The 288,358-nt window shown below is 34.9% G+C and overlaps 1 long non-coding RNA gene across 1 annotated transcript; it reads right to left on the reverse strand.

The window, feature by feature from the left end:
• Positions 1 to 80,532: 80,532 nt before the first annotated feature.
• Positions 80,533 to 235,101, reverse strand: LOC129519083 (uncharacterized). Its single transcript, XR_008666345.1, has 3 exons — positions 235,012 to 235,101; positions 158,523 to 158,595; positions 80,533 to 80,591 (listed from the first exon to the last, which is right to left on the reverse strand). It is a non-coding gene; the product is annotated as an uncharacterized LOC129519083 (long non-coding RNA).
• Between the last annotated feature and the right edge of the window lie 53,257 nt (positions 235,102 to 288,358).

Raw genomic sequence — 288,358 nt, forward strand, 5'->3', positions numbered from 1 at the left:
AAAAGATGGAGACCAATGACATCACAGCAATAGCTCTCTTACTGATCTCTGACCAAGTTTTTCTTTAGGCTCAGGCACAAGAATAGGCTTTCAACCGAAGCTGTTTTTAATTAAAGGAACTTCTGTATGTGTCATCCCAGTGGTCAGTCCTTCATTCAATGCGTATTCATTTTCCAATGAGGCATCATGCCAGGCACTGAGGTTACACAAATGAACAGACTGGACTTGATCTCCAGGGACTCAGAGTTCAGCACATTAAAGCAAAAAAAAAAAAAAAAAAAAAAGAAAAAAGAAAAAAAAATCCACAGATAGTGTTATGCGAGAGCTATGAACAAGGTGATAGGAGAACACAGGAAGAAACACAAAACTCTGCCTGGAGGTATTGAACAATAGCCTAAGGATTGCACTTGAGTCAGATTAGTAAATGCTGATCTCCTTGGAGACTGGGGACATGCACACCAGAGTTTGAAGGACAGCAGTTATTCAAATCATTATTCAGAATGCAACACACCCACTGATAGCCGTTTTCCACTGTGAACAAGTAGGTGCAGTTGTGATATCTTTTTGGGTTTCATCTCATGAATGTATCAACTGACTTAAGGTCAAGTCTATGAATATATGCATTGAATAATGAAGGCTTATAAACAAGAATGAGATTAGTCATAACAATTTGTTAGAAATAGGATAATGGCTTAATTTTCTGCAGCTATTTCCATAATCAACGCATGTTTGAACATAAATAGGTTGCAAAAGATGAGTTAAAATGTGGACTAAAAGACAATTCTACTGAAAATTTAGCCACTGTATATTAAAATCTGCTCAATTCATTTTTATCGCCTGATTTGACCTCAAGCTGCAATCGCTTCTGTCAGCGGCTATGGAAGGACAGGATGTAATAAAAAAAGTAACTGCCAAAGAGTTTGTCAGACAGCACACGATGATATAAATGAGAATAGCTGAAGACACAATCAATTCTTCAAAAAAATGATAATATAAAATGTTTTCAATGCCTTACGTGGTATTAACAAATGCAAAAAATAAAAAGAAACTATATTAGAACACCAACATTTCTTAAATTTCTGCGATTGTTACTAATATAGTCACTGCCAAAATCTACTGTCATATGTCTGTCACTCTCATTGCTTTACAGAGATTATATCAACTTGATGAAGACAGAACTCTATTATTTTATTATTGGGATCTTATAAATAAGAAAACTGAGACTCAGCTGAAATTACTCATCTGATGTGGTAAAACTAGCAAGTAGAGCAACCAATATACAAGTCCAACTATCTGTGCCTCAAGAGTTTATACTCAAAATCCCAGTGTCAAAACAAAACAAAACAAAACAAAAACAAAACAGTGTCATAATGCATGGTAATATTAAATGCCCAGAGAGAAGTTATTTTCCAGCTTTATGTATTACAATAGCAAGCTTTAGACACATGCTTAGGTCCACATTCACAAAATTAAAATAAAGCCCTATGTCAGGATTCCAGAGGCAGATTTTTAATCCCTGAGTTATGTTATATTTTCACAGAAGTCTTACTCAACTTGGTGTAGATATTCCACTACATATTCCACACTTCAATATATCCCAGGGCCAGATTCGGCTTTGATTAAAGGAAATCAGATGTCATCAGGCATGTTCATGGTGATGAGCTACTTATCAAGTTAGAAAGTTAGATGATTTTGAAGGCCACAATGCAGCAACGTCAATTTTACGCTACAATGAAAAATGGATATAGTAAGATGAAAACTGATACATATCCTATGATCACTAATATATAAAATAAACATGTAAAAAGACTGTACAGAGAGAGCACCCAAAATTAGTATCATAATAATGGAATTATGGGTGATTTTTTTTTTAATTTTGAACTTTCTCTTAGTTGATAACATTGGGAAACTTAAAAAATGTAAATGGTAGAAAAATATTCAAATAAGGGATGTCTGAGTGGCTCAGTGTTTGAGCATCTGCCTTCGGCCCAGGGCGTGATCCTGGAGTCCTGGAATCAGGATGGGGTCCCGCATTGGGTTCCCTGCATGGAGCCTGCTTCTCCCTCTGCCTGTGTCTCTGCCTCTCTCTCTCTCTCTCTCTGTCTCTCATGAATAAATAAATAAAATATTTTTAAAATATTCAAATAAAAGTCAAAATAGAGCAAAAATTTAAATATTAAGAGCTGATCTTCATTTTTTTTTGTCAAGTTTTTCCAGATATTTTTATAACTTAGGTATAAGGTTACACATAGAGGCCTTGCCTCTGGAAGGCCAGTTCTTTGGCTTTGGGTTTCTTAAATATTACAGCTATTTCTCTTTATAGATTTTATTTATAAAATAATGTGTCATGAGTGACACAGAGAGACAGGCAGAGACATAGGCAGAGAGAGGAGCAGGCTCCCTGTAGGGAGCCTGATTTGGGACTTGACCCCAGGACCCCAGGATCACCACTGAGCCAAAGGCAGATGCTCAACCACTGAGCCACCCAGCCATCCCTAAAATATTACAGGTTTTATCTGATTTTCCTTTATTAATTCTTTCGGAAAAAAATATGACTAATAGTGTTTTTCTAAGTTTTTTAAACCATTGTTCAATCCATAAATAACTGTATACTTAAAAAAAGAACTGTATACTTGTATACATTTATAACTGTACAGTTATATAGTTATAAAGGTTAGTATGTGTTAAACACACATATATGTATCTACACATGAGTGTATATGTATATCACTAAGGTATTTATATTTAAAATAATATGGACTATTATACTTCAATGTTTCTCCAAGTATTTTTAAATCATTAACTGCTTATCTGGGATTCTTGTTCCCAGATACTTATCAATTATCTAGGCATAGTTTATATATTTGATGCAGAAGTGAGATGACTTGGCAAAAAAAATTAGCAACTTCATGGAATCAACAGAGGAAACAAATGGAAATCTATGTATGTTCTAAATAAGGTATTAGGTTGTACAATACCCTGCTCACAAATAAAACATTATGTAAAGGAATACAAAGTAGCAAAAAGTAAGATTAAGGATAAAGACTTCTTTTATTAGTCTTTTATTAAGCCGCTTATCTAACTACAATGTATTTATGGATTTAAGTCACCTTTATCTTTCATTACATGGAGCCAGAACAACATTCAAAGCTTATTCTCAGGGTGTCTGGGTGGCTCAGTTGGTTAAGCATTTGCCTTTGGCTCAGGTTATGGTCCAGGCATTCTGTGATGAGCCTGGAGTGGGGCTCCCTTCTCAGGGGGCAGTCTGCTTCTCCCTCCCCCTGCTCTTGCACTCTCACTGGAGCACTCTCTCTCTCTCCTCCTCTCAATAAAATAAAATAAAATAAAATAAAATAAAATAAAATAAAATAAAATAAAATAATAAAATAAAATAAAATATAAAATAAAATAATAAAATAAAATATAAAATAAAATAAAATAAAATAAAATAAAATAGCTTGTTTTAATATACTTTTTAAATAACATTTTATCCATGGCCAAAATAATCCAAACAAACCAACTTGCTCACTGTCAGTATACCCTCCATCTATTTGCCACACCTAACACATATGTTTTGAGAATAAAGAAGAAAACTGGTAAGGATTATGATGTTTCCTTCACTAATATTTATTCTAAAGGAAGTATCTTAAATATAGTCTCTTAAGTTATACATATATTATTTCATATAATATATTAAACGTTTTCTGTAATGAATCCCCTACTCTCTCATTATTTTACAGAAGGTAAGGTCATACTATCTTGAATTTTGTATGTCTTCAAATTTTGAAGTTAGCTCCCTTTCCATTCATTGGTTGTACTTGGTCAGGATATTTAAGCACTCCTTGGAGAGTATATGGCTTCTTGAGGACAAGTGTATTATATACTGTGACAAACACTCATTACAGTGTTTATTTAGCATAGGAGTATATCATAAATACTCATTGATAATTGACTATTTTCTGTAAAAACATTTCCCATAACTACATCATTAGCATGCTGAAATGTAAACAGTAATAAAACATGTACTTAAAATCTGTTGACTATATACCCATACATATCTGTCCTCTATCAATATTGGTAGCAAATACTTCTGAGGATGTTCAAAGTTATATCAGGTTTTTTTTTTTTCTTATTTTGTTTGTTTGTTTCACATTTCCATTTGGGAATCTGGTCAATTACAGCCTCCTCTGTAGAGGATTGGGAAAGTAGCTGTGTTTCAATAAAAAGGAGAGGGTCTTAGGAGAGTTTAGAAGGTCAGAGCTTCTTGATCCCTGACAAACACTGATTACTGAAAGTGAATTTCCAAACTCTACCACCTTGGGAACAATTAGGTAAATAAATCCAGGGGCTGAGGGAAAAAGATAACATGAAAATTAATATAGTATTTATCTTTCTATTCTCCTTATTTTCCTTGTATCTAATTTATACAGTTTGGCATCATTATGGTTTCAGGCATAGGTCTTTATTCTGCATAAATACAATCTCAAAGAGTTTATAAAATATCAACAATCATACTTTCAGAAAGTCTATTTTCCAGAGTATTTGATCAATAAGGCAGTGGGTAAATAAAGAGACTGAGTGAAGAAATAAAGTGATTATATAGGTCGTCTCCAAGGGGTGGGAAACTATGGGAGGACTAAGGACTTAGAGTGCTAAATTATCCAATGTGGCTGTTACATTGTTCAGGTTTTCCAGCTAAACTTAAAAACTACATTCTACATTGAGTTTCTAGGTACTACCAAACTACTACTTCAGTCATTGGTTATTTGTGTTGTTGTTGTTGTAAATGGAAAATAGTTTACTGAATTCCCTTGCCAATTATTTGTAGAAGTATAAGTTCAATGTTACTAGGAAATTATTTAGAATAAAATATTAATTCCATATTTATAGTTTTTAAATAATTACAATAATAAAGAGTATGTACAAAACAGAAAAGTACTATAAATCCCTGAGACAGGTAATTTTATTGCAAATTATCTTCCAGTCCTGTCCATAAAAAGACATACCTAAACATTATTATAATTGTACAGTATGTTATGTCTTATTCTCTTTATTTTTAATTATCTTAAAACTGGTTTCCATGATTTTAATTATCTCGATAATGATTTTTTAATGGTTTAAAATTTGCTGTCCCACACATTTAAAAATGAGACTCTAAGCATAAGAAACTGGAAACTAAAGCTGATTATTTTTACAGCATGTTATTAGAATCAATATAAATACACCATCAAGCCTCTTACTTTATATATTTATATAATTAATGAATATTTACTAGTGTACATAATGGTATCAAATTTTGGAAGCCAGTAAATAAGTGTGTGTGTATATTTATGTGTGTGTATTTAAGTGTGTATGCGTATATTTATGCTTAAATATCTCTATTGCAGATAGGTACACAAAAATTATTTATATAACAATATAAGCGACCAATAGATTCAAATACATTAGTGCACAGTTGACACATTTACATATTTTATTAACATGTCAGTACTGATTTATACAATTAGGTATCTCTTTTTTTTTGTTGTTTTGTTTTGTTTTGCTTTGTTTTATTTTGTTTTGTTTTACATTAGATAGCTCCTTGAGCCTCACTTTTGTCATCTGTAAACCTGGAATGAAAATACCAAACAAAAAACATCAAAAAACAAAAAAATCACGCGATAAACCAAAGTAACAATAGCCGAACAATAGGTATCGGCTTGAATACCAGTAGAATCTGGATTTTGATAACACTGATAGACAAAAGTCGGTACTATGTAACTAGGTTAATTGTTGCAATAAAAAATGGATTAAAGTGTTGATCTCTTTGTTAAAATATTTGTGATCCAGGATCCCTGGGTGGTTCAGCAGCTTAATGCCCCCTGAAACCCAGGGCATGATCCTGGAGTCCCGGGATCGAGTCCCACCTCAGGCTCCCTGTATGGAGCCTGCTTCTCCCTCTGCCTGTGTCTCTGCCTCTCTCTCTCTCTGTCTCGAATAAATAAATAAAATGCTTAAAAATCTTCGTGATCCTCTAGGAGAATGGATATCAAGTTCTAAATTTTGGAGTAAACCTAAGAATAAATGAAGAAACTATAAATGATAGAGACAGTTTTGATATCTGAATAACATATTTATTCTAAAGAAAAGGAAATGGCCAAAGGAGCCATGGAAGCTCAGACCTTTACCTTAAATAGGATACTCTCAATGGCAAACAACAGAACATTAACTCAAATAGACTTAAACCATAAAGAAATATTTATTATTGCACAGAATGAGAACGATAAAGATAGTTCCTTTGGCTCATCATAGACATTATGAGGGATCTAGATTCCTTCCCTCTCTTCAGTCTAATATTAGCACAGAAGCATGGTCCTCAGGATAGCTGTCTGCAACAGTCCAACGTAGCTATGGCATTTCTAGTTAACTTGTTCAAACAAGACAGAATCAAAAAACAAAACAAAACAAAACAAAAAACAAGACAGAATCCAGTAAAAATCCAAATCCATCTTTTCCTGTGTCTCGATTTATGAGAATATTTTATATATTGGATCTAATTTGATCTTGGACTAATTTGTCACATTTTTGTGTTGTGCCTATTCCTAAGCTGATATTAGCAAAGGAAGTGAGATGGGCATGATTGGCTTAGAGAAATTAAAGATCTGTTTAAAAGGAAATATAGGAATTAATTAGTTGTCATAGAGACAACCTGGACCGTTTCTTTCAAATGGAAAGCAATACTTAAAACTGATTCATCATAAGGGTAGCCAATTCCAACGTGCCAAAGAAACCAGAGATTCATTGCTAATGCAGTAAACTAACTCTATGCTAAAGAATTCAAATGAAAAAAATGAAAAAAAAAAACTAAACTAAAATCCTTTCATGTTCTTTAAATGACACCAATATCATACTAAAATTGACTAATTAGAAGGCCTGATTTACAGCCTATGGCAATTTCATAGATATAAATACTCTTACCATTGTCCCTTTCAAAATACTAACACAAAATCAACTCCCCAGTGAACTGGCTTCAGACCTAGTGCCTCCATCAATGGCTTCTCAACCTCTACCTTGCTTGTCTATCATATACCCTCGACATAACAGCAAGAGTGGGTCTTTTAAAGCTTGTCAGATTATTTCATTACTTAGCTCAGAATGGTCCACTGTCTCTCTGTATCATCAGAAACTAGAACTCTTATAACAGCCTACAAATATCCACCTGATGCCACCCTTATTCTCTCCCTGAGTACCTCTCCATCATTCTCCTCAGGCTCTCTCCCTTCTAGCTACCTGACCTCCTTGCTACTCCTTGATTTTTCCCAGTTAGCTTTTTCATTAGGGCTTCTGTCTGAACTTAGCCAATACTTCCACCTTTCTTTCTTTCTTTCTTTCTTTCTTTCTTTCTTTCTTTCTTCTTTCTTTCTTCTTTCTTTCTTCCTTCCTTCCTTCCTTCCTTCCTTCCTTCCTTCCTTCCTTCCTTTCTTTCTTTCTTTCTTTTTATTTTTTCTTTTTAATTTGTGACAGACAAACATATACAGAAAGGCAGAGACACAGGCAGAAGGAGAAGCAGGCTCCCTGTGGGGAGCCCGATGTGGTCGACTTGATTCCAGGACCCCGGGGTCACATCCTGAGCCAAAGGCAGACACGCTCAACCACTGAGCCACCCAGACATCCCAACTTTCACCTTTTTTAAGTCTTGGTTAAAATGATACCTTCCCTATAAGGTCCACTTAATCTCAGGGTCCTATTTATAATTTATTTAAAATTGCAACTTTCTAGGGGCGCTGCCTGGATGGCTCAGTCAGTAGAGCATACAACTCTTGATCTCCAGGTTGTGAGTTTGAATCCCACATTGGGCACAGAGATTGCTTAAAAATAAACAAATAAAAGAAATAAAATAAAATAAAATTGCAACTTTCTCCCTGTAACTGCCTTATTCTCCTTCTCTTTCCCAATCCTCCATGTAACGTCACTTTCTATATAATAAACATTTACTTGTTTGTTATGTTTATGCTTAGTTTTTGCAGGTTTTTTCACGTCCCTCTACTATAATTTAAGCATTAAGAGAATAATTGGTGTGCCTGCGTTTGCTGGTTATTTGTATATCTCAAGTTCATAGAACATTGTCTGGCACATGGTATATACTTAACAGACACCTTTTCATTGAATGAATAATTAATTTCTAATGTAAATAATTTTTAAATGTTTATCTTTGGCTCTCAAAAGCTGCTGTGCTTTCCATTAGTCTTTTCTATAGAAGTACAGTATATTTCTTCATTTGTGTGTCCTATAAACTACTTGGTTCACTGAATTACATTTTCAAATGCTATACAATACCCATTTTAGATTTGAAATTAAACAAGTAAACAAACATCATAATTTCTCTCTTAGAAGCCAACTATGGAGTAGCTGTTTTGATACAGGTAAGCAAACTCTGTATACTTCCTCTATTTCTACCAAATTCATATGTGGGAAGAGGAGTTGTCGTTCAGTGAGGATCAAAAAAATCATGAAAATTTCCTTCTTTCAAGATATAAAATAAATAATGGGGAAATAAACATACAGAATTATTTTGTCCTTATAAAAATTACTCTGAATTCAATAGTTTCTCCTTTGGAGTATATCTTTAGAGTACATATAATTAACAACTTGTATAGTTCCAAAAACAAGTTGCCAATTCTCTTGGTATTGTTATTTAAATTTTACATATGCACAAGCTTCTAGACTTGTAGATGTCATGTATACTATCAATAAAAGTAAGAAGAAAACATTTTCTAGCTTTAAACTTAATTTTCAAGGATGTTTTTTTTTCTCTTGAATTCAGATTTTAATAATGAAAATCTAAAATAGTATCCCACATATCTGTATGCTGATATTACAACCTAAGTGGGTGAGGGAAATCTATGGTACATTCATAGAGAAAGAATTGGTTATGAACAGAAACCATTAATATGGGATCCCTGGGTGGCGCAGCGGTTTGGCGCCTGCCTTTGGCCCAGGGCGCGATCCTGGAGACCCGGGATCAAATCCCACGTCAGGCTCCCGGTGCATGGAGCCTGCTTCTCTCTCTGCCTATGTCTCTGCCTCTCTCTCTCTCTCTGTGACTATCATAAATTAAAAAAAAATTAAAAAAAAGAAACCATTGGGATCCCTGGGTGGCGCAGCGGTTTGGCGCCTGCCTTTGGCCCAGGGCGCGATCCTGGAGACCCGGGATCGAATCCCACATCGGGCTCCCGGTGCATGGAGCCTGCTTCTCCCTCTGCCTGTGTCTCTGCCTCTCTCTCTCTCTCTCTATCATAAATAAATTAAAAAAAAAAAAAGAAACCATTAATATAACTTGATGATATTTGTCCTTATTCTTAAGAATTCTTATTGAATCCCTCAACTATTTATCCCTGTCTGAATATGCTGATTTACTTTAGAGGCAAGTAAATGAATTATTTGGTTGAATAAAAAGAAAATTGCATTATTTTCTAAATATGTTCCATGGTGGATCAGTGATAGATATTTTTCTCAGTAGGTATCTAAATATATTTTCCACTATCTTGTCTCCAAAACACTTTCAGCTTTGTGGGGGCTTTTTGTTGTTGTTATTCTGTTTTATTTTATTTTTTGTTTTACCTAGAGTTAATCAACACTTTGGACTTCCAGTTTTTGGTTCTATATATCAGAAGCTTAGAAGTTGCCACTCCGCCCTACAAGTAAAAAGCTGAACAGACTGAAAATTTAAGAACTCCTCTTGGATCCATAAAAAGAGGTGAGGATGAGGAACAAACCATTGTCCCCAAGTCTAAGGAGATAGAAAAACAAATACAGGAAGTCAGAGCTTTCCTGAACAGAGATTCTCTGAAACCACCCCAGGAACCTGTGCCAGGTGGGGTAGGAAAACCTAAATTATAATTAACAAATTGTTGGGACTTCAGTTGGGATCATTCTGGGAGTTAAGAACTCCAGGGGTAATGGGCTCCCTATAATACTGTGAAATTTACTTCCATAAGCTTGACCAGATTCCATAGTATATATATATATATATCAGTAAATATTTTGTTTTTCCAACAGAGGAGGGGGCGGGGAAGGACAATTTTGAAATGCCAGAACACTCTGTCCTTCTGACAAAGACTGACCTCAGGGAAATCAGTTGATCAGAGTCTAAATTGCGGGGGTTTTAACATAGTCTGACTCCTCTGGGGGGAAGAAAAATTTCTACTCCAGCCTACTCTAGCCACATTATCCCAACTAAGCAGAGAGAAAAGAAAAATGAAGAAACATTTGAGCAGTTCACAGTTGAAGGGTATAGGCTCACGAAAAGACAGACCTAATCAGAGGATTGTAGACAGCTTCTGCTCCCTTCACACCTTATCACCACATTACTAAAGCCATATTTACAGCTGTTCCTTTTACCCAGCACATCATGTCCAGGTATCAGTAAAAATTTTCAAAGCATGTCAAAAGGGAAAAAACATAATTTGAAGAGACAGAGCAAGCATCAAACAGAACCAGACATGACAAGGATGTTACAATTATCAGACTGGGAATTTAAAACCTATGATTAATATGCTAAAGACACTAATGGATAATTCTGAATTATTGTCACAGGCTTTTCCTACAGGGGTGGTTTAAGAGTGCATATATACATATGCGTATATATGTATTTATATACAGCACTGATTAAATATCTGTATATGTGTACAGTTTCAAAAATCAGTCAGTGAAACATAACATTATATCATAAGTTTTTAGATCACGGAAATTCATGCAATTAGCTCAGAATAATTATTAATTACTTATAGTAGTCATACTTTCATGGATAAATTTAGTTTTTGTGTTTCAGAATAATCATTAATTACTATAGTAGGATGGAATACCTTATTATGCTTTCTGACTTTTTAAAAATGAATGGTCCTATCCATGAACTTTTTTTCCTCATTATTAGAATTGTTCTTCTAGAAGAAGATGTTTATTTTCCAATTAGCTTACCATTTCTTCATCCTCCCTCAAACTTAGGGATAATGATCTGCTGGATAAAAGGAAGGCATTTTTTAAAGGATTTTATTTATTTATTTGAGAAAGAGAGCATATGCACATGTGTGAACTGGGGAAGGGATAGGGGGAGAGAAAGTGGACTCTGTGCTGAGCACCAAGCCCAATGCAGGGCTCAACTTCACAACTCTGAGATCCTGACCTGAGCTGAAATCATGAGTCAGACCATGAGCTGAAAGAGTCAGACTCAACCAAACTGAGACACTCAAGCGTCCCAAGGAAAGTAATTTTAAAAAGAAAAAATAAAAAGAAAAGTTTGTGCTGATACCACAGATTGACCCATAATATGAATTTTAAACAATATCATTTTTCAAATTCAATTGCTATTCTGATTTCACTCATTTCATAATAATAGTCTACATTGATACACTGATATTCTTAGAACAATATATTCCATAGTGTGATGTTCTAATTTTTACCCTATTATAACCCATTTAAGTGCCAGTCTACTGACACTTAACCTAACTTTCTTTATTCAAATGGTAAGTTCTCAAACTGAATGTGTTGCTATCCTAGAGAATCACATTGGAATGCAGCTCTAAGCTCTGATTACATTTGGGACCACCTGACTTGAGATTGGTAGATGAGTCTCAATTAGGAAAGAAAATGCACTGTGGTTGGAAATCTCAATTTCAGATTTTAATTTTGCCATATTTTAGCTAGATATATTTGGCTACTCTGTGCCCTCACCAGTCAAGTCATGACATTACTTCCTTCTTGCTACAGTTATACATAGGAATGCTATACACAAAGCAGAAAGTAACAAAAATAGAAATATATAATGAAATGAGCTAATCAAAAGGAAATATGATTCTCCAAAGTGGTTTAAAAAGGGGGACACCTGAAGAAACTATATCCAGAGTTTATCTCCCCTACATTAAAAAAGAGTAGGAGGAGGCCCAGATTTCACACAAAAGTAGCAGTAAATATTTGAAAACAAGATATTTCTCATTTTTCTCAAACTATTCATGAATATTTCAAAAAAAGTTCCCAAATCATTTAATAAGGTAAGCACAATCTTTAAAACAAAACCTGACAGAAAATAAAAGAAGAAAAAATGAGACTCATTCCTCCACATATTATAGATGCAGAATTCTAAAAGCAATCCAGTTAAAGTATTTTTAAAAAGTCAAAACAAACAAATAAAACAGTATACTTTAACAAGTTTGGGTTTATGTCAGGATTATAAGAATTTCCATACCTAGATAGATAAAGGAAGGGAAAGTAATACTAATGCCAGATCAGAAATCCTCCACAAAAAAACTATTCTTGCTGGATGAAATACAGAAATAATCTCACTGAAAGCAGTGGTGAGGTACCAAGGCAACAAGAAACAAGGGGACTAAGCCTAATAAAAAAGAAAGAAGTTCAAGAAGTGAGCTGACTTTTGTAGTTACTCTTACCCTGGCTACATTTGATGATTCTAGGTATGGTCAGAAAGCTGAGAATCCAAGCTTTGAATTCTGAGTAGGGTAATTGCTTAGGAAAGAAAATACGAGCCAGTTTTTGGAAGAGACTTGGGAAGCTTCAAGTCATTGCTAATTTCAACCTAAAGACATTTGTAAAATTCTGGAGCTCTGCGTGATAAGAAAATTAAAGCCTAACCAGAAAGCCTCTAAAATTCAGAGATGATTTTCCTCAGCCTGTTGTGAAAACCATTAGAATTTGGGGCCCAGGAAGGGAAAGAGGACTAAAAAAATACATTAAGGTATCAGCTGAAAAGGTTTACAATCAAGAACAAACCACAGGTAAGCTGAACCTTACAAGGACTGCAAACTTAATATGGAGCAGTCCTTGAAGACACTAGATAATCACCCATTATTTTTTCAGCCTGGAGAAAGTAGAGCAAACCTCTCTAGAGGAATAATACATGCAGCTTTTCTAATTTTCAATGGATAATTTCTAAAATTTAGTGAAAGATAATTAAACATTTAAGGAAATGATATATGATTAAAATCCAACAGAAAAACATACAATATATTTTTAAAACAAGAGATGATCCAGATTTTGGATCAGTTGGCAAGTTATTTAATAACTACAGTTAACATATTTTTTAAAGGGGAAAAATTGGGAGAAAGCAGATGAGAAGATGGGGAATTTTACTAAAACTTTTTAAATTAATAAAAGTAATCAAATAGTAACTTTGTTAATAAAAAAGTGGCTACAACTTTTTCAAAACTAAAGAAGACATCAACACACATTTTAAAGCACACTGTGAAGCACCAGTTAAATACAAGGAAAACCATATCTAGAAATAATCATAGTAAAATTACTCAAAACAAAAGGCAAAGAGAAATCTTAAATCTAGTCAGAGGGGGAAAGATATATATAAATATTAATTTCAAGGAGAAATATTAAAACTGAAAACTAATTCTCAAAACTGAACAAAACAGCAAAAATAATGTAATCAATTAATTGATTAACAAATTTGAAGTAGTGAAAGAAAAAAAAATTGCCAACCAGAAAATTCTGTAGTGAGAAAAAATCTTTCAAAATTAAAATAAAGACATCTTCAAATTAACAAAAGCTTTTAGAATTGTTTTTAGCAAAATCACACTAAGCATATGTTAAAACCAATAACTCAAACAGAAAATGAAAATACAGGAAGGAAAGAAGAGCAATCAAAAATAAAAATACTTGAGTAATTACAAATGAGTATCAACTACATATCAATCATGCAATATAATAATATCTTGCAGGAATGAAAATATTATAGGAATAAAATGTTTATTAAAATAGTGCTCAGGTAGGCAAAGAAGTGTTAAATTCTTCTAAAATTCTAGTATTCATGGGTTAATAATTAAAAAAAAAAAAGAAATTACATGTAACTTCAGTACCAAAGCATGACAAGACTACCACAAGAAAGGAAAGTTATAGATCAAATTCTCTCATTAATATAGTCATCAAAATCCCAACCAAAAGATTGGTAAATTATATACAAAACATACTCATTTCTTTTTTTTAAGATTTATTTATTTATAAGTCAGGGGAAAGGGCAGAGGGAAAGAGAGAAGCAGATTCCCCACTGAGCAGGGAGCCCAACACAGGGCTTGATCCCAGGACCCTGAGATTACGACCTGAGCTGATATCCAAAGCCTGCCACTTAACTGACTGAGCCATCCAAGTGTCCCCAAACATACCAATTTCTTAACGGGTCTATACCACTTGTAGGCTTATTTTAACATTGAAAAATTAACGGAGGTGCCTTGGGTGACTCAGTTGGTTAAGTGTCTTAGACTTCACCACTCTGTCCTAACAATAAGCAAAAAATTAAACAATGTAAAAAATCAACAAATCTTCTTAGATCTGTTAAAGAAGTAACAGAGGAAACTGCTGCCCTCCACATTGGAGAGATAGGCAGATATGGAGAATCACAATTTACTGGAGCTGAAATCTCCATAGGAAGTAGGAGTATCTGGTTAGGACAATCAGAACTAATAATTAATGAACTATTGGAGTCTTAATATGGAAAAGCTTGAGGAATAAATGTGCTAGAGGAACCCGGTCATCAGGACATAGGAGGTGCAGTGGGTGCATTTTTTTTTTTTTTTGAGAATATTGCCTTTAACCGCTATACCAGGTTCTCACATGTAGATCTGAAAAAAAAAAAAAAAAAACCCTCTGGCTTTCAGCAAGGGTCAAAGCAAGGGTGGGAGGATGGGAGAAAGTAATTATTTGAAACATGTAAAAGCATTCTGTTCCAATTAATAATGCCTGCCTTGAAGATATATTATTTTGCCAGAGTCTAAACGATTGAGGTTTTATCAGAGCATAACTCACCTATGGAAAAGGAAATACCCAACTCCAGCATCTTCTAGCCATTCATACCACAAAAGAGGTTGGAAATAGAACAAAACACAGAAGTGAGAGCAACTTATGAAGTTCATAGTCCAAGCAAAAGGACTACCAAAGGACTGAGACCTAAACATAGGACTATTAAGTGCTCCTCCTCCCTCACAACTTATCACCACGTTACTGAAGGCCTACTTAACCACAATTCCTTTTTGCCAGCATGTTATGTCTGTCTTGCAACAAAACTTTACAAGGCACATTAAAGGCAAAAGCAAACAAAAACAGTTTGAAAATAAATAGTAAACACAAGAATCAGATTCAGATATGGTAAAGATATTGGAACTATCAGACCAGGAATTTAAAAACTATTATGAATAATATGATAGAACTCAAATGGATAACGGAGGCAACATGCAAAAAACTGGGGGGGGGGCAATTTAAGAAGAGTGAGAAAAATTCTTAGGAACAATCAAAATGAAATGCCACCTGGGCTGCCCAAATAAAATCTTAAAAAACAAACAAACAAAAAAATGTCTATGACCTGGAAGCAGGGGTCTTGCTCCACTATGTTAATACCCTGATCTCAAAATTCAAACCTCCAGGACTATGAAACATACATTTCTGTTCTTTATAAACCAAAAGTCTGTGGTATTTTGTTATAGCAGCCTCAATGGACTAAGACAAACATCAGTGATCTAAATACATCAATTAAAAGGCAGATGGTCAGAGTGGATCAAACAACACAACACAATCAACCATAAGTCAACTAAAGAAACCCATTTTAAATATAGACATACATATAGATTAAAAGTAAAGAGATGGAGAGAGAGATGCCACCCTAGCAATAATTTTTTAAAAGGTGGAGTATCTATGTTAATTTCAGATGGGGCCAGCTTAAGGACAAATCTAGTTATCAAAGATAAAGAGGGGTGTTGCATAGTGAAAAAGGGGTCAATTCTCCAAGAAGACATGAGGGATCTTAATGCGAACAAGCCTAACTGATAACAGAGCAGTTGGTTTGCTGAGAGTTTTCTTACTATTAATATATATTAGATTTTGTCAAACATATTCTCTGTATCTATTGATATGATAATGTGATTTTTTTTCTTAAAAAAATAAATGAGAGGAAGCTGGCGGAGGAGTAGGGTCCCCAAGTCACCTGTCCCCACCAACTTACCTAGATAACTTTCAAATCATCCTGAAAACCTACAAATTCGACCTGAGATTTAAAGAGAGAACAGCTGGAATGCTACAGAGAGAAGAGTTTGTGTTTCTAACAAGTACAACTCATTTTTAGCCACTCTGCACTGATCAAAATGACTAAAAAGAACTCACCACAAAAAAAAAAAAGAAAAGAATCAGAAACCATACTCTTTGCCACAGAGTTACAGAATCTAGATTATAATTTGATGTCAGAAAGCCAATTCAGAAGCACAATTATACAGCTACTTGTGGTTCTGGAAAAAAGCAGGAAGGATTCAAGAGACTTCATGACTGCAGGATTTAGATTTAATCAGGCCAGAATTAAAAATCAATTAAATGTGATGCATTCCATACTGGAGGTCCTAACGAAGAGGGTTAATGAGGTAGAAGAAAGAGTGAGTGACATAAAGACAAGTTGATGGCAAGGAAGGAAGCTGAGGAGAAAGAGAAAAACAATTAAAAGACCATGAGAAAAGGTTAAGGGAAACAAATGACAACCTCAGAAGGAAAAATCTACATTTAATTGGGGTTCCAGAGGGCGCCTACAGGGACAGAGGACCAGAAAGCATATTTGAACAAATCATAGCTGAGAACTTCCCTAATTTGGGGAGGGAAGCAGGCATTCAGATCCAGGAGATAGAAAGGTCCCCCTCCCTAAAATCAATTAAAAAATGTTCAACACCTCGACATTTAATAGTGAAACTTGCAAATTCCAAAGATAAAGAGAAAATCCTTAAGCAGCAAGAGACAACAAATCCCTAACTCATATGGGGAGAAATATTAGATTAATAGCAAAGCTCTCCACAGAGACCTGGCAGGCCAGAAAGGGCTGGCAGGATATATTCAGGGTCCTAAATGAGAAGAACCTGCAGCCAAGAATACTCTATCCAGCAAGGCTCTCATTCAGGATAGAAGGAGAGATAAAGATCTTCCAAGATAGGCAGAGACTGAAAGAATTTGTGACCACCAAACCAGCTCTGCAAGAAAGATTAAAGGGGACTCTGTAAAAGAAAGAGGACGCTCAAAGATATAATCCACAAAAACAGGGACTGAAGAGGTATCATGATGACACTAAATTCGTATCTTTCAATAGTAACTCTGAATGTGAATGGCCTTAATGATTCCATCAAAAGATGCAGGGCTTCAGACTGGATAAATAAGCAAGACCCATCTATTTGCTGTCTTCAAGAGACTCATTTTAGACCTATAAGATACCTACAGCCTGAAAATGAAAGGTTGGAGAACAATTTACCATTCAAATCATCCTCAAAAGAAACCAGGGGTAGCAATCTTCATATCTGATAAATTAAAGTTTATCCCAAAGACTGTAGTAAGAGATGAGGGACACTATATCATATTTAAAGGATTTATCCAACAAGAGGACCTAACTATCATGAATATTTATGACCCTAATGTGGGAGCTCCAAGTGTATCAATTACCAGAGTAAAGACATACTTAGATAATAATACATTTATACTGGGAGACTTCAATATGCCGCTTTCTGCAAATGACAGATCTTCTAAGCACATATCTCCAAAGAAACAAGAGCTTTAAATGATACACTGGACCAGATGGATTTCACAGATATTTACAGAACTTTACGTCCAAATACACATTCTTCTCAAGTGCACATGGAACTGTCTCCAGAATAGACCACATACTGGGTCACAAATCAGGTCTCAACCAATACCAAAAGACTGAGATTGTGCCCTGCATATTTTCAGACCATAATGCTTTGAAACTTGAACTCAAACACAAGAAGAAATTTGGAAGAAACTCATACACGTGGAGGTTAAAGAGCATCCTGCTAAAAGATGAAAGGATCAACCAGAAAATTAGAAAAGATTTAAAAAGATTAATGGTAACTAATGAGAATGAAGATACAAATGTTCAAAATCTTTGGGATACAGCAAAAGCAGTCCTAAGAGGGAAATACATCGCAACACAAGCATCCCTCAAAAAATTGGAAAAAACTAAATACATGAGCTAACTTCGCACCTAAAGGAACTGGAGAAAGAACAGCAAATAAAACCTACACCAAGCAGAAGAAGAGTTAATTAAGATTCGAGCAGAACTCAATGAAGTAGAGACCAGAAGAACTGTAGAACAGATCAACAAAACCAGGAATTGTTTTTTTGAAAGAATTAATAACATAGATAAACCGTTAGCCAGCCTTATTTAAAACAAAGGAGAAAAAAGACTGCAATTTATAAAATCATGAATGAAAAAGGAGAGATCACAACCAATACCAAGGAAATACAAACAATTTGAAAAACATGATATGAGCAGCCATACGCCAATAAATTAGGCAATCTAGAAGAAACGGACACATTTCTGGAAAACCACAAACTACCAAAACTGGAATAAGAAGAAATAGAAAACCTGAACAGGTCAATAACCAAGAAGGAAATTGAAGCAGTCATTAAAAACCTCTCAAGACACAAAAGTCCAGGGTCAGATGGCTTCCCAGTGGAACTCTATCAAACGTTTAAAGAAGAAACAATACCTATTCTACTAAAGCTGTTCCGAAAGATAGAAAGGGATGGAATACTTCCAAACTCGTTCTATGAGGCCAGCACCACCTTAATTCCAAAACCAGACAAAGACCCCTCCAAAAAGGAGAATTATAGACCAATATCCCTGATGAACATGGATGCAAAAATTCTCAACAATATACTAGCCGATAGGTTCCAATAGTACATTAAGTAGATTATTCACCATGACCAAGGGGGATTTATCCCGGGATGCAAGGCTGGTTCAACACTCGTAAAGCAATCAACATGATAGATAATATCAACAAGAGAAAAAACAAGAATGATATGATCCTCTCAATAGATACAGAGGAAGCATTTGACAAAATACAGCATCCATTCCTGATCAAAACTCTTCAGAGTGTAGGGATAGAGGGAACATTCCTAAGCATCTTAAAAGCCATCTATGAAAAACCCACAGCAAATATCATTCTCAATGGGGAAACACTGAAAGCCTTTCCCCTAAGATCAGGAACAAGACAGGGATGTCCACTCTCACCACTGCTATTCAACATAGTACTAGAAGCCCTAGCCGCAGCAATCAGGCAACAAAAAGAAATAAAAGGCATTCGAATTGACAAAGAAGAAGCAAACTCTCCCTCTTTGCAAATGACATGATACTGTACCTAGAAAACCCAAAAGACTCCACCCAAGATTGCTAGAACTCATACAGCAATTCGGCAGTGTGGCAGGATACAAAATCAATGCTCAGAAATCAGTGACATTTCTATACACTAACAATGAGACTGAAGGAAGAGAAATTAAGGAGTCAATCCCATTTACAATCGCACCCAAAAGCATAAGATACCTAGGAATAAACCTAACCTAAAAGAGGTAAAGGATCTATACCCTAAAAACTACAGAACACTTCTGAGAGAAATTGAGGAAGACACAAAGAGATGGAAAAATATTCCATGCTCATGGCTTGGAAGAATTAACATTGTGAAAATTTCAATGTTACCCAGGGCAATATACATGTTCAGTGCAATCTCTATCAAAATACCATGGACTTTCTTCAGAAAGTTGGAACAAATCATCTTTTTTTTTTAATTTTTTTTTATGATAGGCACACAGTGAGAGAGAGAGAGAGGCAGAGACACAGGCAGAGGGAGAAGCAGGCTCCATACACCGGGAGCCCAACATGGGATTCAATCCCGGGTCCCCAGGATTGCGTCCTGGGCCAAAGGCAGGCGCCAAACCACTGCGCCACCCAGGGATCCCCTGGAACAAATCATCTTAAGGTTTGTGTGGAATCAGAAAGGACCCCGAATAGCCAGGGGAATATTAAAAAAAGAAAACTAGAGCCAGGTGCATCACAATGCTGGATTTCAAGTTGTACTACAAAGCTGTGGTCATCAAGACAGTGTGGTACTGGCACAAAAACAGACACATAGATCAATGGAACGGAATAGAGAACCCAGAAATGGGCCCTCAACTCTATGGTCAGCTAAAATTTGACAAAGCAGGAAAGAATATCCACTGGAAAAAGGAGAGTCTCTTCAATAAATGGTGCTGGGAAAATTGGACAGCCACGTGCAGAATAATGAAACTAGACCATTATCATACACCAGATACAAAGATAAACTCAAAATGGATGAAAGATCTAAATGTGAGACGAGAATCCATCAAAATCCTAGAGGAGAACACAGGCAACACCCTTTTTTGAACTTGGCCACAGCAACTTCTTGCAAGATACATCTATGAAGGCAAGAGAAACAAAAGCAAAAATGAACTATTGGGACTTCATCAAGATAAGAAGCTTCTGCACAGCTAAAGAAACAGTCAACAAAACTAAAAGACAACCTACAGAATGGGAGAAGGTATTTGCAAATGACATATCGATAAAGGACTAGTATCCAAGATCTATAAAGAACTTAGTAAACTCAATAGCAAAGAAACAAACAATCCAATCATGAAATGGGCAAAAGATATGAACAGAAATCTCACAGAGGAAGACATACGCATGGCCAACATGCACATGAGAAAATGCTCCGCATCACCGGTCATCAGGGAAATACAAATCAAAACCACAATGAGATCCCGCCTCACACCAGTGAGAATGGGGAAAATTAACAAGACAGGAAACAACAAATGTCGGAGAGGATGTGGAGAAAGGGCTGCCCTCTTGCACTGTTGGTGGGAATGTGAACTGGTGCAGCCATTCTGGAAAACTGTGTGGAGGTTCCTCAAAGACTTAAAAATAAATCTGCCCTACAACCCAGTAGTTGCACTGCTAGGGATTTACCCCAAAGATACAGATGCAGTGAAATGCCAGGACACCTGCACCCTGATGTTTCTAGCAGCAGTGTCCACAATAGCCAAACTGTGGAAGGAGTCTTGGTGTCCATTGAAAGAAAAATGGATAAAGAAGCTGTGGTCTATGTATACACTGGAATATTCCTCAGCCATTAGAAAAGACAAATACCCACCATTTGCTTCAACATGGATAGAACTCTTGGGTATTATGCTGAGGGAAGTAAGTCAATTGGAGAAGGACAAACATTATATGATATCATTCATTTGGGGAATATAAAAAATAGTGAAAGGGAATGAAGGGTACAGGAGAGATATCAGTGAGGGTAACAGACCATGAGAGACTCCTAACTCTGGGAAACAAACAAGGGGTGGTGTAAAGGGAGGTGGGTGGGGGGTTGGGGTGACTGGGTGATGGGTGCTGAGGGGGGCACTTGACGGGATGAGCACTGGGTGTTATGCTATATGTTGGCAAATCAAACTCCATCAAAAAATATTTAAAAAAATGAAATGAGAGATTACTCATGCAACAATGAACTCCAAAAAAAGAGAAATTTTATCAAATTGATTAAATGCTATTAAATTGGATATGCAGAAATATTCAGATACATAGAAATCTCTGGTAAGCTTAGAATATAGAAGTACATACAAAATATAGAAGAAAAGGTATATATTGAAAGGCAGCCAAGGAGTAACAAAACTTTATAAGAAAATATGAAAGGAAAATATATCCTAGTATAAGCTAACACCTGAGGGGGAAACATATTTAAGAAAACAAAGAAACAAACAAAAAACTCTGGGTTATGTTGGCAGTAAAACCAAAAAGTATATAAAGGAAAAGTTGTAGCTAAGTGAAACAGTATAATATTAACAGATGACAGTAAGAAAACAGAGCTGTTCAACTCCTTTCTTCTCTATCAAGGAAAATGATTTTAAAATTGGGAAGACTTGAACAAAAATTGTTTGAGTGGACTAGAAAACCCCGAGATAAGTACTCATACCTATATTCTATGCATTTTCAGTGTGTTTCTTCCTTTTTGCAGCTGTGATGAATTACCAATAACCATTCATCTTCTCTCATCCTCTCTCCATTTTGACCAATGACACTCATTTTTTTAGATAGTCGTCTAGAAAAGAATTTGGTTCATATATGTGCAGCAAATTTTTTGGAAGGTTTAAATTGTTGAGGGAACAAGGAAGAAACAGTTTTATTTCCCTGCAACCCCTGCTTTCGAACATGTTTGATTTTCTCTCTTCTCTGTGCTAAGACAACATCTCAAATTCCCAAGCTTTCAAATAACTCCCAGGAATTAAAACAGTTTTCCATGTCCATGGTTAGAAGTCTATTATAATTTGCAACTCAAGTTCCTGTTTCTCCTCTCCACCACCCCCTGCCCCCTCACGCCCAGCTAGCATCTGAGTCATGGCTTAGGGATCTCTTGCAAATAAGACATAATCCATCTTTTGCTATTTCTGATTCTTTTAGAACAGAATCTAGAGTCATGGAGGGAGCATAGAGAGAAAAGGGCAAAAGACATGTGATGGGTGTTGTGTGGGACAATATTCACATTTTATATCTTTCACAGAGCACGGTTGTAGAATTCTTTTGGAAACCCCCAAGGAATTTTCATAGTTCATGATTCCAAAATGAAGCCGTGGACTTTTACTATTCATTCCCTTCAGTTCCTGCTTCCTGCATACACACTCTATCTACAAAAGCTTGCTACTGGAACGCCACAGTACAATACATTTTCTTACATGCAATACCATCCGAGATGGCTTTGAACCACTCATTTTCTTCAGTAACCATCTGGTACATGAGAAACCTATGTATCCATGTCATACCAGACAAAGAGTAGTGCCCTCTTCTACTGCCCTTATTAAACTTCATAACCCAAACCTGTGAGTGGTAGCTTCAGCCTCCCACCTCTTCCGAGTTATATAGTTGAGAGCCAGGCATCAGACTCTTTTAACATGCCTTCCAAACGCCAGGAACCACGTGACAATTTCTTCTAAGAATTCTCATAGAACCCTACTCAGGCGCACTGCCCTAAGCTAGTCAGTTGCTGTAGTTTGGCAAACATCCATTGTGGGATGGGTAACATCCCTTCCTATGGAGAACATCCTGAATGTTTATAAATGGTCTTCTTGAATCCTACTCATCTACCTCCCTTCACAGAGAGAAACTAATAGATCACAGAACATTTTCTCATGGGCCTACAATGACCTTATCCCACCCTTCTATTTTTCCGTTATTATCCTATATGGGTGTGTAGTGGGCAGTGAGTTTGTAGGACACAGGTAAGTGTTTTGGTGTCTTTTAAGATACTCTGGAGCAGAAAAAAGAAAGCCTGGCAGGTAAATGCCTACTTCTTCAGAATTTGAGGATTCTTATTACTTGTTATCCTTAAACTATTCATCTTTGCATTGTTGTCTACATATCTAGTTCTGCATCTACATATTTACATCTCTTTCGATAACAAGATGGGGATTGAATTTGTGGTATATATTAAATAAATACAAAATTCAGCTCACTTGAACTACGCAATTGTAGATTAAAATATGGAGAACTAGAGAGTCACCGTAATTTGCTGGTAATTGAGTGGCTATACTTGTCTACAAAAGTAGCTTCATTTTAGTGTAAGGTCTCTAATTTACAAGAATATATCCAAAGGTGTAAACATTAGAGTAACATGCCTTCAAACATTCACAAAAATTCCTGGGTTCCAATGGCTCATAATTCTGACCAAAACCTCTTTGGCTATTTTTAAGGCCAAGGCAAAAATAGGAGCAATTTTCCAATTTTAAGTTCAATTGAAACTTATTGTGCTTCAATAATTCAGAAACCAATGAACTATAAAAACTGAAGATTTCCATGAGTTCAATCCCTTCCCAGCTAAGATTAGTTCAGAAATTAGGCTAGATTTATTTTTTGTTTAATTGTTTGAAAGCAGTATGTTATAAAAATATTTATTTAAGATTTGTTTAGTATAAAATGACTGATTATATTCCAAATATAGAATATAACATTAATAAAGCTTAGGTATTTTGTGGTATTGCATGATCAGAAAAAATTTACATGTATACATTTAAGATATTACGATATAGAAAGGTTAGGATTTTTATATTGACCTCTATAAAATCCTCTGAAAATATGCTATTAGCATAAAATGAGAGCATAATGATAGACTGGTTTATTATATTGTAAACAAATATTTATACTGACTTTATATTATGCATTATATGCAAATATTTGAGTCCTCAGAAGCTTAACATTCAATAAAGTATAAATTTTACATTTTGAAGAGTATAACTTTAAAACATCACTCTCCAATAGAAAGATGTCAGTTGCATTAACTTTTAATTAATTAAAAGATTATGTAGACACGTGTCTAGTGCTCTCCTTATTGGACAGCTCAGATATAGAATGAAATCAATCCCTAACATTCTTCTAACTTTTGTATTCTTAAAAATTATATTAATTACAACATTTGCAATTTTCACATCCACAGGATGTGAAGGAAACTCAAAGGCTTCTAATTCATTATTTCCAAAATGAATTTTTAAAAAAAAACACTGCTGTATATGAAAGTACAACATATATCATTAATGTCCCTAAGAATCCATCAATTCATATGGATTATTGATATTAATCATCACTATGAAATAAGACTATATCACTCCCTAGAAGGTTTTCAGATTTGTATAATTTTTAAATAGAATTTACAAGTCAGAAGATTATCATACAAATCTATTAATTTAAATTGCTAAAGTGCCATCTTTTTAAACTATTTTTCATTTCCCCACTTCAACCTCCTTACCTCTATATAAATTTCTTTGTGTGTTTTTATATGTCAATAACTTATGAAATTAGGAAGATAGTAAGGTAGAAAATTTCTAAAATTTGGAAATATAAACAGCTTGTTTCTTCCATGACACATGTGTTCTCTACAGGGGAACTTGTAATGCTGACTTGCAAAAGATTCCATTACCAATCTGCCCTTGGGACTCTCTATCTTGTTCTTATTTTCAAACATGAATGTTTTCCACACTCTGCCAAGGACCAGGAAGAGTGGATTCATTCAAGGCCAAATTATTTAAAAGAGTATTTTGTACACTTCCTATTAGGACAAGATTTTTTGGTTTTCTTTTGTTTTCTGTTTGATTATGTTACATTCTATAATGATTTCCTGAATAAAAACTATAAAAGCAAATATGAAGAGCATTTTAATTTTTAAAAAAAATTAATGCTGACATCAGGAAAATGTGAAACAAAATGCAATCCATTTTATTTGTAGGATTTTGGTTAGTATTAAATAAACTAGTATCAATTAAGCACTGGTAATAGTACATGGTATATCTAATTACTACTAATCTTTTCATTTAAGGTAAAATTTGTAGATAGCCGCTAATAAAATTTATTCTGAGGAAAATATTAGAAATAAATCAGGATCAGGATCCCTGGGTGGCGCAGCGGTTTAGCGCCTGCCTTTGGCCCAGGGCACGATCCTGGAGACCCAGGATCGAATCCCATGTCGGGCTCCCGGTGCATGGAGCCTGCTTCTCCATCTGCCTGTGTCTCTGCCTCTCTCTCTGTCTCTCTGTGACTATCGTAATAAATAAAAATTTAAAAATAAATAAATAAATCAGGATCTTCTCCATGATGTTGTACAGATAATGCTTCAAAGGAGAAGTAGTACTTTGCAGGGATGCAAAATTTTGTTACAAAAATCTAAATAACAAATAAATAAAAAAACTAAATAACAAAAATTAGCATTCTGTCTGTCATATCCTCGAATAATCTCAGTAAGCCCCCATCATTGGAGTCAGTACTTTACGCTATTTTTTCAAATAATGGAAATGGATTTGTCTTGGTCCACCCACATTTCCCTGCCCAGTCAATGTCATTCTTCTGTAAGACTGCTGACAAGTGTTGCAAGAGCATTCCCACTCCCAATAATAATTAACTCCAGCGTCATGGTCAGTTGGCTAAATCATTTCAGTCCCTTTCTATCTTTCAGTCCAGGTAAATCAAAAAATCAGGACAGGTTTTTAAAATTCTGGTTATTTCTTTCAGTTCATAAGCCATGGATTGTTTTTCAACTCTTTCTCATGAAACTCTTAATTATAGTAAAGAAGTATATTGGCAGAATAATATTTCTACCGCTGAAATAAAAGGATCTTAAATAGTAATATTTTGCTTTACTTATTATCCAAAAATGTTAAGAAAATAATAATTAAATGAGTAGGTTATAGTTTTAGAATGAATATATAAATGTTCTTATACTATTTTCTATTGTACTTAAAGTAGGGCATTAATTCAAAAAATAATACATCAACTAACAGTGAACTAATATGTTCAGAAAATCAACTGTTCAAGGACCTCATGCTGAAGTAAAATAATTTTTTAAATTTTTATTTGCTTCAAAGACTTTAAAATCAAGGTGCTATCCAAAACAAACTCATAGAAAACACTAAGAATACAATGTTATATATGCAATAAGTATCAACTGTTCACTTCAGAGATTAAGTACGAAAAGATGTGGGACTTTTTCTGGGTGATAAAAGAACCTAGCAACATGCATGGAGAATAATGTAAACAATATTTTATAACAGAGGGTAACAAAGATGGCATATTTGGCATACAATGCACAGACAGGGGTTCCTCAGGAAAAAGTATGTGTAAGAAAAGAACACTGGCATTTTATCATGGGGATCCTAAATACCAGTTCTAGCAATTAGTGTAAGAAATGGGGAGACGCTGAAATTCGAAGCTGGCATTCTTTTGTATTATCTTTTGTATTATCTATCTTGTATTTGTCATTATATTCAGGAAGTTAAGGGATTAAACATAAGACATATTTGAATAGGGAGATGTAAAGCAGGGTGATGAGATTTTGTGGCGGGGTGGTCATGGTGGTGGTGGTGGTGGTGGTTGTAGAAGTAGTAGTAATAGTCATAGTAACCGTTGGATTTCGCTTTAAAGTTGTTATTTGACAAAGTTATTTTACAGAGTTTATCTGAGGTGATTGAAGTAGGACTGATAAAAGACTTTGATGTTGAGATAAGTAGAAACCCGAAAGATGAGCTAAATAGACATTGTTTTAAAAGTAACAAACAAAGCGTGATAATTTTGGGATGTGGAAGTGGGTAAGATACCAGTGATAGTGCTGGGGTCATAATGGAAATAGCAGAAAGAGAATCAGGAGCTAGTTTGACAAGAAATTCTATTAATTGTTTTCTCGAATATTGAGTTTGAAGGGATAGTAAAACATTAAAGTTCAAATAGTCAGTAATGAAGACCTTGCAACTCCTTACACAGTAGAAAGTTTAAGGCCAGAGGTCAAAGTGAGTAATTCTCTAAGAATATCATCGGGGGTGGGGGGAGGGAAGCGTAGAAAATTAATTTCAGGAAAGAAAGAATTTGGAAAACCAGGAGAACATAGTGTCACAGATATAATGAAACAAAAGACTTTTAAGCAAAAAGAGCGTGGGCAATAGCATCGTCAAAATTTCAAAAATTCGAGCTTTCAAAGATTGAAGAAGTCTTCTGGGTTGGGCAGATTATTGATGATCTTCATGTGTAGACTTTCAGATCTGAGGATGCAGTAGAGATTAGGAAGTGAAGAATGGTAAGAATACCATGTCAGGCATTATCAGAACAATAGCAAGAAATGAGAAAAGACAATATAACCACGTTATATTGTCAAAGAAGTTTCAAAGAGAAGGTTCAAAGAGAGATAAGAGAAGAGAAGAGACTCAATGTGCTAGAAATAGAGAGACATAGAAGCACAAGGTTCTTTTTTTTTTTTTAGATTTTATTTATTCATTAATAAGAGACACAGAGAGAGAGTCAGAGACACAGGCAGAGGGAGAAGCAGGCCCCCCACGGGGAGTCTGATGCAGGACTCGATCCCAGGACCCCAGGATCACACCCTGAGCCAAAGGCAGAGACTCAACACTGAGCCACCCAGTCATCCCCACAAGGTTCTGAGGGGGCAGAGAACACAAGTTCAAACCCAGAGGGAGGAAATGCCTTTTTCTAGCCCACACATTCTTAATATAGTCTCCTGATAAAAGTTCATTAAAAGTACAATATCAACCAAAATATTTTATGGTAATCACTGTATATAATAATCATTAAGTCGTTTTACTAATAGAATATGAACAATACACAAAAAAAAGGAACAAGTTGAGCTTCAACCCTCTTGGAAAAGACTCTCTTTATTTATTTATTTATTTTTTAAAAGACTCTGTTTAATCATGAGTTGTATAGTCATTCCTATTTCCACATAGCATTATAGATCTCAAAAGTGGGCTCAGAGGGCAAGTGCTCAAACCAGTGATAAAGAAAATCCAGTTCAAAGGATTCTCATATTACTAAGTCATATTTTTATACTTATATCCTGATTTTTACAGCTTATAAAATTGCCTTTTTCAGATAACACACATGAATGGAATTTATAGTGTTTTGTTCTTAATACAAACCATGCTTTCTGCTTTTACTAGTTCTATCCCACATTTGTTGCAACAGTCACTTCATTTCCTTCTTACCACATAAAGTGAAAAGGCCTTCTTGTGAGGAAGGATGGAAAGTACTTAAGATTAGTAGAACCATAAAGCCTTATATATCTCAGAAAATAGAAGAATAGTGTTCCAGATAGTTTCTTTCACCTGCAGTAGTTTTGTGACTATTAACTGCCTAGTATCCACTTTACACTGTGTTCACACCAGTTTTGATTCTGAGTAAAACGTTACCGACAATATTAATAACCCGTTTAAGATGGAAAACTCTGTTTAGAAACAATGAGGTGAGCTTTTACAAGTCAGTAAAATCAAGTTCACTGTTCCAAAAGAAGACTCAAATAATAGTCAAGGTTAAATTTACCTTCTAAACTTCCCTAGTATCAAAGTTCTTGGAGGATCATTTCTCTTAGTTATCTTAGAGCAAACTGTCTGTAAGCTACTCTTTTATCTTATTGAGAAATAGCTTAGATATCATTCTGGTATGAAAATATAGTTTTCAACTGGCCTTAATCCCAAGACAGTAAATATTTACACAAAAATGATATTTTTTCCCAACAAGCTGTAAATCACATATTTACTAGAATATGCTGTTTACCCTTACCAACCAATGATCCATCCACTCACTCTTCCACAAAACAAAAAATTATTATGTCAATTCACCACCACCATTACTGGTCACTTTTAGCTCTGGTCCCCAGCACAGAATGAATGACAAATTTTTCCCAGATTTAGTTGCATATAAATACTGTGCTTTGAAGTAGTGGCGCCACCAAAATATTGGCACTACCGGTTAACTTGTATTTCAGAGTTAAAAACACTTCTGTATATTGCACTTACAGTATGATTGATGCAATCAATAACTTTTAAGAATTACTTGAAAAATAAAGAGAAGTAATTATATTGAAGGGCATCCTCAGTTATAATCCAAGACTTAACTTTTGAGCCTGTCAGCCTGAAAGCAGTCTGTCTATACTAATGTCCTGTGGCTAAATCCTAGTTTCAATTGAATTGAGAGACCATTAGTGTTCACGAAATGATTTAAAAATATTGGATGGGGGCACGTGGGTAGATCAGTGATTGAGTGCCTGCCTTTGGCTCAGGTTGTGATCCCTGTGTCCTGGGATTAAGTCCCATGTCAAACTCCCCAACAGGGAGCCTGCTTCTCCCTCTGCCTATGTCTTTGCTTCTTTTTCTGTGTCTCTCATGAAAAAATAAACAAAAATCTTTATAATAAATAGATAAGTAAGTAAATAAATAAATAAATAGATAGGATGGACAGTACTTGAGCATACTATAGGTGCTAAATACGTATTAAATACTGGAAAAGGAATTTCAAAGTGATGCTACTTTCCCCTAATCAAATCAAATTTTCCTTTCATTTAATGTAATAGATAGTGGTCTTTGCAGAGTAGGAACAATTAACAGTATCTAATAAAATTATACACAGCAAACGTTTTAGATTCAACTCTAGATAAAATAGGTAATTTTAGATAAAACATATTTTCTAAAAAATAGAATACAATTTTATTCACTGTTAATTTCAATCAGGCCTTTTTGTTTCTTCATTTAGTATGGAATTTATTGATGAGGAAGCAGAGTATAAGAATGTAAAGTCCTACAAAGCAAGCCTGTATAAAATATATTTGCATCTCATTATAAATTTTACCAATTACAACTAACTACATAGCTAAGAAACAACTTTCATATAGTTTGAACAACATTTATTAAAAACACATAAGTGTCAACTGAATATATACTGGGGTAATATAATATATCATCTTTGTGCTAAGGCATATAGCCCAAGTAAAAATCACATCTCTTTTTATAAGGCATAGTGACAGTCACCATAGATCCTCTATTCTTATTTATTAGCCTTTCAATACATTGGTGGTACCTACTTTCCCCAAAAAACTTTAATTTTAATTTTATTTCTCCTCATTCTCAGCAACCAATCCAAAACTTTGTAAAGAACAAGTTTTTGAGGATTTCTCTTTATCTTCCTGCCCTCTTCTTTTCCTTTTATGTCTATTATGTCCTTTTTCCAGAGTCCATTTCACCCAGAAGTACAGATGGACCACTCCTGCCTCTCCGGTTCTCCCTCTCTACTCTCTTTTCCTCTTCTTTTTCTTCCACATGCCCCCATTTTTCTCCTTTCCATTATCTCTTCCATGAATCAGACTCTCAGAAACAGATCTGTCAGTTGTACAATTCTTCACTAAGAGCAAGAGAAAAGATGATTTCTGCAGGGAAAGACAGATCTGCCTTAAGAAGGCAGAGCATGGTGGTGGTGGGGTTGGAATGTTTGTGAATATTCTCTTCTTACATGTTGTTGTCCTCATTATTAAAAAAAATGCCTTTTATGGACATGTCTAAATTCACCCTCAAGTTTCAAAATTTAGACTAGAAAAAATGAACGATACTGAAATTTAGAGTTTAGCATCATGCTTTACATCTCAAACAATTCTCATTAGACACTGTGAAGTCAATAACCTCTCTCTCCATGGATGTTCTATTTAAAGACTGATATGGATCCATTTAAGTCACGAAGATTACTGTACCCAGCTCCATTCTGGGCACCTAAGGACAATGTTTTCCATGGATAAACTCTATCTTGACTTATGTAAAGGAGGCATAGGAAAAAAAAAATCAGTTCTACTACCTGTTGTGCCAGAAAAGAGAAACTATAGTCAGTTATATGACTTTAAACTGTAGTATACTTTGCAGTTTCCAAAACCTATTCACTTACAGTATTGCGTTTGACCCACAGCACTCTGTGAGTTAGCTATTATTATTTCAATTTCATAGACGTAGTAACTCGAGCTCAGAGAGGTTAAATGACTTGCCCAAGTTCAGATAGTAAGTGACAACAGAACTTGGAACCTATGACTTCTAAAATTGGCTCCAAAGATATCTATTCATTTTCACAGACAAAAACTGAGTCTAAAATTTATTATGTGGATAATGGGTTATTCATTGCCTTTTGTGTTTTCTCACAAGGAAGAGACACCAGGACAGAGACACTCAACATGTCGAAAGTGATGTAGGGTAGAGATCAAGCAAGCTGGTTGGACTCTTACGCCTCTATATTTCCCTATATGGTGCCTTATGAATACTATATGCCTTCTGCCACAATAGCCCTTATACCTTGAATCCTTTTTAACAAATCATAAAAGATACAATGGTTGAGTCTCTATAACCATAGCAAATTGAATGCAAAGCAAAATCTTTTTTTTTTTTTTCTTTTCATCCAATTTGCCAGGAGTCATCCTATGATCACACACGCAATGGGAATCGCGGTTGTGTCTCTGATTGAGGTTACAGCCACATGGATGAGTGGCAGTAGGGCCAAAACCCGCATGGCCGCATTAACAGTTACTCTATTCCTGTGTTCTGAACACAGCGGCTGCCTAATAAGTGGCTGTCTGATTGAAGCGTGAACATGAACACAAAAAGTAGCTTCTGAAGCCTTGTCTACTTTGGCCTCTGGGCCTACTGAGGTAAGTTCCTTCAGATATTTATTTTACTTATTTCCTCAAATGCGCACTAATAAGTACTTGCAAGTTCCAGAGGAGGTCTCCACCTCACTCAGGCGCACAATTCTGCATGACACAAATTTTCAGGGTCTCGTTTTGAGAATTAAAAGTTAAGTGAGTCACAGTATTGCCTCGGCTTTCAAATCTGACTGCAGCATATGTTCCCATGAACCCTCACTCAGTTTCATAATTTTCTTTGCAATTTTAGCTTTGAGAATCATTTTACTCTTTCTTTTTTTTTCCCCCAAGATTTGTGTTTATATTCTCCTATTTGAGTTAGTAGGGCCTTATCCCATGAAACCTCCACACAAACATATATGAAGAAGAGAGATGATAGGAAAACATTTCCATGTTTGTCTCTAGCGCACAACTGCATTTAATTTTAATGATTTGACAATGTACTTGACAAAATAACTGACTTTAAAGTTTGGACCATACTTGTTTATCAGTTGTTGTTGTTGTTTCCTCCTATAAATTTTTAAAGAAAGACTTGGCTTTGAGACCTATTGACTCATGTGAGTAGGATGCCACAAATTAATAAATGAGTAATTCTACAATTTATTTACAAAGCAACGTGATCGGCCAACATCCCACCCAGAATCTCTCTGTGTAAACAAAAATAATTAAGAACATCATTTAGATGGATGTTTATGCTTTTTTTCTGAGTAGCTGAAATTTTATAATTCTGGATAAAAGTTGGAAACCAAACTAATGTATACACGATATTAGAGGCAAACCATCATGGACTCATTTATGCAATGAGTTCAAAAACGCATAGATTTTTGTAAACATAACAATTCAGAATGCTTTAATTATTGTGTTAGTATGAGGTAAAATGAAAACATTTTGTGCTATGATTAGGGTTGCTTATGTTGCCAAATACAAAGATGTTTGCTGTTTTGCTTAAACAGATGTTTTTGCATTTTGCGTTGGCCCCTCATCACTTGAAGGAGAGTTATATTTCTTTGTTACTTAACAACACTCCCACAGTACTTTATTACTCCTTAAATAAGATCTATAAATTTGAAATAGAAGCTACTTAAAAGAAAATTTTAGTGTTTTTAATATATATTATGCATATAAATTTTGTTTAATTCAAATTTTCATAATTTACGCCATGTAAACAATGTGTAATATATTGTAGGCCATGATTTGTGCCATTTTCATCATTCGTAGTTAGGAAATATTTACTCATAGATTCAGAATGCATTCTAAAATAGAATGAGATCTATTTCTCTGTATATCACCTGGCAAAAATCGATCCAGAAATTTATGTTTTTATTGTCATGAATATGTTCTTGAGTGATGCCTACATACAGCTGATTATTTTCTGATTTCTGGTTAAGTTTTGAGACTCATTCCTGATTTTTAAAACTACTTTTATCTTAAAAAAATAAGATAAAATAAATAAATAAATAATAAATAATAAATAAGAACTACTTCTTTTTTTTTTTTTTTTTTTTAATTTTTATTTATTTATGATAGTCACACAGAGAGAGAGAGAGAGAGAGGCAGAGACACAGGCAGAGGGAGAAGCAGGCTCCATGCACCGGGAGCCCGATGTGGGATTCGATCCCGGGTCTCCAGGATCCTGCCCTGGGCCAAAGGCAGGCGCTAAACCGCTGCGCCACCCAGGGATCCCAATAAGAACTACTTCTATCTTACTGTATAAGATTATCTACAATGAAAAAAAAAAGATTATCTACAATGCACACATAAACTTCCAGATTCTCATTTTTATAGTTGAAATAATAATAGTAATAATGGAGGACAATTATTTAATTTTAAAAATGACATAATCATATGAACTTCTAATGATTACCTTGATTATGATTCAAATTTAAAGGAGACATCAAAGGTATTCAGCAATACACAGATAGCCCTCTACTTCCCCTAAAAACAATGCCAAACCTTTCCTGATTTTCTCGATGTTTTAATTCCAACTTCACTCTGGTCCTCTTCCCATCTCCTCCCTCTTCCCCTCACTCTCTTTCTCTCTCCTGTGGGCTGTGGGGAGAGTGTACTGTGGCTCTTAGCCCAGCCCTAGCTCTAACCCCAACCCTAGCTCTGACTTGTGTCATGAAACCTGGAGAAATTGTGCCTATGGGACATGAATCCCTTCTACTAGCTTACTTCATCATCTATATTTATCTTTATCTACATTCATCTCTACTTTCTTCTTCTATAAAGGAAGTGGGGGGGTTTTGCCCTTTTGTCTTGGGTTCCTATTTAAAGCTTCTTCCTGAGCATTATCATTTCATCCCATCTCACCTCTTCAGAAAAAAAATCTTGCTATCAATTAACTCCTTTTTTTCTCCTCTATCTTCGCTAATACTTCCCTACTAATTGTTCTCCATGTCATAGAAAGCTGGGGCTGTTTTTCATTCCCACACTACAAACTGGTCTTTCCCTAAAACTCTAATGCTCATCCATTTTACTGTATTTCCTTATACCCATGATTTCTTTATATACACAGTTTCCATTTGCTTTTGCCCTAGTATTCCTTCATCTGGCTGTCAGATCCACATTTTCCACATCAAATATGGTCTCCTGTAGTCACTACTGGGACTGCTAACATGAATCACTTCTCATTTCTAATTTCAGCTGAATCCTATGTTGTGTGTGAAGTTATGACATCAACTGCCCTAATGATTTCTTCCAACTTAGTTACTGTGGTTCTTCTCATTCTTGGGCTGTTAAGTACCAGTTTCATTTCCTGACTCTCATTTTGCTTCTTTGTGTTTTAGAGCTCTACATGTTATTCCTTTTTCATTTTATTCCATAATGCATCTCCTTCACCTTAAGATTTACATAAAACAACATTCCTGTATCTTTAACTCAATCCTTAGTTCCAGACCTACATATCTACAAGCATCTCTAGTTATATGCTCTGTAAGAACTTCTTATTCAGCAGTCCAAAAATTGATCTTATGATTCATTTTTTCAAATTTTATTATACTTAATAATGATGCATTCATATTTAAAAATGAACTACAGTGATTTAAATGTGCCTGTTGGGATATATTGAGTAATGATTTCTTGTAATCAATCTTACTCTTGGTGCTATTTAACGTATTTGTTCATTAATTTTCTAGTGTATTACATATAATTTTGGATGACATCAAAATTAGTTGGTATTGGTGCTGGTACAAAAATCCACAAATAATGAGATAATAAAAATAAATAAAAATGCTTTGTAAACTCTAAGTTACTCTCTCTTTATAGGGATCTATTTCTATTTCTTGAGAAAATGCAATTATGGTTGGAAATGTACTAACTTATTGTACTATATGTATGAGATTTTATGTATGTCTAAATGATCAGATTGCTAACTCTGAAAATAAGGGTACATAGTTTATCATGCCCATTCAGTCAATCTTTAAATTCATACTGGAGTCCACAGAGGAAATATCTGAAGAGAATCTAACAAAAAAACCCAAGAATATCACTGTCTAAGCTAAAATTTGCTTCTTTCATTGAGATACTTAGGTTACATTTTATTTCAGAAAGAAACATCTCATGTTTTCTACCTTCCTACATAGAGGAAAAAACCCTACTATGTCTTTCTCTGAGCATCTCCCCCCCCTTTTTTTTAAGATTTTATTTATTTATTCATGAGAGACACAAAGGGAGGGGCAGAGACATAGGCAGAGGGAGAAGCAGGCTCCTCTCAGGGAGCCTGATGCTGGAACTCCAGGATTATACCCTGAGCCAAAGGCAAATGCTCAACTGCTGAGCCATGCAAGTGTCCCTCTGAGTGTTCACAGAGAACACTTCACTTCTGGTCACCAAATGTTAAATTTTTTTTTTTTCTTTTCCCCTAGACCAAGCAACTCTCTGTCACACCAGCTGGGTAGCCTACACTTTAACTCGATTCTGACACTATCTACTGGGAGATCTTGTCAGATCTCACAGGGTTAAGGGCCCAGTCCCACAAGACTCTCTGTCCCTCTCTTCAAATGCCAGTTGCAAGCCCAGTTTCTTCTGACCAACTGGCCATAGATAAGAGGTTATAATGACCCCCTCCTCACGTTTGGTTAATTTGCTGGAGCACCTCACAAAACTCAGAAAAGCACTTACCTATGTTTACCAGTTTATTAAAGAGCATGATAAAGGATGCAGATGAATTGCCAGATGAATATGTGGAAAGGGGCTCAGAGCTTCAATGTCCTCTCCAGATGCCCCACTCTCCTAGCACCTCCACGTGTTCACCAACCCAGAAGCTCTCTGAACCGTGTGCTTTCGGAGTTTTGTGGAGGCTTTATCATGTAGGCAAGATTGATGATTAACTCTATTTTCAGGCCTTCTCTCTTCTCAAGAGAATGGGAGGCTGAAAATTCCAAGCTTCTAATCATGACTTGGTCTTTCCAGTGACCAGCTGTCATCTAGGAGCCCACCTACAGTCACTTCATTTGAACAAGATACCCCTACCATCCAATTACAAGGGTTTCAGGGACACAGTGTCAGGAACTGGGATGAAAGACCAATGTTAAGAGACACTAAGTTATCACTTAGGAAATTCCAAGAGTTTTAGGACCTCTGTGTCACAAATGGAGACAAAGATCAAGTATATGTGTCTTTTTTTTTTTTTTAAGATTTTATTTATTTATTTGACAGAGAGAGAGCATGCATGCACATGCAAAGAGGTGGAGCAAACAGGCAAAAGGAAAGGGAGAAGCAGGCTCCCGGCTCAGCAGAGGCTGAATCCCAGGACCCTGAGATTATGACTTGAGCTGAAGGCAGATGCTTAACCAACTGAGCCAACCAGGCGCCCTGTATGTATTTCTTATTATATATACTTGGTCATTCTTATTTATCAATCTACTTATTATAAATTGCAGTATCATACTATCATAATAACAAACATCATAAATCTGTTTCCCAGAAAAATGGACAGGACCAACAACCAAAACTAACTCCAAACTACTCAATAATACACAATGACTACTTATTGCTCATGTGTGTAGAATTAGCAGGTGTCAAATAGGTAGCTCTGCAGATCTTGGCTCAGCTTGCCTACATGAGTGAAAGCTGGCTGGCCATTATTAAATTAATTAAATAAGGAGACCATTAGTCTGAAGTGGCTATAATGCTGTGACTGCCTACCTAAGCAAACCAAAATCTAAGCCTGTAAATACCTCAAGGTTAAAAAATCAAAACCTAAGGACAACTAATCACAAACAGCCAACTAGGCTTTAAATTATAATCAATCAATAATCTCTTCACTTTGTTTCTGCCTTTTCTCTTTGACAGTCTCTTCTGAAGCTCCTGTCCTTGGAGCACTCCTAACCACTTCTGGTTTGGTGCTATCCTGTTCAAATTGATAAATGCTCAAAGAAATTCTTAAAAATTTTTATTATCTTCTGTTTATCTTATAACACTATAAGCTCATCTAAAATGACAGCAACTGAAGCAATGGGAACAATTTGACTCTGTCCTATGTGTCTTTCCTCCTCCATCAAGCAAACCCAGGTATATTCACCTGGCAAAGGCAAAGACATAAGAAAGAGTAAAAATAAGACTTCTTAAGTCTCTTACGGAATTACACTTGCCAGCATCCGAGTGGCCAAAGTCAGTCACACGACCAAAGTCAGAACAGAAAAGTATTATAAAGTCACATGGGAAAGACAGGTGTACAGTACAGGAAAGAAAGACTATTTAAAGCCATTTTTGCAATCTCCTATAACTTTAATTTTCTGTTCAGAGCTTTTAAGAGTTTTTTTTGATTTGGGTTTTATTTTTCTTTATGTAAAATTAAGTTCTGGTCATTTTGGTAAGTGCTTTTATGTACATTAGCTCACTTAAATTTTATAGCAACTCTGTGAGATCAGTGTTATTACTCCTATTAATAATTCCTAATATATCTTATTTTACAAATATGAAACTAAAGTCTAAAGGAGATAATTAGCTCAAGGTCACAGTGATTGCAAATGGAAAACCCTGGATGTGAACCCAGACGGTCTGACTCCAAAGACTTCTTAACCACCATGTTATGGTGTCACAAATGCCCAAATTAAAAATAACAATAATAAAATAAAATTAAAGATCCTGTGATGATGCTATTTTCTGCTTAATGATTGCAATTTTTATTAGATATAAAGAAAAAATATAAAAGCATCAATATACTTTTATAGTTACATGTTGCATCTCTTAATTATTTTTTATTAGTGAAATAATTAGAATCCTCCCTTTTCACATTCATAAGAGTATTATAATTTTTGTTTTTCTTTTTAATTCAGTTCTAACAATAAGGAAGTCTATAGAAACACTTGAGATCTGTAAATAAACCTCAATTATAAATGTTGTATTATAATGTCAGGCCTGGTGTTAAACTCACCTAACAAACAGGAACTGCCACAGGCTTCGACTGCTAGTATACAATACAAAGGAGGAAAAAAAAAGTAAATTCATTAAATCCTTACCACAGGCTTCTCATGCTTTAAAGTTAAAAATTGGCTTAAGCCTGAATGCTTCAAGCATTTTATAATTTGGCTTGTAATCAGTTAGGAGAGAGGAAAAGTAATCACCAAAACAGAGTGGTTTACCCTACTGCAACTGGGCCAGCAGAGAAATTTGATTTCATGATAACATCAAAACAAAGGGATGTCTAAATACAGTGAAACATTCTTTGTAACTGAAAGCTTGTGCTGTGCAAAACTGTAATTAAAAAAAATTAAACTCACGAACTCATATGCATTATATAATGACGAGTTTGCATGTTGAAAATTAGATTTTGTTCCTCAAAAACAACCAGAAAGAAAACAAAAACCTTTCGATCACATTATCACAATACATCTTTTTCTCTATAAAAAAATAAAATAAGATAAAGCAACAAACATGTAATTGACCAATTTGAACTACTTCCTAAAGTCGAAAGAATGACAGACACAATTAATTAGTTTGAAAAACTGGACTAGACTAGCCTTTGTCATATTGTAATAGACAATTGTTAGAATTCATACTGTTCATAAACTGGTAAAGGATACTGGTGTAAGAGAATACTTTGGCTGGTACTTCGTCTTGGGTATTTGAAAAGTACAGAGGAAGTAGTAATTTTAGGAAGTATAAAATCAGATGTCTGTTGCTAAGTGCTATCCATACATTGTGAGGGGAGGAGAACAATTCAAGGCTGAGGATGATCAATAATCTATTTAAGTGATGTGTGAAAGCCAGTCTTTCTTAGCAGCATAGAGAGACTCTCACCTTCCAAAGCTGGAGGGCAGAAAATACTGAGAGGGCCATTAGTCTAATTTTTTATCAACATAAATTGGTTTTGCCAATTCTTGTATTTCATACAAATAGAATCATAAAATGCTTGGCTCTTTGTTCTCTGGTTTCTCTACTCATCATAGATCTGTGAGATTTGTACACATTGCTGAGTTGAGCAATAGTTTATTATTTCATACTGCTATGTTATATTGAAGTGTAGAGAAAGTATGTTTGTGTTTCTATAGAGTTGGAGCTTTCTGAATAAATTTTACAGGAAACTTGTAATCCTGAGCTGGGAGAAAGTCCTGGGAATTAAATTTGCAATTATATAGATAGAGAGGAAATTCCAGAGAGATTTCCTAACTTCAAAGGTATGTGTTTACTCAAGAGAAAAAGAGGTCCAAGACTTTGGAGAGATCTCTAGGTTGTAAAATCTGAAGACTTTAGGGACTCTCTGGCCACTGGAGAGATTTTATTATTTTTTTAATTTTTATTTATTTATGATAGTCACAGAGAGAGAGAGAGAGAGGCAGAGAGAGAAGCAGGCTCCATGCACCGGGAGCCCGACGTGGGACTCGATCCCGGGTCTCTAGGATCACGCCCTGGGCCAAAGGCAGGCGCCAAACCGCTGCGCCACCCAGGGTTCCCCCTTGGAGAGATTTTATTTATATTCTGAAGGGTTGTAGTGAGAACTCAGAATCCTTTCCATCTCTTCTGGAAAGAGTAAAGGTTCTTCTCCCTCCATTTGGATAAGAGAGGGAATCATCTCCCCTTTTCTCCTGTATATAGGCAGAGAAAATCAATTTGTTTCCATTTCTTCTTATAATACAAACTTCAAAGTTTTTTTGTGTGTGGTATTTGACCTGGTTTTCATTATACTACCCCAGAAGTAGGAAGGGGGATATGAGGAACCAAAGAGCTATCATTTGCTCTTTAAGTAAAGAATGATATTTCATACATAGTTCAGATAATCTCTGTGGGAATTCAGGATAAAATTAGTAAATATGAATATTAAAAATTCAATACTAGTACTCCATTATATAAACAATAAGAGTGTATTTATCCATCCTTTTGATACTTAGCTTGCTTCTAGTATGTACCTATTATGAAGAAAACTTCTATGAACTTTCTATTTTAGGGGTCATATATGCCCTCATTTTTGGAGGGACATTATAATTAGGAGTGAAATTGATGGGTTACAGAAAAAATTACATATTAGCTTTTGAAGGTATTGCCAATTACTTTTCCAAAGTGATTTTACCAAGATGCATTCCCACAAATATGCCAAGACTTGTACTTGTTCCACATCCTTAGCAAAACTTCAACTACTTCTGATAGGTTCTTGTTTGTCAGTGCTATAAAGAGACTACTGAAATATTTTCTGCTTTTCACAATATTTGTTCAGAAGTTAGCCAATATCTTACTATTGTTTCTTTGGAGAACACTGTTCCTACTTCTCTGGCTACTTTTAAGATTATCTCTTTGTCTTTATTTTTCAACATTTTAATGTGTTCTTAGATGTTTGTTTTGGTTTCTTTAATTAATTAACTTTAAATGTTTATTCTGCTTTGAGGTTTTCTGGTCTTTTTAAATGTGGGGTTTGATGTCTAATTTTAATAGTTTTGGAAAATTCTAAGATAATAACTCTTAAATATTCCATTTGTTTTAACCCATTTGTTCTTCCCTTCTGAGATTTCAATTTTAGATCATGGGAAATTGCAAAAAAAAAAAAAAAAAAAAAGTCTCATTTTTTTTTCTCATCCATGTAGACACACCCCTTTTTCAAAGAGAATTTATTGCTCTTCCCTCAAAAGGTTGAACCTGTTTCTCTGCACCTTAAATTTTGTCTTGGCTATTTGAATGGTTTTGAACACTGGGCAATTGTGGTGGAAACAGATGCTTAATAACATGAAAACTATTCTAGATTATTTAGCTACTTGCTTACACACCAGGTAACTCCAGAGCAAGAACTCTAGCCCAGTATAGATCAGTTAAGCCTTTCTAGACTCAAGGAACCATTCATTCAACCCACAGAATTGTGAAAAAAAATAGAAATAATAAATGGTCATTGTTTCAAGAAACTGCATTTTGTCATAATAAGTTACCTAGCAAAATCAAATTTTTCTCTGATTCATACATTTTTATACTCTATGTCTTCCTTTCTATTCTTTTTCTTTTCCATTCTCTAATTCACTTTAAATGTTTTCTATTGATCTTTGAGTTCACTATTCATTTTTTTAAATATTTTATTTATTTGAGAGAGAAAGCAGAAAGAGAGAGAGCATGAGAGTGGCAGGCAGGGGGGAGCAGAGGGAGAAGCAGACTCCCTGCTGAGCAGGGAGCCCAACACATAGCAAACATCATAAAGGAAGACCAGTTGTGTGTTTGATATGGGGTATTCCTCATCCACTCCATCATTATGGCTCTGGCTTCTGGACTAGCCCCTACCCTGTCATACTACCCCAAATCAAAATAGTTTTCTAAGGAAAACCAGTTTTTGTTAGGGAACCCCCCCTTTCCAATCCATGTACTAGTTATGTGAGACCACCAAAAATGATCATTATTTTAATGGATATACAATGTTTTGAGGAAGAAAAGATTTCCTAACTGCCAGAGTTAAATACTTTATTAAACAGAAATTAATTTGTCTTCCCTATTGGCACATCCAGCACTTCCCTATTGGCATGTATACATTAGACAGATTAATAAATAAATAAGTAGGTAGGTAGGTAGATACGATATTTTCTTTACTATATCTTTCATTATCTCATTTTCCACTTCCTGTTCTTTATATATATTTAATTGTAGAATTTCTCTAGTCTCCTCATTATTTCCTTTATGTTCCTATTGAATTGCCTATATGTTTCCTAAGAGAACTTACATGCAATCAGTTTTAGCAATCATCTTCACATATAAAGTTTTTATTTCTGAATTAATATATCTTCTTGGTTTCACTCTTGATGGCAAAACTTGTTTATTAAATGCCCCACCTGACTGTTTTGCTGGTTTCTGAAATTTGTGCTACCAGAGAATACTTACATACTTGTTACAGAGTAAACTTTATATTGCCTATTCTAAAATTTCCCAAGAAGAATAAACTTAGGGGTTTTAAGTTCATTGAAGAGAACAGTAAGCCAATTATCATAAAACTCAATGTTTTTATCAAGCACTTTATCCATTCAGTGAAAAATACTTATTAGCATCTACTAGCTTATAAATATCATTCTAAACAATGGTGATATGTCAGTGCACAGAATAGACGTAAAACCTTTTCTTGTGAAGTTTACATTGAATCTAGGGAAGTGACAATAAACAACAAGTAGAATAAATAGTCAACAAATATGCAACATAAATATACTACATAATGTTAGAACGTGGTATGGGCTATAAGAAATAAATAAGGAGACTACGGAAGGCTGGAAGTACAACAGTGCTCAGAATGGGCCTTAGGAGTTGAAATATGAGCAGCCTTAAATTAGATAAATGAGAAGTATATCGGATAGGTTTTCACTATAGAAATAGAACCAGTGGAATATATATATGTATATAGTCTCCTCGAAAGAGAGACAGAGAAGGAAACAGAAACAAAGGGACAGGGGTGTATGTGTGTGTTGTCCTCCTTGTTCATGGATTTATGAGTGTATATGTGTGTGGAGGGGTATATTTAAACATATGTATACATTATTCACATATGTGTATGTGTAGTACGTATGATGCATATGTATGTGTGAGGGGGTGTTTAATCCTCATTCTTCATGGATTCTATATTTGCACATTTATCTACTTACTAACATTTATTTGTAACCCACAAATCAATAATCATGGTACTTTTGTGGTCATTCAGAGCAGCGAAAATTTTGAGTTACCCAACATACATGTTTCTTGCAGAAGGCAAACAAGATAACGGCATGCCCTCCTGTTTCAGCTCTGTAACAAGTCTGCTTTTGTGATCTATTCAGCATTTCCCCCCCACCCTTGTTTTTGTTTGTTTGTTTTTCAGTGATTTCACTGCTAAAAAGGCCCAGAAGCATGGTGCTATCTAGTTTTCTCTAGTACAGAAAGTCTTTGACATGCTTTCTCGAGAAAATACACGTGTTAGATAAGGTTTGTTCAGCACAAATTATAGTGCTGTTGGCTGTGAATTCAATGTTAATGAATCAACTATATATTAAATAAGGTGTCTTTAAACAAAAACAACACATAAAATAAAGTTATACATTCATGGGTTGATGAAAATGTGACTAGACCTTAACCCTGTCCTTCTCATAGAAGCAGTGTTCCCATATTTGCGAATTCAGTGTTCTGGTGATTTTATAGAGCATCACTACTAGATGATGGATATGTATGTGTATGTATATGTGTGTGTGTGTGTGTATGTGTGTGTTTGGTTCTTGTTATTCATGGTAGTGATGTTCATATATAGAGAGACAGAGGGACAGAGACAGAGATTTATTACAAGGAATTCACTTATATATCAGGCAAGAACTGATGTTGAAGTCCACAGGCAGAATTTTTTCTTTAGGGAAACACCAGGTCTGCTCTTAAAGACTTTCAGTTGATTGGATCTGGCACACTCAGATTATCAAGGATAATCTCCTTAACTTAAAGTCAACTGACTTTCGATGTTAAATGCATCTACAAAAGACCATCACAGAAACACTTAGTGTTTCATTGACTAACTGGTTATTATAGACCAGCCAAGCGGCCACATAAAGCTCACCATCATAACAAGTAAACCTGGAGATATCTGATTTATCATTTAACAGGATCAATTTGACTGTGGTATTGACAATAGATTGAAGGACAGCAGGGGTAGAAACAAGGAATACATTTAGATAAGAGATGACAGACTTTGATCGGGGTGGTAGCAGTGATGGTGATAAGAAATTATCAGATCCTGGATATGTTTTGTGCTTGGCATCAGCAGGATCTGGGGAAAAGTGAGTGAAACAAAGTAATCAAAAATGGCTGCATGAGTTTTCATATGAGTAACTACAAGAATGGAGTTGCCTTTAACTAAAATGGGAAAGGCTCTCTGTAAAGATGATTCAGGGTGGGGAATATGCCAGAGGTGCTGATTTGAAATGTCTTCTAGATAACTAAAATGGAGACATTGAGAGGGCAGTTGGAAAAATGAGTCTAGAATTAAGGATCCTTAATTTGATGTAAATTCTGCAGTCATCATTTTACATTTGGTGTTTTAATCCATGAAACAGGATTACATCACAAAGGTTAACAGGCAAAAAGAGAAACCACCCACAAACTAAGCCCTGGAATATCTCAATATTAAGAGATTGGAGTGAATTACAATCGTCATCATCATCATTGTATCATCATAAGAAGGAGAGGGCATTGATGTTGGAGAAAAAACAAGGATGTGGGGTTGTCTGGAAGCCAGATGAAGAAAGTTTCTAGGAAGAGAGAATGATCAAGTGGCAAAACACTGATTATAGTGAATTTTGGACAAACACTTACTGGTTTTAACAATGTGGATGTTATTGGTGACTGAGAGAAAAGATAAAGATTAAAACCTGATTGGAGTGGCTCCAAGAGGTAATGGGAAAAGAGGAAATATATAGAGGGAGTGAAAACAACCCTATTAATTTCACAACGGAGTACATTTGTGTTATTTGTAACATCAAGATAGTACATTTATTTGGAAAACTAAAGAGAAGATCTGATTATTGTTTGAGGTATAAAACTCCTTCTAGTTGCCCTCTGGATACTGGCCTTTGAATACGCTCCATATTTCAGCATGGATTCTTACTATTTTCTCATAAACATCCTTATTTAGATTTTCCTTTCCTTCATCTAAATTTCCTATTATCTTAAATGTATACTTCTCTTAACATTCAGTCATATTTTCATATAAATGGTATCTTTTTGTTACTTTTCTTATCTCTGATAGATTGAAAGCTATTTGAACATAGGAAATTTTTCTCCCTCGTCCTTGTGCTCTTCCTCAGCCCCCTAGCATGATGCTTTGCATTCAGTTTGCTAGATGAATGAGTAAACATGATAGCTCCTATTTACTGAATGAATAATTACTCCTGAAGTAAAGGGGGTAAAAAGTTGGCATACACTTTAGAATGCATTTTAATTAACCTTTATAAAAATAACATCAAAACATTGGGTTTATAAAACCATCAGCCATTGTTTTTGAGATTTTCATTGTTCAATTAATTTGCTATATTTCACTTTCTATGAATACATTTAATTCAGGGCTTTTTTTTTTTCCTTTTTGAATTTATACAGTCATATTTAACTCAGACCCCCATTCAATTTGTCATTACAAGAAGTGGCTTTATGGCATAATGAACAACCTCATTTCCTGCAGTTTTTAAAATAAGTTAAAGCTATTAAACTAAAATTCACTGGTATGATTCATTAATAACCATGCTTCTTTTAATATTTTATTACAGCATCTTTATAGACGGTATAAAATAAATGTCCAACAATTATGGTAATTCTTTTCTCACATTACTTAAAATGTATATGAAAAAAGGCATGAAAGATTTGAAAACCCTAGACATGGTAATATAGATAACTTTGTTTAAAAAAAAAAACATAAAATTAGTACAGTGGGACATTGTCAAAATAATTTTTATCATGCCTTATTATGTGAATCTTTTGGTTTCTAGCAATAGAAACATCTGACTCCAGCCAGCCTAAGCTAAAAGGGGTAGAGAAGCTGGAACTTAATACAGAAAGAATTCTGACTTTCATCACATGTTGGCAAGCTTTCTCACTAGAATTCAGTCAAATATGATTTACTTCTAGTAATGCTCAAAATTTCAAAATCTGAGGAGGAAACCTCTCATTAGCTTAACTTTCATGAATTCACTATAGCCAGATAGCAAAATCTGACCACAAGAATTTACTTTTATGTGTCAGTAGGAATTCCCAGAAAAGCCCAAATCAATGATATCTAAAGAAGTCACTCTGAGATACATTTAAAGATGTTTTCTAGAGATTTTTTATCGTAAAAATGGACTTATTAAATGTTGACTGATTGTATTTCCCTATTGATATTTTAATAGATTATTTTAATTTATCCATTTTTTCCATTCATTCAATTATACACCAAACAACTTCTGCATGTAGACTTTGCACCATGAACTTCACTAGACACTAAGAATAGAGGTCAATGACAAAGTTATTAATTTCTAGGGGCTTTTAGTTGGGCAAGCGTGAAAGTATGTATGCAAATAATTACCAAATAGTTTGTTAAAATTTGTGCAATCTGCTGAACAGAGGAAGGAGTAAATATATTTGAGGGGTACTTTTCACTGTCGAAAAACATAAAATCTCTAATTTGTTCAATGTTGGACATTGAGTAGCCTTAAGATACTAATCATTTTCAATCATTTTCAGATATTTTCTAAAACTTGGAAGAATGATCTGAGTGAAAAGTTTGAAATCCCATTACCATTCCTTAAGCTTCTCAGTGTTTGAAAAAAAAATTGATGGCATTCTTCAGTTCTACAAAATGATAAATAGCAGAATATTACTGGAGTTTAAATATTTCTGAGAGAGCAATTCTTCACTCCCTGCTGTTTACAAGTAAAACACTGTCTACAAATAATACATTACATTAGCTGTCCTCTTTATCATAAAGCCATGTTGAATACTTGTAACATTTATAAAAAGACACCAACTGATTGCAAGATGAGCATTACCCTTGAGCAAATTATGAACACATTTATTTCAGTCTTATGCATTTGAAACTAATTTTCTGGTAATATCAAAAGTGTTCATAGAATTAATTTCCTGTCAGTTCAGCAGTATTCAAGTGAATATTTTATGATTTTGCATTAGCTGTATTTGTCTAGAGTTGTGACATGATCGAGTCATTCTCTGAGGGAAACACATTAATAATTAAACTCTGTCCAATGTGGAGTGCTAAAGATGACAGCGTAATTGTACATTTCCAGAGACCGTTTCACAAGGCAGAGGAGAATTGCCCTGCCACCATTTAAATGTCAATTTAGAATTTCTTTCTAAACTAAAACAGAGCTTCAATGAAAAAGGGGGGAGGGGGGGCAGGGGGAGTTGATGTCAAATTTGGAAACTGTTCTCTTTACTTTCTCTTTATTTTAAAATGTGAGCTAAATGCAAATAGCCTCCTTCATTCTCCCCTTCTCTTGCTGAATAAACTGTCAGTTATAAGTTCTTTCTTTTGGTAATACAACATCATCAATGGTCTTTGAACCAGGACTGTTTTTTTTTTTTTTTTTTTTTTTTTTTTTTTAATTTTTTTTTTTTAATTTTTATTTATTTATGATAGGCACACAGTGAGAGAGAGAGAGGCAGAGACACAGGCAGAGGGAGAAGCAGGCTCCATGCACCGGGAGCCTGACGTGGGATTCGATCCCGGGTCTCCAGGATCGCGCCCTGGGCCAAAGGCAGGCGCTAAACCGCTGCGCCACCCAGGGATCCCTGAACCAGGACTGTTTAAATGATAAATACTACTTGCATAGATTATCTCCATAGGAAATAGTGCAGCTGACAGGAGAAACTTTGATTGGTTTCAACTCTTGTATTTGAGTCTTTTTAAACTTAGATAACTTCAGCAATAATTTAAGATTTTAATCTACTTCCCAGTCAAATAGTTGTGGATAGATCACTATATGTGTCCTTATTTATGTTTCCTATTCTGATTCTTAAAATAAAGTTATTGGATTTTTAGAAGTGAGATTTTAAAAAATTTCCAAGGCGCATATATTATACATATTAAAACTCACATTTGTGTTTCCTACCTAGACAAACTGTGGTTCAAAATTGTTACTGGAGAAAACTGAAAAATTGAATTCAACAGAAACCATGACTAGAGGCATGGAAATGCTCCCAGAATAATTTGACTTGAAGTTCTTTCTGTTGAATAGAAAGTCTAACAGCTAACCCCTCAATGAACTCCAGTTTATTTCAGACATAGACATCCCTTAGCAATAACAGATAGTTTCTTATTATCTAGTATTGACTGAGTGCAACTCTGAAAAATCCAACTTTCTGGAATTTTTCCCAAAGAAATAATAGCAGGTGATTTAGCTATAATGCAGTTCCTGGCAGCATTGTTTATAAAGGGGGAAAAAAAGAAAATTAATTTACCTTAATGAATAAAAATAGAAGATTCATTAAATAAATTACGATGCATTTATACCATTAAATATTCTAATGCTGCAAATAAAAACCTTCAATGACTAGAAAACTGTTTATTCATCTATTATTTATTTATTTATTCATTAATTCCACAAATATTCATTAAATGCTTATTAAGTGCCAGACAGTGATCTTGATATTGGAGATAGGACAATGAAGAGAACAGTATCTCTAGTTTGCATGGAGCTAGCCTTCTAGAAGGTCAAGTCCTGCAATAACCACAAGAGGGTATAGCCTGCCACATGTATTAAACGCTACGAATAAGTATAGAATGCATTGGAGGAAAGGGTTATTCAGTTGGGTGCTCAATGATGACCTCCTATTCCATCCACGTTGAAGCAAATGGTGGGTATTTGTCGTTTCTAATGGCTGAGTAATATTCCATTGTATACATAGAGGGTATTATGCTGAGTGAAGTAAGTCAATCGGAGAAGGACAAACAGTGTATGTTCTCACTCATTTGGGGAATATGAATAATAGTGAAGGGGAATATAAGGGAAGGGAGAAGAAATGTGTGGGAGATATCAGAAAGGGACACAGAACATAAAGACTTCTAACTCTGGGAAATGAACTAGGGGTGGTGGAAGGGGAGGAGGGCGGGGGGTGGGGGTGAATGGGTGACGGGCACTGAGGGGTACACTTGACTGGATGAGCACTGGGTGTTATTCTGTATGTTGGTAAATTGAACACCAATAAAAATTAATTTATTAAAAAAAAAATGATGACCTCCTAGAGTTGAAAATAACAGGTTAGACCTAAGACATTTGGAAGAAGGGGATCGATCCCAGGGTGAATGATTAGGAAATATGACATGTTAGTGGCAGCTGGCTTGGTGTGGCTGAGAAGCAACCAGGGAGCCAATGTGAGCTGGTGAGGAAGAAGGCAGCAATCAAAGAAGAGTCATAGGGCAACCACCAGCATTAAATGATTATTCTGAATCAGGCAGGAAGTCATTGGAGAGTTCTGGGCAGAGGGCTAGAATGATCTGACTTTTGAAAATAATAGTTTCATGATATACGAAGTGAAAAATAAGCATATTTCTTTTAAGAAATATGGACAATATATACTGTATACTGAGGTAGGTGTTTTTATTTTGTAATATCTATTTCCCTCTGTGAATTCTAAGCTCGAAGGGGGCAGAAAACAAAGGCCTATTTTCTCATCACTATGTAACCAGCACTTAGCTTATTTCCTGGCTTACATTAGGCATGTAGTAAAATTTGTTGGATGAATCAATGAATGAATGAGTAAACGGACAAATGTTTTAAAATATTTTAAGATATTACATGTAAGAAAGTCACTTATTTTCCTCTTATCATATGGCTGTAATTTGCTGTCACATTATTGGTTCCTCTTGCCCTATTAGACCAGTCAGTATTGGAGATCTACAAGGTTTGGTCTTGAGGAGGAAATGTATTTATTATTAATCCCTTCATAATATTAAAAAAATAAAGAATTTAGTCTTTGAGGTCTTTAGTGGAGTGTATGGCATATATATATATATATATATATATATATATATATATCTTTCTCATATTGACAAAATAGGAATAAATAATAAAAAATATGTTTTTAAAGAGAGCCTATGCAATTTAAAATGGTTGAAATTCTAAATTCACTTTAGCAAAGAAATATTAGAAAACTATTTCCCCAAATCCACTTATTTAGAGATTGGACTGATAGTTCTTATTTGCAGTAAACAGAATAAAAAGGTTTGTAAGAAGGTAAACCAAGCAAACAAAAAACCCAAGGGAAGCATCTATGTACTTCTTTTTAAACAAACCAGTTCCAACTACTGTAAAACCACAATTAACAAAACTGAATCAATCTCAGAATATGCAATTGTTAGGAATTGTGATTGCTATTTTTATTTTGCTTTTTCAGCATCAACTTCTAGAAGAAAGAGGCAAATGACAAAAATACCTCGAGGCAATTTTTGGAATTTATTCAGAAAGATAACTTCCAGACTATATTATGCTGTCAAAATACATTCTTACTCCTCTCCACTTCTTACATCTACATTTACACAACTGTGCAGTGATCACCAATATTTCGAAAAACCTAGAAGACCTAGATTTTATTATGATCATTGGACTGGACTATCTTAGAAGGAAATGCAAAACACTGAATTATAGAATTATCTTCTCAGTATTGGGAAATTAAACTATATTTTCCAAAAGATTCCATTGTTAGCATATATTCATTTTGAAATCTTCTATTACTATTTTTATAATTTATGAGTCTCCCTTTCAATATAAGAAATACTCAATAATTACAAAATGAACTGCCATACTTGGAAGACTAATCATCTGAGTATTTAATAAAAAAATTTGTCTAAAAAGTAGCATATATGGCAAGCATACGTTAACAACCATCAGAATATTCATACAAAAACACCATCTATAACAATGGAACAACACTAAATATTTGATAATCCAGAAGACCCCTAGGAATTAGAAGTTTCACTTTGAAAATTTATTATGATAGAACCATATTTAAGGAGGTTCTAATAAACGCAAACAGAGAACAGACAAATACATTTACTAGGATTTTTAATAGGCAACATTTTATTAACCTACTATCAATTAGCTTGTATGTATTTGGTGTTATTGTAAAACTAGGACTTCCTTGACTAGCATAATATATTGTATATATCAACCCAAGTTCAAACTGATGAAATTTTGCTCTGTGTGACCTCTGTATTAGGTTTAGTCTGCTAAGACTATAGTTCTGAAAGACGGATCCTTTTTTGGCAGTCATAGAAAAATATTCAGTAGATTTCCTCGACTTTTGAATCCCTCAGGAGCTAGTTTTCTTACATTCAAATTATCTTTGTAGGTCATGGAAGTGTGTAATTTTCTACTGTAATACTAGTAGTCCATTATTAAAATGCTGTCACCTTTCTTTTAGGAACAGACTAAGAATATTCTGGGGCTACAGAGCTACTGTAGCTAGAGTGATGGGTCAACTGCTGGTCAATTTAGAAAATTACTATCAGTAGCTTTCTTAATTTTTTTTTTTATTTCCTATGTTTGTTTGACTTGAATATCCTTCATTTCAGGGCCATTGTGGAGACCGCCTTTGTATTCCCTCCACAGTCATCTGGGCAGATAACCCAGATAATTATATACATACCTACATATGTTTTTTGATTAAGAAAAAAAGAATATGCAAACATGGTTTGAAAAATCAGAGAAATATTGTTAAACATTAAGTATCTCTCTACCTCCTGTAGTTCCCCAGAGTTAAACAATGTTACTGGTCTCTTACATATCTTTATGAAAATTTTCATATATAAACATATCTATAGTAAATACACATCTATGAATCTTGGTTATATACATTAACAGGAGAGTTATATGGACTGTTCTGTGCCTTCTTTTTGTCATCTACCAAATACAGCTTGGTTGTCTTTTCACATCAGTGCATATCAATTAACCTTATTATTATCCTGTTTCAACTAATGCCACACTGTCCCACTGTACGGCTATCCTGTATTTAACCATTCATTTACAAATAGAATCTTAGAATATTTCCAAGCACTGTTATTGAAAACATTAATATAATAAGTAGGATATAAAAAGTTTTATGTACATGTGTGACGTTGTCTTCTCATCCAAGAACAATAGGTTTTTCCACTCGTTCAAGCTTGCCTACCCTCTCTCTACAGTGTTTTGCAGGAGAGAGTTGAAGTGTTCTTCACATAGGTCTCCATATATGCTGCGCTTTGTACCCAGTCCATCTAAAAGATGATCTCTGTTACATATATGAATTCTGAAGTCTGAACACTTTGGTTTGTGTCCAGCTTTACCAGCTTAACCTTGGAAAGGTTATTTGAATCTCTATGCCATGCCTTAGTTATCTATTTAATAGGGATAATCATAGTATTTACTTCATGGGCTTGTATATATGTAAAAGAGTGCCAGGAACAATAATAAGCACTAAGTAAAATTAGTTATCAGCATTATAACCATTCCTACCATTATCATTTTATGCGTGCTTACACAATGTTATGGAATTCCTATCCACTTGTACTTTATTTAGAGGTCTTAATAAAGAATATAAACATATTAACATTTTACAAATGTAATTTCAGCAACTATGGAAATAAACTTACTGTTGTTTTATTTTTCTTCTTAGGGATGTGGAGATATTCATAATTGAATTTGTCTGCAGTTATTTTTTTCTTTATTGTTGAAACTACCTTTTTCGGAGAGCCTGGGTGGCTCAGGTGGTTACATCTGCCTTTGATCAGGTCATGACCACAGGGTCCTGGGATGGAACCGCAGGTCAGGCGCCCTGCTCAGTGAAGAGCCTACTTCTCCCTTTCCCTTTGCCTGCCACGCCCCCTGTTTGTGCACTCTCTGTCAAATGAATAAGTAAAATCTTTAAAAATAAATAAATAATTGACTTTTCTCAGGTGTTCATATTAATGTCGTGTTTGTGGATGTGTGTGTAACTAAAAAAGTGTGGTGTGTTTTCTTTACCTGTGTTATAGAAAATATTGAAAAGCTTTAGGAAAACCTGTTCATGAGTATTTAATTTTCCCTCTGGATCCTTCTGGGAATGATATTTTGTGGCTGGCATCTCATAATCTCCCCCCCACCCCCCGTTTTGTTTTGTTTTGTTTTTTCATATCACCTGGGTTAGCGTTAAGTGTTCTAGTGCTTTGGTGAAGAATTTTGGTAATGTATATTTTCTTACACAAATATTCACATCTTACATTTTATGAAATGAATTTCATTTACCTAGGGCTTAAATTGTTATTCCTCAATTTTATCTTTTTCTCTGGCCTTTTTCTCCTCTTCTTTAGTAATTTTCTAGATTTATGTTTCTTGTCTGCTTGTTTAAGAACATTTTTTCAACAGATTAGCTGAGTTCTCTACAATTAGTGTTTTCCTCCTTGAGGAAAGTAGAGATGTGCAGGCCCTCGGTACACTCTTTTCCCATCCCTCTAACTAGAAAATATTTCTGTGCTGATTTACAATTTAGTGACTCATCTATGATCCATTAAGGACACTACTGATCCAGACAATGGATTAGGCTGGCCCTCTTTATGTCTCTAATTTCAAAAAAACAGCATCTGTTTCAGAATTGTAGAGGTCTAGATCTGTTACAAGAGATTGCCCTTATTTCTAACTTTTACAGTATCCAACAGTTTTTTCTTTCCTTTTTTTAAAGACTTTATTTATTTATTTATTTATTTATTTATTTATGAGAGACATAGGAAGAGGGAGAAGCAGGCTCCCTGCAGGTAGCCTGATGTGGGACTCGATCCCAGGACCCTGGGATCATGACCTGAGCCAAAGGCAGATGTTCAACTGCTGTGCCACCCAAGTGCCCTGACAGCTTTTTCTTATAGGTAGAGGTTTAGAGGGTTGTGACTAGCTCCTGCTTTCCTTGGTGATGTGGATTTTTTTCTTTTATTTTTGTTAATTTTCATATCAATATTTTTATTTGGCTACAAAGAAAATAAAATCCCTTTCTTGCATATTATTCAACTGTAAGTATTCCTTATTTTTTACTTATCAAACTTAATTCCATTGATTGATCCATTTCCTTAGGGAAGTTTTCTAAATGTCATTAGGAAAAATATTCTTTAAATTGCTATCATGCTTTTCCATACCTCTCTTTTTATCTCTCATTCTGCATAAATTTGTTTTTGCTTATATCTCCCCCAAAGTTTCTAAATTTAGAGATTTAGAGAACAGGGACAATGCTAACCTTTGCCATTAGATCCAAAAAAAAAAAAAAAATACCTACCATACAGTAGGCTCTTAATAAATATTTAGTAAATGAATACTTTCTCCCACAGTTGTTTTTTGTTTCTGTCGTTTAGCAAATTATACCAGCTATACTTGCCAATATCTCCAAACACCATCATGAGTCATGTGAATACTACAGGTTTTTTTTTTTTTTTAGCCCCCTCTGGATCACCAACACTTTCATCCTCAATAATCATGTGCACACAGCCACACCCACATCCCTGATATCTCATAAATAAATTCTTTTACAGTTACCAACTATCAGATAAGGTAATATTTTGGTTGTTGGAAGCTGGCTGACCAGTTTTTCAATATTACATTGCCTCTAATTAACTTGATGACCTTAGACAATTTACTTAACTTCTCTAAATCTAGATTCTTCATTTGTAATACAATCACAGCAGTATTACCTACTTCTTGAAATTGTGTGTAAAATGCGAAGTGCAACATTAAGTAGATCATAAATACAAAATAAATTATGTTTTTATCAGCAAATTGTATATTTAAAGAATAGCAAACTGAAAGTTCTTGAAAAGAATTAGATCACAGTTAAAGCATCACAGGTTTGGGGGGAAAATGGTGATTTGATCAGAAAAGTGAAGGAACCTGAACACATACTTGATTTTGCCAAGGGCTGACCCTTTTAGAACAAAGTAAACAGGACAAAAGTAATGGCCTCCAGCAATCTTGAAAATTCCCATTCTCTTCTCACACTTTTAAAGTTTGAGTGTTTTTTAAACAATCATAATCTTAACCTTCCTTAATATTGCATCAGAACCATTTGCTATGCTATGATTTTTTAATGCAAACTTCAAAATGTACAGAAGGGAAATATATGGTTATAGAAGGTTAAACTGGAAAAAAAAAAAAAAAAGATGTTGCAGGACATCAAAATAGTGTCTACAGTGACCAGGCAAATTACTCTGCTACAGGCTTCTCAGAGCTGTCCCTTAGACTAGTTTCAACTTTACTCCTGTGAGTTTCATATTTTCATTCAAACAATTATCACTGAATCACTCAGAGGTTGATTAACCAGGTTTTGTATTTTCCTTCTTCAAACTATGTCTGAAACTCTATAGGTTAGAGTTAGGTGGTCTTCCTATCAGAACAAGGGAGAACAGGACACATAGAATTTAAATTGGACCAAATCATTGTTTTTATCTCTGTTGGTAAAAAAAAAAAAAAAAGGAAAAAAAAAGAAATTAGAAGCAGAGATTAACTTCATAGGTTAAATCAGTGACTAGAAATATATTTCTATATATATATAATCTTATATATAATATATATATTCTTATAATATATATAATCTTTTTTTTAAGTGGGATTCATGTGGTTTGAACTCACCACCTTGAGATTAAGACTTGAATTGAGAACAAAAAGTGCCCCGATGACTAGAAATTTATTTATTCATTCATTTCCCCACTGTCCAGATAATCCCATGTTAGTGTCTTGGCAGTTTGTTATGGCACTGGAAGCACAGCCCCTAAGCCCTGCAGAAATCAGAGTTTTTAAAATGTATTTTTTTATTAGGTCCAAATACACAGAAAACTTAAAATGTCAAAGTCTTAGCAAGGGATTGATTGCTATATCTTCCATTTTGTGAGTGCCTAACAGGGCACACACTGAGAATAGAAAGATTTAACAATATGATAGCTGGTCTACTAAGCATGAATAGAGAGCAAAAGTCTAGTATTAGAGAGAGGAGAGAATTGAGAAGCAAGAGAGCAAAGAAACAGACACAGAAAGAAAGGCCTTCTCTCTTCCCAACAAATGACAAGAGACTGAAGCTGGAAGATCATATTATCTGGTTGGTAGAGTGGCTGAAGGGCCTCCAGAACACGAGTGCCCAACACTCACTTCTAAGCTTCTTATGCCATTCCCAATGAAAAGCCTCTTTGTGCTTCAAAATTGAGCCAAGCCTATTATATCACATGCCTAGTGAATGTCCTTGGGAGAGGTGGAGAGGTGGGCAGAGACAACAAATATATGGATCTGAATCTTTCTCTGCATCTGTGATGAGCAAAAAGAGCTAGTAATAACTAGAGACTGAGATGCTGGTGAACTCTTAGAGTTCACTGGAGCAAAAACCTGAAATAAGAAATAGGAATTAGATAAATTAGTAGGGATGGAAATCATTAAATTCCCATAGCATACTGGCAAGGCGGATTGTTTAAAACTTCAACAATTGAGTAGCTCACCCAACATCCAGTATATAACACTTTAGTGTTTCTTTTCTTTCAAATAAGAATTTAACTATATAGCTAGATAGTAAAAAACAAAACAAAACAAAACAAAAATACTATTAACAAAAAGAGAACTTTCCCCTTCCTTTATTTGCTTTTCCTCTCACCTAATCTCATTTCATTCCCACATATCTACTATGTACTAGAAACCCACATTTTGAGCAATTCCAGTCGCAAAGGATCTTACAACTACTGAAAACATAATATAAATCTCTAGAAGGATACTGCTAATTTGTGAAAGAAAGACACTAAAGTAGATTTAGGAAATGAAGGCATGGAGAAAGAGGTTAGCTATAATTTTTGATGTACAGATATTTATCAAAGGCCTTCTCTCCTTCCAACATAATAATCTGTCTAAATGACTTATTTTCAGCTCTAGCTCTGCTTACCCAATGAATAAATGTGAAAAGGTACACATTTGGAACAAAAATATGACAACTAATCAGAAACTATAAATTTGGAGAAAACACAAAGGCATGATAATAGTAGTGGTAATTGCTAATGATTATTCTATGCCACATTTTATTTATCCTTTCCCTTCGGATGAGTGTTTTGTTTCTAGTTTGGAGTTATAAATTATGTTTCCAGTTTGGAGTTATAAATTATGTAAGCATTGTTATACATATCTTCTGGAAAACATATATACCGATATCCTTTTGAAATATACCTAAGAGTGTGATTGTTGGGTCATAGGGTAGGCATATATTTAACTTCAGAGGGTAATATCAAACAGTTTTCCAAATCAATTAATCATCTGATCAAAAGTATATGAGAGTTCCAGTTACTCCACTTCCTCTCCAATAGATGGTATTGACAGTCTTTCTAAAATTTTGTCTATTCTGATGAGTATGAAATGGTGCATTGTTATGGTTTTACATCACATTTCCTTTGTGGAGTAATGTCAGACCCTTCTCATATGATTATAGGCTATTTGAATGTTATTTTGAGAATTGCCTGCTCTAGTATTGTCAATTTTTTAACTGAGTCATCCACCTATTTCTTATTGATTATAAGAGTTGTTAATATAGTTAGTAATTTTTCAGTTCTGTGTATTGTGAAAAAATCTTCTTTCAGGATGCGATCTGTTTGTTCATTTTTAAATGATGTATATTTGATAAACAGAGATCTTAATTTTAATGGAACCCAAGTTAATTTCCTTAAATCATTAATATGTTCTTCCATTTAAAGATATATTTTCCTCTTTAAAAAACAAACAAACAAACAAACAAACAAGGGCAGCCCCAGTGGCACAGCGGTTTGGCGCCGCTTGCAGCCCGGGGGGTGATCCTGGAGACCCGGAATCGAGTCCTGCATCGGGCTCCCTGTGTGGAGCCTGCTTCTCCCTCTGCCTGTGTCTCTGCCTCCCTCTCTGTGTGTCTATAAATGAATACATAAAATCTTTAAAAAAATAAAAAAAATAAAAATAAATAAAGATATATTTTCCTAGTCTAAAGTCATAAAGATAGTCTCCTTTTCCTTCTGGAAAGTTTTTGGTTTCTTTTTCTCATGTTTAGTTCTATAATCAGCACGTAAATGAACAGACATTGTGGTTAATTCATAAACGGAATATTATGCAGTAATAAAAAATCACTTACATATACAACATGGATGAATCTCATAGACTTTATGTTGAGCAAAGTTATGTTGAGCAAACCATACCATCAAAAGAGATGGTATGGTTTCATTTGCATAAAATTCATGAATGGGCAAAACTAATCTGATTTAAAAAGTCAAGGGGCACCTGGCTGGCTCAGTCAGTAGAGCTTCCAACACTGGATCTTGGGGTTGTAGGTGTAAGCTCCACTCTGGGTGTAGAGATTACTTAAGAATAAATTAATTAAAAAACTAACTAAATAAATAAGAAGTCAAAATAGTGGTAATTAAATAGGAATAGACATAAAGGACTTTCTGGAATGACAGAAGTGTTCTATGTTTTTACCTGGAACTAGGTGTATGCAGAGGTAAATATCTGTCAAGTTGTGCACTTAAGATTTACACGTTTTCTATATAAATTATGCTTCAAAAAATGAGTGTGTCAATTTAAAAATTCAGGTACTTTCTTAGATCACTCGATTTACTTCTCAGAATCTTCTTTCAAGTTAAATATGTTTATGTTCACTTTCTCACTTTAGCCTTAAGAACATGAAGAGGTTTGTCTAACACTGTAGTATAATAAACATCATAGCCACCACCCTAAAGAACTCTGACTGTGAAGTTTGACTTTTTAAAACATTTTATAAAAGTAGATCACAAGGAAGAAATTGAAGTCTTTCTATTTGCAAGTATGTATGGAGTATAGCTTTTGATAGCTCATAGTTGATTCTTTCCTAGATGAATTGTTTACATATTCAATACTATTCATTTAATTTTGTCATTAGAAACATAACTTTAATTAATAACTACTTTTCAAAGCCGAGCATTTATTTAAGAAACATTCCTGTTTCAATGTTGTAACACACTAGCAAGACCCCCTCACAAGCATAAAGAAACTTGGCAAAAGACTGTATCATTGGTGAGTGTCTTCACACTAAATGTTCTTCAATTAAAAATAAAATTGGAAGGCTGTGGCATCTGGGTGGCTCAGTTCATTAAGCATCCAACTCTTGCTTTCAGCTCAGGTCATGATCTCAGGGTTGTGGGATTGAGCCCCACATGGGGCTCTGTGCTCAGTGCAGAGTGGGCTGGAGATTCTCTCTCTCTTTCTCTCTTTTTCCCTCTGCTCCTCCCCCACATCCACTCTCTCTCTAATAAATAATTAAAAAATAAAATAAAATTGCAAGACTAGAGATATAGTGTATTATTTTGCCAGGCTGTTATAACAAAGTACGACAAACTGAGTGGGTTTATGCAATAGAAATTTGTCTCATAGTACTGGTGACTCAAATTCCAAACTCAAGAGTGTTGACCAGGTTGGTTACTTCTGAAGACTGTGAGTAAACGATTCATTCTAAGCCTCTTTCTTGGCTTATAGATGGCCATCTTTATGTTCACATTTTGCTCTCCCTGTATATGTACTGATGTCCGAACTTCTGCCTTTGGCATGTACACTGTCATATTGAATTAGGGACTATCCCATACTCCAGTATGAGCCCATTTTAATGTAACCAATTACATTTCCAATTGGTTTGATTTCTAAAGACATCAAACCCCAAAGGTACTGGGCATTAGGACTTCAACATATGCATTTTGGAAGGGGCATAATTCGGCCTATAACATATGGTCACAGTGATCTAAAGTTCAATTCAGAAAAACTATGGAGTTGAGATTGTATATTAATGTAACATTAACCTTAATTTTTGTGAAAAATAAATTGCCTAGAGTATCTTTTAAAACTTCTCCAAAGAGGCATTTTAAAATAGGTAAAGGCATAATCATCAGACATCTAATTATGAGTCATTATCTATATAGTTTAAATATTCTTGTCTTGCATTTTACAAATAGCTACACTGAATTGACCTTTGATTAAAATGATATATGGAAAAGATTAAAAATGCAAATAATTCACATATGAAATTAAGTAGATATTTGATTTACCCAGTCAACTAAAGGGCCCTTATATCTCTAATGATTTAATCCCCTGAATAAACACCTAATAATATTCTAAATTTGATTTTAGCATAGGAGTTTACAAAAATCATATTCCCTTTATATCCCATTCCTTCCTATATTTGTTTGCAATTAAAATTCTTAATGCTTTTAGAGTTTACTGTAAATTATAGTTCAAGGAGTTAAAATGTATCCATAGTCATAGACATACCACAGTGTTTTATATAGTGAAAATCACTTCCTTCAGCAGAATAAATTTCCCCCTTTATTTCATCATTGTTTAGGTATTCAAGAACAAAAACACCACAACATGTAGCACCATAGCACTCATATTATCATTCGTTTGTGCAAAATTATAAATGCATGACTAGAGGTAATTTAAATCACTGATGAATACAAACAGAAAGGCTGTATTTGGCCAAGTCAGTGTTAAAATAAATACATCTTAGAGTTTCATTTTGTTTTGGTTTGTTTTTAATCTATGATCCTGCACAAAATAACCACTTGTTATTTTCTCAATTTATTCTCATATTCATGTGTGTCAAACCCCTAAGATGGATCCACAGTTCTCATTTTCAACATTAACCAAAATTCCATGTTTTCTTATTATAAAAATGTGTATTGGTCTGCCAGAATTTCTTTTAGGACTATTTTCAATCTTCTGCATACACTGGCCCCTTGTTTTCTTTTCATGTGAGAAACATATCAAGTATCCTACTTACTTCTTTCATCATGGAGCAAAAGAGATTGACAGCGTAAAATTATATGATGACCAAATATAAATATAAGCTAGTAACAAATGGCTGAATTGATATAAAGAAATAAAAGCCTAGAATAAAAGCCTGGCTACTCTGCTTGACCCAACTGCCTTTCTTTGTACCTACCCCCTCAACACATTCTCTTCTTTTGGTTGCACAGGAGGTTGTCCCCAATGCTATCAGTCTTAGGATTCTGTGGAAAACCATTTTTTATAGGCTGAATTGTTACTCCCCAAAATTCATTTGTTGAACTCCTACACCTCAGTATCTTACAATGTGACTATATTGAGAGACAGGATATTTAAAAAGATAATTAATGTAAAATGAAGTCATATGTGTAGCTCCAATAGTCATATTGGAGTAGGGCTACAGGACACAGGACACAGAAAATACACTGACTTAGGGACAACAGTGTAGGGACAGAGAGAAGGCAGCCATATTCAAGCCAAGGGGAGAGACTTTGGAAGAAACCAGAACTGTGAGAACATAAATTTCTGTTGTTTAAGTCACACAGTCTGTGGTTTTTTTTAGAAAACTAATATACCAATTTATTACTATTATTATTATCATCATTATTAATAGAATTGGCTCTTGGATCCCTGTTCATTTGCATGGCTGGCAAAAACATTAGTAAAACCATCCTTTGTTTTTTCTGAAAGCACATGCTTACTGTTAGATTTAATTGAACTTTCACAGCATTGTTTCCTACCATTCTCCAAGCAATAACTAAATTTATGTAGCACTTTCCTTCCTGCAGACGTTAGCTCCTTCAAAGGAAGGAGCTATTTTACTGATAGAGAAACAGAGTGGATGGATGATTTCCCCTGCCATAGATAATATGACACATGTATATGTATATACATATATATACATATATATACACACAATTAAGGCAAAAAAAAGTGTAATCATCTTTAGAATTGTTCATTAATGACACTAGCTTTCACTTATTCCATGGAAACTAATGTTTAGAGAGATTACATAATTCACCAGAGCCAGATAGCTAGCAAGAATCCTAAAGTTAGGTCTACATATTCCAAAGCCAGTTTTCATTATGATGCGGTCATTCTCACTGACGAACGCTCATACATGATCTTTCACGGTTTTAGGTCATCACTACCTCCAAAGCAGGAACCAGGATAATTCCTACTTTATGAGTTTTCAGAATTCCTCAGGAAATATTAGTTGTTTCTTTTGAGTCTCTCTGTATGTTGTTCTATTTACTGTCTTCTCAATCCTAAACATATAATAAAGACACCAACACGAGGTAAAACTTAATAGTAAAACAAGTGTCTGAAAACAGTCTATGCCACGCCTTCCTTATAAAGGATTAGGAATAGCAACATATCTAGAAAAGAACCAAAGTGTTCAAAGAATTTCAATTTACAGCAAACAGGGACTGGCACATGAAAAAGAGCAAAATATTTTGCTTTTTCACTTTACGAGCATTGTTGATATCAAAAGAAATCATTAATCAGAGATGGACATTATTCATCAGAGGCCATTAAAGGTCAATGCTTGAGCACTTTAAATTGCACATGACATTCAGAATTGGGTGAAACAAAAGTACCTCGGTTAAGTGAGGCTTTTTCTAATTAGTGACTGTAAAGTTCTTTAGAACGCACTGTGCTATACCACGACCATACAAAAATTAAAACATCTGGTTTGTAAGAGTTCACCCCCCTACAATGTAGAACTATTTTATAGATCTGATTGCTTCCTCCCTTAATAATATGTCTGGATTGGAATGCTGCTTTATTTATTGGTTCTGTACTACTTAATGGTATTTTGGTTAAGCTAGTATTTTATTTTAAAAAAGGTACAATATTTATGCAAGCATTCAATCTATGTTTAAATCTATGAAATAAAAAAAAACTTCTTGTAAATCCTTGATTTGATTTATGGGGTACTTCACCAAGTAAAACTCTTATTATAAATAGGGGTGATGGTGGGGATAAGTTGGGTGGGTGGCAACAATGGAATGAGAATGTCATTCCTGATTTTTGTTTTTCTACTCATCTAATTTAGTGTAGGCTTTCACAGCTGGACTCCCCACTCCATAAAATAAAGTGGAGGCGAGTAAAGTTGTCTAGCTGTAAACTAGACAGAGAGGGAGAATAATTTCCCATGATCCAATATGAGCAAAGCCTTTCATAGTAACAGAATAGAAATAACTACTAATAACTATATAGGATTTTAGAATTCAAAAAATTCCTTCAAAATATTACTAATTTCACATCCGCAAATACAGTACATATATAATTATTCTTATATTGCAAATACATTGTGTGATCTATCAAAATTATGTAACGTATACAAGGTTAACCTGGGTTATGCAAGGTTACTCTGCTGGGGAGCCTGGGAAGTAAATGACTTCACCGTGCTGGTCATACCCACTAGGTATAGACAGGATGAGGCCTGATATCATGACATATCAAATCTACTTTTTCTGCCCAGTTACTGTCACCTGGACAATGGCTAAGAGGACATCCTTTCTTCATTACAAAATTGGACAAAGTGGAAATGAGAGAAAAAAAACAGAACATTTTTCAATTGTAAACAGAAAACTACATCTGTAATTTTCATTTCTTTTCATAACTTGTTTTTTTCTAGACTTAAACTGTGTAATGTTAGAGTAAAAATATAAAGATACAATCTAATATCATGAAAAACTCTAATTCTTAAATATAAAAAATTTCCCTGATCAAGAGCAAATTAACATATGAAATTATTCTGTCATGTTTTGTAGAACTAAAATGGTAAAGTGAAGTGGAATTTGATCATGGGATAAATGTAGATTTCTAGGAATGATAGAATTTGTCCTGTTTTATCAGGTTTCTTGGTCATATTGAATTAGTTAAATGGTTATCAAATTCTCCTTGTCTTTGTGTTACATGCAGAATGCTCATAAGCGTAAAACAGGTAAAACAGATTATCAATTTTAATGACCTCAGAATTGTTACCATGTGATTCCTAATATGACTGTGGTCAGCCTGCATTGACTTTTTTAGACATTTATATAGACTCAAACTTTGTGATGATACTATGCTCTGAAATAAAAACAACATATTTCCATTTTAAATACTTAACTTTAGCCAATTGTTTATGCGCTAAAAAAAAGGAATGCTATTCCAATGAGAAGCTGGCTTCTTTGGAAATTCTCAACATTTGTATGCCATATGCTTTCAAATAATAAAATATTCAATATTTAATAAAATAATCCCAAACTGAAACTCATCCATTGCAGCTGGAGTTGTTTCCTTATTTAGAATGGTTTACTAAATTTTAGTTGAGGGGAAGATAATTCAGGAAGAAGCCAAGCTTCTCCCAGTAAGACCACTTTTCTCATGCATGTTGAAGGTAATTTTATAGCACTCTATTAATGGAAAGATCTAAGCAAGATTAAGAGGCCTCTCCAGGTCCCTCCCACAGCCCAGCATGCACTGAAGTACTTTAAAGGAACTGTTTGCATTGGAATTCTCCCACACATTAGCACTTAAATCTTTAAAATATCTTTGAAGCCCATCTGCTACAGAGCTTCATTTTTAATAAAAATGGAAAGGGGCAGTCATAATGTCTCTGATATACTAGTTTTTTTTTTCCTACAATTTTACTTTGTTGTACCTCACAGGAGATCCTTAATCAGTATTATTTTCACTCATTAGATATGAATTCATTATAACCAATTTGTAATAATACAAATCATAGAAAAGGGAAATATATACCATAAATAGGCCATTTCCCATCATTGGAGTTTATTCTATAATATAGAATATATTAGTTACTTGCTCATTCACAAATTGATGTAAAAATCTTTGCATATGATATCCAGCAATATTTTTATACTTTAATGTACTGAATGCGTTGTATTTTTGAAAAAGACTTTTAATAATGCAAACCATGAAAAACAAAACATTGTTGAATCATTTGCCCAGGTAGATTTTGATGATGACAATAATAAAAATAGATTTTTATAATATCATGAAGATTTTCATAATATTATTATTATTGTTGTTATTGTTTCCTTAGTTTTATTATAGTAAGGGACTATATATCCTTTTCCATAGAATTTAGAAACTGCTAAATTAAATAATGGTTTGATAAGATTTATATTTAATCCAAATTATGTCCTTTAAAGAAATAAAGATTTTATTTATTTATTTATGAGAGACACAGAGAGGAGGAGACAGGGGCAGAAGGAGAAGTGGGCTTCCCACAGGGAGCCCAATGCGGGGACTCAATCTGCATCCCAATCCCCCCAGGAGTCCTGGGGTCGCACCCTGAGCCAAAGCAGATGCTCAACCGCTGAGCCACCCAGGTGTCCCTGTCTTTTTAAAAAATAAATTTGATGTGTAACACTGGGTAAGTTTAAGGTGTAAGCCTATTGCTTTGATAATCTATATATTGTAATATGATTGCCCATGTAGTGATATTTATCACATTACAAAATGATAGTGGAATATCACTGTTCATATTTATTATGCTGTGCATTAGATCTCTATGGCTTGTTACTTATTACAAATATGTACCCTTAAACATCATCACTTCTATCATCCCCCACCCAATCTCCTAATAAGCACTATTTTACTCTTTGTTTCTTACAAGTTCAACCTTTTTAGACTCCACATATACATGAGTTAAAATTTTTAAATTTAGTCACTGAGAGATTCTAACAAAAATTTGTTTCCATGGTTCTCTTCTCTAATTTTGGGTGCTTTTGCTTCCCAAACAAGAAAAATAATTATTTCTCACTTTTGAGGCAGTATATGCAATGGATAATATCCAGGCTTTGAAGTTAAGTCATTCACCCTATTGTCTTCTGAGGCTTGGTTGCAACCTTAGCAAAATAAGAATAAAAAGGGATTCAGGCCATCGGGTTACTGGAAGTTTTAAACATGTTAATACACGTAGAGAGCTCAGCACATTAAATAATCCTCAATCCATGTTCTGTATGATACCACTATGGTAATATATTTCCCACATTTTTTTTTTCCTGTAGCTGGTTGGCTCCAACTACTCCAGTACATTTACTTAGAGATTAGAGAGAATGGCATCACAGAATTGGTCCATGGGGTATGTGCAAACTTCTTAAAGAGTCACAAACACCTTTGACGTCAGGCTTCTGAAGGTTCTCTACTTTTCCTTCACTTTCATCAGCATCAAGAAGTGTGATATTCTTGATCACAGGGATGATCCCTAGGAAAACCCTAGGAAAAGCACAGGGTTTGTCTTCATAAACAGTAAGATGATTTCAAAATCTGCTTTGCAGAGACTATGTAGATTGGGAAATAATTTCAATTCATATACTAAAAATGAAAACAATTATACAAATTATATATACTCCTAAAATTTATTGTAAGGAATAAATAAAATAGTATGTAATTCAATAGATATTTAACAAATTATATATATACATATAATATATATAATTGTATATACATATATATACATATATATAATTTGTATATATGTACATATATACTTTTTTGAAGAAAACTTGTTCAAAGAGTTTTACTTCTAGAAAGGTTAAATGAGCATGTGGTGGACAAACAAGCCAACTGAAGCAACTAAAAATAAGCCAGACAGAAAGCAGACTGCACTGCTGTTGAAAACAATAAGAATTACAGAGCCAAGATCCTAAGGAGAGGAGAACTGAAAGAATTGAACTGAGTTTCTGTAGCTGCATTTTTCTCTGGGGAATTGCCAAAACTGAGTGCAGGAAATAAATCTGAGAATATGTACTTTGCTTGGGCAAATGGCCACTACTGGGAGACAGAAAAAACAGCAGTTTATGATGATCTTTGAAGGCTGAACATACAAAACACTGGCCAAGATGCCAGCAGAATGGTGGGGAGAAAACTGGGCTTGACACACAGGCAGATTTCTTCCAAGACATTTGTCAAAGTCTAAAACTAGAGAGACAAAAGGCCAAACAGCTAATCAGAAAAAAAAAAAAAAAAAAGCACTTTTCCTTCTAAAGAAATTCAGATTAGAATTTAGAAACAGCCAGGTAAGAAACTCAAGCAAACACAAAAGGTTCTCAGTTGAAAGCTCTGAATGACTGTCACCTGCGAGTACATGTTAGCTGAGGAGAGATGCATCCTGGGGAAAACCAAAATCATAACTGGCCTTGTCTCAGCTTTTGTCTTTGAATGGATTCAGTTGATCAGCCTCATTCTACCTAACAATAGAAAGAACAGAAACTCACTAGAGAACAATGACATCATCTTGATCCTCAGTAAGTTTTATATATAATATACATTATTTAATTTAAAAAATTATAGAAGAGCGGGATCCCTGGGTGGCGCAGCGGTTTGGCGCCTGCCTTTGGCCCAGGGCGCGATCCTGGAGACCCGGGATCGAGTCCCGCATCGGGCTCCCGGTGCATGGAGCTTGCTTCTCCCTCTGCCTGTGTCTCTGCCTCTCTCTCTCTCTCTCTCTCTGTGACTATCATAAATAAATTTAAAAAAAATTATAGAAGAGCAAAGAAACAGGGCTATAGAAATATGGTGTGTGTGTGTGTGTGTGTAAGTGTATGTAAGAGAGAGAGAGAGAGAAAGGTAGGGGAAAATACAGAAATTTAACAAGAGAACATCAAATAGAAAAATGAGAATTCTAGACTAAGAGGTACAATAAATTAAAATAAGAACTCAAAAAAAAGGTTTAACAGCATATTGGACAGAGCAGAACACAAAATCAGCAAACAAGATATTTCAATACAAACTGAAGTAAAGGGGATAAAAATGAATTTAAAAAAGAGTAAGTTTAAAATAGTAAGAGTATAAATGACAAGTGAGACATTTCTCCAATATGCTAACCAATGGACAACTGGAATCCATTTGTGAATGGAACTGAAAGAATATTTGAAGAAAGAATACCCCCAAATTAAAAAATAAAAAGTCAATAAACACAATTTAAGTAATAAACACAGTTTGTAGAAGGTCTCTAATATTCTAAAGAACAAATATAAAAGAAAACAATACCTAGCCATATAATAACAAAACTGATTAAAACTGAAAAAAAAAAAAAAAAAGAAGCAGCTAAAGGATGGAAAATCACACATTACCTTAAAGGAGCAACAATATGGTTAGCATGTGATGTCTCAACAATAACAAAACATCAGAGAATAGTGGAATGATTTTTGCTTATGTTTCAAGGAAATAATTACCAACTGAGATTTGTATACCCAATAAAAATACTCTTTAAAATAAAGATAAAATAAACTTTCAGATCAACAAAAACTGAGAAAAGATACCACTGGTTGTCTAGAACTGAAAGAAAAATAAAAGGTCATTCTTTAGGTGGAAGGAAAAATAACAGATATTGTCTACGGAATTCAAGATGTATTCAAAATTTCACCACGGTTTCTATTTTGCCTGGTATTAATAATTCTTTGCTTCTCTTTGTTATTATTTGTTTGACAAATACTTTTCCATCTCTTTAAATATAATGTTTTTTTTTGTATTGTGTTTCTCTCTTATAAGTACCATGTAACTGGAATTGATCATTGGTTCTGTTTGTTATTGATTATCCTCCCCCCTGCCCGCCCCTTACCTGCAACATGCATTTTAGGAGTCTCTCTCATTTCAAGTAGTATTTGCACTCTTCACATTTTTGACCATTAATAATAGAATTAATTAGGGCTTATTTCTTCTATTTTTCTTAGTATTTATTCATTTATTTTTTTTTATTCCAGGGATTTGAGATAAGTGTAATATTCACATAATTTCTTCTGAAGATCATCATCCTTTAATATTTAACACACTTATTTAGTCATATTTTATAACTATTTAGAGTTTTTCCTTTCACTACATGTATTTACCACACAAAAACAGCTTTCAATTTCCTTTTTTCTTGTCCCAATATTTCCATGCTTATACTATCTGGTATTTTAGTTTTATATTGTTTCAGTGTTTTAATATTATGCATCAACACGTGTTTGGCTTTAACTGTTAGTTTTATTGGTCTCTGCACACCAATATTTATCTTATGCATTCTCTCTCGGATTCTTTGTTTTTGTTTTTTTTTTCCATCTTCTTGGATTATGATCTATAACATTTGTTTTAGTAATTCATGCTAGTATGTTCCCTTTGGATGATGTTTATAGTGATTTGGGGGAAAAGCACTTCATGCTTTTCTCTCAATCAATCAATCAATCAATTAATCAAAATACTGTTATCTTTGGGGGTTGGGGTACACTTTTCATTGCTAGCTCAAATGCCTGCAATTTCAAGTTCAGTCTCTGAAATAAACCTCTTGCTGACTGCTGTTGCAGACCAACTGTGCAAGTGAGGGCAGATTGATATCAAAATCTGGTGTAGTTCCCCTAAAAGCATCAGTCTCATCCCGTTCCTTCTATTTGAAATGACTCCTGCCTCTACATCAACATATGTTTTTATCTATGCATCTCTTCTAATTTGCTTCTTGTTTTTCATTAATTCCTAACATCAGTGGTCTGTAGAACCTATTCATTACTGTTGCAAACAAAATTATGAAACTACTCTTTAAAATTCACATTTTATATGGCCTGGATTTTTAGAGTTCTAGGGTTTAAGCAATCAGTCATTTGATAAAAATTTCTTAATTACTGAGTTTTAGTCATTGATAAAGAACGAAAATATACAAGGTTTTAATTGGATAATAATGTAGCAGACAACCATGTTAGTTGAATGCTAACTGATATATTCCTATTTTAATATTTAGACCTGGGTAAAGGTTCAAGTCATGTGCTGATAGTTAGCTATTTATCTTGTTTTAAAACTAAGATACTATGCAGGTATTCCCAAGGCATAAAAGATAAAATAAATCAAATTAATATTAAAATAATACGGTATTATATGATTTATCAGGAAAAACTAGTACCTAGCAGGCCACAGAATTGTACCACACACAGTTTTCAACAGAAAACATGATTTCATACAAAGTAAAATGGTGCTGGGGGCCTTACTTCAGTCCACATTTTCTTTTTAAGTCTTCTATGACCTCTCAGAATACTATCCTTATTAGGATGTTTAATTTATAAAACACTTCTTCCATAAATATTTTTATATTCTGAAGTTTTCAGATTATCTATACCAGACCTTATCATAATTTCGGTATTGTTTTATTGCCCAGTTAAAACTGTTTAAATTGATTTAATATAGAGCGTATAATATAGAGTGTATAATATAGAGTGTATAAAGCCCTAATTAAAGACTAAAGACATTTTCACCTGAACAGGTATGTTTTTCTTCTTTGTTAATTAGGTCAGCATGTTTGGTTTCTCAGAACTTATTTTTAGTTGCCAGCCATAAAACATCAAGATTTTTTTCTTCTTATTACACCCATGTTTTCTCTACCTATTCCAATTGTAACATTCCCTTAACTTTCTGAGACATCTGCAATTTTCCCACCTTTCACTTGAACACACCTCTTCTGTAGTCTCAGGAGGAGCCTCTGCCATAAGCCAACATCCTTTACTATTTGTAAGAACCTCATGCTGAATTTGTAGATTTCGAGGAGCTGCATCACATAGACAGTAACAAGGAGTCAACAGGTAATTCAGCCAGGCTAAAGTAAAGTAGACTAAACCTTTCCAGATATGAGTGAACCCGTAACAGATTTGTTAATATTGATCCACATTTCCTAAGATGTGGTCCTAGGAATATATAAATTTTGACATGGTTTAAGATTTCTTTTACTAGGCAGGATGGGCCTGGATTTCCTAAGTGTTTTCTTTCCATAAAACTTCCATCTATTTCAACTAAGAGTTAGTAGAGCAAGTCAGATAGATGGGAAATTTGACTGGTTAACAGGCAGTAGGAAGAAGTTGGAAGCAGGCAACAAAAGAGCTAAGCATGTGGCCAAGGCCCAGAAGATAATATGGCAGAGGAAAGACTATATTTATTCATAGCTGTTGTTTAGAATGTAACCGTAGTTTGCCTGTGAATTGATAATGAAGGTCCCTAGCTCTGAAGTCAGAAAGACTGGGTTAAAAATTCCGGCTCCCCAATTTAAAAGCTGTATCCTTAAAAGCTTTGGTTTTCTTACCTCTAAAATAAGAGTAGTACTAAAATCTGGTTTCAAGAGTTATTAGGAGGATTAAATGTGATAATGTGTTACCATTATAACCTATATAAGACAGACAAAATAGGAATAAAACGTGAACAAGTAAATTTAGTGACAGATTAGGGCGACAGATGATTCTAATTGGGAATAAAAACAAGAAAATTAGTAAACAAGCTCAGAGTAGAAGCCCAAGGTACCATATTTCAGACCTCTGATTACCATCAGAGTTTACGGCAAGGGTCCTTTCTGGGTTAATACAGTGAACAATTTGCATAGTCGTACCTAGTGGCCCTGGTACAAGATGCTAGTGTTAATATAAGTTATACATTCATGTTATAAAAGTAAAGGCACTTACACGAAACATTTACATGGGTCACGCTTGCATGTTCAGTATAACCTGAGACGAAACATTCCTTGGTTAATCTCCAATATATTGAAAATGCATTATTTCATAATGAGAAACACGGTCTTTGGAAATACACCACGTATTGAGAACAAGTTTAATAGCCCCAAGAGAAAAAAAAGAAGCTCTTAAATATGAGAGCAAGGACTATCTCAGAGTCGTGTCTGTTGGTGCCTGGGATGGCCTTTGTAGACCTTGTTCCAAGGCAATCATACTGGGAAACTTGGTTCTGAGAATTAATACTATGCAACAGTAAAGTCTCAATTCTTTCCTCAGACCGTAACTTCCTGTAGCTATAATTGTCTTCTTTAAAACAATGCTAGCTGATCACACGTCTTTCACAAATTCACCACCCAAACTTCAGCCCCCTTAAGAACCTCTCTAGTTGCAGGCTTACACGATGACTTGACACTGGGCATTGGGCACAGGGTTCACTGGAAGTTTGGTTGTTTAGGTCAACTTCCAAAGGTGAGAGGGAGCTCACTATGAAAGGCAGGTCTACCCTTCCTACTGTTTTTCAATATAGGTGAAAGGAAACGGTGTCTCTTAGGCAACCATGATGAATGTTTGCCATAAATTAGCTAAAAACTCAATATGTAATTTATTCCTGGTTGGATTTTTTTCCCAAGTAGTTTATGCTATATACTACACAGACATACATACAAGGAGAAAAAAAGGAAAAAAAAAAAGTCAAGAGTTATAATTACATTCACATGTTGGCTAATTGGGCCCTTCGGGGCCTTCTTCCTAATTATAAGAGGGCATACAAAGAAGAAATATCACTAAAAGTGAGTATGTATAGAATGAATATGAGTTTAAATGGGTTGTTCTGGCTATATAAAAGCTGTAAAACTTGATAGGAAAGGAATGCTATTACTTGCCAAACATCTCCTACACATTAAAAAAAAAAAAAAAAAGAAAGAAAATCAAGCCCTCAGCAGTGTCATTGACAGAATATGAGATGAGAAAAAAATCATGTTAGCTTTAAAGAGGACACATTGAAAAAAGAAGGCTCCTAATCTACATTCTAGATGTATTATTTTAATATCTGTTTTAGAAATGCAAGGAAATTATGGACTTAGGATAACAATTGAAATAAGAAACACATATTTTCGTGGCAAACTCAACGTACATAAGATTTTTGTAAGACTTCTGAAAAGAAACTTCCATAGACACATTTCCTAAATATAAGCCTGAAAAGCTTCAGAGGATTTATTCATTTGTAATATGTAAACTTTGATGATATTATCTCGTAACAAAAAGCAGAGGTAGATTTTGATCCCTGACATTGGAAAACTATATATTATTGCTCTGACAACCCTTAAAGTACAATTTACAGTTGTTTCTCTTCAGTTTCTCCTGGGGATTTAAGATGGCAGAAAGGGTGGAGAAAGAGTGTACCTCTGGTTAGAGTAAACCATGGAACTTTTTACAAGGTTGTAATTTATTTTATTTTACATCAAGTGGTACCCTTTTGACATGTCTATAAAAGTCCGAATGTTTATAGTAGATGTGTATATAATATTACATTACACCTCATAACCAAGATAAACTGGCATGAACCCTAAAGCTCAATAGGAATAAGATTGCCTTTATCTCTTAAAACTGTCATTTTAATTTTCCACACTAGACAATGCTATAGATGCAGGATGACTTAAGTTCCTAGTGGCTGTTAGACCACAATCTTGTAATGTTTTGAATTTAGTACCTAATCAAATTGCTTTGCTTTTAGTATTCTTATCTTGATTTATGTGAATTGGTAGAGGGTACCCTCCTTCATATACCCGAAGGAACAGTGTATTTGATAGCATTCTAAATGCAAATCTTGCCCCCAGATTTATGCCATGGACAATGGAACCACACTATTAAAAAAGGAATTTAAAACGAAACCCAGAAAAATTGAAATGACAATTTTTGCATCAAACAGTCTTCAGTGGCTGGTCCTGATGCTCCGTGGGCTGCCATGATCAAGCCAGAGCGTTTGAGCAGGACACAGTCCTCAGCCTACAATTTCAAAGTTACCTTCTGTGAAGCTGGAATTAAATGCCCAGTTAATACAAAGGAGAATTTCCCTTGTGCAAAATCTAATCAAATGTAATACGTCTATATTATAACTACCATTTCTATGACTATTATAATTCAAGTGCCTAATTATGAGTTCAGTTCATAAAAAGAAAATTGGCTTTCATTTGAGAAGCATTTTCAGTCAGAAATGGAAAACACACATTTAAGTACACAGGTTTTCAATTCATTATTCTTTTTATTTCAATACCCATTATGGGCCCAATTTTGCCCTCATATCTGATATCCAACTCCCTGTGCAGTCAAGTTTATACACAAATCTGAGGCTCAGCATAAATAGGAAAAACAGGGAAATTATTCCTGAGGAAGGGGGGAAATTTAATGATTCAGATGGCAGATATGAAAAAAAAAAAAAAAAACCTCTTGGAAGCAAGACTTAATATACCAGATTAAATAATCTCAAACTAGGTATGTTTAAGAAAATACTCAAATCCTTGGTTTCTGTCACTTTCCATTCAATGTTCCATTATCATTTTCTCCATAGACATATGAATGTTCTACCCCCATTTATCTCACTGTTAGCTTAATTTGAGATAGTTTTACTGGGAACCACAGACTATACATATAGGCCAACCACTTCACTGCATACAATGCAAAGAATTATTATTTTAGGTAAATTTACAATATCTAATTTAAAAATTAGTTAAATCCAAAAAAATCCCTTGTAAATATTTTTGGGAATATTTTTGTTTTGTTTTGTTTTGTTCTTTTTCAATTTCAAAACACACTTCCACATTAAAGGCAAAAATGTTATTGGTCCTGAGGTCAGGCCACAAAATTTGACTTAACTTTTGACATCTGAAATATCTCAGAATGGGCCTGAACTCTAAATACCCGATTTGTTTGTACAATAAACCATGAGCCCCAAGTATTGAGGAACCTAGATTCTCTATGACCCTAAACCAAAGCACCGATTTTAACTGAAGGTTGAGTAGAATTATGCCTTTATTGAAGGCAAAGTGAAAAAAAATCTCTAGCCACTGGGCTGCTTGCAAGACAAGTGGCATTGCTGCAGGAGGACAGGAGATGATGGAGAAAGAGAATGGATACAAGTTCTCTGACTCCCAAACAATAATCAGATAAGAAATCCATGAAAGTATTATCCAGAAATCCAAGGAAGCATCATCAATAGTGCTGAATGATATGTATCACTAAAGAAGGCAAGGAGAGATCATTAAAATATAAAAAGTCATCTTTGCACTTGTGAAATATGAAGTTGTAGGTGTTGGGTTGTCAAGAAGAAATCTCTGTAGAAAGCCCACAATTGCCAGTATGATGGTGATTGACTATACCTATAATAGGAAAGATAAGTGTCACTGAATCAGTGACACACATACAAATAGGCCCGCTTGTGTATTCGTATTAAAATCAACAAAGTCATTAGATTTTCCAGTTTATGAGAAATTTAATCTTGTTCAGAAAGTAAAAATCTGTCCCTAATTCATTTATTTCTGTTTCTGTGGAGTGCATTTTCCGTTGAAATGGAATATATGAGGATTTGAGCTGTGTCTATTTTGCTAACCATCATGTTCACAATTTTCAGAACATAACAGACCTTCAATAAATATTATGTTAAATGAATTTACACATAAGAAGGTGTTGTTCTTCAACTTATTTTCTCTGATCAAACATATTAAAAATACGTACTTCCACTACTTTTTAAAATGATTTGTAACAGGGATGCTTGTGAAATTAAAGTTTTTAAAGTACTCACACTTAACGTAGTAAGTGCTAAACACTATGGTTTAGAACCTATACACATTTTACAGACTGATAATTTAGGGTTCAGTGAAAGAGAAGAAAATGAGGCATTTTAAGAATTTAAGGGCTTATTGGAACAATGGTCAGAATTTAAGGGTTTATTGGAGCAATGATCAGACTAGAAAAGGAAAAGTCAGGGACTCTGCCACTAGCATTTAAGTCATTCCTCTTTCAGTCCTATCCTAAGGTCAGAAAGTTGTTACTGCTACTTAAATCAGAAAAATGTCAGGAACCTAATTCCAGTGTCACAGCTGCCCCATGACTCTGAGGCTGGTTACTAGAAGTAGAACTCTTATAGACAAATGGAAACACTTTTAGAAAAAGACGAAGCATCATGAGATGCTTCTCAGATTAGGCCACATTAAAAACAGTTGAAGAAATCAAAGACTTTTATCTTGGAAAATAGAAAATTAAACAAGGAATAGACACATTTTGCATGAACAACCTAAGAAAGTCACAGGGGTACCCGTTTGGTCCTAAGCAAAGGACAGCATTGTTTGGAATAAGGAATGGATGAGCTCTGAGTCACTGGGACAGTTCCAAGTTTTAAGATGTAAAACTTAAAGTGCTAGAGGCTGAGTTAGATGATCTCACCCATTTACATTACTTACATTACATGAAAAATGCAATTATGAAATGAATATACCTCCAAAAGTATTTACTATACTGAATATGTAGTCATTAAATGTAAAATTCACCTTGATATTAGAAAACTGAATAGAAATTAACAAATTCTGTACTTCAACACCTGAAATATTTTCTAGAGGGAGCAGTAATTATAGCTTGTAATCTCTACATTGTGCCAGATACTATAAGCTTAATGAAAACAGTGACTCTGCTTTGTTCTTTAAGTATTGCCAATACACAAATGCCTCATCACTGGTAGATCCAAGACGCAAAACCAGGTCTGTGAGGAGCAAGTAGAAGACTCTCCAAAACTTTTCAAGGCAACAAAATACAACTTGAAAAATTTGACATCTCTACATAAGATAATTTATCCTTTTTATTTTTTTTATTATTTTTTTTTAATTTATCCTTTTTATACAGGATTTTGAATAAGATGGCCATTCAGGGGCACCTGGGTGGCTCAGTGGTTGAGCAGCTGCCTTTGGCTCAGGGTGTGATCCCGGGGTCCTGGGATCAAGTTCTGCATCAGGCTCCCCACAGGGAGCCTGTTTCTCCCTCCGCCTGTGTCTCTGCCTCTCTCTCTATGTCTCTCATGCATAAATAGATAAAATATTAAAAAAAGATGAACATTCAGAAGAAGTTAAATTAGAATTTTTACATTATAAGATTGCTTTGTAATATAGATATTTTCTGAAGTATGATTTTAAAAATAATTTAATGCATTTGTCCCCAGCATCGTTTTTAAAATCATAAAGAATGGGTTCAAATTACAGTTCTATCTACTAATTATGTGATTGTGCAACTGATTCAACTCTTTGAACCTCAATATACTACACTGCAAAATAAATGAAAGATTTGTGCTACCTAACTTGTTAAAAGAATTCAATTTTGTAAACTATATACAGCTGATAAATTATAAATGCATATGTAAATCATTATAATTACCAAGTAATTATTGACTAATTAGTAAACAACTGTTAGCTACTCTGCTTAGTAATTTATATACAATATTTCATTTAATATTAACAATTGTCTTAATAATATTATCAGAATTCTGGAAAAATCCTGTGAAGGAGATACTCTTACTATTTTCATTTAACAGATAAGCAAAACAAGGATTAGAGATCCATGTATTTGCTGAAAGTTACCACGTAGTTATGGAGTACTTAATCGCATACTCATAAATTACGGACTATGTAGACTTTACTCAGTTTTACTTTATTGCTTGTACTAATCTATAATAGGTTTGGTACTAGTTAAATTTTTATTTGATATTCTCAAAGCTGCAGAAAAGTTTAAAGAACAAATACACATACCATTGACCTTGTCAATTTACCCTCTGCAATTCTGAGTAGACTATAATGAAAACTATTATATAGTGTATTGAATTTAATTGAATTTAATAACAGACTTGGGTTACATGGAAAGGCATTCCATTTACTACCTCTGAGAGAACATCTCGACTAGGCCCTATGATTTCTAAGGAATCTGACCAGCCTCTATTATTTAGATGCATGGCTTCCTAAATTAATCACATTTTGTAACTGTGGAGAATTATCACATCTCCCCAGCTCATGCCGTAACAATCCTCTTTACAGTCATTGAAGACTGTGCCCACTGAATCAAAGTAGGTGAACTTCTGGTATTTATGTTTAATTGACACAATTTCTACAAGGATAAGTTTAAAACATTGTGGTGGTCTTAAAATAATGGTATTCTTAAAGACTATGAGAAATTCCACATGAAGAAATTCTAAGAGTGTCATCATAATAGAAATTGAGTTTTCAGGAAGTCATAGATACAGGTATACCTTGTTTAAAGGAAGTAAGACCACAGGAGTCATAAGGAAAAGAACATGGTGTAAATGAGATTGTAATTTATCCTTACATTACCAAACAGTAGCACTGCAATCCCATAACTGTCAAATTGAAAACTATTCCTCCTCACTGGATAATCTATGAAGAGTCTGCAAAACACTTGGAAAATGTACAATGACCCAGAAATGCATGTGCTTCAGTGATTGTGGAAAATAATTTAAGGGATTATGGCATATCTCATGCTAAAAAGTCTCTCCAGAAAAGCCCAGAGTCTACAATTCTTAGGAAAGAAGACATATCTTGGTTCTTACTTCTAAGTTTTTGAATATGTAATTCAAAACGAAATCTAAAAATGGTAGCGTTAGTGGTACTCACCTTTATATATCTTAAATTCAAATACACACACACAAAAACAAACCAAAATTGAAAATATATTATCTAAGTATTTTAATGTTAAATTCTATAAATCTAAAATATAAGCTTGAAATAATACAGAGATGAGGGGGAAAAAGGGATAGAAAGAGAATTATTTGAAGCTAGGCAGTTTTGGGGGAAAGGCTACTAAATAATGCTCCACATCTGAACAAATAGATCATTATAGTCTTATACTTTTCAGTACACTTATTTATGCTTACCCATAATGAAATAAAATAAGGTACTTTAAGTTGCCAATTTCAGTCAAACTTTAAAACAAAGCAAAAACTTTGTTAAAATTAGGAATCCATTTCAAGTAGCTTTTCCTTTGGGAAACATAGATTGCACACGAAAATTTAAATTTCAGTGGGAGAGCAGCTCTAAGATGAATATTCTTGCAATAATTCCTAAAACCAAATCAAAAGGCTGATTTTTTTTCCTTAGAATTTTATGTGGAGAACCCATTTATGCAGTAAACAATTTTTTAACCAGAATACGTTATTTAATAGGAACATGCACATGCCAAATCAGCATACTATATCTCAAACTCAATTTTTAGGTATGTCTATAAGCTTTGTTCCATTTTTTTGTTAAAGTTTATTGAGGTGCGTTACAAATTTTAAGGTAACATATTTTAAACTAAATTTTGTAAATGTTTTCTAATGCAATTGGAGTTGTATTTCAAGGCTTTTTGAAAATAAAAGGTTTTAAAGTGAATTACAAAATGTATCACAGTCTATTACATACATCTTTTGTCTAATTATCAAGAGTATACTATTTCCTGATATTTTTACCCTAAGTCTCATTTCATTAGTATGATAGCTTAAAACATGATTCATTAATGAGAAAATTTTGATGATGCATATCTTTATACTCTTGTAGTATTTTATTATCATGGTAATATTAATTTAGATACTACCCAAAACTTATAATAGTCCAACATTAAGAACTGGAGGTCTTTTCATCACTTCTAATTATGCACTGAGTCTTTTAATTCCAGATATTAAACATAAAAAGGCTTCATTTTATTCATAAACTTATCTAGAAAAATGATATACAGTTTGGTTCATGGAAAATGTGCGGGAATGCAAATAACTTTTCCTTTACCTCTCATGTGCCCTCTAAGAACATATATTCATACTTCATGCCAGTCTTTTGTGTAAGTATAAGTACTTCTTCCTCTTATATGTGAAAATGTTTCATCAGCAAGTAATTTCTTTCTGCAGAACCTTTTTCCTACAGTGATGTGAGGAGGATGGACTTGGGAGCCAGACTGACCAGATACGACTCATGGGACTATCACTTCCTGACTGTGTGCCATTTGGAAATGTATTTACCCCTTTTTACATCAGTTATTCGTCTGTAAAATGGAGAAAATAATAGCCCTAGCTACTAAAGTTGTTTTGAGGGTTACATGAATCAATATAAGTCAATTCAGAATCATGCCTATCATAAAAGAAGCGTTGTATATCAGGTGTCATTATTTTTTAAAGAAATTATTTATTTATTTGAGAGAGAGAGAGAGTGGGCGAGCAGGGGGAGGGAGCAGAGGGAGAGGGAAATACAAGCAAACTCCCTGCTGAGCATGGAGCCCTATGCAGGGTTGATCCCATGACTCATGAGACCATGACCTGAGCCAAAATCACGTGTTAGACGCTTATATGACTGAGCCACCCAGGTACCCCCATTAGGTATTATTATTAAGAATGTTATTTGAGATGGGCAGCCCCGATGGCGCAGTGGTTTAACGCTGCCTGCAGCCTGGGGTGTGATCCTGGGGACCTGGGATCGAGTCCCACATCGGGCTTCCTGCATGGAGCCTGCTTCTCCCTTTGCCTGTGTCTCTGCCTCTCTCTCTCTCTCTCTCTCTCTGAATAAATAAATTTAAAAAAAGAATGTTATTTGAGAAATATTTATTGAGAGATTACTATGTGCTGGGAACTCTTCATTGTGCAGAGACTATCTTGTTTCCTAAGGCTGATCTGAAATGCCATTATTAATGAAGAACCAGTCGCTTTCCTAGTAACTTAAATTTCCTGATAAATACTGTCTCAGAAGATTTACAGTCAAGAGAGTAAAATGATTATACAACACTGTGATAAGTATTCTGATAGAAATATGCATAGGGCACCCTCAAAAGCACAAAGGCACAATACAATGCAGAACACTTTAGGTCAGATAAGCTGAAATGTGACCATCTATGGAAGAGGTAATATGTGTACTGACTGGCATAGGCTAAAAGGATATTTCTTGAAAAGTGTGAGCAACCTTAAAGCACATATGTCAAAAGCAATTTTCCCATAAGAAGTAATGAGAAAAGATTACATTGCCTCATTTCTAGGACACCAGCTACAGTTATAGGTTAATTGCTGATTCTGGTACTGATTAAAAGAGTAGCAGAGGTCTCTTTTACCAGCCCCTGAGGGCAAAAATCGCAAATGCTACAAGGTCCCCTTAGGAAAGTCTGGTCAATAAAACAGCTTCTACTCTGCCCTGTGGAATAGCACACAGCAAAGGCTTTATATGACTTATTAGGAGTAGAGATTCCTATTGACCTTGATTACTAAAAGCCTGCTCTCCTGATATAATTCAGAGCCAAACTGAATGGTTAAAGAAAAAAAAAAAACAAAACAAAACATACATTCAAAGCAAAACCACATAGGTAAAAAAATGAAGCAGCAATAAGCAACCACTTACCAAGACTAACTTAAGATGAAGAATACAGCACTGGCGAATAGTGGTGTATGTATGTTAAAGAGTCAGATAAAAGCTGTGCAAACATTTCAACAAAACTAAGTTTCTACCAAGAAAGTTCAAAAATAGTTCATTGCCTTCTTTTTACCTGGTTTGGAGGAATCTAGCAGCATGGAAGCAAACAGCTCCAAAGGAAAGCCAGGAAACCTATTAAAAAAAAAAAAGAATAAGACTTAGAAGAAAAACTTTACAAAGTAAAAATAAAAGCTCATAAACATAATAGCTATCAGGTTTTTAAAAACATATTTGAAGAAAATATACTAACGCATATTTGACATATTACTCTCTTTAATGAAACAATATGTACCTCAAAAAAAACATGTACCTCAACGTTCACTTTATTTAAGAAGTATATAATTTTATTATATTTTACAGGGAAAAAAATCCCTTTGATCTTTATACTTGAAATTAGAGAATGAATGAGCACATAAAAACCCTCCACTTGATATAATGACTATAGGACCAAGTGCATATTTAATTGTATGATATCCCTTTTGTGGGATATCTAAATGGAACGAGCTTTATTCTAATAGGTAGGGAATATGGTTTCCAGAGTAAAAAGATATAGGAAACGTGTATGTCTCTAAGAGAAAAGCCAAAATATAGTATTTGTGGCAACCTCCTCAGAGCTGGACAGATCTGCTCACTTTAGCACTCTGGCAATTAAACAGAACCCCCTTCTGGCAGAAGCCTATTCCAATTTGGGGAATGTGTACAAGGAAAGAGGGCAGTTGCAGGAAACAATTTTTTTTTTTTTGGAAAAAAAAACAAAACACTTTAATTTTTAAGACAACTGCAAGCACCTCAAACAATGGATTATTATTACAACACTTGTTATCTTTCCACAATCTAGTTATTGCAAAGGCATATGGATAAACGTTAATGGACAAAGTCAAGAAAAACGAGGCACCTTAATGAATGTGAAAGTTTAAAAAAAAACTGACATTCAATCCACTGACTTCTAAAAGAGGCTAGAGAGACCTCCGTATGTTACATTCTAAAATGGTATTGCCTACTATGGTTTGTGTCCTGGATTCTACAAGTTTAAGGAAATGCATAAACAAAATTGTGTGCAACCTGCAAAGGGAAAACCTGACATATCTTGTCGTAACCTATACTTGACTAATTTTCAATGTTTTAGAGGAGAGTTTTAATGCCCCAGCTTAGAAACGCCTCACACCCCACCCCTCACGCAGATATGAGATGCCTAATGACAGAATATGTATTCGGTTTTGCCACAGGACCCGCTCTGTTGAGCAAATCTTCATAAATCCCTTGTGGGTGGATTATCAACTTATACAAGATAAGCACTGAAGAGTTTGATGATACTGAATGGTATGGTTTCCACTGTAAATTTGTTGATCATTCTATACAAAACTCAATTTATTTTTTTAACCTATTAACACAGAGTTATCGTGTGTTCACAAATTGCCAGACACTTAGGAACTAGTGATATCATGTTGTGGGGAGGAGCAGAAGGGTTGGGAAAGAGATGAGCTCTTCCTTTACAGAGCTGGTTTAAGCAGGAGAGTTGGAGACTGAGGAAACCATTGCACAGGCATTAAATCAATTACAACTGTATAAGTGCTAAGAAGGAGTGAAGGATTTCTGAGGTTATTTTTCCAGGCCCCCACTTAATCTGCAAAGGATTTCTTAGATTGGGATTGGGTGACGAAGCACAAAACAGTGTCAATTAGAGAAGGTAAGGGACCCCCACTTAATCTGGAAAGGATTTCTTAGATTGGGATTGGGTGACGAAGCACAAAACAGTGTCAATTAGAGAAGGTAAGGGAGGGAACTGTCCAGGCACAGGGAATATCACACACAAATCATCTGTCACAGAAACGAGTATCTGTACATCAACAATGAGTTTGCCTTCACTGTAACGTGCCATCTTCATTAGATAAAGCCCTGACTGGGAAGGGAGTGTTTCTTCTGCTTCTTCTGCCTCCACAGGTGGTTACAGGACTAACTCCCATCCAAGAAGTTTGATGAAAGTGGTGTGTGTCATTTCTATTCCCTGGTTGACCCCTGGGATGGAAGGAGCCCGGATACCTGAAATACCACATGAAGGAAAGTCACCTGCCAGCAAGAAACGCCCACATCGGGTTGTTAGATGAGTAAACAAAAAGCATCTACTCTCTTTTAGGCACCAAAATTTGGGAGTTTATTTTTACAGCTGGAGTATGCTTAATCCTACCCTAACCAAAACAGTATGGGTTGGAAAGTAAAGAAGTTAGAGTGACTGAAAGATGTAAAGTATGACTAGAGTACGGAAAGAAAAGAGAACGTGAATTGGCCCATATGCTTACATTTCAAATAACACTATGGCAAGATAAATAGCCTGAACAATATCTCACTATAATACAGCCAGAAATCCTGGAAAAAAGATATAGTAAACGTTATTTTAAATGTATAGTTAAGTCCAACCCCACCCCAAGTAAGAAAAACACCTAAGGAGAAATCAAAGAGAAAAGTGAAAGCCAGAATGGTCGGCTAAAAGCTAGTATCTCTACCAACATCAGAAATCAAATTTTACTAGAAAATATCTGTGACGAACTTCGGCCCATGTGATGGGAGTGTTGGGTGTGTGTGTGTGTGTGGATGGGTGGGTCGAATCAGACTTCTCTGTAACTCCCCTTTCCAGACCAGGAAAAAGTGACCTATCCTGGGAGAAACTCTAAAAGAAAATAAGCCAATAAGCAAACCTGGCTAAGACACTTATCTGGCTTGGCCTGTGCTGGGGTGGGAACAAGCCCGTAGGATTTACAAATACACACTTGCCCTCACATCACGGTTTTGGTCATCAGGTTTGTGCCATGCACCTTGCAAAAAAAAAAGAAAAAGAAAAGAAAAAGAAAAGAAAAGAAAGAAAGAAAAGAAAAGAAAGAAAAGAAAAGAAAGAAAGAAAAGAAAGAAAAGAAAAGAAAAGAAAAGAAAGAAAAGAAAAGAAAAGAAAAGAAAAGAAAAGAAAAAAGAAAAGAAAAGAAAAGAAAAAAGGGAGAAAACCAACCAACCACAGTTATATCAAAATAATCATGAGTTAAGGACATTTCCAAGGCATCTATATTCTAAAAAATTATCTTTCAAAATATGGCCCAAACGTGGCCCCACAGGATTCCCACAGAACAAGCCCACCAAACCTCAACTCACAGCCCAAAATTATGAAAGTCCAACAAACATGGCACCACCAGGGCCATTCTGCACGACCAAGACGGGAAATGCGAATCCCTGGGTTTCTGGGTTTCTGACAGTGGAAGGACTAGATGGAGGACAGGCCTCCCCGACCCCGGTCCCGGTCCCTCCCCTCAGGGCCCCCTCAGGCCTCCCCCCACCCGCGCTCCTGCCCCCCCCACCGGGGGCGGGGCGGGGGGGCGCGGGCGGTGCCAGAGGGGGGACCTGAGGGGGGACCGGAGTCCGGGGGGCCCGGGGGGCCCTCGGGGGCGGGGGCAAGAGAATAAGAACGGACTTCTAAGACGCTTAAACAAGTAAGAGATGGAAGCAAATACCTGCAGAATTAAAGACAATGTGAGATATCGCAAAGAGTCGAAGACTAATTCAATAGATAAACTGTGAACAAAAATCACGTAATGCTTCCTCGTGGGAGAACCCGCGGTGTGTGCGGCTGCGGCTGCGGCTGCGGCTGCGGCTGCGCTCGAGGTCCGGCCGCCTCGTGGGTGCACCTGCGGGGCCGGGACTGCGGGGGTTGGGGGGATGGTCTGAGGGGGGGACCTGAGGGGGCCCAGGAGTGCGAGGGGGGCCTGAGGGGGGAGACAGGAGCCCCGGGGGGCCCTGGGGGGGCCCAAGAGCGTGGGGGGAGGGAGACCTGAGGGGGGCCAGGAGCCACGGGGGGAGGTTTGAGGGGCCCTGGGGGTCCCAGGAGCACGGGGGGGGTGAGAGGCCTGAGGGGGCACCTGAGGAGGGGGCCAGGAGCCACGGGGGAGGTCTGAGGGGGGCCCTGGAAGGGCCAGGAGTGGGGGGGTAAAGACCTGAGGGGGCACCTGAGGGGCGCCCTGAGGGGGGGCCAGGAGCCACGGGGGAGGTCTGAGGGGGCACCTGAGGGGTCCAGGAGTGTGGGGGGGGAGGGGGGCTGAGGGGGGCCAGGAGCCCAGGGGGGAGGTCTGAGGGGGGCCCTGGAAGGGCCAGGAGTGGGGGGGAAAGACCTGAGGGGGCACCTGAGGGGCGCCCTGAGGGGGGGCCAGGAGCCACGGGGGAGGTCTGAGGGGGCACCTGAGGGGTCCAGGAGTGTGGGGGGGGAGGGGGCTGAGGGGGGCCAGGAGCCCAGGGGGGAGGTCTGAGGGGGGCCTTGGGGGGTCCAGGAGCGCGGCGGGGGGAGAGGCCTGAGGGGGCACCTGAGGGGCGCCCTGAGGGGGGGCCAGGAGCCACGGGGGAGGTCTGAGGGGGCACCTGAGGGGTCCAGGAGTGTGGGGGGGGAGGGGGGCTGAGGGGGGCCAGGAGCCCAGGGGGGAGGTCTGAGGGGGCCTTGGGAGTCCAGGAGCGCGGCGGGGGGAGAGGCCTGAGGGGCACCTGAGGGGCGCCCTGAGGGGGGGCCAGGAGCCACGGGGGAGGTCTGAGGGGGCACCTGAGGGGTCCAGGAGTGTGGGGGGGAGGGGGCTGAGGGGGCCAGGAGCCCAGGGGGGAGGTCTGAGGGGGGCCTTGGGGGGGTCCAGGAGCGCGGCGGGGGGAGAGGCCTGAGGGGGGCCTGAGGGGGGGTCAGAAGCTCGGGGGCCCTGAGGGGGGCCGTAGCCCAGGGGGGAAGCCTGAGGGGGGTCCTGAGGGGGGTCCTGAGGGGGGGCCAGAAGCCCACTGGGGCCCACTGGGGCCCCCAAGGGGCGCGGTGCTCCTCGCAGAGACCGTGGCGTTGCCTGAGGCACATGGCCCGGGGCTACACCCGGTGAAGGAGCGGCAGCGGCGCCTCGGGCCCCAGGGCGGGGAACCAGGAGATCCGCACCCCTCAGGCCGCCGGCGGCAGGAGGCTGCAGCCAGGTTCAGCCTTCAGAGCAGCGCGAGGGGAAGGCGGCGCAGGCGCAGCGGGTCCTCGCCGTGGGGCTCGGGGCTCAGGTCCCGCCCCGCCCCGCCCCGCCCCGCCCCGGCCCGCCGTGAGGACGCCCGCGCTGCTGCCCCACGTGGCCCGTCGCCTGCTGTGTGGGGCGTCGCGGCCGGGACTCTGAGGAGCTCCTGCGAGCGCCCAGGGGAGCGTGGAAGCTCTGCTGACCGGGCCCGGTTGTGCCGGGCAACCTTCGCGGCCCTGCGGCTTGCGGGGCAGAGCGCTGCCCTCAGGATTTCGTCCTCGACAGTGTTTCCTGGAAATCTGCGCGGAGGAACGCTTGGTTTGGGGGAAGATCCCCTGAGGTGGGTATTTCTCCACCCCCCCACCCCCCCCACCCACCCCCACCCCCCCGCAACCAAGGCTCGTCACTGATGAAGTGTGGCGTGTCAGAAACACACACACACACACACACACACACGACTGTGAAGACGATTCTCGGACGTGAAATGCTTCAAGGAATTGGGAAACCTGAAGTTCCAAAGGAAGCGCAGAGGCTGAGACACACGGAGGACAGAATAAAAATGTCTCGTTTTTCTAAAGTGATTCACAGAGGATGATGGGAAATACGATGGGGCGATACTGGCAAATACAGTGAATGAGGAATTCACAGGATTGATGAAGAATAAGAATACCTAGGCTCAGGAAATACACGTCCTTCCATGCAAAATAAACAGCGACAAACTCCACACCAAGACGTTTTATGAACATACGTGAACATGTCAGGTGCGGGAAGAGCGACTTCAAAGTAGCCGAAGAGAAATGAAAGATTACTTACAAAATGTGCACCATCCCAGTGAATGTGAACAGTCAGTAGAATAATACCCTCAGAGTTCTGAGAAAAAGGGTTGGTGGGAGGAGAAAACTGTCAATTTAGGATTAGATACCAAACTAAAGTATCACCAAGGGTTTTTAGAACACAGAGAGACCTTGGGGACAAAGAACTTGCCACCAATCTACCCTCACTGAGGGAGATCTTAGAAGGGTTAGTTCAGAAGAACAAATAGTGTCTCAACAGGAAGGTCTAAGATTTAAAAAAAAAAAAAAAAAGTAGGCAATGAAATTGAGAAATGTGTGAATAAGTCTGAATAAATCTTAACTACATGAAATAGTTCAAATAATAGGAATATGAGAATAAAAAAGGTAGACTGAAATCATATTCGATACCTGACAACAATTCTTCAAGAAAGAGAAAGAACAGATCGCAATTAAAGTATCCAAAGTCAGTGCCATTCAAGCTGCATTCCGTGATCAGTATCAGTCCACAAACTGTCTTGTACTTGATCTGTGACAAGAAGTACATTGAAATTGAGAGTAAGAGTTTAGGAAATTTAAAAGCATTTTGACAGAATAATTTTATGTCTGTTATATCTAGTAATCAAAAAAGTAGCCTTGTATTTAGTGTGCATTTTATCATTCCGCTTTTCTACTAACATGCCCATTTTATTTAACAGATCTATCAGTCCACAAAGAATTGGAAATTGAAAAAAAAAAATCTTTACCACTATCCGTTTGAAAAGTATTGTTCTCAAGTCCTATATGTTTGGGGAGGTTATCCTGAGAAATTATCTTGAGATAGATACAAGTAGATCAAATAAGATCTAAAAATCCTAGGGATAAAAAACTAAAAGATTAAAAATAATCAAGTAGCAGGAGAAATACAGAATTAAAAATAAAGCTGTAAATTGAAAACACAAGAAAAATTAAAAAAAAAAAGCATTGAAAAGGAAGGATAAAGGGCAAAGAAATAAGATACAAAATCCAAATGTACTGAATTTGATTCTTAAATGAAATGTAAATACAAATGAAAAAACCTTATTTGAATGACACATTTCACAATGGGCTTAAAAACAACAAAACCCGGGTATATGCTGATAGTAAGCAATCTAACATGAAAATCCAGAATGCTGGCAAGTTAAAGAATGGAAAGAGGAAAAAGAGCAAGCAAAGACCAACTAAGTGAATGCTGGTATGGCTTTCTTTAAGGCAAAATGGGTTTTTTTTTTCGGGGTAAGGATAGTCTATTGGAAGGACTGAAACTCACCAGAAAGACTTTTACCAAGAGAACATACACTAGAAAGGAATTATCAGCATTAAGTGTTTATAGTAAAGGAGCAAAGCAGATCACTAATAAGCCTAGCATCCAACTTAAGATATTAGAAACAATAAAATATGCCTAAATACTACATGAAAGAATAAAATGTAAAGATAACAGAAAATAATGGTAATGAACACAAAATAGAAAGGATCAATAAAGCCTATATTTAATGATTTGTAAGGACTAATAGGAAAAATATTTTAGGACTGATCAAGAAAAAATAGGTAAAATGAACAATTTAAAATGAACAATTTTAGTAGCTAAAAAGAGGTCATAATGCAGATAGAGTTAAGGATTTTTATTATATATTTTTTTATTTCTAAAGATTTATTTATTTGAGACAGAGAATGAGTGCGAGCAAAGGGAGGAGCAGAGGACGAGCAAGAGAGAATGCTCAAGCTGACTCCCTGCTCAGCAGGGAGCTGATGTGCAGTTGGATCCCAGGACGCTGAGATTATGACCTGAGCCTAAATCAAGAACTGGCCCCCTAACCAAAAAGGTGCCCCAAAGTTGAGGATTTTCAAATGATGAAATAATCCTATGGACAACTTCAGGTAAATAAATCATAAAATCAGAAGCAACAATCCACCTCTGTTCCCCCAACACACACAAATACCTGCAATTACTAAAAATTATCTCAAGGGGAAAAAGTAAAAAATTTGAATAGGCCTGTAAGCATTAACAAAATTAAATCAGTAGAACCAGTACTAATATAACTATACTCTACACACTGCAAAATCCATCAGGCCCAGAAAAATTTGTAAGAGATATCTATTGAACGCTAAACATTTATAATCTTTGCAAAAAAATTAATAATAATTAGGGGGTTAGAATACCTTTTAATGTCAATAATAAGAGATTCTAAAATTCTAGATAGTATAAGCAAAATTTAATACATCGCTATGTTTTGAAAAGGCTAATAATGAACAACTGTGTTTATCCCAGAAATGCTCAGGTAGTTTACCACTAGGAAATCAATAAATGTAATTCACCATAACATCAGATTAGAGTAGTAAACACATGTGATTTCAATAGGTACAGAAAAATCGTCCAGTAAAATTATTCATATTTATAATCAGACATCCTGCTATTTTAATAAGAAACATCAACCTCCTTAAATGGCATCTACCAAAATCTATGTCTACATCATACTTAGAACTGAAATGTCAGAAGCTTCTCTTCAATATTAGGAAAAATAAAGAAGACGTATTAGCAGTATAGTGATTATATATCTATCTAGTGTATATGTGTCTAGTATATTTTTGGATGTATATCTACATATGGTGTATATGTGTGATGAGTATATGAGTGTAGATAGATAGATAGATAGATAGATAGATATTTATAGATTTAGCAATAGATAGACCAGGATAGCATTACACACTGATTTTATAAATATAAATTAAAATGAAGAAAAAAATCACCATATAACGTTAATGGCCTGAAAATGGAAATGATGGAAAGGGATTTGGGAAATGCATTGTCTGCCATCTGGCTGGTAACAAACCCTCCATCCCGTTCCCGGAGGTAAAGGCAAGAGAGCCCCAGGTACGGGTACCAGTACAGCTGCCAAAACATGCACAAGATATACCTCTCCTTAAAATTTGCCCTTACCTCTCCTAGTGAGCACTAAGCCAATAACTTAAGGTTAAGGTAACAACATGATCAAACAGACAGTTCATAGACTATAAGGGTGGGAAATGACCATGCTGAAATGGAACTGCAGGACCTAATCAACAGGTGGGAGAGCATACATGAAACTGAATTCTATGGGTGCAAAATTAAGAGAACATAAATAAATATGTGCAATACTTTTAAAAATCACATTTACAAGAAAATAAAACAAATCACAGTTTTCATATTTTGAGCCTCATAAGGGGTACACCACTGCATTGAGGCAATAATTACATTTTCATCAACATACCATAACCACATGATTACACGGTGAACTTCAGGAAAGAATATCCTTTAAAAATCCAAAATCATTCATTCTAAGTATGCAACATGTCTGATGAATTGATATGATTTTAAAATAAGTCTTAGGACATAGAAAGCAGATAAATGGAACATGACTCGAAAATTCCATGGATGTTATTTCTCACAACAAAATTAAAAGGAAGGAATGAAAAAGAAAAGAAAGAAAAACTTAAAAAGTGGAGAAACCAAGGTTACATTTTCTGTGAAATACCTACAGTTCACAAAATATCTGTTATCAAATAAGGGCCGATGTGTATGCTTTGGCAATTGGGTGACATGTTACCTTATGGCTGGAAAGGACACTAGATAAAACAGGTGCCTGAAAGGAAAGCCACTCAACACTGCACAAGCTAATATAGAGCATATACGTGAGCAAGTAGAAACTTGCCTCAGATAACTGGTGGGTCCAATCCACCACTTGGATAAACAAAATTAAGAACCAAAGCTCTGCTGCTACCTTAGAACAGCTTTGATAACTTTTTTGTCTAGCAATAATATTTAAAACAGATATACTGAGTTTTGCATTACAACCTTAAAAAGACACTAATATAGCTTTTTTGTTGCTGTTTTCAAACAACCAGACTACACAGTGAACGCCATAGCAGGAACTAGAAGTATAAATTGTACTTCTAGGTAACTATAATTTTGCCCTGATATCCAGTATTATTGGGTATAAATAATTAAACAGTGAATACATACATCAATGAATATGTTAACGTTAGCCTAGTTAATAGCAAATCTCTTAAAGAAATTATTATAAAGCAGAACAAGTACCCATTAAAGTGGTTTCTAATGTATCACAGTCAATAAAAAATAAAACAAAAGAGAAATAAAAATGTATCATATTCAAATCAGCCGTTGGCCTCCATAAGAAAATAAATATTTCAGAAAGCTGTACATTGAAAATAATCCATAATGTCCAATCATAAAAACAGATGTTGCCTTTTAAAGACAGATCCAGAATAGTTACATTTTGCTTAATTGATGGCTGTTTTTATTTTTATTTATATATATATTTTTTAGATTTATTTATTTATTCATGAGAGACACAGAGAGAGAGAGACAGAGACAGAGTGAGAGACAGAGACACAAGCAAAGGGAGAAGCAGGCTTCCTACAGAGAGCCCGATGCGGGACTCGATCCCAGATCCCGGGATCATGCTCTGAGGCAAAGGCAGATGCTCAACTGCTGAGCCATCCAAGTGTCCTTTTTTTTTTTGACTCTTTTTCTACCCTAACTTTCATGGCAGTATGCAAACATAATATCAAGAGAAGCAAACAAAACAAAACAAAACAAAAATGCTCCGTATAAAGGAAAATTAAAGCTATCTCAAACTTTTTATTTAGAGATGAAGAATGCTCAGTTCACCACAGTAATTTTTTTAAACATGAATAGTGGCTACATTTCTAGTTTTTTTTGCCCTTCAAAAACTGGAATCTGGAACACTGAAAGATCTCAAATTCTAATAAGCATGGGAACAGAGTTAGAGTTAGGAATTGTATGCATTTGACAGTTACTGTTCTATTTATATCTTGGTTGAATACTAGAAAAATCAATGATATTGCAGTAGAACCATAGCCAGAGAGATGGTGGAAAGATGGGAATAGTCATCTCAAGGTTCTATTTGATTTTTGTCTGAGAGAAAATTCTATGTAGCAGGCAGGCATTCTTGACTAAAACAAGACTCCAATTGACTGCCGTGAGTAATGTTGAAAAGATTCAAAGAAAGAAATTTAGTGAAAACTAGGAGAAATGTGTGAAATACATGTTTGGTGTTAGGTTGTTACTGCAAATGGATTTTTATAGTGAGAGCTCTGTATTACTCTGACAACTCAGTATTATAAGAAGAAAACAGACTTTGAAGTGAGAAGACCTGTGATCTATATCCTTCTGGATAATTTACCCTAGAAGTGGCTTAGCCATATATATTAACTCTGCCTCAGTATATCCCCTCATAAAGTATACCCTACGACTTAAAATCTCATTAGTTTCTAGAAAGATATTGCAAAATTGCAAAATAAGTTGAAATATTATTTCCTATATACATGTTATTGAGATTCTACCTGAAATAAATTTCATATCATAAAAATAATAATAACATATTTTGTTTGCTTTTGTAGCCTTCCTTTCACCCTTTCACACCACTGGTGAGGAGTGCTTTCTGCCCTAGGGCTCTGGAGATGGCCAAACACATGACACGTGACATCGGACAAATGTCACTGATAGCAGTTGATTAGACACCTACCCTCACAAGAGGAGGACATTGAAAGTGGTGAAGGGCAACAGAGAAGTTGTATTTGGAAACAGAGTGAACCACCAGGGGCTGTCGGAGACCAACTCTGGAGTATCAAGAAGGTCAGGTGACACCCTGGTTGGTTCCTGTGGGAAGGTGTGATTGGCCTGTCTGAATAACTCAGTGGTCGGTAGGAAACTGAAACGTGCTACTCAAGGGTAAGCAGGACTGGTGTCTGGTCCCCCCTTATGAGGGTTGTTTGGCTACAGGACCCTTTCTGTGGGAGGACTGTGGAGGAAACTTGCAGTCATGCCATCATAGGCCCTCCCAACTTTACTACACGTCAAGGCAGCACTTGACATTGAGCCTTAATTTTAGTCTCTTCACCACACTGGTCACCAAAATAAATTCACAAAACCAAATGCAATATAGCTTTCTAAAAGCAACTTGGCATCTGTGAAGTTAAACAATGTGAAAGCTACATCCTAAGTGGTCTTTTTTAAGAGAAATTTTTCTCCTTTGGATGAAATTGAGGATGCTTCTTTCCACGGTGTATTAATTTTCTAAATACTTCTGAAATGCATTCAAAATTTGGGTCAGCTGTCTTGAAGACTTTTATTAATGTTTTAATTTGCAAGAATTTCCTCAAAAAAGTCTTTTAATATAGAATCTTGACAATTTAAATGGGAAATGTTTTCCCTTCAATGATCCTTACTCCCTTTTTCATAGATATTTAATACCCGTTATGAATAACATTCTTACTCATTGATGGATTTATCTTTACTCTTTTTTTTTTTCAAAAAAATTTAAAACTCCTTTTTTAGGAGATGGGCATTGTTAATTCTCTACTTGCTGTTATGCTGTTCAGTTATACTCCTGAATCGATTATACCATACTTTTATCTCACTAGAAATGTTTTTCATGGATATTTTAGATGTTGTTCAAAACAATGCTTGGCAGAACCAGAGTCATTGCTTCTCATCATAAAGGGATGAAATCTAAAGTTTTCAGCCTTATGGATCACCCATCATGTTTTCTTATTGGTGCACTGGCTTAAAACCAATCAATTTGGCACAGCATTATTGGTTAGAGACTTCACTTGTCCACATTGTCCATATACGTAGAGAGTTGGTCTATTATGTTGAGATTTACAATAAGAAAGGATTTAAAATGTGAATTCACAAAGTACATCCCTTGTAGTTGAAGTTCACTTGTAATATGTTTGTTATTATCTAATGTTTATGAGTTTTTTCTACACTATAAAGCACTTTACAAATAGTGTTCATAATACATTCTTGATTTTACTGCTTTCTTCCTCAATACCATTTTTTTTCTTTCTTAACAGTTCCACTTTATTACTTTTCTGTATTGATTCCTTATGCATCTCAAGATGAACTCAACCTGCCATTTTATCCATCTCTAAATCATCTCTGAACCTAATGAATTACTCATTAGAACTTCCTGGACATATTTGAGAGTCTCTCTTAGCCCCTTAATTTCCAAGCATATTTGTGTATTTGGTTGTTGTTGTTGTTAACATTAGGAGAACACAATATTTAGAAGAGAATAGCACTTGTTTGCAATATTTGCTAATATTTTCCTTCTAAAATTATAGCAAAATACATTCACACAAAAGAAAGCTGTCAAATGTACTAAAATTGATGAAAACAGAACATCATTTTGTCCTTTCATGTTTTACAAGCAAACTATTCATATGCCTGTATGATTATACTCCAGAATCAGAGCACCCAGTGTTTTATTCTTCCCTGTTTTTATAGTTGTCTAAAATGCTAGATTAAACCAAATATTTAAATTAATAGTCTTAATTATTCACGTACACTCAAAGACATCATTTGAGAGAGAGAACTTTGTCAAATTTTACTTTTTAGCCTCCTATTCCAATATTTTCTGTCATTTCTATAATGAATGGGAGGCAAATCATACTTACAGTGCTAATTCTCACAAATCTACATATAATAGAGGGTATCTAATCAATACATTATTGAGAATAAAATAAATCAAATCAATGAAAAAAGAGTACCAAAATATTAAAATCTTAGATTCTTACAAAAAGGATGATAGAAAGGAAAGGATGATACAAAATATGAAGGCCTTACTACCATCTGAGCAGAGAAAGATTCAAGTTTTTGTTGAACCTGCAGTGTTAATATTTGAAGAACCAATGTTAAGAAAAAAAATATAAAATTAGAATTGCAAAATTAACTCAGGTCCTTTGCATAGACTGGCAAAGTTAAGGTGAGTGAAGCATAAGCTTCATTACCTTCACCATGAATCTACCTCTATGTGTAAATATATCACTTATAAAATTCCACATTCATGACTAGATACATTTAATTAAAAGTTAGGCCTTATGTTGCAATATATGCTAACATTTTCCTTCCAAAATTATAGCAGAATATACTCACACAAAAGAAAGGTATTAAATGCACTAAAATTGATGAAAACAGACACATCATTTTGTCCTTTCATACTTTACAAGCCAACTATTCATATGCATGTATGATTATACTCAAGCATCAGAGCAAATATGCCTTCTTTAGAATGTTTATCCCTCATCCTGTGGAAGTAATCAGAACATTTTCTCCTTCCTCATGATAGTCCTTTAAATATTTGAGATAAATTACATCTCTAATAAAAGTTTGTTTCCTTGTTTTTTTTTACTCAAATAACTTCTGATTCCTTCAATTATTATTTCTGTTACATACATTCAGATTCTCTCTCAATTCTTCTTTTTTTTAAAGATTTTTTTTTAATTTATTTATTCGTGAGAGACACACACACACACACACACACACAGAGGCAGAGACACAGGCAGAGGGAGAAGCAGGCCCCATGCAGGGAGCCCGACATGGGACTCAAATCTGGGTCTCCAGGACCACGCCCTGGGCCGAAGGTGGTGCTAAACCACTAAGCCACCCGGGATGCCCAGTTCTTCTTTTTTTAATTTAAATTCAATTTGCCAACATATAGTATAACACCCAGTGCTCATCCCATCAAGTGCCCTCCTCAGTGCCAGTCACCCAGGTACCCAATATCCCCACCCACCTCCCCTTCTGCAGCCCTTTGTTTCCCAGAGTTAGGAGTCTCTCATGGTTTGTCTCTCTCTCTAATTTTTCTAACTCAGTTCCCCTCCTTTCCCTTATAATTCCTTTCACTATTTCTTATATTACACATATAAGTGAAACCATATGATGATTGTCCTCCTCCGACTGATGTATTTCACTAGGCATCATACCCTCCAGTTCCAACCACATCAAAGCAAATGGTGGGTATTTGCTTCTTCTTATGGCTGAGTAATATTCCATTGTATATATAGACCACATCTTTATCCATTCATCTGTCAAAGGACATCATGGCTCCTTCCATGGTTTGGCTATTGTGGAGGTTGCTGCTATGAACATTGGGGTGCAGGTGTCCTGGCATTTCACTACCTCAGTATCTTTGGGGTAAATACCCAGTGGTGCAATTGTTGTGTTGAAGGTTAGCTCTATTTTTAACTTCTTGAGGAACCTCCACACTGTTTTCCAGAGTGGCTGTACCAGTTCACATTCCCACCAACAGTGCAAGAGGGTTCCCCTTTCTCCACATCCTCTCCAACATTTGTTGTTTCCTGTCTTATTAATTTTCGCCATTTTCACTGGCTTCAGGTGGTATCTCATTGTGGTTTTGCTTTGTACTTCCCTGATGGCAAGTGATGCGGAACATTCTTTCCTGTGCTTTTTGGCCATGTGTATGTTTTCTTTGGAGAAATTTCTGTTCATGTCTTCTGCTTATTTCATGATTGGATTGTTGGTTTCTTGGGTGTTGATAAGTTCTTTATAGATCTTGGATACTATCTCTTTATCTGATATGTCATTTGTGAATATCTTCTCCCATTCTGTAGGTTGTCTTTTAGTTTTGTTGACTGTTTCTTTTGCTGTACAGAAGCTTTTTATCTTGATTAAGTCCTAATAGTTCATTTTTGCTTTTGTTTTCCTTGCTTTCGTAGATGTATCTTGCAAGAAGTTGCTGTGGCCAAGTTCAAAAGGTTCTTGCCTGTTCCCCTCTCTTTCTCAATTCTTCTAACTTGACATTATTCTTCTCAATGTATGGGATACAAACCACATACAACTCAACAAGTGTTAATGTAGTCACAGTTCTACTTTCCATCCCTGTGTTATAGGGATTCAGACCATGTGACTTCCACCCTCAATGCCACTGTAATAGATAATAATATTATCTTGAGGTAATTCTAGAGAAAACTCACATCTGAGAACTTGTCCTACTGTTAGGTAATTTTATATTGCTTTAGTGTTAAGTTTTTAAATTGTTCAATCTATTAATTGATCCTTGGAGAAAGCCCCATTTGTAGATCCAATCCTCTGGCTGAATATTGCTACATTTCTGAAATATTCTTCAATGCTTCTGTTTAGTCATTTAAAGATTCCCTTGAATGCAAATGACTTGTCAGCCAATTTCTCTCCTCAGAGTAAATTTAAAGGGATGTTTTCTCATTTTCCAATGAGCACAGTTTATTAAAGTGGAATTGTATTGAATTTGCAAATGTACTTTAAAAGTAAATATTATTTTTTTGTGGTATTCACTTTAGCCTGGGGCATATTTGAGCTATTATAGATGTTGTGCCATGATCTTTCAATCATTGGTGGGAGTGAACAATGTAATTTAAAATCGTGACTACGTCTGTTTACTAAATGGAATGATAGAACAGGACATTCAAGATACAAATGAAGGTTTATTTTAAAACATATTAATTCAGAAATCTCCCTGAAAACCAACAGAACAAATTCCATAACTTATTGGAGAGAAAAGGCTACATCAGAGAAGGTAGGAAGTATGGAGACATGATTTAGGGGAGAAACAGATCACAGGTGTTGTGGAGGGGGAGGAAGCCATGGTTGTAGAGATGGTGGGGGAAGCACACAGAAGAACACAAAAAGAACATTTCCCAAAAGCCATTGGTTAGAAAATGACAGGGGCTGAATTTCATGAGTTCTTGCAACCAGTGGAGCTTAAAGCCTGGAGTTTAAAGGTCAGCAGGTTGGCTGGGATAGAGCCTGAAGGACATTGTGCTGATCCTGGAGAGGAGGCAGTCAAGTAGCTTGGGGGCAGACAGTGTGGTAATAGCAATCTGAAGAACATCTGGGGCACATAGTGGGAGATTATTTGTTCTTCTTGCAGCTCATCCTTGCGAGACTGCATTCATAAAGATGCCTCTCTAGGAATAAAGGAGCTGGCTGGCACCATTTCCTTCCCCTGTTCTTCAGCATAAACACAGAGCCACCCGTGTGAAGCAGCACAAGGTTGATACTGGCAGCCTAACTTGCTTATACCAATCCCAAGACCCTCAACTCTGGCAGGCCTGTCCTTGTCAGTCAAGCTTGCCTCAGTACCACTGTGACAGGTCCTCCCTCAGAAGACCAGCACACACCCCTGCCACACCACATCTCCTGGCCAAAGCCTTCTCCAGGGCTTTAGTTCTCATGGATGTGGTGTCAGATCTCATTTCACATGTAGACCAGAGGACATCTAGTTAAAACTCACCATATTCAGGCCAAAGACCAAGCACTACCTACAGCAGGCAAGAAGATGTTCTGTGGACAACTGGCCTGAAGGATAGCACAGTCAAAACAAAACAGCAGAGCACATGCAGCACACACCTGAGACAGTCTCTGAAGGGCCAGGCACTGGGCACTACATGACCTCTTCTTTCAGGAACAGGAGACATAACTGGCTTATTTAAAACACAGAAGAATGTGGAGATCTGGACAAAATTCCAAGACAGGAATCTATCCCAAATGAAAGGACAAGATAAGGCCATGGCAAGAGATCTAAGCAAAACAGATATAACTAACATGCTTGATAGAGAATTTAAGCAACAATTATAAAGATACTCATTGAGCTTGAGAAAAGAATAGAAGACATCAGTGAGACCCTTACTGTGGTAATAAAAGAGTTATAAAGGAATCAATCAGATAAAGAAAACAATTAACAAGATTGGAAACAGGGTTGGTATAAGCAAGGGAAGAAGAAGGCTGGAAGAAGCAGAAGAATTAATTAGTGGCCTAGAAGACAAAATAATGGAAATTATTGAAGATGAACAAAAGAGAGAAAGAAGTATTATGCAACACTAGAAGAATTAAGGAACTAATTGACTCCATCAAACATAATAATATTTATGTTACAGGAATCCCAGAAGAAGAAGAGAGAAAAGAGGATAGAAAAGTTATTTTAAGACGTATAAGCAGAAAACTTCCCTAATCTGGGGAAAGAAACAGACATCCAGATCTAAGAGACACAGAGAACTCCCATCAAAATCAACAAAATCAGGCCAACACCAAGACATATTGTAGTTAAATTGCAATATATAGGGATAAAGAAAAATCTAAAAAGCTGCAGAACAAAAGAAGTCCTTAACTTACAAGGGAAAACCTATAAGGCTAGTTGGAGATTTCTCAACAGAAACTTGGCAAGCCAGAAGAAAGTGCATGATATATTCAAAGTGCTAAATGGGAAAAATGTGCAGCCAAGAATATTCTATCCAGCAAGTCTATGATTCAGAATACAAGGAGAGATAGTTTTCCAGACAAACAGAAACTAATGGAGTTTGGGACCACTAAACCAGTTCCACAAGAAACTTTAAAGGGGACTCTGAGTGCAAAGGAGAAACCAAATGACATGAAAGGATCAGGAAAAATCTCTAGAAACAATGACAAAACAAATAATAAGGCAGCAATAAATGCATATTTATCAATAATTACTTTGAATGTAAATGGACTAAATGCTCCAATCAAAAGACATAGAGTGTCAGAATGGATACAAAAAGCCCCATCTATATGATACCTATAAGTGACTCATTTTAGACCCAAAGACACCTGAAGATTGAAAGTGAGGGAGTGGAGAAACATTTGTTACATAAATGGATATCAGAAGAAAACTGGAGTAGCGCTACTTACATAAGGCAAACTAGGCTTTAAAGCTCGACTATAAAAAGAGACAAAATGTATTATATAATCATAACAATCCAACAGGAAGATATAACAATTATAAATATTTAAGCATTCAACATGGGATCACCCAAATATATCAACAATTAATAACATAACAGAACCAATTGATATTAACACAAAGATAGAAGGGGACTTTAACACCCCACTGACATCAATGGACAGGTTAAACAGAAAATAAACAAGGAAATAGTGTCTTTGAATGACACACTGGACCAGATTGACTTAAAGATATATTCAGAAGATCCCATCCTAAAACAATAGAACACACATTCTTTTCAAATGCACATGGAACATTCTCCAGAACAGATAACATATTAGGTCATAATATAGGCTTCAAAAAATAAAAAAAAATATGTAAATTGAAATCATACCATACACTTTTTCTGATAACAACACTATGAAACTAAAAGACAACCACAAAAAAAAAAAAATTGGAAAGACCACAAATACATGGAGGTTAAACCACATGCTACTAAACTATGAATGGATAACCAGGAAATCAAAGAAGAAATTATAAAAGAAAAGAAAAAAAAAACTTAGACACACATGGAAATGAAAATGTGAAGTTCCAAAACATTTGGGATGCAGCAAACAAATCCTGAGAGGAAAGTGTGCAGCAGTAGAGATCTGCATCAAGAAGAAAGAAAAATCTCAAATAAACAATACAACCTTAACCTAAAAGAGCTATAAAAAAGAACAAAAGAAGCTTAAAGCAAGCAGAAGGAAGGAAATAATAAAGATTATAGCAGAAACAAATGATATAGAAACTGAAACAGCAAAGGAACAGATCAATGAAGTCAGAACCTGTTTCTTTGAAAAAAATTAATAAAATTGATAAACTTCTAGGCAGACTTAGCAAAAACCAGCACTACAAGTACAATTTTAAGAGAATATTATGAATAGTTTATGCCAACAAATTGGACAACCTGAAAAAAATGGTAAATTCATAAAACATATAAACTACCAAAACTGAAACAGGAAGAAACAAGAATTTGAACACACTGAAAACTAGCCAAGAAATTGAATCAGTAATCAGAAAACTCCCCACTACAAAAATCCAGGGCCAGTTGGCTTCCTAGGCAAGTTCTACCAAACATTTAAAGAAGAGTTAATACCTATTCAAAAACTATAAAGAAAGAAAGAAAGAAAGAAAGAAAGAAAGAAAGAAAGAAAGAAAGAAAGAAAGAAAGAAAGAAAAGAAAGAGAAAAAAAAGAAAAGAAAAGGAAGGAAAAATTATAAATTCATTCTATGAGGCCAGCATTACCCTAACACCAAAACCAGATGAAGATCTCACTAAAAAAGAGAACTATGGGCCAATATTCCTGATAAACATGGATGCAAAAATTCTCAATAAAATACTAGCAAACTGAATCTAACAAACATAAAAATCTATGTTATCTATCATAAAATTCTATCTAAAATCTAAATCTATCATAAAATTCCAACTATGAAGCAGGATTTATTCCTAGGTTTCAAGGGTATTTCAATATTCACAAATCAATCAAACATGACATACCATATTAATAAATGAATAAGAACCATATGATCATTTCAATAGATGCAGAAAAAGCATTTGACAAAGTATAGCATCTATTATTGATAAAAAAATAAACCTCAACAAAGTAGAAATAAAGGGAACATATCTCAATATCATAAAAGCCATATATGAAAACCCCATAGCTAATATCATCCTCAATGAGAGGAAGTACTGAGAACTTTTCCTCTTTGATTAGGAAAAGACAGTCATGTCCATTCTCACCACTGCTATTTAATACAGTCCTGGAAGTCCTAGCCTCAGCAATCAGGCCACAAAAAAGAAATAAAAGGTATCCAAATTGGTAAGAAAGAAGTCAAACTTTCACTTCCACAAATGACATGATACTCTATATAGAAAACTCGAATGACTCCACCAAAATATTGCTAGAGCTGATACACAAACTCAGTGAAGTCACAGAATACAAAATCAATGTACAGAAATTTGTTTCATTTCTTTTTTTTAAGATTTTGTTCATTTATTCATAGACACACACACAGAGAGAGGGGGGGGCAGAGACATGGACAGAGACACAGGCAGAGAGAGAAGCAGGCTCCATACAGGAAGCCTGATGTGGGACCCAATCCCAGGTCTCCAAGATCACACCCCAGGCTGCAGGCGGCGCTAAATCACTGCACCACCGGGGCTGCCCAGTTTGTTTCATTTCTATACAACAATAATGAAGCATTAGAAAGAGACATCAAGGAACTGGTCCCATTTACAATTTACCAAAAAACCATAAGACACCTAGAAATAAGCCTAACCAAAGAAGCAAAAGATCTATCCTCTGAAAGCTATAGAACGCTTACAAAAAAAAAAAAAAAAAAAAAAAAACCTTAAAGATGACACAAAGAAATGGAAAAAAGATTGGAAGAACAAACATTGTTAAATGTCTATACTACTCAAAGCAATCTACACATTTAATGCAATCCCTATCAAAATACCAATAGCACTTTTCACAAAACTAGAACAAACAATCCTAAAATTTTTATGGAATCACAAAAGACCCCGAATAGCCAAAGCATTGTTTTTTTTTTATTATTTTTTTTGTAAGATTTTTATTTATGTATTTGACAGAGAGAGAGAGCACAAGCAGGAGGAGCAGCAGGCAGAGGTAGAGGGAGAAGCAGATTCCTGCTGAGCAGGAAGCTTGATGTAGGGCTGGATCTTAGGACCCTGAGATCGTGACCTGAGCTGAAGGTAGACAACCAACCAACCGAGCCACCCAGGCACCCCTAGCCACAGCTATCTTGAAAAAGAAAAGCAAAGCTTGGAGGCATCCCAATTCAAGACTTCAAGTTATATTACAGAGCTGTAGTCATCAAGACGGTATGGTACTGACACATAGATTAATGGAACAGAATAGAAAACCCAGAAATGGATCCACAAATGTATGGTTAACTAATCTTTGACAAAGCAGGAAAGAATATCCAACGAGAAAAAGACAGTCACTTCAACAAATAGTGTTGGGAAAACTGGACAGCAACATGCCAAAGAATGAAACCGAACCACTTTCTTACACCATACACAAAAATAAAATTAAAAATGGTTGAAAGATGCAAATATGAGATAGGAAACCATCAGAATCCTAGAGGAGAAAACAGGTAGCAACCCCTTTGACATTGGCTGTAGCAGCTTCTAACTAGATACGTCTCCTGAGGCAAGGGAAACTGAAGCAAAAAATGAACCGTTAGGACTTCATCAAGATAAAAAGCTTCTGTACGGTCAAGAAAACAATCAATAAAACTACAAGGTGAATGGGAGAATCTATGTGAAAGTGTGACATATCTGATAAAGGTCTAGTATCTAAAATCTATTAAATCACCAAACTCAACACCCAAAAGACAAATAATCCAGTTAGAAATGGGTAGAAGATATAAATAGGCACATGGTTATGTGGTTATACGTACCCTGTATAGTGGTCAACAGACACATGAAAAGATGCTCAATGTCAGTCATCATCAGGGAAATACAAATCAAACTACAATGAAATATCACCTCACATCCATTAGATTGGCTAAAATTAACAACACAGGAAACAACAGAATTGGCAAGAATGCAGAGAAAGGGATCCCTCTTACACTTGTGGGAATGCAAATTCATGCAACTACTCTGGAAAATAGTATGGAAGTTCCTCCAGAAGTTAAAAACAGAACTACCCTATGACCCAGCAACTGCACTACTAGGTATTTACCCAACGGATACAAAAATACTGATTTAAAGGGGCACATGTGTCCCGATGTTTATAGCAGTATTACCTACAATAGCCAAATGATAGAAAGAGCCCAAATGTCTATTGACTGATGAGTGAATAAAGATGTGGTGTGTATACCCAATGGAATATTACTCAGCCCTCAAAAAGAATGAAATCTTGCTGTTTGCAACAGTGTGGGTGGAGCTAGAGTATTATAGGCAAAATAAGTTCATCAGAGAAAGACAAATACCATATGCTTTCACTCATATGTGGAATTTAAGAAACAAAACAGATGAACATAGAAAAAAAAGAGAGAGAGAGGTAAGCCATACAACAGGCTCTTAACTGTAGAGAACAAACTGAGGGCTGCTGGAGGGGAGGTGGTGGGGGTGGGCTAAATGGGTGATAGGTATTAAGGAAGGCATTTGTGCTGAGCACTGCACTGGGTATTATTATTTAAGTGATGAATCACTAAATTCTACACCTGAAACTAACATTACAAGGTATGTTAAATGACTGGTATTTAAATAAAACCTGAGACTAAAAGAAAAAAAAAAAAAAAACAGACTATGTAGCCAAAATCAGAACTCAAACTCAAGTTGCTTATCACCTATCTTCCCTACCATTTTTTGAAATAGTTATTTATGAAATTGAATTGAACGGAATCATCTATGTCTTTCATCACTCTCCCAACTTTCGCTACTTTTAAATATTGAGATCATTCATTCAAGGATGAGTGAACACATGTTTAATTGCTTAATTTACTTATATCATCTTAATGAATGTGAATTATAACCTAGTCGACTTAGTCTTTGTGATTGACACTGATGATAAAATTAGACCTCAAACAAAGTAAGTTAGTTCTTTTTTATTTGTTAGGAAGAGTCATAGCCTTTGTGTGATAGAACATATCCTTCAAACATGGAGCAAAGCAGAAAGTTTGCATCTTTATGGATCCCATTAGTGATGTCAAAAAGGTTTCACCTGCATTAGCTCTGATCATTATCTGCCATTTTGTTACCAGCAGGCAAGCAATCATGTCTGGGACTCTGCCAAGTACTGGGAGACAGTACTAATAAAATCAACACTATTGTCAGAAAACCCATAATCTACTGATAAAGAGAAATTAAATAAGTAAAAATGCACACACACACACACACACACACCCCAAAGAGTAAAGATGACATGGTTATTCTTAAACAAGGTCATGAGAAGGAATGTTTTCTAGTTCCTACTGTATGACTGGATCTGTGATGTGTTCATGCCATCTATGATATCTCATTCAAACTTCACAGAACCTGGCAGGAGATCTATTAAATGTACATGAGAAACAAGGAAACATACTCTGAAAGAATAAAGCAATAGATTTAGTAATTTCTAGGACTGGCATCTGTATTTCAGCCGTTCTGTGTGATTTTGAAGTCAATGTCTGAGCCCTTTCTGTAATATGAAAAGACTATTCTTACATTGACTTATTGTATTACCATCTGGTTCTTCTGCTGTACTATTTTAGTAGATTTTTCAAGTTCCCAAGTGAAATCAAAAAAGGTTTAAATAACTTTTTAAGGAAATGTCATAGCAAGGATTTATTTTTATCAGTTTTTCTTTTCTCCAACGAATTGACACTTGTGGTGTTATGTAAACAGAGTCATTATAATAAACACAGAGCACATAAAATTTTTTATAATAGGAAACAGCATTTAAACTAAACTTTAAAAAGCAAGAAGATAATAAATTGTAATCCTAATTTTGCCCACAGAAGTATATTATTCTTTGCATTAAAATGCAATTATCTTCAAATAAATCTACATAAACAGTCTTTGAACAAACACAGTGAGTTATTTCTGCCTCTATAAGGTCTATTAGATAATTTCCACACCATCTCTATAGACTGGGAGTTGAGGGGACACTGAAGTAAGACACAGTGGGTGATGGATATTTGAAATGAGTCTACTCAGCATTGCAATCCTATGTAGAACTCTTGATTTGAAAACTCCTGCTGGAAAAGTCGGTGGTTCCTGATAAGAGGGCCCACGCCACAAGAAATAGCAAATGTCATCAATTACATTTGTTGTTCTGAAGATTTTTATGGTGACAGGAGAGAAAAATCAACATGTTTAAAAGTAGAGGTAACAGGACACATTCTGAAGACAGATTAGGTGTAGAATGGGGTCAGGCAGATGGCGGGGATTCAAAAATATTTGTTAAATGAATAAATGATAGACGGGGCTGGAATAAAGTCGGAACTCAAACTTATACTCTATTAAGCCTTTCTGTTTCTTAACGCCTGACCCCAGAACAGAGATTATTTCAGGCCAACAAAACAAGGAATGGGGGTGGGGGGTGGGAGGAAGCTTTCCCTACACTATAATGGACTTGATGCTTTCTTTCCCTACTTTGAAAAAATAGGTAGGGGTGAGTGGGTGGGTCCTCTGAGAAGCTTCAAAGATTTTTCACCCTCTGCCTGTGGCAGAAAGACAGCTTTTTTTCCGTGGAGCACTTGATCAACAATGTGTGTGAGCTGTGAATGCCTGGGTCGCCCTGCTGGGAGCAGGGTACTCTGTCTGTTAAGGATGTACATTGCTGTCTGCGGGCTTTGTCAGCAGGAGCCCGAGAGAAAGCAAAAGAAAATTCAACAGAGGTAATTCACAGGGGGGCAAAATCCACACATCAGTAAAGTAGAGGTGGCACAGTGTTTCAGCATCCGCTGGGAGCACTATCAGAAAAATGAAAGTGCTACTTTGGATTGTAAGGAGCAGCGTGGGGTGAGCTCCACAAAGAGAGAAAATAACACAAATTGTCTACCTGTGATAAACTAGTCAAGTTCCTGCAGTAGTGGTTTGGGAACAGCCTGCTTCTTCCTTCTGGTCAATTGAATGCCTTTTAGGTGGGGGTGATTTCAGTGCAGGGGTTGTATTTAGAGTAATCAAGTGTTTGAGGATAAAACATTTTGAAATGTATAATGTCTAAGTGGTTATGGCCAGTGAACACTCCGCTTGGGCAAAAGAAGAGAGCTTTGGAAAAGAAATTACCTTTGTATACATAGAACGCATATTTTACTCTTCAGACTTTTAAAACATATGACAAGCCATTTGGGGCAAAATAAGGGGGATTTTTCCGAGTCTTAGTATGCCATGTGGCATTTTGAAAGGTTGACATTCGCCCCAAAGACATTATGATAGACTCTAATAAAGTACAACACCCTGTCCTACTTTTTTGCATCCTGATATCTGGCAGTGCTTTCCAAATGAGCCGGGAATTTGATATTGCTCAAGGAATTATCATGCTTAAAAGGCAAGAATAGGAGCAAATAAGTTGAAGATGGGGTTTCTATCTTATCTAATGAGTAGAAACATGGTATTATTTAGACCATGTGGCTTTGGAATAAGCCATAACAAATACAGATATACTGTTCCCTTTTTTATTTTCAAAAAAGCGAGAGCTTCATTATTCATGCATTCATTTAGCATCTACTATTGTGGATTTTGGTATTCTATGTTTTGCATGCCTCTAATACAAAATCAAGGAAGAATGTCATTAAAATTTAAAAGAAGTATTATGAAACCTATCAACCACCTGACATTTAATTTAAATCAGACCTGCCATTCATTTTTAATAACATTTATGAATCTCTGAGGTGGAAGAAATCAATACACATTTTTAGAAAAACAAAATCAGCAGGAAGTAGAAGACCCTCAGCAATACTTTGATTTTCTTCTGGAAAAGCCGCAAACGAGGTTGTTTTGTTGTTCCTCTTTATCTAAATGTGCCTGGATTCCTTTAGTCGCAGGGTACTGTGTTGGTAGAGAAACATATTTACTAAAACGCTAAAGCCTTCAAAGTGATTGTTTACTCTGATCCTTTCACATCTATTCCTTCCTCTCTCTCTTTCTCTTTGTGCCTTCGATTACCTTAAAAGACAAACAAAAGTATATGAAAAAGACTTTTCTTTGTTTTCTCGAGACTAACAGCAATCACGAAAGTGGAATACCACAGAGTATTGGGAGCATCTGCAGGAGGGAGAGACGTAAGGGAAAGAGCTCTAAAAATACGTATGGAAATGGCTCTGAAGGAAGAAAACAGTGAATGGAGACTGCTTTTGATATACATTTTAAGTCAAGGCCCGAGGGAGTTATGGATCAGCACTTCTGAGGACAGAATTTTTACCTTAAATGATGTTAAGGCTGGTTTCAATGACTAAGGAGAGCAGATTTCTGAAGAACATATGGAATTTTTCTCCCTGAAGTGAAGACACCTTTCTTTAGCTGATAGTAGACTGTTAATGTAGCACTTATCAAATGGCAAATGTTCTGGAACCTCAGGGAATTAATAGATCAGGGTTCAGATAACCATTACATGGCAGCATCTTTATAATCCCATACCAAGCTCTTTTCAAGTGGATCCCAACCAAATTCCTAGCTGGTCCACTACTCTCTCTGCCTGCCTATTTCTGTAGTCCAGGCTTCCTGCCTCCAGCACCAGGCATCTCTCTGGCCCTGGAATTCCTTGCTGTGGGGATGTTCAGCAGCGTGTCGGGTCTTTACATACTAAACGCCAATAGCACCTCCCTGTTGTGAGAATGAAGGCACTGCCATACATTTCCTGCCATATGAAACAAAACTGCTACCTGTCAAGAGCCACTGCTCTAATTTCAATGAACTACTGAACTATTTTGGAATGGGTGAATTAATTTTTATTTCCTGGACGTGTTCATGACGTTTCAGGACTCTGTGCTCTGCCCATTTTGTTTTCCATGCTTTCGATGGTTTCCTATCCTTCTCTGGCACATCTCTTATTAAAGCCCCAAACAAATGTGATTCCCTGTGAAATTTCTGACATCCCAAAGCTGTAAGTGACTTCCATTTCCAAATATTAAGGCACTCTATATGTACCTTTATCACATTCTATAATAATCATTTGTGTACACATACATTTCCTCTGCTGCAATTCAAAGCATTTAAAGGCAGGAACTTATCCTTTTTTTTTCCCCACCCACATTACCCAATATAATGCATCATATCTAGTAACATCAACAGTAACAACCACAAAAAACATCAGCAAGCATTAGTGTCTATTAAAGGACTGTTCTAATCACACAGTATCCACTTGCTTATTTTATCTTCACAATATCATGGTGAGGTATGCACTATTACTACTGACATTTTATAAATAACGGAGCTGAGGCCCGAAGAGGCTAAGTGGCTTGTCCAAGGTTACAGAAATAGGACCTGGTTGTTTTGAACCCAGCTAATCTGACTTTATACCTCCACTTTGCATTACCGTTATGCAATACCAGCTTCCCAAGTAAAGGTATGAATATGTGTAAAACTATCATTGCTGAAGCATTGATTTACATCGTGGAAAGATGAATTGGTATCACCATTTCTGACAAAATAGGATTGTGCAGACCATAGAGATAAAACTTAATGTAACTCAGTAGGCCTAATAGATAAAGAAGATACAATTTTAGGGATAACATGAATTAAATTCATTATTTGGCATTTGATATAACATAGGGTTTAAAAGGTCAAGGGTTGGCAAAGGAAAATAAGAAGGTACAGAATGGTCACTGCATTTTAAGACAATTGCAAAATTAAAAAAAAAACTGAATTTATATAAAAGTCTGCTTTTATCTACAACACACAAAGCAAAGCAAATAGCTTTGTCACATCAGTTGACATCAATTCTCATGCAAGTACTAGTGGTCTAAGTATGAGGCAAAATGATGTCTTCCTCACCTCTATTAAACCTCTACAACATTTTATTTCAACAATAAAGTATATGGGCACCTAAATATACTTCCTAATTTACTCATTTTCTTTAGCTGACTGTCTTACAGCTCAGTAACTGTAATGAATAAAATAAATTTGAGACTAGTAGACTGCTTTTTTTTCAACAAGGAGAAATCAAATAACATTTAATAGATGCTTTTAGAAATTTATTAATATTCTTATATTCTTCAAAGATCACCTCTGCAGATAATTTTACTAAGAAGCACAAAGCTCTCAGGACATGCCCATATCTGTTTAAGTATAACCTTGAAATTCGCAGCAGCTCTCACATAATCATTGATGGCTGGAACTATCAAACTGTATCTGTCCCTTAGGTACTTTTGTTTGCCAATAACATGATGTATGAGAATCAATGGAATCATGTTACAAATATAAAGTATATCCAGAAATTCCTTGCAGATATGGAAAAGATTTCAAACTTGAAATTAAGTTTTTCCGTAGCCAGTTGAGAACAGGCTATTCTTTCTCATCTAATGAGGCTGAGCAAATTGAAGCAGGGATGTAAACACAGTTTCAAGTTCAGGTACATTATCCATTGTCATCCTTTTGCTAATGGGTAGGATCCTGTCATTCAGCAATCACTAGCCTAACGATATCCTAATGTTTCATCCTTTTCTTCAATATTATGTACAAATAAATTATTTCAAAATACCTGAAAAACCTTGTAATCTATGAGTCACCCCTAACTTTTGGAATGGATAACCTTTCCTCCCTTCAATGAATAGGTTGACACTATGCATGTATTTTTAGTACACATCTTAGTCCAAGCAGTTGTTTCCGCTTGGGCAGCCTTCCATGTGGTCCCTGGTATCCCAGGCTCTTTCATATTGTGACTCTCCTCTCCATCACACACTACTCTCTATAGGGAAAGGGTTGGAAAAAAGAATACGAGTTGCTCTAGGGAGGCTTCTAAGGGCCAGGATTTAATCTGCACACATCACAACGAATTTACTCTACAGGTCAGAACTCAGTCCTAATGGCAACTCCAAGCTGCAAGTAGGACTGGAAAAGGTAGCATTGTGCTGAGACTGAAAGACAAAGGAAACAAGAGTTTGGTAAACATAACATTCTTTAGCCATAGCTTTCTGAGCAGGTTTATTAAATATTTAGGTACATATATCATATATACATTCTTATTTCCTACATATATGAGTCAATATAACTAAAACGTCTCATCAGATTTAACCATCTAACCATCATTTTGACCACCAGTCTTTCTCATTCAGTTATCAATAATATTAGTCTAGTTGTGCTGTTTCTGTTTTTCATTATTGTTTGTGCATCTTACTCTGTTGACCTTTGCTCTTCTTTCCCAGCATCCTATGATGTTTTTTTTTTTCTTTTACCATTGTCCCTGTTAGTGATACTACCCATAACTATATTAGCCAAATAATAGTACCTCTTCTCACACTTGAGATAAAATATATATATATATTTGTTGGATCTCAGAGCCCAAAAAGGATAAGACACTGAAATCCTGGGAAGTTCAGAGACACAGCTGGACCTCAGGCGCAAATGGGAGTCATGGCTCCAAATCCACCAGGACTTTGTCTCTAATTCTTATCTTTGCTTCTCTCTCTACAGAACAGCTGCCCAAATATATTGGAAAGCATTGTTTTTACATCTTAGGAAATCCATCACAGGAAAGTAACCCTTTCTCGGTTTCAATTAAAAAATTCCACTTGGTTTAGTCATATGCCCAACTCAAGATCAATCAAGGGTTTCTCAGGGAAGGTCACATAGGATAACGACAGCTTCCTTGGGAGTGAAATATCTGTCGAAATATGTGGAACAATTCCCAGAAGAGGTGAGGTGGGAGCAGAAAGGTGAATTTGGGGAGGTGAGGAATAACTCTTGGTACTAGGAAGCAAAATAATGCATTTGCTTCTGCAGAAACTCAGATCTTTTTTTCTCAGCATTTTCAGTCCAGTTACTATCCTGCAAAAAATTTGCAAGCCTCGCCAGAAACTTTTTGTTTTTAGACAGAAGAGACAACCCAATTTTTTTCCTTTTCATTTTTCTTCTTTTCTGTTATGATTTATTTCTAATTTCCTTTTCTCATCCCTAAATTATCATTTTAATCTCTCTGAACCTCCACGCAGCATACAGTGCTGTATTACCATTAAATACCATCTACCACCTTATATTATTCTCAGCATAATCATCTGAGGCTGCCTTCACTCTTTGGACACATAGTTCCTAAAAATACAGTTTGGGATTTGAAATCCTCAAAGATAAGCCTTCAGTCTTTTTTTTTATTGTGAGCCAAATGAAAATTATTTTATGCATCATATTTTAGTACAGACTCACATATTATCCACATACATATATGCTTAGGAATGAAAAGTTTTGTGAAAAAGGTAATAGTTCTGAGATGAAAAAATTCTCTTAATCTGTATTTTTTTGTTTCTAAAAAAAAGGAGTAAAAACTATACAGAAGATAACCATCTAAGAATCCTAAATACCATATCCTAAACAGTATGGAAAATATATGAACAGTATCATAAAGAAGCATGTGGGCACCACTCCTCCATTAAAAAAAAAAGTGATTACACTTTACTGTTTTCAGGTAAACCCATAGTGTAAGTTATTTTAGCAAAGATTTGATGAAATAAGGTTTCACTAGAAAGAATAGGCAGCGGGCAATGGGCATTCAGGCTGAATGAATATTAAAACAAGTAACTGATCATTTTATCTTGCTTGCTCTTCCCTGTATATACACATCATTTAAGAAGATTTCAGATTGGATAATGATAGTGCAGTAACAACAATTAAAATCAGATACTGCACACTGACAATGCAAGGCACCAACCTACATTAATCTTATTTAATTCTCATAACCTTGTGAGTATAGATATTTTTTATCCCTGCTTCACAGTTGAGTTTGATCATGTTATTTGGCCCCAAGTCTCACTGCTATAAGTTTTTTTTTTTAATCAGAAATTAACCCCCTCCCCCCCAAAAAAGAAATTAAACCCAGGTCGTTCCCATTCGTTAGTTGGAGCTTTTAGCTATAGGCTGTCCTACTCTTTGCTCACTATCTTCCCAACTCCCAGCTACCAAGTTATGACCTATCACCAGATTATGGTTGGTTGCTACCATAATCTGATACATATGTTCCAACTATCACATAGAAATTTTAGCAAAAACAGTTCTTATAGTTATTGCCATTTTTTTCTTGTAGATCTTGACTATCCAAAACTAAAGTTAAAAACTCAGTCTTTCATTTGTATTAGTTACATTTTAAAGCTTTTTTTTTCTTTAAGATTATTTATTTATTCATGAGAGACACACAGAGAGAGGCAGAGACATAGGCAGAGGGAGAAGCAGGCTCCCTGTGGGAGCCCAACTGGGACTTGATCCCAGAACTCTGGGATCACACCCTGAGCTGAAGGCAGACGTTCAACCACTGAGCCACCCAGGTGTCCCTGTACTAGTTACATTTTAGGGGCTCAACAGCTGCATTTGGCTTAAAGCTACCTTACTGGAGAGCAGAAATACATCATATCACCATCATTGCAGACAATTCTATTGGACAGCATTGTTCTTGCCTTTAACAAGTTACCTTAAAAATCAGACATAGTTTCTATAATATTGAACTAAAGAGCAATTTGAGCCATACATACTTTGATTATGGTCTAAATCCTTTGCAACTATGAAATGTGATTTGATACTACTTTCTTCCCACTCCTATTCTTTAGTTGCCACTTGTGAAAATTAATATCCTGAATCCTCAGAAAAACTCAGTCATTCTCATCAATCTATACTTATGTCTACCATTTATTCTATTAATGGAAGCACCTTAATCTTAAAAACAACTACCTTGTAAAATTGATTAAATATTTATTCAATTCTGATTGGCCCATGTAGTTCAGTGTCAGTAGGTCCCCAGCAATTAGATAATGCAAATGAAATTCTTGGCTCTCTCTATACAACCTTAATGTGCTTGAGTCATTCATTCTTTTTTTTTTTTTTTAATTGAAATGCACTGAGTGGCTACTTGTGACAGATAATGTGATAAGTTCATGGAATATATAAAAATATAGTCAGGTCATCCTAGATCTTGCAAGTGCTATTAAATATGCTCTCCACAGGAATAGGATTTTAGGGGATCCCTGGGTGGCGCAGTGGTTTGGCGCCCGCCTTTGGCCCAGGGCGCGATCCTGGAGACCCGGGATCGAATCCCACGTCAGGCTCCCGGTGCATGGAGCCTGCTTCTCCCTCTGCCTGTGTCTCTGCCTCTCTTTCTCTCTCATTCTGTGTGACTATCATAAAAAAAAAAAAAAAGGAATAGGATTTTAATTGTCTTTGTATCCTACTATATCCCTAGCACCATTTTGCACACAGTACCTACCTCTAAGACATACTTTTAAATGAATGAGTAAATAATTTTCTTTCATTTGAACTCATCTTTTTCATATAATACATAGAGAAAAATATGGTGAAAGTAGCTGGCCAAAATTCTAATCCCATTCTGTTTGCCCACTCCCTGTAGACAAGGTTTTAATGTAATTTAATTTAAAGCAAAATTTTCTTACATAAAAACCTCAAATAAATCTCAAATGTATTACTTAGATACTGCTTTTCCTAATAGGTTTAAAATGTAAGCTAAATTATAAATTGAAACAGCAGGCCTAAAATTAGATATGAATTCCTTTGTGGTGCTGGTCATCACACTTCACATACCTGATTCCATGGAAGCATTATTGGAATTATGCCGAGGTGAACCCCAGATGTTCAAGAAACGCTCACTTTTCTAGGTAAAATTAAAATAGAAACCCCTCATTCTGGCAGTTGAAATGCTAACAGTTGGCATGAAGCCTCTTAGAGACTAATGAGAAAGGCGAGAGTGATAATACTACTTTGAGAGTCTATTTCATTATTCATCCTCTGGTCTCTGTGGAGGCTTTACAAACATTAACTAATGCTCAAAAACATCCCTGGGAAGTAGTTTATCATTGATGTCTTTGTCTTGTAACATGGAAACCAAGGTACAGGAAAAAATGAAATTATTTGGTCAAGTTCGAAAACTATATCAACTGCAAAATGTAGAAACTATATTTTTATACATTCCAAACTCTTGACATAATCCTTATTATAGTAGTAGGTAGACAGAGAATAAAATAGCAGCCAAATTATTTTTAGGTAAAAACAAAATAAAACAAAACACAAGGCCATTAAAGATGCTTCTAATCTGATACATCCAGATTTACTAAAGGGGAGAAAATATATTCACATATTTTAATTACGCTTCCTTTGGTTAAAATACAGCAATATGACCTAGAAATCCTATCTTCTGTGTAAGATCCCAGTGAATTTCTGGGATTGTCAAAAGAGCCACCCAATTATTTATAAGACCCTGGCTTGCTCTCCAATTCACTGAGACACATTTCACATGTTAACAAACAGTATTAAACTATAATTTTGATAATATCTTAAAACAATCCTAAGCTATGGTTTAGAGGGTATTTACCTTTTTTGGATATTTAAGTTTGATTCTATTTACTAATTTCAATACCCCTGAAATGAACATCCTTGTATATAAATCTGTATCCAATCACCAATTATTATTATGTAGTAGATCACTTGAATCAAATCCAAAGGGTATGATCAAAATGTAGGAAAATTTTGAACACTCTTGCTACATTGCTTTCTCTCCTAGAAAGTAGTATTAATTTACCCTCCCACTATAGTACAGTAAGGGCTACTTTAAGGCAATTTCCCCCACCAGAGCATAAATGCTTTTGAAATAAATATATCATAAAGATAAACATTTATGTATTAATTGTATATTGCTTGAATATTTTTACTTATATTTAATGCTGCCTTTTAATTTAACTTGAGGAAACACTCTATTGGGCCTAAATTAAACAAAATAATTATATACTTCTCCAAAAGAAATGAATTATTCTTGATCCAGTGTTAACAAAAGACATACAGATAATTATAACAATGAATTTATAGCATTTTATTTTGTTTTATAAAATGTGTGTTATTTACTGACATTTACAAGATGGCTTCAAATATAAAGATGACATTACTGGACCTTTTTGGGGATACATCATGGCAATAGGAGGAACACTCACTTGAGAGTCCAATGCATCTGGCTATGAGTTCTGGGTTTGTGATTTAATATGCTGTCAGATTTTAATCAGATAACTTAAACTTCCTGCACCTCCAAATATTTAGCTGGAAAAAGGAATGTTATAAGTGTAAGTGTGTTGTCATGAATGAATGGACAACATGAGAAGTGCCTAGCATATATGGCACATAGTAGCTGCACAAAGATACTAGGTTTTTTCTCTTCTCCTGGATTTAACTTCAATAACGCTTTGAGCTCTTTTCCTGGGAAGGCAATGATCTTTGCATTGTGTCATTCAGGGTCTCTAATCACTTACTCTCCTGACGTGAAAAACAACATGTTTCTACTACAAACTGCCTACATCTAGAGAGCTATCTAGATCCATGGAACCAATTTCAGCTAGTTTCCAGATACAAGAATTACACTTTACCTGATCCCCAAAAACATCATACAAGACCCACCAAAACTGTCCAATGATAATCATTCCAGTGAATTTAAATCATGATTCTTCTTTTAGTCATCCTCTGACCTGGACTCCTTTTCTCATCTCTGTAGGACCAGAGCCCCCTGTTGGGTGATCCAGTAACAACACAAAAACCTGCTTTACTATTATTAGTAGATATTTTTAAATTGACCATGTGACACCCATTTAGCCCTAAACAAAAACAAACCTCTACCTGTCATTTCTTTCTTTTTGTAGATATTCTGTGGTTTTTTTTACATCATGAGATATGACTATGTATTTTAATAATCTGAAATTGCCTATTAACTAAGACTATACCACAGGACTGTTAGATGTACCACAATATTTATTCTCTCCTTTCAGAGTAATAGAATTTGTAGCTTGACATATGACACTCAGAAAAAAAGTGCTTCCTTTGTAGCCTTAGGGAAGGAAAGAGCTTGTATTGACTCTCCCAGGGTTTCTGGCTGGGTATGAAAATTAAACTGACAAAGATTAATAGGAAAAAAAAAAAACACATACATTTTATTAAATTCTTACATGTACATGGGAGCCTTCACAAGACAATGAAGACCTAAGGAAGTGACCAGAACAGGAAGCTTTTATACCTTTTAGCCAAAGAAAAAATAAATTTGCAAAGGATTGTTGGGAGAAAGGAATTTGGTCTGGAGGTAGTAAATGGTTAAGAAGTAATAAGAAAGATAAAAGTTAGTTAACAAGGTCTGTTTGTACAGATTTCCTAAGTCTAAATTTCCTGTCTCTAGTGATAAGACTGTCTTCCCTCCTTCTGCAACAGAGAGGGCATGTTTCACATGGAAGTTTTATGACTTGCTTCAGGGAAAAAAAGCTGGGGAGCCTGGGGGGCCAGGGTTATCATCCTTCTTCAGTCTTTAAGGACAAATTTTTCTAGTTTAACGTATTTAATACATCAATATGCCACAGTTCAGGGTAGTGGTCCTGAACTCCATCACCAGGTATAGTCATGTGACTCAGTACTACCATTCAAGAGGCTCTAAACAAAGTCATGAGGCAGCTTCTGGAAGATTGCTTAAGGATTCTGCTCATGCTGCTCTTTTCTGTTATCCATTTTCTCTTTCTTTTTCTTTCTATCTGGAAAGGGAAGATGATTGTTGGTGCTGGATAATCATTTTATTTTATTTTATTTTATTTATTTATTATTATTTTTTTTTTTGATAATCATTTTAGACTATGTTGTGGAAGTTACATATGGAGGATGTTGGGCAAACCATAAGACAGAAGAAATGCATCTGACACTGTGATGATCCCTACTGGACCTAGACCAATGAACTGTAGGTAATGATTACAGAGAAATGTGCTTTATTTAAGATACTTTGGTTTGGGATTATCTGAAACTCACAACTGATTCTAATACTAACAACAAATATAATTGTTAAATGTATTTTAAATTCATTCTACATGAAATCAGTTCATTACTATAAAAAACAGTACTTTTTTTTTTTAAAAGATTTTTATTTATTTGGGAGTGAGAGAGAGCGAGCAAGAGAACAAGCACAAAGGGGAGAGGGAGAAGCAGATTCCCAGCTGAGCAGAGAGCCTGACACGTGTCTCTATCCCAAGATCCCAGGATCATGACCTGAGCTGAAGATAGATGCTTAACCAACTGAGCCACCCAGGTGCCCCAAAACACAGTGCTTAAATTGGATTTCATAACCATTGTTGATGGTGAGAAGCACCATGGCTTGTCTTAGCAGCTGAAACACATTAGCTCTAAATACTGGGCAAACAATACCTTCTTAATTGCGTAAGATTCTGCTCACCAAAAATTCTCTCACAATTGTATTATCAGTTACTTCTCACACATTTTCTCCCAATATATATGGAATTCTTTGTGTGTATACCCAATGGGAGATACTGAATGGAAGAATTTGGCTCAGTATTTATATTCCATCTTATAGCCTTCAGAGAACTTTGCGATCATTATTTACTTAACATACACAATAACCATATAAAGTAGGTAAGTGTTCTTATCCCAGAGCTGAATAAAATGAGAGGTTCAATGCCTTGCCTGAGGCCACACGGTAAATAGAAATAACAAAATAGAGATTAGGATTTAAAGGTTTCTGACCCTCTATTTTGCAGTTTGCTTTGTCCTATTAAAAAAAGCAACTGCCTTCCACTCTGGATGAAGTTTAATTCTTATGGAGGCAAAAATTATTCCTGAATATGAATTTTTTAATATATTTTAGGCTTTTGAATTATCGATGTGGCTTTTCCTCTGTTTTATGGATCCCATATTGTATTCATATGTGGTTTAAACCTTCCAATATTAACTGATACACATAATCCAAAATGAATAATTCATTCAATAGAAGTATTATAGATAATTAATAATGCCATAAAATAGCTCATGATAAGTCTAAAAAGAGTCAATAAGTCAAGGTCCCTACCTTCAACAATTTCTGTCATTAATTCACACTTTATGCCAAGATGCATATATATTAATAAAATATGTATACTTCCATATACATTTAATGCCATCTTACAAAAATAATGAATTTATTCAACCTCAGAAATTTCAGATAATCTTTAAAGCCTCATTCAACTTAATCAATATGCTATGTTTATTCTCCTTTATATACCAAGGCACTTTCAAGTCTGAGTTCACATAGTTAGGAGGTCAATTTCAAATTGCAAGGACATTAGAATCAACCATAACTATGTGAGTTATATTGAGAAAAAAACACAATAAAATATTTCTTTACTAAGTATAGGTCTAAGTTTTTAGGCATGACACTTTGAGGGTTAAATGTTTGATTTAAGCAAGAGATTATTTAAGCACAGCAAAAATCTTTGACTCAAAGAGTGTTTTATATGACTATATATAAACCCTAAACTTGTGTTCCTTGAAATTTGATATTTTCTTTATGTGGGAAGAATTAATTCACTTTGGCTCTAAGCTATAAAAGAGTGAATGTCACAGGAGAAAAGGCTTGAATTCTCATAATCCCTAAGAGGAGTTATGGTAGCAGATATTGGATAAGATATATTTCTAAAGGCCCAATACCATTTAGCAAGAGAAAGTAGAATTTATGAATTTTGAGGCCCCTTATGCAATTAATGGTTTCAAGTGTTGTCTTCTGTAGTCTTTCTTATCGGTTATACTAGCTTTGTTAAAATTATTTATTTGCTTTGTATTTAAACAGATTATCTTTTTAACACTATAGCTTCCATGATTCAGTACAAGCACAGAATCTTACTATTTTAAGGAATCATTAGAGAATAATAGTTGCAATTTTTTTTATGGAATGGAAACCTCATGAATATCAGGAGTCATCTAATAATGTGAGAGTCAGGTTGCATTCTAAAGTGTTTGTGTTAGAAGCCAAGAAGTTCAAAGACAGAAATGTTTTAGTTCTTTTTTAACCTCAAATATATGCCTTGTCTTTTATGATAAATATAATTAATAGATGTTTTGTATTTATTTTTCTTTAATGATGAATACACCTAACATATTTTTCTACTATATATATATATATATAAAAGGCCAGGCAATTTTCCCAGACATTTAAAATGTATTTTTCTTACATTAAAATACTTGTTATTTTACCCCTCTGAGGTCAGTAAGTACCACAGTCTCATTCTGGCATTACTGATAAGAAGATGGAGGCAGACAGGGCTCAGATGACATATCCATTACAGTAGAGAAAACTAATGACAGCTCTGGGATCAGAACTCAGAAGCCCCTGGCTCGCCAATTTACATCTTGTGTATTCATTTAAAATAAAAATGTCATCAGTGATCTGACTGTAAAACTCAACAATGCCTCTCATCGTAATATCTGAATTCTCTCTTTAATTAAAAAAAATTAAAAAAGAGCAGTAATTGAAAAACACCTGCATGTCTTATTTTCATGAAGTCCCTAAAACTGAGAACTAGTCTGGTATACTTGTTAATCCTAAGTGGAAAAGTTCCCAAGCAGTAAGTGCCTCAAATAGCTAACTCAGATGATACATGGCATATAGCTGTGAATATTTCAAGGAAGCCTGAGACCTAAACTGGACTTGAGAAAAACTCTCATCCCATCTGGTTATAGACTTTTTATATGGACTTTTTCTTTACGTTTTCTTCCATGGAGATGTGTGTGATAGAAAGAGAGAGGAGTGAGGTGGAGAGGAAGAAACAAAGGAAGAGAAAGAAAAAAATAGAAAGAGAAAGAGAAAGGGAGGAAGAAGGGAAGGTGAGAGGAAAGAAACCAACGAACCAAAAGAAATTGGGCTTTTACTTTTAAATGGAAGTGTAGCAAATGGTGCATTTTTAGAAAGAACCACAACACCCTGAATGCCTAGAATGAGTTAATTAAACTATGTAAAGATAGCCATTTATTCTCTTTATGAGCATAGTTCTCTTCCCTTTAATTAAATATATGTTGATTCATAATACTTCAAAATGCAGAGGTTAGCTTGTGCAACATTCCAATGTTCTCAAATTTCAGTTCTTGAAACTAAATTTGCCTATAGCTGAATGAAATGAGATAGAAATAATTCTCCCAATCAGAGAATATTGTAGATGGGGTTACAGGGATAATTTCAGCCCAATAATTTGAAGGAATCTATCCCCATTTCCATACACACACAAAAAAGATTGAGTGGTCTTCTCTTCCTTTAAATTACAGCTTACTGTACAAGGATATTTTCTTTATTTATAGCGTGTCTTCAAGATGGGGACAATTTAACCCAAGTCAAATGTACAAAAGAATGGTATTTGGAAGTGAGGATAGGACAAGACTGGTCTGGTGAGGTGTGGGACAGGCAAGGAGAGGAAGTACCTGCCTATCAATAATAATCTTTAATCTTGACTATGCCCTCACCCATTATTTTAGTTTTTAAAGATTTTATTTACCTGAGAGAGAGCACAGACTCGCAAGAACAGGGGCAGGGGCAGAGAGAGGGACAAGCCGACTCCGGGCTGAATGTACTGAGTGTAGAGCCAAGGAGTGGCTCGATCCCACGACCCTGAGATCATGACATGAGCTGAAATTGAGTCAGACACTTAACTGAGCCACCTAGGCGTCCTCACAATTTTAGTTTTTTTTTTTTTTTTCAAGATTTTATTTATTTATTTATTTGTTTGTTTGTTTAGAGAGAGGCAGAGACACAGGCAGAGGGAGAAGGAAGCCCGGTGTGGGACTCGATCCAGGGTCTCCAGATCACTCTCTGGGATGCAGGCGGCGCTAACCCGCTGCGCCACCGGGGCTGCCCACAATTTTAGTTTTTAAAGCAAAAAAGGATGAGAACGGAAAAAGAACATAAAGGAAAATAAACTAAGAAGGTAGGTAAAATGGACACCAAGGGTAACGCTACAAATTGATTTGCAAATTCTCAAGTGTAGCCACTCCCTTATCAACTCTCCCCAATCACTGCCTCTACATTAAGTACTCTAAGTGCACTGGAGGGTCCTTAAACAACCTTTGCTGTTGAACAGTATTCAGCAGGTGAGCCAAATTTAAAAAAAAAAAAAATCCTTTTGCAAAAGTAAATCATTATAACCCACCCTGTATGAGTCTCTAGAATAAGGTTATAGCAAAGTTCTGTGTGTGCATGCGTGCACGCATGTGGGTGTGCATAATACATTGTTCCCTAAATTGCCAATTTACTACAAAGAAGGAAGGACGATATCCAGGATATAGAAATGTGGCTTGTGTATTTTAGACTTCAGTTCCACCATAAATTTCACCTTTTATTACTAAGATTTTAGTACTGATATTCATTTCTGCAATATTTGGAGTGTTGCTCACAGCAGCATTGTCTATTGGGGGTTGTCAGTGTCCCACCCTGCCTTAAGAATGTTTCTCTAGAGAGATTTTTTTTGGGCGATCAACACAGAAGAAAAATTCAAAGGAAGTATTATTCATCAGACGTCCATTCTATGCACAGTGTTACTCATTATGTAAAATATTCATAATGTTATTTAAGATATTCAGAATAAAAAAAGTAGATCCAAATTAAAATGTACATTTTGAGTATGTGCCTCATATAGACTCAGTGTTTTCCAGTCAAAAAGCAAGGTGAAATTGTGCTATAATTTTTATTATATAATGTGAAATGCCAAGCCAATTATTTATTTTGTGGCCCAAAAAAGTGAGAGAGAGACATATTTTATTTTAAACTTTTTTTACATTACCATTTTTACTGATCTTTTTTCCATTTTTCATATCGGGCAATTAAATGCATGTTCTGTCTTCTGGCAAGGTGAATAAAAATTAAATATTCATTTAAATAATCTGCATGCTTATGTTCAACAATCCACATCTAAAATATTATTAATGTGTTAAATTATTAAACATAAATCACAAGATTAAAACTTTCAGCTTGTAAAAGTCACCAAGGTAAGTCATGGCAGTCTCAGTGTCATTTAGTTTTCTATTATATAAATTGAATTTTTAAAAAGGCATGTAGAGTTCATTTACATAAAAATAGCTATACAAGAGTAATTATTTCATTATGCAAATACAAAACAACATACTCTATTAATTTATCACAATAAAAACAATTTTGCAGTAATACTAAGTCTTTACATTTCAGTTTTTTCTTAATAAGTCTTATTTTTCTTGAAGTGTAAATACCCAGACATTAAACACTTTTTGTTGTGAAAATAGCTCATGCACACACGTGTGCTTCTTCACACAGAGTAACAACAAATGTGTCGACAATAATAAGAATAAAAGAAGCCACACAAGGAATCTGCTCATGGATATATTCCACTTAAAAAATGTAAGTAACACGATGATACATTAATCTAGACTTTCTAAATACTGATTTTCACCTATTTTAGTATAAGCCCTGGAGATATTCATCAAAAGCATGTTTCCAATAATTATAACATTTACGAGGAATTAAAAGATTCATTGAATAATAAAAATGTACCCTAAGACTTCATTTGTGAATCTGTTCACTTGTAGCCAAAGCCTGTGCCCTGGCATGCAAGCATGATCTTTTCTGTGATGTCTAGCACAAACTATGGCACTTTAATAAATGATCACATTTGAAAATGTAAATGCACTTCTCTCAAGGAAAAGATCAAACAGACCTCTTGTTTAATTCATGTTATGAATATACTTTTCAGTTCAAATACTCTTTCAAGATGTTTTCCTGGTGAAATTCATATATCACACATATATATATATATATAAACATACAGCGAGTGAGTGTGAAAAACCATGTTGGAGAAGTTTTACACTTTGCGAGTCCTTTAATGAGAGTCTGAGAACACATCAGGAAGACCCATAAGCCTGTGTGAAGTGAGACTTATTTTAATGAAAACCTCTCTCGCACACCTCATTTGTAGAATTATACTGAGCAGCTTACATTCCTCATCTGTCACTTAGAGTTTAAGCTTATTGAAATGCATTCTGCACCACAAAATGCCCCATTTCCTTTCTCCCAGCTTCACCACTACTGAGTTTTTGTTCCCAAGGCCATTGATTGGTTCTGACAAGAAAGTAAAGCCCGACAAACCATCAGCTACGTGAAGGACTGATTGCCAAGGCCTCCTATCTGAGTGGATTTGTGAAATGATAGTTGTTCTGAAGAATTCCTTCAGGCACGTAACATTTTTTCCAAGTTCAAATTTATCTCCTTATTTAGATGACCAATAGCCCCTCTCTGACTCGAATTTTGTTGATTAATTGGTCTGGAAAAACCAGTAGTAAAGCATGTGTATTTTCCTAAGCGTAAATTCACCAGAACAAACCACTCAAAGTCAGTATAAAATACAATAAGCTGTAAAATGTGCTCTGGCTGAGAAAAAGGACGACAAAACTTTTGTAGATCAAATGTGAAAAATACAATTACTTATTTATAGCTTGTCGGCCATATTCCCACAACACGTTTTGTTTCTGTTTTCCACGACTTCAGGAAACTTTGAAACACTACCACCAAACCTACAATTTTCTTGCACCTTCGTTGTGCACAAGACTTGTAACAAATTTTGTTTTTATTTTTAAAGTATCAAGAATTTCCAGAGAAATTCCAGAAATGTTAAACACTGAGTTTGGATGATCAGTTGAATCTTTGTTGATTTATTCGATGGCACCGTAATTCATTATTTTTATAAACTGGATTACTTCTGGTATAAATACATGTTTCTTATGAAAATGACCATGATTTTTATAGCCAAATACAGTATTTTAGTTTCAAATAAGTAAAAGCTTATGCAAATATAAATTAACATTAATAATAAGTTTTGATTATCTTTGCTATAGTTACTTATCAATGACTCGGCCAAAAGTACATTTTGCATTATTTTTCTGATTTTGTCAGCTACCAAAGGATACTTCTTGATGGTTGTTTCCACTTCCTCCCTGCACTCTGCACTTAATGCAGACCCTCCCACCCATCTGGACCCTCAAAATGTCTTTGGGTATATTTGTGCTTTATTTTCTTTCGACAGCACCCCCAAATTAAAAACTGAATGATCTGAAGTCAGCACATCTGAACTACTGAAAAATCTACTTTCTCTCTGCAAGGAAAATGAACAGATAGCTTTTCTTGGTATAATTAAAAGGTACTAGAAAACAGTTCAAGAAATAACCACAGAATCCAATTTCTCTCATAAGCTCTCTTGGAAAAGTTTGACTTGCCCATCATATTAGGCATGCTGAAGACCATCTTATATTAGGGCTATCAGTGGAGTACTATATTTTTAAAACACTTTACATATGTACTGATGTGTGCAAGTTTCTTTAAGGCTTGTTAGTATACAGTTTAATACTATTTAGAGTAAAAATAATAGATTATCTTTATTTTGGAGGATTTAAAATGCCAAATACAACAGAAAAAAAAAAAAAAGAAAAAAGAAAAAAACGATTCCTGCATTTCAAATCACTTACCTGGCTGGTATTATGTAATTCTAGAAGTTAAAAATTTATCTATGTGAAAAGATTGTCTTCAAGAATTCATAAAATAAAACTCTAAGTGAGAGATTTCTGATTTTAAGAATATGATCATAAATGATTGATAGGAAGTACACACTTAGCTTTCTATCAATGGTTGTGATATGCTGATTTACGATAATATTTTAGTCCTCATTCCAGGTCCTTGAATAAAGCTCCTAAACCCTTTGCAATTTCCTCAGAGATAAGAGCAATAAAGGTGTCTTTTGTTATTCATAACAAGCCCCTTTCAACCATACCTGAGTTTATATTAATGGGGTGACTTTTGGAAAACCCCTAAGGGTGGGGACTGGTTGTCAGGTGATTAGAGAGTTGGGACTTTGAGTCTAACCCACCCTCTCACCTCCAGGGAGGAGAGAGGAACTGGTGATTGACTTAATCACCAATGACTAATGAGTTACTCAATATTGGTTTTTTTAATGAAGCCTCCATAAAAAAAAAAACCCAGGACAGGACTCCCGGAGCTTCCAGGTTGGTGAATTTGTGGAGGTGCTAAGAGAGTGACACATCCTGGAGGGCACATACCTGCCCTTGGCATCTCTTCCATCCCGCTGTTCCTGATGGAATTATCCTTTTATAATAGTCCCAAAATCTAGTAAGTAAACTATTTTCCTGAGTTCTATGAGCAGCTCTAGCAAAGTAATTGAATTTGAAGAGTGTTTCAGGAACCTCTGACAGACACAGGTAATAACCTGGACTTGAAACTGGCATCTGAAGTGGTGGGTGGAGATAGTTTTGTGGGACTGAGCCCTTAACACCGGGGATCAATGCGAACTCCGGTTGGATAATGTCAGAACTGAATTGAGTTGTAGGATGTAGGACACCCCAATGAAGTGGAACTGCCTGGTGTAGGAAAACTCCACATTATCTGGTCCCAGGCATGTCAGAGGGAAATATTGAGATTAGAGAAGACACCCAGGAGAATTATGGAAATCGTAGACCTCGCATAAAACTTGTAAGGCTTAAAAACAAAAAACAAACAAACAAAAAAAAAAACAAAAAAAACTTGTAAGGCTTATATATTCTATTTAGATATCATACCTCTACTACATACATAGTGGTGGCTCTGAATCATATATTCATTAATCCCTTATGCAAAATCTAGCTTTTGCATGTTCTGATATATTTTGGATATTAAAAATTCACGATTGCCGCAACACTACATGAAGATAAACAGAACCAAATGTTTTGTTTATGCCAATAAATTATATAAATTGTATGGGTTTTTAAGAGGAAATTATCTTCATATGTAACTTTTCAAATACAAAAATAAATTGAAAAATTGTAAAATTAGTGCTTTAATTGAAATTGTGTAAAATAACTATTTTGCAATATCTGTATATACAAATATGTATAAAACCCAAAGCATCCATCTTGCTAGTTTCAGTTCACATGTTAAAAGTGAAGCTGACCATTAGCATATTGGTTTAGTATTTGGTCTGATTGATTGATTCATTCCTTTATATATGTTAAGTAAATCTTCCCTGGGATCAGAGTAACACTTCCCCCCCTGTTATTTACTACTGTAGCACTCTCCTTTTTCAGACTCTCAATCTCTTGCTGAAAGTCCCCAGGAGATGGCTTCCAAACAACTTCTTGCAACCAATGGCTACATTTTTCCATTCCTATACCACCCCCTTTTGAAATATACTCCAGGGGTTGTAGTTCTTTTGTTCCATCAATGAGCAATGAACTGAAATAGTAAAGATAAAGAACAAAAACAACTTGATTATCTAGATCACCAACGTATAATAACAGGATGTTCTTTACAAAATATACCCAGAATTCACTTCTCCATACCTCCGCTGCTGTTAACTCCTGGAAGGATCATCACCATCTTTTGCCCCAGTTACTACCAAAACTCTCTCACTAGCTTTCCTCATCCCTGCTCACACTGATGCAGCCACACTGGCCTCCTTCTATTTTTTCCAAAACCCCCTGTATGGTCTGGCTTTCAGGCATTTGCACTAGTTTTCCAGCTTCCTGGAATCCTCTTCATCCATAATTTCTTGAATAACTCTTGTTCCTCTTTCAGGTCTTTGTTCATACAATATCTTATTTATGAACAGAATATTTAAAATAGCAGTCTTGCTTATTTTTAATCTTCCATACATCACCCTCTAACATCGTAAATAATCTGTATTCATTTATTTTGTCTATGATTAAGTGCTTATCTCATCCCCTAGAATAAAGTTGCCTAAACCACATATTCCCATTTCACTTTGTTGTTCCTTTGCCATTATAGTTGTAACATGATTGCTTGATGGAATTTAGCTTATTCAATAAAATATCACTGCAAGGGCAGGATGATGAATTTTTTGGTAAACCCAAGCAAATAATCAGGACTTACTAAGTTGTTAATAGTCACAGTATCTTAAGATAAATTCATTCTTTCATTGTTAAATGAGTTCATTGTTAGGTGCATGTTAAGTGTTATGTCAGACTTAGCATTATTTCAGTTTTAGTATTAAAAATCAAGGCTGAAAAAAAAAAAAATCAAGGCTGGGCAGCCCGGGTGGCTCGGCGGTTTAGTACCTGCCAGCACCCCAGGGCCTGGTCATGGAGACCTGAGATGGAGTCCCACGTCGGGCTCCCTGCATGGAGCCTGCTTTTCCCTCTTCCTGTGTCTCTGCACTTCTCTCTCTCTCTCTCTCTCTCTCTCTCTGTCTCTGTGTCTCTCACGAATAAACAAACAAAATCTTAAAAAAAAAAAATCAAGGCTTAAAGATGGAAAGCACCTTTCAGTAAATAGACACATGGAGATTAAGATTTTGAATAAATATTTCTTCTCTGTGTCTGGAATGATTATTTGTTTGTGAGGTTTCTTTCCCCCTCTTGACACCAAACATGTGGTGTATTTTTGAATATCACTTCTCCAACTCCGATTCTCTGATACAATCTAAGTATCTCATAATTCATTTCAATTCTAACAGTGACTACTTGGAATTAGTTTAGGGCTTCCAAGACCACCTTCACTTTTGAGGCCAATCACAAGTATCAGGTCACCTGTACTTCTGACAGGCCATCTATAAGTTGAGGTTCCCACTACCCCCTTAGAAAACTTCCTGGAATGGTTCATAGAACTCAAGAAGACACTTACTTTGTTTATCAGTTGATCATAAAGGATTCAAAAGAATAGACAAACTGAAGATTTACCAAGGGCAAAGTCCAGAAGCATCCCCAGAGCAGGATCTTCTGTTTCCATGAAATTCAGACATGCCATCCTACCAGCACATGGAAGTTAGCCAATTTGGAAGCACCTCAAACCCCATCATTTAAAGATTTTTATGGAGGTTTCATTACAGGCATAATTGATTATGTCCTTGGCCATTGGTGATTGTGATTACTTCCATCTCTAGTCCCTTTCCTCTCCCAGGAGGTTGGTGGGTGGGGCTGAAAATTACAAACTTGTAATCAAGGCTTGTTTTGATGACCATCCCCCATCCTGAAGATATCTTGGGACCTGCCTAAGAATCACCTCATTAGAACAAAAGACAATTCTATCACCCTTAAAAATCAGGAAAATTTCAAGGACTTTAAAGCTATTTGCCAGGACTGAGGACAAAGACAAAATATCTTTCTTATTATACCAGTGTGTGTGAGAACACAATGAATTGCTTTTATTTCACTATGCATCCACATTTTCAGCATTTACTGGTCCTTACCAGAAAAGTGGAAAAATGTAGCAATTTGCCAGGAAGTCAAGCCTTCCAATTTTGAGGTTCTGCTGTGCACACTCAGTTCTTTCTTAATCCCTGCTGAGAATTATGAGAAACAATAGGACTGAACCCAAACATGCACTGAATTTAAAGGTTTTTTTTTTTTTGTTGTTTTTTTTGTTTTTTTTATTCCAGTTGGATTCCAAACTAGATCTGAATAGATTCCAAGAATGACCAAATGAGAGCCCTGGTGTTTTGAAGTTTTTTTTGTTTTTGTTTTTTTCTAAAGAACTATTGATTTACTTGAGAGAGAGTGCATGCACAAGCAGGGAAAGGGGCAGAGGAAGAGTGAGATGAATCTCATGAACCTTGAACAGACTCCTTGCTGAGTGTTGAGCAGAGCCTGAGTGGGACCGGGGTGCTTGAGCTCCTGACCCCCCATGACTTTACTGTAATCAAGAGTTGGATGCTTAACCGACTGAGCCACCCAAGTGCCCTGTTTAAAACTTCTTAAGAAGAACTTAAAACTTAAAAAACTCTAAACTTCTTCAATTTTTAAAAGCAAAAACAATTACAAGACAAGAAAATTCAGAGGGGCTGCTTGTCCTTACAAGTATCTTCATTGTGGCTCCTCTCCAGGTTTAACCACCAGGAATTTAGGAGCCTGGTGGCTATTCTTTTTATCATATCAAAAGGTGAGCTTAAAGAGATAAAGTACCAGCAAATGATGAGAGCAAAGTATAGCAGGGCTAAGGACCTAATATTTATTTCCCAGGCTGGTAGAGAGCAATTACATGTGTTCCAAAACTAAGTAAGGGTGGTCAGAGACTATTCCAAACTTCACCTGATGGCCTCTGGTCAAAGTAAGGAAGTGTCATAAAAAATGTTAGTGGTGGGACGCCTGGGTGGCTCAGCAGTTGAACATCTGCCTTCGGCTCAGGTCGTGATCCTGGGGTCCTGGGATCGAGTCCTGCATCAGGCTCCCTGCAAGGAACCTGCTTCTCCCTCTGTCTGTGTCTCTGCCTCTCTCTCTGTCTCTCATGAGTAAATAAATAAAATCTTGAAAAAAAAATGTTAGTGGTGACAGTGTAGAAAGGACCTGACAAGGATGAAAGAGCAACAGCACTCCTAGATAAAGGTCGGAGAGAGAAGATATGGGAAAAGCCCTGAATTCCTTACCAAAGGCCAAACTTAGAAGGAAAGGGTTTAAAATGTTTGCTTCAGTCAAGAGTGGTAGTGGAGGAGAGTGGGGAAAAGATAATGCCTGAAAGGTGGGCTAATTGAAGACGTAAAACAAAACAAAACACAAGAAACCAGAGATGCTAAAAAGCAGCCCTAAATACCCAGGTTGAGACGTGAAACATTCACTTCTAAGGAGCCACCCCGAGCTGGAGGGCTGTTTGTTACAAGGAAGGAGAGAGGCCAGAGAGGTGAAGGGAGAGAAAGCAGAGACCTCAGGCCATATCATCAGCATAATAATTGTGTGACACATTTTTTTGACAGTTGAGTCAGATCTGCTCCACAGTTTATGATGAAAATCGTTTTAAATCTATTTTCTTGATCCTAGAAGTTCAAAGTGGGCAGTAGTTACACTTGACATGGTTGTTTGTTATATCACAATTCATACTTTTCAAATAGACAAAATATTAGTATACTGAGAGCATCTTTAGACGGGGTTGAATGGGAATCTCCTTTCTAGTACTTTCAGGTCCGTAAGATGTATCTAGAAGATTTACTAATGTCCGCAATGGGAATTGATTAAATCAAATAGAGGGAGAAGGACGGACCTGTGCTTTTTACTTTTGACTAACTGCTGTAACACTGTTCTGCCCTGTGGCTGAGAGTTTCAATTTTTTTCTCTCAACATTTTTAGGTGCTGCAGCTGTTTATGACAATGTTAATACGAAACAAATTCTGCCATTTTGCTAGCTCCAATATGGCCCTTGAGTTTCTACACCACTAGAATTATTAACTCCATCCATATTAATTGTTGCTACACATCTTACAGGAGAAGTAGAGCTGCTTCTATGTATTTAGGTCCACATTCTACTTTAGGCTACAAGGTTTTCATAAATTTTTCTTGAAGTCTGTGGGAGTGCTGGTAATATTGACTCCATCGTTGGCCCTCCATCTTGTTCATGCCTATGCGATGACCACTCCCTGAGGCCACGTGTTCCAGGCCTCTCGGAGGTTAGTGTACGCCCTGACCAGAATGTGGGAAGTCTTGTTCTGATCTTCCCTGAAGTTTAGATAACTAGTAGAGGTAACATAGTTTCTTCCCCTCATTCCCCTCTAGTGCACAGATGGCACCATGGGGTCTGTTAAGTGTTAAACCCTTTGACCTCACCACAATGGCTTCTGCACATTCCCCTTCTGTATAAAATCTGTGGATTAAGGTATAAACTTGGTGGAGAATAGCTGTGTAGCACCTAGATCTTCATTTGCCAGACTCCCGTATCAGTAAGTTACCCTGAATAAAATTCTGTGTAACCAGTATGGAGTAATTACCTTCATTTTTCCATCTCAAAGTGCCTTCTCAGTTTGGAGGATACTCTACCATCTTCCACCTTCAACAGATAACCAATTGGATTGTTTTTCCATCTTGTAAGAGTTATGTCTGTCGTTTTCTACACCCCAAGCTAATCTTTCTATCCCCTACTCTTTCTTGGTCTTGAGTTCTTCCAATACAAGAGACTTTTACTCTCAACCCTGTAGTGGCTGTCATCTTGAGTCACTGTCCTCAAAAGCTGGCCATTTACAGGTAACGTATGACGTATGAACTTAATAATGAGTGACCACCAAAAGCACTTCATTTAACCTATTCCCCAAGTTGGATTGTACTTGTAAGATTAAACATGACACAGATGGATGACACTGCTCACAAAAGTAACATAACTGATATGTGCTATTAATAGTTGGTAAGAGGTTTGTTTTTTGTTTGTTTGTTTTAGATTTCCTAAAGGAAAAGGGCATAGGGGTCAAGAAGTAAATAAACACTAACTCTGGAATAAGAGAAACCTTGCATCAAATCATGTTTTTCCAACTATGTCACTTACCACCCAAATATATAAATTATGATCTTCAGCTTCTTTACCTACAAGTTAAAATCTGGCTGGCATAAGTTTTACAGTCTATTGTTTAAAAAGCCAACTACAGAATGATACTGCATTTGGATAGAGTCATGACAGTAAATGAAGCTGGAAGGTTAAACTGATGGTAAAGGTGGGAAGGCAACTTAGGTGAAGATGAATGCTTTTGGTTTCCTGCTTCACAGGTTATATGCTTAATGAGCTACAGTTGAACACAGTGGTCGATTGCTAGAAACCCCTAATGGAAGCTTTAAGGGCATCCTAGACATACAAACAAGGGGGCAACTGTGGGAAAAATGAGAAATTCTTAAATATTTAGAATATCTCTTTTTACTTGGCACTATAGATATATCTTAGTACTATATTTTAACAATTATGACTGGGTTCTGTGATTTGAGTCTGCATAGGACTTCTTGCTATACACAGTAAAATGTTGTCAGAATTAAAGCGATTGTGGACCACGTAGAAGGAATTTCCTTCTTTTAATAATGATTGTTATTCTCTATTGCCTATAATAATTCATTATTTTGCTATCTGATAGAGCCTAACAGTGAAGGTCACATCAAAGCCAGTCTTCATTATGGCTACATATCCTTCTTCCAGCCTCCAGCTGTTTGACACAAAGTGTGAAGTTCAATTAGGGGAAAATTTTATATATATATATAAAATTGTATGTATATATTGTACGTATATAAAATTTTATACATATATATGCATCGTTTGCCAAGTTTCCACATTATGGCTCCATAACTTACTGTCAAGAAAATGTCAAACAATAAATAGACATCTTCTTCGGAGGTGAAAACTGTCAAGGGTCCTTTTATCCTCACTCCCTGCTTTAACGTAATAGGTCTTGCATAGATTTCTCTTTCCTTGCAACAGAAGAGATTTTTGTACTTTCTCCAGGAAGCTTTGGAGAATGATTATTTTCCCATGAAATGAGTCATTAAAAGGCACATAGCCATACTTGACTACATAAGTGTCAGCATTAGAGTGAATATGATGAGGCATTTTATCCAGTTTTTCTGAAGATTATTTGTAGGCATAGGGAAAGAACATTAACACTGCTAGGTCTGTTGTGTAGATGAGGAAGACTTAGTTCTTGCTAGTAAAACAGAGAACCTTCATTTTATTAAATTTACTGTGCTTAAAGTTCCCTCATATATCACATTTTAAATCCCCACTGAAAATTCTGTATGGTCAATATTAAATGTTCACACATTCAAATGAATACTAACACTATTTTCTCTCATTACAAATAGACTCTTTTTCCAAAAGAAATTATATAAACTCATGTCCCCCAATAAAAATTATTGTAGTGGGAATGTGACTGTGGTAAGTAATATCCTGTATACCTTAAATTGCTTGTGATGCCACATTTTCCAGATTCCCTAGCAGTTAAAATAAGTCTATTTTTCTATGTATACATTGATTTTTGGCCCAAGATAACAATCATTTAGTTCATTTATATTTCTTTCATATCCTGTGACCTTGACTTCAGCATGGACTTCGTACTCACAGCTTTTCACTCCATTTAGCCACGCTCTAAATTTAAACCATGAATTCTTAGGGGTTAAACGATAGTTTCTACATGGAGAGAGTAAAATAAGAGACTTTAGGTTAGATACTTCTTTTTCTTTCTTTCTTTTTTGTTTTTAATTGAAGTACAAATATACCAAAGGTAAAGTCCCATGAATCCACACAAAATTAACAAACTCAGGAAACTACCGGCGAGGTCAAGAAATAAAACATAATTTGAACCCAAGGAGATCCCCTATGACCCTTCCCAACACTGTCCCAGTCCTCTTCACAAAACGTAACTGATACCATTCTATAATGCCATACAAATAGTTTTGCACTTTATATAAATGGAATTGCATGGCACGCATGATTTTGTTAAGACATTTTTTTTTCTAGAGTAGTTTTAGATTCATGGTAAAATTGAGAGGAAGGTACAGAAATTTCCCATATACCTCCTGACCCTATACACGGATAGCCTTCCCAACCCAGCATCCTCCATTGAAACAGTTCATTTCCTATATATGATGAACCTAACAATAGAATCCATAGTTTATGTTAGGGTTCGCTCTTGGTGTTGTACATTCTCTGGGTATGGACAAATGGATATTTTCACCTCCCTCCAAATCCTCTGTGCTCCACTTTTGCATCCTTCCCCATACCCATCCCCAAACTCTGAAAATTACTGATTTTTTTTTTCTGTCTTCTCAGTTTTGCCTTTTCCAGGATACTATATTATTGGAATCATACAGTATGTAGCCTCCTCAGAGTGGCTTCTTTCACTTAATAATATGCACTTAAGTTTCTTCTATGTTTTCCCATGTCTCTATAAGTGATTTGAGTACCAAATAATTTTTATATCATCTGGATGTACCCCAGTTTATTTTCTGTTCACATACCAGAGGGTATCTTGGCTGCTTCCAAGTATAGGTCATTATAAAGAAAGTTTCTATAAACATCCACGTATAGGTTTTTGTGTCAACATAAGTTCTCAACTCCTTTGGATAAACATCAGGATTGGAATTACCAGATTATATGGTAATAGTATGCTTAGTTTTGTAAGCAAGCTGCCAAACTGTCTTCCAAAGTGTCCATACCATTTTGCATTTCCTCCAGCAATGTAGGATAGTTTTTGTTGTTCTACATTTTCATCAGCATCGAGGTCGTCAGTGTTGCAGATTTTGGCCATTTTAATAGATGTGCAAAGGTATCTTAGTGTTTTTTTTTTTTAATTTGCACTTCCTTAATGATGTATGATGTTGAGCATCTTTTCATGTGCTTATTTGCCATCTTAGTATCTTCTTTGGTGAGGTATCTGTTAAAGTCCTTGGACTATTTTTAAATTGGATTGTTTCCTTATTATTAAGATCTCTGTATTTTTTTGGCTAACAGTCCTTTATCCGATGTGACACTTGCAAATATTTTCTCCCAGTCTGTGGCTTGTCTCCTCATTCTCTTGATGTTGTCTTCTTAGAATAGACTTTTAATTTTAATGAAATCTAGCTTATCAATTTCTTTTTCTTTCATGGATTGTGCCTTTAGTTTTGCATTTAAGAAGTCATCGCCATAGTCAAGATTATGTAGAGAATTGATGTAATTTCTTCTTTAGATATTTGGTAGAATTCACCAGAGAACACATCTGGGTCTGGGCTTTTCTGTTTTCAAAGGTCTATTAATTATTGATTTAATTCCTTTAATAGATATAGGCTTATTCAGATCAAATATTTCTTCTTGGGTGAGTTTTGGCAGATTACTTATTTTAGGAATTGGTCCATTTCATCTAGGTTATCAAATTGGTGAGCATAGAGTTGTTCATATTATTTATTATCTAATTTCCATGAGATCTAAAGTGATATTACCTCTTTCATTCAGATATTAGTAATTTTAAATCTCTCTCATTTCTTCTTAGCCTGGGCTAGAGGCTTATGGATTTTTTGATCTTTTCAAAGAACCAGTTTGGTTTTACTGTTTATTTGCTATTGATTTCTTATTTTCAATTGTATTGATTTCTGCTCTGTTTCTCATTATTTGTTTTCTTCTGCTTATTTTGGTTATAATATACCTTTTTTCTAATTTCATGAAGTGAAATTTGGATTATTAATTTTAGTGATTTCTTCTTTTTTGATACACACATTAAATCCTACAGATTTCCTGTTAAGCACTGCTTTAGCTACATCTCACACATTTTGTTAAGTTGAATTGTCATTTATATATACATTTTTAATTTCTCTACATATGGCAGCTAGAGTAATCCTTATAAAATATGAAAAACTAATCATATAAGTACCTTCCTTTAAACTCTTCAATGGCTTCTCACTGCTCCAAAGATAAGTCCATGGGACCCCTAGGTGGCTCAGCAGTTTATCACCTGCCTTCGGCCCAGGGTGTGATCTTGGAGTCCCAGGATCTAGTCCTATATCAGGCTCCCTGCGTGGAGCCTGCTTCTCTCTCTGCCTATGTCTCTGCCTCTCTCTCTGTCTCTCCCACGAATAAATAAATAAAGTCTTAAAAAACAAAACAAAGATAAGTCCAAAATCATTATCATCTCCTGCAAGACATATGACCTGATCTCTTCCAACCATTCTTTGTTAAAGTTCTTTATGTAAAATACACTTATGGTTATTATAGTATACAACATAAACCCTACTAAAGATTCTCATTTTTCCTTGATTTATTTATCCACATTGCAAATACTGAATGTTAGCCATATTCTAGGTAGTTTCACATATATTTTCTCATTAACCCTTCATAAAAATCATTGGAAATATGTTCTCTTCTTTCATTTTTACATAAAGGAAAAGTGAAACTGAGAGATTAAGAAATTCACACAAAGTCAAACAACATTGAAATGATAAAGGCAGAAATAAAATTTGCAAACTGTTCTCCAAAACTCATTCTCTCTTTTTTCTAAAGGTCTCTGTAGTAGAATATAATGAGAAATGATGATGTAAGCACATTGAAAAGGGTCAGAATTTATCACAATTCTGCAATTCCCCCTAAAATTACCCTCCCTACAATTAATTATATCTTCTTTAAACATTTCAAGCAAAGATTACATAACTAGCAAGTCCACATTTTCTACTAAAATCTTGCTGTGCTATATACATATATATCACTGTGCAACTGTGCATGTGAGCTAGAACATAAGTCCTTGCTTTTAGGTAATCAATCACAACCAGGTTTCTTTATCTCTAGCAGGTCTCATTATTCCCACTGTTGCACAATAAAACAATTTTAGCTGGGCACATAACTGCCCACTTGGGAATATATTTTCCAGCCTCCTTTGTAGCTTGTGTGGCCATGTCACTAAATTCTTATTCATGGTATGTAAGCAGAAGTAATATGTGCAACTTCCATATGACTTGCTTAAAAGTAAATTGCCCTGGATTTATTTTCCTTTCTTCTCATGAATCAGCATAAGGATACTGCTGCAATCTAGATTTAACCATGTAGACAATATCAACACCCTAGGGGATCATACCGGTATATTGAATTAGCCTAGGCCACTAAATAACAGTGTTTAGTAGCACATGCTCTGAAAGTCTGGATAGACTAAACAAAACTTGAAAAGGAGATAGGCCTTCTATTTCATTTACTTTGTTAAAGTAACTTAGCCTTTACCTTAATACATTTCTTGAAAGCCAAATTCAGGGCTATCTCATTATGTCTCAAGGAATCTCTATCATATCTAATACATTTGGTCAAATCTTGTTTTGTTTAAATCTTACTTCCTTAACCATATATTCAAAAATATGTTTTCACATACTGATGTCTGATAATTTATTTCTTTTCATAGTTATAAAATTAATGTAGAAAGGAGTTTATCACCTAGTTAAATTCTCCAGGGACTCAGAGTCTCAATGAACTGCCAAATATTAAATTGCCAGTTAGCAATGTCTAGAGCCTTGATGACACTTTGGCCCTTCTCTCTCTTTGCCCCAAAAGACAGACTGGTTGTCTCATTTTTCAATTCTTTGATTTATGGTGATTAATGCATCATTTAAAAATGCACGCCTAAGTAGCACAATTCAGTGGCAGGTTTCAGATCTGCATTTCCAGTAAAGTTCTTAATATGTAGGACTTCTCTTATATTGAAGAGTCTTTGATATTTTCAATCCCCCTAGCTTATGGCCAATCACAGAATATGCTGACTTTTCAAAGAATTTCTTAATAAATTGAGTATTTGACATACACATCAAAACATAATTACTAATATCAAAACTAATCCAATAGAAATATAATAACAGGCTTATGTGATTTTAAATTTTCCAGTAACTACATCAAAAAGAAGTAAAAATTAAATATGAACAAAATTATATTTTATTTAACCCAATATATCAAAAGATGTTAGCATTTAAACATGTAGTCAATATGAAAAAAAATATTAAGGTAACATTTTAGTTCCCTTTTTTTCCCTTCTAATGTCTTCAAAATAAGGTGTCTACTTCGCACTTACAGTATGTTTCAATTTGTCCAAATTTTCATCAGAAATATTAATGTGTATATAGACTTCACAAAATTTACAGATTGAAAGGAGATTCACAAACTCAGGTGTTCCCAATCATACTTAAAACTGTACAGTTTTAAAATTTAAATAAAAATTAAGTAATTTTAAAAATCCAGTTCCTTAGTCATACTAGACTCATTTCATGTGCTCAGTAGCTACAGGTGACTAAAGACTATGATATTGGATAGTGTGGCAATTTTCTGTTGATCATCCTGATTGATTTTGATAGGGTTCATAGCTTACTGATAACAAGTTGCCAATATTTTAAAAAGAGGATTCTGACATCAGAAGTCAGTTATCTTGCAGTGTGGCATTACTGCATAGGGAATATATATCATTCATTTCTACTTACGGTGTTTTTTAGCCTTTACTCAAGGCTCTGGTCACTATGCACAACCACTAAATCATAAACAATAGCCTCATGTTACTGATGAATTTCTAAGAGTACTAAATTTGCTCTTTAATTGTCAATATCTGATTATTGAAATAGTTTTTTTTTTAAGATTTTATTTATGTATTCATGAGAGACACACAGAGAGAGGCAGAGGCCCAGGCAGAGGCAGAAGCAGGCTCTCTGTGGGGAGCCTGATGCAAGACTCGATCCTGGACCCCAGGATCATGCCCTGAGCTGAAGGCAGATGCTCAACTGCTGAGCCACCCACGCGTCCCTTAGAGTTTTTTTTTTTTTCGAATATATGAGTAGAAGATAGAACTTTCAATATTTTTCTGAAATTTTCCTTTATGTAATGAAATACAGTGGAGTATCATATATATAAGAAATTCCAGAATAGTAAAATAAAATTATATTCAATAGAACTTCTGCTACAGCCAAGATGGAATAATAAGGATCAGATCTACCCTCTTGCCTAAACCAACTAAAAAAATAAACAGATGTTCAGAAAGAAACAAAAACAGCAATGAAGATACCATCTATCAGACAGGTTGAAAATACATACTATAAATCCATAGCAACCATTGAATCATCACAACAGAGTTGTAGCTCATAAACCTACACAGAAGATAAAAGAGAATCAGAAAAAATGCCCAATTAATCCAAAAGAAGGTATAAGAAAAAAAAGAATGAAACAAATAATTGAAATAATTAGAAAACAAAGAGCAATATGGTAGATTTAAACTAAAAGATATCAACAATTATATTAAAGATAAATAATCTAAACATCCTCGGGGGGGCCTGGGTGGCTCAGCAGTTGAGCGCCTGCCTTTGGCCGACAGGGTGACCCTGGAGTCCCGGGATCGAGTCCCACACTGGACTTCCTACATGGAGCCTGCTTCTCCCTCTGCCTGTGTCTCTGCCTCTCTCTCTGTCTCTGTGTCTCTCATGAATAAATAAATAAAATATTTAAAAAGAAAATAGTACTCTAAATATCCTCAATGAAAAGAGAGAGATTTTAAGGTTCAAATAAAAAAAGGAAGAAGTTTTTAAAGCCCATTTTAAATACAATAAACTCTACTTCTTGGGCAATCTCTTGGGCTTCTCTTTATGAGAAATCATAATATTATCTGACAGTTAGATAGCATTTGTCCTATGACAAATACAGTACATATTAATGTTTATAATAATCTTATTAGGTAGGTACAGTTATTATTTTATGTGTGTGTGTACGCATGTTTGTATCTACCAGTTATTCTTCTCAGACATGAAGACTGAGGAATAGAGAAAAATGAGATTCTACTGGAAGCTACAGAATCACCAAATTCTTAGCTTATACAAGATTAGCCCACTATGATCATTTGGTTGGTGGGGCTGAGAAAAATTCTAGGGATGCACAAACTAGTGTCAGTCATCATTTTTTTTTGACCAATAAAGAGTAATGAAATCCTCAAATTTGAAATTTATGTTTCCAGTATTCTACAAATCATTGGTCTTACAACAGACTGGAACACAAAAGATACTAAAACAAAGAAACGAAAACCTGATTCTTCCCAAGAAAGATTTTAAGAAGCCTTGCTCTGAATCCTTCCTTTGACTATTGGGTTCCCTGTTTCATGGTGTTCTTTTGTGGTAGTGCAGGACAACCATGGGCATTTTGGTTGTCAAGCACTGAAAAGCTTTTCTACATAGCCATCATAGTCAAAGGTTCCAATTTGTGGTTAGGAATAAGGACTCTGGAGTCAACTAGTCCTAAATTTAAATCTCGTCTTCACCATCTGGGAGACACATGAGCTTATACAGGTCATTGGATCATGATACACCCTGATTCAAATACTATCTTTATGACACTGTAAATGTTATTTATTAAAACGAAGTTAAAAATATGTGGAAAACCGTACTGAAAACTCTTAAAAGTTAAGATCATTAAACTCTGTATTGAGGTACAAATGTAATCTGGTGATTGCTGCTTTGATAGATGTCTCCAGTGCCCTGTAGGCAATCTTTGTCATCTTCTCTTTTAGGAGATTCTTTACTCTCCCTGCAGATGCCATCTTTAGATGATATTTTAAAAAATAAATAAATTAATTAAAAAGGTAAGTTCCTCAGGGGTTACATTTTCCAGAGGATTCCCACAGTAAAAGAACTAGAACTCAAAGCTACAAAATTATTTTAGTTATATCAAGCAGCTTTCTCTTCCCCATGGCATGTAGATATTTGTAGGTGGAAGTAAAGGCATAAGAAAGTTGATAAGACAGGTTCAAGTAAAGGTCCATATTATATTTACGATGACTTTTTTTTTTTTTTACTGCACAACAGCATGCTTCTAAAATTTGACTGCACATTGTCCTCAATTTTATTTATGAGGACATTTCTGAGGATGGAGGACATTAAGTTGAGTCTTAAGGGAGCAGCAGAGATTTTGATGAGCTATGCATATTCGTTTTCTACCACCAAAATAGCAAATTACAAGCCTAGTGGCTTAAAACAACATAAAAATATTATCTCACAGTTCTCAAAGTCAGAATCCAAAATACCTCTTATGGGCTAAAATCAAGTTGTCAGCAGAGCTGAATTCTTTCTGCTGGTTTTAGAAGAGAGTCCTTTTCTAGCTTTAGGAGTAGCCTGAAATACTTGACTCATGACCCCTTCACCCATCTTCAAAGCTTATCATTCCAACGTCTGCTTCTGTTTCCATATCCCTCTTCTCTCCGGCCTTCCCACTTTCCTCTTATAAGGATAGCTGTGTCTTACATTGGACTGCCCCAAATAACAATCTTCCATCAAGTGATCCTAAACCAAATCATCTGTGCAAAATCTTTTTGCCATGTAAGGTAACATGTCCTCAGTTTCTGAGGAATAGGATGTGTTTGTCTTTGGGGGGCCATTATTCTGTCTACTACACTATGGTTTTCTAACTGCTGTCAAGGGATCCATGGACATAATTAGGGCTACAGTTGAGCTGAAAATTAGAAAAGGAAAATGAGTGTGCCAGGTCCCAGGAAAGAAGGAGGGTGCTGCATGTATAAAAATTCTGAGCTCAGAGGGAGCCAAGGGCCGAGAACATCCCTGAAACGATACAAAGTCTAGCATGATTAAAGCATATATGAGAACTCAAATTCAAATTACCACTCACTTCAGACCTTGAAAAAGTTGCTTAACTTCTCTGAGTGCGGTTCTTTCTCCTTACACCTGGGATATTAATATTTCATGGAGTTTCTGCAATGATTAAAAATACATATAAAGTGAAAGGCTAGCAGTAATCACTGAATAAGTATTTGTGATTAGAAAGTCAGTAGAGAGTGGGCCCAGTTGCATCCTCAGGGTCTTTTTGCATTTGTTAGTGCTTGTGTGCTGGAACCCAAAACGTTTAGCAAGCAAGAAAAAAATCTGCGCTATTACTCCTCGTTCTGTGTGCTTCACCTTTTCTTCCTCATGTTCAACAGTTTTGTCAATCAAGCAATTTAGATCTCATATTTAAGCCCTTGGAGGAAATCAAGTACAGCCTGTGTGCATTGAATAGTTTTCATATTTTATGTACATATTTACACTAGTTGCTAAAACAGGCATATATTATATATTTAAATAAAATAATGGATTATTTTATATGAGCGCATTTTATCTCCATTTATTGAGTATAAGTGGCAAGTAAGAGTAACAACTTTTATTAGTTTCTAAAAGGTGTGAGATAAAGAATATTTATATGAGTATGTGTGACATCAAATTGTATTCATATATCTCTAAAATCCAATCTCATTTATTTTCCACTGATATATATGTATATATATGTATATATATATGTATATATATGTATATATATATATATAAAGTCTTAGCTGACAGCTTTGCCAACACACTAATTAGCTCTCAGTTGCAGAGTTTTAAGCAAGATTCCACTTACAAACTCTGTTTTATTGTCAGGAAGCCTGACAAAGAATGTATCATTTTCAGATGCTGAACAGATTAGATAAGAGTGAGTACTTTTTATTTTATTTTATTTTTTTCTATTTCACATCAGTTGAGTTGGCTAAGCATAAGTGCTTTTGGTTTTCACGTTTTGGACTTTGTTGTTTGGTTTTTGGCACTCATTTCAATGGTGATCAAATTACAGTTTTTTATTTCTTATTTTCTACCTGGGTGGTATAATAAATAGTCTCTTCACTGATATACAACATGAGAATGATGAGTGATCTAGTGAATGTTCGACACATATTAGAGGCTCATTGTTGGGTTTTAAGAATGAATATATGGATAGATATATGGAGATAGAAAAGAAAAATGTCATTTTATTCCTTTTTTAAGAAGTCATCTTCCTCATCACTATTATTAGTGTCTACAAAAATGTTCCATATGGGAACTAGAAATTTTTCACAGTTTTGTTTTGTCAGCAGGCTGAAAAATAGAGAAATGTAAAGAATTTGGAATTACTGCTGTATAATGGGAAAGGATGTTAGTTCTGTTAACAAAATACCGGTGCTCTTTCATACACTGAATACAAGATAAGAAAGTATTTCTCTTGCCTCTTGATTTCAGATGTGGTCATGTAACTTGCTTTTACCAATGAAATATGAACAAAAGTGAGGAGTCATTAGTACACTGTCTTAAGAGATAATGGGTACTTCATAAAATTATATTTTTCTCTGATATAGTTACTAGTAACGTTCAAATATTGTGAGTACCATTAACCTATGTTTCAAAGTGACCTGATGAGCAAAAACCACCTACTGACACAAGATGGACATATAATAGTAGTAGGAAACAATCATTTGTTATTTCTAGCTACCAAGATGTAGAGTAATTTGTTACTGCAACAAAACAGCTCAGTGAAACTGAAACACACCTAGATTTAGAGTCCTCGGAAATTTTCCAGCTATTATCTTTTAAATAATATAAATTTTAACTTAATTTAAAATACTAATGCTTTAAATAATTATTTTAAATTCCGGGTACTGAGCCCATGGCAGGCATCATTTTGTGTTATATATATGTAATATATGTGTGTGTGTGTGTGTGTGTGTGTGTATCAAAGAACTTATTTATGAAAGATATGATAGATATTATAGATATTATTAGCTCGATGATACAGATGAGAAAATTGGTTTTCAGGAAGGTTTATGTAAATTACATATGTTTTTAAAATTTTTTCATTCTTTTAATTTTTTTTAATTTTAATTCCAGTGTAGTTAACATACAGTGTTATCTTCATTTCAAGTGTATAATACAGTGATTCAACAATTCCATACTTTACTCAGTACATGGTAAGTGTACTCTTCATCCCCTTCACCTACTTCTCGCATTCTCCCACTCACCTCTCCTCTGGTAACCATTAATCTATTTCCTATATTTAAGAGTCTGTTTTTTGGTTTGTCTGTTTTTCTTTGTTAATTTTTTGGTTTCCTAAATTCCACATACAAGTGAAATCATAGGGTATTTGTCTTTCTCTCACTGACTTATTTCACTTAACGCTATATGCTCTAGACCCACCCACATTGTTACTAATGGCAAGATTTCATTCTTTTTTATGGCTGAGTAGTATTCAAGTAGGAGAACTCATTTTAAATCCAGATTTGTATAATTTTAAATTCTGTGTTCTTAATCACTGTTGTTTTCTATACTTGTTTGGGACTTATATTTTAACATCTATGAAACTAAACAAAATTATTTTCTCATAGAGATTTTGTGAAGATCAGTTGGGATAAAAAAGTGGGTAAATAATTATGACATAGAATTAACTCAATAGGTCAAATTGGATGCCAAAAATAATGTGAAAGAGAAACGAATAAGCAATTACAAGTATTTTATTGGAGAATGATTTTTTTTTTACAAAATGATTTGGTTATTTCCCCAATTTTAATTATATAAGCTCTTTTCTTATGCATACAGAAATAATCTGAATAAGACGACTATTTTTTTTTTTAACTTCTACATGGTAAGGTCCTTTTTCATGTAATATTAACTAATATATCTTTTTCTCGTACTTATAACAAATAATATAAACATCTTTTATGTAACACATATCTCCCCTCTCTCTCCTTTTAAAAAGGGAAGAAGGCTTAACATTGTACTCTTTACATTTAATAATTCATTTTAGGAAAACTGGAAGGGAGAAGGAGTAGGAAACTGAACACTACTTACAGGTCTGCTCTTCAATCTTTTATGGTTTAGCAATCTATAATTTCAAATAGTCCTCACTCAAACCCATCACAAAAATCCTAAATTCCAATACAAATTCTTATACTATACTCCATAATAGAATGACTTAAGAACTTTGTAAAACAAAGATAAAAATACTTGGAATAAATTCAGGAAAGCTATTTCTTTCTAAACAGTAATTAAAATAGAATTCTACCTTTAAAAACAGGAGAGCTGGAATGGTTAAACCAACTGATACATACATACCATGGCAATAGCAATAAAAATGAATGAAATACTGATAACAGGCAAGAACTTGTATGGAACTGCAAGGAATTACACTAACTGAAACAAACAAACAAACAAACAAACAAACATTCTAGGGATGCTTGAGTGACTCAGTGGTTGAGCATCTGCCTTCGGCTCAGGGTGTGATCTTGGGCTCCTGGGATCCAGTCCCACATTGGGCTCCCCACAGGGACCCTGCTTATCTCTCTGCCTGTGTCTCTGCCTCTCTTTGTCTTTCAAGAATAAATAAATGAAATCTTTAAAAAAAAAAGCCATTCTCAAAAGGTTCCATACTATATGTTCCCTTTATATAATTTTTTTTTAAATGACAACAGTTTGGAAATGGAAGACTGGTTAGTAATTGCTGGAGGTTAGGAGTGGGAAAGTCAGAGCAAGAAAGGGTTATATTTTTATATGATTATGATTATAAAAGTTCAGCACAAGGGATACTCATGGTGATAGAACTGTCTCATATATTAACTATGATGGTGAATACATGGACTCATGTTATAAAATGGAATGAAATAGACACGCTTACTTGAGTGCAAGTAAAACTAGGGAAATCTAAATAAAATGGATGGATTACATCAATGTCAATACCTTGGCTATGATTTTTTAAAATATTTTATTTATTTATTCATGAGAGAACCAGAGAATAGAGACAGAGGCATAGGTAGAGGGAGAAGAAAGCTTCTCAGAAGCCTGATGTGGGACTCAATCCCAGATCCAGGGATCACTCCCTAAGCCAAAGGCAAATACTCATCTGCTGAGACACCCAGGCGTCCCGCTTGGCTGTGATATTTTATTGTAGTTTGCGAGATGTTATCACTAGGGGAAACTATATAAAGGGTACATGAGTTCTCTCTGCATTATTTTTAAAATAATTTTAATTCACTAAAAGAAAATATTTTAAAATAGTAGCCTAAAATTATCTTAATAAGTAGTGCAATAAGAAAAGTAAGTCACCTGAATTTCCAATGAACTGTGATATAAGTGCATTTGAACTAGATTTGTTATTCAGATAGCATATTCAACCTACTTATCTATGTCTACCAACCTTTTAATAATTATTAGGTTGAAATAATTTTAAAGTATTGTGTATGTTGCAGATTGAGTTGTGTTGTCTCTTTCCCCTAAAACATGTTGAAAGTTCTGATATCTGTGAATGTTTCCTTATTTGGAAGTAGGGTCTTTGCAGATATAATAAAGTTAGGATGAGGTCATATTGGATAAGGGTGGTCCTAATCTAGTGATTGGTATATTTATAAGAAGAAGGAAAACTTCCACACTATGACGACGACAGACACACACACAGTAATACTATTATGTAACCCTAGAGCACAGATAGAATAATATGACTATAATCCAAGAAATGCCAAGGAATACCAGCAACAACCAGAAACTGGAAGAGGCGAGGAAAGATCATCCCCCCACAGCCAGAGCCTTCAGAAAGAGCAGAGCCCTGCCAATAATTTGATTTTGTACTTCTAGTCTCCACACCTGTGAGAAAATACATTTTTGTTATCTTAAGCCACTAAGTTTATGGTATTTTGTTATGGCAGCCCCGGGAAATTAGTAACGATGGTATTCTCTTGAATGCAGTATTCCCCAAATCTTTTATGCCAGTGTAGAAAAGCAAATTAAACCACAATGAGTAATTAAGTTTTGAATTTCTCAGTTATTTTCCATTTATAAAATGAAAGTCTTCTTATTTGTCACATATAACCCAGGAAACTGTTCTTAATAATGACAAATGCTAAAAAATTAAAAAAATAAAATAAAATAAGATAAAATGTCAAATCCTAATGGAGATGATATTTTTTCTTTTTTCTTTTTAATTAGTGTGTTTATTTTTATTTTTTGTTATTCTTATGTGTACATGTCACTAGGCCCCATATATGCAAAAGAGTAATTTGCATCACCTTATGTCCAGATTATATTTTCATCCAGAGTTACAAACATAGATGAGTACACAGATATTTGTCTAGTTTAAAAATGCTTTATTCACATTTCCTCTAAAACATGGAAACTGTGAACTATAAATTCAAGAAAATCATGCTATGGAAATAATTTATGCTGGGTTCAGCCTAGGTAGTTGTTGATACTGTCCAATATCAAAACGTTTCTAAAATGCTCCCTCACCAAAACCTCTAAAATACTAAAATATTATATAAAAGTCAGATTCATACATTAAAGGAACATTTTTTCAAAAGCCATCAATATGAAGGAGAAGCCTCATATAGATTAACAAAAAAAATGTAAATGCATTCTTAGTAAACAGGGTTACAAAAAACTCTTGCTGGTTATAATTTCACCATATATCCCTTCTACCATTTCTGACCATAACACTACCATCATCACCATGAGAATTATGCTTTACAGAACATACTAAATTGAAGTGTTCAACCTTTTAATTCACTATTGCACAAATCAGTAATAATTTCAAAATAATTATGGCTTTTAACAAATGATCCTCAAATGTTTCACTCTTATAATGACTATGGAGGCATTGAGAACTATGCTTTAAAGTGCTAGATAGATAATTTTGCCTTATACAGCCAATACATATTAGAATAACAATGTGAGCAAAAATTTTATCCGGGATTAGTAAAATAGTCTGCCTTTCCTGATTTTAAACAAAGTTTTCTGAGTATCTCTTTCTGTCTCTCACACACAGAGTCATATCAACAAGGGTTCAAGTTTTGCCTCCAACATTTATTAACTCAGCAAATCATGCCAGTTTACTTAATATCTCTGTATCTCTGTCCCCTTCTTAATAAAATGATATAATAGAATCTAAATTATAGGATTCTTGTTATAATCAAATAAAGTAAATCATAGGTAAATCCCTTATCTTAGTACCTGAAAAACAAGCAAGCAAACAGACAATTAGTATACAATAAATGGTAGTAAGAGGAAATTTGGGAAATTCCCCCTGACTTTTTCATACCCTTAGTTCTTAACTCACAATTCACACAAAGTCAACTGTTTTCCACAAACACTGGTCCTCAGGATCATGTTTACATAGAAGTAAATTTTGAGCTTTTAAAATGAATTTATAAATTCATAGCAGAAATAATAGCCTTGAAATAGAGTTTCTACCATCATGGTGAGAGAGAAAGATGCTTTGTTTTCTTCAAAAGGCTAAGAGCAATGATATAAAGAAGTCATAAAATTCTTTTTATACTGGCTTAAGGGACTTGAAGAAAGGGGAAGAAGACTAAAAGAGAGGTAAAATATGGTCTAGTTGAGTTAGTTGTGGCCCTCATCTTTCTCTCTGGATGAGTTCCAAGGTTGATAGAAACTCCATATAAGTTTAGAAAATTATCACAATGAAGGATCTTTACTGTTTCATCTCCTGGAGCTTAAGCCCCATAGAAAGGGCCCCATGTCCTGAATGCTGCTGGAATAGTATGGTATTAATGGAGAAAGCGATGACCAGAGATTGGCAAACTCTTTCTATAAAAGGTCAGATAGTACATATTGTAGGATTAATGGGCCATATAATTTCTACAACACCTTTTTAAAATTATTTTTTAAAGATTTTATTTATTTATTCATGAGAGACACAGAGACAGAGGCAGAAGAAGCGGGCTCCCTGCGGGAGCCTGATGTGGGACTTGATCCCAGGACCCTGGGATCATGACCTGAGCTGAAAGCAGATACTCAACCACTGAGCCACCCTGGTGTCCCTATAACAACTTTTAAATGTGCCCTTCTAGTCCAGAAACAACCATGGACAATAAATAAGGAGAAAAAAAAAGAAAACTTTTTTTTATAGAAAGTGAAATTCAAATTTCATAATTTTCATATACCACAAAATAGTATCATTCATATTTTTCAACCATTTAAAATAGTGAGAATGATTCTTCACTCACAGACTATACAAAAACATGATATAAGTCAGGTGTGGCTGATGGGGGTAATAATATGTGGTTCCCTGATAAGGCACAGAGAGGATCAAACATTCTTGCACTGGGTTTCCAAGATCAGCGTAGAAGAACATAAAGGTGTTCTCTTTCCTTTGGAAAATAAAAAGTAGATGAGAGTGAACAAAGACTTTAGTTGGAAAAGTGAGGATGTTCCCTGACAAAAACAGAGAAAGATGGGACCAAGAGGCTAAAGGGCACTGAAGATGACCATGGAACAGACTCAAATCTCTTTCTCTCCCTTACTCATGGGGCTGTATTGTTGCTTAAGATTCTCCTGACACCAGATCCTGATGAAGGGAAAAGATTTGGGAGTTAGATATCATTAGACAGGACATGGTGAAATTAAGAAGCCATGAGGAAGTGTGATCAGTGCCAGGAAGCTGCAAAGCACCTGAGTCAGTGCCCAGGTTTTCTTACTCCTTCCCTCCAGGAAGAGCTCAGTCTTTGAGAGTCCACTCCCTACTCATAATGCATATGAATTCTCATCCATAGCCAGATAGTTCATCTAGCTACATGATTTAACACTTTCCCATATGAATAATCCATCCAGGAGCCCCTGTCCCACCAAATAAAAGTAGAGAGTTGGGCACATGGCTGTACCATGAAAGAAATTCTCCTTCAATAGTTTGAATTTCCTACTAAGCCACAACAGGGAAGGAATATTCTCCTTTGTAATAATCTTCACTTAACGAAGCAGTACAGACCTTGGTTGGTCCTTAAAACTTCCCAACGTTTTGTGTTTTTGTTTTTAGTCAAAAGGATTTAGGTTAAAAAGTCATCACAAAAACCAATTTCATCATCACTCTTCCATGGATCTCAAAGCTACCACTCTACTTGACCTTTCCATGCTAACTTGGAATTCATTCCAGATTCCTAAATTCCACTTGTCACTTACATTCAATTTAGCCACCCAATCCTATTCATTCTACTCCTTTAATATCTCCCAATTTATCCCCCTCATTTTAGCCCCCCTCCACAGTAATATTTTAGGTCTTTATTTTTCTCTTCTTTTTGCAATGGATTTTTAACTGGTTTCTCTGACTTCAGTGTTACCAGTCCTATTCTTTTTCCTCCATTTATATTCAGAATACTCATATTGAGTATATTTGAAATGTAAATCTGATCATATCAGATGTCTAACAACTCCTCATAGCTTCATAGATCAGAGTTAATGTATAAATTTCTTAGCAGTGATTTTCAAGACCCTTTCCTCCATTTACTTCTCTAGGCTCTTTCCCCATAGTTCTTGGTCTAATCATTCTATAATTTACCCATCCTGACTTACATAGTTTGCCAATAATGGTCACTGTGTCCTTCATTTTATAACTCTTTTTTTCCAAATTATGTTCTAGCCAAAAAAATATATCCTGTTGTAGTATTAGTTATTTCTTCAATAACTAAAGGTTTTTAGTGTCAAATAATGTGAAATATGATACTACAATAAAATAAAGCAAAATGTATTACATTATTGTAAAATTGCCCAGGATCTAAAATATACTGTGTATTGTTATTCTCAAGGCAAAATAAAATAAAGCAAAATGAAATACTATTTAATATAGACTTCTTTTAAAGTCATAGAACTCATGTATTCACAGTGAATGCATTGACTATATTCTACTTCATCCATTTCATTTATCATCTTTTATTCCAAATCCCCAATAATCCCTTTTTATAAAAAATTTTCTCAAAAAACTATGATCAAATGTTTCTATCTCCAATACGTATGTTATATAGTCTTCTCTTGGCTATCTTGTATGCAGAAAAACTTATCTGTTAGAGTGGAACACGATTATTTTGGGTTAAGTTCAAGACAGTCTTTTCTGAGTCATTAGCATTTATTTATGCTGCCACTTTCCATAGTGTATCAGTAATCTAACTTCACTAGAATCAAAGTGGTTCAAAGTTTTCATTTCAATCTTTCTCATCCAATGTTTCCTGACCATTAATTCTTCTAGTGAGAAAAAGTAATCACATTTACTTTGAGATAAAATATTCACCCAAGACCATGGAAGTTAGAATTCATTTCCCCCCTCTTTTTTTTTTCTTTTCTGAAGAAATTCAGGTTACAAAGAAAAATGCCTAGTTGTAGAGAAGTGAATTGTTTGGTGTCACTGTGAATTATGTTGTAGAAGAGTTTAGCAAGTCAGAGGGATAATTAGCCGAATAGAAAAACTTAAAGAATTTTTCCACTTCAATCATTGTATTAGTTTTGAGTAAGTATGGACTCAGTTTAGAAATATTGAATGTTCATGGGAAAATTCCAAGCAATCTGTGCTAAATATTGAATACAAATAATTCACTTTGAGAGACTGGGTGGGTCATCAGATTACAATTATTTTCCCTTCGTCCATGTGGCTTACTTATTTTCATTTGCAGTCATCCTTATTTTTACATGCCTTGGGCAAAGCTTTATTGAATTGACTAGAAGAACTTAAGGATTTTTCATTTAGTTTGCTGCATTGTTAATATTAGCTTGTCAGTGACTTGAGATTACCTTTTTCCCTCTTTAAAATTGTTTAGCAAGGAAAATGAAATAAATGGTTGTTTTATTTAGGAACATCTCATGCTTTTTTAGCAGTTTTATTCTTCAAGATACATACTATGTTGCCAAGCTACAGCTCTAGACAAATGAGAAAATGATTTTCCTGACTTTTGTTCATTTAAATACTCAATCATGACATTGTGTTAATGTTATTTTCAAATAGAATGTCCTTGCTTTTCATATGAAAAATGAGGTAAAAGGAATGATGTGATTGTTCAAACCTTTGAATCGATGCATATTCATCAGAATGGATGATAGGGAACTCAAACTGGCTGCATTTATTTAAATATTCTCATGATTTCCATGCCTAACCATTAAAGTAAATGCAGAAATGTGCTGTTATGCCAAGACTCTTTTGTATATATGTCCATCTCAGAGTCTTATATCACCTGTACCCTATAGCAACAGTTAAGTCAGAATCTAAGTCAAAGCCTTGAAAAATTCAAGACATTGTGACATGAAATTTTTTTTAAAAATCAATGATCTAGATAGAGTTCGCTTGATATATATGTGCAACACATTCCAAAGAAGTTATTCAAGGATGCATAATTACTTTCAGAATAGTTCATCATATCTAATATTGACACGGAAAACAATGATTATAAATTGCAGAGATAGCAAAAGGACAGAACTTTAAGAATAGGAAATCTTAAACTCTTAAACAGTACCAATTCACAATTAATGGACAGGAGTTCAGTCCCATTTGATCTGGGAGGTTTATATTTGAGTAGTTTAAAATCCATTCCATTGCAGAAAAGCCTATCAATGAGTCCACTAATGAGCAGATGCTATGTAGAAAATAACATCTGAGTCACCAAAATAGACTGAATTGGTAGTGAAAAATACTTTTAGTTAATTACTTGGATAGTATTTTGTATGTATTTTCCATCTTGAGGCTACAATAACATATCAGAAGTGGAAGAAAACTGGTCATACCTAACCAGCTCTTCTGTGATTAGAAATCTTTACTAACAAATCTATAGCCAATTCTTATTTCTAGAAGATAGTAGGAGGTTTTTATTATAATATTTTAATACAGAATGTTTGTGTTAAAGACACAATGAATATCATTGATTCAGAAATTCGTGTGCACATATATCTGCACGTTGTTATCAGAATATCTATGAATCATATCCTTTGCCCTCATAGAATTATCCTGGTTTAAACCAAAATAAATATTAGAAGACTCAAAGCTTTATTCAGAGATAAAATGAAAGTATGAAGGATGCAACAAAGCAATGAGAATTTGATTGGTTGGGTTGGATGGTTTTGTTGTAAATATAACTTGAATGTAGGATTTCAGAGAAAGTTATCTTTAAATTTTGGTTTCTAAAATGGCTTTTGGCTTGCTTATAGTCATTTTAAAAGGTTTATCAGGAATCATTTAGACTTTGCTCCTTTAGACAACCAATCATTATTTCTTACATGATTTCATGATAAACATAACCAATATTTACCATATTTATTTAAGATATGTCTAACAAATTAGGTATGGAAATTTGTCTTAGTGGCTGCCTTATAATAAATGAAAATATAAAATGAATGTTATAAAAGTATTCACTATAAGTAATTATAACTATACAAAATGCAAATATAAAGTCATTCTTTGCTTTTATATTTCATTTGAATTCTGATGAAATAAAATGTAATACTTTTCTAATTTCAGGCAGCAAAAGATGATATCACAGACTTTAACAGTAGAATCTCTTACAAAAATAATAATAATATGCAATTATATATAAAACTCTGTATATAATCTATAAAAATGGAATTTAAAAAATTAGTAAAGAGTATTTTAAAAAGTTTACATTCATTATGCTGTACTCCACAAAATGCATTATTTAAGATAGAAAGTAGTATTCTAAAATGGTCTTTAATATTTCTCCTAAGAAAGGTACCAAATGCACTAGCAGAAGAGAAATAGAGTATGAGAAAATTGTGGTAATGCCCAGGAATTTAACCAGTGTGATATAGTGATATATATATATATATATCATGATATATGTATACATATCAATGATATATGATGTGTACATATCATTATATCTTATTATTTATATATTTATGTGGTAGCCATTTATATCTAAATATAAATAAATGATAGTACATAAAGTAAGCATACTGGATATTAGAGTAAAAGATATATTACAGGTGTCTGTTAAGATAAGAAGTGAAAACTATGATGCTAATTTCTAGTAAAAGAAATGCATACTGATGCACTTCAGTTGCTTTTTACTTTCAGTTTAATAACACAGACTATTTCTTCTATGATGAAACATTGAAACGCTATGGGGTTTGGGTAGTCAACAGGATAAAAAAATAGAGCCTTCAGTAAACACTCCTACACTAATCTTTTAAACTGTAGTTTATCAGCTCTACTGTCTCTTTGAAACCAACATGGTTTGGGCAGAAGCTCACAATCAAAAAGAAATCTGCTTTTTGTTAAACTTTCTTTTCTTCTGTTCAGAACATAGTTCTGAATAGAATGAATACCAATAAATAATAAATAAATAAATAGACAAATAAATAAATAAATAAATAATAAAACTGGTTTTGAAATTCCTTTTTTTTCACTAAAGCCTGCCACAGTGTGTGCCACATCAGTTTCAAAGAGTCAGTTACAGCAGTGGAGCAGCTCTGGTTTAATGGGCTGTTATGCAGCTGTCTATAGTGGGTTTTTCCTGTTCATTTTATAAATACTGATAGTAACTGTAGAGAAGAGATTGGAAATAGTACCTTAGTACCTTAGAGTTGCAATTATAATACCATGTACAAGTTTTAATTATACATCTAAAACATAGTTTTCAAAATATTTTACATGCCGTTTGATTTGATCTATATATACAACTACTCTTCAACTTTTCTGCAGGATCACTTTATCCTTGAAGACTATTCATAATGTTAGATATAAAGGGTCAACTGATTCTAAAAATTATTTGGTTCTTTCACTTAGTGGCAATCATGAGATAGTCCACAAGGAAGAGCTTTATTCATATTATGTTTGAAAAGATTAGACATAAAAGAAGTTTAAAGAGAAAAAAATCTGTTATTCCAATTATTTGATTTTGAATTTCTTTATTCAGTTGTTTCCTCATTAAAACTTCACAAACTGTTAACAAAATTGCTGTTAGCACTGAATAACTTCAAGTTTTGCAATATCACTCAATTGTAAGACTAATTCTCAAATCAATACAACGTTACAGTTTTTCTTGGACTTTAAGAAATGAACTTTTTCATCTATTTTAGATAGGCAACACAAAAATAATCTAAAAAATAATTTTATCTGCGATGCCAATAATACATAAATAAATAATGCCTGACTTTGTAGTCAGCAAAAAAAGTCATTTGGGTAACACAAAGTAAGCGTATGCATGAGTCTAAGATGGCAATATAAGAAGACCCTGAATACACCTCCCACTGATACATGAAATCTATAGCCACGTGTGAAACAATTTCCATTCAAAAAGAACTGAAAACTAAATGAACAGCTCCCTCCACAACAACAGATAAAAGAAACACACCAAGATGGGTAGGAGAGGCAGAGGTGTTGTCTCACCAAGAAACCCCACACTTGGCATGGCAACACACAGTAGGGAGAGATCTCATAGGTGTGGAGCTTCTCCCTAAGGAGTGAGGGGTTTATGCCCTACATTGAGCACCCTAACCCTCAGGACCTGCACCCAGAGAGTTAAGATATCGAGAATGTCTGGCTGTGGAAAACAATGGGGCTTACATCAAGGGGACACTGGGGGCTCTGGGGATCTGAAATACTCCTTCTGAGAGGCTCACTTACAGATGCCCTCATTCCAGGACACAAGGCAAAGGTGGCAGTTTGATATGTGACTGGATTATATGTGAAGGAGATGCATTTGCTAATCTTAAGCATCTTCTGAGGGCCAGAGACAAGTTGGGGCTTTCTTCAGGGTAAGGGCAAATATACAGTAAAGATAGTGGATTAACCACTTAAAGATACTCTGAAGATTAAAAGACAAAAGCAATACAATTAACTGTAACTACAATGATTTAGTTAAGGGATACACAAAACAAAAACATCTAAAATACGACATAAAATGATAGAAGTTGGGAAGTAAAAATGTAGAGGTTTTAGAATACAAATTTAAATTTCTTTCAACATGTGTGTATGTGTGTGTGTGTATACATACATGCACTGTTATATAGTAGGAACCTCACAGTAACTGTAAACCAAAAACCTACAGTAGATACACGAAATAAGTGAGAAAGTAATCTAAATATAATACATCCAATTTTCCTAGACTGAATCATGAAGAAATAGAATCTCTAAATAGACTGATTACTAGTAAAGAGATCAAACAGTAATTAAAAACCTAGTAATAAACAAAAGTCCAGGACCAGATAGCTTCAAAGGTGAATTCTACCAAACATTCAAAGATTTAATACTTATACTTCTGTAACCCTTCCAAAAAAAAAAATTGAAGAGGAGAGAATATTTCCAAACTCCTTTTTTAAAGTAATTTCTACACCTAATGTGGGACTTGAACCCACAGCCCCGAGATCAAGAGTCACAACCTGGTGCTCCTTAGTTTTATTTTTTAACTCATTTACTGAGCTCACCTTACCCTGATCCCAAATCAGGCATGATAAAAAAAAAAAAAAAAAAAAAAAAGACGAAGAAGAAAAGAAAATTGAAAACTATAGGTCAATATCCCTGATGAACTTAGATGCAAAAATCCTCAACAAAATATTAGTAAAGTGAATTCAACAACACATTAAAAGGACCATACACCATGATCAAGTGGGATTTATCCCAGGGTAGCAAGGATGATTCAACAACTGCAAATCAATCAATGTCATACACCATATTAACAAAATGAAGGAAAAAGGTCATATGACCATTCTTAATACATGCAGAAAAAAGCAAGTAACAAAATTCAGTATTCATTTCTGATGAGAACTCTCAACAAAGTAGAGGTAGAGAAATCATATCTTAACATAATAAAAAACATATGTGACGAGCCAACAACAAGTCATACTCAACTGAAAAGTTAAAAAATTTTCCTCTAAGCTGAAGAACTAGACAAGGATGCCTACTCTCACCACTTTTATTGAACATAATATTGGAAATCCTAGCCATGGCATTTAGGCAAGAAAAGAAAAGGCATCTAAATTGGAAAGAGGGAATTAAAACCATCATTACTCACTGATGACATGATATTACGTATGGAAAACCCTAAAATCTATGACAAAAAAAAAAAAAAACATTGGAACAAATGAACTCAGTAAAATTGCAGGATACAAAATTAATATGCAAAAATCTGTTGCATTCCTATACATTAATAAGAATAAAATACAATTTATATTTCAATATTAACTGTCAGAAAAATAAATTAAGGGGATAATCCCATTTACAATTACATTTTAAAAAATCAACAAAATAGGGCAGCCCCGGTGGTGCAGCGGTTTGGCGCTGCCTGCAGCCTGGGGTGTGATCCTGGAGACCCGGGATCGAGTCCCACATTGGGCTCCCTGCATGGAGCCTGCTTCTCCCTCTGCCTGTGTCTCTGCCTCTCTCTCTGTGTGTCTATGAATAAATAAATAAAATCTTTAAATAAAATAAAATAAAATTTTAAAAAATCAACAAAATATCTGGGAATGAATGTAACAAATGAGGCCAAGAAGTTGTACACTGAAAACTATAAGATATGACAAAAACAAAACAAAATAAAACTGAATGACTCAAATAAATGGAAAGATATTCTGCCCTCAATAGATTGAAAGATAATATTGTTAAAATGTCCATAGGACTCAAAGCCATATACAGATTTAAAGCAATCTCTATAAAAATTCCAATAGCACTTTTCAATGAAATGGAACAAATTTTGAAATTGCTTTAAAACCACACAAAACCACAAATAACCAAAGCAATCTTAAGAGGAGTAACACAGAAGGTATAATGCTTCCCTGTTTCAAACTATAATATACAACTACAGTAATCAAAACCATACGGTATTGACCAAAAAACAGACACATATATCAGTACGAAAGAACAGAAGCCCAGGAATAATCTCACATATATATGGTCTATTAATTTATGACACAGGAGCCAAAAATACACAATGAAGAAAGGATGATCTTTCCAATAGATGGTGTTGGGAAACCTGGACAACCACAGGCAAAAGAATGTAACTCGATCAATATCTTACACCATATATAAAATCCCAAAATGGACTGAAGAATTTATTTATTTGAGAGAGAGAGAGAGAGAGAGAGAGAGAGAGAGAACGTGCATGTATACATGAGGGGTGGGAAGGGCAAAGGGAGTGGAGAAGCAGACTCCCTGCTGAGAAGGATGCCCTACATGGGGCTCCACCTCAGGACCCTGAGACCATGACCTGAGCCGATAGCAGGTGCTTAACTGTCTTGAGGTACTCAGGTGTCCCTCAAAATGAATTAAAGACTTAAATGTAATCAGAAAAACTCCTAGAAGAAAATATACATTGAGCACCTTGATATTGGTCCTGGCATTGAATTTTTGGAACTGACTCCAAAGGCAAAGGCAATAAGAGCAAAACTAAAAACTAAAAACTAAAAACTAAAAAAAAAAAAAAAAAAAAAAAAAAAAAGCTTCTGCACAGCAAAGGAAACCATTGACATAGTATAAAGGCAATATATTGAATGAAAGAAAATGTTTGCAAATCATATATCTGATAAAAGATTAACATCCAAAATATATAAAGAACCCAAACAACTCAATACAAATAAAACAATTAAAAACAAAAAAACTGATTTAAAAATGGGCAGAGGATCTAAATAGTTACTTTTTCAGAGAAGACATACGGCCAAAAGGCATCTGAAAGGATGTTCAATATCACTGTCAGGGAAATACAAATCAAAAACCATAATGATTATCACCTCACGCCTGTTATAATAGCCATCATCAAAAAGACAAGACATAACAAGTGTTGGAGAGGATACGGAGATAAAGGAAGCCTCCCGCACTGTTGCTGGGAATGTATATTGGGGCAGACACTATGGAAAACAAATAAGAGTTTCTGCTAAAATTAAAAATGATCTACTGCATGATTTTGCTTTTAGGTATTTTGCTTCTGGGCATCTGCAATTTTGCTTCTGGGTATTTATCTGACAAAAATGAAAACAGAATTTGAAAACATATATGCACCACTATGTTCATCACAGCATTATTTACAGCAGTCACCATATGGAAACAACCTTGTCAGTATCCATCAATGGATGAATGGATGCAGAAGACATGTTATATGTATACACACACATACATACATATATATGTGGCCATTTAAAAATATTATAAATATATAAAATATTTATAAATGGCCATTAACAGGAAGGGAAGTTTGCCATTTGGGACAACATGTTTGCAACCTGAGGGTATGATGCAAGTGAAATAAGTCAGACAGTAAAGACCAATAATATATGATTTCACTTACAGAGGGAATCTCAACAACAAAATAACATAAAACAAAAACAAAAGCAAAACAAAATTCATGTATACAGAGAACAGATGGGTGGTTGCCATTGGGAAGGAGAATTGAGGGGTATGTAATATGTATGAAGGGAGTCAATTTGTGGTGACAATTGTTACCAGACCATGGTGATCTATTTGTGGTGCATACAAATGTCGAATTTTTATGCTGTACATCTGAAGCTAATAAAATATCATGTACCACTTTTACCTCAATTTTAAAAAGACTTAAAACATTTAAAATTAATAAAATTAATAATAAGTAAATGTGGCGAGGGGTGCCTGGGTTGCTCAGTGGGTTAAGCGTTGATTCTTTATTTTGACTCAGACATGATCTCAGAGTTATGAGGGGGAGCTCCGTATCCGGTCTACACTGGTGTTGGGCCTGCTTAAGATTCTCTCTCCCTCTCTTTCTGTCAATCTTCCCTCCCCTGCTGTCTCTTTCAATCTTAAATAAATAAATAAATAAATAAATAAATAAATAAATAAAGTGACCTTGAAACAGATGAATTACATATCTTCCATGGATTTTTTTTTTTTAAGATTTTATTTATTTGAGAGAGAGAGCACGCATGAGCAGAGGGAGGGACAGAGGGACAAGCAGACTCCCTACTGGGCAGGGAGCCCAACGCGTTGTTCTATCCTAGGTCCCTAAGATCATGACCTGGGCCAAGGTCAGACACTTAACTGACTGAGCCACCCTGGTGCCTCCTATGGATTTTTAAAAAAGGGTCTACTACTATAAATAAACTTATTCTAGAATGTAGATGACTACTGCAAGAGTTTATTTCATCTGTCATATTTGATTTTTTTAAAATTGAGCAATAGAAGTCAAAGGATACCTTCATATTAAAAGCTATTAGAAATAAAAGGAAGTTTATCTGCTGTTTTTGACTGAAACACCTTTAATTACTTGTCACATTTAATCTGCACATTAAATATAGTAACTTTTGATGCTGTTTTGCCACCTACGGACACATAATAGTAATTTTTGCTAATTAAACAAATAAACCAACTGAAACTAAATAAAGTACTTAACATATGAATCACTTTCATAAAAGCCTCTCGATATAAAAACACATGTAAATTATTTTTAAAAATACTAGCTTTTGTTGTAAAGTATTTATTTGATATTGTTTGAAAATAAAAGATTACTTACTTATGGGGAAATGATGTTGAAAATGGAAATTCTTTGAAGACAAATTTCCACTGAAAGAGAGGACATCATTGTGCTGAAAATAAAGATAATAGATTTAGTTATAAAACTCAGAGTATCATTCCTATAGCTTTTAATGGCTGTATTCATTATAGAAAGGTCAAAAACAGTCTATTAATGATAAAAGGAAAGATGAGAGGGACACACGATTTGTACTTACTACTATCATTTAGAAAACCAGCATTACCCGTGTATTTATGACATTAAAAAATAACTGCATTTTTGTTCTGCTTAACTGTGATAGAACCATGATAAACACATATGCACTTTACACAGAAGTGTATCTTTTTTTTTTTTTTTTTCTTCCTTAGAGAAGGCAGCAGTTGTATGTTAAACCCAAGAGTGACAGCAGTGCTTCTCTGGAGCACTTCTCTATTAAAGCTTTTCATATGAACAGAATGCTGTTCATGTTGAAATATCTGTTGCCCACTTTCACAGCCAAAATTCCTATATTTGTGATTCAAATGTAGAAATACCCATAGTCACTCTCAAAAGGATTTATTTAAATCATGCCCTGCTATCATTAGCACTGACAGGGTTTAGGGTAACACTCAGGAAGATAAACAGTTGTGATATATTTCTTCAAAGAATGTTTTCTGTCAGTGAACTTGTCCAAAAGCGTTGGGGCATATAAACATTCCTCAAGTGGGTTTACTTATCAAGTATAAAATGACCGGGTGAGGAGAATACAGGGTTTTGACAGTTTGTGGTTTGAAATTAAGCATGACCCTTTGTACTTTTAAACGCAATTTGTCTATTTTTCTTATCTGTCTTGATTCAAAAGGGAAGCAGTCAATGCTAAGTATGGCAAAGTGAGGGCAATTATGAATATATTTATAAAAATCAATTTAAAATAAAGATCCCAGCACTGCAAAAACACCTTGAAATAAAGCATGAATAAATAGGCTTTTCTCTCATGATTTTTAAAGCACCACTATAGGGGAAGTCTGAAGATGAATCAAGTGACAACTAGTTTGAAACAGCTTGCTAATTTATTTTCTGAGCCATATTCCTAGGCTAAGTGAATATGCATTTCATTATTCCAACAAACATGCTAATCGGAAAACTACCTATTTTCCCTTAACTAAAGGATCAGTGCTTTTAGAGTTTGAAAATAAATTCTTACATTAAAAATACCCTTCTATGAGAAAGAAACATTTTTCATAATATATTAAATCATGACTAAATAAGTCTATTCTTGAAGAGATATTATACAGGATTGAATATAAACATTTTGTGGAAAAATCTCTTCAATATGATATGAGACATGTATTTAAGAAAACTAAAGCTTTTTCCGACTCAAATCTTTCTTTTTGAATTGATGCAGTGTGTTTTATTAAGTGACATGTGAAGACAGTTAATACAAAGAGATAACTTATACAATAATAAATTTTTTAACAACAAAAAACAAAAAAAAACAAAACAAAACAAAACAAAACAAAACAAAAAAAACAAAAAAGACTGCCATGGAAGGAGAATGAGTTATTGAGGTATAATCTTCATAAAGTTAAGCCAATGTCATAAGTAATAACTGAAGTTCCCAAAAAATCTCTCCATGCTTGCATACATAACATCCAATCGTTGTTTATTTCATAATTTTGTTCAAATTCTATACATTGGATTTGTAAATAAATCCTTAGTAGCTCTTCAATTAAGATTGAATGAATAAATGTAGGTCATCAGGAGAACAAAGTACCAATCTTTACCCTACTGTTTATAAGCTTATAATTATAGGAGTCTAATCTTTTCCAATTTTTCATCCATTAAATTTGGTAAGACACGTTTTTCTTGCATGGGCAGGCCAGAGGTCGGAGTCCTAGCTTATAATCAATTTCATAAGTACTTACCTTATACACATACACATTTATCTCACAAATGGAAAATCAAACCTGAATCTTTTCAACTGCTTTAGTAGTTTAATTTATTAATGATGGTTACATTAAAAAAAAAAACTCTCACTCAATATGTCCTATTTGTCCCTGAAAGGAATGTTTTTCTTGAACAATCTGTTTGCCTTTGACTCTCTAATTAGATAATGACCTTTTTTTTTTAACCTTCCATATAAATTGGGAAAATCTCTTGTTACATTCATTGAAAAGACAAAGGAGATATGTAGCCAAATCTTCTACTTGTTTCTATTACAATTTGTAGGTTTCCCTAAAGATTCCATTGCCCATCAAACATTGAAAGCAGTTTTTCTCTTTCTTATATACAATTTTTAAAGGCAAAAACAAATACATTCAGACAAACACATATACATAAACATGATCTGACTCTAAACTTGAAAGGGAATCAAGATTTAAGATTTTCTATGATAATAATTTTGACCTTATGATCTGCTATTATTTTTGCGGGATAATAAACCTGTATTAGATGACTCCTGGGATCAACTTTAGGACATTCCTTGAAAATTACTAAGGCCAGGACACTTGGGTGGCTCAGTGGTTAAGTGTCTGCCTTTGGCTCAGGGTGTGATCTTGGGGTCCAGGATCCAGTCCCACATCGGGCTCCCTGAGGGGGACCTGCTTCTCCCTCTGCTGGTGTATCTGCCTCTCTCTCTCTGTGTGTCTCTTATAAATAAATAAATATTTAAAAAAATTACTAAGGCCTCTAAATCAATTTTTGAATGAACATTTTTAAAAGAATTGTTCATTTAGTATGCTGTTGAATCAGAAACTTGAGATATGAAACTTCAATATCTATAAATATTTTTAAATTTCCTAAATAGAGTGAAAAAAGGAATGACTAGATGGTTGATTGTTTCTTTTATCTTCAGTATTATTTGGATAGCATGGATTTCATAATGATAATATTATTTCTCAATCATAATCTCCAATTATGCATATGGTCACTCATGGAAGAAAAATGATCATGTAAATGATAGCAATAAATAAATACATTAGAAAACGTAGCTAAAATTTCCCAGTGTGAAGTTCACTTAATTGTACAAAGCCTACTTTTATGACCTTCAGCAAACATGTATGAACTCACAGAACATATGTCAAATATGTTAAACTAAAATACAATGTAGATCATTTCCCTTGTTCCTTTTAAAGGACAATTTTAAGGAAAACCTACCAATCTTTTCTTTTTACTTTATTGTATATCATCAAGGAAGAGGGTCAAGGCTTTAAGTTCATTTTGAAAGAGATAAGAACACCTTGTGATGAGGAGTAGAAGAGAAAAGGCCATTTTTCCTAAGGCAAGGTAGCAAAAGTTTAAGGGCCATCAAATTATTTGGAGGGAGTGGGGGTTTCTTTGACAGCCAGACCCCTTGACATTTCTGTCTTTCCCTTTCTGTTGGCCCTGCCCATATAGGAGAAAAGGAAGATGAAAAGGCTCATAAGAAATGTAAGTGATCTTTATTGACCTGTGACTTTTGTATAACCATGGCCTCTGGCGTGTGACTGCAGTATGCATTTCTTGTCAAAACAGGTAAGGGAATTGGGCACTGGCCTGAAGGAACCTGTGTGTGCTTGTGTGCTTGTGTGTGTGTATGTGTGTGTGTGTGTGTGTGTGTTCAGAATCGAAAGGTAAGGGATTTGAAGAAAAAGTGGAGGAGAACTGGGGGAGGTTAGAGAAGGAAAAGACAACTATTGTAAATTTTCTCCTGTTGGAAAAAAAAATCCTGTTATTCTGTAGTTTATTCATCTCATTCTTAATCTTTGCCCACTCTTCCTTAATTTTCCTTCAGAAATTCTGTCAATTTCCCTGAAAATCATTTTTCTTTCAAAGAAATATGGTCATCAAATAGGGAATAAATTGAAAACTAGCTTGCAGTCTCCAGCAGACTTTCCCCGATGTGACAGGACACATTGGCTGGGAAAAAGCAGTTCTTCAATCTGTTATGGATATGAATAAAGCTGTATCTCAGATCTTGTACAAACACCCCACAGGAGCACAGGGTACACTGGAAAAAGGGGATGAGGATCTTTTCCATTTACCTAAGACACAATCTTTTTGAAAACTAGATCGATTAAAGTACAGTCATTAAAACTTGCTAAAATGACACTTATCGTTTCCCTCAGAAAGGGAAACAGCACAGAGAAAAATGCATTTTAATGACAGATGCATTTCCCTGCAGAAAACTACTTAAACCGCGCTATAAAAACTGGGAAATTATTTCACCCAAATTTCCTTTAACCTTTCAGGGCATCCGCTCACGTTTGTTCAGAGAGTCATTTTACAAATACACAAGCAGACACTGTCAAATTTAAAATAAAGAATGAAAGAGAAAATCAACTCTAACATCATCAATAATCCCTGTTGTAAAATCCTACTCAATCTATGTTTTTTTGTATCCCCCCCCCTTAGTTCACAGACATGTTTCATAGAAAAATATGAAAAAGACAACCTCGCCCTGTGCTTCCACCTGATGGTTGCTCTTGCACATCGATCCCACCTTTCAGCCAGAGCCACCCAAGGAGAAAGGGCAGGCTGCTTGTGGGCCTCGTGGGGACTACTTTGCTCTGGTTCAAAAATGCAGATTCTGCAGAGAAGCTGACCCTGGCTCTCTATGAGAAGGGTCTACCTACCAGCCATCTTGAAGGCAGAAAAGTGTTCTAGGGAACCTGCTTTCTAAGAAAAGAAGACCAAAATCCAACCAGTGACAAAGATGAGAACACGCTGAGGTTGGTTCACATTTGGTATTTGATCTTCAGGCTATATACTTCTATCTTGCTTCCTACAAACAGACTGCATGTCTTTGGAATTTAGCCCAGGCATCCTATCGAATGACACAAGAGACCTCAGAAAGGGCATGAGATTCTAAATGATATTACTTGGAACAATTTATACACTAACAACCTCTTCGAATTTTTGCCCAGAGCAACTCTGCCTGCATGCCCGAGGCCAGTAATCTCTGCCAGGTGAGACGTTCTCAATGCTGATTTTAATATTTGCCTTCCTCCTCTGACAAGCTTTAGTATGGGTCAAAAGGAGGGAGAAAGCATTTGAAAGCATTCTGGTCAATGCCACATTTATTAGCAAGGTTTATATGGTTTTCATGTCTTTTTTAATTGGTGGGAAGAATGGGGAAGGGGCATGGATTTAAATTTATTTGTCCGCTTGTTTTTAATAAAGTCCCAAAGTCCCTCTCTTAGGTTGCTGCCTCCACACTCACGGTACAGAGGAGTGTGAATCAGCCTTTATTTTCATAGAGATCAACTAACCATTCTTTGTGCAGAAGTACTTTACATATGATAAATGTTCAATACTTTCTTGACATATTTTTAAATGGCATTTGGTCTAGAATGTAAACCTCAAATCAAAGGCTAAATATAATCATGGATCCATAGACAGGTAGAAAAATCTGTTTGTAACTATATTCATTGGAATTATGTTCATTTGGAAAAAGAAATGCCTCTACTAAAAAAAATGGCTTAAATGAGATAGAAATATATTTTTTGGGGACACCTGGGTGGCTCAGTGGTTGAGCATCTGCCTTTGGCACAGGGCATGATCCTGAGGTCCTGGGATTGAGTCCCACATCGGGCTTCCTGCACGGAGCCTGCTTCTCCCTCTGCCTGTGTCTCTGCCTCTCTCTCTCTCTCTGTGTCTCTCATGAATAAATAAATAAAATCTTAAAAAAAAAAGAAATATATTTTTCTCCATGAAGTCCCATGGCTTGGTTGTCTAGAATTAGGATGGTGGCTCTATTTTAACAGTCCTCAGGGAACTTTGGGTTCCTTCCAACTCATGCATTCATCATCCCTAGGGTGTGTCCTTCCCCACCATGGTCCAAGCTGGTATTCATACAGGATTCACATGGAAAGAAGTGGGGGGGGGGCAAAGAAAAAGAGGGCAAAGTGCATGGGCCAACTGGTCCTTAAGGGAGATTTCTGGAGGCTTCCCTAAAACACCCTCAATTAAAACACTCCCACTTAAGAACTTAGTCACTTGAATATATCTAGATACAAACTGCCAAAGATAAAAAAGAGAGAGCACACACATAAGGGGGCTATCATGATGGAAGATGAAGGGAAGGAGACAGGGATTAGAGCAAAGGAATTAATAGAACACCAAAGTGATTCAACCAAATTGAAGAAGTATAATGCATTCTTCTCTGTGAAATGACTCCCCTTCACTACAAAACGCTCTTTCTTTCTTCTCTCAAATCTGAGAACACTGTCAGGAAGCCATACACTGAGCAGGCTAGCAGAGCCCCACAATTTAAGATGGGAGGAGCTAGCTACTCCAAATATTTTGAACTCCCCTGGAAACAAGATATACCATGGAGCTGGGGAAATAAAGGAAAAAATGATAGGAGTATAGTAAATGGGCATTTCAGCTCATCACATGTCCTCCTGTCCACTGAGCTCACTATGTGTCCTCAGGCCACTATGTTCACTGTGGTACATGTAAAAAGCCCCTACATAGAGACTCAAAGTTTTGGTTTATTTATTTATTTATTTATTTATTTATTTATTTATTTATTTAATTGTTTTTTAGCAACATCTTGACTTTGGAAAACTTTAGATTTCTTTTTAAAACATTTCTGATTATCACAAACAATTTGTAACCTTTAAAAAAATCCTGTCCACTTATAGTTCCATAACTAATATTGACTTAATAGTTACAATCTATTATTTTTGTGGGATAAAAAATACATCTATTCCCAATTGTTAAGGAGATATTAAAGAATCTACCTGTTATTTCTCAACACCCCTCCTCCCAAATATTTTTAAACTCTATTTGAAGTTTCCAGTTTATTCCAGTAGTCTTAATTTGTTCCAGTTCTATTTTTTTTTTCATTTTAGTTTAGGAAAAGTGAACTAAGGCCTATATATCAATAAGTTAAATAGTATTTTCAGCAATGTGCCACCACACATGCCTGGTCTACAAAGTATATGGTTAGTATCAACAGGGAAAGAATTCAAAATCTGGCCTCACATTCCAGGAAAGCTGTAAACTAGATGACTTTGATCTTCTTCATTTTCTTCACTTTGATTCTCACAGAGTATTTACATCCTCTTATGTTTATATGACCTCATGAACTCCTGAGAGTTTCAATAGACAGCCAGTTAAAACACACAGTATGTTTTAAAAAACCAAACATACTTTAATAAGTCTGCTAAAAGCTGATAGCATTTTCCAGACTATACCAAGCATTAATTATCCTTCCTCTTTTTTGAGTCAAAGATTATAAGAAAAGGAAAGGGCATAACCTTAGCCCATCTCTACCGCAAAGATTGCAACAACAATAAAAAATTTGAAAATGTGTTTTGTGAAAATGTTGAGGTTAACATTTGAAGACTTCCCCAGATGCCTCACTTGGCTATACATTTGTTTATACTGATCATAAACAAATGCAATTTAGATACTGGCATTTGACTGGATTGGTATATACTTAAAAGAACAAAGTTTAAGATAGAAGTAGACACAAAGTAAACTCAGGAAAGTTCTTTATATGAACTTTAGTTGCAAATTCATCAATTCATTCAATTTTGTGGTGGTTAAAGTGTTTCAGTTCACTGACATGCTATTGTCTTGGCAACTACTGATTTAAAAAAAGAAAAAAATCTCAGATATTATTTTAATTGATAAGTAGTTAAAATTTGGTAAAAAGTCCACATTTCGTTAGGGACAAAACAAGGTTTAAGCATAACCAAGGCATTAAGTAGCCATGTAGCAGCAGGATATATTGGTGAAATACAGAAACTGAAAAGACAGATCTTTCAGGGAAAATGATGTAATGAAAATGCTTTCTGTTTCTCTATGTATCTGTCTATCTATCTGCCTAGCTATATATTGAAACAGCACTACTCCAATCAGAGGAGAAAAAAAAAGGGAAAAAGAAAAGGGTTAGAAATGTTGAGGCAGTAAAGAGTTTCTTCAAAAACAAAATATAGAGAAGCATGAACTCTCTATCCTGAATTAGACCACTCACAGAAAGGACCATATAATATAGATCTATTATTAGATCAAAACAAGATTGTAATTTTACTTTCAAATTATGTTAACACAAATGTGATACATGACATTGATAATATTCTTTATAATGAAGACTGCCTAACAAACAAGGAAACAAATAAAAACTGAAGGCAGTATTAGATTCATTTGACTTGAGCTCTGCTATGCAGTACAAAGGGGATCTTGAATAGTCATTTACCCCCAATTATTCCTCTGCCTGGTATTGCTACATAGTAAATAATACCAATATTTAGTGGCTTATAACTATTTAGTATCTTTTACTGTTCTTACAATGATTGGTCTTAAGTTGCTGATTCCTCTATTTCATGTCGTGTTGCATGAGGCTGCAGTCAAATGGGGGCTCAATTAGTCTGGCATGTCAAGATGGCTCACTCATCTGACTGGCAATTGATGCTATCTCTTGGCTGAGAATTCAGCTGGACTTTGCCAAGTGCCTACATGTGGCCTCACAGTGTGGCTTGGGCCTATTAAAAGGTAACTATTGGGTTCCAAGAAGTTTCCCCAACAGTGAATATTCCAAAACACTCAGATGAGGAAGATAGTGAAGAGGATTAGATTCCATCTCTCTCTTTCTCTTAAGATTTTATTTACTTGACAGAGAAAAGGAGAACAAATAGGGGGAGTGACAGGCAGAGGGAGAAGCAGTTCCCCATTCAGTGGGAGTTGATCCCAGGACCCTGGGATCATGACCTGAGCTAAAGGCAGTTGCTTAACCGACTGAGCTGCCAAAGCACCCTAGACTCAATCTCTTGTTGAGGGGACAAAATCTCATTGTAGAAGTGCATATGGCACAGAAGTTATCATTGAGAACATTTTTGAACAATATAGCCTGCCATAATTCTCAAAAAATGATTCCAAAAATTAAGACATTTCATGTAACATTATATACCAGAAAACAAAACCCAACGATGGTATCAGGAGGGAATCTATATAGCAAAGTTACTAACTAATCTTTCTTGAGAAAGATTAGCTTTTCATTCTGAGGTTATGTTTTCCTAATTGGTAAGGAGTGTTAGTATGTCCTTCCCTATATAATATATTGGAGATTTTAGGAGATGTTTTTTTTTTTTTAATTTTAAAATATAGGTACAGAAATATGGAGACAAAATGAATAGCTTAGTGACTTATCATAAGGTGAACAATTTTGAAACACCTCCCAAAAAGTCTCTTCCTGCACCCCACCCTATCATACTGAGTCCCCCAAATTGAATACTTCCCTTTCCTTATGGGAATGTTATCATTTCTGTATGCTTTTATCTCCAGTATCCATTCTTAGACACTATGGTTTAATATCATATGTTTCTCTACACTTGATTAGTTCGTTAAGTCTTTTTAATCTGTAGGCTCTCCTTCCATCGTTTTGTTTAATTTGTTGACAAAATTAAGCTCTTTACTGGTTACCTAATCTACACTTTCTTAAAAACTTAAAATACATTGATATTTAATACTACTGTCCATCGATTCTATTGACACTGATTGGAAATTTTTTTTAAATGTTGATATTTTAATTTTATAATTTCATTTTCATTTATTAGCTGGAATAATGTTATAAGAAGATACTTTATCTCCTCTATTAGTTACTCAGTGATATGTTTCATATAAGAAAAGCTAGATTTTTTTTCCCCAAAGGTTTGATTTCTTTGCCCAGCTCTAAGATAATGAATTGATTCTGTTTGTTCAAGGCAACTTCTAAAATAGCCCCAACGATTGCTCCTGTATCTTATGTTGAATGTAGGCTAGACCTAGTGACTCACTTTTAACAAACAGAACGTGGCCAAATATGGATGACATATGTGAGATTAGGTTTCAAAAAGGCTGTGTCTTCTGTCTTTCTCACATTGTCTTAATTTCTTCCTCAATATTTGTGACTGGAGCCAGCTGCCATGTTGTGAGTGCCTAAGGAGAGACAATGTGGTGAAGATCTGTTGTTTTCAGCCAGCAGCCAGTAGAGACCGCAGGCCTCTCAGTACTCATGTGAGTGAACTTGAGCGCTGTTTCTGTTCCAGTAGAGCCTTGAAACTCTGAGATGAAAAAAAAAAAATGTGGATTTAAGTTGTTAAATTTTAGGGTATTTTGTAATATAGCAATAAATAATAAATATAATAGCTAAATCTGAACTCCTGGATTTAAACTGGTTAATGATTTCAATCTATTACAATGCTTCACTTCATTAAAGCTTGCATTGCCCCTTTTGGTTAAAATAGGAACTTTTGTGCATAACTCTATTTGTCTTTGATAGTCTTGCTCATCGTGATGATGAGATTGGTTCCAGGCTTACCTTGTATATTTCTTGTCTGAGTCTTGATGTCAGTTATTCTCTAAGATGTCTTGATTTCATTTTTTTTAACCAAAATAATAACATTTTAAAACCACCATCAGGGTTCACAGTACAGTCATTATTACCGGATTGGTCATTGTTTCTAATCTTTTTCAGGGGATAAGGTATGAAGAGAAAATACCTCATACATTGGTATTGATATCCAACTATAATTCTGGCCACATAATTTTACTTAATGTATTTTAAATTACATGTCTTTCCTTCCTTCTACATTGAGAATCTGGTTCCCAATAGAGAATAATGTAATTTGGTTATCCCACCATCACTCAGTTGCTTTATCTCTATATACAACAAATACATAATACATAAACACAAACTGGAATCACTAAAGTCAAATGCTTGGGTGGGAAACTCTGGGAACTATTGTGCTGTCCTGTCTTCAGGTAGTATACATATTCAAAACATTCTCAACCAATAATAAGAAATTATTTTAAAAAGACATCCTAAGGTGAATACTTAAGTCTCAATTATCATTTAGAAATGCAACATTTTTGGTTTTTTTCCCTGGAGTGAACTACAGATGTTCTTGTTTAAACCTCTTTGCCTATGTTATTTATAAACCCCGTGAAAACAGAAACCACGACTAGATTCTATGTAATCACTAACCTCTATATAATAATTAGAAATTATTTTTAAAAAGTAACCCATATCTTTTTATAGAGTGATTCTCAATTCCTTTCATTATTACTCTTAGAGATAGCTTTCAGTCTGGATCTCAGCTTTGTATTACAGAGCAAACTATCTTAGCTGTTTCCTGGCCAATCCATCTGTTGCTCAAACAATATGATCAATAAACTTTAGTAATGATGATAATGACAATAATAGTAAGTACCATACACATCCACTGAACACATAATGCAACTGTGCTGAGCATTGTATGTGCATTATCACATTTCATCCTTATAACCATGAGAAGAGATGTGTTCTGTTATCCTCATTGAAAGTGTGAAAAACATAGCTACAGGAAACAACCTCCTGGGAACATAGTCAAGTTTGTTTTTCTTCTTGTATTATTCCAAGTATTTTCTATAAATATTTAGTGAAAGTGGAAGGAAGAAAGTTGATAAGAAAAGGAGAAATAAATCCATTATATACAGGATAAACTGGATCAAGTTATAATTTAAAATAACCAGGTCTTGGTCTAGATTCTTTAGAAAACAGAGCTGAAGACAAAGCCGACATACTATGATTTTATTAGGAAGGGCAATGCCAGCAACACATAAGAATAAGGGGTAAAGGAAAATAACTGAAAAGGAAAGAAAATGAATACAAAATGGTAATTACTGAACTGGCTACAACTTCACAGGAAAACAGTCCTGAGGAAGATCCCTGGGAAAAAAAAAAAAAAAAAAAAAAAAAAGCCTTGCGTATGTGCTATATCTGGGATCAGTTCTTTTTTAGAGTCAGAGAAGAAGGGGAAGAGTTTATTCTCTCCTCCTCCCTGCCCCCTAACTCCTACTGGACAGTTTGGTGTGACTCCCTGGACCTTGCCTATTGTGCCCTTCAGGAGGCAGCAACCAGAGCTTCTCCTGCTGGCACATTTCAAGTTAAAAATCAGTGAGGGAAGGGCAGAGCTTCTGAGGGTCAGGTCTGACTGGCCCCATCAACATAGGTGCACAAGAGGCCAGACTTCACCCTGTGGAAGGCTGAGGTATTGGAAGGATTGACAGCACCATGGCCTGTGGCTCTTCCTTTACCAAGAGGCTGGGTCAGTAAGCAGATTCTGGAAAGGTGCATAAACTGAGTAGGTGTATTACCCTAAATAGGCACAATGTTTTCCTCACTGCCTGGAGGAGCCTGGGGATAACCAGTTGAGTTGTTGGTGGCACGGACTCGTGAGAGTTGAATGACTGGATAAACTATGTGTGCGAAATGGATTATTTCCCACCTGGCATGGAATCTTCAGATGGTGCATTGCTGGTACGTGGTAAATATTCAAGAAACATTCGTTGGGCAAAGACAATTACAACAATCTGTTTTAGTGCCTATTTGACAAATTTGTGTCCTTTATGATTATATATACAGTTGTTTTTTGTTATCCTCGGTATTGTTCTATACTGGCAACACTGAATTAGCAAATACTGAATCGTTTCCCCCGCCTGGGGAAAATGCAGAGTTAGGTTCTGGCCAGCTTCTGGTCACAGCATTTTTGTCAACCGATCAGCACATAAACTCATTTTATGTGTGTCCCTTGTTTAAAGGCACCTGATTTAATAGATGGTGTGGATTCATTAACCGTGAACTCAGGAGCAACAGCTCTATGTCTCATGCCTGAAGGATGTTTATCTTCCTCTGTAAGGCACATCACAGCCTTCTTGTGGTTGGAAACGCTACACAACACTGCAGGACCACACTTGAGGGTCATTGTAAACAGCGAAATCACCAACAAAGACCACAAGATTGTGAAAACACATGACATTAAAGAAATTGAGAAAACGAATGCTTGTTACAGTATGAGAGCTGAAACAGGAAGGCACAAGGTCTCCCTGTTTAGTCTAAGGTATGATTGACTCTAAACTGGAAATGTATGTGTTGGACAACTTAAATTTGTCCCACTCTGCATATCTGTGAATGATTGCAAAACCATCACGAGCATCAATTTTGTGATTACAAATAAGATTTAGTAAGTAGACAAGTTTGCAGATATAAAGTCCATGAATAGTGAGGATCAACTGTGTGTGTGTGTGTGTGTGTGTGTGTGTGTGTGTGTATGATATAAATATTTTCAGGTAGAAATTTTATTTTTACGCACAATTTATATTTGGGTGATCTTGAGGAACAGTCTAATTATTTTGTCAGAGTTCTGCTTTTTCTTTTTAATTCTACTCTTTACTCAACTTTATTGAATAACTATTTTTATTCATGACCACTCCTTCAATTAAGAAAATCAATGCGTTTTAACCTTATCTTTGTGAGGAACTGTGGTCTAGACTACTGGTCAGTTAAATTACAAACTCTCAGCATGGGCTTAAGCATCAGTATTTTCAAATAGTGCTTAAGAAGTTCTCTAGATGATTCTAATGAGCAGCCAGGGTTAGGAACTCGGGTTCAATACCAACACAGATACTGTGCTACATAAGGGAAGTTCCATAACACCTCCTGAAGTCAGTATTTTCATGTATAAAATGGACACTATATTCCTTTCCTCATCAAATGTGAGTACTAAATGAGTTAACATACGTTAGATTCTGGATCCAGAGTAAATCATTCAATTAAAAAATTTGTGTGTGTGTGTGTGTGTGTGTGTGTGAGTGTGTTTTCATGTAGAAAGCCTGGTGTATCTCCTTTCTTCCTCTGAAGATACATTTAATTTCAATAACACGTTTTAAATGTGAAAAGATACCAAGTTTACCCTCTCCATCTTTACCAAATAACATGCATTTTATCTTAGTGCAGTATTTAAAATTCATAGATAATTTTTGTAATCCTTACCTCCCACTATACTTTTTCATGTACCCTACCCACAACTTATACTGAAATTATATCTATTGTGGTTCTCAATAGATGTCCCACATATTCCCATGTCCAAGTATTTGGTTACAGTATTTCTGCTGCCTGCAATGACTGCCATCTTATAGCTCTAAAGTCCCACTCATATTTTAAGAACAATCAAAAACTACCTCATCCCCAAATCTATTTTCTTTCTCCATTTCCTTATCATTCTATAGTTCCCAAATAGTACTAACGTGGCCTCTTCTGCAGTTCAGTATGTCCTATATATTTTCCTATTATGTTCAATATATTTTCCTATGATCACTTCCTCTCATTTATCAATTGCTTGAGTGTGTGTAATAACTTTCAGGTTAGAATATGCACTCATTGGGATCCCTGGGTGGCGCAGCGGTTTGGCGCCTGCCTTTGGCCCAGGGCGCGATCCTGGAGACCCGGAATCGAATCCTACATTGGGCTCCCAGTGCATGGAGCCTGCTTCTCCCTCTGCCTGTGTCTCTGCCTCTCTCTCTCTCTCTGTGACTATCCTAAGTAATTAAAAAAAATTAAAAAAAAATTTAGAATATGCACTCATTGAGGCCAGGAACTTTTTAAACTTTTGCTTTCATCCTATGCTTATGAATGTGTTGAAAGTGGGGGGAAATGATTGATTTCTTCTTTTTTGTTCTGGCTAAATGTTAAAGGGGAGTATTTTGCCCTCTGCTGCAGTGGAAATCACTATGCGAGAACACTAGGCCAAGAAATGGCACAAGGTTAACTTACTCTCCATCTCTTTCCAAGCTGAATATTGTTTTTCTGAAACAATTCTCCATTCTAATCTTGGAGGATTCTCTTTTTAATAAGGAAGGCTGTTCCCTTACACAGGTATTCAATAAATATTTGTAAAAGGAATCAATGTGTGAATTATGCCCCTTTAGGTTAACCGTAATATGTTAATAACTATAATGGACATGGGAAACCAATTAAAGTGATCACTCCTTAATATTTACATTATCAAAACCTGTATTTCTCTGTTTAGTGTTAAGCAAATTAAGTTATGCATGACAAAAATCAAAGTCAAGATGGATTATGTCTATTATTTCTCTTTAATTTACTCAATCTGATGATTATTTTACTCTTTAGAAGGTTAGTCAGGGCTTGATCTTTATGAAGTCAAGTAATTTCTTCCAAGCTACTGTTATTTTCCAAGGTTATCATGTGTTTAAAATAACTTGCATGTCATGCTATAATATCTGAAATACTGTGTGTATAAAGACATAACTATTGAATAGCATTATTATGCACACATAGAGTATGTTTTCCTAGAAATACCGACATAGCTTTTAAATATCTCTTAATTTATTTCTCAATGCAGAGGATATAGTATTTTATGTCAACACATGATAGCTTAGGAAAATCAATGTATTATAAGGAATAATTGGAAATATTGGAGGACAGACACTTGTCTTAGTCTGTTAGAGCTGCTACAGCAAATGTCAGAGATTAGGTAGTTTATAAATAAGAGAAATTTATTTCTCATAATTCTGGAGGCTGGGAAGCTCAAGACCACAGTGCTAGCTGATTCAGTGTCTGTAAGAACCCATTTCCTAAATAATTGCTTTTTGTTATAATCTGACATGGTGCGAAGAAGTGAGGTATCTCTCTAGGGTCATTTTATAAGGGCAAAGATCCCAATCATGAAAGCTCCACACTCATGACCTAATCACCTCCCAAATGTCCCCACATCCAAAATCATCCCCTTGGGGTTTAGAATTTCACATATGAATTTTGGAGGGGACATGTACACTCAATCCATAGCAGGCCCCCTAAAATATTTTAGGCAATACATTTAAAAGGTAATAAAACAAGAGAAAAATGGTTTCAATAAAATATTATAAAATACCTTTATAAAATTACTTTACGTATTAAATATATATACAATTTTTTTTTGTAAAATGCCTGTGTAGTGTTTCTAACTCTTATAATTTAGACTATTTGTTGACATACTTATTATATGTGATATTTGAAGTCAAAAATGATTTTCTTCTCATAGTGCACAAGGACCTTAGTTCTGCTTGCTATTTAACTTTCTACCAAAAGTAAACATTTTCTAATGTATTTTGACAAATTGCTTATAATTTCATAAATTTGATAGATTCAAATTCAATTTAAATATAATTTACTGAATATTTTCCTCATATCTAAATTATTAAGGCTTAGAAAAGTAGAGGGTATTGGTTTAATTTATTGCTCTTCCCTCCCTTAGTTATTGGACCTCTCCCCTTCAATCTCCTCCCCACCCTTAACCTGGAACCAGTTCTGAACCAAACTTGAAAGTGGTTCCAGAATCTTAGTTTTCAACTAAACCATCATCAAAATGGTCCAATTGAATCAAAAAGATTCTACAAATCCTGCCTAGTGGGCAGAAAGTTCTTTTGTCTCAGGGCCTATTAATAATATCAACAAGTCTTAATATTTTATGCTCTACTTAAGTAACTGAGCTTCTATCTGTGGGCTTCTGCAAAGGTTTCCTGTAGTGCTTGACATACTGATCTGACACTACATATCCACCTTGCTATACCAGGACTCCCCTCATTCCAGTCACTCCCACATAGATTTTCTCTAGTTTCTTAGACCCAATATTAATAGAAATATCTAAACTATCTGTCTAGACATCTCCGCCATCAACTACCACTAGTTTAGAATAGAACGTTTGAGAGTTAATTCACACTGTTAATACTCTCGTGGTGAAGTCATCCCTCCTGGTGACTGAACATCTCATCTATTATCTTCTCACTTTCAAATACAAACCCTAATCTCAACCACTTCAGGAACTCTAGAGTTCTATACCTAATTCAGCATCAACTGTGACACTTGGGTCTCTATTAAATATCTCAAATTTTACACATGCAAAACTGAATTCATAATCTTTCCTTGACCCAGCTCCTCCTTCAGTCTATCTCCTTTTATTACATAGTAGCTTCAAATTCTCAGTTGCTTAAGTCTAAACATTGCAATTATTCTTGATTTCAGTCTTATAACCAGGATCCAGGATCCTTTTAATCAACAAGTTTACTGCTTTGACCTTCAAAAAATCTATATGGAGTCCTACCATTGCTTCATGCTCACTACAACTACCCTGGTCTTGTCTGAGATACCATTAATTCTTTCACCTGAAATATTGCTTTTTAATTGGTATTTATGTTTTGGCCTCACCCTCCTATATTTTATTTTGAACAGAACAAAAAGGGTGAATTTCTATCTTATTAGATTAAAAAAAAAAGTCTTTTCAATGACATAAAAAAGGTGACCCTGGGATTTATAATCCAAACTTGGACAATTTTTTTTAAGATTATATTTGTTTATTCATGAGAGACAAGGAGAGAGAGAGGCAGAGACACAGGCAGAGGAAGAAGCAGGCTCCATGCAGGGAGCCCTATGTGGGACTCGATCCCAGGTCTCCAGGATCACACCCTGGGCCGAAGGCGGCACTAAACCACTGAGCCACTCGGGCTGCCCCAAACTTGGACAGTTTTTTTAAGTGAAGGGAGAATTATTAACAATTATATCAGGACACAGGATTAGAAATGGGACATCCTGGGCAAACTAGAGTATGTATCACCCTGCTTATAAGGGTTTATATGATCTGATCCCTTTTTAACTTTATGAACATATCTTCTAACGTTCGTACTTCCCTTATTCTGATACATGTTTTCCTTGATTTCTAAAACATCCAAAGCAGGTCAAGCAAAGCTCCCTCCTCAACCATTTGCACTTACTATTCCCTGTCTAGAATGCTCTTCCCCCATATATCCAAATAGCCTCCTCCTTACTTCCCTAGGTCTCTTTTTGAATGTCATTGTATCCTGTCCTTATGAATAAAGAACTTTGACGAAGCATTATAGTTTAATGCTCATACATGGAAGAAGGTACAAACTCCGGAGCCAGACACCCTAAGTTCAAATCCCAGTTTGGCAGCTTATACTTGAATGATCTCATACAAGTTATTTAACTTCTTTACACATAAAATAGACAAAGCAATAGTACCTACCTTGTAATGCTGCTAAGAATATTCTATAAGTTCATATTTGCAAAGTTCTTAAAACAGTGCCTGGCACAGTGCTTTGCACTATACATGTGTTCATTAAATAAATATCAATTTTAAAATATTCAAATTAAGTAGTTGGAACTAGAAAAACATAGCATACATAATGAAAGCAGAATTTAAGTTATAATAAGAGCTGTGATTAGTGGGATACAGTTAAGCATACAATGTAGACAAGGTATAAAATCAAACACTTAGTCTAAAGAGACTATTTTTTTTCTTTAGCCTTTACTTATATAATCCTGACCAAGAGCTCACACCTTTAAAAATCATTGTTTTTGAAGACATGATCATATGTATTTATTAGAAGATTCAATAAAGATAGTTAAAATAAGAGTTGTTGAAAACTGTCATTTTTCATGAAATATTTACAAAATAAATGCTAAAATCCTTCTCCCCTTTCTCTTATAGGAAAACAAAAGTAGAAAAAAAAATTGCACCTTTCCTTATAGAGCTAAGCACATACTGATCCAGAAATAGATAATCTAAAGGAGGGTCCAGGGAAAGTGAAACAGTGGCATATCTTCTGTTGCCTCATGCCGTGAGGATAAGGCATCAGATAAACCATATGTGTGGGTTACTCAGCGGCTGCTGCTTTATTTCTGTTTTCCAAAACTTGCATAAGAATCTCTCTTGTGGACTTCCACTGACAGGAAACCTACCTGGAAGAGAATTCTGGGGTTTATTCTAGTCAACACATAACAAAGGATACATTATTCTGTGTCTTTCATAGGATGATTTGAAAATTGAATGAGAAACTCCATGTAAACTATGAGGACCAGCACCCAACTGTTATAGACTATTAAATATTATTAGATTATACATAACAAACAATATAGAAATACAATCCTATAAAAATTACATATAACCAAATACAATTATATATAACCTAATAGTATTTGATAATATATGTAATAAATATATATGCATTTCATTCAACCACAATAAAAAACACTATTCCTCTTAAAGACATTTAATGGGCCAACAATCAAATAGTATCCCCTAGTTCCACTTCTAGTTCATTCTTTCTGTATATTCTCAATTTACTATGTTCCCTGTAAACAGTGGTTGTCATGATAGAGGATGCGTTTCAGAGAATGAATCAAGTGAAATTGTCCCATCATTATATGGTGTGAATATATAGCATATTTATTTTTGATATTTTACACTTCTCCCCAGTCTTCAAGCAGTAAGTTTGTGTTGTGTGCATATGTGTGTGTGTGTGTGTGTTTGCTGTGCTCTTCCATGTTGATTGGTGGTAAACTAATCAGTCCTTATGTTGCTTACATTTAACGAAGAAGATATTTTTAGAAGAGAAAAATAATGAGATAGCGACGGGGAATTTGTGTTGCTACTAGTGACATGGTCAAGCAAAATCTCTTTTAATAGATAACATCTGAGCTGAGATATGTAATTAAGAAGAAGCAAATCATGAATTTATTTAGACAAAAACAATAGAAGAAGATGCAATGGCAAGTGCAAGTAGCCTGAAGGATGAAAGAAGTTGATTTCTTTAACCCAAAGTGCTGTGCTTATTTTCTTAGGACATCTTACTATTTTTCATTTTTAACAGTTTTTTTTTTGTTGTTGTTGTTTCTTCAATGTTCTGTCTTCTTCCATTTAACCATTTTTCTAGTGCTTCATTTGCATTTCTTTTTTTTTTAATTTTTATTTATTTACGATAGGCACACAGTGAGAGAGAGAGAGGCAGAGACACAGGCAGAGGGAGAAGCAGGCTCCATGCACCGGGAGCCCGACGTGGGATTCAATCCCGGGTCTCCAGGATCGCGCCCTGGGCCAAAGGCAGGCGCCAAACCACTGCGCCACCCAGGGATCCCCATTCATTTGCATTTCTTTTAAGGATTTCATATATACATTGATTCAGACAGTTTTACACTTTTTGAACTTTTAAACTTTTAAAGAAATACCTGTTTTAAATACCTTAAAAAATTGACTTAGTAAGTAACTGTGCGGAGTAGGTTACGATTCTTATCGTATGCACTTTATTAAGGTCAAAAAAGATATAAGTTTAATAGTATATGTAAAGTTTAATTTCATAAAAATTAAGAAAGCAGATTCTCAGAAAGACATTGAATTCTTAAAATTATCACCTGCCTGCCCATCTGAGACATATAAATGTTAACCCATCTGAGACATATAAATGTTAACTTCTTAACATAAATGGATGGCATTTTTATGCAACCACTGGACACTTGCCCATATATTAAGATCACCACATGAAAGTAAAGTCCAATAGAGTGTTGAGAAAATATATATGAGAATTTCATATGTAATTAATTTTTAAGTAGATTTCCTTCCCTACCACTAAGTACTAACCACACTTCAAATGTTGAAATTATTTAGGCACATATAACACAAATAGTTTATATAATTTGATAAACAACAAAATAAAAAAAAAACACAAAGATAAAAAAAGATCAAATAATAGAAAAAAATATAATGGCTCAGGAATGGTTCAATATATGATTAATCATGGTAGCTAAGTAGGAACAATGTGTCAATAGTGACTGTAGGAAAGGAAAATCTTTGCTTATGGCCATCATTTTCCAAAAACCAATAGTCATATCAAGTAACTCCATTCTGAAAATCATGTCATTTATTTGTTCCTGGGAGATGTTCCAAAAATCAGAAACAGATGGTCAATGGGAGCATCAATTATTTTTCTCCTAATGATAAAAATTGGCTAATAATAATAACTTCAGGAAAAAAAACTGTAACAATAATAATAGCTACTTTTATTGAGCCTCTATATATTTTGGACACAATGCTGTCTATTGGGTAAAGGTTAACAATGACCGTATTTAATGTTCATAAAATCTTTATGACATAAAATGTTATTATTCCAATTTTACAGATGAGGAAATTGAGGAAAACAAAGATAAAAAGTTCAGCCAGGTGTCAATAACAAGAGGATATTTGAACCCAGTTTCCCTGACTTTAGAACCTTAGAGGCTACCCCCCTTCTTCCAAAAAAAAAAAAAATGTATATCCATTTTCAGTCAGGAACTAATTAACCCATAAAATAGCTAACTTCTTAAAGAATCTTGGACATATTATACATTTGTTTTCTGTACTTGTAAGCAGTCTAAATCTCTTAGCAGGTAAGAGAGACAGTACAATTGAAGAACATTGTGTTAATGAATAAAAAAGGAACGGGGGGAATGAAATGAAAGGAGAAAGGAAAGGAAAAGAGATTATAAATAAAAAGAAAAAATGTGTTGCCTGTATATTCAAAAAATAGGGTATGAAACTATGACATTAGGTTGTCAAACAGTATTCTACAACAGGGTTTTTCCAAAATGTGCTTTTTATTTAAAACTCAGATTACAGAATTTCACTTAGACGTGCTGAATCAGAATCTTTGGGAGTTAGGACCAGGATTATACATTTTTAATAAGCACCTCAGCTATGTATACATAATATATACATACACATATATAATATTAATCTTTTTAGGTAATTGGTGGGTCCTATACAATTATTGGCAATCACTAAAACTTAAATTCTTGTTTAACTTGGTAATTTAGAAAATCTACTATGACATAAAAAAAGTAGTTGAGGTTATGTGATATAGTAGATGGAATCCAGGATTTAAAACATAAATTTTGTGGTTTGAAGACATATAGCTCTGCTTCCTATAGGTGCATGAAACTAAGCAAGTTATCATAGGTCTCTGAAATTCAATTTTCTTATCTTTAAAGTGGTACAAAATATCACTCGTAACATGATGATGATAGGAAGCAATGTGCATTCATATGTTTTGCTAACTGTAAAGTGATTTTAAATAATAATTTAAATATTAAATGGGTTGATTTTGAAAGACAAGATTGCCCTGAGTCTCACATGACTTTATTTTTATAGCAGTGATGGTATATGGTAACACAGGAAAGTTTAATTCCTTCACTCAGTTGTCTAACAAGAGTAAGGTTTCATTTTCTTTTGCACCCAAATGTTTGTTTTTTTTTTTTCAAAATAAAACTCTTTTTACTTCAAATGAACAGTATATATCCAAAGGGAAAAAGAAGAAGAAAAAATATCCAGCGCATTAAAACAAAACTAAAAACCTACACCAACATTTGACTTCAAAGGAAACTCTTGGAGTTGAGGTATAAAGAAAAATGAAAATTGCCTATAGTTTTTATGCTACATGAAAAAAAAAAAAAAAAAGAAGGGGCAGAAAGGGGAGCTCCCAAGTGCGGATCTTAATACTATCCACAATTTTTAGTGTCCTGGGAAGTCACTAGGAATTCTAGACAAGGGGAGGAATCTTGAGAAAGGAGAGCAAAAACAAGTATCTGACTTTATATCTTTTCCCATCCCTGAATTTTGTGTCAAGTATAATGAAAGTCCATTATAGCATGGGGACAAGAGGGATGATTTACATCCAAATTATACTTGCCTGCATTGTCATAAAAAAAGATGTAACTATTCAGCTATATTCTGTTGCAATGACTGACAATATTTTTTTTATCACAATCTCTTTGATGCTCATTAGAAACAGTAATAGATGGTCACAATAACTCGCCTTTTCATTGTTTCATCATTTTGATAAGGATGTCTGAGTCCTTGCATATTTTGTGATAACATGCTTTTTTCTTCTTCTGATCCATCTTTGTCCCTTCTTTTAGAATGCATGGGTATAATTTCTTCATCATTCATTTTGCTGAATATGATTTCAATTATCATGTCAATAGTAATATATGAATCCCTTCATCCTTAAAAGAAATGCTTGTTTCAGCAACACATTTTTCCCTCGGAAGTTTAATATTAATGAGAGAACTTGAGGTTTTTTTTCCACACCAGGCTGACAGTTTGTGTCACAGATTTCTACGTCAAATTTTCAAGAAATATAGCACTGGAAGACAGCAGTACATAGCTCAGGGCAATAATAAGTCATAAATGGGCAGCTACAATGAGGGTCTAAAGAGTAGATCAGTGTTGTGGTTTGGAAAAACATGACCTTCAATTTTTATGTATCTTGATATTGGTCTCTGAAATAAAGAAGGCAAATGTTGACTAGTGCTCAGTGTTAAGCACTATACACTAATAATATAGAAAAAATGATTTTTCTAATGTCTTTTTAAATCCCGAGGAAGGTACCTTTTTATTTATATTTATTTTGCTGGTATTTTATTCTGCATTTTGTGTTCTATTTTATTATCAAACACACCACTACATAAAAAGCACATTGTTAGGAGCTCATAGTGAGCTCAGCACTTTCTGGATCAGATCAATGTTGAATCCAAATATAGCAAAAATCAACTAAACCTAGGCATTGATTTGACATCAACCTTGGCTTTTGATATTTCTTTCTGTGATCTGTCTGCTTCTAAAAATTCTACTCTTTAATCACCATCAGAGAACATGGGTTGGAAAGACTCATTCTGATTTAAGGAATGGGACAGCTCTTAGCTGTCATATTGGCAAAATAAGTACTAAGATTGCCTGTTAAATATTATGTCTATATGTGAATAATATCATTTTTCACTTGAAAAATAATATAATTCCAATTGAAGAATCGAAGATTTTAAAAATAGATTCCTTTATTTCAAAGCTCAAATGAGATGAGCATAAATAAAAGAGACCATTATTAAAAGAATACTTTGATCGAAATAATAGAGAAACATGTTCTTTCATGTTGAAAAAGTAGTTTAGTATTAAGTCCATTGTGACTCGACATTTATCTCTTGCATTAATTTAGTGAATGACATTTTAATAATAAGTCCTAATACCTAAGAGATTCATAATAATTCAAAGCTCTTTCTAAATAATAAATAATTAATTCACTTGTCACTATGTGCATAGTATTTTTGTTTTATTCCCACTTGGTCAACAAAGAAGCTAAAATATTAAGAGATTAAGAGTTAGCAGAATAATGATTAGAATTCCAATAATTTTTATGCCTTATTCCACCAGTAAAACAATGGTTACTGTACTTCAAGACACTATTAAAAATGGCAAGATAAATAATATTTCATCATCAGTTGGCAATGCCTGAGTAATATTTATCTGAGACAGTAGAAACTTTCATGTTTCTGAGTATAGATTATTATCATTTCCTTTTCAGAGGTAAATACACTATCAATATTATTTTCTCCAGTAATCTTTTAAAAAATATTTTATTTAAATTCAATTTGCCAACATACAGTATAACAGCCAGTGCTCATCCCATCAAGTGCCCTTCTCAGTGCCCATCACCCAGTTTCCCCACCCCCCCACCCACCTTCACTTCTGCAACCCTTTTTTTTTGTTTCACACTTAGGAGTCTCTCATGGTTTGTCTTCCTCTCTAATTTTTCCCTACTCAGTTTCCCTCCTTTGCCTTACAGTCCCTTTCACTATTTCTTATATTCCATGTATGAGTGAGACCATAAGATGATTGTCTTTTCTCTGATTGACTTACTTCATTCAGCATAGTACCCTCCAGTTCCATCCATGTCAAAGCAAAAGGTAGGTAATTTATCCTTTCTGATGGTTGAGTAATATTCAGTAATCTTTACAATCATGAAAGGAAGATGCTTATTTTACTTATGAATTTACATAGTATATAATTTAACATATTGAGTTTTGAGCACTATTGAGCTTATTCACTCCTCTAAAACACTTTGATCAGCAAAAAATGGATATAAACATTTTACAGAAAAATATTTTAAAAACTCATTTCCTAAAATTTAAAAAGGCTAACTGAAAAGAGATTTTGGATGAATAGAATCACAATTTTATTATATAAATTATGATCTTTGAATAAGCTCATATCAAATGTATACATTTAAGAACTTCAAACTACTCAAGAAATTTTTAGTTAATTATTGGTTCTTCTCATTTTTATAACAAAAATGATACACTGGTGATGTAAATATGTGAGAGTCTGTCAACAAGCCAGCTCTATTATCACCAGTGCAATGGTTTTAACCAATGGGAAAAATTAAGAGTATATTTCCATTTTCTATGTTCTTAAGTCTTCAGGTTTCTTGTCAGTTTTGCACTGGAGAGATACTACAGATTTGGTGTGTGATATAGATTAATGCATAGCACAGTCCAGATTTTGCTGGAGCATTAATTACTGTCACCCCTCTTTCATGTCAATTCTGGGGCTGTGCAAATTATTCTTAAAAATAATAACTATTTTTTTTAATGTAGTACTCCTTAGTAAGAGCAACACCATGGCCTCCTTGTTCTGCATAGGAATCCCCATATTATATTACAAGGATGATTTTCAAAATATTTAACAACTTTAAATGAACACTGACACTAACCAACTAGAACAGACACCAGACTTTTACCACACTGGTGTTTTAATAGAAGAATATCATACTTATGCAGTTTTTGAAACTTCCTTGTGCTAGAAACAGAATTGTAGGTGGGAAAATATATAAAGGAATTATGGGTCCCTTGATTGTCCAATAAAAAGTCCAAGAGAAAGTTTCATTATTGGGAAAAAAATTCAGAAAGCAACAGAGAGAATGATTTCTTTTCCAAAAAGAAATACCCCAAGTTACTGCCTTATCTCCTGATTGACTTTACAATCACATAACTCATAAAGGTAGTAGAGAGCATAAATTTTCACAGTATCACAAGTATAAAGTATAATACAATCATCTCCCCTTGCAAAAAAAAAAAAAAAGATTTATCGCTTGAACTAGCTTTTCTCACCTAGTCATTATAGCTATATATGAAGTCCCTACCTCTGGGTACATTTTTAAAGTGGCAAGGCTCTTGTTTTCCATTTTATTTAGAATATAAACTAAAACTGTACTTGATATAGCAATATAGAGCAATATAAAGTTACAATTTCAAGTAAAAATGGCAGCATTTGGTGTGGGGGTGTCAATTCACAATATTTCTTAAGCTCTCTCCAAAGCACTCAAGCACTATTCTCCCAATGTTGTAAATTGAAAACAAATAATTAAATCACAATGCTCAAAGTTGATAAAGTCTCAGGTGGAACACCAACTGACTTTAGAACATGTGGCTGACAACATAGTACCAGGTATGGTGTGTTTTTGTAAGGTTTAAATGGTTTTTTACTGACACATTGTTTAATATTCTAAGACTAACATTAAAAATAATAATCAAGTTTTAACTGTTTATTTTTATTTTTTATTTTTATTTAAAGAATAATATTTCAGGGGCACCTGGCTGGTTCAATTGGTTAAGTATCTGCCTTCAGTTCAGATAGTGATCTCAGGGTCCTGGGTGGGATCCAGCCCCGCGTCATGTAGGGGCTCAGGGAGAAGTCTGCTTCTCCCTCTCCCTCTGCCCGTATCCCCCACTCATGCTCTCTTGCTCTTAAATAAATGAATGAAATCTTTATGAAAAATAAAGAGTAATATTTCAATTGCATTATAAATGAAATTTTATTACATGAATAATATTCTCTGATGCTTAAGAAAAAAATGTGTAATTGCAACGATATTAGAAGTTTTAGAATCACAGGAGTCAAAATATGCTACCCTGGGTGGCTCAGGGGATTGGTAACTTCATACAAATCTTTTGCCACCCTGCACTGCTAGATAAATGTAACCAAGATTCTCCTGCCCTCCCCACATCTCTATTCTAATAAACACTGAGTTGCTGAGGCTTATTTTATATTGTCCATAAGTCTATAGTTAAAATGGCTTACATTTATGACCATCTGGAAATGTGAAGGATTAATTCAGAATGCAGGTATTAATGTGTCTGGCCCACATATAGGTCTGAATCTCCCCAATTCTTACCATATTTATTATCAGTAATCTTATGAGTCCTCCTGTTAATATGTAACAACACTGTCCCTAGATTAGCCTCCCTCATCATCACTTCACTCGTAAAAGGCCTAAGACATAGTATAGAGAAAGAGGAAACTTAGCTATCTTCTATGAATATGTTATCTGTTCTTTGAAAAGAATACTTCAGATGCCTGGACTGTCAATCTTGCACTTCTTACAATGATTGCATTAACTTAATAAAAAAGAATAATTTCATTACTGTTATTTTTTTCATCATTTCCAGATATTATTTTGAATATTGTTGCTACAGCAGTCAAAATAACTGTGAGATATTTCCCCTGATACCTTGCATCTCATTTGAAACTAATTTAACCCTGCCTTTTCAGACAGACTTGGGTGATATAGTCTGCATTTCGGTCATGCTTTGAACAGTTACAACTCCATACCTGGGAAAACCATCCTCAGAAGCAGAGAATGGTTAATATGCAATAATTGACTTAGAAGGTTAAGTGACCTCTTAGAAGAATGTGAACTTGTGAATTGAGGAGTTCTTATATCTCACAGGACAGTTTATTCACGCAAAAAATAACTGCTAATGAGCTCCCTAGCTAGTAAAAGCTGGATTTGTAAAGTATGTAAAACTTAGAATGCCTAGTACTTCATGTAACAACAATAAAAAATGTATGTCATAAGTTCATGAGGAGATCTTAGTACATCAAAATAGAAAAAAAGAAAGCTAAGCTTATGTCAAAAACTGAATGAGCAACAAAATTATTTTTGACTTTCATATTCATGATAATTGTTGTGAATAGCTCAATACTTTTTAAGGCGATGTATCACTTAAGTTTTCACATAAAATGTGGGGAATTTGGACCTAAAAGAGAATTTGTTATTTCCTTTCCATCAGGTATTCACTTGAAATTTGGGGGTTGCTCGAATTCCATGCCTAAAGAAGTATTAAATACAAGTTGACTTTCAATGAAAGAGTTTGGTTTGATTCAGTAAACAGAGATTTAGCACCTATAATGTGCTCAGTTCTGTGCTATGTAATAATGAATTATAGTTCTTTTTCTCCATCAAAGTGCTTCCTGTCAAAAGGAGGATTCGGTAAGGAAATAATATCAATGGTAAGAAGTGAATGCTATGATGATGTTATGCTAAGAAAATTATAGAAACCAGGTCCCCACCTCTCCTTTCCCCCATGCAGATTGAATCAACAGGGCCATCAAATCACTCTTGCTTGCTTTTCCTTTCATCTGAATCTTTGGACTATGGGTTATGGTCTAGTGAGGAACTGAATCAGAATTTTCACAACTCAAATTCAAGTGGCCGTGGATTGAAATGTCATTTCTGCCAGAAGCTCCTGATAATGCAATTTACAAAGGCAAAAATAAAAGAATGCCTGAAAACCGAAAAGGGTGTCATGGTTCGCATGGTTAGTGGAGTCAAGTGTTTACGCAAGAACAACCATCACAGATAGGAAACTATAGAAAAAGCTTAAGGAGCCATTTGCTAAGATAATAATAAAAACATATTTGTTTCATGCTTAATGAGTATGATCCACACTACCGTGGGACAGGCACTATTATTCTCCCTATCCTCTTATTGAGGAAAAAGAGATACCAATATAGTATTAGTCTGCTTCTCCAAGTATGCCCCTAACTGCCACCGTGGACTTTTGACCTAAGAAGGAGATCAGTGCTGCGGGTACAGGAGAAAATCATGGAAGTATAATTTAATCGAATTCCAAGATGGCCAATAGAAGTATTTGAATCTGGAGTGAGGCAAAAGAAAAGAGAGATGCTCTTTTTTTAAAGAACTTTTCCACACTTTGTTTCAGGAGAGATACATATAAGAGAATCACACTGCTTGACTGGCATCTAGCACTAGTTTGATATCCTGAGGTTGAGGCACCATGTGGCAGAGAATCAGAAGCATCACTATGGCCCCTCGGTGATAGGATTTCTCACCTTGTCACTCTAATGCATTCTGGTTCAGTGCTACTGGAAGTGTAGTCTTGCAGCATCACCAGGGAATTTGTTAGAAATGCAAATGTTCAACTCTCACTCCAGACTGAACCAAAATCTTTGGTATGTGGACCCTAGAATTTGTTTTTGAACCACATCTCCAGATGATACTCATCCTTAAACTGGAGAAGCATGGCTGTCAAAGGGTATAAGGTTCTAAGAATTTATTTGGACATTTGGGAAAGTCCTTGCTTTCCACAATTAATCATCCATTCCCCTATTTCCTGAATTTTTTTGACATTTTTTTGGATAAATTATTCTGACTCTATTACTCATCTGGTTATCCCATCATGTGTGTTTGTGTGTGTATTTATAGTTTTTCACATTTGCCATAAAATGCCATTATGTTCCAATAGCCTAATGACTTTATATAATAATGTCCTCAGCTAACTTAGGTCATATCTGGGTAATGGCAACACTAAAGTGCTCCAAAATCCTTCCTCGTGACTCCTATTTCCTTCCTAGAAAATACATGTGCGTGCACCAGTGCAAGAAGACTACCAAAAGGCATAATCACTTAAATTCCTTTTTGAAAGCAATACAGGATATAACATTATTCATGTGTATAAACATGCAAACCTAGAGGAAAATGAACGTTAGTAAGAAGATGGAGTACCAGTAATTACTCAAATTTCTGTATGCTTCCTTTAGGAATCAGAAACACAGAGGGTCTAAATCATACTAAGCCAGAAGACCAAAGCCATATGACAATCTGATTAGAAAAAGCATATCTACCATTATTCATTCATCCAAAAAAGATCAGTCCCTTTCTATATACAAGCCCCATGCCAATTTAGAGGAAAAGGAATGAAGTAAATAGAAATAATTACCCTCATAGATTTTAGATTCTAGTGATTGAGGCAAATGTTTTACAAAAATAAATAAAACAACATCTCTTACTCCCCTTCTGTCCCCCTCTCCCCCCCAAAAAAAAAACATACAAGGAAAGCAATATAATGTCAGATATGGACTCTGAAACCAGGGGAACTGCTTTTGATTCTTTGCTCTATTATTTACTAACTTTTGATTTTAGATAAATAACCTAAACTTTGGTGTCTGTATTAAAAAATAATAATTATTAAATTAAATTAACATAAACAAAACAAAACAAAACAGACCCCAGGAAAAGGATTGTTAGGAAGATTAACAGATGAATCATGTAAAGTTTGTGATTTGATAATTAGCATATAGTAAGTGCTCAATGGATGCTAGTTCCTCTATTGTCATTATGTAAAAAGGGTATATTGAGTTAATTGAAAGAAAAATGGAAGGAGTTAACAGAACATATAATAAGGAAATATAATGAAAATTAGATTTAAGGAAGTATTCCTAGTAAAAAGTGCAACCTGGTATTGAACTAAAACTCTCCAGTTTTCTGTATATTTATGCTTTCTGTAAAGAGTAAGGAATTTAGGCTTCAAGGAGCTCCATATGAGATTGCCAGTGTGAATTCTTCTGATACTTTAGTTTTGATGAAAAATTTAAGGTAAAGTGATTGCCCAACTTATATTTCCAGTATATGTCCCAATCTTTCTGGCCATAAATGTTATTTTCATACAACCATTTCCATATTTACTTGAGTAGCACTGAAACTATCCAGATTCCTTGCTGTTTGGCACATGTTTTAATTGGTTATGTTTTGCTACCCTGGGCACATTATTAGACAAAATTGCAACAAAGACATCAATAAAAAGCAGAAAGCTTCAGATTGTTAAAATCACGAATGTTATTAATACTATTAAAATGCAAATTGCTGTTTAGTGGAGATTCAGTTGCAGTTCTAAAGGAGGAAATGCTTAGGCTGCAGGATCTGAGCCATGGATTGTTTGTTCCCTAAAGGGGAGAAAATTCACTTTTGTTTAATTTATATGAACAAGAAGGCATTCCAAGGAGGTACACTGAAGTGACTGCAGACCTCCTAGGGTTGGAGCCACCTTCAGCTTCACCCCCACCCTAGGTGGTCCTTAATTGCCACTACAGACTGCCTGCCTGTAACTTATTGTTTGCACTGCACATGACCTTGGATGCAAACTAGAGCACTATGAATTAATCCCTGTAATATTTCGTGTTTAACATCTGTGTTGTCACCAGCCATTATTCAGAGGACGAAAAACAAACAGCCATATCTATCTCTTACTACATTTCGGTTTTTAAGCCCATTCTATTGTTTCCCACAGACTCCTTAAATGGATCACCTATAAAAAAAAAGTGAAACCACTGACTTCCATTATTTTCTAGAACAAAAATCTACAGAATTAGAAGATGATACTGAAATAAAACATACACTATTTTTTGAACAATAAGAATTCCCTAAATACCTTGATTTCTTCTACCTATGGTAGAAGGTACCTTGTACCTTCTATCGTACACACACACACACACACCACCACCACCACCACCACCACCACCACCACCACCACTACCAGTATTTGGTTTAAAACAAGGGATGATTCCAAAACATATTTATTAAAATAAAATTATTTCATTTATTCATTAATGCTGTTTCATTGATGAAATGTAGTCACCGTAGGGAGAAATGTAGTAACAGCTTAACAGCTAGAAACCATACAGAGCAGTGTACTGCATTAAATGAAGAATACCTGCAAGAGGAAGTGAGTTAATAAAAATTCAATTACTCAAATGGGAACTTTTCCAAGACCCTAGGGTTAACACCTAGATTAAACTCTTGCTCTACACACACATACATACACACACACTTGGCTTTATTAATGGTCACGAGTGTTTAAAATAATCCATTTACATGAATCCAAGAAGTAAAAGTTATAGCTAAAATAGTTGCTCTGTCCTCAAGCTGAGAATTAGTTTCACATACACAGAAAACTAATAGCAGTAACGGTAATCACCAATATTATTTAAAAAGTGTCAAAATGTGGTGGACACTATACAGGGCACTCAAAGGCAGAGTCCAACACTAGACAGTAAAATTAAGTCATAAACAGTCACCACACCAGGCAAAATGACTCACATAAGAGTCCGGTAATTGGTCTTTGATTTCACAGTTCTCTCCCTTAGATCTTCTCTTAGAGGTTATGAAAAGTTCAGTGTGAGCCTAGTTAGGGGATTTGAACATAAAAGGAAAGAGAATTACCGATGAATGTTAAGAGAACGTTTTACTCTATTTCACTATCTTGAGACACAGGATTTCTAGAACGGAGGCAAAGATAAGTAAATATGAGCCCATGATAGATACATCATTCACAGAGCTGAAAATATTTTTATACTTCTAAAGAACACCGAACTTCCAGGCTGATATCCTATTTAGTTGGGGAGTTACACGGGCTAGGCTCTCTTAGATGTTAACTGATTCAACATGGGAAGTAAGAAGTGAGTAGTTCAGCTTGGTAGAAAATAAATGGTAAGAATTTAGTTGGAGTAGGAAGACATCTGGAGATTTGGCCCCATTTAAAAATTCATAGGCAAATCCTGCTGAAAAGAGAGTTGACGGTTTAATGAATAAGTTATCTAAACACCAGGAGGTTAAAGGTTAATGGGCAGGACTTCAGCAATAATGTCTATGTGCCCACATACCTGACACATTATATTTAGCTTTCTGCCATTTATTCTTTTTCTTTTTTCTTTCTTTTTTGTTCCTGCCAGGTTTTTTTTTTTTTTTTTGTTTTGTTTGTTTTTTTTTTTTTTTTACCAGTGGGTTTTAAATAGACTCCAAGTCAGCTATATTGAAATTATCTCCCAGATGACTTTAAGGTTTACTAAGATAATACTCTTTGTTCTCCTCATGCAGTAGAGTAGAAGAGTAGGAATGGAAAATGTGGTGTTCACTGACGGTATTGGTCAAGGTGAAGCGTTTCCCCTAAAATAGGATCTGTTATCCTTTTCAATTTTTACTGTGTTTATGTCGAAGACCTTTGTTCATGAGTTGATTTCATCTTCTTTTCTCTGTCATTGCTTCGTATCATCACACACTTCCTTTTACAGAATGGTGGGAGTGGGATTGAAGAGGAAAAATGCATTTACAGGAATGTCAAATAACCATCCTGAGAATGGAGTTTATGAAAAAATATTGAGCTAAAGATTATTGTGGTATTCGTAATAGCAAAATTACAATTTTTCTTCCATTGTTTTTCCTAAAGTTTGTTCCCTGTTTGTGTCAAATGCAACTGAAATAACAGTTATCCCATCCTAGTGTTTATATACTTACATTCTCAGTCTTCTTCATCAATCTTTCCACTTCCTTATTATTGGTTTTTAAAGGGTATATTTTAGTATTCTTATGATAGGTCTACAAAACATTTAATTAAAGGAATATAGTCTTATTCTTTATCTGGGGTTTTTCATACCCCTTTCCCTCTTCCCAGAACACTTTATTGGCTTCTATTAGGCTCTCTCACAGCACCTTCTTTTTTCCCATCATAATTCATTATCATCCAGCCACGTTTTCAAATTATGCTTTCTTAGACTTAATTGGATTGAGAAAGGAGCAGGAACTGAGATTTCTACCTCTTAATGAAAGCTTCTTGACTTTACAAATACCAGGCCAAATCTCTGAAAGTACTGCTTGAAAAGACCTCGTTCATAAAGCACTTTCATCCACACTTGACTGTCTTGGAACATTTGTTTTTTTCCACTTCAACACACTTGCATATATCCCCAGCCAGACTGTCCTGAAGAAAGCAAGATGGCGTCTATCCTGTTCACTGCTGTTATCCTAACATTTAGCAAAGAATCACAAACAATGGAGGTAAACAATAAGGTTATTGAACTAATTCTGACTGTACATAATATAACATACAATGCAAAAGCAATCTCGGTTGTGTGACAGTCTGCTTAGTTATAAAGTAATAATTTAGAATATTTAACCTTTAGCAAATCCTCCCTAAGTGCCACAGACTGTGCTAAACACTTGCATACACTAACTCATTTAAACAGCACAAGTCCAAGAGGTAAATCCTATTTCAACCTTCACTTTATAGATTAGAAAACAGCAATTACAAGTTGGGTAGATTGGGTAGATTGCTTTCAGTCCAGTACCTGGTAAGCGATGGAGGTGACCTACCTAAGGTTGCGTTAACCCCCAACTTAAGCCACTGACAATTTCTTTTGAAAGGAATTGTTCAATATGTCTATATTACTAAATATTAACATTCTTTATACCATCTTCTATGTAATAGTTATTTCTAGAAGATCTTCACTGTGCCTTATTATACCACATTTTTCTTAATTTTCTTCTAGAAAAGTAAGCTTTATATAAATGTACTACCTTAATCATTTTCAAGTTACTATAAATTGAGTGCCTTCGTGCGTTCATTAGAAAACCTATCTCTCTTCTTTTCTTAATGCAAATTGATAAAAGCGTATATTATACATACGAATCTTCCCTGACTTATAGTGAGGTTATGTCCTAAGAAACCTATCATAGGGTGAAAATATCCTAAGTAAAAAAATGCATTTAGTACTCCTAATCTTACATCAGAACTTAGCCTAGCCTACTCAGGATGTCCTCCTAACACTTATATTAGCCTACAGTTGGGCAACATCATCTAATACAAAGCCTACTTTATAATAAAAGGTTGAGTACCTCATGTAGTTTGCTGAATACTATCCTGAAAGTGACAAATATAACAGGTATATGGGTACCGAATGGTTGTCAATGTATCAGTTGTTTATCATCAAGATCATGGGGCCAACTGGGAGTTGCAGAGCTGTTGCTGCCCAGCATTAGGAGAGAGGATCCTATATCATATGGCTAGCCTAAGAAAAGATCAAAATTCAAAATTCAAAGTACAATTTCTACTGGAGGCCTTCAACTTCACACCACCATAAAATCAAAAAATTATAAGTCGAACCATCGTAAATCAGGGACCGCCTGTACTATTTTCTTGAATTTCTTTGGCTCTGATTATTTTAGAAACCTTCAGACTTGTCCTTGCAAACTTTAGCTGCCTGTGTTTAATTGGTTACTTCTACAGATCTTTTTTTCTACACTTTCTATTACCTCCAGTTATTGAGCAGTATCTCATACAGTTATTTCATCTTCAAATCCCTCTTTTCTTTTTTTTTATTTTTAAAAGGGAATGTAATCTGTTATGCTTTAATTAGTAGGATTATGCTGCTCTATACCTGTCTTCTTTAGTAATAGGATTTATATCTGACATTATTTCTGATTCATAATAACTTGCTTTCTTGACATCTAACACACTCATAATCTTATGTACTTTGATCCAATTTTTTAGAGTGTCAAATTTAAGTAAAATGTGGTTCATGTAGTAAAGATATTTATTTTTCCTATTTTTTAAAATTAGTTTTATTCTTTCAGTAACTGTAAATCAAATTGCATTTGACATCATATAGGAACCTCCTGTTTCTGCATGTCAGAAGACTTAAGTGATATTGGTATTTATGGATGTGTATATTTATTCTTTCTTTTCTTTTTTTCTTTCACCTCTAAGAATCACAAAACTTTTGTAAATCACTCTCAACATTTCATGGAAGTGAACTGCAAAATAAAATAATTCACATTGGAAAACAACAATGCTGTTTTTTGCCCAGTGTAAATAAAAACAAAACAAAAATAAATAATCTGTCATTTTCCTCTCCCAAAATTGTCATACTAATATTATTAACTTTATAGTAAAATTTCTTAAAACAGTTATCTGTTCATCCTAAATTCCTCCTCTCCCATTCTTTTTTTTTTTTTTAAGATTTTATTTGTTTATTCATGAGATACACAGAGAGAGGCAGAGACACAGGCAGAGGGAGAAGCAGGCTCCATGCAGGGAGCCTGACGTGGGACTCAATCCCAGGTCTCCAGGATCAGGCCCTGGGCTGAAGGTGGCGGTAAACTGCTGAGCCACTCAGGCTGCCCTCCTTTCCCATTCTTTATTCAATCTATCCCAATCAGGTGTTCATTCTCAAATGCTTCACTGAAATGATCATTCTCAAGGTCATCAATGTACCCCATAATGGTAAATCTGATGTTATTTCTAATTCTCATTTGTTTTACTTGTCAACATCCCACGGCAGACTAATCCTCCTTGAAACATTTTTTCCTCTAGACTTTCCTAGATGTTCAATCCAAACTTCAGCTCTTGATATTCCTATCATCAAAAATTGCTATTTATGTTCCCTTGATGTTAAGGAATGAATGTTTATGTCCCTGCAAAATTTGTATGTTGAAATCTTAATCCTAATGTGATCATGAGAGGTGGAGGCCTTTGGGAGGTAGTTAAATCGTAATACTGAAGCCCTTAGGAATAGAATTGGTGCCTATAAGAAGAGGCCAAAGAACTAGATAGATTTTTTTTTTTTTTTTTCCACGTGGGGATACAAGATGTTTTCTAAAACCCAGAAGAAAGTGTGCACCGGAAATGGACCATGATGACAGCTTGATACCAGATTTTCAGCTTCCAGAACTGTGAGAAATAAACTTCTATTGTTTTAAAAGTAACTCAGTCTATGGTACTTTGTTATAGTAGCCCAAATGGACTAACCATTTGTTGAGTTTAATTAATAACAGTACCAGTTGCTTAAGAACCCTGGACTCTTCTCTTTCTCTCACAGTAGTTCATCAGCAAATGTCATCTCTAACTTCACAATATATCAAGAATCCACTGACACTTATTAATACCTCTGTTGATGCCAATCTGATCCATTGCAGGATCACTACAATAGTCTGCTAAATATTTGCCTTACTCTTCCATTGATTCATTCTTTGCAGTCTGTTCTCAACTTGGAAGTCAGGTGAAGATAAGTTAAAGATTAGTTAAAAAAGATAAGTAAAAGAAAAGTTAAAGGTAAGGTGGACTGTGTTTCTTTTTTGCTCACAATTCCAATGGCTTTTGATTTTAGAGTAGAAGGTAAATTTCTTCCAATGACAAGGGGTTACCTAATCTGGTTCTGCAGTACTTCTCTGACATCACTTTCTTTTAATTTCCTACTGTTCATTCTTATCCTTTGCCCTTGGCTTATCAGTGCCATTGACCCGTGCATGCCTCTCCCTACCCCCAGGACTCACTTTTTCTCTCACTATAGGAAAAAGTAACAGGAATGGTAATTTGGAAATAAGTAAGTTTGGGAGTTGTGGATGCTTAATTTTCATAATCTGAATTTCAGTTCTAATGGACTTTTATTAACATAGAATATTATTTTTAATGTAAGTCAACATGGGAATTTGAAGATAAGTGTTTAATGTGATTGATGTATATGAAAGATCTGCCTGTTAAACATTCACTCCAGTTCCTTTGTAGTGTTTTTTCCTGTGTGAAGGGGCTAGAAAACTTGAGAAAAGATATATTGCTCATGTTCTTTTACAAGTAGGGTGCTGGGGGGTAATACTTCAATTTACAGCTTCTTGGGATGAAAAGGTAGAGAAGAGTGTGTTCACTTGGCTGATGGAATCATGAAAGAGATATGTACTTCTGGAGAAGCAGATACAGAGCAGCAGTTTCCAAATTCTATGCTTAACTTTCTATTGTACAATTTGTTAATCCTCGCTTAGGCAGCAGTTTCCTTGGTGGTCAAATTCTGATGTGTGGCTTCATTAGGAATAGACTGTTATAAATTCCTTTCTCTTTTAAAAAAAATTTTAAAGATTTTATTTATTTATCTGAGACAGAGAGCATGATGGTGAGCATGAGATGGCAGGAGACAGCAGGGAGCCTGACTTGAGGCTTGATCCCAGGACCCTGATATCATGACCTGAGCCAAAGGCTAACAATCTACTGAGCCACCCAGGTGCCCCAATCCCTTTCTCTTTAAACTAGAGCATATTCTGTTCTCTGTAACAAACTTCTGACTGAAACAGCTGACGTGATTTATAGATTTTTCCCCCTTAAATTACAGAAGGTTGCATTGGTTATCTGTCAAAATATGGCTTAATCTTTATGTTCCTGCCATGATTTGCACCCTACAGAATATGCCAGCACAGAAAACATTATTGAGTACTTATGTAATTTAAACTATCCGTCTACCAAGCTAGAAGAGTCAGTTTTTAATAGAGCAGGAATGTATTAGATTGGTTCAATTCTGTATAGCATAAAGGGACATTACATTTTTTAGCCTGTCATATGTGTGCTGATTTGGAATAGAGAAAAGTTAAAAACTAAGAGCACGATAGTTTGCATTATTTGATGGGGAAGGCCATAAAGGGGCATTACATTTTTTAACGTGTCATATGTGTGCTGATTTGGAATATAGAAAAGTTAAAAACTAAGAGCACAATAGTTCGCAGTAAATTTATGGGGAAGATAAGTATATATGATTTAGCAGAACCACATGTGAATAAGACATAATTTATACAGTAAACTCAACCTGATATAATTTTCAAATGTATAATTAGGTTTTAGGTTGCAATGTAAGAACTATAATATTTATTTATTCATTTATTTATTTTATTTTATTTTATTATTTTATTTTATTTTATTTTATGATAGTCACAGAGAGAGAGAGAGAAAGGCAGACATAGGCAGAGGGAGAAGCAGGCTCCATGCACCGGGAGCCCGATGTGGGATTCGATCCCGGGTCTCCAGGATCGCGCCCTGGGCCAAAGGCAGGCGCCAAACCGCTGCGCCACCCGGGGAATCCCTAATATTTAAAATAAGAAATAAGACCATTGCCTTGTTATAGTTGAATAGTTCTGCATGCTTCTTTTAAGACATATATATAATATCATACATATATAATATACATACACATATGTGCAAATACATGCTATATAAACACACATATTCACTACATATATATGTGCTATATATACACACATGCACTATATACTTATATTTATATGCACTAGAATATCTTCAGAAAAGATCGATACAACTAAGGTAACTACAATGCAATCAATCAATACAACTAAGGTAACTAAAATCTTGCTTTGCCAAATAAAAATTCCAGGAAGAAGATGGTAGAGAGTATCAGGAAATAGTTATTAGGTATGAAAGCAAGTTGATATATTTATTCTAAATTTATAGAATAACTTTCTCTTAGAGATGTCAAGAAGTAAACTGTAGTGTACTTAATCAAAAGATACCAAGCTATCTGTCAGTGGAGCTGTTCAAGCAAAATTTATTTGACAAGTAGGTTGAAGTGATTCAGAGGAGATCCCAACCTCTGAAATCTGGTGAACCAAATGAACCTTAATTTCCCTTTCAACATGAAAATACTATGCTTTCGAAATGCACATTAAAATAACTATACAAGTCAATAAATGCCAGTCACCGAATAACTCATAAGTGCTAAGGGAGATTAGACATTGGAGAAACAAATAACTTCTTCTATAGTGGGAAAAAGCTTCAAAGAAGTAATGGGATTTGAATTGGGCCTTTGGGGAGCAAAAGAAAAAACACATTGAAAATATTTCAGCAAAGGGAACATATTTGATCAAAGATAAGAAGAATCCAAATATGCAGGGAGTGCTCAGAAAAAAACACAATGATAAAACATTGCATTTATATAATTTATATCGGTTTTCAAAATGCAAAACAGAGGGGCACCTGGGTGGCTCAGTCAGTTAAGCATCTGCCTTCGCCTCAGGTCATGACCTCTGGGTCCTGGGATTGATCCCCTGTCTGGTGCCCTGCTCAGTGGGGAGTCTGCTTCTCCTTCTCCCTCTGACCCTCCTCCTGGCTGTGTGAGCTCACTCCTTCTCTCTCTCTTTCTCAAATAAATAAATAAAATCTTTAAAAAAATGCGTAACAGATACTATCAAATTTGACTCTCACAATGTCAGATAGATAATGTCAATAAGATAGTATTCCTGCTATACAAAAGGAAACTGAAGTTCAGGCTGGTCTCAGCAGGACTGCAACTAGATCCTGAATTTTCTAACCTGCTGTCAAGTATTCATTCTACTCTGTTTTAAATGACATCCCAAGATGCAGGGAGTAAGGTGTTTTTGTGTTCTGTTTTAATAGATGTGTTTATGAGTCATACAGCTTGGAACTTGCAATGAAGTTCTGAATTTTGAATATTGAGCAATACATATTTATTGTCCCACAATTGAATATGTGTCTGTATGGAAATGTTACTTTGAGGATACTCTTTGAATCCAGTTATTTCAAAGATGAATAAATTATATGCCATGACAATGTATGTATACAGTTCTTATAAAATTTTATTGTATAACTTAAACTAATCCATAAAGTCACACTTGTTTATTTTTGATATATGATGCTTTCTCCTGATATTTGGTGGGGGAGGTTTCTGACAAGATGTCCATTTACTCCTCTCCTTATTCTTCTTGCCTGAATGACTATTATTCATCAAATTTAAATTTATATGTAACTTTTCCAGGGAAGTCTCTTTCTGAACTCTTTCCATAGATTTGGCAAATTTCCCTTTTGTTTGTTTTTATAGCACCTTCTGTGTCAGGTTCTTAACACGTATTGCTATTATAATTAATTATTTTGGAAGCTTAGGATTTGTTTTATGTAAATGCTGACAGACTGGGCATTCTGAGAGAGCAAGGACCTCTTTTCCTTTATATCCTCAGCAATAAGCACAGAAACTAACACTTATAAACACTTAAGAAATACCTTTTAAATAAATAGACAATGATGAGTACTGAGATTGAGTGTACCATTAAAACTAAATGTGTTGATCATCTTTTGGTTAGTATTTACTAAGGAAGAATTTCATTGAGGGTAAGTTCTATTGTTCGTTTTCTCAGAAGCTTTTTATGTTGTCATTCAGTAAAATTATCTTGGAAAAACTAGTAAACTGAGTAAATCCCTCTCAGAACACTTTTCATAAAATGACCCATGAAACTGGGGTATCTTGAAGAACCAGGTGCCACAGAATTGTAATTACACAGCATTCACAGTTTGTAGTTCTTGAAATATTTTTAAACGAGCATGAAGAAAAGAAACTGAGAGCACGCTCCTGACAAAGAGTAGATATTAAATAAAATGAATATAGTTTGCACATTGCATGGGCCTTTCTGTGCCTGAAAATCCAGCATTAGCTAATATAAAAGTGGAAATAATTTCTTTGACTAGAGTTATTTTAGTCCCTACTTCTCCAAAGGATTTTGGCATAAGCTGTCTCTCCATAGGAAGCTCAGTGAAATCATCTTCAAATAAATCACAGCACTTTATTAGTTTACATGTAAGCAAATAAAATGCACACATATAAACAATCATGTATCCAATGACTTTTGTACAAAATACCAGTTTTAAAAATATTTCAGGGATGAATGCTTTGGCTTTCTTATATGTCTCTCTATGAAATTCCATTATACAAAATTACCAAAAATCACCCAGAAACACTGATGTAGGGTCCCACCTGTGCTCACAAATTTAGTCAGTTAGCCTACCCAGAAGGATCATATATCATAATCCTAAAATTTTATTTAAGGCATATGGTTTAGAGAATTCCAGTAGGGTTACTATATATTTAAGTAGAAAACAGAAGCAAAAACAAAACAAAACAACCCAAACAAAACATCCAGAAAAACTCCATGATTTTTCCAAACAACGAAGAAAATTCCATGATTATTCCAAATACCCGAGTGGTTTTATCTGCTGTTTAGATCAATAATAATCTCATCAGAGGTGATAGTCCACATCCAATGATATTAAGTTACAAGTTCAAAATGTCAATAGGTTCCATAATATTTAAAGCATATTCAAGGACAACAGCTTTTAAAAGTTCCAGCGAGATACATCTCACCCACAAGTACATTTATAAGCTGAAAAGCACCATTTGAATGACATTTTAAATTAGTTTCATGCATTCTATCTAGAACTATCATTTTCTCTAAATACACAGATGTCCACAGAGATATGTAACTAGGTCATAATACAATTTCCACACTTATTACTAATTAATTATGTGCAAATGGAGAGAGCATCGGTGGCAAAAATCTGGCAATTCAATAATACTTGAACCACAGAGGGTTACATCAGCAAGTGTTGAGTTTGTCAGTTCTCAAATTATAAAGGATTAAGTCACAGACAGTATCCATATTACTGCATCATATCTATGAAAACTTGAAAGCTATCCTTGCTATTTAAATTGTGATTTATTAATGTGGTAGTCATTGGTCATCATTAACCCTATAGGAAGTCAACAGTGTCAGTCAATTAATCCTTATTAGAGGACTAACCATGGAAAAAAAACCTTGGATGTCTCAATCACTAACATAATAAGTTTTTATGACCACATTTACTTACAGTAAAATACATTTTACTAATATGTAACTAGAATATTATTGAAATATAATGGTGCCATATGAGATATGGATGGCAGACTAATTCATTAAGACATCAAAGTTATTACAGTGGCACAGCTTTTTATGTGTTGTATGATTATTGTGATGTAGCAATTTAACTTGATTATTAAATCAGTAACAGTCTAGGAAAATGGTGACATTTTCCTAATAAAACCTCTCTGCTACCCACAGATAGTGATAAACACTGTGCAATCGAATTTATTCTATAATGTCATAATTAAGCTTGTGTTGAGAAGACGATATGAAACAAAAGTACTTATGAGCTCAATACTGCACTCTTTATAATGAAACCAAATATTAATTCTTTCAGTTCAGGCACTTGTTATCTTGGTAATACCCATCCTAAGTCATTACAATGGTAATCTAAAAATACTTGTTAACTATTATAAATGTAGGCTTTAATATTCATCATAACAAAGGACTGCTCACAAAGTTCTTCTCATATCACCTATGAATAATTGTTACCATGCCGTGAAGCAATTGAAAATAATTTATTTATTTTCATGAAAAGGAACTGTAAATATATTTATTAATATATTACTAATGGAATTTAAATGAAATTGCACAATGTGCAAGAATCTCATATTTACGCAGTTCTTCTACTGGAATAACTAATAGGAGCTCCATGTAAAAACATTATTTTAAAAAAATATCAAAACATAAAATAAGTTCTGTGGATTTTTTTAAATGGCAAAATAAATTACCTTTTTAGGAGAGACAAATAAATATGTTCTAGCATTTGAAAAATAAATACCAAACATATTACGTTGCTCCTAGCTGTGATATGTACAATGTGATTTCAATGTACTGTGGAACCTGAACAGGTGATTGCCTATTGTAGTTTCTAAACTAGAATAGCTCTGTGTTGCCTGTAAGTAAATGCCAGAAGTTCTGAAGCTAAGATTTGCCAAGGATAGTGCAATACAACATAATTAACTGCAATGTTCTGTGACTAGCATAATAAAATATGATGAATCCAAGATTTATAGAGTCAGGGGATTTAATATAAAATATAAGAGTATTTCCCATCTAATTTATGTTTAAAAAGCAAAACTAGGGGATCCCCAGGTGACTCAGCGGTTTGGCACCTGCCTTTGGACCGGGGCATGACCCTTCCCGGGATTGAGTCCCACCTTGGGCTCCCTGCATGGAGCCTGCTTCTCTCTCTCTCTCTCTCTCTTCTCTCTCTCTCTCTCTCTCTATCTCTCATGAATAAATAAATAAAATCTAAAAAAAAAGTAAAGCTAATACAACAAATAAGCTAACTGAAATAAAAGGAAAAGCAGCTCTTATAAATAATAAAAAAGGTATGAAGTTTGAGAAGTAGGTATTCAATTTTTTTATATTTTCTTTGTTCATGTTATAGTCTGAACTATATCAGGATATGGAGATATCATTAACCTCTTTAAATTAGAACACGTAACCATGGTATGGTTTTAGATCTACATTCTTGAAGTATGTTTGAAACAGCTGAAAAGGTGAGGGATAGTGTAAAGGTGGTGAGGAGACAAACGGAATCAGTCCAGTGTTTTCTGGACTCTGGCTTAGAGTTATAATTAGATGAGTTAAACCTTATAATCAGTACTGAATTTCTCTCTCTACTTAAGTAAATAAAAAAATACCTTTAAAAATTTACTCAAAACAACAAAAAAAAATTTACTGAACATTTTACTTCTCAAAAGCATTTAAGTTATGCCTGTCTTTATAGGCATAACTATACCTAGAAATGGGTGTTGACAGAAGTATTATTGACATAATCATTAATTCAGAAAATGGTTAAGGTCCTAGGTGCAGCAAGTAGAACAAGATATGTTTTTTTTATATGTTTTTTTTTAAGATTGTATTTATTTATTTATGAGGCACACACACACATATACACATATACCCACACAGAGGCAGAGATAGGCAGAGGGAGAAGCAGGGAGCCTGCTGCAGGACTCGATCCCAGGACTCCAGAATCAGGACCTGAGTTGAAGGTAAACACTCAACCACTGAGCTACCCAGGGGCCCCAAAGCATGTTGAATCAAATGTCTTATAGGCTCAAATTTTCACTCTGTCTATATGCAGAGTGACCTTGAAAGTCCAATAATATGCAATATGTTTTCATTAGCATGTTAGTTTTGTTCAGTGTTTGATGTCTAAACATAGCTTTGTGTCTGACATGGTAAGTCCTCACTAAAACCTTTTTGGGGGGGTACATATTAACATAAGATTATGCATTCTTATGTCTAACTCTATTATTATTTAATATCCAACAAAAATGATAGAAATCTTTGGTAAAATAGCACTTGTAAATCAGTGCTGCTCAACCTTTTGCCTATTAAGATACTCCAGGGAATCCTTAACCCTTTGAATATTCTATGTAAATTTTCTGAAATTTTATCCATTCAATATGTATTTATTGAGATACACTGAAGAATACACTTCAATTTTTTTTTCACTATGTTGCTTCATCTCTTTGTGCTGAGTTATATCAACTTGAAAATAATAACATTGTTAAGAAATTAAATGACTCCGTATATGTAAAATGTTGAACAATGACTAGCACATAGTAAGTGCCAGTAATCGATTTACAGATATAAGGAAATGTAGTACTTGGCATATTAAGAAGATAATATCTATTAGATTTCCCCAAAAGCTGGTGATTCAACAAAGGTTAGGAACCACTGTTAATGAGTGATATGAGTGGGAATCATAGAATCAAAATCTTCAAGATCTCCAAAAAACTTTCTTCCATAGAAGCAATGAAAGCAATAGCAAAAATTGTCGAAGTCAACTTTTCAGAACTCTACAAATTAAGTTTAGACATGCAATATTCCAGGGAGCATTTTAGAAAAGCGGTTTAATCTTGTTTAAAATAGAAAGCTTTGTGGCACTTTAACTTGTTCTATTTTTATCCCTCTCCTAGCTCCATGGAATCATTAACTTAGGCTAGCTGCCATTAATGAACACAAAACAGGTATGTAACCCTCTTAGGATCATTCTTAGAAAATTGTCATTTTTGACCTTTCTGGAAATTTCCTGGAAAATCTAACTCATAAGGCTTCCCTTATTTGACCTGCCTCAGAGCCTTCTCAGTGAGATCAACTTTTTCCTTGGGGACAAATGTCGAAGACAATCAGCAGCAGTTGTTTAACATCACACACAACCAAGGCTGTGCTTAGAATCAAGGACAATAAAAAGGTGGTCAAAAACTTAAAAGGAAAAAAGCTGGGGAATCAAATATCCATCAGGGGACTTGAAAAGGTCTGACATATTCCTGGGAGTCTTAAGGACCATGTTTATTCATATATCTCTGCACATTCCCAGGAAAGAACTGAGAAGACCCTATGTTCTCACCTCTGGCTGACCTTAGGGCTCTGTGCAAACAGATAATGAAGATTAAGGCAGAGTTGTAAACTCCTGCCTGAATGTTGAAGGCATGCCCAACACACACATGGAGCCCCTTGACAAAAGCTAGAGGACTATATTGGTTTCAATCATGTAAGTAAATCTCTCTAATAATCAGCTGACTACTAAATTAATCAAACAGACTAATGGCCAGATATCGTAGATACAGATTTTACAGAATTTTTTCAGTGAAGTCACTAAATAAACAAAAGTAAAGACAGCAACAACAGTTCCTGAGTAACTGGGTGGATCTAATTTCCAGAGTTGATACATTATTTAAAATGTCCAGATTAACACACTCATACCACACACACACACACACACACACACACAAACACACACACACGATATACACAGTAGGGCACATACATTATGGGGGGAGGGGAGAAGTCAATAGAACATGTCGCTAAGAAAATCCAGACAATGGTCATAGTAAACAAAAGTTTTAAATAATCTATTTTAAATATGTCCAAATAACTAAAGTAAACCATGTAAAAAGAATCAAAGAAAAATATGAAATGATGTCTCACCACATAGAGAACATCAATAAAAAGGTAGGTTTTTGTTTGTTTGTTTTGTTTTTTTAAAGATAATAACCAAGTAAATACTCTGGAATAGACAAGTACAAAAATTGAAATGAAAACTTACTAGAGGGACTCAACAGATTTAAACTGGCAGAAAAAAGAAGCACAAATTTGAAGATAGGTCAATTATGATTACCTAGTAACAGAAATAAAAAGAATGAAAAAAAAAAAGAACATAGCCTCAGAGACCCATGAAACAACAGCAAGCAGAGCAAAATACACGTAATGGGAGGGGCACCTGGGTGGCTCAGTGGTTGAATGTCTGCCTTCGGCTCAGGTCATGATCCCAGGGTCCTGGGATCGAATCCCACATCAGGCTCCTGGCAGGGAGCCTGCTTCTCCCTCTGCCTGTGTTTCTGCCTCTCTCTGTGCATCTCTCATGAATAGATAAATAAAATCTTTATAAAAATATACACATAGGGGATCCCTGGGTGGCGCAGCGGTTTGGCGCCTGCCTTTGGCCCAGGGCGCGATCCTGGAGACCCGGGATCGAGTCCCATATCGGGCTCCCGGTGCATGGAGCCTGCTTCTCCCTCTGCCTGCGTCTCTCTCTCTCTCTCTCCCTCTGTGACTATCATAAATAAATAAATAATAAATAAATAAATAAATAAATAATAATATACACATAATGGGAGTCTCAGAAGGAAAGAAAAGAGAGAAAGTGACATAAAAGGTGTCTGAAGGAATGTTGGTTAAAAACTTCCAAATTTGATGAAAAACATTAATCTACAAATCCAAGAAGCTAAGTAAACTAGAAAAAATTCCAAAAAGAAATCCACATGTAGTCACATCGTAATCATACTGTTAAAAGCAAAGGACAAATACTACATCTTGGAAGCAGCTAGAGAGAAACAACTCATTATATATGAGAGACATCAGTAAGTTAACTGATTTCTAGTCAGAAACACAGTACGTCAAAGGGCATATTCAAGGTGCTGAAAAAAAAAGGACTATCGACCAAAAATGCTATATGCAACAAAAGTATTCATCAAAAATGAAGGATGACTTAAAATGTTTTTAGATAAATAAAAACTGAGAGTATTTTTCACTAGTAGACCTACGCTACAAAAGGTATTGAAAGGAATCTTTCAGGATGAAATACAAGACCACTAGACAGGAATTCTAACTCACATAAAAAAATTAAAGAGCACCAGTAAATGTAACTACATGGATACATAGAAGAAACAGTATAAGTGTATTTTTATTTATCTTAAACTTTTTAAAATATATGATTTAAAAGAGAGTTGCATAACACAATGATTACAAATATGGACTCAATATATAGTGTTTAAGATGTAATTTATGAAAGTAGTAGTATAAAGGAGGGCAGAAGCAATGCAAGTATACATAAAAACACCCATGAAAATAGGAATATAAAGAAACTTCTTCAACCTTATAAAGGCATGTATGAAAAACCCAGAATTAACCTCGTACTTAATAGTGAAAAACTGAAAGATTCCCCCTAAGGTAAGGAACAAAGCAAAGATACACACTCTTGCCACTTACATTCAACGTTGTGCTGGAATTTCTAACAGGGAAATTTCTAACAGGCAAGAAAAATAAAAGGCATCAGGTTGGAAAGGAGAAAGTATTTCTATTTATAGATGCCATGATATTATGAATTTAAAATATTCATAAATCCACCAAAAATTATAAAAATCAATTAACTAGTTCAGCAAGGTTATAAGGTACAAGATAAATATTAAAAAATCAGTTCTATTTCTAATACACTAACAATGAACGATCAAAAACTAGATCAAGAAAAACAATTTTACTTATAACTGCCTTAAACAAAATACGATAATTAGAAATAAGTTTGAAAACAGAAGTGTATTATATACAGAAAGCTATAAAATATTATTGAAAAAAGTTAAAGTAAACCTAAAAAATAGATTATGTTTATGGGTCAGAAACCATTATTAAATTATTAATAATTAAAATATTCATAATCTTCAAATTGATCTATACATTCAACACAATCTTTGTCAAAATGTCAACTGCTGTTGGGCGAGAATTATCAAACTAATTCTAACACTTGTATGGAAGACAAGGGACCCAGGCTGGTCAAAACAAATGAAGAAAAATAAAGTTTAAGGATTCACACTTTCTAATTTCTATACTTATTATAAACATATAGTAATAAAGACACTGTAGTTACTGGCATAAAAATAGACATATATACAGTGGATTAAAATTCAGAGTCCAGATATAAGTCCTTACTTATGGTCAATAGATTTTTAATGAAGTGCCAAGGCAACAGGAGCAGTAGTCTTTTCAACAAATAGTCGTGGGGCAAATGGATATCCACTTGCAAAAGAATGAAATGGGAAAACCTACCTCATACACACATACAAATTAACAGAAAATAAATGAAAGATCTAAATGTAAGGGCTAAAACTATAAAACTTTTAGGAGAAAACATTGGCATATATCTCTGTGATTTTAGAATAAGTAATACACCAACGCACACACAACAAATGGAAAAAAAACAAAAATAAATTTGTACTTGATCAAAATTAAAACCTTCTGTGTTTCAGGGAATACTATTATGAAAAAAAGTGAGAAAATTATGAGAGAATAGAAGAAACATGTGTCTGCTAAGAAACTGGCATTGATTCAAAAAAAAAAAGAAACTGGCATTGAGATTATATGAACTTTTACAATTCAATAATAAAAATATAAGTAACTCAATTTAAAAATTGACAAAGGATTTGAATAGACAATTTTCCAAAGAAGACAGACAAACTACCAAAAAGCATCTGGAAAGGTCTCAATATAATTAGTCTTTAGGAAAATACAAATCAAAATCACAATGAGATACCATTTCACACCCACTAGGATGCCTGTAATAATAAAAGACAAGGATGTGGCCAAGGATATAGAAAAACAGAACCTTCATACGCTGCTGGTGGGAATCTAAATGGTGTCATTGCTTTTGAAAACTGTGTGGCAATCACTCAAAAAGTTAAAAATTCAGTTACGACCCAGAAATGATACTCCTATGTATGTATCCAAAAGAAATTAAAAAAATTCAATCTACACAAATGTACACATTTGTTTGTACAGAATTATTCGTAATTGCCAAAGACTAGAAACAGCCCATGTTGTCCACTAGTTGGTAAAAGAATGAACAAAATGTGGTATAGCCATGCAATGAAATATTTCTCTATAAACAGGAATGAAGTATCGATTGGACATGTTGCAACGTGGATGGACATTGGCAACATGATACTAAGTGAAGGAAGCCAAACAGAAAGGCCACATACTACATTATTCTACTCCCTGAAATGTCCAAACTGGCCAAATCCATAGTGTTAGAAAGTAAATTATTATTTTCTGGGGCTAAGGGGAAGGTACAGTGAGAAGTGACTGTTAGCGAGTCTTTCTTTTGGGAGTGGTAAAAATGTCCTGAAATCAGATGGTGATGACAATGGCAGAATTTTGTGAGTATATTAAAAGCCACTGAATTGTATACTTTAAAGTGGTGAAATTTGTGGTGTGTGAATTATACACCAAAGGAAAAAAATGCTGCTATGAAAAGGTGTGGACATATGTGTGTGGCTTCATTAAGAAACAACAAATATAGCGCGTTAGTAAGTGCTCTGAATGGAGTATGTCCTTAGAATATCACTGGGTAGAAATACACATTTTTTTTACCCTCAAGCAGCTTATTATGTAATGTGAAAAATAGACTTTTTGATAAATATGCTAAAAACATATCAATATAAATTTGGGTAAGTGTTAGGAAGTAAAGGAACAACTTGCCATGGAGGCTGATATCAGGAATACCTGAAAGAGGCATGATGCTTTCCAGAAACTTAAGAAAAACGGTCCGGGTCTCAGAGGATGGAACAACCAGTGAAGTGAGATCAGTCTGGAGAAGGCAGGAAGGCTATACAGGGCCTCATTAAGATTTTTGTGTTCATCTGATAAAGACAAAGCCACTCTAGAGTTTTAAGTAGAGAAGAGGTACAGTCACATGATTATGAAATTATGAATATGAAGATGATGATGCACAGCTGAGAGAAATGCAACAGGGAAAGAAGGGAAAACCAGTAGGAAGACAAACCAACAGTCTAGAAGAGAAAGGACAGAGATGGACTGGCTGGGACCATGACAGTGACTCTGGCATTTGAGAAAGGCAAATAAATCCAAGAACATGGTGTTTGGGTAGTGGTACGAGGTTCCTGAAAGTGTTTCTATATTTCACAACGGCATGTACAGGTTCCTCTTTATGGGGGAAGATCATGAGTTCATTGGGGGGAGGGCATGTTAAGTGCTATGGAGACATCAATGGCACATAGTAGGTGCTCAAAGCTGTTCATTAAAGTTATCGTTGAATTAATGTCAAATAGTCTGTTGGATGGGGGCAGCCTCCATCTAGGCCATGGTGAAATAATTTTGGCTGCAAGACCTATTTTTGGTATTTGATAATAGCAACAGATACATGAGAGAGTAGAAATCCTAATCTGGCCAACCGTATTGGAAATAGGAAAGCTCTTTACAACTAGTTGAAAATAACTATAAAGACAAAAAAAGCGACAGTGCTACTATAATATTCATAGATTATTTTCCACGTCCTGCTCACCAGCTCCACAAGTAAAACTATGAGAAAAATGTCTTTCCTGCTCTCATTTAGAACGTCTTGTTGACCTTGTCTATGTCTCATGATTGTGATTATCATAATAAAATACTTTTCATACACAGTTGCTTAGTATTATGGCAGAAAACATTTAGTATTCCTACGTAGCAATTTCCAAAGGTCACCTATCAATATAACTGTATTTTCAAAGAAACAGTTTGCTTTTCTTGTGCTTTGCAAAATGCAGGCTGATGTGGCTTTTATTCAACAAATGATTTTATGTTCAGAAAGTACTGAGTTTTGTATCATTTTCCTAACACTCCAACGTACTCCGCACTACATCAGTTGAGTGGGTTATATCTACATCAGCTTTTGTTTCACTCTACTCCACGATAAAAAGCAATTTCTATCTTTCTTTTACTAATTTAAACATGCTAACAAGGGGGAAGAATAAAAGTATGTGATCCTGCAAAAGATAGCCATTTACGATTTTGGTGTACGTGTTTCCAAACGGCGTAATAAGCGTATTATAAATCCTTTAGTGTGGCATGTGCTACTTGGTATGCAAAAAATATATACATTTCCATCTTCTGCAGTTGTTTATAGAAACCTAAATTGAAATGGCTGCATATAAAATTATGTAATGTTTCATATTATTAATGCATTAGTGTTAAACATTTAATAAATTTTTCATGTTCTGATATTATACACCAAGCTCTAATAAGCATATGGGTGCATAAATTTTAGCACAATTGTCTCATTATTTCATTAGTGTAAGTTCCTGGAAGACTAAATGACAATTCAAAAGATATGTGCAATTTAAGTTTGTTGATGCATATTATAAAATTAGTTTACAGAATAGTGTTGAATTTATCATCTCCCTAGCAATGTATTCAAGTATCCTTTTGACCATTTTCTTTCATAAGTAGATGTGCTGAATATTCTTAATTATATACATTTTGAAATTAGTTTTCTTGGTTCTCACAGTAAAATCCTATTTATATCTCCTATATCATTTGTATTTTATAGGTGATGAAGAATGTCAAAAAAAATAGTACTAGTGGACGTGATTGATTCTTTCAGCTATTTATATTGTCCGGTAGTTTCAAAGCTAAGAAGAATGATTTGTGATCTCTTGCTCAACAAATTTGCTTATGAAACTGCGACCATCATCTACTTAGAAGTTAGCTTTTCGAAAAATTGTCAATTTTTGACACTTTGACAGCTTTTTGAAAAATTGGCCATTTTTGACAATCAAAAATTGTCAATTTTTGATAAATTATCGTACTCTTGGTTCAATTGACATAGACCAATAATTATTTCAAGATTTAAAAATTACTAAAGAACTTTATGTTTCCATTGTCATATATTTAATAATAATCTCTTGTACTAGCATCTTTAGCATCCATTTTATTCTATACTTATTTTCCCTTTTGATATATTCTTGAGCGTTTTAGATTTGTATCTTCAAATACCAAACATGCAAGTTGTGCATTTTCACCATATAGAATTTTTGCTTTTTGTATCATTTCATATTTTCTATTTTTTACTACTTGTTATTTTTAGTAAAATGCATTGAATTATTAATTTATTTTTTTCCTGAACATTCAATGCTATAGATCTTTTTTTCTCTAATAGGCCTCTGGTTTATTACAGTTTGTTTTGTTGTTACCTTTTATTTAACTAGAACAATACAATTTCATTTTTCTTTCACTCAAAAATAGCTAGAAGAGTTGTTTTTATTTTCCAAGTGATTTGATTTTATTTTCGTTCTTTTGATTACTGCTGTTGTTTTTCATTTGTTATTGACTTGGGGTTCTAATTCAGAGAAGATTAGGTGTATCTGCTTTTCTATTGAAAAGATACAGACTTACTGAGTGAAGAAAGGAAAAGTTTTGCTCAAAACCCTTTAGTTTATTACATAACTAAAAATTTCTTCCTAATCATTACATCTTTCTTCTGAATTTCATTTGCCGATAAAGTTATAATATACTGTGAAAGAGAATGGAGATGTCTTACAGAATAAATGATACTGAGATGGCATTAGCTCAGTTGGTGTGAAATACTTGAAGTTAAAATGTGAATGGAAAAAGTCATCCTTGTATTTTTAAAGACTCTCAATGCAGTAATAATAGCTTCACATCAGCCTGTAATGTAGCTGAAGTATAAATGAGAGATTAACAAGTCTCAAATTACTATTGAATAATAACAACTTTAAGCATATTACAGAAATGTTTTAAAATCTGCTTCAATGTGCCAGGAAATCTCTAAAAAGAGAGCCACTTGGAATTTTCTGTTAGTTTATCCATGTTTTGTTTGGTTTTGCTTTTTTAATATGAGGAAAGAAAAAGTGAGATATATTCCTGAAAATTATTGTAATTCATTCTATCCACACAACAAACACGATTAAAGAATAAATTATCTATTTTTAATCTGTCACTTTTCTAAAAAGCTTTAATTTTCTTAAGAGCTTTAAGTTGCCAAAGCTATATTTGCCACTGAGCTTCTATTAGAGTATATATACTGTAATAAAACGGTGAAACATTTACTTAATTTTAGGAATATTTTTGAGGAAATTTACATGTTTTCTTGCTATAAGTTTACATTTTCAGGAGTGCCTGGGTGGCTTAGTCAGTTAAGTGTCTGCCTTTGGCTCAGGTCATGATCTCAGGGTCTTGGGATGGAGCCTGGCATCTGGCTCCCTGCTCAGCGGGGAGTCTGCTTCTTCCTCTTCCTCTGCTCCTTCCCCTGTTCCTGCTCTCTCTCAAATAAATAAATAAATAAATAAATAAATAAATAAATAAATAAAATTAAATAAATAAGTAAGTAAATAAGTGTTCAATATCAAAATGGATTCTAATTTGAAGTATAGTGATGAACTTTAGTTAAAAATAATTAAGTTTTCTGACATTGTGACCATTCCACCACTTGGAAGACACACAGGTAGAGAATTAAATGCAGCAAGACGAGGTCTGAATGGTACAAAGGATGAACTTTGGCAGATAATATTTGGCACGCAATGCCATATCCTGGTTGTCCTATAGTGGACAATTCCAGTGCATTGTTGCCAATAGCCTACCTCCAACAACCAAGCACACACCTCCAGATATTTTAGTTTGCTTTCCTCAAAACAGTAGTTGGGAAAACAAACAAACTTAATCTTTTATGGGTGCAGCTGAAATTGTGGGTGAGTTAATGTTCCTCAGGACAACCCTCCCTTTATGGGGCACAGGAATTGTTTATAAATATGCAAACTTCCCATAAACTGGTGGGAAAATTCTAATGTGCCTTCTACATGTTTCCTTAGAAGGTTCTAGCAGGAGTGAGCCCCCGTTGACCTCATCAGTAACCGGTTCATTAATGCACCCTTTCCTGGTGTAACACCAGGAGTAACACCTCCTTTTCCAGTCTCACTTTGTGCAATGCCTTACTTCTATTTCCTAAGATCAATCAACTCCCCCAAAGCTACTGACCACTAAGTTTTTTGTTTCACGTCCTGTTTCAGGTAGATTTCAAACTTAAACACTGTTTTTATTTTACTGAAATATTTTATTATCTTTGCATTTGAACTGGTGAGTTGAGAAAGACCAGGGTAAAATTACTCTTATTTTATATTAGAAAAATATTTTAATTTGTAGATCTAATAATTATAAGAGAAAAGATGATAGACAAGTCCACTAAATTCAGAGACAACTGCAAATGAATGTTTTTTGGAAAAATGCAATACTTCTAAATTCTATATCTGGGATCCCTGGGTGGTGCAGCGGTTTGGCGCCTGCCTTTGGCCCAGGGCGCGATCCTGGAGACCCAGGATCGAATCCCACATCGGGCTCCCGGTGCATGGAGCCTGCTTCTCCCTCTGTCTGTGTCTCTGCCTCTCTCTCTCATTCTGTGTGACTATCATAAATAAATAAAAATTAAAAAAATTCTATATCTAATATATATATATATATATATATATATATATATATATATATATATAACGTTTAATTAGCTTAACTATGTCAATTTTATTGATCTTTTCCAAGAACCAACTCTGGTTGGTTGGTATTGATTTTCTTTTTTTTTTTTTTTTTCTATTCTCCATTTCATTTATCTCTGCTCTACTCTTTATTATGTCCTTCCTTCTGCTGGCTCTGGGTTTAGTTAGTTCTTTTTCTAATTCCTTAAGGTGAAAAGTTAGGTTGTTGATATGAAATCTTTCTTGTTTTTTAAAGTGAGCAGTTGCAGCTATAAATTTCCCTTTTGGCATGGTTTTTACTGTATCTGGTTAATTTTGGTAGGTTATGTTGTTATTTTTATTTGTCTTATGATATTTTCTTATTTCCTTTGTGATTTCCCTCTTGATCCATTGATTCCATGAGAGCACATTGTTTAATTTCCCCACATTTGTGGGTTTTCCAGTTTTCCTTTAGCTATTGATTTCTAGTTTCTTTACAATATGATTGGAAAAGATGCTGTGATTTTAATCTAATAAGATTTTTAAATTTTTAATTTTTAATAAGCTTATAAATATTACTTTTGTGGTATAACATGTGGCCCTTCCCTGTAGAGTGCTCCATGTGCATATGAGAAGAATGTGCATTCTGTTGTGTTGTGTGTATTTTATATGAGTTTGTTACATTCAATTGATCTATAGTGTTAAGTCTTCTATTTCCTTATCGAACTTCTGTCTGGTTGTTCTATTATTTAAAGTCAGGAATTGAAATCTCCTACTGTTATTATAGATCTGCCTATTTTTTCTTCAATTCTGTCAATATTTTGCTTTATATATTTAGATGCTCTGATGTTTGGTGCATATATATGCATATATAATTTATATATGTTTGATAGATTGACACTTTCGCCATTATATAATGTCCTTGTTTGTCTCCTCTAAGACATCATATAATGTCTACTTTGTCTCATATTAGTATAACCACTCCTGCTGTGTTTTGGTTACTATCCTCATGGACTATTTTGCCCATCATTTCACTTTCGACCTTAGTGTATGTTTAGATCTAAAGTGAGTCTCTCAGGAAAAAAAAAAAGTAGTAACAATAAAAATAAACTGAATCTCTCATAGACAGCATATAGTTAGATCTAAATAACGTTCAACATGCTTGCTTTCGATGGTTTGTACAGAATGGTCAAACGGTCTTTGAAGAAATACCCATGAAGTAATCCCAGCTTCGACCTCTACCTTTGCTCAAAGTTGGGAATTTGACCTAGAGTCATCAACAGTGTTTTTTTCCATAGTTTTAGGTGTCCTTGCTCTATAGCTACTATGGGGATTGATGCAGCTTTGTAAAATGCTTAATGTTCTTCAGTAGCAGTAGATGCCCTTCTTCAAGTGTAACTTCCCAGAGAACTTTCTCAAGGAATATATTCTAACTACTTACATTATATCTCTGGGCTTTGCTTGCTTGGTTTTTGAGTTCTCTCTCAGTTCTGAAATTTACTTGAGTCATAACATGTCTTGTCTGCATTGAGTTTTTATGAAATGGGAACATTTGCCCAATTTAGCATAATCTGAAAATACATTATTTCCCCCTACATTAATGTTTTGTCTATACAATGCCTGTTGCTTAACATTATAAATCATCTCACTGGATATAACTCTCCAAGATTTGGTCATCATCTCCTAGACTTTATTTATAGTTATTATAGATTACATAATTATGTGTAAATCAGTAAAATTATTTTAAAAATAATCTAGAAGGGCTTCACAGCCAATACAAGTCACACCACATCATTCTATATTATAACTAAGTAAATAAATACATACATGTACATCTACTTTAATTAAACAAATGTTGAATGCAAGCTCCTTCAAATAATACCAACACAAGCTTGGTAATACAAGGTGGACTTTATTGTTTTGCAGTAAGGAAGAGAACATGACCTCTTTAGAGCTTTGGCAATATCCTAAAAGACAAAAGGTAAGGTCAGAGTTAATTAAGAATTGAAAATTTAGGAGATGCTTGGGTGGCTCAGTGGTTGAGCAGCGCCTTCAGCTCAGGTTGTGATCCCAGAGTTCCAGATCAAGTCCCACATCAGGCTCCCTGCATGGAGCCTGGTTCTCCCTCTGCCTATGTCTCTGCCTATCTCTGTGTGTCTCTCATGAATAAATAGATAAAATCTTAAAAAAAAAAAGAATTGGAAGTTTAAGGCAGATTTTTCATGCAGAGACTAGATTGGGGATTAGTAAGAATCACTCTTTAATGATACAGGATTGATGGAAACAACAGAGTGAGGATTTGGGGGCGAGAGATTCAAAGAATCTTAGAGGGCACAACTGTCCCTTAATGCTTTCCACTGAAGAACTGATGTATCTTTTAGAAAGTTCCTATAATAAAAAAAGCAAACCATTTGCTGAGCAAGAGACTCCTGGGAAAATAATGTTGGTGAACATAGTGGACTATGGGAGTCACATTAATGTAGACAGTAGGTATGGTTTCTGTACTTGTGTCCAGAGTGAGTGCAGGGAGAGGTGGTGTCAGTCCTCATAAGGAATGCTACACATCCACCAAACTTGTTTCTCTGCTCTACACTGGAAACACACTCACCTATAAATTCTCAGCTTTGCCTTGAGTTAGGTAGGGCCGAGTAATTGAGTTCTGGAAAATGGAATTGGGCAAAAAATATATACCAGGCTCCAGAATGTCCTGCAGAAATCTCTAGGTACTCTCTTGTCTCTCATTTGGTGACTGGAAACTGATGCCTATGGCAACATTTGGAGTTACAAGCGCAATGAGGCACAGTTAGAATGGAAGGAGACAGTTCTTTAATGACTTCAGGGAGCAGACTTTGCTACCTTCTCTTCCTCCTCACTCCTAACACAATGCCCCTATATCTACCAACATGTATAGGATTCTGGTATCAGAGAAAAATAGTGTTTGTGTAAGTCACTGAAATATTGGAATTTATTTTATCTCACTTACCCTAATTTATCATGATCTTTTATCAAGTTAAAACCCTTAATATGGCCTAAATTGCTCTTTATGCTATGAACCCTTCCTTCATTTCTCAATATCCTCTTGGCTCTTATTCCTACTCATTCTGATTTTTTTTAATGTTTGTTATTTATTTTTGTTTTTCACATCAGTTGCTTTATGAGTCCTTTGGCTGAAAATCTGTTTTCCTTCTTTGACTATCTGAATTCTAATTATCTGATAGATCACTCCCTCAGAAAATAATTTTCTGATTAGATCCTTCCTAAATGTAAGAGTTTAGTTTCCTATCAGATCTATCATCCAAAACTCATAGTTCTCTAGAAAGGCACTTTTATAAGTAAGTACATTTCAATTGTATGATCTTTATTTGGCAAATGCCTATCAAACCAAATGTGAATTCCTTGAGGAATTCCTTGTATGTTGATTATTATTATATCCCTCGTAGCCTGCTTAATAAATAATTTTGGAAGAAAGAAAGGAAATGAGGAAGAAAACTGGAAAGAAGATGTAGCTGTTAGCCAACCAGCCACTTATACAGCAACAATGAATATTCCACTTCTCCTCGTATTTAATTCTATGCCCATATTCTAGTCTTGAAGATATACCAGTACATTCCATGAGGATAACAAAATGTGCCCACTGATGAAGACTCTCTCCTTGACCAAACTTTAATCTGGCTACTCTGAGCCTTTTTTGTCAGTTAGGCCTCAACCCTATTATTGATTGGCTATAGCTGAAGTGGTTGCCTTGAGAAAGTTTAGTTGGCTGTTTGTGTTTGGTTGTTCTTCTTACCCTTGAGGCATTTATAGGAATTGACTGTGGCTTAGGTTTTTATTTGCTTATGCAGAGTACCAGGGCATTAGAGCCACCTGCCTAATGATCTCTTTGTTTAATTACTTAAACAGTATTGGTGTCTGATCCATCATGATATAGATGTATTTTGAGAAAAAGATGGTCTTTCATGGATTCTCTGACACAAACTCTACATTCAGAACCTGCAATGAGTCATAAAATACTAGTAAATGCATTATTAGCTGATGTAGTTAAGCCTTTGGGAAACATCATAAAAATCTTCAAGCCACATTGGTATCAGTCGGTTCTTAAAACAATAATTGCATGAAGTATATACTTTAAAGAATTGATGAAACTTCCCCTAGGACTAATTTACTCCTCAAGGGTGATTTACATACTGAGAGGATCTGGAACAATAATTATGATAACAATCAATCAAAGAGGGAATTGAGCATTTGTTTTAATGTTACTTTTTTGCTACCATAAGAATTCTCTCAGGACTGAAAACTCAAATATAACATACCACTGCCCTTAGTATAAATATTTCATGGTATTTCATAGATTTGAAAGGTAATAATAATGCAGAAAGGAGTGTATTTAGAAAGTTTTAGAAAAAAAAAAAAGAAAGTTTTAGAATGTCACAAGACTGGCAACTGGTATCCAACGCAATATCCAACTGGTATCCAGTCAATAACATAAGACTTAAGTAAAGTTATATATATTTTTTTAGATTTTGTGTTTTAAGTAATCTTTACACCCCACATGGGGCTGGAACTCACAACCCTGAGATCAGGGTCGTATGCACTACTTACAGAGCCAGCCAGGCATCTCAAGGAAAGTCATACCTATAAGGTTTTAGAAAGGTGACCCAAATTCATGGGAATCCCAAGGAAATAATTATAGCTCTAAATATTTGAGGTTGATATATTAAATTTGGTTATTTTGTGATTTATTTTTATTCTTTTTACCTAATTAAAAACAAGTTATTTTGTGTCCAATATGAGTAAACACTGTGGAAGATTATAAAGAGGAGCATATCACTATCCCAGGTTCAAATTAGTGTTGTTAAGTGTAGTAGAAAAGATGAGCAAAATGAAAAACAAAATCCTCAGAAATACCTCAAATCTTTCTGTGAAATATTGCAAAGTAAGACTTAGGAGAGATGAAATTTAGTTATAAGATCAGTATCCTATAGTTCAGGTGAGTGTCAGCAAGATTTTACTTGAGGGTAGTAATATTAGAAACAGGTCAGAAAGGAACCACAGAGACCATATGGTTTTGTATTCAGAAAGAGCTGATGACCAAGTAGGTGTAGACTGTAATGGATTGTTGGCAAAAGCTCCAGCAGCATTCTAGCTATACAACTATCTAAGCTCTTTACAATTTGGCATTTCAGCCACTTCCATCAAGAGGTGGTGGTGTCTATTACATACCAACTCTGGGATTTTCTCTGCCCACCAGGAGAGTAGCAAACCTGTTACAAATGCAGATTTGAGAAGTGCTTTCTTATTTCCACTTTCTATCTGGAAACACAAATACCACCCTGGGACCAAGCCTCAGCTAGTTTACAGAAGGATAAGAAATATCTAGAGCAGAACTGAGTAGTACCAGTTGAGGTTATCTTAAACTCGCTGGTTCTTAACTGAACTGCCACCTACTTGCAGCCCCTTGTATGAACCCATAGAAAATTAATCAAAGCTGGCACAGAGCCATTCAGACAACTGGCTTCTGAGAAATAATAAATGGGTGTTGTATGCTCCTGAAATTTTATGGATTGTTTTCAGCATTATTTTATCAAGAGATAACTGTTACACTGAAGTGAGAGGAAAGAGTCAAAGATTAATATAAGGTTTTGCATATGTGCTGTTTATAATTTTATTATTATGAGTTAGTGCATCCGTAAGTATTTTCTAACATGCATGGAAATTCACTGTTCATTATCTCTAGAAAGTAAAATTCAAGAATGTATTAGCAAAATTGGATTTCTGAGTATTTGAAACATGAATTTTGCTCACTCAGTTTAAGTGTGTGATCTGTTATAATAAACATCTTTTATTGACAATAGCTTTATGTTTGATGATTTATTGTCTACTTATAGGAAAAAAAGAGTAGAAAAGAGAACATAATTTGTTTCCATTTCTGAAAATAACTTATTATTTACTAATTGAAATTTTATACAAATTGAATAATGTAGGCAAATAGAATATTTTGCCAATCCAAGCAATGTCAATTCAAATAAAAAAATAAGCATTAAGCTCTGCAGTAGCATCGCTCTCTCAGGCAATTATTTTTAAAGTCTTCAATGAAGAGGATCATATTTTTACAGAATATGTTTTTAATTACCATATTACAAGTAAATGGAATTATCAAAATATTGGTAGAGAATGCATAGCTATTAAAGATTATTTATAAAACAGAAGTGTTTGGCAGCTTTATTTAATTTTTCTCTATTTCATTTATCAGTGGAATACTTTATTGTAAACAAACAAAAACTATCTTATCTAACCTATCTATTACTACATACAGCACACATATCTCTGATTTAATAATTGTCATAGGTCTCAGTTTGGGCCATAAACTGTTTGCTGCATAATTTTCCCAACTGAATTTACGAAGCATTAAAGTGTTATTCTTGGGGCACCTGGGTGGCTCAGTGGTTGAGCATCTATCTGCCTTAGGCTCAGGGTGTGATTCCTGGGATCCAGTCCTGCATCAGGCTCCCTATGGGGAGCCTGCTTCTCTTTCTGTCCAATATCTCTGCCTCTCTCACTCTGTGTCTCATGAATAAATAAGTAAATAAAATCTTAAAAAAAATAATGTGTCATTCTTGGGGCACATGGGTGGCTCAGTTGGTTAAGCATCTCCCTTTGGCTTAGGTCATGATTCTGGGATCCTGGGATTAAGCCCCACATCAGGCTCCTTGCTCAGCAGGGAGTCTGCTTCTCCTTTTCCCTCTGCTTCTCCTTGCTTGTGTTTCTCTCTGTCTCTCAGAAATATTTTTTAAATTAATAAATAAAATATTTTTTTAAAAAAGCGTCATTCTCTGAGTGTTGTAATAATAACAACAAAATACTGTAATTGTAATAGTGAAGTATATAAGAGATATTGGGAACATTAAGACCAAGTATGATATAGTATCTTACAGTCACCTTAGGTTGGTTCCTTGGTAGATTCTAACCCTAAGGACTATCTTCTTTTATACTGTAAAGTAGCTACACTCTTTCTTAAATATTATTCCTAGACCTGAAACCTGGAAGAGTGCACTTAAGAAAATTTTAGAATAAAAAATTATTAACATAAGTCTCTTTAAAATCCTTTTTACCTATAGTAAACAACAAGAATTTGGGTACTTTAAATTATAATTACTTTTCCAAGTAACTATCCAAGTGATATAGATATCATTTTTAAAAATTTTTTGAGCCCTGAAAATTAAACAAATGAAAATGAAGGTTCTCTTCCATCTTAGCACTGTATCTTTGCTTTCTTTTTTTTTTTAAACTATTTTTTTTATTTATTTATGATAGTCACAGAGAGAGAGAGAGAGAGAGAGAGAGAGAGAGAGAGAGGCAGAGACACAGGCAGAGGGAGAAGCAGGCTCCATGCACCGGGAGCCTGATGTGGGATTCGATCCCGGGTCTCCAGGATCGCGCCCTGGGCCAAAGGCAGGCACCAAACCGCTGCGCCACCCAGGGATCCCATCTTTGCTTTCTTTTTCATCTAAAAAAGTTTTTTTAAAACCTATCTTAGTTATATTTGTTTTGAAATTAGGCTTTCTGGTTTACCAAGTCTTCAAAATCATTGGCTTAAACAGTAGATAGTATTATTAGACTTCTGTTTGCACTTGGGAAGAACTGTTAAGACTATTAATGACTATAAATATCAATAATCTACGATGTCACTAATGAAGAATTTTATTATACATTAATAATTAGATAATTAGTAATTATCTAATAATTACTTAATAGTTAATTAGTAATTAGTATTAGTATATTAGTATTAGTATATAATTAGTAATTACTAATTAGTAATTAGATATTACTGCTAAGAAGAGACTTATCAGTAAAATGCCTTTGGAAGTTTGAGGAAATGCTGTGATTAGGATCAGTTACTTTACTAACATATACTGATAAAAGAATTTATGGAAAAAGAGCTATATTCTCCCAGATTACTGGACTAAGGGTTTTGAAGTGGATTACAACTTTAACAATTATATTGTGAGTCTGAAAAGTTTGTGCCTACGCCTCTGAAACCTCAGAGAGAAGACTGTAATGAAAGATAAATTATAGACTGAAAAAAAAAGGCTGTCTGGATATTGTTATTATTAAAAATAATACTAAACAAAATGAAGGGAATTCATCTGATATATTGAGCAAGCAAACAGAAGACATAAAAGTCAAAATACTTTCCAGGCTAATTGACAGATTTGTTAATGGTCTATCACCACATTCAACACATTCCAGCTCCTTGTAAAAAGCCAATTCTCTTCCTCAGTGTAATTTGTGGTTCATTAACTTTCAGTTGCTTAGAAGTAAAAAATTACTGGAGGGTCAGGTAGGTTTATACTAGTGTAAAAGAAACAATTATTAGGAAAAAGTGGTCTTTATGGATTTAAGTTTTTATTGTTCAGTAAACCTTCTTGAATTAACTTTCAGTGCCGCTTTAGAATGCACCATATGTCTGCTGGAGGTGGAAAAAAATAAAGAAATACATCAATAAAATTGTTTTATGTGAAATCATAAGAATAACTGAATACTGTACCTGAATTATTGCTATATTTTGAGCTCACCAATGACTTGATATGTTTTGCCTGTAAATGTACCTCAATCTCAAAATCCCAAAGCAGATAAAATAGTTATAATGAGATAACTAATTGTGCAAACTTGTTCTGTTGCTAAATCAACACAATCAAATTGTATTTCTGCTTTAAAGTTAATAGAATGGCATCAGATAGATATATTTGATTACAGGGCCGATAAAGCACAGCACTTGATTTTCACACCTATGGTTTAGTGTGTTAATGTTGACTGCTGATAGTTAAAAGATAAATCAAAGTCAAATTATGGAAAAAGGGCAATGGACGTACTGAATTCCATGAAGTTATACCTGTGGGAGATAGGATCAAATGCAGCCAAGCTAAGATTTAAAGGTCAAATCTGTGTTGCTTCAGTTGAGATCCAGCTGTGAAAAGTGTGATGAATTAGTGGTGAACAAAGGAATAGGGTCTTTTCTTATTGTTGCATTTATCTCCTGGATTACCTTGATTGGCAGAAATACATAGAACCAAAGGTCTCTGAAGCTTTCTTTTTCCTCCCGTTGACAAGAATGTGATAAGGAAGTTTAAGACCTCTTCACTTCCAAGGGAACTGATAATGAGATCATAGAGCAAACAAAATTACCAAAAGTATTTGATAAGACAAATCTTCCCAATGGCATGTATCTATTTAGATTTTAACTCTTACTGAATGCTTTAAAGCCTTCAATGGGCCATTGGTTAAGTCTGACAGGAATACCACCAGGAAATGACCAGCTGTGGCAATGGTGATGAAGTAGTGCAGTCTACTTTTTTGCTGTTGTTAGTGAGTTTGAACACATTTAGAACCATATATGAAAAAATAAAATAATGAAGAAAATTTTGCACAAAATTTAAAGACTATTTTGAAATTTGAAAATTAATATGATGAAATTGGGAAATACTGATTCAGAAACTAAATTAATAATTTTCCCTCATTATTCAATAAAAGAATACAGTGAATAAATATACTTAATGAACTAATAGAATCAACTAATTGCTAGCTCCTTGAAACAAGTCACGAATGTTACTGCCTTGGATTGCTTTAGTTAGAATTAATCTTGGTCAGGTAGTTTTGATAAGTCTGTTAATACATTAAACAAATGGCTTAAATAAATAAAGTTTTGTTTGTTTTCTCCTTTCTCAGAGTCCTCTGGTATGCTAGGTAACTATGCACTGCTATATTCTGTTCAGATAAGCAGAAGTCTGAATGAAAATCTTAAAAAAATAAGTTATAATAAACCTGCCTAAAAACCACCTGCAATAATGTGGCTTTCTATTACTTGGGTTAGCAGTTTTCTGCAATTATTCATATATATTAGTACTACTAAAATTAAAGTTATAAATGGAACAGTTTACATTTAGTAACTTAGCAGTGCCCAATCCGGAGGAATTAACCAAAAATACGTAAATCACTCTCTTAGAAATAACCAGACAAACCTTTTCTTAGCTATAAAAATGGTTAAAAGCACGTGACTGCATATGTAAATTATCTTTTGTTTCTCAAACAGGGTTTTATAAAGTAATTGAATATAATTGAAAGCTAGAGTTTCAAACACTAATAACAGTTCTTTTAAATGACTATAATATGCTAAGCACTGAGTTAAGGGCTTTATTTTCTAACAACGTATTAGTCTTATAACACATTTAAGAGCCAGATACTATTATTATTGCCAATTGCAGATGGGATTAAGTGATTTATTGAGAAGCTCACAATTCATACACGTTAGAGCTTGATTTTGAACCTAGGTTCTTTGACTTCTTGACTCCATTACACAACAAGAGAACTGCTTCATATCTAAGCCCCTAGTATTTGGCCTTTTAAATATTAAGGATGTTAAGAGTATAATTTTTTTTGTAGTGGTTCTCTATTTTAACTATACTGTAATATCACCCTTTGTCTTAGACCCTTAGTGCTGAGAAGCACTATTGTAATAATATTTCTGTTACCATTCAACAATGAACTTAATTAATTATTATGGATATTCATTTCTTGTATTGCCACACATTCAGTAATTCAGTGCAGATTGATTAGCCTCTTATGGAGTATGATTCCAGTGCGATACTGCTATGATTTGAATGTTGTGTCTCTCCACAATTCAAAGAAACCCTCAAGGTGATGGTATTAGGAGGTGATCACCTTTGGAAGGTGATTAGGGCAGGAGGGCAGAGCTCTCACGATCGGTAGTGCTCTTATGAGACAGACCCTCCCTGCAGAACTCCCTAGCTTTCCCACCACAGGAAGACACACAAGTTGATAGTCTGCGGCATGGAAGAGGGCATCCATCAGAACACAACCATGCCAACGACTTGATTTTGGACTTCGCAGCCACCAGAGCTATGAGAAATACAATTCTGTTGTTTTATAAGTCACCCAGTGTGTGGTATGGTGTTATAGCACCCTGAACGGACTACGGCAGATACTCTTATTCCACTTCTAGGTACAATACATAATGGTTACAACAACAAGTTCATCACCCTTGAGGAGCTTATATTTTCTAGTTGTAGAAAATAGATAATCAAGAAAGAAATAAAGAAACTTGCCTAGAAATCTGGTAGAAAGGAAGTTGATTTTGTGCTAATAGAGACAGAGGCACTAGGTGGTTTCCTGTTCAATACACTGAATGAAGGTCAACTCTGGTTTAGTTACTCATTTATGTAGCAACAGAAGCAATACAGCAGTAAAGACTTCATGCTGTGGAGTTAGTCCTCAGTATATATTCCAGGCCCATCAGCACTTACGTGCTAGCTTTATAAAAACAGGAAAATGCCATCATCTGCTTAAACCTCAGTTTCCTTATCTGTACAGTGGAAACATATATCAGCTCCACAGGGGTAATGATGGAGATAATATCAACTGTGATAAATGAACTTGCAACATTTAAAGGAAATCATGAAACCCCTTAGAATTTACTTCTTCATATTGAACTTTACTACTTCCAAATAACTTTTCTCTGATGTGTGGTTGCTAAGCCTGTTTAAGTAACATTTATCATGCAACTATTATATGCCATGCTCTGTGCCACTCACTGGAGATAAAGCTGAAAAAGTAAATAATATAATTATCAGGAACCCTATAGTCCAGGAAGAAAGACATCAAATACGCAATTTCAGTATAATAATGTGACAGTTACTTTTAACAGAAAATAATTATTTGTTCTCTCATTCTATTCTAGGCTCCACCATATAAATCAGCTAGTGACTAGAACTAACTGACTCCTCTAATAAACCATAATAAGCTAGGCATCAGTAAGATAACTATACTATAATTATGTTAAGATAATTATACTATGCTATCATATAGTTATCTTAAGATAACTGTATGATGGTTATATAATTATTACATTAAATGAGAGGCAGGACTACATTTAGCTATATTCAGAATATAAAAGTATCTAAATAAAAATTATTTTATTCAGGAAAAGAAGTTTAAAAGGTTGTAACTATTAGCGCAGGTGCTAAAGTCCATTTTTTACCAAAAGATTCATGTCAGCAACACATCAGCTTTTTCACTGTGAAAGTATTTGGAAGATCTCAGAAGATACTGCCCAATAATGGAATGTTCCTTTGAGGTTCAGTTGTTCATGAGAGGCAAAGGCTATTAAGGCAAAAAGCTTTCTTGCCTTTTTTATACATAGATTCCTTTTAAATAAGAATAATAATAATAAATGAATACTTCAAAATCTGGGCTTATTGCTTAAACACTTTCTCATCTTTTATTTTGGGATTTCCAGGTTATGAAAGAGATGAGAATGCTTTCTTTAGATCGAATTTCCTCAATGCCTAATAAGTTTTTCAGCTATCATGGGCAGTTTACAGCACTGGGAATCTCAAATCTGTAGTAAATATAACTTTAAGCAATAGAAAAGTTGCTTATGCTTTCATCACATTAATCAACATGCCTTACCTATGTAATTATTTTGGACTTACTGTTTTTAGTTCTAACATGAATCATGGAAACTGACATATTAGTTAACTAATATTTATTTTATTGTTATGTCAAAATAAGTGCATTTTATGAAACTAATAGCTTGCATTTTTTTAAAGCACAAAGAGCCTCCTTTTGATTTAAGACTAAGAATGAAACAAAGTTATTAGGGCAAGTGTGTAATTTTGACTATTATAGGTAGCTAAGGACATGCTTCAAAGCTACATTAGAAAATAAAGAATGCTCTCAATTTTTCCACAATGACACTAAAAAACTGTGCAAAGCAATATAGACTACATATTTTGAATGTATTAAATTTATATTGGCATACTGTATACACATGAGCAGTTCGACACATGGGGGTTCCCACACTGGGAAACAAACCAGAATGAGGGTGGTGGATTAAATATGGGGCCAAGGAATTAACAAATTTCAGGCAAGATGAAAATAGGCTGGGATAAAGTAGGAATATGTTTGGGAGCTAGGTATTCCTAAATTTTGAGATTATCTTTAAATACATTTTACTATATTTGAGTAGATTTCCTAAAATGTTTTAGGGTGAGTAAAGGCACGTAGAAATTATAGTTTTTGTACTTTCTAGAATAGTAAATATTATTAGTGTCCTGTTTTCTGTTAATAACACTAATGCCTTGATCTGCATTCTTACTTTTCAAGTCACTTATTCATTTTAATAAAAATGTATGGTTTCTCTTGTGCCAGAAATTCTTCCAGGCTAGAGTTACTGTGGTAAAGAAGATAGACAAAGTCACTGTCCTCTTGGGGTTGGATTCTAGTAATGAAACACAAATTAAGGAAGTTAGACACATAACTAGGCAGTAGTAGTAAGTGCTAAGATGAAAAAAGGAAATCAAGGGAGTAAGTGAAGGAGTATCTCAGAGAGGTAGCCAGGAACAGCTTCCCTGAGCAGGTGACTATTCAGGAGAAATTGAAACGTAGTTAGGGAGCCAGTCATAAGAAGATCTGGAGAATGAGTGTTCTAAGCAGAAGGAACTGTAACAATATATGTAGGATGTGTTGCTCTCATCAAATAAGTCTTTTTTAGATGTCTGTAATATTTCAAATCCAATTCACTGAATCCATTCTACATAGAGAGGCCAAATGAATCATACCAAAACGCATACTTAATCATGTCACTTAAGAGCTCCAATGTTTTCAATGGCTCCTTATTGCCTATAGAATAAGGCAAAATATACAGTCTAAGTATACAGAGACTGCTGACTAGTGAATCTTCATAATTAGAATCACACACTTGGATAATGAAAAAGAAGCAAATTTGTATAATAGAAATAAAGGAATCCATATTTCAGTATAGGGAAAAAATAAACCTTCCTAAAAAACTATTAGGTACAGAACTTAAAGAGTCACATGATATAGAATATGCTGGCCTTGAGGGGTATGCAATATACAGTGAAATATGCCGTAATTTTTGCCTTGTTATATCATCATATTAGTCAGGAGGACACAATGGGTTAACAGGTCATATAAAACTCTCTAATTTTTTTTTTCTTTCCTGTATTTGAAGACATTCCAAAATGATTGACTAAAGGGACCTTGGCTGAAATCTCTGCTGAGTATTCTTCTAGGAAAAGACACTGGAATCGGAATGTCCTAAAATAAAACTGCATTTATAGATAAAGCACTCCATGTACTGATTAAAACTATATGTTAATGAATTCTAGCACACGGACAAAAATTGGGATCTGGATTGCAAGCAATGTAGTGGCTTCGTATAGCCTTTTATGATATATAGTCACTCCTTCCTCTTAGCAGCCAGCCCTTCAAAGGGTGTTTTTTGTTTTTTTTGTTTTGTTTTTTTGTTTTTTTTTTTTTGTGTGTGTGTTTTGGTCTTTCTCTCCTCCTCAACCTTTCTCCCCACTCCCCTAATACCCCAACCCCATGTATGTCTTGTTCTTAATCTGTTAATAAACATGGAGATCGGACTCACCTATTTATCTTAATCTGCATTCTATTTGAACTTATGTGCAGTGATCATCAGATGGAGGTGATCAAGAAGATTCATCAATGCTTTGTAATAAGAAAATCGATTCTGAGTGGCCCAGACTACTCTAGGAACTGCTAAGAAATATCTAGAACATTATGTAGGGAATCATATAATTTAATTGAAGTTTTCAGGACAGCGTATCATTGAGTTCAAAATGTTCCTTGACTTCATCCACTGGACGATCCAACAAAGACATTGATTAACTTATATTTATCTATACTTTTGGAATGTGTTTAGATACTTTCCAGTGGTATAAATAGCAATTATGAAGTGTTTTATTGTATCCCTTATTTAATGTGGACACTTCAGACTTGTGACTAGCATTTTTTCCTGCTCTATAAAGCTGTGTTTATGTCTTCAGTATTTTTTAACTTTCCTAAAATAGTCTATAGAGCTTTAAAACTGCACTTTTAAAAAATTTAATGCAATTAGGCCTTAGTTAGAATTTTCCATAAAATTAACACTTAATGCAAATGTATTAGACCAAAATTTCTTTACTATTTTAGCAAGATATTCTTCTGATTTTCAGTGCAGCATCTTTCTTAATCATGATGTATTTACTGCTTCGGGATTAATTTGTACACTAGAGAAATTGTACTGTATTCAATTGGAGAGCTACTTAAATTTAAATTTATTTTCAATAAATAAATAAGTAAATAAATACATAAATAAATTTTCATTTTTTGTTACGTTTTGGATCACAATATGTGCATGTGTGTGTGGGAGGTCTTGCGAAATTATTCAATTTAAAAATATTCTAGATAACAGCCTGTGGCCCTCTGCCTGAGATCAAATCTCAGGCATCTATGAATGGACCAATAAAGTACAGCCTCTTGTACTTTAATGCTATATTCTTTTTTTAAATTCTATATTCTCATTCATGTGGACAAGTCCTCTGTCAGAAATTTCCATGGACATTTTCATATTTTATCTGTTGTCTATCACTAACTTAATATCAGGTATGCTTTTGTTCTTTTTCTAGAAGAATGTTAACCAGGAGGTTTGCTCGTAAACTGGATTTTGCTCTAATCTTCCATAGGACTAAATTGCAATTCTTTCTGAGAATGAGTGCTCCTGAATCTTATTCTTTTATTTAGTTTTTTCTAAAACTCAGGCTGAAATGTTTATTATTCATCACCTGATGGGAACTTTTGCTATACTGATTTTTCCCGCAGCAGATGATGATAGGTGGTTCATTTCCTTCTGCTTTTTATTGGGGTTAGATGTGTTTACATCTATATGCTTTTAGGAAAAAATACCCAAGCAACTAATATTGGAACTATAAGCAATTTTTCTAAAATTATATTTTAATCAGGTTTGCTTTGTAAATTTAATTAATTTCATTTTGTTTTCAGCAAATCTGCTGCTGCATCTTTATCAGATATAGTTATATGTTTTCATTGCACTTGAGTATACCATATGCTTTACAAGAAGTTTTTATCCAATACATATTTATTTGACAGTATATCATTTTTCAAACATGCATCTGGTCTTGAGTGAGCTAACTTACTGTCCACTTAGAGAGAAAAAGCATTATTTTGGGGCACTTGACTGGCTCAGAGAGTAGAGTTAGTGATTCTTGTTCTCAGGGTTGTAAGCTCGAGCCCCAAGTTGGATGTAGAGATTACTTAAAAAAATAAAATCATAAATAAATAAATAAATAAATAAATAAATAAATAAATAAATAAATTCTTTAAAAAAACTTAGCATTGTTTTTACATTTAGGTAGCTTACGCCCTGAATTCAACTGACTGCTTATATTTAGATCCCTATGTTTACTTTCTAGATGTATCACCTAAGAATAAAATTTAAAATTTATCTATAAAAAGGAGATAATTATAATATAATTATAGTATAGTATCATTAATGATAGTCAAAGTAATAACAATAGTATTTATTAATTGTTCATCATCTATGAGGCAGTGTCTTAACCAACCTACTCAATGTAAAATGAGAAATTAAGTAGACTGTCCAACTTATTCAAATAGTTCAAAAGGCAGAACAGGAATCTTAACCTCAAACCAGGTATTTCCACAGACAACTGAACAATTCTCGTATATAAGTAAATAACTTCTCTAAAGGGAATTGTTTTTGTTTTGGATGGTGATGATGACACTAATGGTGCTAATGATGATAAATGGGTAAAAATGACATGCTCAAGGGGAACCTGGGCGGCACAGTTGGTTAAGCGTCAACTCTTGGTTTTGGCTCAGGTCCTGATCTCAGGGTTGTGACTGAGCCCTGCATTGCGCTCCATGCTCAGCTGGAATCTGCTTGAGATTCTCTCCTTCTCCCTCTGCCTCTCCCACTCGTGCTCTCTCTAAAATAAATAATATTTTTGTTTTGTTTTGAATGATGTGCTCAACCCATTTCTAACTTATGTACTATGAATTAGGCATGTGACAAAAGCAATTATTTTCATTAGATTTTTTTTTAAATCTGTTTTTTTTTTTTTCTTTCAGTTTCTGGAGCACTCACTACTCATGTAAACACACATTGTATAAAGCAGCTACTTTTTTTTTTTTTTCAAAACCAAACTAATTTGGTCCATGATGCTAATTGTCACTAAACACTTATTCTGTTAATTATATTATGTTTTACAAGTATAGTAATAAGAACATGATGTCAATATAAAAACATTTGTCTTTGTAAAATGGTAATTTATCTGCCAATTTATATTTTCTATTGCATTAGGGAAATTGTAAATGGCTTGCTCTATTAGAGACTTTTATGGAACTATCTCTAAAAAGGAACTTGTAAAGCTTTATGAGAATTTAAAAAATAAGAATTGAAGCAGTTTTTTAAGCAATTCATATTTTTAGATTGTGAATTGAGTAAATTGGTTATATGGAAGGGGAAAAAAAAGTGTATCCACATTTAACAAAGACCAGAGAGGTTAGTTTCTATAGCATTTCTTTTTTTCATTCCATCCTCAGAAAGCAGAAGAAAAGGACAAGTGAACATTTCCTACAAAAGCACAGTCATTTGTTCTCTGAATTCAATGCTACCAAAGTATGAAACCCATTGCAATAGACTCTGCCAAAGACATTCAGAAAGTCTAAAACCTCCTTTTGCTTTGAAAGATATTACTTCTGTAACATCTTCAAAGGAGCCAAATTTTCATCCTTTTCTGCACTTGTAAACCCCACATCGGAGGATATATTCTGGGCAACAAAATCAGTAAGAAAATGAGAGTCTTTACTATTAAAGTGAGGGGAAAAAATAATAGTCAAGAATTACATACAAAAGATATATTTGCATGTATTATGTTTAAGTTTAAGCCAAAAAGCATGTGTTGGATATTTTTAATAATTCCATTTTAAAATGCAAGCATTATTTTAATCTATAATTGATACTGAGGCACAAAATGATACATAATTCTCACATACTTGTTTCAAAGTTTTCAGAAGTGTCAATAGACTGTTCAGAGGTATAATGTTCATTAAATAGTATTTGTATGTAATTATTTTGCATTTCTGGTAGATTTAACGTGTAAAGTGCTTAGAGTCATTTACGATTTTTCTAGGCATGGCATTTTCTTTTAGCAATGCCATTGGCTTTTTAAATATTGTTTCCCATTAATAAAAGGAAGTAACATTTTAAATTAAGGAACGAATCTAAGCTTTAAATAAATTGCATATGATTTACAACTGCAAATCTGGCATTTAAATAGGCTTGTACTATTCAAAATATGTTCTCTCATTACATGGTTTAGGTTTGAAGTATAAACTATTGTTCATAATCTTAAACCTCCATTAAAATGTCTTGTTTCCATCCTAAATATTAAAACAGATCCTTAAGATATGATGTGAAGCATATGTAGTTAATTAGGTAAGCAATAGTGGGACATTGTTTGGTCAAACCGAAGGTGTATTTCATCTCAGAAATGCTGAAATTATCTCTTAAGGCACTACAGCGTGGATTTCCATTTGTTATTAAATATGCATTTCTCTCACATAGACTTTCTTTAAAAGGATAGTTTTACCAAATATCATTAATAAATGACATTTATGAACTGCTGCCTCCAACTGCCTTGGATTATTTCTGAGAACTCATCATTACTCTGATATATTGTTCACATTCCATGTTCTTGAGCTCTTGAAAATATTTATTTTTCAAATATTTCCATGTTGGTTAAAGAAAAAGATTAAGAAAGGCCCGTGGCACAAAAGATCATATGACTTAAAAGGTAGTCAGTGATTTATGACATTGTTACCGCCCATCATTGAGTAAATGAGGCTTGAAACTGACTAATGTTTCTCTTCATTTTGTTTGTTGGAAACATTTATAACTTCCTCCAGGGATTTTTTAGTGCTGCGTTGTAGAGTGGTAGTTGTGGGTAGGAGGGAGGGAAAAATCTTAAACTGTTATTTGGTTTTAATTACATTTGAGGGATAATACTTTAGACTCTGGGTTACTCAGAATACCTTTGTAAACTTCTTTTGCATTTTTTTTTGAACAACAAATACATCAATAAAGGCAAAAACTAGCACTGATAACAGAATCCATTTCAAATCAACGTTTCTTCAAACGATCAATTAATCTTTTTCTAGTTTTCTGTGCCTATATCAAATCATAGAAATTAGATTCTCTCAATTTCTTTTTTAGAAACAGTGTAAGCCACCTGAAATAAAAATGCACAGAAGATATTATGGTTTGAGCTGTTATATAAAGTGGCACTAGAATAGACATTAGGAAAAGTTCTATCACTTCAAAAAGAAAAGAAAGTGTATGAACTACCTTTGATGTTTTTACTGTGAAGTTAAGAGATCTCTTAATGCACACCTCTGACTTCTGTTTTTATGTTCAAGTATTACACTCAAAAAAAGCTCTTTATTTTTTTCCCAAGGGTCCAAGTTGAACCCCAACTGTAGCCATCTTTGGATTAAGTGAAGTGGTGATCCACTTTACATTAATTCCTGAGGTAAATAATTTACTTTTTGGAAAACTGATCAAGAATCACATTTTAGTTTCAGGGTTTAGGATAAGCATAGATAAGAAAGATCGCTTTTAAATACAGCACCAATGTTTTTCTCTCAGCTTTAGTCTTGGAAGAAGAGCCTAAACTAGAACACAAATGATAACACCAAGAATTTATTTAAAATTTAGCAAGTCACCAAGAATTTAATGTACTATTATTTTGAGGATGTGTAACAAAATAATAGTTGAAGAGAGTGAGCACCAGACAGATTTTGATTTAAGCTACCTTTTGCTGCTTATTGTGCATAGTCATGGGTAAGTTACTTGATGTCTTTGAAGCTTAGTGACTTCTAAATTGGTATTAAAACAATAATAGTCTAGGGGCACCTGGGTGGCTCAGTCAGTTAAGCTTCTTCCTTCAACTCAGGTCATGATCCCAGGGTGACCCTGGGGTTGAGCCCCCATAGCCTGTCATGTAGGACTCCTTGCTCAGCAGGGGGTCTGCTTTTCCCTCTCCCTCTGCCTCTCCTACCCACTTCTGCTCTTTCTCAAATGAATAAATGAAACCTTAAAAAAAAAAACAATGATAGTCTATTTTTATTTTTTATTTTTTGGTTTACTTTCAAGGAAGTAATCCAATTTAACATATAAAACATTAGCACAGTGGCAGCCACAAATAAGTTTTCAAAAATATGTTTTATAAATACACAAAATGGTATGTTATTTAAGAGCTGAGGTCTGCTTTCGGGTATAGTTGATTGTCCAGGATTTACTCCTTACTGGCCTTGAGACCTTGGGAAGGCTTTTTTAAAAATTTTGATACTTACGTTTCCTTAAATGCAGAAACAGATAGTAAAAGAGCCTACCTACATCAGCTCTGTTTGGATGTGATAATATGCTGGGCACAGGTTAAGTTTATAACAAATATTAGTTGATTTATTCCTGGTGTTACTAGACGATTATATGATTATAATTATATATATATATATATATATTTCAGGCTACACTGGAAGTTGGACTCACCTACAAATGGAAAGTGGAAAGCAGAAGGGGATATCTGCATCTGCTTATTCTTGTGCCTTTAGTGGGCCTTGCTGGCATTGGTAATTTCAGCCCCAGCAGCATGAGGAGATAGTATCACAGCAAGCCCAAAAAGGAGCATACAGAAATGCTAGAAACCATGTGGTGATCAAGGAGAACAGCTTCAATGGTACATGTAAGTCACCCCCTAAGAAATCTACAAAACTAGCTGGGAAGAAATGGTTGGAAGTGCAACCACTTGTGCAATATGCACAAGATGCAAAAATCATAGAAATGCTATTTTGTGTTTATTTTTAACCCTGGAATAGCCCTACTGCATTGCCACATAAAATTATTATTTGTTACACTCTCTTTCTTCTCCCTAAACCTTATAGTCATTTCATAGTTGTTCCTGAAACTAGTCATTTCTTCCCCATGATCATGCACATGAGATGTTCTATGTGGGAATAGCTGAATACACTCCAGACCAAAATACCCCATCACCCTTAATGAATACCAGCAGTGGTACCAACATTTCTGGTTTGCTGCCATGTGGCACAGCTATCTAGATAAGCACCAGCAATTCAGGGTGTTGACATGCCAGAATCAGCTTCTCCTCTTTTTCTTTCAGATTTTACTTCACTTTTTGAGAGAGAGCATGAGCAAGGGGAAGGGCAGAGGGAGGGGAAGAAGCAGGCTTGCCACTAAGCAGGGAGCCTGACATGGAGTTCGACCCCAGGACCCTGGGATCACGACCTGAGCCAAAAGCAGAGGCTTAACTGACTGAACCATTCAGCTGCCCCTAGCTTCTCTTCTAAATAAATAATTTGAAAGGGATAAATACATAGAAAGATATTTTATTAAAGTCTCTTCTTCTTTAGCATTGTCTATAAGAGAAGAGCAAGAAAATACAGAAAACCAGCCCACAGTTGGTGACTTACTATATTTTACCATTGATACATGCATTAAAGATAACTAATATGGAGGGCCAATTTGACTTAGAAAGGCTTGACTTCAAGCCCAACACATCAGAATAACAGATTAAATGTATTACTAAACATATCAAAGGAAGAAAAATACAAAATTCCAGAAATAAAAAGAAGAGTCAAAATTTAAAGAATAGGTAAGGGAGGTATCTGGAAGAGTCAGTAATATATGAATGAAATATAAACTTAAATGATGAAACTGAAGCTCTAACACTGACTTCTAGAATGGGTTCAGGATACAGGCTCTAGATACAAGCCTTTGGAAGCACTGAGAAAATTTTCTATGCACTTATGGCCTGATGATAAAAATTATAAAACTGCATCCATTTTCATTCAAATTGAGGGATAGCTGTTACTCTACAAACATGATGCAGAAACGCAAAGTTAAATTAAAAGCAAGTTTGGAACCAGTAGAGAACAAAGGGCCCGGAGCAGAGTCACCTACAAATATACCTCATGGAGACAATTCTAACAACACAGAACTCTGTAGAAAATAAACGACACAGTAAATAAACTTATACTGACATTTTATAAACCATAAGAAGAAATAAACCAGGCTTATTAAAGAAGCTTTTGGAAAAGTGTGTGTAAGATTATCAGAGAGGAAAAGGAAAGAATAGAAAATATGAGATATTGAGAAAGGCAGCATTATGCACAGTTTCTTAACCCCAACTCAGCCCCATAGAATGGGCCTTAGGCCTGGAATATTTTCTTACCATGAGATAAAGGATTCTTATGGCTTGAACTGGACTTGCTGCCTTGTGTGGGATTATCTTTCCCAGTTTCAGACTCATTGTGTACTCCTTTGTCCTGCTTGAGCATGTGTGGCATATGGCACCTGGCCAATCCCACTACTATATTTGTCCCCTGCAGAGGGGAGGTGGGGTTCTTCTGATTTAGCACAAAAGAAGTGCATGCAGGCCAATTGCCCTGCTTGGGCTGCCAGGAGAGATCTGCAGGCCCTGGGACCTGCTGGCACACACAACTGAAACTGATCTTGCTCTGCCTTTTCTGTGTGAGCAAAGCATTGTTCCATCCAGTACTTGACTGATGTCTTCTCTTTGGTGACTCTGATGCTAAGATCAGTGAGCTGAAGTGTTTAGACTCCTGATAATAGGTGACCAATACCACTTGCTAAATGTAAGATTGGTATAAAAAAGAAACAGGAAAATGTAACAAAGCACCAACAAAATAAAAAAAAATAAATAAAAGCCCTGCCAAAAATCACTCTAGAAATGAATTCCATTTAGAATAGCAGAATTGCATTTTAAAAAATGAATACAATGGAGAAAAAGATTGAAGAATTTAAATATAGATCTGAGGAAATCACCTAGAATGCAAAGAGAAAAAAATAAAGAGGTGCAAAATATAAAAGATAAATTGAACATGATATATATAATGGGAAGATCCTGCATGTTAATAGACATTTCAGGAGGAGAAAATGGAGACAATAATAAAGAGGCAGAGTCTTAAGTGATAATGGTAGCTATTTTCTCTTCAGAGTTAAGGAATACATGAATTCTTAGATTAAATAAGCCCATCAAGTCCCAATAAAATTAAAAAGATCAAAAATATTCCACTTTTAAATGCATAGTGGTGAGTTTGCAAGACATCAGAAACATTAAAAAATGTACAAAAAAGAAAGATTTCTTATTAAAAAAAAACAGTAATTTGATTTATAGCAGTTTTCACATTAGAAAAAAATAAATCTCTCTCTCTCTCTCTCTATCTCTCTCTAAATGAATAAACAAAATCTTTTTTTAAAAAGGGGCAGAGTACCTGGATGGCTCAATTGGTTGAGGATTCGACTCTTGGTTTCTGCTTAGGTCATGATCTCAATGTCCAGAGACTGAGCTCCGTGCTGGGCTCTGTACTCAGCATGTAGTCTGCTTGTCCCTCTGTCTCTATGTGTGCTCTGCGTGCACACACACACACACACACACACACACTCTCTAAATGAATAAATGCAATCTTTAAAAAAAAAGAAAAAAACGAAATGTGGATAATAATTTCAAAATCCTGAGGTAAAACAAATGTACATTTCAAATGAATTATTTACAAATCATCCCTTAGAGAATTATCAAAGGATGTTCTTCAGGAAGAAGGTAACTGAATTTTAAAGGGGGGGGGAAGAGTAGGTTTCAATAAGAATTAATGATTAATAATTGAAAAATGCTAGTATAGTTAAATAAAAATTGAAAACTTTATAATAATGAGCAATGGAGTACTTAAAAACAATCTGAAACTAAAATTACAGGGAAGTAGAATGAGGAAAAGCAGATTTAAAGTGAGCTAATGATTTTATATTATTCTAAAAGAAATTTGAGGATAATAAGGAGTTTTTTAATAAACTATTCATGTATGTTAAAGTGTATGGGTAACTCTGAATGATAGAAAATAAAATGCAAAACTTTTAAAGTTGAATGGGAGGAGCGGGGGAAATGAAAATAGGATCAATTCAACAGAAAATAAACTATTTGGAGGGAGGTTATCAAATATATCAACAGGTGCCATAAGTTAATATTGGGATAACTACTCTAGAAAGCATTGGAAATTTGGAAATATCTAACAATTTTGAAATATGTATAATTAATGCCACAATACTTTTATATCCCTAGACGTAGTCTAGGAACTTTTGCACTGAGTACTAACAGACATAAGGAAGAATGTTTTTGTTTCTGTCTGCATTGTTTGTTATAGAAAGAAACTGGAAACAATATAAATATTTATCGGAACAGAAATGGGTAAAGTGTGATTTATTTGTATGTTAAAGTATAATACTGCAATTAAAATGAATAAACTCTACCTGGGAATGTAGCCCTAGATAGAATCTAAAAAATACACTATTGACTTACCCTATAAGTTTTTGGTTTTCCATGCGGCCATAAAAGATTAACACAAACACAGTGGCTTAAACAAGATAGAAGCATTGCCTGAGAGTTTTTTAGGTCAGGAATCTAACATAGGTCTCATCAGGCTAAGATCAACAGGGTGTTAGGACTGTCTTCCTTTCTGTAGACTCCAGGGGAGAATCTTTACATGTAGTTGCAGGACTATCTTAAGATTCAGTCTTTTGCCTTCTGTCATCAATCTCTCAGACCAAAGCCAGGATATATTCTTTACTTTTAATGGTTCATGTGATTTCTTTATACCCACCTGAATAATCAAGAATAATCTCCCTATCTCAAAGTCCTTAACCTTAATGAGAACTACAAGATCCCCTTTACTCTGTTTACCTATTGACAGGTGCCAATGAATAGGGCATGGACATACCCCAGGAGGCCATTATCCTGCCCACAATATAACCCAACCACTTAAAGGCTCATATATATATCAAATATAATTATCTGCATTCCAACATCTCCAATCCATTCTGGAATCATCTCTAAATCCAACAATCTCAATGCAGTTTCATCTCAGAAGTACAAAATGTCATCATCTTAATTAATTAATTATTACTTTCTTATTTAGAGAGCATGCACATGATTGGGAGCGGCAGGAGAAAGAGAAAAAGAGAATCTCAAGGAGGCTCTGTTTGCAGAGCCTGACACAGGGCTCAATCTTATCACCCCAAGATATTGACCTGAGCCAAAATCAAGAGTGTGACACTCAATCTACAAGCCACCCAGGCATCCCAAACACCTAAATCATCTCAACTGGGTATGGGTGAGTCTCAGTATAATCCATCCTCCAGCATAATTTCTCTCCACCTGTGGACTTGGAAAACTAATAAAAGTTTATATGCTGCCAAAATCCAACAGTAGAACAACAATAGAGTAAGAGCTAATATATCAGTTTAAAACAGAAAAAAAATTGGAGGAAAACAGAGACACTAATCTCATACAATCTTGAAATTCAGTCACACAAATGCCATTAGGTTTCAAGGTCTAAGAAGAATCCTCTTTCTGTCCTTGTACCTCTGTCCTCTGGCTCAAGGCTCTGTGCTCTAAATCATCCTTTTTTCATAAGTGGTAGTAGGTTTTTGCAGCTGAATAGTTCTATCAACTTGTTTCTTGCCATGAGAATCTGGGGAATCCAATAGTTTTTTTTAATTTTATGTCTTTTCTCTCTCTTTCAGTCTAACCTGCAGTATTTCTGCTGATATAAAATTCTCAAAAACTTTTATAGATCTCCCATAAATGTTACAAAGATTCACTCAATTAAACAAGAGAATTGTCCATGGATCTGTCCTAGATAATTTATTATGATAGCATTCGCAATAAGGTTTAAAAACACATCAGTGTTAGATACTGTTCATGGATAATAGGTACACAGTGAAATAAAAATATGAGTAAGAAGAATACACAGTGAATTCATAATAGCATTCTATATGAAGAAGAAAATGGAAAGAGAAATAGAAAAAGGGGATGGATTTTTAAAAGGTCTTTAATTTTAAAGGATTATTAAAACAACAACTAGTGATTCTATAGCAAAAATAGAAATGTTAGCCTTTGTTTATTCAAAATTGTACATATCCAACTGTGTAATATTAGTTTCTTTATTCTCTACAATTAAAAAAATACAACAACTGAAAATATGAAAATAATTCTTTAGGGAGTTGTTCTGATAAATGGATTTTAGGTCAACATCCCTACAAACGTTCTCAGTTGAACATTCAGCAGCCGAACAGTGGGCTTTCTGGAGCAAGCCAAGGCCTCTAAAGATGCCATTTTGCAGAGACAGATGGGCAAATAGATACTGTCCAACATGTAGCATATGCTTCTCTGTGGAGTTCAGAAAATGCTTTCTAGGTGTCATTTTTACATAGTGTTAGTTACAGAAGTAGACATTGGTTATTAATATCCCAGAATGCCATCGTTTATCTCATGAGAATTTGTGAGACTGCCCTAGTACTCTATTAAACTTTTGAAAAGCCAGATATACTAACCCTTGAAATTGCTCTGAATTGGGTTTAATTATTTATATGTGTTTGTTGGGAGATGTAATTTTAATTTTTTGAACCTAATAAATAAAACAAAACAATTTAGTATCTATTAATGAAGCTGCCAAATATATAAACCAGCTGCCTTTATTTCTTTTTACGAAAAATAGTTGATTAAAAGAAGTTTCACATGTTGCTGCTATTTTCATCATGATATATACTTCTTACTGTTGGTGATACTGGGGAGTACATGCTCATAGTCTTTATTACTTCTGTTTCAGAAAAGAGAAGTACCAAATGTGACCACCAGCAGTTTTCAGTTAAGGCAATGTCCTTCTTATTTTTTTTTTTAATTTTTTTTTTTATTTATTTATGATAGTCACAGAGAGAGAGAGAGAGAGAGGCAGAGACACAGGCAGAGGGAGAAGCAGGCTCCATGCACCGGGAGCCCGATGTGGGATTCGATCCCGGGTCTCCAGGATCGCGCCCTGGGCCAAAGGCAGGCGCCAAACCGCTGCGCCACCCAGGGATCCCCAATGTCCTTCTTATTAACCCAAATCTGAGAGGAGATGAAAACAGCATTTTCAGGAGACAGCACAATGGAGTTCTCATTTAGTTAAAAAGTAAAGTAATCCAAATCCCTACAAATTATGTTGAAGATATTAACAAACTGATGCTAAAGTCTCTAGGGAGAGACAAAAGACTCAGAAATATGCACACAATATTGAAGGAAAAGAACAAGGCTAGAAGACCAATGCTAGCTAACTTCAAGATTCTCCTTAAGCTCAAGTAATCAAGGTGGTAGTATTAGAAAAATAATAGACAAACAGATCAATAAAACAGAATAGAGAACCCAGAAACAGACCCTCATAAGTACAGTCAACTGATCACTGACAACGCAGCAAAAAGAACACAGTGAAGCAAAACTAGTTTTCCCAGCCAATGGCTCTGGAACAGCCGACATTCACATGCAGAAAACAAACAAACAAAAAAAAACCACAACCAAAAAAAATTTAGACACAGACCTTATGCCCTTCATAAAATTAACTCAAAATGGATGAGACTTAAATGGAAAATGCAAAACTATAAAACTCCTAAAAGGTAACACAGGAGAAATTCTAGATGACCATAGGTGTGGTGATGCCTTTTTATATACATGATACATGAAATAAATAATGATAATCTGGACTTCATTAAAATTAAAAACTTCCCTGGAAAAAATAGAATAATAATAATAATAATAATAATCTTTTTCTTAAAAGAATAAGACAAGCCACAGACAGCGAGGACATATTTGTAAAAGACACATCCGATAAAGGACTATTATTCAAACTATACAAAGAACACTTAATAGTAAACATTAAAAAAACACAACTTGATTAAAATAGCAATAACAACAACAGCAACAAAACAAGGGGCAGGGTGGACGACAAAGACCTTAATAGACACCTCAAAGAAGACAGAAGGATGGTAAATAAGCATATAAAAAGATTCCTCACTTCACATGTAACAAAATACCATTACAAACCAATTAAAATGACCAAAATCCGGGGGCAACTGGGGGCCTCAGCTGGTTAAGCAACTGACTCCTGATTTAGGCTCAGGACCTGATATCAGGGCCTTGAGATCTAGCCCTACACTGGGCTCTGCACTCAACAGACTTCCTGCTTGGGATTCTTTCTCCCTCTGCCCCTCCCTCTGCTCATGATCTCTCTCTCTCTCTCTCTCTCTCTCTCTCTCTGTCCCTCTCTCAACCAGCTGAGCCACCTAGGCACTCCTCTGTCCCACTCTCTAAATAAATAAATAAATAAACAAATAAATAAATAAATAAATAAATAAATAAATAAATAAATAAATAAATTTTTTTAAGTGGCTAAAATCCAGAAGACTGACACCACTGAGTGCTGGGGAAGACGTAGAACAATAGATGCTCTCATTCATAGCTGGTAGGAATGCAAAATGTCATAGCCACTTTGGAAAACAGTTCAGTGGTTTCTTACAAAACCGAACACACTCTTATCATATGATCCAGCAATTGTACACTTTGGGATTTACTCAATGGTGTTGAAAACGTAGGTCCACACAGAAACATGCACATGGATGATGATAGTAGCTTTATTTATGATTTCCAAAACTTGAAGGTAATCAAGAAGTCCTTCTGACGGTGAATGGAAAATGAAATGTGGTTCATCCAGACAATAGAATATGATTCACTGCTGAAAAGAAATGAGCTATCAAGCTATGAAAGAACCTAAATGCATTTGACTGGGTTTTAAAAAAAAAAAGGGGGGGGGGCATCTGAAAAAGCTACAAACTCTATGATTCTACCTATAGGACATTCTTGAAAAGACAACACGATGGAGACAATAAAAAGATGAGTAGTTGCCAGGAAGGGGATTGGACAGGGGTGGTAGATAGCACAGAGGATTATTACTGGAGTTAGAGTACTCTGTATCACATTATAATGGTAGATACACGTCATTATACATTCACTTGTCCAAATGCACAAAATCTGCAACATCAAGAGGGAAACTTAATGAAATTAAAGATTGGGTGATTATGATGCATCAACATAGGTTCCTTGTTAACAAATGTTCCATTCTAAAGAGTGGTGTTCATAATGAGGGATTCTATGCATGTGTGGGGAATCCCTGTACCTTCCTCTTAATTTTGTTGTGAACCTAAAACCGCTGTAAGAAAATATGTTAAAAAAAGAAAAGAGAGAGAGAAGAGCAGAGGTGAGTGGCAGAAAGAGGGGTCAAGTTCAAGTTGAAGCTTCTAGCTCATTCCCCAGCTTAGGATATATCCTTGTCTCTGAAATCCCTCACATACTCCCTTAAAACCAACTCCCATATTTTGCATAAGGTAGAAAAAATAAACAATAATTCCGTATAATATTTCCCTCACTCTTTTTGTATGCAATTTCCCCATTAATTTTGACTGTGAAATGAATAGACCTTACCCATAAAACTAAAAGGAAAATTGTAGACTTAAAATAATGTAAGAAAACAGTATATATTTTATTATACATATACTTAATATGTATAGATATGTGATATTTGATATAAAAATTGTATAGCATGTGTTTTTTTAATGGCATCATTCAACTCCTCAAAAAATGAAATTCCTTATTTTCTTTCAGTTTATAAGATTTTGAGAAGGTTGAGTGGTGATCGAGCACACACCTACACAAAAATAACATTGTACTATTTAACAAGCTAATCGCCTTAACAATCTGCCTTCTTAAACAGTTCCAAATGTGAAAAGGCTAAGCAAAAATCCGAAAACAGAAAGACAAATCTGGGTAAGATTGCAACAAACAAACAAACAAAGCAAAACAAAACCCACAAAATAATAATTAAAAAAAACCCATCAAAATGAAACAAAACCAAAAACCTGGAATCCATAATGTGTGGCAAATTTAACACTAATAATTTATGACTTTGCCTCCCTGGACAATAACCATTAGAAATCTTTTAATATAAGTGAGTTTCAGTGATTATTGTTGTCCAACTATTCTATATTTGTTTTTGTTTTTGTTTTTGTTTTCTATTCTATATTTGTAACTTTAATTTTTCTGTTAAATCAGTAATAGCTTAAAAACATTTTTAAAAATTTGAAGTGGCTGAGTTTTGTTTATACCTTTGTTATTGATTTTCAGTTTTATTACCTTATTCTCAGATAATTGATTTTCTGCCTTTTAAGAATCTTATTCTGTAAAAAAAAATAATAATCTTACTCTGCGATTTTAATTTTTTCCAATTTTAAGAAATTTAAGGGACACCTGGGAGGCTCAGTTGGTTAAGTGGTTAAGTGTCTGACTCTAGATTTCTGCTCTGGTCTTGATCTCAGGGTGGTGAGTTTGAGCCCACCATGAAGCCTACTTAAAAGAAGAAAAAAAGAGAGGAAATTTAAGAAGTCACTATAGGGGCAGAAAAAAATTGTTCCTTCTTACCTTCCAGTTGTTTCTTTTGTTGTTGTTGTTTGTTTGTTTGTTTGTTTATTTATTTTTATTTTTATTTATATATATTTTTTTGTTATTTGGCTGGTCTAATAATCAAATTGGCACAATTATTATGTAGATTGACAGGGTAAAAAATTATTTATGTATAAGATCCCTGAAGTTATAATACCTGCAATTAGGCAGATGAGGTTTAGATGCCATCCTGGACTAAAGAAGGGGATAGGGTCCTGGAGCTTCACAGGGGAGGAAGGTAAGTCCCAGAATTATACAGAGCCCAGAGAGGTTTGCTAATTAGATGTTTGTCCTGCCATACAGATATGTCTTTCAGATAACATGTTATCTCTGGTAATAACTCTTTCTGGGCCAGGTCTGAAATCTAAATTTTTTTTAGGTAGTAATTGGAGAAATAAAAGTTTTCCTTGAATCAGCTGTGTCTTGCTTGACATCAGCCCAAAATAATCTACATGCCAAAGTGGCATATTTTGGGGTTGCATATCCTGACCCCCTTTATCAAACTCCCACCAAGGGGTCATTTATAATATCTCTTTCCTTTAGAGTTGCCTGAAGCTTATCCTGACAGTTCTATGGAATTTTTAAGACTTACTTAAATCATCCAGCAATGATAAGTATTTATAATTAAATATATAATTTAAAAAACCTTTTGCTACACACCTGGTGTTAAAGACTCCTGATAGAAATGTCACTAAGCAGCATTAATCCCCATCTGATTGTGGTCATAAATAAACGTTATTTTAGTGATACCTGAAAATTCAAATATAAAATTCTATTTAAAAAAAACCATTTTTAAGGATTCAATGAGTTTTCCATATATGCATGATCACAGTATTTTAGATTACACTTGGATTTGATTTCTGCTTTAAATTTAACAAGAGGTTATAACCAAAGCATGAATTTTACTAAGATCAAGCATCAACAGTTTCCTTTAGTAGATGCTTTCTGATTATTGATTGTCCTAGTAAACACATGTGCTTTTTCAAGTAGTGAAAGCACCTCTTACTACTTCCTTTTAAATAGAACACAATAATTGCACTTTCAGACAACTCCTAATTAAAAATACTCCCAAAGCAATAATAATTTTAATAGTAATAAATAGCAATACTACTATTATTATTACTAATAATATCTTTCTCAGATTAGGCTGTAGTAAGAAACAAATCCCAAATATCTATGTCTTAGAACAACAAAGTCTTTGCCATGTTCAATTCATTATGTTTGGCTGCTGGTCATTACTTTTTATTAATTGTGAATCTTACAGGAAGGAGCAGATCTTACCTAGGACATGTCACTTTAGGATTAAGGAAAGGAAACATTTTCTGAGGATAGTGTTGACATGAAGATCCTAAATACATGTCTTTGGGAGAACATATGAATGCCACTTGGAGGCGGGTGGGAAACACCATGGACACAGGGCTCCATCCCACGATCCTGAGATCACGACCGAAGCTGAAATCAAGAGCTGGATACCCAACAAATGAGGCACACAGGCGCCCCTAAAGGTTCAATCTTAACAGATACTGCCAACTACTTTTCTGAAGTGGTTATAACATTTCATATCCCACTAGCATTGCATGAGGTGCCACAGCCATGCTTTTTCTTGGTATTTTTCCTCTTTTGCCTTTTAACCATTGTTATGAAAGTGTATCATCACATCCTGGTTATAATTTGTATTTCCTGGGAAACTTCTCAAATGGGACAACTTTTCACATACTTAGTGACATTTAATATATTATCTTTTGTAAAATGTCTATTGAAATGTTTTACGTATTTTAAAAAATTGTGTTGGTTGCCTTTTTCTTACTGATTTATAAAAGCTTTAATAGATTATTCATCCTTTGTTGGATATATATTTTGCAAATGTCTTCTCCCATTTGGTAAGTTGCCCTTTAATTCCCTTGATGACGGGCTTTAATGAAAAGAAGTTTCTATTTTAATATCATCTCATTATCAATTTTCAGTCATATTTAACAATTTCATGCCTGATCAAGAAATATTTGCCTATTCCTACATCACAAAGATGCTTTTCAATGTTTCCTTCTATGATATTAATTGTTTTACCATTCATGTTTATATGTGTAATATATCTGGAATTGATTTTTGTTGATGGTGTGAAGTAGAGGTCAAGACATTTTTCCAGATGGATATTTAATTTATCCTACACAATTTATTGAAAAGATCATTCCTATCCCCATTGCACTACAGCAGCACTTTTCTCATATATCAGGTGACCATATATGGTCCGTTTTTGGATTCTATGTTTGTTTTAGTGATCCATTTTCATATTTATTGTATTGATTCTATACTGTCTCCCTAATCATAAAAATTTAGGGTGTGTCTTCATATTTAATATATTAAACCTTCCAAGTATTATATCCCTATTGTAACAAAGTACCATAAACTTAGTTGCTTAAAACAACGTAAACTTGAGAATGACATCATCAAGATAGCAGAATAGTAGTCCCAGAAGCTCTCATTTCCTCACAGAAACACAGATTTGATGGTGATATATGGACCAAAATACCTGTATGTGAATTCCAGAATCTAGTGCAGAAGTTACAGTACCCCAGACAAACACAAAGATGAGAACAGCCACATTGAAATAAGTAAGAAGAAGAATTTCAGTTTCCTTGAATCAATCCCGACCCCATGCCAGCAAAGCTCAGTGCCAAGAGAGAACGTCCTGCCCGGCCTGTGACTTCTTCCTCAGAGAGAAAGAGAGAGTGGAGCATGAGTTCAACCCCCTGGTCATTTAAAGCTGCACGAGGGACAGATTTTTGTATTTGCCTCACTTGGAGCACTGACTAAATTGACATGGTTTGGATGCATGGGAGTTGCTGAGAACAAAGGAAAGAAGCAGGCAGCTTGTTGTACCTGGCATGGGTTTGTGCAATTGGAAAAGGCACACAGTGTGAGAATTCTCCCCTGAGAAGGAAGGACACAGGTGGAGTGTACATCCAACTTTCTTTCTTTCTTTTTTTTTTTTTTGTAGGGGAGATGACAAAGGACTGGTTTCTGTCATGTGTGCCTTGGTGTGCTGACAAGGTGTGACATACTCTAGACTGAGGGGCTGTTGAGAACCAAAAGGGCTGGGCAGGGGGAGGGGGCATGCTGGCGTTCAGTAGACGACAGTAGAGGGAGCAAGGGATTAAAAGCTTCTAACCCCCTCTTCCAAACTCCTACAAAGAGAGAGCAAATTCTCTCTTTAGGAATCTGTATGTACAAGTTGAGAGAACATGCATCTACAGAAAAGGTTTCAGAGAACAGAAACAAAAACAAAACAAAATAGAAATAACAGAACAGAAACAAATAAACCAAAACCCAAACCCAAATAATCCAACTAAAAATGGGCAAAGGATACAAAACAGACATTTTTTTTTCAAAGACATTTAAGTGGTCAAGTGATACATGAAAAGATATTCAACAACACTAATCAGAGAAATGCAAATCAAAATCAGAGTGACCTCACATCTGTTAGGATGCCCAGTATTAAAAAACAAACAAACAAACAAAAAAACAGAAAATAACAAGTATTGGCAAGAATGTGAATAAATTAGAAGTCTTGTGTACTGTTGGTGGAAATATACAATGGTACAGTTGCTGAGGAAACGGTATGAAAGTTCTTTCAAAAACTTAAAACCAAAACTACTATATGATCAACCCAGCAATTCCAAAGTGAAATATTTAATCAAAAGAATTGAAATCAAAATCTTGAAGAGATATTTGCACTCTCATGTTCATTGCAACGATATTCATAATAACCAAGATATAAAAACAACCTGTGTATATCATCAGATGAATGGATGAAAAAACTATGTACGTAAAATGGAAAATTATTTAGCCTTAAAGAAAGAATATTGTCATATGTGACATCGTAGATAAACCTTGCGGACATTATGTTAAGTGAAATAAGTTAGTCACATGAGGACAGACACTGCATGATTCCACTTCCATGAAGTATTTGAAATAGTTGAACCCATAAACACAGAACATACAATGAGGTTTCGAGATCCTGAGAAAATTGGGTACCGCTCTTCAGTGTTATAGACAATTACACAAAATGATAATGTCACAGGTATATACTCCGCAGTATTGACCTGATAGTTAGCAATACAGTACCAAATACTTAAATATTTGTTCAGAGAAGACCTAAGGTGTTTTTAGCACAATGAAAAATAAAATAATACATTTATTATCTTACAGCTCTGGAAATCAGAAATCTGGAATGGACAAAAATCAATGTGTTAGCAGGGCTGTGTTCCTTCTGCAAGCACCTGTTAAAGAATCTGTTTCCCTTTATTTTCCAGGTCCTAGAGGCTAGCTTCCTTGGCTCAAGGTCATTATTCTGTCTTCAAAACCTTCAACATAATATTTCCAGGTCTCTGACACTGATACTCCTGAGAACTTCTGACTATTTTGGGTCTACCCAAAGTCTCTTCTGTTGTGTAGGGTAATGTAGTCTAAATTTTGGGTGTTTAGGATATAGACTGCTTTGGAGGTAGGTGCATTATTCTGCATTATTCTGACTACCATAGTCTACTTTATGGCCCACAAAGATTTGCATGTCCCACATACAAAATCAGTTCATCCCACCCTAACATACTCACTGTATTACAACATTAACTCAAAGCCCCAAATCTCACTTAAGTTTCATCAGTCCCAAATTTCATCATATAAATCAGGTATTGGTGCCTGATACAAGAAATTGGAAAAATTTCTTTCTCTATCTATAGACCTGTGAAACTCAAGAAATTAGCTATCTGATCCCCAAAGCACACCAGTGAAATATGCATAGAACTAATTATTCGTACTTCCCATTTTAAGAGGTGAGAAAAGAGAAGGGGGGAATAAAAGTCATTGGTTCCAAGCAATTTCAAAATCCACCTGTATGTTAGACTTCAAGGCATAGGGAAAATTCTTTGGTTTGTGACTCCACCCTCTGTGATTGCATGCAATCTGTAGATTAATGAAGAGAAATTTTACTAGGCATCTTTTCTGTATTGAGTCTTTCAATCCACGTACATGGTGTATTTCTACATATATTTAGTTAATTAATGTCTTTATTTTTTTTAAGATTTTATTTATTCCTGAGAGATACAGAGAGAAGCACAGACATAGACAGAGGGAGAAGCAGGCTCCATGCAAGGAGCATGATGTGGGACTCGATCCCGGGACTACAGGATCATGCCCTGAGCCAAAGGCAGATAGATGCTCAACCGCTGAACCACCCAGGCATCCCATAATTAATGTCTTTAAATAATTTTCAGTTTTCAATGTAGAGGCCTTGTACATAATTTTGTTAGATTTATTCCTTGGTATTTGAAGGATTTTAATTCTGCTATAAGTTATGTTTTTAAAATTTTATTTTCTATTTATTGCAGTTGTATAAACATGCTATTTTATTTTTACGTTGACCAAAGTGCTTAATAACTTTAATACATCTAGCAGTTTTTCTATATTCTGATATTTTCTACACACACAATCATATCTGAACAATGACATTTTTTTCTCATTAACAACTTTGTTTTGTATTTCTTTTTTTTTAACCTAATTGCACTAGCTAGGACAATGAGTATACTGTTGAGTAGCAATGGTGATAGTAGACATGCAGACTCAAGAGGTAATTTATTAAGAAAGTTTGTAAGTATAGGTGTATGTTTATATCCTTCATCAGGTTAACAAGTTCCATTCTCCTCAAGTTTCCTAAGAGATATTTTCATAAATAGGTTTTGAATTTTATCGAATCTTTTATTTTAAATGATCAAATAATTTTCTCTTTTATTCCATTAATATGGTTACATGAGTTACATTTAAATGCGAAACCACTCATATTGTTGGATTAACCTCCACTTGTTTTTTTTTTCTCCACTTGGTTTAATGTATATTTCTTTTTTCTATATTCCTGGATTCAATTTGCTAATGTTTTGTTTAGAATTTTGCAGATTGATCTATAATTTTCTACTTCTATAATATTCTTATGTTGGCCTTGTGTTTGTCTCCCAATACAAGCTGAAAAGTCTTTACTCTTTTCCTGATATACAGAAACATGTGTAAAGCTGGTCATTTATTCCTTTACTTTTTGAAAGATTATTAGTGAAGACCACCAGTCCTGCTGTATTGAGGGAAGGTTTTAATAAATGTTTACATTTTTTAACAGATAACTATTCTAATGTGTATTCATTCTTTTAGTTTTTGTTTAAAAGTATTATTAAAGAATTTACCCATTTATATAAATTATCAATTTTTTTAAAAAGATTTTATTTATTTATTTATAAGAGACACACAGAGAGAGGCAGAGACACAGGCAGAGGGAGAAGCAGGTCACCTGATGCAGGTGACCCCAGGACTCTGGGATCACAACCTGAGCCAAAGGCAGATGCTCAACCACTGAGCCACCCAGGTGCACAAATTATCAAATTTACTGATGTAAATTTGTTCATCTTATAAATATCTAAATTTCTCAAGTCCACAATGCTTTATTATATTTTTAATGTCTCTGTGATGCCATTCTCCTTTCACTCTTGATATTGAAATTTATGTTTTTACTTCTTTTATTATATAGTCATGCTTAGGGTTCATCAATTTTATCTATCTTTTTAAAGAACAATCTATTGGATCTATTTTTTATTGTATATTTGGCTTCTTTATATTTAATTCTCTTAAAATAGTTAGCTATGAAACAAACTTTTAATGACTAAATCATTAATTCAATCTTGAATGAACTGTAGTACTACGTAATAAAAGGCTGTAGATCTTTCACATGATGTATCTTCCACAACAGAGGGTTGCTTTTCTCTATGGTAGTATGTATAGAGTAGAGGACCTCTTCTCACAGTCTAGTTGGGGTTGGAGGTGAGTTGGATTTTGGCTGGTGATTGGTTAAAACTCAGTCTATTTTTAATTTACTTCCCCCATCCCCAGAGCTTGACCTCTTCATTGTGAGCTTTTTTTTATTTAGCTTTTCAGTCCTAAATGATCTATAGGATATTTAGTTCTGCCCTTTAGAGGCTTTAATCCCAGCTCTTTATCTTTTGCCCCACAAAGTTTTAAAATTTGCAGATTTATTGATGGGAGACATGTCATATGATTTAAGGTCTTTCCAGGTTACTCCAGCCTCATGTGAATGGCAGTCACTCTTGGTTACTCTGTTCCCTAGAAGATTTTCTACAAAAGCCAAATGCAGATACTCACCCTTAGCTGTACCAGATGCCTTAGGTACCACTTATTGATATTTTGAGAAGACCAGTGAATCAAAATGAACTTGTCATTAGTAACACTCATTACAGCATTTTAGAACTGAATAGATCCTAGGATCTTGGTCCTCTGTTACCAAGAGGAGATATGAGGCTTAATCATGGTTAATGATGACTCTCAAGCTTAAGGAATTAGTGGTGGATCGAGAATCAGAATTTAGCAACTGTGGCACTCAGTCCACTTTTTTCTTTGTTTCTTACTATACCATCCAACAAAACTAAAAGACAACCTACAGAATGGGAGAAGATATTTGCAAATGATGTATCAGATAAAGGGCTAGTTTCCAAGATCTATAAAGAACTTATTAAACTCAACAGCAAAGAAACAATAAATCTAATCATGAAATGGGCAAAAGACATGAACAGAAATCTCACAGAGGAAGACATAGACATGGCCAACAAGTACATGAGAAAATGCTCCGCATCACTGGCCATCAGGGAAATACAAATCAATGACTTTCTAAACCGAAAGTCTTTCAAAATCATTTCAGGACATTATTAACCAACATCAAAAAAAATTTAGTTTATCTATTAGGAAATTTGCTAGGAACTTTACAAATTCTGCCTTTATTTGATTTAGAAATTTGTTCTGGTAATTTTATAGCATAAGAGGAATTAATTATCACTTGCTACAGTTAATGAGTTCCTCTAATCATGGTCGTTGATAGGTCCTAAAACAAAAAAATACTTAAAGCTAGGTCTGATATATATGGTTTTACAAAGAAAATACCTGGAATTATTTTGAAATTAAGTTGCAATATCTAAAGCTAGAAATCAAAATGTCATTCTTAGGGGTGGTAGAAAGTGGCCCTTGATTTGAATAAAACTCAGAATTTTTCAAAAGTCATTTGCTACAATACCAAAATCCTTAAAGAATTAATTATTGAATATTCATGGGGAGTAAAAGTGAATTTATCCTCCCATTTATATGGGTCTAAAATAATTTTCCATTCTATCAAATAAATTCATTTCCTAAAGGTATATGATATAGGAGATATTCCAGTAATGTAGCTAAGACAGTAAGTTTCCTGGTTATTTTAATGAACACTAGGCTAATCTTGGCATCATAAATGCACATAAAAGTAACTATTCGAAGATACTGAGAAACACTGAGAATAATGTAATAAAATCACAGTAACATAAGAAATTTACATTCCCTCACACAAGTACCACAAAATTCAGACCCATAGTGTTAGCATTAAAAAATGCCTTCAGTTATGAACACACAAGAACTTCTAGTCCTTGATTAAGGCACCTATTGCTATGGTTTTTGTGATTGTGTGTGTATGTGTGTGTGTGTGTGTGTGTGTGTGTGTGTAACTTTCCATGAAAAATTGAAGGAGTTATTTGAACACTTAATTTAATACTATTGCTTCTTTGTCCTTTTTTTTTAATAAATTAATTTTTATTGGTGTTCGATTTACCAACATACAGAATAACACCCAGTGCTCATCCCGTCAAGTGTCTCCTTCAGTGCCCGTCACCCATTCACCCCCACCCCCCCCTCCTCCCCCTCCACCACCCCTAGTTCATTTCCCAGAGTTAGGAGTCTTTATGTTCTGTCTCCCTTTCTGATATTTCCCACACATTTCTTCTCCCTTCCCTTATATTCCCTTTCACTATTATTCATATTCCCCAAATGAATGAGAACATACACTGTTTGTCCTTCTCCGATTGACTTACTTCACTCAGCATAATACCCTCCAGTTCCATCCACGTTGAAGCAAATGGTGGGTATTTGTCACTTCTTTGTCCTTTACAGAAATTTTAAATGCAAGCAAGTCCCTTATTCAATTCAAGCTATTGTAGGGACTACAGAAGCTCAATTAAAACACCAGCTTTCTATTAATCAGTTGTCTAGTAATTACCACACCTTGTCTGTTGTATCCTGTTTGCTTCTACAACTTTCTCTCAATAGATTCAAATACTTGGAAGTGCCCCTTCTAAGAGAAAGCGCCTTGATGTACTTTGCAGCAAGGAGTATGCTGAAGTGCAGCTGCTCTAAAAGGAAAGAGTAACACTTTGAAGTAATGACCTGGCTAATTAATGCTGAATTCCAGTAGAAATCCTATTCCTACTGAAGTACTTATGACATCCACATTAATACTAAATGAGCCCATCAGAATTAATGTCCTTGCAATAAATACCAAAGGAGTTGAGAATGATTAGGCTATTATTATAAAGTGTTACACAGAAAGGCGAAAAGACTAAGGCTTAAAAGAAAATGGTAGTGATTTGTTTCTGAGACCAGAGCTAAGGGAATACATATTTATTAAATACATAAAATCATGGAAATACACAGAATATTTGGTTTACAATTCTTTTCATTTTAAATGTAAAAATAAGTAGGTCTAAAAATGATAATGTCTAATCTCATGAAAATTATTTAACAATATCCTAGCTTTGCCTTTTTAAAAATTTATTTATTTATTTATTTGACAGAAAGAGAGAGAGGGGAGAGAGCACAAAAGCGGGGGGGGGGGGCAAGGGGGGCACTCCTGAGGTGGCGGCATCCCAGGGTCCTGGGATCATGACCTGAGCCGAAGGCAGATACTTAACCAACTGAGCCACCCAGGCACCCCTCTTTGCCTTTTTCGTTTAAAAAGTCAACCTTGCCTCTTTCCTCTTATGTGGCATATGTATGCCTATTCCATATATATATATATTATATATATATATATATATATATAAACAAAGCCTTAGAAACAGTTTTCTCTTGCATAGGGCTTTAAGGTTTCATTCTTAATACAATGTGGCTGCAGTCATCTTCATTTATGATCTAATTAATAATCTAAATTAAAAAAAAACTTTAAAATACCTACAGAATGCCCTAATCTAGTCATTTTCAAACTGTTTCACAACCCTAAGATTTTACAAAAAGTTTCCTAAAAAGTCATATCAGCAGGTGATATAAAGAAAAGGCCATGCTGAAAGAATCTTTTCTCTACTTCCTGCCATACCCAATGGAAGCAGAGCATCTCTACTGTTCTCAGTTTTAACTTTTATGGTTCTATTGATAAAAAGCTGTTGCTTGAAAACAAATTTCAAATAAATTTGAAAAGCATTTTCCTAACCAAAACTGCCATAGGAGATGATCTGTTATCTGTTCGTAGATAAGGGGTTCATAGGACCATCTATTGGTTCTCAGCGAGGACTGAACCTATTCATGTATTTTCAAACTGCAGTGGCTTCTTGTCCACATGACCTCAATGGTTACCCTAGTCACTACCCTGCCTTCCAGTGTATTCTCTTCCAGGCTAGAGCCAGTCCTGCTAGTATCATTACCTCACCTCCAATCCTTCAGTTGCTCCCATGCATACAATACAGCATGAATCCAAACTTCTTAAAATAATAGCTCTCATCTTTTGTTGCAGTGCAAATTAAAATTGTACATTAGGTTTTTAGTGACTAGTGTATTAGTAACATAGCATGCAGATTTTTATTACCATGTTTTTTTTTTTTTTTTTTGTCATTTTGCTCACTGGGCTTAGTTATCTTTCACTTTGACCGAAATGGTAGGTGTCCACATGAAAGACAAACATGAGTCACTTCTATGTTGATAATGAATATGATTGGTAATGCCCTTTCTTTGCCTCTGTTGCTATAAATTGTATATTTTTCCACATGCACCATTCATACACCCCTCTCTAAATAGATTTCTAAAGAATCACATTCTAGAACACTTACTAGTCTGCATGTTTGCTTTCCAAATTAGGTACTGCAGACAGGGCCTAAGCCTTTTTCCCTTTCGTGTTCTTAAGTCAGCGCCTTCCATAGAAAACCTGTAACAAAAACACCCAAGAATATACGCTAAAAATGTAGAATTATGGTACCACTCTGATTTACAACTAAAAATTTCTGGATCTAGGAATAATATTTATACTGTTAATCTGAATTTTCAACAAGTTAAGCAGGTGCTAGTTCTACCAACAAAAGCTTGAGAATTAATGTCTATTGCCTCTAAGGGATATAGTAAGTGTTTAATTAGAGAATATGTGGTGATTAAATTAGTAAAACCAACCTCTGCAACAGGCCTTAGGATATTCACTCTGAGTGCCAAATGGCCTTATTTTTTGTGAAACTGCATTTCATATGACTAGGTCTAGATAAAAAGACATCAGATTGCTGAATAACATACTCCGTTAAAACAGCTATAACCCACCCCCTGCCACACACACACACACACACACACACACACACACACACAAATACAATCACTGCCTTACATAACAGAGTTTATCCAGTTTCCAAAAATAAAGGGAGAGATTAATTTATAGTTTTGATCATACCAATTTTTATGATGCTTCAAATTTGTTTTAAGTCTAAGCTAATAATTTGATTTCCTTTTCTCATGCAAAAACAATTATGTGCACTTCACTCTCAAGCAGTTTCAGTATTACATTTAGTTTCCATGGCTAAAGCACTCTCCAATGAAATATCACTGAATTTGGCCAGTGGAATATTTTTTCACTGGTAAACACAACTTTCCTTTAGTGTTGAGTAACATAGGGTTTTATAAGACTAGGTCTCTATTATAAGATGAGACAAAGAGATGTTTTTCTGCCTACAGATAGGCACACTGTTTTTAAAGAATTTCTTTTCTTCCTTTCTACCCTTTTCCTCAACAAATTAGTTATCAAGTAAAAATTAATTATCAATTCTAATGAAATGTATATCTAAATTGTAAACCTAGCCGAACCATTCTATTTACTCATTATCTTTGTCTTTAAAGGCCAGATAAACACCTACACTCAGTTATTTGATCACCACAGTAAACATTGTTTTTTTTTTTTTTTTTTTAATTTTTATTTATTTATGATAGTCACAGAGAGATAGAGAGAGGCAGAGACAGAGGCAGAGGGAGAAGCAGGCTCCATGCACCGGGAGCCCGACGTGGGATTCGATCCCGGGTCTCCAGGATCGCGCCCTGGGCCAAAGGCAGGCGCCAAACCGCTGCGCCACCCAGGGATCCCGACAGTAAACATTGTTGATACTAAATCAGACTTAACCATTGACTTCATAAAAATAGTCTAACTCTCTGATGCCTTTTATTTTATTTTTATTTATTTATTTATTTATTTATTTATTTATTTATTTATTTATTTGCTGAATTCTCAGCAACCCAAACTTCAAACCTGGAAGCCATCATACATTTTTCCATCTCTCGCCTTTTGCCTTCACCTGAGAATTTCCAAATTCCATCTGTCATGCCTTTATTTCCATTCTTAATACCATCACTTCTTCTGCCTCCCAGCTGGACATCTACCATGATCTGCGAAAGGGTCACCTGGCTTCCCCTTTTATTCTATATTAACTCAAGTTGCAGGAAACTGCCAAACGAGCTTCTCAATATGATTCTTATTAAATTGCTCTCCTGTCCTGCTCAGAACCTTGCACTTATTCCTCAGGTCTTACATCATTTTTAGTTGCCTATAATATTTCCATAAGAGAATTTCTAAATTGATCTTCCACCACTCTTCTGCACATACCCTAAACTCTGGTCAAAATACATAAATCATTATATGTACCCTATTCCTTCCATTCTCCTCTCCAGCTCCAACTATAATATCCTGCGTCCCTCCGGGTCATCTTGTGTATATGGCTCAATCTGCAATTCTCCTTTCTATTTTCTTCCTTCACCCTGAATCTTTTTTATTTAACCACCTAAGCACACCAGTAGATAAATGGGAACATTGCTTTTAATGCATGAATTTATAAAATTGAATTAAAAAAGGAAGGGAGTAGAGGGTAAGGCTCAGCTCTTTGCAAAAATCCTGATTTAGAATGCTAGACTCTGATATTTAATTTTATCTACCCCTAATATTCCAGTAATTTTTATAAACAAATAACAACTGCCCAGCAATATGACTCAGAGCACAGTCTAACCTTCAGACCTCACTGCTTTTGAGAGAAGAACTGTTAAAAGACTGTATCTAAAGGTAAAAATCTTGAAAATACAGGTCCTTTGATTTGTTCACTCATTCATGCTGATGCCCAACAATGTACCATTTGACTGGGCAAAAGTGAGCAAGGCATTCCCTTGCATGAGAAGTTTGGCTCCAACAATTACTGCTAGGTATGTCCCCATTGCCTATTAGCTTATTTCTATGAAAGAACCAGGGTCTCTGCCATCAGCAAGAGTATTCTATATGTAAATGAAAAAGAATGGCTTAAGGGAATCATATTCCTGATTACCAAGTTACTTTTTCAAGAGATAGTGATTGTTCCTACAGGACTCTCCTAAACTGAAGAATTGAGATCCAACTCAAGAAGTTGTTACAGATTATCTTTTTTATCAGCTTCAACCTAGTGGAATTATTTTTTTATGAACAAGGAATGGTTCCTATTATTAGGGATTAATAATTGCATCAAAACAGATTTAGGAGTGCTGAAGTGGCTCCCCCAGTTAAGCATTTGCCTTCAGCTCAGGTCATCTTGGGGTCCTGGGATCAAGCTCTACATCAGCCTCTCTGCTACATAGGGAGTCCACTTCTCCCTCTCCCTCTCCCTCTATTCTCTCTCAAATAAATAAATAAACAAAATCTTTAAAAACAAAAAACATAGATTTGTACAACCTATTATTATCACAGTACTACTACTACTACTACTACTACTAGTACTAGTACTAGTGCTACTACTACTACTAATTTGCCTAGTGAAAGGTGACATTTAAATTAGGGAGAAAAAAGGGCACCTGGGTGGCTCAGTGGTTGAGGTCTGCCTTTGGCTCAGGATCTGATCCCAGAGTCCTGGGATCGAGTCCCACATTGGACTCTCTGCATGGAGCCTGCTTCTCCCTCTGCCTGTGTCTCTGCCTCTCTCTTTCTGTTTCTCTCATGAATAAATAAATAAAATCTTTAAAAAAATAAATAAATTAGGGAGAAAATGTGCAATGGGCCAAGTACATTCCATAGAGATATTAATGAAAGAACACATTCAAGGAAGGATGATCTTTAGTGTGGTTTCTAGCAGAAAATGAAAGTGTGGCTGTTTTAGGGTTTGCCAAAATAAATACATAAATAAAGAAAAGATATGTCCAGGTAATTTGCAGAGGAAATTGCAAAGCTAAGAAGCAGATGGAGAGATTTTGAAAATTATTAATAATAAGAGAAATACAAATTAGAACTAAAATATGTTCTATAACTGTCTGTTATGTTTTCAAAAAAATAGAAAACTGAATAATAAATGCAGAAGATGATAGGTACATGAATTGTTGATGGGAGTATGGATTGATGCAGCCTTTTTGGAGAGCAATCTGACCCTAATACACACATTAAGTGTGTGTGTGTGTGTATATATATATATGTAATATATATTTAGAGCTGTCCTGCTTTTGGATTTATAATAGTCTCCCAAATAAACAAGTGCTGTCTCACAAGTCCACAAAGGGACAAATACAAATTTTTTCATACAATATTATATTTAGCATTAAAGGCTTAAATATACACAGACCAATCTGAAGAAAACTTTAAGGCACGTATTTATTGTCAAAAATTCTGAATTGCCTGACATTTTACTCTACTTTCAGGTTAAGAAATTAATTTCCCACAGTTTCTGAATGCTAGCCATTTAGGGAAAAAGACCTTGTTAGTCATGATAAAGCAAACAGCTTGACCTTTATGATCATATCTATTTCCATCCAGTCCCCCAGTCCGCAAGGGCCATGTGGTGGCTGAGATGGAGGTCACATGCACAGTGGGTCCCAGTAAGGGAACGGGATTCTATGGTTCCACTGAATTATCATTAACCCATTAGCTTTCCTCATGTTGTCATTCTGTGATTGCAAGATGAACATTACAGTTCCAGATATCAAATCATCAGATCTGTATGTAATACAGGAATCCATGGAGATGGACAGTGCCAGCAGCAACCATCCCCTTTATTAGCAAAGCAAAAGCTTCCCAGAAAATGATGCTAAAGGAGTTGAGGAATTAGAAACATGATTGTCATATCTGGCATAGACCATTTTACCCAGGCATGGGCATCCTGTATTTAACAATAAAACAATAGTGGAATCTTGTTATCAACGAAGAAGCTGTTCATAGGTTAAAGGGTAGGTGACACACAAGGCTTGACACATATATCAATAAAGGTAATTCAAGAACTGTAGTAAAAGATACAAATGAGATAAAAGTTCAGTTGTACAGATTCATTAACAGGGCAGTTTAATTAATTTTGCCACACGTGTGTGTGCATGTGTGTGTATGTGTGTGTGTTTATAAGAGAAGTGAAACACGTATAAATGTCCAGCACCTTCGTAGTGACCAATTATTTTTTCCTTCACATCACTTCTTTCATTTTTAATCTTCTGACAGCATCACCTTCTTTTGGTTGAAATTAGTTCACCCTACAAATGTAGGGTGAATACCTAAAACTCAAGATATCAGCTCTATGTAGGGCTGTTGGATAGAAGCAACTAACTTTGATCTATTTCCATCTACTAAGATTCTTTTTTTTTTCATCTACTTAGAGTCTACTTTTCATGAAATTGAGAATCCATTGAAAATGGGAATAAAACTAATGACCATTTTGTAATTTTGTAAGGGATTGTATTGGGCTTCTTTAACTTATTAAGCTTCCTATGTTTGGTTCTCTTTTTGGGCCATCCCATTCTTATTTGTATCTTTGTCCTCCAAAAGTATAATTTAGAGAGGTTTCTGAAATCCCCCCAACAATGCTGTCACATTCCAAGAAACATGATCATTTTTCATGTTTGGTGGTCTTTGGAAGTCAAGTTTTTGGTTCACATATACATCTCAGATGTATCGTAAATTATCTTATGTGTAATATCCCAAGCAACTGCCCCCCAATATACATAGCTATTCAAATTCAATAAACAATTGATTGTCAACCAAAACTAAATAGAAGCAATTTTAATCTTAATTTGTCTTCCTTGAAAATTTTCAAGGAGTTGTGGATTCATTCTGCATTGCAAAATATTTTCAACTCTCCAACAAAAATCTAAAACTAAAACTCAAAAATCTAAAACTCTTAGAAGCTCCACCTTTCATTAAACACACATTGGCTCTTAATGTACCTGATCCATTTTCCCACTGTTTCTAGATCTACATTTCCCAATCATTCTTTACAGTGCAAAGTAGGATTTTCAGCTCTTCTGGTTCTTGTTCTTCCTCATTAATTTGATCTTCATGATAATATTCAAGAGAACAGGATTTGACAAATCCTTCTTAGAATGATGGTAGTGGTAGGAGGGATTAAAGTTGAAGGAGTAGAGGGGGTGCCTGTCACATGAGAAGATGCTGTGACAATTTATGCATCAATATTTGTAGACATTTTACTACATGATAACAATATTTCTTAAACAAATAATAGTGGCATACAAGCATTGGAAGACTGAAGGATATAAAAGCCACTGGGGGGGGGGCCTGACATAAAAGAATTAAACAGAAATAACAAAAAATAAAATGGGGACGCCTGGGTGGCTCAGTGGTTGGGCATCTGCCTTCAGCTCAGGGTGTGATCCTGGAGACCTGGGATCAAGTCCCACTTCGGGCTCCCTGCATGGAGCCTGCTTCTCCCTCTGCCTATGTCTCTGCCTCTTTCTCACTGTGTCTCTCATGAATAAATAAATAAAATATAAAAAATAAAAATAAATAAATAAAATGAAGAAATTAAAGAAACAAGGAGGAGATAAGATGGTGACCACTAAGGGACAAAGAGAATAAAGAATTGCTATTCCATGAACAAAAAATTTTAGTTATGCAAGATGAAAAATTTCTGGAGATCTACTGCATAATACTTTGCCAATAGTTAATAACTTTGTATTGTTCACTTAAAAATATGTTCAGTGGGGGCCACCTGGCTCATACAGTGGGTTGAGCGACTGGCTCTTGGTTTAGGTCAGATTGTGATCTCAATGCCATGAGATGGAGCCCTGTGTTGGGCTTCACACTCAGCACAGAGTCTACTTCAGATTCTCTCTCCCTCTCCCTCAGTCCCCCTACTCTGCTCTCTCTTCTCTTTCAAAATAAATAAATCTTAAAAAAAAAAAAAGGTTAAGAAGGTAGATCTCATGTTATGTGTGGGTTTTTTAAACCACAATAAAAAATTACTGTGCCATGAAAAAGTCCATGAAATAAAGACATGCAAATAAGTGAAATTAGTTTAAATTTTTAAACAAGTACGTAAAAATTAAAAGAGAATATGAAATCTTAGTAAGAATTCCTACATGCGGGTATCATAAAAACTAAAGAAATGCAACCCCTGTTTATATAAATAATATACAAAGTTCTGCTAAAAAATAATGTATTCTATCATGTTTCCAAATCCAAAGATAATAAAATATTTGATACGATTTAAAATGCTAAGCTTATAAGAAACACAATTATTTGATATGCTAAAAACAGAGTCCCACAGCAAAATAACAAGAGTAAGAGAATTAACAATGCTTCAGTAATGCTGATTAAATAAAGTATAATGCTTTTCAAGGAGGAGGAAATGAAACCAGGAGGTTTTGAAATAACAATATTGAGTTTTGCATAAATAAAGTAGAATTAAATTGGAAAAGACTGAATATGTTTGTTGTCAGAGAGTTTCTACAATAAACTTCTATAATCCACATGCTTCTCAGTTATGCGAATTCACCCCTGGAAAATATGTGAAATACAGGCTATTTGTCTAGAAAAGGGGACTGAAGGGAACTCTTAAATCATGCATGCTATTAATGACTGGCAGGACAAGGTAACTTCTATTAAGTGAAGAATCCACAAGCTTCGCAAATATCTCAATAATCAAAGATGAATCTTACAAGGGCAGTCACAGGCAGCAATATACCCAAACTCTGCATTTTAGACATTGACATTATATTTCACACTTAACTAGAAACTCTACTCAGCTTATGCATTACTATCCATTGATCAGTTTATGAAAATGTCTTTCTGTTTTTTCATAAGAATTAATTAACAATTAAAATTGTATTTTAAAGTCCTTCTGAGCAAAAGGATTAGAGGTGTGTACAAATGTGTGTCAGAGGGGTTGGGGACAATAATATAAATATTTTACAAAGTAATGATTTATAGATTGAGATATAAAAACTAAGTAATTCAAAGTAATGTGTTTGTTCTATATGTGCTTTTTCTTGTAATCTGTTGTTTTGTAATTATTCTACATATAATCATTAGAAATTCTCTACACAGTTGTTAAATAATACATTATTAGAATGAATAAACCTTATAGACATTTTTTCAGAAACACGAATTATGCCTCGTAACACCTAGCAATTGTAATATTGTACTACCATATGAGTTTTTTCCTTTTTTATTTTTTATTTTTTGAGATACAGCAATTTCTTCAGTTTTCTGGAGTATGCTTTTGGCAGGAAAATCAGAGACACTGATTTTGTTCCCAGGACTGACACCGGCATGCTGTGTGATGCATTTAGACTCCTTTTGCCTCAGTTTCTCCCATTACTGAAATAAAATAGTAATGGTTGTCACTTTAAAATCTCATTGGGCTGCTGTGAGAAATAATGAGACTAGTGGGGAGTAGCTTGACAGAATGAGGCAAGGATCCTTGAACATTAAAGAGAATTCAATTTAGATGTCTTAATAACAAAAATATTACTAGTAAGCAAATGCACAGCACTGTACTGTCTTATTTCATTAGTTGTTTCCCACCAAAGCCTATTAGGAAAAGATGATTATATAGTCCTTTTTAGAAAAAAAGGAAATTAAAATATTCACAGAAGAAAGGCAATTGTGCATGACTCTTGAAAACAAAGCATATATGAACCAAGTGGAATTTTTCAAATGGTTTAGGCCACTACCTGCTTAACTCAAGTTCGCATTATCATCAGAAGCTTTAGCATTTCAGAATTTTACGGGAATATCCAAAAATTTTAATAGAAATTCCAGGAAGCTCAGAAACTTCTCAGCAAGAATATAAAGAAGCAAGAAATAATCAATTTTATGACCAAATATTTCATTTCTAAATTCTGAGTACCAAAAGTGACTCTTGCTAATGAAATGGCAAGATGGAATCATTGTAGAATAAATACTGGAAAAACTTTCCTTTATTTTTTTTTTATTTCCTTCCAAAACCATGAGTGAGTGATTGAACATATATTCTTCCTTTCATGTCATATAATCTTACAGAGAGTTTTTCTTTTTCTTTTTTTTTTTTCTTGGAGAACTATTTAGTACATGATAAACTGTTCTCTCTAGAGAAATATTTAACCTAGGTTATAATGAAATCTTGAAAAGATTTTAAAAAGACTTTTTAAAAAATATGTAGTTTTTGACTTGAATTTTTAAAATTCAAGTGAGATTACTGCTTTATCAATGACACTAATTGCTCATAACTAAAAACCACACGGGAAACTTGATGATTACTTGTTTCCACAAATTGTAACCAGAGTCAGTTTTAGATAGTCGAGTCAAGGATACCCTATGTCATTCTTTCGCTACTTCTTAACTGAGTTTTAGTTTTCAGTTTTCGTAAGGGGTCAGGAATGATTGCTAGTAAAAGGTACTTCCAAGGAATGTATAGAAATTGAGCAAGGTATACAAAATCACTTGTGCAACATTTTGTTGTATGCTCAATATTTTGAAATCTATTTCCATATGCACGTTGTAATATTGTGATCACTTTCTCAAAGAGACATGACCTGTTTTAAAGGTTGTGAAATTTATTTTATAGATTACTTTCCCCTGAGATACCAAATGCAACTTACTACCATTATGCCTCAGTTTCCAGAAATAAAAGGGCACCTATTTGCACTCTCCTTCTTTCATTGCTATAGTAAAGATGGTAGGATTTTGCTTTCTAAAAGACATAATGAAAGCGGTTAAAAAAATAAGCCTCATCAACACACAATTTTATCTTCTTGTAGATGGACATTTGAAAACAGCAGTTCCAAATTAATAATATATAATTACTTACATATAATATTCTAAATATACATATAATAAATAAATATATTTTATATGGATAATATACAACCATATTATATATAAATAGTTATATGTGTTATGTATATTAATAATTTATATATATGTTGCAAAACTTGTAAGAAAAACCTAATTTATTTACTTTAATTTTAAAGATTTTATTTATTTCCTTGACAAAGAGAGGGCACAAGATGGGGGAGGAGGGGAAAAGCAGAGGGAGAAGCAGACTTCCCATTGAGTGGGGAGCCTGATGCAGGGCTGGATCCCAGGATCCTGGAATTATGACCTCAGCCAAAGGCAGATGCTTAACCAACTGAGCCACTTAGGTGCCTGGAAACCTAATTATGAAGGAGTCAGAAGGGAAAGACTTCCGGGGAAGATGGCAGAGTAGAGGGATCCTAGCCTCACTTCATTTCACAGGTATATCTAGATAATAACCTCATCAGACTAAATAACCCAGAAAATGACCTGACAACTGGCATAACAGATTCTCCACAGCTAAATGTAAAGAAGAGGACACATTGAAAAGGGTAGGGATGGCAGAGAGGTGCTCAGGAGCCAAACTATTCATTATAAAGGAATATTATGAAAAATTATATGCCAACAATTTGGACAACCCAGAAGAATTTGATAAATTCCTAGAAACCTAATTTCCTAAAACTAAATCAAGAAAACTAGACAAAACAGAAAACTTGAACAAACCTATTACTAGAAATGAAACTAAATCAGTAATCAAAAAGCTCCAACAAACAAAAAGTCCAGGAGCAGATAACTTCACAGGTAAATAATACCAAACATTTCAAAAGAGTTAATACCTATTCTTCTAAATCGTTCCAAAAAATAGAAAAGAAGCTTCCAAATTCATTCTATGAGGCCATCATTCTCCCCTGATACCAAACCAGATAACAACACAACAAAGTAAGAGAACTAAAGGTAAATATCTCTGATGAAATAGATGCAAAGGTACTCAACAATATATTAGCAAACCTAATTCAATAATACATTTAAAAAGTCATTCACCCATGATCAAGTGGGATTTATACCTGTGACGCCAGGGTGGTTCATACAAATCAATCAATGTGATACATCAACAAGAAAAAGGATAAAAACTATATCATCATTTCAACAGATACCAAAAAAAAAAAAAAAGCATTTGACAAAGTACAACATCAATTCATGATAAAAATCCTCAGCGAAGTAGGTTTAGAGGTAACATACCTCAACATAATAAAGTCCATCTATGACAAACCCACAGTGAACATCATATTCAGTGATGAAAAACTAAAAGATCTTGCTCTAAGGTCAGGAATAAGGTAAGGATATCTACTCTCATCACTTGTATGCAACATAGTACTAGAGGTCCTGGCCACAGCAATTAGATAACAAAAGTAAATAAATGGAGTTCAAATTGGTAAGGAAGAAGTAAAACTTTCACTATTTGCAGATGATATGATACTATAAACAGAAAATCCCAAAGACCACCAAAACTACTAGGACTGATAAATTAATTCAGTAAGGTCACAAAATATAAAATCAATATACAGAAATATATTCCATTTCTATACACTAATAATGAAGTAGCAGAAAGAGGAATTAAGACAGCCTCATTTACAAATGCACCAAAAACAATAAAATATCTAGGAATAAGCTTAACAAAGGTGAAAGATCTATACTCGAAAAATTATAAAACTTTGATGAAAGAAGTTGAGGTTGAAGATGACAAGCACATGGGATGATATTCCACACTTATGGATTGGAAGACTACTGTTAAAATATCCATACTGTGCAAAATAATCTACAGATTTAATGCAATCCCTATCTAAATACCAACAGCATTTTTCACACAGCTATCATAAACAATCCTAAAATTTGTATGAAACCACAGAAGACCCCAAGAAGCCAAAATTACTTGAAAAAGAAAAAGCTAAGGTATTGCAATCCTAGATCTCAAGATATATTACAAAGCTATAGTAATCAAGACAGTATGGTACTGACACAAAAATAGACACATAGATCAGTGGAACAGAGTAGAGAGCCCAGAAATAAATCCATAATTTTCTGGTCAGTTAATCTTTGACAAAGGAGAAAAGTATATGCAATGGGAAAAAGATAACCTCTTCGATAAATTGTGCTGTCCACAACTGGACAGCTATATGCAAAATAATGAAACTGGACCAATTTCTTACACTATGCCCAAAAATAAACCCCAAATGGATTAAAGACTTAAATGTGAGACCTAAAATCATAAAAATCCTAGAAGAGAGCACAGATGGTATCCTGTAATACTGACCACAGCAGTATTTTTCTAGGTATGTCTCCTCAGGCAAGGGAAATAAAAACAAAAGTAAACTACTGGGAGTGCATCAAGATTAAAACACACACACACACACACACACAAAAAAAAAAAAAAAAAAAAAAAAAACTTCTGCATGGAGAAGGAAACAATTACCAAAACTAAAAGACAACCTACTGAATGGGAGAAGATATTTAAAAATGACATATTTGATAAAGGGTTGGTTAGTATCCAAAATATATAAAGAAGTTATACATCTCAACACACACACACACACACACACACACAAACACAAGAAATCCAACTTAAAAATGTGCAGAGGACATGAACAGACATTTCTCCAAAGAAGACAGACAAGTGGCCAACAAGCATGTGAAAAGACCTCAACATCACTATCACCATAGAAATGCAAATCAAAACTACAATGAGATATCACCTCACACTTGTCAGAAAGGCTAAAATCAAAAACACAAACAAGTGTTTGCACCATTGGTGTGGTGGCAAAATGGTACAGCCACTGTGGAAAAAACTCTAAGTCCCTCAAAAAATTAAAAAAAGAATTACCATATGATCCAGTAATTCCACTACTGGGTATTTACCCAAAGAATATTGGAATACTAATTCAAAAAAGATATATGCATGCCTATGTTTATGGCAGCATTATTTACAATCACCAAAATATGGAACCAACCATATCTGTCAGTAGATGAACGGATAAAAAAGATGTAGTATATATACATAGTAGAATACTACTCAACCATAAAAAATAATGAAATCTTATTATTTGCAACACCATGGATGGATCCACAGGATATAATGGTAAGCGGAATAACTCAGAGAAAGACAAATACCACACCATTTCACACATATGTGGAATTTAAGAAACAAAACAAAGGGAAAAAAAGAGACAAACAAACCAACAGACTCTTCACTACAGAGAAGAAATTGATCATTACCACTAGGGTGGGGGGGGGGGTGGAAGGATGGGTGAAATAGGTAAAGGGGATTAAAAGTACACTTATTATTATGAGCTCTGAGTAAGGTATAGAATTATTGAATCACTATTGTACACCTGAAAGTAATCTAACACTGAATGTTAATTATATTGGGATAAAGATTTAGAAAATGGAATCAGGAGGTCAGGAGGCCAGAAAGGGGAGCTCTTACACCCTTTCACTGGCCATCAATTGCAGATGCCAACAGGGACACATTCTAAACTCTCAACAGGAAGAAACCAATACTGCACAATCCTAACAAGAGAAAGAAATAGCTTGCCTGACAATACTCAGCCAATGACAGACAGACTGCCACAATTCAGTAAATGAAAAGTCACTCTTTGTATTCTTGTTTACTCCAATTAATTTGTTTATGAAAACCACTCCCAACTCTCCCATTCCTCTATAAATTGGGATTCATCTCCACTGTTCTCTGGACTTGCCTATGGTTTTACAATAGCTCGCAGGTCCCAAATTGTACTTCTGTGTTCTTCCCAAATAAACTCACTTTTTTTTTTCCGCTAGCAAATAACTGACCATTTTAAGATTAACATTGTGCAAATGAATTGATCACAATTTGAGAAAGAAACAGAGCATTGTTTACTATCACATCTATCATATGAATAGGGATATTTGTCAATAGTTTTGACATATACCTACTCCTTGAGAGGACCATAGGAAAGCATTACCTTGAACTTTTGCTTAAACTGACATGCTATTTTTAATAGTATACTCGATGACTGAGGTTTTCACATCTTTCTACATTGTGTGCTAGGGCTGGTGTGCTAGAGCCCATGCAGATTTCTTCCTGATTCCATGTTCAATGAAATCATTTTTGCAACCTGAGACAGGTCATGGCAGTGGTCTACACCAAGAAACTAAGTGGACTTTCCTCCCACATAGAACCAGTTGTTAGGTTGCACTTTCCAGGAATACTAAGTAAAAACTCTGGGTCCTAATTCCAATGTGTTGGCAGGTACTTTCCCTACACCATCAAGTAATTCTTGGACAACAGCTGGGGGTCCTACAATTCAACTCAATTTTGACCCTGTCTACACAGATATAGCATTTGATTCCATAGGTTACAGGCTCAGTCCCATAAGACTTATCCCTCAAAGAAAAAAAAAAATTATCCCTCCACCCTGTATATCAGACACTCATAAGCCCGGGTGGTCATCTGTGACAGTTGTCTGAATGTGGAAGCTTCCCATGCTCCCCCTCTTTGCGTTCAATTAATTTCTTTGAACAGCTCACAAAACCCATAGAAACATTCAATTTACTAGATTATTCGTTCATTATAAAGTGACATCATTCAGGAATAGTCAAATGAAAGAGATACATGAAACATGGTGTGGGGAAAGGGCCTGGAGCTTCAAAGTTCTCTTCAGGTATGCACTCTCTCAGCACCTCCACCAGGTATTCACCCAAACTGGAAGCCCTCAAAACCCATCCTTTTGTGTTTTTTAATGAAGGGGGCATTTCATTGGCACGATTGTCTAAACTAGTAGCCGTTACTAATGGAACTCAAACCCTAGCCCCTTCCCCTCTTCAGAGGTTGGATCCCCACTCAACCAGCCCACATCTTTAGGTGCCTTCCAGAAGTCCCCTCATTAACATAACAAAAGACCTTGATCAATCTCATCACTTAGGAAATTCCAAAGGTTTTAGGAACTCTGCCAGGAATAGGGCCTAAGGTAGAGCCTATATTCTCATTATAAATCAAAATACCATATTGGAGCACCACAATTTCTACTCCCAATAAGCCTGTATTTCTATGAGGCTCTAAATGCTGCAGTGTATAGTACCGTGCTGAGATATTGGTGGGCAGCATGATGCAGAAGCAGGTCACATCCACTGGTCAACTCGCAGTTCTCACCTGGACCCCTCAGCAGCATTCTCTACAATTAATGCCATTAATGCATTTCTTCATATGGCTACACAACCCTCTTCTTACTTGGTATCCTTGGTTGTTCTTTCTTGGTATTCTTTGGTGCTTTCTTCTTTTGTTTCCTCTTTCTTATATGTTTGTAGTAAAATCTCGTTTGATTTTAATTTGCATTTACTTCATGGCTAATGATGTTGAGCATCTTTTCACGTGCTTATCTGCTAACTGTATATATAACCTCTTAGGTGAAATGCCTATTCATTTTCTTTGCCAATTACCTAATTGCGTTTGCATAAAGGAGGTAGCTGTCTCCCCATCCCCAGTCCCACAAAATTGGAGTGAGGAATAGACAAAGAATGGCAATAGCTCTATAAAAAAAATATTTTCAAAAGTGTTTTTATCATCTATCTATCCTTTCTTTCTTTATCCTTACTTTAGCTGTTGGGCCCAAGGGTCATGGAAGTGGTTTTCACAGATTTCCTTTGAATATCTGCAAGTGAAGGTTTGACACTTCCCTTGGAATTTTATATCCTTTATATATCCTTAATTGAGATTCAAAAGTGAATATGTAGTATAAGTGAGAAAAAAATTCCAAATTGTAAAATTTAAAAAGTAAATGACAGCAAATACTTCAAATATCACAAAATTTCAGAAAATAATATTTGCATTAAGTTCCTGACATAAATTTTCTCTGTATATTTTGCCTGAATACTTAAGCCAGTAAAATGCACAAAACTCCAAGGTACAGCTTGATAAATTTTTACGTAGATGTATAATACCCACATAGTCACAACCAGATGAAAATGTCCATTCTCAGCACCTCAGAAGGTTTCTTGTTGCTCCTTTCAGTCAGTACCCACCAAGATTAACACACATATTCTGACTTTTTTCTCGACATCTTAGTTTTGGCTACTTTTGAACTTCCTGTAAATGGAGTAATACAGTACGTACTCTTTTGTGTCTGACTTCCTCCCTTTATCATTACGTGTATAACACTCATTGATGATGTTGTACATATCATCTATCGCACATTCGTACTTAGTTGGAACCTCAATTTTAACATAATATCCTATCATATACAATGTCTCTGAGGGTATTATTGTTCTCTCAGTTGCAAAGAAACAAGTCTGCTAGTTTCTCTAACTTATCTATATGATCAATAACAAAGTCTTATATATACTCTTCTGAGATAAGGACCCTTCTGGGTATCTTTTTCCATTCTCTCTGCTATCGTGCTCATTCAGAGCCTTATCATCCCATACCTAGAGTACTCTCATAGACTTTTCTACTTCCACCATCTCCCCTTGAAACTTCTCCCCTGGAATATTAAATCTGTGGAGCAGAAATATTTGTCATGTCACTCTCCAGGCTCAAAATAATCAAATATTATATTTTGTTTGTAAGAAAAAAAAAAGAAGAATCTTTAATAATTGCCCTGCCCCTTACTACCTTCCCCACAGATACTTAGAATTAGTCATGCCCAGGGACGATTCCAACCATCATCCAATGCTCAGTTTAAATCCCACTTCCTCTAGGAAGCTCTACTCCAACAACTAATATGTAAATGAAGTCTCTCTCTTAAGGCTGTACTGTCCCTACTAATTTGACATATTTTACTCTTTTGTGGGTTGTTACTTAAAATGCTTGTTTCCTCTCCCTGATGATACACTAAGTTTCTGAAGAGGAATCATCACTTCTTTGTTATTTTTTAGTTCTACAGAGGACCTTTGGTAGGTTTTAATAAAGAGCCTTACAAAACATTTAAAAGGCCATGGATAAAAGCAATAATGGTTAAAGTGGCAGTAGATGAAAAAAATTTTGCTCCTTTCTAAATCTGCTATAATCAACCCTGATAAACATCAGTTAACTCACTAGTGAAGGTCATTTCCATGCTGTTGTCATAAACATAATTCCTGGTAGTTGACTGAGAAAATACACTTACAGTAGAGATTTATTCCAGTGGTGTAGCTTTGTCAGAGATGTTCTGTGTGACTCCTTCTCCTTTCTCACCCTTGAAAGATTTACCCAGGAAGTTATCAAGATAATTTGGTAATGTATCTATAATAACTTCTGTCTGAAGAGCTAAAAACGTGATAACCTGCCATTATTGTGAGAATGAAAAGCTAACAACTCAAAGTCCAAATTTAAAATTTAAATGAGAGAATGTTTAGCACAATGACCCTAGATCATCTAGCAACTCTACGGCAGTTTTTAAAGCATAAAAAAAGTCATCTATCTATGCAGAGTCTTACATTATAAAGATTTAGCTTTCTTTAAAAATAGAACTTTTTAGATTTATTTATGAAACAAAAATATCAAACTACCATCAAGGAGCATAATATAAAAAGAAAATATAATGGTACCCACTGTATAGCATTTCACTATCAATAATTTGGTAAAGTTACATACTCTCGTTCTCACTAATATGATGTAAAATCTAGTTCATATAACATTATCACATATGTTTTCAAAATATAATGCTACCTTTGTAGAAGGAAATCTGCCCATGTAATATTGGAACAAATTGATTTTTAAGGCCCTGAAAATGATAATATAATACTCTAGAATAAAAATATATCCTTATAATATCCCTTGATACTATCCAAAATTGTTACTGACAAGGGCTCCTTGCCATTCCCACCTCACATAACTCTCTTGGAGAGTAATTCTCTTTGGAGAGAAGAAAACAGATTCCTATGTCAACATCTCCTCATTTCTGGGAAAATGAGAAAGGGAAGAATAAGTTATCCATAAACATAATGAGAATCATTTGGCAAATTCCAATATCCTATTGTTCTAATTTTAGAATTGCCAAATAAATATCTAGTTCATACAGAACTTTGAGAAAAGTTGAAACTACATGGTTTTGAAATGATCCTACTTCCTTCACCCGGTTTTCTCCCTGCTTCCTTACACACAACCTTTCATGTATTTATTTTGGTATCCACATTCTTCTTGAAGTATGCTGTTAAACCTAAAACCTCATAAAGTAAATCCTTGCAGTTATGAAAAAGAGAAAGTGAGGTCATTTTGGAGTTGTGTGGCTAATTTACAATCTGAACGCTTTTGCATTTTTCCTATTTTAAAGAAACTTTAGAAACTTATCAATAGATTTCTTTGTGGCTTTTACTAATGAAGTTGTATTTTTTTTCCACCAGTGGTAGGTGTTGAATAATTTGAATGGGAATTTGAAGGTTCATGGCTTCCAAACCAGCAGGAGTTAAGGCTTAATTGCTTGGAAATACATTTTCATGGCTGATACCAGTAACAGAAAAATGTCTGTATGTCAAAAGAGTCTCTGTGCTAATCAGTTAACCATAACATGTGCCACCCCATACCTAGGGACAATGTAACTGTTAACAGCTTGAAGCTATTAAAAATGTACCAATAGGGAACTTTCTTATACTTTTTTCACTAATATGCTTCTTCATTCTAAATAAGGGAATAGAGAAAGTTTGTACTTAACTACTATCAGTGAAAAGGAGGGTACATTCACCTAGTTTGAGCTTCAAAACATATTACATCACATGTCGTTCATTAAGGTAACACTTTGGAAGTCACTCATTTGCTGATGTGTTTTCTCTGTATCAACTCAGAAGCTGCCTATTAGATCTGGTTACACTCCAGAGACACGGATTTGATTTCTAGCTCTGGAGATCAGGTCAAGAATTGCAATAACAATTAGTAATTAGTAGTTAGATCTCAATCACTGCTTTAGAAGGTCATTTCTCTAAAGCATTTGGTCTCATGAGAGGAAAGAAATACAGGAGACTATAAACTGTTGAACCTTTGAAGTCTAGGAAAGACCATAGAATCTCAGATGCTCCGTGAAATCTTTAGACATTCTAAGTATCATGAGGTCTTTCTGAAGATCTCACGTTTCTAAAATTAATTCTTGTCTTTAGGCCTTAATTCTGGGTTTGAGCTAGCATATACTGTGTAACAAAACAATACTCTTGGCTTAAGCTATTTTTGTCATCTTTAACATGGTGACATCCCTGTGAACAGAGATAAAAGACAATATATGAATATGGTTTTAAATACTTCCTACTATCCTCATTGATAAATAAGATTAACTTATATATCAAAAAAGCTAAGTAGTATAATATATTTTAAAGTAGAGTAATACTTTATGGTACGATGCAAATGATTTCTGATAATTTTCATAAAACATAAAACTCTCAGTAAACACTAAGATATTTGGAAAATACATTTTATTTTCTAAATTAACTTAGAGTTCTGTTATCTAATCTACATCCCATTAAATTAAAACAAACTTAAACTTAGTCACTGTTGGAACTTCTATCCAGTCATCACGTTGACATCATGTTCAAGGTTCCTGCTCTGGGTCCATGTAGCTGGATGGGATTCACCTATTTGTGCTTGACCATCAGGTCTGGGAGATATGTTGATTTTATGTGGTGTCTGTTGGTATATGACGATCATATGTGACAGAGAGTTGTTGATGCCCTTGTTCTTATATCCGAGATACTTTCTGGAGCTTAATCTATCTGAGGTCTTGCTGCCTCTACTAGGACACTGTCAGAAAATAGGGCCCCAGTTCTAACCATTCCAGAACCTATACATCTCTCTCCTCTCAAGAGCGAAGAGAGTCTCTTAAGCCTTATGGCTTTTTCTCATTCCTACTTCTCTAAGACCTATTTTTCTCTTGGACTTTATCTTTTTCTTTATACTGAGATTATTAGAAAACAAATTTCAGGACATTTTCTAGGTGACCACTGCTTTCAATGTCTCTACATATTCATTCTAAAGCAATGAAGCACAAAGCCAACTACCTTAGTAGAGAGAAGGGCCAAAGAAAAATGCAGATAGAAGATCAAAACATAAATTGATATTCCCAAATATCATCCAATAGATAATAAATACTTGGGAAGTTTTAAAAATAGATTACATTAAAAAGTTTTGATTATATAATTCAGTTGAAACAACGTGAATTATTGTACTAGAAATTCTATAGATAGACATTAGTGTTACACTTGCAAAGTGGTGGTACTATTAACAATTAAAGGAAGAACTTTGCTACTAAAATCTTTTATAGAAAGTCTGCTGGTTTCTTTGAGATACTAGTAAATCCTAATAGGAAAGGATGGGTGTATCTTTATAGAATGAAGAATTGCATGTGTTAATCATTTTTGGATGCAAGAAACAAAGGCCTCACTTAGATTACCTCAAGTAATGAGGTTTTATTGCAAAGATCTTTGGAATTTCCTAATATCAGTGGCTTTTCATAGGATATCTGGTTGGAAAAGAGAGTTAAGCAAGTGGTCTTCTATTTACCTTTCATTAACATACACAGAGCTTTTATTTGCATTGTATGAACTCCTTAATCCTACTGATAGGTAGTAAAGTTGATAGTAAAATATATTAGTATGTTGACACATAAATAGCAGTAGAAAAATCTGTGACTTTTTGAAGGAAAACAGGTGTAAAGCTGAAATAAACCAACAGCACAAAGACAATGAAAGATAAAAATTGGTCAATTTCACTTCATCTGTCTCCATAAAATATAATAGAAACTAAAAACCTGCTTATTTACATAAACAGTATGATATGATATGCCCGTATTTGAAAATAAAGTCAAGGAGCTTTAGGGTTAGCACAAGCAAGTAGCAAAATTGTAAGGGCCAAACAAGATGACCCAGGACATTTATCTATTCCTTCTATTTTCATGTCATGTTTCTACTTGGATAAGCCAAATTCAGGAAGTAAGCAGCACTGTAGATGACCCAGAGGTAGTACTGACCCTCTCAAGAGAAGTGCTAAGAGGAAAGACAGATATAGTTAACAAGGGAATAGAAAGCATGGCTCTCTGTATTTTACATCAATGTCTAAATCCAAATACATGTACTTGACAACTATGGAGATATTTATAGCAAGTCTTTTCCCAATGGCTGGCTCTGGACAGGTCAATATAGTTGAATGGAAGAAACTATGGGCAGAGGCTTTTCTTTCTTAGGTCCCAGGATTGCAGTGATCCAGACAGTCATTGTCCTTTCCTGACCATCAGCTCTGGGGTGTAGACTTTACTAGAGTAAGTTGAATAGTGAATATTGCCATCAGGGCACAGTGATAGTTCTAGAAATCCAATAGCAGCTTAATATATTGACAATTTTCTGTTACTATATCATCCAGAAAATTATATTCTCAAGCAATTAAACCTTATCTCCTGCTAGTTTAGAAGTCACAAACCATCAAATTCCCTATTTCAGCCAATCAATTTCTATTCTTAGTCCAAAAAGTAATGGCTGGGGAAAGAATGATTTGGTACAGAAAGTATATAAAGAGCTATCTAGATTTGCTGCAGTGCTGCAGAATTTTGGGCAAAGCAGTTTTCCTCCAAAGCAGCTCAGTACATTTCTGAAACCTAAAGTATGATAGACTACTTTGCAGTACATGAATCTATAGGAAATAAACACAAAGGTATAATAACTGAGAAATAAATTCTTTTTTTAATAATTATATATTACAGAAGGAACTTAGTACTCCTGAATTAACTTTAAGGCAAAAAATAAAACATGAAACATATAAGGCAAAAGTAAAATTTTAATTTAAAATTTCTTGCCTAAAAGTTCTAGGGGTATAAAAGAATTATATTTTAGGTATCTTTGATTAATACACAAATCCAGTATTAATTGTATATTAATCTTTCAATGTGTAGACATTCAGAACACTGAATGAATTTTGGGCCTTCAATATTACCAAGTGATACACACACACACACACACACACACACACACACATAATATGTACATATATATACTTCCAAGTTCTATTTAACATGGAGCCTAAAACACTTCCAAGAGTATGTTTCCCTTCAACAAAAAAGCATACTAAAACAGACAAAAAAAAATCATCAATAGCTAATCTATTGTGCTATCCAGGAGACAATGGAAATGTTCTTTAAAGGATAAATTATTATATCTCTTTTCGTTCCATATTCCCTTTTTAATTCTCAGTGATGATTTCTGTCTTAACATATTTTTTACCTTCAAAATTTCCTCTTTGTCCTATGGATTGTTTAAAAGTATATTCTTTAGTTCCCAAGTGTTTGAAAAATAAAGTAGCTATACTTTTTTCTATTCCTCCTCCTAAGTACAACTATAAGCTCTGGGCATTACATAAAACAAATGTAAGAAGATTCTGAAAGGTACATAAAAGGTAGAAGACTAGATAGGGACTTTGGGACCCAAAGGGACAATATGGTGGTAAGTTTGTTCTGTTTTCTTCTCACTTCATACATCCCAGACTTAGAGCAGAAGAGGTTAGCAACGTAGCCACACCAGAGTGAAAATAAAAAACAAACAAAAAACTAGCAACAATGAAAGTATATTCTCTCTAACCAAATGACTAGTAAATAGGCAGCCTAAGAGGATAATAATTTAGACCACTTTATTCCATTCAAACACTGCAGAAAAAATAGTGCCCCACCCTCACCCATGACAGCAAAGGCTGAGGGGCGAGCTTCCACCCTCATGTTATAACATAGTACTCCAATCCCTCTTCCAGTGTGGCATCATGAAAAGTCTCAGGTTTCTTTGGAAGATGACTGAGGAACCTGGAATTTTACATACACGTGTAAAAATGAGGCAACACAACCACTTCTTTTGCTGGGGTGGTATCAAAGAAAGCCAATTAAAATGCTGAAGCTACAGTAGTGACTAAGAGAGATCATGGCTCTCATTCCTGAAGCTAATATTCTAGTGAAGATCTGGATCTAAATGTTTGTGATATTTAAAAGAGTGTGATATTAAGGGGATATATGTTAAACAATGAGGGTGCCTTGCTACAAATTACAAGTCAAAGACAGTGCATATCAGTTGAGCAGATAACAAAAACTCATGTGCCAAGATGAAGGAATAAGGTAAGAAATAAGGACTATAAACTAGATGACCCAAAAGTGTCCACATTCCTTTTTTTTTTTAAATAATTTATTTGAGAGAAAGAGACAGAGATGGCAATAGAGATAATAAGAGAGAACACTAGCAGAGAGGAGAGGGAGAAGCAGGTTCCCTGCTGAGAAGGGAGTGTGACTCAGGGCTGGATCCCAGGATCCTGGGATCATGACCTGAGCCAAAGGCAAACACTTAACTGACTAAGCCTTCCAGGTGCCCTTGTCTGCATATCTTGATAAAGAACAATGATTACTTTCCAGATAGAATTTCTTTGTCTCCTGCGGAGCATATGTTTTATGGAGTATTTATATAACATAGGACAACTGTGCCTTTCAGGAGTCCCGCACAGCTGAATAATTATTGAGTTATAATGATTACTGATATATCCTGATTTCTAATGAAAATATGCTAATTAACATTTTTTTCCCATAATTACAATAGTTTTTTTGCAACTATGCTGTAAATTTTCCTGTGGACAAGTTTATGTTAACTGTAACTGGTCAATGGTGGGGATTAGAATGAAAAGACAAAATTCTCAATATTTTGAATTATAAAGGAATTATCTTTTTCTAAAAGGTGAATCGGTTCAAGATCTCAATCATAAAAATTTATTATGAAATAATCGCACATATAATGCAGAACTAATACATGGATTATAAGGATAACATTAGACAAACATAATCAAGGATATGTGATTATTTTTTAAGTAATATCAAAAATCAAAATTGTTTTACAATGTGATATTAGAAGTAAAAAAATGTAAGTCAAAGATAATAAAGACATCGAGAGCCATACATACAAACTACTTTTAGAAAATCTCACTTCCTAGCTTTTCTCTTTAGTCTCTTTCACTTAGAAGAAAAAGGCAACAAAGCCCAGTTGTGCAAGTATTATTTGTTCACAGCAAGTTGGAAAACACCTCTTATAGTAACCTTGAAAGTAAGTCTGTTTATTTTTAGTGGAATATTCATTAGTAACGTTGATCCTGCAAATTTTAATCCCAGAGAGATAAAAATGTATGAATAATAATATTTTCTGTGATCTTGAAAAAGGAGATGGTTTTAACATAATAAAAAATACACATTAATATATTATCACAGCGTTTTAAAAGTTTCTGTAAACAGGATGAATTGGAAGTCAGATAATTAAAAATAAAAATAGAAGACAAACGATCAGTTAGGGAAAGGGTTTGCTGAGGAGCCACAGCTGCTCTTATGTAGCACTGGATGACTGGCATTTAATCTGGAACTAGGCCATGGTGCACTTATGTCCAGAATGAACACGAAAATAGATTCTCATTATTAATCTTGCCAATGACAGAACAAAAACACAGAAGCCGACCTTCCATATTATGCCCATCTCCCACATTCCAAAGTTTTTACCTTTTTCGGTCCCTCATAGCTATAGAGCCATGCCCATCTGTCAATAATGGTGGTATAGGTTTATTCCTAAATCAGTGGAAAATGTTATTGGACATCATTCATTTACCTTCATTCTGCTCGTTGATACCTTATGCTTGTGGGATCTTACCGGATCTTATTCTGATAAACTAGAATGAAACTCACATGATATGACTATTTTGTTTAAAGACTTTAACAAAGTTAAAGTTGCCAATTACCTTAAAAACATAGTCTTAATTCTTTGGCCTAGGAGTCAAGCGAATGCCGATTTTTGTTGCAATAGTGTTAATACAGTTATCTTCCACTCTACCTGCTTCCTCATCACACCTTAATCTCCAAAATAGCAATCACGTCTTACATGTGTGCTTTTCCCTTCATTTATGCTGTCATTCCTCTTGCCCTGCACCTTTGTTTCCCCTTCTTTATTTATTTTTTTTTAATTTTTATTTATTTATGATAGTCACAGAGAGAGAGAGAGAGGCAGAGACACAGGCAGAGGGAGAAGCAGGCTCCATGCACCGGGAGCCCGACGTGGGATTCGATCCAGGGTCTCCAGGATCGCGCCCTGGGCCAAAGGCAGGCGCCAAACGGCTGTGCCACCCAGGGATCCCTGTTTCCCTTTCTTTAAATCAATGCCACTTTTCAAGGTCCGGCTCAAATGTCACTGTCTCCAGGTACCTTCTTTCATGTTACCATGAGGATTTTCCTCTGTGCTTCTAGTGTTTTTATTTGCAACACTATTATATCACATTATACTTAGCCTTGTATCAGAATTTTATTTGCTTCTCTCCCCTATTAAGCCTTGTGCTGCATTTGTTTTTCTTTACATTGCATCGCCTTTTATAAAGTCATAATAGTTGTATATTTCACAGTTGGCACTTAATGTCTGTTGATTTTAATTGAATTTTAGCTATATATATATATATATTAGAAACATAGAGGCTAAAATAAAATACTGAATGGGAAGTTAAGACATGGTAGTTGTGAAAGATTCATGCCTAGACAAGACTAAATTAAGTGATGCCCAAATATCTTTTCAAAATAAGGAAGAAAACAGAAAATTAAAACATAACATGCAAGTATTTTAGACTCATAATTTAGCCATAGGACAAGATTCTGAGGCAGAGAACACACGGTTAAATGCCTTTAAGGAACACACAAGTAACAGATATGTGGGAAGCAGGTTGATTTATGATGGATAACCTGCTAAAAGAGGGAAGCCATTATCCTGGCCCAACTGGTTTTGCCATGAGCTAACATGAGCCTAATAATACCTAACTTTAGATATTTTAAGAGAAGACAAAGTCCAGATTTTTATGTGAAAACTCATTTTCTTTTAAAATAGCAAATAATCCCAAAAAATATTTAAGATAGAAAAAAAAAAGGAGAAAAAATCCCAGTGTTAACTGGTAGTCTCTGATCTCTGTTTAAAGCTTTTATAAAAGATTATTGAAATGGGGGGGAGGATAAAATTAAGGGCCGCAGTTGGAGATATGTAAAATAGACCAATTTATCTGTTCTGAAGTAGAGGCTTGAAGATCGTGAGTGGTTTATGGAAATTTAAAGAAGGAATAATGGCACATATAGTTGAAGTAATGACGAAAAAGAACAATTCTGACACCAAAGGTTGATTTTAGGACTATAAGGTTTAATCCAATTATATTAACTAGTCGTTGCTAGCGCTTTGTTTATGTGCCTGACATTGTAAACATAACACAATATTTTTTCAATCTTCCAAATGGGCCTATATTGTGTTACTATTTCACATAAGGAAACTGAGGCACAGGAATTAAAGAACTTTCCCCAAAGTCCTCATCTAACAAGGCATCAAATCTAGTTCTGGACTACAAAGCCTGCCTCCAATTATTTGGATGTAAAATTAGGTATGTGTATGTTTAGCCGACTAACATGAGCAATTCATGAGGCTCATTGTCTCTAGGAGCTTACAATTAATTTCTTTCTGGGCCTGGGAAACTAGTGACTAGTCTTTAGACACTGATGTCTCAACTGAGGTGGCTCAAGGAACTCTATCAGTAACCAGCTGGTACGCTAGTTGACACATCTACAATATCTCTAAGACAGCTGCCAGGTAAGACTGGAGGATTGATGACTGAGCTCTCTGTACAGTTGAGGGGGGAAAAATGCTGCCCAAAGCCCAGTCTGAGCAGTCTACCTAAGGATAAATAAAGAAGGAACAAACTTAAAAGATGTATGTAGAATAAATAAGTAGTACTGATTTGGCAATCAGTCCAATGTGTGCAGTAAAAGGAAATGAGTCAGTGATTAACATGACGTGTCTCTTCTAGGATTCTACTGAGTAGGATGGAAAGGATGGTTATAAGGTAGTGTGATAAAAGGGAGTATTTTGTGTCAATAGAAGTAGATTAAATAATATACAATACACAGTTTGATTATGTACCATACCGATTCTAGCTATATTGATGTTAGTTGAATAAAAATCATTGTTATCAATTTCTGGTATAATTGAGCTTTCCAAGCAGCTTATTATTCACCTATCATATTTTATTTTTAATCATTAAATCGAGGTTTCTTATTTGAATTGTAAAGTTTGACTTTTATTCTCTTGACAAAACATTGACAAGTTGAGAAAAACATTCACTGAGTGCATTTGATGGGCGGATATGCTTCATGCTGCGTTGGATGAGTAACCTATGAGTGGATTTTGGCCATTCTGTTTTGAGCTGTCAGATCAATTTCTCTTGGGCATCTTTCCTATTGCTGTGCATCTGAGCAAAATAATATTTTATTGTTGGTCATAATTAATAATTCATTGAAATCTACCAAATGAATGCACTCAAAATATGGATGTAAATCTTATTAGGTCTCTGAATATAGCAGTCCCAGTCACAGTGTGATTTTTGCAATACGAATTGCAGTTATATGTTAGATCATTCACTATCAGAACAAGTTACGAATTATAATATAAAAAATTGACAGATTCTTTCTGCCTACAAATGAGAAAACAGATTTGTAAAATGTGAAATGAGCCATTCTGGCAAAGTAGAATTTGAGCTTCAAGTGTAAACACTTGAGTTAAGGGCTGGGGTTTCTCAATCTCAGAAGCTCTGGTGCATGGGGAGGGTGAAGCAGAGGTTATGGGAGCTCTTCAGCGTTTTACTTAGAACATCCTTATAGGACTTAATTAGGCAGATTACCTGTTATGCATGGTGTACTGTGCTGAACACTTTTAAACTGGTATGTCCTCAAGGCAAATGGAAGGCAAAGTCACAAGGAATTACACTCTACACAAATAACTCTGAGCATTTTATTAGTGGGCCTCATAGAAATGAAATCGTCCTTGCCAATGCACCATTTAATGTTTAACTCAATTGAGTACCAAAGAGTTTGTTAAATGTTGAATGGCCATCTGGATTTATGGATCCAACCTGACTACCCTTTCTGTGGCTTTATTTTTTTTTTCCCTAGTTACAGCACTGGGGCTTTGAAATAAAACAAAAAAACCTTCCGTTTTTAACACTATGGGTGTTGTTCTAAATTACCAGATAATACTTCTAGCATAACTATTTACATAAAAGACAAATTTGCTTCTTGAAAAACAGTATTTTATAATTAGAACTTCAAAAAAGTAAAATTGTTTAAGATATGCTCATGAGCAGCAACTGTTTACTAATCATTTCAGGATGCAAATGTTAACTTGATATATATATATATATATATATATATATATATATATATATATATATATATATATATAATTCCTGATTCTATTTAATCACTTTATTCACCTAACCACCTACAGGGAAGGGTCACTATGTCAAGCAATCCTGAATGGTATTTTGTGTGAATTGGGAACAAAGCTTTTAAAGGCCAGAGGTTTAGGAACATAAACCAGATGTGCTCATTTTTAAAAAGTCTACTTAGTTTGGGGGGGAGAAAGGTCAGCCTCTTAGATCTTTTAAAAATCTTACTGTCAAACACATTCCATGGAAACTAAGCATTTTACTATTCTCAGAGTGCTGCTTTTTTTTTTCCCTTTTGGGTAAAGTATTTGCACTGATCTGTATTGTACATGAATCTTTTCTACATTTAGAGCACAGTAAGATACTTGAAGATTTTCTTAACTTAAAAACTCTTAAAATATATCAGAATATTTAAACTTTCATTTCATATCAATGTTGAATTATTCTTAAAAATTATAATTCTCAACACAAATGTCTGATATAAATGTCCATAATCAATTATTTATGGGACATAATTTAGGTCATAAAATGACTCATAAAAAGAAGACTTTTATGAAGATATATTTATATAAAGTTGAATAACTGCATCTTTAGGGTGACAATACTTGTGTGCTATGCTCATTTTCCATAATAAATTAGATTTAAAAGGAATTTATCGACATTCATACTTCAATATTTTTATATGATCTAAATTACATTCAGAATTTTTATTTAGATAATTTTTAATACTGTGTATGCAACTCTCATGAATAAATGGGTATTTCTTTATGGTAGCTCCCTTGATTTACATTTTCTTAAGTCTTAAAACAAATTATGCTAGTGTCTAAGCTGTTAACCTGGTTCTCATCTAATTTTACTTCCAAAGACAGCATTGTGTGTTTTTAGCAGTATGTGCCTTGATGTCTTATGGCCTTGGGCTGAATCCTGCTTATTAGCTCTATGATCTTGGGTAAATTGCTTAAACTCTTTAAGCCTCAATTTTATCAACTACAAAATGGAGATAACATATGTGTTTCGTGTGGTCAATAAGAGGATTAAATGGGAAACTGTCCAATATGCTAACCTAGTGTCTGGTACATTGTAAATACTGTAAATATATTTTAGCTACTCCATCCAACCACATAGTAAGTTAAACAGTATCTCTGCTTAAGAAATAGTGGTAGGATTTGAAAAGCACTGAGCTTGTCTTCTAGTTTCAACCCTCTGATTATTGCAGAATCTTTAAAATCCCTTAGCTTTTTAAATGTCCATATTCAATGACTATATTAAAACAAATATTTAGATGCCTGTGTTAAAACTAGCCTTATGACTACTTGGGAAATCCAGTGAGATAGTGTGTGAAATGACCTAACACCATTGCTCCATAAAGTTATATAAGCATTTAATTTATAATGCTTTATAAATTTCACTTATATCTATTGTTAAAATAATTTGAATTTAAGTTGAGACTAGATTTACATCCGCATCGCTGGATAAGTATCATGGCAGAGACTACAAGTTGCATCCTGACATCTTCCTCAGTAATAAAATTCTTAGTTTCTAGCTGGCCACATAAATACCTGGAATATATGTTGTATTTTCTAGCCTCAGTTCTCAGTTTATTGGCAGAGAAAAAAAGTAGTGCTGAACCTGTAATATGGCACCATAACTGGGGAAAACCACCTACTACCTGGTAAAATGTTGTTTATCTTGCTCCCCTTTGATAATAGAATAAGCAGCGATTTGCCAGCATTGGAATACACATTTATTCTGGATACAAATTTGTCTTCCCTGACCACAATGATTCTGCAAACAATATCCATAAACTTGCTGAATGCCTTCATTACTCTAAGAAGACCATATTTCTGACCAAGAATATCACTTTAGAGCAAACAAAATAGAGCAAGGGCATAGTTATGCCATGATTCAATAGTCCTCCCACGTGCTCCATCATCCAGAGACAGTGAGCCTTACAAAAGAATGGAAGACCATATTTACTACTCTGTAATGGTATCAACTGAAAAATAACCTTATAAGAATTGGTGACATATGATAATTTTCTTAACCAACAACTGGTGTAATGGTGCTGTTTTTGCCACAGCTTGAACACATGGATCTGGGAAGCAACTCTGAGAAGAGGAGTTGCATCCCTCCCTATTCCACTTTTGACCCATTTACAGAATGTTGCTTCCAATCCCTGTGATCTTGGCCTCTCCGAGTTTAAGGATTTTAGTCCCCGAGGAAGAAATTCTTCCACAAGGGAACATAATGATACCTCTACTAGACTCGGAATTAAGCCTGCCACCCAGGCATTCTATAGTCTCATGACATTTAATCAACATACACGAAAGAAGGTTACTGTGTGTGCTATGGTGATCAATCCTCATTAATCATGGGAAAGAGGGTGGCTGTTGCACATAGAAAAGATTTGGAACCCAGTGAATCATCTGGTGTTTCTGACAGAACTGTCATATCTTCTGCTAAAAAGTTAATGGAAAAACTATAGCACCTCACCATGGAGAGGACTTCTGAGAGCTCACACCCTCAGGTATGAATGCCTGAGTCATCCATCCAAGTCAAGAATCATGTGAGGCTCTGGATGAGAAGCAAAGGAAACATGGACTTGAAAGAGGAGGAGTAAGATTATAAATAACATGGCATCACTATCAGCTGGATGAATGAGGTCTTCAGTAGATAACCACATTTTCTTCCTTGTTCTGTGGGGTATATTTTTTATATTAGCTGCACTTTCCTGCATAGCTTCCATTGTCCCATAATTTTATATTCAGTGTGGGTAGTGGTTAACTTTATACTTGTATCCTTGGTTTACAAGATATTAAGATATTAAGATTTCTCTAAAAAAGAACTGATCACATAGAGATGGGAACAGAGCTTGATAGGAGTAATTTTCATTTATAAAGGGAAAGTTGCATCATGTTAGCCAGGATCACATTGTAGTTCCAGTTGTTCTTCTTTTGAAACTTAGATTTAGGATGAACAGTAAATAGGACGCAAGTACTTCTAGGGGACGACTTTTAGGTACCATGCATTGGCATGCAACCTTAGCTCCAGATACTCTTTACTGTGCTATCTTGTACTACAGAGGTTGGAAAAATGAAAAATTCTATTTCCCAGTCCCCTCATATCTAGAGTTCTGTTGTAATTTAGTTTCTGCCAAATGCATTTTGTGTCTTAGATTTGGAACTGAGTTATGTGGCAAGAGACGCTGAATATGATGCATCCATTTTGGTGATAAGGTTTATAGCAGAAGCATCAAGGATCCCAATTAGGTGACTTCCTGCAATGGCATGGGCAGCATTCCCCATTGGATCAAAGACAGTGATGTTCTATAGCCTGCAGCTTCCAGATTTGGTAGTTTCTTAAAATGGCAGTGGCATCTTTGCTGCTGATATCAGAGGCACTGTGATTTGGGGAACTGGGGAATTTATTTCTTCCATTCTGAGCTTGACCAAATCACTCAGTCCTTGTAATAATTCTGTTTTCTTAAATTACAATATATTTCAGGGTAACAACTATTTATTCTGCATGTATCCCATGCAAAACTGTTAGTACAAAGATGAAGGTGCTGTGAGTCCTTTGTCCGGGGAACTCACAACCTTATAGGAGAGATGGTCACTATGATATATCAGACTCTAACATAATGAAACTAAAGATTAGATGCTAAAGCAACTTGAAAGCAATTAAATATATTTGATATTGGTATTGGGTAATATTCCATAAACATTGAGCCTTAAAAAGGAAAAAAAAAAAAAACAAACCTGAGCTAAATTTGAACAAAGAATTTAAGGTGGCAAGGAAGAGTTTTTAGCATTTCGGCTGAGATATGAGAATTTTGTGTTCGGGCAAAGGGATTGTCAGACAAATATGATGAATGGTGAATTTGTCCATAACTAGAAAGCCTAGGTTGTGAGAGGGAGATCTCAGGAAATAAGCCTAGAAAAATACTAGGAAGATCCAATTGTATTGAGAATTAAGTACAAAGGGAGTTTAAAGGGTTTCTAGTTGTGAGTTGTTTTGTTTTTTTAGGCAACAAAGTAACATATTTCAATTTTAGAAAGAAAATTGTGGAGTTAGTATATTGATTAAAATCAATGTAAGAAAGAGAAGAGTATGAAGACAGCTAATGAGGAGATTAGTATCATAGGAAAGAATATTCCCAAGAATAGCCGAGAGATTCCATAGAAAGCATAGAGAAAAATTCTACAGAGCTTAGTTTCCTGTTGAACATAAAAGTTGATGAAAAAGTTGGACTTGAAAATGGCTTCATATTTTCTAAATTAAATTATTGGAGGCATGATGATGCCAGTAGCTACAATGGGAAGTAGAGGGGCCAAGCTGATCAGATGGGAAATTTATTGAGTTTCAATTTGCTTCACTGGAAGAACATATGTAAGATCTAGCCAAAGATGCCCCATAGATTTTTTAAAATCTTGAGCTCAAAATCGAATTTAATAGCCAGATATTTAAAAATTGGAGATGGTGCCTCTCTGGCATTTTAACCAATGCCAAACTCCTCATTGCCATTTGTCACAGTAGACTTCACAGAGCACCAACAATTTTTTCAACAGTTAGGAACAACATCCAAGAAGCTTCTAAAAGATTAAAAAGTAAGGGAGAAAACAGAAGTTAATAAGGATGATAAAAGTGCTTTATGTCATTGAGATGCTCTTGATGACTTTTACACAATACTAGGTGAGATTTTAAGGAAAGTCAGAACCATTTGAATTACTTTTGTTAGTATAGACTTCTTTTTACCACTACCTGATAATGTTTGGAAAACCCAAGGCATATTTTTAAGAATACTTAATTTATATGTGCAAATTTCCCTTTTGAACATGTTTCTCATTCTTAATTGATCAACAGGTTTTAACAAATTTCCAAAATTCATAGCATTTTTCAATGGGTAACAGACACTCATGAATATATAAGTTAAACTTTCTTCTTCTAATTTTGGTTGGGTTAGATAATGATGTGTTATAACTCAGCCTTCTTAGAGATATCCACTCTTGTTTCTCTTCCTTTGTTTGACGAAATAGAGGTTCCATTTCTCATTTGTTCCTTTTTAGTATTCCAAGGAAAATATAGTCCAAAAAGAACCAAAATGTTGATGACTAAATTATGTCTGATGGTATATTCACATATAAATTAACACTAGATGCTGAAATCCTTTCTCTCTAAAAGAAATTTGACCTACATAACTTACTGTGAAAGAAAATCATAGTTCCAAACTGCTGACTTTTCCATTATTGAAGATTTTGATAGATTTTTGTGTGTATAGCAGTTCAGAAGATAAAAAAAGAACGAAAAAAAAATCCGCTGCCTGTGATTTAATTTCAATCAAAGAAATTGCAAAGAAAGGAAAATAATTGAAAACAAGCATATCTAGAAATAAGATATGATAATACAAATCAGCTTCGTGTGTGTGATTTTAATTACTAGTAAATGCCAATATCCACAGAATGCTAGCTAGCAAGGTACTTTGTGCTGATGAAACAGAGCCAAAGAAATCTACTACTTAGTGCCATGGAAACAAAAATTTTTAGTTTGGAACTTTAGTCAGATACTACCTAGCTCAATACCCTCATTTTATCCGTAAGGAAATTTAAGGCCACAGAGGCAATGACTGCCCATGGTTGTAAGGCTATTAATGTCAGATAGGAGTTTAATAACACATGTAGGTCAATATTATTACTTCTTCTCTCTTAATCGGAGAAGAGAGTCAGAAATTTATGCTAGAGTCAAATTTTTAGTGACAAATCTGTAGGACTCTCTTTTTCCTCAGCTACAATTGGAAGTACCTAAATAAAAATGTCAATTCCAGAAAATTCTCTTCCAGAATGAGAGAGGGCAACTCAAACATGAATAATAGGCTTTGAAGACCAGCCTATAAAGTACAGTCTCATGGATTCCATACTGCACTAAGGTGCCCTGAGCATCATAAGAAACTCACAGAACCACTATGAAATATTTAAGAATTCCGAAGTATTCCTCTACTCAATATGTGCTGAATACCATGCAAACTGCTAGCCTGAGATAGTTCACAGTTCCAACATTAGATTTTTACTTTCCTTTTGATGATGTTGTATTTTTGCAAAGCTGAGATTTTGGCAGTTCCTGTGACAAAAACCAAGCCCCAAGCAAAATGTGTGATTTAACAGGAAATTAAGATGGTATCAGTTCAGCTTATACGGGTCAAGTGTACAGGACTCAGGTACAGACTTTTCATTTATGTTGTATGCGAAAATAAGATTTTCCTTTAGTTCTTACTCATTGGGGGCACCCGGGTGGCTCAGTGGTTGAGCATCTGCCTTTGGCTCAGGACGTGATCCCGGGGTCCTGGGATGGAGTCCTGCATCAAGCTCCCTGCAGGCAGTCTGCTTCTCCCTCTGCCTATGTCTCTCCCTCTCTATGTCTCTCATGAATAAATAGATAAAATCTTAAAAAAAATTCTATGCATTATTTTTTTTCAGATGCTCATTAAATGCCTTGGACCTAACTACTTAATAAATAAAACTTTCAGGTATTTATTTTGACCTCAGAGCCATGAAATAATTATTGGAACACCAAAAGCGTCCTCAATCTAGAAAGTTTGAGAACATGCTGCCATTCCTCTCTAAATATGGGCCGATCAAGTGTCTACCAACAAGTGAAGTTGGAGACCTGAGAGCAAGCCTTCTATGAAGACATACAGAGCTGAAGAAAGTCAGACAACTCCACACTAAGAAAATCGGAAGCTATAACGTGAAGCTTCATGATAGTAGTTGCTGAAAATGGAGCCAGGGCAGGGGAACAAAACATAGCAGGACCTAGTTGGAGGAAGGATAGAGTTGGTT

Source organism: Nyctereutes procyonoides, unplaced genomic scaffold (assembly GCF_905146905.1).
Source record: "Nyctereutes procyonoides isolate TBG_1078 unplaced genomic scaffold, NYPRO_anot_genome, whole genome shotgun sequence".
In the NCBI taxonomy this organism is placed as follows: domain Eukaryota; kingdom Metazoa; phylum Chordata; class Mammalia; order Carnivora; family Canidae; genus Nyctereutes; species Nyctereutes procyonoides.